Source organism: Bombina bombina, chromosome 4 (genome assembly GCF_027579735.1).
Source record: "Bombina bombina isolate aBomBom1 chromosome 4, aBomBom1.pri, whole genome shotgun sequence".
Taxonomy (NCBI): domain Eukaryota; kingdom Metazoa; phylum Chordata; class Amphibia; order Anura; family Bombinatoridae; genus Bombina; species Bombina bombina.
This window is the reverse complement of record NC_069502.1, coordinates 534,441,690-534,730,047: the sequence shown is the minus strand read 5'-3', so window position 1 is coordinate 534,730,047 and position 288,358 is coordinate 534,441,690.

Genomic DNA, 288,358 nt, shown 5'->3' with positions numbered 1-288,358 from the left:
ACACCTGTTGTTATTGCTGTAGAGACTTCTGTCAGGATCCATTACCTGTGCTTAAAGGGTTTGCCTCTGTTTTACCTCTCAGGAGAAGATCTGCCCTAAATCAGCAGAACATAACGCGATACAGGAGACCAGGCACTCTAACCTGACAATACAGGGTATGCTGCAGGATACCAGGAGCAATAACTCCAGTTTGGCTAGCATGGGGAACAAGAACAGCGCTAGTCAAACAGCACTAATCCAACAGGGCAGGTTGTACTACAGAATTCCAGGTGTGCTATCTTTGGGTCAGCTAGCGTAAATAAGAAGAATAGCAGCGCTCCATACCTGGTTCTTATCGGCTTAGCGTGGGTACGCTAAATGGTTCTGAGGATTCTCTTGGAGGTTGTACAACTATTTCAGTACAGAGTGCACTATCTCCTGTTGGCAGAATTTGCATGCTGGTGTAAAAATGCTGACATATACTTTTCCTTGGCGAGCTTTCTTCTATCGGTCCTCAGGTATACCATGGATTACATCATGAAGACTTCACCCCTAAACCTTTAAATCTACCTGGCTTCTCTCAGTCTGTGCTTGGAAAATCTAACAGATCTATGCTAGCTTCCCTAGCTCCTATTTTGGCTGACCCTAGACTTGTTTTCCTGTATTATTCTTTGCCTACTCCTTTGGTACCTGCTTTCATGGACTTATTAGTTTACATTTCCTCTCCTTCTATTTGTCAACTATTGAAGGGACTGACTACTCTGCATCCTGACCTCCCTGATTCTGAATTCCAGCCTGTATCTTTTCTCCTAAGTTAATTCATTGCAACTTCTGATAACAGTGGAGCTAGCTGACATCCAGGAGAGGTGTATTTATGTGGAACACTCCTGTGGAAAGCCCTTGCCAAGACTCACTATTAAAGTAATTAGCTGCTAAAACTGACTAAGTTCATAACCTCAAATCATAGGGATACCTCTGCTGAGACCGCCTCCTTCACTGGTGAGGACTCTGAAGCTGGATTGTAGGGCAGAGTTATGGAGGAAAACTGCCATCTTGGGCTTATCACATTGCCGGAGGACCAGATCTCATGTAACCTCTTGTCAGTATATTTATGAAAATCTTAGCAGTATTCTCTAAACAATGTGTAAGTATATGGCAGGGAATATATTTAACAATCTTCCTTTAAACTAAACCTGCAATCAAACATACATTTGCTAAGACAATAAAATTAATCTAAATATCTGAATTCTTTATTATTAGTAAATAACTATGAACATGTTGATACGTAAATATTTGTAATGATTAGAATATGAGTCAATATTATATGCGTTAAAACAAAAACTATTTAAAATATGCTATGCAAAGCTCATGCTAATTTACTTTAAAACCAATCTTTCATTCAGAGCTGCATTTAAAATATTACAATGAGACATAAAATAGCAGTTACAAACATTCAGCAATATGATTTACAGTGCTAATTTAAGCAATAGTACAATATACACTTCTATTAAAAACATCAGAAATTGTATGTATTATTTACGTAAAGACCCAATTCTGAGTTATAACTCTACAGTTGTATAGATAAAACAATTTAGCATCAAGGATATGTATTTAACAATATACAGACTGAATATAAAACTACAGCTATTATGCATATATCTGTGTTAAAATATTAATTGCAACCCTCTTTCTTTTTATATATATATACGTTACCAAAATAGATAGTTCAGTTACCAAGGATTCCTTGTTTCATCTCAGAAAATATTTAAGTAAATTTTTGCAATCACTGAGAAAAAGGTAGATCGCTTGTTTAGAATGAATGTATTTTGGACGCCCAGCAGTGTATCATTCAAGTCAGCAAAATCTGTCCCTTTCTCCTTCATGCGTTCACTTAAATGACTTTTTCATTCATTGATGAAACCATGGGAGTGGCCCTACGAGATCTGACCATCCCATTGGTTAGGTGGGATGTCTATTTGGATTGGCCCTTGGTCACCATGGAAACGCATCCTTTAAGCAGTTAAATTACAACTGCTATACCGGTATCGGCCCTTCGGTGGCAGCAGGCAGCAAAAACAAATTCCTCCTTAACATTTCTAAACATTTTTAAACAGTGAAATATTTCTTTAAACTATGTAATAACTGCCATAATTTCTTGCATGAACCCCTCAGAATATCAATCATAGATGAGGCAAATCTATATCACCTCTCTGGTCATTTTGATATCAAATATGTTATATTATTAACATTTTATTATATTAAGGCAATTTAATACTGCTAATTATTAGCTTAAAATGCATTTATATATTCTGTTATATATGTTTTCATGTGATATAATATGTTCTATGTCTCCGACAATTTCTGCATATATGAATTGATGCCTGCAATAGAAATGGAAACAACTATCAGAAATGGTTTAAGCATTCATATGTCTATGGTCCAAGTATTATTAATCATTTACTTTTAGGTCCACAAATATTTATTTATATTCTTAAAAACATAGAGGCTAAGTAAGATCTTTTATGTTTTCAAAACATATATATATATATATATATATATATATATATGCACTTCAAATAAGGGCTTATCAAAATGGTCATTCAATCTATACTAATTCTGAATTTATTTCCTATATAAATATCCCCTTCAGCAATCATCCACCTAATACAATGTGCTTAATTTCAATATATATATATCATGAATCATTCCAAACATACATGGAAAACTGGCATAGTTCCCCTTGCAAAATGCATCCAACTCTATCTGTGTCACCTTCCCCCTAGCTGTGTATTTGCAACACATCTTACTTTGAAATCACAAAACTTAGGTGACAAATTCCAGAGGGGTCCTTGAACACATTCTTTTCTCTCACCAAATGTCCTGGAGTTATAAAACTCTGCATATATAGTCAAATGAGTAGGGAAAAAAAATGTTTGTATGTTTTACACCACAGGAGGTGGTTCTTCAAAAGCTATGCTGATTCTCAATCCTGATAAACGTGTATTCACCCAGCTAACCCATATGGTAGGGGGTTGGGACCACGGTGGATTAAAAGCTGTGTTCAACAAACTCATGTTCAATTAATCCTGAGGTCTCATCTAACATATACAGTGTATAAAATATATATATATATATATATATATATATATATATATATATATATATAAATATATACACATATATATATATATATACATATACACATATATATGTATACACATGTAATATTCATCATGATATTCATATACTCTGACATAAATCCCCCTTCCAACTTCAAATAGATGTAGGACACATGTATTTGAATTGGCTTAAAGTCAGTGGTATTTGATGAGGATCAACCGTATATCTCATAGACAGTCTCTTATGTTTGTTATTTTGAGCCTTCATGTTTATCAGTTGGGCACCTTTAAACTACAGTATGTCTTTAGTTCATTTGGGGATATGACGCTTCATTCTCCCTCTATGACTTGTAGTTGGGATCTGGGATGACATGCCCGCAATTGATTGATATGGACCCATTTATCTATGAAACTTTCATTTTTGGGGATCCTTATTTTATAGGCCACTGGAGATATTTTGTCAGTAATGACGAAAGAACCTTTCCATGAGGGAAGAAATTTCTTCTCCCTAACCTGATCTCTTCCAAAGTTATAAAGATAAACTTTATCATTTATTTCATATTCCTTTTTGGACGTTTTGAGATCATAATAGGTTTTAGTGGTAGTTGCGGCTCTTTCTAAATTCCTTTGAGCAAATGCAAATGCATATTGCAGATGCTTTCTTAGGTTCTCCACATATTGATGTGTATTGGCAGCGTTTATCAAGTTTTGGTCTGATGTACGGTACAGCAGATGCTGAGGTAGAACCATTCTTCTACCAGTCATCAGTTCAAAAGGTGACATCTTGGTAGCATTACTTGGAGTTGCTCTTAATGCCATTAAGACTAGAGGTAGTTTTACATCCCAGTCTTTAGCCGTTTCACTCACAAACTTTTTGAGGATTTTAACAATGGACTGGTTGTAACGCTCTACACCACCACTTGAGGCAGCTCTATAAGCAATATGGAGCTTTCTTTTAACCCCTAGTATTTTCCACATTTTGGTCATCATTTCGCTAGTGAAGTGGGTCCCCCGATCTGACTCGATTCTTTGGGGTAAACCAAATCTGGAAAATACATGGTTGATGAGCAACGCTGCACATGTTTCAGCACTATTGTTAGGTGCACTAATGCACTCTACCCATTTAGTGAACAGGCATGTTACGGTTAACATGTATTTGTTACCTCTTGATGATCTTGTTACCGGGCCAATAAAATCAATTTGTATATCTGACCATGGCATTACCATCCCCCTTTTCTGCAATGGTGCTCTATGCGTTGGTGCAGTGGGTTGGAACTGTGGGCAGATTAAACACCCTTGACAGTAGGTTTGAACATCTTTCAACATGTGTGGCCAAAAAGCGTAATCACGCAATATTTCATACGTGAGTTTGGCACCACGATGACCAGATGTGGGAGCATCATGGGTATGTTGAAGCATTAGACCTCTGAACTTGATGGGTACTACCCACTGCTGGATGCCAGTTTTGGAAGTTCTAATTAACAAACCATCCTGTAATTTGAATTGTGATTTAGATTTTATTAAGATTCTCAGATCTTCTTTGCCAATACAATCATCTTTTGAGATGGGGTTGCTTTCAGGATCTTCTATGTGTTTATAGAAGATGCCTACAATGGGGTCTTCTTTTTGACTAGTGATCAGGTCCTCACTAGGAGAATCCTGACTCCATTGTAACAAATTAGGCTCGCTCTGTTGTTTTGCCTGGTTTCTGGTAATGGCTTCTACCTGAATTGCACCCATGAAGTGGTCAATATTAAGGAGTTCTCCAGTAATGGCTCCTTTGAAAACAGCAGTTAGTTCTGCAACCTGACTGGATCTTGGTCCAATATTGAAACCTATAGATATATTTGGGAATCCATTTGCCCCAGTTATACCAATGCCAGAGACTAATCTGCGCTCATTATCAATAGTGGCATGGTAAGAACAACCATCAACATACACCCAAGGTAGTGTTTGACAATGGTCCTCATTGTATATTTTATATGGGGAAAGCAATTGTTCCTCCAGAAAATCATCTTCTGATAATTCTTCCCCAGGATCTCTAGCAGTACAGTCGTGGAGCTCAGCAAGCCCTTGTGCGACTGGATTATTTTTATTCTGCTTGTAGCGGATTTCTAGTGGCCAGCCTTGTAAGGAAAGAGTCCACGCTGTTATGCGGCTATTAGACAAATTCCCATCTCTTATTCTCTCACTTTGCAAATATAGCAAAGGTTGGTGGGCCGTTTCTACAATTATTTTCTCGCCCTGTATATAGCTGCGGAAATTTTGTAGAGCCAATACAGTAGATAAGAGGGCTTTTTCGCAATCGCTAAATTTTATTTCTACTGGGGATAGATTTTTGCTCGCATAAGCAATGGCTTTGTTCAAATTATCATGCTTTTGGTATAAAACAGCACTCATGCTTATATCTGTGTAACCTGTCTCTAAGAATAAAGGTTTACCCCCTTCAGGGTACGTTAAGCAAGGTGCTTGAGTGAGTTTTCTCTTCAGCTCTCTGATGGCTGTCTCTTGAGACTCACTCCAGTGCCATTTCACATCTTTCTTCAGAAGAAGTAGTAGTGGTTTAGCTAATTCCGCATAATTATCAATGAATTTGCGAGAATAATTTGTCATACCCAGGAATGATCTCAATTCCTTTAAGTTAGTTGGGTTTTTAGAATTCACTATAGCTTCCACCTTTTTCTTTTGGGGATTTAATCCTTCAGAGGTAACTTCATGTCCCAAGAAGTTTACACGAGTGCGGCACCATTGAGCTTTTTGTAGGGATAATTTTATACCTGCCCTTTTAAGTTGGCTGAGGACGTGTTTAAGCTCTGCGATGTGTTTTTCAAAGTCTGTGCTTTTGATTAAAACATCATCAACATAAGATAAGGTCCCCCTTTCCAGTGCATCAGGCATAGCCTTATGCATGAATACAGCAAATTCATGTTCAGAATTTATGTATCCAAATGGAAGTCTCTGGAATGCATACTGAACCTTTTGGAAAGAGAATGCTAGCTTATATTGGTCCTCTTCATGTACCTTTATGGTCCAATATCCCTGTGCACAATCAATGGCAGTGAATATTTTGGATCCCTGCATTTGTGCTAGGCACTGGTCAATGTATGGTACAGGCTAGCCAGACATGTATACTCGTTTGTTTAGCTGTCTTAAGTCAGCACACAAACACCATTGTCCATTGGGCTTAAGGACACCTAGAATAGGATTATTATAAGAGCTGTGCACCTGTCTGATAATACCTCTTTCTTCCAAATTCCTTATGATCTCTGCAAGAGAATCATATGAGGCTAAGGGAAGTCTGTATTGTTTGACAAATACAGGTGGTGCATTAGGATCTGTTTGTATCCTTGCAATGTGCAAGTCTGTAGTACCACAGTCATAAGAATCCTTAGCAAAAATATCCTTGTACTCCATCAGGAGTTCTCGCAGCTGTTGGCGTTCATCATCCCTGGAACAGCCATTAGCTAAGGATATTTGCTCTTCGACTATTTGTTGAAATCCTGGAAAGATTTCAGGCTGTCCTATTTCATAGGCTTCTTCCAGTCTAGAGGTGAGATCCCCTTGATTATAATTTACATTGCTCCCATGACTCTGGGTATTGGGGTAATCTTGCTGTTTGATTGGCTGATCAAACACTAGAGAGGCTTCTTCAATTTTACAGATGCCTTCCTCTGAGCTGAAGGGATAAATAGATTGAACATTAAATAGACCCTCTGGCATGGATGCAAAGGATTGTTCTATTAATTGTTCTTCAGTTAAGTATCCTTCAGGTATTAGCCCAATTACATTATTCTGGAATCCAAAAGTGTAATAACTTGATTCCAGTGCATATCCTATGGTAGTTCCCTTGGATAATGTTATATCCTGTGGGGTCATGTTATGCACAACAATATGTATTGGAACAGTTCCAATATTCACCATAGGGGTGTAAGTCACTGTGATACCCAGATTTTGTATTCTATGGGAGAGGCAAATCAGTGTTTCAGAAGTTTTTAATTTCTGACCTCTCTTTACCTGTAAGGGTAAGAGAAATTTATCAGCCCCAGCAGGAATTATGATATCGCTAGATACCTGCATATTCACAGCATATGGCAATTGCTGGTTTGATTTCAGGGCTGCATTTTCATCCTGAAATACTTCAAGGTCCCCCTTTAACCTGCTCCAGAGGCAAGAGTTAATCAAATCTATTTGTATGGCATATCTATGTAAGATATCATTGCCAATGTATATTTGATTATGGGGAGTATTTAAAACAAAAAACAGGTGCTTCACTGACTTATTTCCTATAGAGATAGATAATAAGCACTTAGCTGTGATGTTATAGCTTTCAGACCTGTCATCCAGGCCGTTGACACAGTGGTCTTGGGGAGAAAGATACTTAATCACTTTAGGTTCAGCTATTTGCGCTAATAAACCTTCGCTTATATAGCTAGCTTCCTGTTTTAAGTTTATTTTAGCATACTTGGTTTTACCAAGGTCATGTACTTGTATAGGGATAAATAGATCCTCTTTAACTCTCTCAATCCCTGTGAGGTATTGAGCGTGGCCTCCCCCCTTAGGGATTTTATGATCCCCCTTGTGGAGTGATATGGTTAATACATCGCCATCTAGGGAAATATTCGCTATCTTTACAGGCGATATTTTAAAAGTATTACCATCAGAGCCACTAAAAGGAGTCTGATCATCTATTTGTAGAATAGTGATTTCAGGTACAGAGTTATTCCTGAAATGAATCTCCACAGCATCTGGTTTCTCTTCCACCACGTGACAGCTATGTCGGGTGCGAGATATATCAGATTTTTCATAATGTATAGGCCGTTTAACTTGCGACCAAATTACATTATTTATGCAATCAATTATGGTGCTTAATCGCTTCAGGAGATCACTACCAATAATTAAACGATCAGTTGGCAGATCTACTATAATGACAGGGTGTCTTATGACCCTGTTCCCCAATTTAAATTTTAACCAGGCAGTACCGTAGACTTTTAGGGAGTCACCCCCAACACCTATTAGAGAACCGTCAAATTCTTTTATTTTAGGTTTGTGGGGTGTTAGCTCATTTAGCTGTGTGTAGTACCTGTGGGATAAGATAGTTGCCTGTGACCCAGTGTCAATTAATCCCCTGATAGGGTTGGAGACTGAATCTTGCAGCTCAACTAATACATAATATCTTCCTGCAGTTTCTACCATTTCACACATAAAGTTGGCGTTATCATACATTTGTGGGCTTCGCCACGTGTTACCTGAGTTTGCCATGCTTTCTGATGCAGAAGAAGCTTCATACCTACCTGTTTCCTTTATGACAGGGTCGGCTGGATTCTTTTGTACTGTATCTGTGGAAATAAGGTTAAGAGAGTGCTGCAAAGGAAGAGATTCGTTAGTTTTTCCCGGATGAGGTTGCCTGTCATCACAGCTAAATTGTCCGTTTCCGGTCTGTGGGGAGAGAACATGATTAGTATCATTGATATTTATTATTACATTTTGCATATCTCTCCCTTCCCCTTTAGGTGATACTGCAGTATTTATGACTGTGCCTGTGGTCCACTGCTGACCACTGGCTGTACCCCTAAAAAAGTATTGTTCGGTTGCTGAGCCGTAGATTTTTGACTCATATTAGCGATTTGTTCGCTCAACCGATTTAACTGGGAAAACAGCATATCTACCTGATTGTACAAGTTACCTCTACCCCTGGGCCTATCTCTTGGTGCCCCATTGTACTGATTCCTGGACCATTGGGTTCCCTCAGAATCAGGGCCGCTATTTCTGTTCTGGCGTGGTTGCCCCTGGGGTTCAGCTTGTTCAGCATTAGTACTTTGGGGAGCATTATATACCTGGGGTGTCTGGTTATCCTGAGAATAACTTCGCCGTCTATTGTATCTACCTTTGCGGGGGTACCCATTATTCTGTGGGTATTCTCTTTGGGCGTAATTATTCGCCTGAGTATGTCCCCCGCTTTGGCTATAGTCTCTCAGCGTCTCATCCCGTGTTGGGGGAGGGGTAGAGTTAAACCTCTGTGGAGGTGGCCCGTTTTCTCTGGCCACTTCTGCATAGGTTTTCTTTTTAGATTCCAAATTTAGGGGTTCAGGTGACACCCTAGTTTTGGCCACTATTTTAGGATTGGGCTTTTTCTCCCTTTTATCCCCTTGTTCACTGGACTGCTGAATAGACTATAACTTCGTACTCTCTTTGATCAGCCATTCCAATGAACAGTTCTCCTCAAAATCTCTAGCTAAGTTGATTTTGATGGGTGTGGGTAGTGCTTCAAAAAATATATTCACAAACTCTGAACCTTCAAATATGGGATCATCTTCAGCCATGCTGTACGCATTCTTCAATACAGAAAGGAACTCGATTGGACTTTGATTCGCACTACATTTTAAACCATATACAGCTATTCTCGCTGCCGTTTTAGTGCGATGTTGTCCGAATTCTTTTCTGCATTGTCGTTTTGTTTCACTCCAGGAAGGAATATTCATATCCTTTAGTGAAGCAAAGAATTTGTGATGCTTACTTTCAAATACCCAGGGTAGAAATTCAATTTTTAATTGCTCACTTGTAACACTCATTATAGATAATGCGTTTTCAAAGGCCTCTAAGTGGTCAATTATGGAAGTGGCCCCCCCTTTAGAAAATGGGCGTACTGTATTCTTTAGGAATTTAATTATTGTGGGGGTGTCATACACTTTATTTGGTATATCACTGGACCTTACTGGGGACTTATTGTTTGAGCTAGAGTGTCTTTCATTTGAAGTGTAATAATTTTCTGGTCCCCCAGAGTTATGTAGTTGTCTAGGGGAAAAAGTTATCTCTGGGCCTGAATTAGGGCTATAGTTTGGGTATCTTTGTCTATCCTCCCGCCTGGGATCTTGACTATCATTTCTGTCCCAGTCCTTATAGATGCTAATTTGTCTCTGTAATTTATTTATTGCATGCTCGTATGCTTTTTCAGCCTCATGATATCTAGCTCTTAAAGTTTTATTTTCATCTTGGCACTTTTGATATTCTTCTTCGAAAGTTTTAAAATCAGCCATTAGTTCCTGATTATATTTATCTAAATCAGAAGCCTTTTGGCTAATATGGAAAACCTCTGTCTTTGTCTGAATAAAGGCATCTTGAAATTCTCGTAATGAATTATTTTCATCCCTTAGCCGCCCTAATTGTCTGTTCTGTCCTGCCATTTGGTTAGACATTTCACAGCTCAAATACATTAGGATCGGCCAAGTTTCGAAAATTAATTCATCACGCCCCCTAAGTTCCGTGCATCTATTAAGTTGCAGTAACATTTGGTATAATTCCCCATCTTCAAACCACATATCTTTAACTAAATCTTTGGCCTTATCTTTACACTCATTAATATACCTGGAGACATCGTCCCCAATATCAAGTCTAGTCATGATGTGATTCATGGCGTCTAATTTGAGCGTTTTTTTCTGAATCACTTCATTGACGGAGGACATTGGGGAGGACACAATTTCGTCTTGCACAGAAACGCTAGCATTACTTTTTGCTGAAGACATCGTTATTTTAGTGTTTGTACTTAATAAGATAAAACGCTAATACAATTTTGACCAATAAGAGAGAGAGAAAAATATAAAAATTATATCTTCAAAATATCAATATCAATTTTGAAATATGACAAAATTAATATTTTTATGAATTTTGAAATATGAAAAATGTATATTTTTATGAATTTTGAAATATGAAAAATTAATATTTTTATGAATTTTGAAATATGAAAAATTAATATTTTTATCAATTTTTCAAAAATGTATTTTTAATAATATTTCAAAATATTAATATCAATCTTGAACACGAAAATCAATATTTCAATTTTCAAAAAAAAAACTTCTATATTTTCAAAATATCAATTTGAAATATGGAATTTCTTCTCTCTTCTATATATTTACCACAAATATACTATATCAATATGATAATTATTTATAATATCTTACGCAAGTGCCTCCATACAATATGTCAGTATATTTATGAAAATCTTAGCAGTATTCTCTAAACAATGTGTAAGTATATGGCAGGGAATATATTTAACAATCTTCCTTTAAACTAAACCTGCAATCAAACATACATTTGCTAAGACAATAAAATTAATGTAAATATCTGAATTCTTTATTATTAGTAAATAACTATGAACATGTTGATACGTAAATATTTGTAATGATTAGAATATGAGTCAATATTATATGCGTTAAAACAAAAACTATTTAAAATATGCTATGCAAAGCTCATGCTAATTTACTTTAAAACCAATCTTTCATTCAGAGCTGCATTTAAAATATTACAATGAGACCTAAAATAGCAGTTACAAACATTCAGCAATATGATTTACAGTGCTAATTTAAGCAAAAGTACAATATACACTTCTATTAAAAACATCAGAAATTGTATGTATTATTTACGTAAAGACCCAATTCTGAGTTATAACTCTACAGTTGTATAGATAAAACAATTTAGCATCAAGGATATGTATTTAACAATATACAGACTGAATATAAAACTACAGCTATTATGCATATATCTGTGTTAAAATATTAATTGCAACCCTCTTTCTTTTTATATATATATACGTTACCAAAATAGATAGTTCAGTTACCAAGGATTCCTTGTTTCATCTCAGAAATTATTTAAGTAAATTTTTGCAATCACTGAGAAAAAGGTAGATCGCTTGTTTAGAATGAATGTATTTTGGACGCCCAGCAGTGTATCATTCAAGTCAGCAAAATCTGTCCCTTTCTCCTTCATGCGTTCCCTTAAATAACTTTTTCATTCATTGATGAAACCATGGGAGTGGCCCTACGAGATCTGACCATCCCATTGGTTAGGTGGGATGTCTATTTGGATTGGCCCTTGGTCACCATGGAAACGCATCCTTTAAGCAGTTAAATTACAACTGCTATACCGGTATCGGCCCTTCGGTGGCAGCAGGCAGCAAAAACAAATTCCTCCTTAACATTTCTAAACATTTTTAAACAGTGAAATATTTCTTTAAACTATGTAATAACTGCCATAATTTCTTGCATGAACCCCTCAGAATATCAATCATAGATGAGGTAAAATGAGGCACCTCTCTGGTCATTTTGATATCAAATATGTTATATTATTAACATTTTATTATATTAAGGCAATTTAATACTGCTAATTATTAGCTTAAAATGCATTTATATATCCTGTTATATATGTTTTCATGTGATATAATATGTTCCATGTCTCCGACAATTTCTGCATATATGAATTGATGCCTGCAATAGAAATGGAAACAACTATCAGAAATGGTTTAAGCATTCATATGTCTATGGTCCAAGTATTATTAATCATTTACTTTTAGGTCCACAAATATTTATTTATATTCTTAAAAACATAGAGGCTAAGTAAGATCTTTTATGTTTTCAAAACATATATATATATATATATATATATATATATATATATATATATATATATATATATATGCACTTCAAATAAGGGATTATCAAAATGGTCATTCAATCTATACTAATTCTGAATTTATTTCCTATATAAATATCCCCTGCAGCAATCATCCACCTAATACAATGTGCTTAATTTCAATATATATATATCATGAATCATTCCAAACATACATGGAAAACTGGCATTGTTCCCCTTGCAAAATGCATCCAACTCTATCTGTGTCACCTTCCCCCTAGCTGTGTATTTGCAACACATCTTACTTTGAAATCACAAAACTTAGGTGACAAATTCCAGAGGGGTCCTTGAACACATTCTTTTCTCTCACCAAATGTCCTGGAGTTATAAAACTCTGCATATATAGTCAAATGAGTAGGGAAAAAAAAATGTTTGTATGTTTTACACCACAGGAGGTGGTTCTTCAAAAGCTATGCTGATTCTCAATCCTGATAAACGTGTATTCACCCAGCTAACCCATATGGTAGGGGGTTGGGACCACGGTGAATTAAAAGCTGTGTTCAACAAACTCATGTTCAATTAATCCTGAGGTCTCATCTAACATATACAGTGTATAAAATATATATATATATATATATATATATATATATATATATATATATATATATATATATATATACATATACACATATATATGTATACACATGTAATATTCATCATGATATTCATATACTCTGACATTCTCCATGAAGCGGTTCCATCCAGCATGGGTCTTCTCCCTTAGAAAATACCCCTTTAATTTAGGCTTACCTTACATCAGGTGGTGGTAGTTGGTGATGGAGGCCTGACAGCCTTGAAGGTACAGCATAGAGAAGATCTGATCTTTAATGGAATAAGTGAGTACACTCTTGAACACCATAGTATATCTTAGATATAGGATAGATTTGAAAAGGTATGTTAGGTAGGGAAATTAACTTCATGTAAGACCACACTGACCAATCAAGAATATAGTGGAAACAATTTATCTTTATATGTGGGGGGTGCTCAATGCCTGATATGCTAAATATTAACAAAAAAGAGATAAAGAGATTATACACCTGATGCGCATTTCGGCAAACGGCTTCGACAAAGCCGTTTGGCGACATGCTCATCAGGCATATAATCTGAGTCCCCCAGTCTGGTTAATTTGAACAATTTTTCTTTATGTTGGGATTATTTGCATTTTGACCCTTTGGATGTCCCTCTGTGTTACTCTACTTTGTATGTTAGTTAAATTGTGGTGAGGACAAAGTCCTCATTTTCTAGGTAATTATTCCATAGCGTTTACATGGTGGCTTTTCCTTAGCTACTTGCTTGGTCACTTTATTAATGGTGTAGTATGTGCCCTAATTATATGCTATATACAGGCTGTTGGGATTTACCAGACTATTCAGTTTTTTAATCTATGTTTTAATGTTTTGTTTCCTTTATTTTTTATTTGCAATTTATATTAAAAGTTATATTTTAATTCTTCCTTGGAGACTACTCCCTCCACGTTATGTTTACATAAAAGTGCTCTGTATGTGCCTCCTTATCTCTTATTTGTTAATATTTATCTTTTAATAGATACTGTGGGGCATATGTATCAAGGTCTGGTGGACCTGATCCGACACTGTGGATGAGGTCCGCCAGACATCGCTGTATTCAGCATTGCACCAGCAGCTCACAAGAGCTGCTGGTGCAATGCCGCCCCCTGCAGACTCGCGGCCAATCGGTCACCAGCAGGGGGGTGTCAATCAACCCGATCGTACTCGATCGGGTTGTATTGTGGCGATGTCTGTCCGCCTGCTCAGAGCAGGCGGACAGGTTATGGAGCAGCGGTCTGCTTCATAACTGCTGTTTCTGGCGAGCCAACACGGGGCATCAAGTTCCATTCGGAGCTTGATACATATGCCCCACAGACTGTGGCTGAAATCAAATGTTTCTTTGGAGGCTAATGTACAGCTACTAAAGTTTGAGACAGGGGGAAGAGTAGCATTGTTCCTAAACATATAACGGTTTGTTTATACCATTGACTTTAGTTGTACAGGCCCTATAACGCCTTCTGGCTAAGGGCTGTACTGACTTGAATTGCTCCTCTTTCTTTGAATAAGAAGGTATGTTTACCAGATGCTTCAAGGCAATGTATAGTACCTAAGTGAGACAGATTTTCTGTTTCTCTTGCATTAACCCTACCCCATCTACTTGCTCCTTTAGGGTATTATCCACTATACCTTATCCTTTTACCTCCCCTAGTGCAAATGTTATTGTAGTGGGGGACTTTAATATGCCTGATGTAGACTGGGAAGTACCTGTTGCCAAATCAACTAGAAGTAAATATATCCTGGAATCTTTACAAGGGGACTCTCTTGAGCAACTAGTAAAAGAACCAACACATAAAGGAACTATATTAGATTTAGTACTTACAAACAGTGATATAGTATCTAAGGTGTCTGTGGGTGAGAACTTAGGCTCTAGTGATCATCAGTCTGTATGGTTTAATATTCAGGCAAAGGTATTGAGCAACCATAGTAAAACAAAAGTCTTGCGGCTAGATTACGAGTTTTTGTCGATAAGGCTTGCGGGGCTAACGTTCCTTTTTTTCTTACCGATCCCTTAAGCCAACGCTGGTATTAGGAGTTTTCTTTAAGCCGGCGTTAGCCTCAGAAAAGCGAGTGTTGAGCAAAATTTAGCTCCACATCTCACCTTGATACCAGCGTTGCTTATGGTAGCGGTAAGCTGGCAAAACGTGCTCGTGCACGATTTCCCCATAGGAAACAATGGGGCTGAGCTGGGTGAAAAAAAACCTAACACCTGCAAAAAAGCAGTGTTCATCTCCTAATGCAGCCCCATTGTTTCCTATGGGAAAATAAAAATATGTCTACACCTAACACCCTAACATGAACCCCGAGTCTAAACACCCCTAATCTTACACTTATTAACCCCTAATCTGTCGTCCCAACATCGTCGCCACCTGCATTATACTATTAAACCCTAATCTGCCGCTCCGGACACCGCCGCCACCTACATTATACTTATAAACCCCTAATCTGCTGCCCCCAACATCGCAGACAACTACATTATAGTTATTAACCCCTAATCTGCCCCCAATGTCGCCTCAACTATATTACATTTTTTAACCCCTAATCTGCCGCCAACGTCGTCGCCACTATAATAAATTTATTAACCCCTAAACCTAAGTCTAACCCTAACCCCCCCTAACTTAAATATAATTTAAATTAAACAAAATTAATTTAACATAATTAAATAAATGAATCCTATTTAAAACTAAATACTTACCTATAAAATAAACCCTAAGCTAGCTACAATATAACTAATAGTTACATTGTAGCTAGCTTAGGGTTTATATTTATTTTACAGGTAAGTTTGTATTTATTTTAACTAGGTAGAATAGTTATTAAATAGTTATTAACTATTTAATAACTACCTAGCTAAAATAAGAACAAAATTACATGTAAAATAAATCCTAACCTAAGTTGCAATTACACATAACACTACACTATCATTAAACTAATTACCTAAACTACCTACAATTAATTAGAATTAAATTAAATAAACTAAATTACGAAAAAAAACCCCACTAAATTACAGAAAATAAAGAAAGAATTACAAGAATTTTAAACTAATTACACCTAATCTAATCCCCCTAATAAAATAAAAAAGCCCCCCAAAATAATAAAATTTCCCTACCCTATACTAAATTACAAATAGCCCTTAAAAGGGCCTTTTGCGGGGCATTGCCCCAAAGTAATCAGCTCTTTTACCTGTAAAAAAAAATACAATACCCCCGAACATTACAACCCACCACCCACACACCCCTACTCTAAAACCCATCCAATCCCCCCTTAAAAAAACCTAACACTAACCCCCTGAAGATCACCCTATCTTGAGCCGTCTTCACCCAGCCAGGCACAAGTGGTCCTCCATACGGCAGAAGTCTTCATCCGATTGGGGCAGAAGAGGTCCTCCAGATGGCAGAAGGCTTCATCCATGCGGCATCTTCTATCTTCATCCTTTTGGAGTGGAGCGGGTCCATCTTCAATCCAGAAGAATGAAGGTTCCTTTAAATGACGTCATCCAAGATGGCGTCCCTTGAATTCCGATTGGCTGATAGAATCCTATCAGCCAATCGGAATTAAGGTAGGAAAAATCCTATTTGCTGATGCTATCAGCCAATAGGATTGACCTCACATTCTATTGGCTGATTGGAACAGCCAATAGAATACGAGGTCAATCCTATTGGCTGATTGGATCAGCCAATGGGATTGCACTTCAATCCGATTGGCTGATTACATCAGCCAATATGATTTTTCCTACCTTAATTCCGATCATCCTATCAGCCAATCGGAATTCAAGGGACGCCATCTTGGATGACGTCATTTAAAGGAACCTTCATTCCTCGTTAGGACTTCGTTTGAAGAGGATGCTTCGGACCCTCTGGAGGACCACTTGTGCCTGGCTGGTTGAAGACGGCTCAAGGTAGGGTGATCTTCAGGGGGTTAGTGTTAGGTTTTTTTAAGGGGGAATTGGGTAGGTTTTAGAGTAGGGGGTGTGGGTGGTGGGTTGTAATGTTGGGGGGGTATTGTTTTTTTTTACAGGTAAAAGAGCTGATTACTTTGGGGCAATGTCCCGCAAAAGGCCCTTTTTAGGGCTATTTGTAATTTAGTATAGGGTAGGGAAATTTTATTATTTTGGGGGGCTTTTTTATTTTATTAGGGGGATTAGATTAGGTGTAATTAGTTTAAAATTCTTGTAATTCTTTTTTTTATTTTCTGTAATTTAGTGTTTTTTTTCTCGTAATTTAGTTTATTTAATTTAATTGTATTTAATTGTAGTTAGTTTAGGTAATTAATTTAATGAAAGGGTAGTGTTAGGTGTAATTGTAACTTAGGTTAGGATTTATTTTACAGGTAATTTTGTACTTATTTTAACTAGGTAGTTATTAAATAGTTAATAACTATTTAATATCTATTGTACCTAGTTAAAATAAATACAAAATTCCATGTAAAATAAAAATAAACCCTAAGGCCTAGATTTGGAGTTTGGCGTTAGCCGTGAAAACCAGCGTTAGAGGCTCCTAACGCTGGTTTTGGCCGCCCGCTGGTATTTGGAGTCAGTGATTAAAGGGTCTAACGCTCACTTTTCAGCCGCGACTTTTCCATACCGCAGATCCCCTTACGTCAATTGCGTATCCTATCTTTTCAATGGGATCTTCCTAACGCCGGTATTTAGAGTCGTTTCTGAAGTGAGCGTTAGAGCTCTAACGACAAAACTCCAGCCGCAGGAAAATAGCAGGAGTTAAGAGCTTTCTGGGCTAACGCCGGTTCATAAAGCTCTTAACTACTGTACCCTAAAGTACACTAACACCCATAAACTACCTATGTACCCCTAAACCGAGGTCCCCCCACATCGCCGCCACTCGATTAAAAATTTTTAACCCCTAATCTGCCGACCGCCACCTACGTTATACTTATGTACCCCTAATCTGCTGCCCCTAACCCCGCCGACCCCTGTATTACATTTATTAACCCCTAACCTGCCCCCAACAACGTCGCCGCCAGCTACTTAAAATAATTAACCCCTAATCTTCCGACCGCAAAGCGCCGCCACCTACGTTATCCCTATGTACCCCTAATCTGCTGCCCCTAACACCGCCAACCCCTATATTATATTTATTAACCCCTAATCTGCCCCCCTCAACGTCGCCGACACCTGCCTACACTTATTAACCCCTAATCTGCCGAGCGGACCTGAGCGCTACTATAATAAATGTATTAACCCCTAATCCGCCTCACTAACCCTATAATAAATAGTATTAACCCCTAATTAACCCCTAACATCGTCGACACCTAACTTCAATTATTAACCCCTAATCTGACGACCGGAGCTCACCGCTACTATAATAAATGGATTAACCCCTAAAGCTAAGTCTAACCCTAACTCTAACACCCCCCTAAGTTAAATATAATTTAAATCTAACGAAATAAATTAACTCTTATTAAATAAATTATTCCTATTTAAAGATAAATACTTACCTGTAAAATACATCCTAATATAGCTACAATATAAATTATAATTATATTATAGCTATTTTAGGATTAATATTTATTTTACAGGCAACTTGGTAATTATTTTAACCAGGTACAATAGCTATTTAATAGTTACCTAGTTAAAATAATAACAAATTTACCTGTAAAATAAATCCTAACCTAAGATATAATTAAACCTAACACTACCCTATCAATAAATTAATTAAATAAACTACCTACAATTACCTACAATTAACCTAACACTACACTATCAATAAATTAATTAAACACAATTCCTACAAATAAATACAATTAAATAAACTAGATAAAGTACAAAAAATAAAAAAGAACTAAGTTACAAAAAATAAAAAAATATTTACAAACATAAGAAAAATATTACAACAATTTTAAACTAATTACACCTACTCTAAGCCCCCTAATAAAATAACAAAGCCCCCCAAAATAAAGAATTCCCTACCCTATTCTAAATTAAAAAAGGTAAAAGCTCTTTTACCTTACCAGCCCTGAACAGGGCCCTTTGCGGGGCATGCCCAAAGAATTTCAGCTCTTTTGCCTGTAAAAAAAAACATACAATACCCCCCCCCAACATTACAACCCACCACCCACATACCCCTAATCTAACCCAAACCCCCCTTAAATAAACCTAGCACTAAGCCCCTGAAGATCTTCCTACCTTGTCTTCACCATCCAGGTTCACCGATCCGTCCTGAAGAGCTCCTCTGATGTCCTGATCCAAGCCCAAGCGGGGGGCTGAAGAGGTCCATGATCCGGTCAAAGTCTTCATCCAAGCGGGGCAGAAGAGGATCTTCCATCCGATTGAAGTCATCATCCAGGCGGCATCTTCTATGGTCTTCCATCCGGAGCGAAGCGGCAGGATCCTGAAGACCTCCAGCGCGGAACATCCATCCGGCCCGACGACTGAACGACGAATGACTGTTCCTTTAAGGGATGTCATCCAAGATGGCGTCCCTCGAATTCCGATTGGCTGATAGGATTCTATCAGCCAATCGGAATTAAGGTAGGAATTTTCTGATTGGCTGATGGAATCAGCCAATCAGAATCAAGTTCAATCCGATTGGCTGATCCGATCAGCCAATCAGATTGAGCTCGCATTCTATTGGCTGTTCCGATCAGCCAATAGAATGCGAGCTCAATCTGATTGGCTGATTGGATCAGCCAATCGGATTGAACTTGATTCTGATTGGCTGATTCCATCAGCCAATCAGAAAATTCCTACCTTAATTCCGATTGGCTGATAGAATCCTATCAGCCAATCGGAATTCGAGGGACGCCATCTTGGATGACGTCCCTTAAAGGAACAGTCATTCGTCGTTCAGTCGTCGGGCCGGATGGATGTTCCGCGCTGAAGGTCTTCAGGATCCTGCCGCTTCGCTCCGGATGGAAGACCATAGAAGATGCCGCCTGGATGATGACTTCAATCGGATGGAAGATCCTCTTCTGCCCCGCTTGGATGAAGACTTTGACCGGATCATGGACCTCTTCAGCCCCCCGCTTGGGCTTGGATCAGGACATCGGAGGAGCTCTTCAGGACGGATCGGTGAACCTGGATGGTGAAGACAAGGTAGGAAGATCTTCAGGGGCTTAGTGTTAGGTTTATTTAAGGGGGGTTTGGGTTAGATTAGGGGTATGTGGGTGGTGGGTTGTAATGTTGGGGGGGGGGTATTGTATGTTTTTTTTTACAGGCAAAAGAGCTGAAATTCTTGGGGCATGCCCCGCAAAGGGCCCTGTTCAGGGCTGGTAAGGTAAAAGAGCTTTTACCTTTTTTAATTTAGAATAGGGTAGGGAATTTTTTATTTTGGGGGGCTTTGTTATTTTATTAGGGGGCTTAGAGTAAGTGTAATTAGTTTAAAATTGTTGTAATATTTTTCTTATGTTTGTAAATATTTTTTTATTTTTTGTAACTTAGTTCTTTTTTATTTTTTGTACTTTAGCTAATTTATGTAATTGTAGTTATTTGTAGCAATTGTGTTTAATTAATTTATTGATAGTGTAGTGTTAGGTTAATTGTAGGTATTTGTAGGTAGTTTATTTAATTAATTTATTGATAGGGTAGTGTTAGGTTTAATTATATCTTAGGTTAGGATTTATTTTACAGGTAAATTTGTTATTATTTTAACTAGGTAACTATTAAATAGTTCTTAACTATTTAATAGCTATTGTACCTGGTTAAAATAATTACCAAGTTGCCTGTAAAATAAATATAAATCCTAAAATAGCTATAATATAATTATAATTTATATTGTAGCTATATTAGGATGTATTTTACAGGTAAGTATTTATCTTTAAATAGGAATATTTTATTTAATAAGAGTTATTTTATTTCTTTAGATTTAAATTATATTTAACTTAGGGGGTGTTAGTGTTAGGGTTAGACTTAGCTTTAGGGGTTAATCCATTTATTATAGTAGAAATGAGCTCCGGTCGTCAGATTAGGGGTTAATAATTGAAGTTAGGTGTCGGCGATGCTAGGGAGGGCAGATTAGGGGTTAATACTATTTATGATAGGGTTAGTGAGGCGGATTAGGGGTTAATAACTTTATTATAGTAGCGCTCAGGTCCGCTCGGCAGATTAGGGGTTAATAAGTGTAGGCAGGTGGAGGCGACGTTGTGGGGGGCAGATTAGGGGTTAATAAATTTAATATAGGGGTCGGCGATGTTAGGGCAGCAGATTAGGGGTACATAGGGATAACGTAGGTTGCGGCGGTTTATGGAGCGGCAGATTAGGGGTTAAAAATAATATGCAGGGGTCAGCGATAGCGGGAGCGGCAGATTAGGGGTTAATAAGTGTAAGGTTAGGGGTGTTTAGACTCGGGGTACATGTTAGAGTGTTAGGTGCAGACTTAGGAAGTGTTTCCCCATAGGAAACAATGGGGCTGCGTTAGGAGCTGAACGCTGCTTTTTTGCAGGTGTTAGGTTTTTTTTCAGCTCAAACAGCCCCATTGTTTCCTATGGGGATATCGTGCACGAGCACGTTTTTGAGGCTGGCCGCGTCCGTAAGCAACTCTGGTATCGAGAGTTGCATTTGCGGTAAAAATGCTCTACGCTCCTTTTTTGGAGCCTAACGCAGCATTTGTTTGAACTCTCGATACCAGAGTTAAATTTATGGTGCGGCCAGAAAAAAGCCCGCGGAGCGTTAACAGCCCTTATACCGCCGAACTCCAAATCTAGGCCTAAGATAGCTACAATGTAACTATTAGTAAGTATTTAGTTTTAAATAGGATTAATTTAGTTAATTATGTTAAATTAATTTCGTTTAATTTAAATTATATTTAAGTTAGGGGGTTAGGTTTAGACTTAGGTTTAGGGGTTAATAAATTTATTATATTAGCAGCGACGTTGGGGTCGGAAGATTAGGGGTTAATAAATGTAGGTAGGTGTCAGCGACGTTGGGGGGGCAGATTAGGGGTTAATAAAATTTAACTAGTGTTTGCAAGGTGGGAGTGCGGCAGTTTAGGGGTTAATACATTTATTAAAGTGGTTGCGTTGTCCGGTCAGCAGATTAGGGGTTAATAATTGTAGGTAGGTAGCGACGACGTTGGGGGCGGCATATTAGGGGTTACTAAATATAATGTAGGTGTCGGCGATGTTAGGGGCAGCAGATTAGGGGTTCATAGGTATAATGTAGGTGGTGGCGTTGTCCGGTCGGCAGATTAGGGGTTAAAAAATTTTATTTTAGTGTTTGCGATGTGGGGGGGGGGCTCGGTTTAGGGTGTTATGTTCCATCGTTAGCCCATAAAACTCTTAACTACTGACTTTTAAATGTGGTAGGAGTCTTGACAGGAGAGGGTCTACAGCTCACTTCTTCCAAGACTCGTAATATTAGCATTAGGCAAATCCCCTTAAAAATATAGGACACGCAATTGACGTAAGGGGATTTGCGGTAGCCTCGAGTCGCAGAAGAAAAGTGAGTGGTACACCTGTACCTGCCAGACTCGTAATACCAGTGGGCATTAAAAAGCAGCGTTGGGACCTCTCAACGCTGCTTTTTAAGGCTAACGCCAAACTCATAATCTAGGCGTTAGACTTTAGATCTACTGATTTTTCTTACATGGACAGATACCTAGATGAATCCCTAAAAGGGATGGCACAGATTACAGGAGTACAAGAACAGTGGGAATATTTTAAAATGCTATTCTAGATGCAACTAAACACTGTATTAGGCTTGTTTGTAAAAGTAAAAGAAAAAGAAAACCAATATGATTTTCAAGAGAAGTAGCACATGCAGTTAAGGCAAAAAAACAGTCTATAAAAAATTCAAACTCACTGGGGCATATTTATTAAAGTCTGGCGGACTGATCCGACAGTGCAGATCAGGTCCGCCAGACTTCGCTGAATACGGTGAGCAATACGCTCGCCGTATTCAGCATTGCACCAGCAGCTCACAAGAGCTGCTGGTGCAACACCGCTCCCTGCAGACTCGGGGTCAATAGGCCGCCAGCAGGGGGATGTCAATCAACCGATCGTACTCGATCGGGTTGATTTCCGGTGATGTCTGTCCGCCTGCTCAGAGCAGGCGGACAGGTTATGGAGCAGCGGTCTTTGTGACTGCTGCTTCATAACTGCTGTTTCTGGCGAGCCTGCAGGCTCGCCAGAAACATGGGGCATCAAGCTCCATTCGGAGCTTGATACATATGCCCCACTGGCTCAGAAGAGGATAAAGAAAAATGGAGAACCCATCAAAAGATGACAAAGCAGTTAATCAGAAAGGCTAAAGCTGATGCAAAAGAGAAAATAGCACAATCTGTAAAAAATGGTGACAAAACCTTCTTTAGATATATCAGTAAAAAGATAAAAACTAACAGAGGTATAGTAGGACTCAAGAATGAGGATAGAGTAGAGTAAGAATATAAACAAATAGCAAACTGTTTAAATGATTACTTTTGTTCAGTCTTTACAACAGATGGTAAAGATAGTGAGATCCTATTAAGGGATGTTACTGTAAATAATGTTTGTAGTACTGTTCTTTTTACAGAGGAAGAGGTTTCAAGGGCTTTATCAAAAATAAAAGTTAATAAGTCTGTGGGTCCAGATAATATTCATCCATGGGTTCTAAGAACTTCGATCCGTAATACTCCATTAGCTGATTTATTTAATCAGTCAATTCTAACAGGAATTGTTCCAAAAGATTGGAAAATTGCCAATGTAGTCCCTCTTCATAAAAAAGGGTAGTAGGGAAGATTCTGCTAACTATAGGCCAGTCAGTTTGACCTAAATTGCAGGGAAATTAATGGAAACTCTTTTAAAGGAAAGACTTGTATCTTTCATTCAGACAAACAACTTAGAAGACAAAGGACAGCATGGTTTCACTGCTGGAAGATCATGCCTGGCTAATCTAATTGATTTCTTTGACCATGTAACTAAAATAATAGACCAGGGAGGAGCCGTAGATTTTGCATATCTAGACTTTAGCAAAGCATTTGACACCGTCCCACACAACAAACTTATTCACAAAATGTATTGCCTTGGAATAGATGCTAAGATTGTTAAGTGGGTAGAATGCTGGTTTAAAGATAGACGACAGAGGGTTTCAATTAATGGAGTACATTCAAATGAGCCATCAGTTACTAGTGGTGTTCCCCAAGGGTCAGTTCTTGGGCCTGTTTTGTTTAACATGTTCATAAGTAATATTGGAAGTGGGCTTAAGGGGAAGGTTTGCTTGTTTGCTGATGATACAACAATTTGTAACAGGGTAGATGTTCCAGGAGGAGTTGATAAAATGAACTGTGATATTAATAAACTAGAGGACTGGTCAAATAAATGGGATCTGAAATTTAATATTACCAAGAGCAAAATTATGCATATGGGATCCAAAAACCCCAAGGCCAATTATAGTCTCAATGGTACATTACTGACTGTAATTAAAGAAGAAAGGGATTTGGGAATTATTATTTCAGATGATTTAAAATTTGGTACACAATGCCGCAGTGCAGCCAGCAAGGCCAGTCAAATGCTTGGTTGCATTGGAAGAGGTTTTAGTAGCAGAAATAGCAAGGTTCTTATGCCACTTTACAGATCATTAGTTAGATCAAATCTTCAGAAAGATATAAATAAACTAGAAGCTGTGCAAAGGAGAGCTACTAAAATGGTACATGGTCTAAAATATAAAACGTACAAAGAAAGACTCTATGATCTAAATATGTATAGTTTAGAGGATAGAAGGGAAAGAGGTGACATGATAGAAACCTTCAAATATATGAAGGGACTTAATAAAATAGAAGCTGAAAGCATTTTTCACAAAAAAATAAATGCCAAAACAAGGGGTCACAATCTAAAGTTAGAGGGTAGCATATTCAGGAAAAATTTAAGGAAGCATTTTTTTACAGAAAGGGTGGTGGATTCATGGAATGAACTTCCATTTGAGGTGGTAAACGCAAAGACTGTAAAGGAATTTCAAAATGCCTGGGACATGCATAAGGCTAGCCTAAGGAAAAAGTAACATTTAATATTGGTAGACTTGATGGGCCTTTTTGGTTCTTATCTACCGTCAAATTCTATGTTTCTATGTTTCTATGTACCTAAATGATGCCCGGGAGGTAATGCAATGGAATAATCTGGGAGATCTAATGGCAGCCATGTCTTGTTAAAGTAACAAATCTATTGCCTGGGGAATAATACATTTGCTACTTATATACTTCTTGTATAGTTAGTTAAACACAGAGTTGCAGCTTAATTTTTCCCATCCTCCTTGTTAAGCAAGGTTTAATTCCAATACAATATCTTATTTTAACTTGTAGCAACTTTAATTGTTTTTGTATATTCATATACTTATATTTAGCTGAAGGTATACTTGCATAAATACTCCTAATGTGTGCCTCCCCGTTTTTCCCCCTCATCTCTATCATTTTATCTAAGCAAACATGACCACTGATATTGATTCTGTAAAATTAGTCTCTTTAAGTGCAAAAGGACTAAGTTTGCCAACTAAGCAGAGTGTTCTAATTGACTAAATGAGATCATTAAGAGCAAATATAGTCATTATACAAGAAACACGCTGACTTACTCATAGACCTACTCCATTTAAATCACCACACTATCTGCACTGTGTGGAAGCTTCTTTTACAAAACATTTTAGAGGCATATCCATTTTGTTCCATAAATCAGTGGTATTTGAGTTGTTTCATACTGAATGACCACGAGGGGTGGTATATGATATGTGTATGTAAAGTGAATGGCAAAGTGTTTAATTTGGTCAATATGTATTCCCCTAACCAAAATCAAATTAAATTTCTGAAATATCTACTAACCATAGTAGAAAAGGTTAAACTAAGCACTTAATACTTGGAGAACATTTTAACTTGATTTGGTACACAAATCAGTTACCTATAATGTCAATTCTGGTATGAAATTCAGAGATTGTATAGTCCACTACAATTTGTTTGATGTCTCGTGAGCCTGTCACCCTTGTGAGAAAGATTTTACCTTTTATTCTAGAACCCATAAATAATATTCTAGACTAGGCTATTTTTAATGGATTCTTGGTCTCTAAATTAAGTGAAAAACTAAAATCTAATTAACACCCTCATGGAAACTACCTCCAACTTTATGGACGTCTATTGCTGAATTTATCCATAAACTTTGGTTTATAGCCAAAGTTTGGGGGCTACCCTAAAGTCCTATGTCTGGGGTCTGTGTATTCAAAAAATTACCCATGCAAAGAAAATTCAGGTTGCCCCATTAATGAAATTGGGGACACATTTGCATACTATGAAAAGTTATATAATTTACGTTTCCAACAGGCACCCCAGAAACTCAAATGCTGGCAGTGTTGTGGATTCTATTTTAGGATGCTATTCACATTAGTTCAGGGAGACATCACACCAGAATACTTAATACTCAGCTTTTATTCTCTTATTGTTGTACAATCAGCAGGCAGATAGCAATGAGAGAATAAAGAGCATGTGTGGCAGATGACAACTTCTTGTATACTTTGACTTTGTAGAAAATAACATAGGGGCCTATTTATCAAGCCGTCAACCGCAAATACGCTGGAATTCCGCAGCGTAATTGTGGAGAGCCTGATTCCCCTTATTTATCAAACCCTACAGACCGGCAAAAGTAGAATTTTGTGATGTAACATACGATCCGCTGGTCAAAGTCCGACACAGATCGATGCTTATGTCATTACAGATGTTCCGAATGCAAATTTGGCACTATCTGACTACATTTGTAAGTTAACAAATTTCTACCAGGTACGCTCGGCACTATTCCGGCCCAGCGTACCTGGTTTTCAATCCGCTGCCCTGGAGGCGGCGGATGCTATAGGAATCAATAGGAGTCTGAAAGCAGCGAAAGCTCATCTTCACTGCTGCCCGCTATCCCATTGATTCCTATGGGAGAATAAAGTTACGTTTACACCTAACATGTACCCCGAGTCTAAACACCCCTAATCTGCCGCCCCCGACACCGCTGCCACCTACATTATACTTGTTAACCCCTAAGTTCCCACCTCCAACACCGCCGCCACCTACATTATGTTATTAACCCCTAATCTGCTGTCCCCAATGTCACCGCCACTATATTAAATTTATTAACCCCTAAACCTAAGTCTAACCCTAACACCCCCTAACTTAAATCTAATTTAAATAAATATAAATAAAATTACTATCATTAACTACATTATTCCTATTTAAAACTAAATACCTATAAAATAAACCATAAGCTGTCTACAATATAACTAATAGTTACATTGTAGCTATCTTAGGGTTTATTTTTATTTTACAGGCAAGTTTGTATTTATTGTAACTAGGTAGAATAGGTATTAACTATTTAATAACTACCTAGCTAAAATAAATACAAAAGTACCTGTAAAATAAAACCTAACCTAAGTTACAATTATACCTAACACTACACTACAATTAAATACAATTAAATAAATTACATACAATTACTTCATTTAAATCACCACACTATCTGCACTGTGTGGAAGCTTCTTTTGCAAAACATTTTAGAGGCATATCCATTTTGTTCCATAAATCAGTGGTATTTGGGTTGTTTCATACTGAATGACCACGAGGGGTGGTATATGATATGTGTATGTAAAGTGAATGGCAAAGTGTTTAATTTGGTCAATATGTATTCCCCTAACCAAAATCAAATTAAATTTCTGAAATATCTACTAACCATAGTAGAAAAGGTTAAACTAGGCACTTAATACTTGGAGAACATTTTAACTTGATTTGGTACACAAATCAGTTACCTATAATGGCAATTCTGGTATGAAATTCAGAGATTGTATAGTCCAGTGATTTTTAACCTTTTTTTTTGCCGTGGCACACTTTTTTACATTAAAAAATCCTGTGGCACACCACCATCCCAAAATTTTAAAAAAATCACACATTGTAGCCTAATACAGCATATATATATATACACATACACACAAACACACACATACTGTATGTATTGTGCTGTTATGCCATGCCTCCTACAAACTACCCCTGCACTGGGAGTAAAAAACAAGCAAAGTTTAAAAAATGTCACACTGTTGTCAGTCTGCCGTGGCACACCTGAGGATCTCTCACGGCACACTAGTGTGCCACGGCACACTGGTTGAAAAACATTGGTATAGTCCACTACAATTTGTTTGATGTCTCGTGAGCCTGTCACCCTTGTGAGAAAGATTTTACCTTTTATTCTAGAACCCATAAATAATATTCTAGACTAGGCTATTTTTAATGGATTCTTGGTCTCTAAATTAAGTGAAAAACTAAAATCTAATTAACACCCTCATGGAAACTACCTCCAACTTTATGGATGTCTATTGCTGAATTTATCCATAAACTTTGGTTTATAGCCAAAGTTTGGGGGCTACCCTAAAGTCCTATGTCTGGGGTCTGTGTATTCAAAAAATTACCCATGTAAAGAAAATTCAGGTTGCCCCATTAATGAAATTGGGGACACATTTGCATACTATGAAAAGTTATATAATTTACGTTTCCAACAGGCACCCCAGAAACTCAAATGCTGGCAGTGTTGTGGATTCTATTTAAGGATGCTATTCACATTAGTTCAGGGAGACATCACACCAGAATACTTAATACTCAGCTTTTATTCTCTTATTGTTGTACAATCAGCAGGCAGATAGCAATGAGAGAATAAAGAGCATGTGTGGCAGATGACAACTTCTTGTATACTTTGACTATGTAGAAAATAACATAGGGGCCTATTTATCAAGCCGTCAACCGCAAATATGCTGGAATTCCGCAGCGTAATTGTGGAGAGCCTGATTCCCCTTATTTATCAAACCCTACAGACTGGCAAAAGTAGAATTTTGTGACGTAACATACGATCCGCTGGTCAAAGTCCGACACAGATCGATGCTTATGTCATTACAGATGTTCCGAATGCAAATTTGGCACTATCTGACTACTTTTGTAAGTTAACAAATTTCTACCAGGTACGCTCGGCACTATTCCGGCCCAGCGTACCTGGTTTTCAATCCGCTGCCCTGGAGGCGGCGGATGCTATAGGAATCAATGGGAGTCTGAAAGCAGCGAAAGCTCATCTTCACTGCTGCCCAGTATCCCATTGATTCCTATGGGAGAATAAAGTTACGTTTACACCTAACATGTACCCCGAGTCTAAACACCCCTAATCTGCCGCCCAACACCGCTGCCACCTACATTATACTTGTTAACCCCTAAGTTGCCACCCCCAACACCGCCGCCACCTACATTATGTTATTAACCCCTAATCTGCTGTCCCCAATGTCACTGCCACTATATTAAATTTATTAACCCCTAAACCTAAGTCTAACCCTAACACCCCCTAACTTAAATCTAATTTAAATAAATAAAATTACTATCATTAACTACGTTATTCCTATTTAAAACTAAATACCTATAAAATAAACCCTAAGCTGTCTACAATATAACTAATAGTTACATTGTAGCTATCTTAGGGTTTATTTTTATTTTACAGGCAAGTTTGTATTTATTGTAACTAGGTAGAATAGCTATTAACTATTTAATAACTACCTAGCTAAAATAAATACAAAAGTACCTGTAAAATAAAACCTAACCTAAGTTACAATTATACCTAACACTACACTACAATTAAATACAATTAAATAAATTACATACAATTACTTCATTTAAATCACCACACTATCTGCACTGTGTGGAAGTTTCTTTTACAAAACAGTTTAGAGGCATATCCATTTTGTTCCATAAATCAGTGGTATTTGAGTTGTTTCATACTGAATGACCACGATGGGTGGTATATGATATGTGTATGTAAAGTGAATGGCAAAGTGTTTAATTTGGTCAATATGTATTCCCCTAACCAAAATCAAATTAAATTTCTGAAATATCTACTAACCATAGTAGAAAAGGTTAAACTAAGCACTTAATCCTTGGAGAACATTTTAACTTGATTTGGTACACAAATCAGTTACCTATAATGTCAATTCTGGTATGAAATTCAGAGATTGTATAGTCCACTACAATTTGTTTGATGTCTCGTGAGCCTGTCACCCTTGTGAGAAAGATTTTACCTTTTATTCTAGAACCCATAAATAATATTCTAGACTAGGCTATTTTTAATGGATTCTTGGTCTCTAAATTAAGTGAAAAACTAAAATCTAATTAACACCCTCATGGAAACTACCTCCAACTTTATGGAATTCTATTGCTGAATTTATCCATAAACTTTGGTTTGTAGCCAAAGTTTGGGGGCTACCCTAAAGGCCTATATTTGGGGTCTGTGTATTCAAAAATTTACCCATGTAAAGTAAATTCAGGTTGCCCCATTAATGAAGTTGGGGACACATTTGCATACTATGAAAAGTTATATAATTTACGTTTCCAACAGGCACCCCAGAAACTCAAATGCTGGAAGTTGTGGATTCTATTTTAGGATACTATTCTTCTTAGTTCAGGGAGACATCACACCAGAATACTTTATACTCAGCTTTTATTCTCTTATTGTTGTACAATCAGCAGGCAGATAGCAATGAGAGAATAAAGAGCATGTCTGGCAGATGACAACTTCTTGTATACTTTGACTATGTAGAAAATAACATAGGGACATATTTATCAAGCCGTCAACCGCAAATACTGCTGGAATTCCGCAGCGTAATTGTGGAGAGCCTGATTCCCCTTATTTATCAAACCCTACAGACCGGCAAAAGTAGAATTTTGTGACGTAACATACGATCCGCCGGTCAAAGTCCGACACAGATCGATGCTTACGTCATTACAGATGCTCCGAATGCAAATTCAGTACTATCTGACTACTTTTGTAAGTTAACAAATTTCTACCAGGTACGCTCGGCACTATTCCGGCCCAGCGTACCTGGTTTTCAATTCGCTACCCTGGAGGCGGCGGATGCTATAACCTAACCTAACATGTACCCCGAGTCTAAACACCCCTAATCTGCCGCCCCTGACACCGCCGCCACCTACATTATACTAATTAACCCCTAAGTTGCCACTCCCAACACCACCGCCACCTACATTATGTTATTAACCCCTAATCTGCCGTCCCCAACGTCACCGCCACTATATTAAATTTATTAACCCCTAAACCTAAGTCTAACCTTAACCCTAACACCCCCTAACTAAAATCTAATTTAAATAAATATAAATAAAATTACTATCATTAACTACATTATTCCTATTTAAATCTAAATACTTGCCTATTAAATAAACCCTAAGCTAGCTACAATATAACTAATAGTTACATTGTAGCTATCTTAGGTTTTATTTTTATTTTACAGGCAAGTTTGTATTTATTTTAACTAGGTAGAATAGTTATTAACTATTTAATAACTACCTAGCTAAAATAAATACAAAAGTACCTGTAAAATAAAACCTAACCTAAGTTACAATTACTCCAAACACTACACTACAATTAAATACAATTAATTAAATTACATACAATTAACTAAATTATATACAATTATCTAAAGTACAAAACTCCCCCACTAAATTGCAGAAAATAATAAACAAATTACAGAAATTTAAACTAATTACAACTAATCTAATAGCCCTATCAAAATAAAAAAAGCCCCCCAAAATAAAAAACCCTAGCCTAAACTACCAATAGCCCTTAAAAGGGCCTTTTGCAAGCATTGCCCAAAAGTAATCAGCTCTTTTACCTGTAAAAAAAAAATACAAACAACCCCCCCGACAGTAAAACCCACCACCCACACAACCAACCCCCCCAAAAAAATACTAACTAAGAAAACCTGAGCTCCCCATTGCCCTGAAAAGGGCATTTGGATGGGCATTGTTAGCTCTTTTGCAGGCCCAAAGCCCTAACCTAAAAATAAAACCCACCCAATACACTCTTAAAAAAAACTAACACTAACCCCCTGAAGATCGACTTACCGGGAGACGTCTTCATCCAAGCCGGGCAGAAGTGGTCCTCCAGACGGCAGAAGTCTTTATCCAAGCCGGGCAGAAGTGGTCATCCAGACGGCATCTTCTATCTTCATCCATCTGGCACGGAGCGGGTCCATCTTCAAGACATCCGCCGCGGAGCATCCTCTTTAAGTGACGTCATCCAAGATGGCGTCCCTTAGATTCCGATTGGCTGATAGAATTCTATCAGCCAATTGGAATTAAGGTAGAAAAAATCCTATTGGCTGATTATAACATCCAATAGAATGTGAGCTCAATCCTATTGGCTGCTCCAATCAGCCAATAGGATTGAAGTTCAATCCTATTGGCTGATTGCATCAGCCAATAGGATTTTTTCTACCTTAATTCCGATTGGCTGATAAAATTCTATCAGCCAATCGGAATCTAAGGGACGCCATCTTGGATGACGTCACTTAAAGGAACCTTCATTCGTCGGGTAGTCGTCGGCCGAAGAGGATGCTCCACGTCGGATGTCTTGAAGATGGACCCGCTCCGCGCCGGATGGATGAAGATAGAAGATGCCGTCTGGATGAAGACTTCTGCCATCTGGAGGACCACTTCTGCCTGGCTTGGATGATGACTACTCCCGGTAAGTCGATTTTCAGGGGGTTAGTGTTAGGTTTTTTAAGGGTGTATTGGGTGGGTTTTATTTTTAGGTTAGGGCTTTTGGCCTGCAAAATAGCTAACTGCCCTTTTAAGGGCAATGCCATTCCAAGTGCCCTTTTCAGGTCAATGAGGAGCTTAGGTATTTTTACTTAGTATTTTTTTGGGGGGTTGGTTGTGTGGGTGGTGGGTTTTACTGTTGGGGGTTTGTTTGTATTTTTTTTACAGGTAAAAGAGCTGATTACTTTGGGGCAATGCCCTGCAAAAGGCCCTTTTAAGGGCTATTGGTAGTTTAGTTTAGGCTAGGTTTTTTATTTTGGGGGGGGGGGCTTTTTTATTTTGATAGGGCTATTAGATTAGGCGTAATTAGTTTAAATTTCTGTAATTTGTTTATTATTTTCTATAATTTAGTGTTTTTTGTACTTTAGATAATTGTATATAATTTAGTTAATTGTATGTAATTTATTTAATTGTATTTAATTGTAGTGTAGTGTTAGGTGTAATTGTAACTTAGGTTAGGTTTTATTTTACAGGTACTTTTGTATTTATTTTAGCTAGGTATTTATTAAATAGTTAATAGTTAATAACTATTTAATAACTATTCTACCTAGTTAAAATAAATAAAAACTTGCCTGTAAAATAAAAATAAACCCTAAGATAGCTACAATGTAACTATTAGTTATATTGTAGACAGCTTAGGGTTTATTTTATAGGTATTTAGTTTTAAATAGGAATAATGTAGTTAATGATAGTAATTTTATTTACATTTATTTAAATTAGATTTAAGTTTGGGGGTGTTAGGGTTAGACTTAGGTTTAGGGGTTAATAAATTTAATATAGTGGCGGTGACATTGGGGACGGCAGATTAGGGGTTAATAAGTATAATGTAGGTGGCGGTGGGCTTTGGGAGTGGCAGTTTAGGGGTTAATAAGTTTATTAGAGTGGCGGTGGGTTCCGGGAGCGGCGGTTTAGGGGTTAATAACTTTATTTAGTTGTGGCGTGGTCCGGTATAAGGGTAAAACATTTTAGTATAGTGTGGGTGTTTAGTGACAGTATACCAATAAAGCTGGGAAAAAGCTGAAGAGCAGCGAGATCGATGACTATTAGTTGGTGCACGGCTTTTTGACAGCTTTTTTGGTAACTTTGGAGAACGTATTCAGGTCCACGGCAGCAATGTTAGGCGATCTTAGGCGAGCGTATTGGTGCCGGCGAATGCAAGTAAGTTGACGGGTTGATAAATAGGGGCCATAACCTTTTATACATTGGTTTTAGCATACAACGCTATGTAGGGCATCTGTTCAACTGTACAGTTAAACAAAACACAATTAGACTTTCAGTATCTGTACCCTTGTCAGTTGTAAATCATAATAATAGGTAGCATATAGAAGTGATGGAACATTCCAATCTCAAGCTAAAATGCAGAATTATCCAAAAGCATGATCCCTGTTGTCTGGGAATGTAAAGGAAATGCCAAACAACTTGAGTACATATAGAGCAATACAGAACTTAGTAAATACAGAATAATACAGAACATAGTCTAGTTTAGATAAAAAAACTCCTACCATTTAATTTTTCCACTATTCCATTCTCCTAAAGTACTTTAACAAGTATTTAAACATGTGCCCCAAAATTAGTATTAATTCTCCACCTCAACAACTGTTGTCTTTTCTCCAGGTCTACCATCTTGTTATACATCTGTTTAATCCAAAAGCAAGTATTAATAAGTAAAATGAAAAGCGTAGTAACAACAATAACTAGTATAAACAACAATTGATGCATTAACCAATGCCAACCTCAGACCACACATCAATAGAACCTTTCTATCCCACAATCCAACTGAATGTTTCTAAAATTACTTCTAACCTCTTGTAATTTTTCTCAACAAACTTCAACTGTAGTGTTGGTTTGCTACTAAAATACTTGTGTTCTTTAATAATGTGTTTCAACTCATCATTATTTCGAATGCCATCAACCAATTCCTTCCCAAGACCTATCATATTGATCTCTAAATCCATTCAATGAACCATTCTTCCTAACAGAAGCATATGGAGGTAGATTTAATAAGCAGCGGATGTTGCTATCTACCCCCGCAGTTTCTAGCTTGCCAGAAACAGAAGTTAAGAAGCAGTAGTCGTAAGACCCCTGTTCCTTAACTTCTCCGCCAATTTTTATATGGCAGACTGCAATCATCCCGATCCAATCTGGATGATTGACACCCCCTGCTAGCGTCCAATTGACTGCAAATGTGCAGGGGGTGGCATTGCACAAGCATTTCACAAGAAAAGCTTGTGCAATGTTAGATGCTGACAGCGTATGCTGTCGGCATTTAGCGATGACAGGCGGACATGATTTGCTACAGTGAATCATGTCCGCGCAGCATTTAATAAATTGACCACCCTGTGTTAAAGTAAAATGTGGTCCAGACCATCTAGAATATAGGATAGCTTGTATAGCAGGCCAATGTGTACAGTAAGTACCTGCAGTTAAGACTGTTGTCACTGAGCAATTCTATTCATGTATATTTGCTGTATCATTCATCTGATGCCAACAAATTCTTCCACTTGGTAACACTAAACCTGGATTTGTCGGTACTGGATTCACTTCATGAATCATGATTACAAATTCCATTTTGCTAACACCACTCTGAGGGCCAGATTACAAGTGGCACGCTATTTTTTTCCACTCGCAAGCTAACTGCGTTCAAAGTAAAAAAAGTATGCGGCCGCATTAGCACACGCATTACAAGCTGAAAGTAATGTTAGCATTCATCAAAAAAACCTGAAACAGCTGTCCAGAAGTGGTTTCTCTTGCTGCATCATACCCCATAAATGGGATTGCTGTGTTTAAAATAGTACTTGGAAGTAAAAACTGTGATAGTTCCCTGGTACATTTGTAACAATGTATACAGAGTACTTCTGGGGAAAAGCAAGTGGTGATACTTGCCTAGATTTGCTAATTTTCTATACAATAATTGTATAACTTTTACTTTTATGTAATGGAGGATTTTAATCGATTGGTTTTATCTCCACCATAACTAAATCCTTTTTATCAATATGAAAATTATATATTTTTTTATCAAAAAGTGTACATGAGTGTAATATTTTACTTTAATGTGTTTTGTAAACTTTTTTAACCCTTACACTTTACTTCAGGTTACAAGTTGCACTAAAAAGTCTAGTGCAGTTTCGGCTTTCGCTTGATCACACACTATGGGGTCTATTTATTATTGTGCGGATGGAACATGATATGATGTAGCGTATCATGTCCGCCGCACATCGATAAACGCTGACAGCATATGCTGTCGGCATTTATCATTGCACCAGAAGTTCTTGTGAACTGCTGGTGCAATGTCGCCCCCTGCAGATTCACGGCCAATCAGCCGCTATCAAGGGGTGTCAATCAACCCGATCGTATTCGATCGGGTTTATTTTTGTCCACTGCCTCAGAGCAGGTGGAAAGGTTATGGAGCAGTGGTCTTTAGACACTGGGCATCAAGCTCTGTACGGAGCTTGATAAATTGATCCCTATAACTTTAAACTTGTAATACCAGCATGGTTGAGATATACATTGAAAGTATACGTTGTGCTAGAGCGATGTCGGCTACATTAACAGATCACTGGTAAATCTGATTTACCATTGACTTGTAATATCAAGTTGCTTGCTAATGTCAGTGATATTGTTTATCGCAACCCACACAATCATTATGAGTGTTTCGTTATTGTAAATGACCCAGTTGGCATAAGATAACATTATCCTTGTAAGATAAAGATGAGTAATAATTATCTCAGTGTTAGAAGTTTCCTGGGATATAATTAGACTTCCTGTTCCTAGGTGATATGTCATCCACTTACCTTATTTTCCCTTTAATAGGTGCCAGTAAAGAGAAGTAGCAAATATTACCTCTACAATCTAAAGATTCTGTAACCCATGCACCCATATAAGACACTGAAAATGGCTAAGTAATGATTAACTCCCAATGCCAATGATATTCACTTAAAGGGACATTAAACACTTTGAGATGGTAATATAAAATGATAAATTGTATATAATAAAACAACTCTGCAATATACTTTCATTATTTATTTTGTCCCCTTTGCCTGTCTTTGTGACCGCTGCTTCATAACTGCTGTTTCTGGCGAGCCTACAGGCTCGCCAGAAACACGGGGCATCAAACTTCATTCGGAGCTTGATACATATGCCCCTAAAACTTTACACTTATTTTGTCACTTTTTAAACAACTAATGAAACTTTAAAAAAATACATGGACTAATCTTTTCTTTGAATGCATCATTCTATCTAGCATGTATTTAGTGTTTAATGTCCCTTTAAGATTGTATAAAAATGTTTGCATTGGTAAATACCTAATGTTATTAAATTAAATTAGTAATATTACTCAATTTCTTTAACCCTAATATTACATTATGTTCTAAAATAATTAAATGAGATATAAGGTTAACTTTCATTTGAAAATGATCATGCAATAAATTATTCAAAATAACAGTTTGAGTATATGGGGCACGATCTGATAAAGATCATAGTTTGCGGCGCAAGCGAGGGAACCCCCGCCGCCCACAGTTTCAGCTCGCAACTCAAGCTATCCTATATACGGCACCGTCAGAGGCTAAAGTGCCGTAAGTCGGATAAACCAGGGATGTCCAGAAATCTTACGGCACTTTAAAAACTGCCGGCGCCTACAAAACCTGACTAAAGTTATTAAATCCCCCGTACTGTCTAACACGCCTCCTAAACATAGCCCGACACGTCTAACCCTCTATCCGCTATCCCCCCTCACTATCCTAACAATAAAAATCTATAAACCCCTAAACCGCCACTCCCGGACCCCGCCGCCAGCTATATTAAATCTATAACCCTCTAATGTGATCCCCCTACACCGTCGCAAGCTACCTTACCTATCCCCTAATGCGAGTCCCTAACACCGCCGCCATCTACTTTACCTACCCCCTAAAGTGAGCACCTACCCCGCCGCCATCTACCTTACCTACCCCCTAAACTGAGCCCCTTACACCGCCGCCATTTATTTTAAAAATATTAACCCCTAATTTAATCCCCCTACACCGCCGCCAGCTATATTAACTATATTAACCCTAATTATATTAGGGTTAATATAGTTAATATAGTTATTATATTATATATATTAATTATATCAACCCTAATTATATTAGGGTTAATATAGTTAATATCGTTATTATAATATATATATATTAAGTATAATAACCCTATCTAACTCTAACATCCCTAACTAAATTCTTATTAAAATAGATCTAATTAATATTAATATTATTAATTAAAATATTCTTATTTAAATCTAAATACTTACCTATAAAATAAACCCTAAGATAGCTACAATGTATTTAATAATTACATTGTAGCTATTTTAGGGTTTATATTTATTTTACAGGTAACTTTGTATTTATTTTAACTAGGTACAATAGCTATTAAATAGTTAATAACTATTTAATAGCTACCTAGTTAAAATAATTACCAATTTACCTGTAAATAAATTCTAACCTAAGTTACAAATACCCCTACACTATCAATAAATTAAATAAACTACAAATATCTAAACTAAAATACAATAAAATAATCTAAACTAAATTACAAAAACAAACAAACACTAAATTACAAAAAATAAAAAAAATTACAAGATTTTTAAGCTAATTACACCTATTCTAAGCCCCCTAATAAAATAATAAAGCCCCCCAAATAAAAAAAATTCCCTGCCCTATTCTAAATTAAAAAAGTTCAAAGCTCTTTTACCTTACCAGCCCTTAAAAGGGCCTTTTGCGGGGCATGACCCAAAGAAAACAGCTCTTTTGCCTGTAAAGAAAAAACACAATACCACCCCCCAACATTACAACCCACCACCCACATACACCTATTCTAAACTCACCCAAACCCACCTTAAAAAACCTAACACTACCCCCCTGAAGATCTCCCTACCTTGTCTTCACCCAGCCGGGCCGAACTCTTCATCCGATCCGGGCGATGTCCAATCAAGCGGCAGTGAAGTCTTCTTCCATCCGGGTGATGTCTTCAATCAAGCAGCAGTGAAGTCTTCTTCCATCTGGTGATGTCTTCAATCAAGCAGAAGTGAAGTCTTCTTCCATCCGGCGATGTCTTCAAGCAAAGCGGCATCTTCAAGCTTCTTTCTTCACTCCTCCGCCGCGGAGCATCCATCCGGCACTGAGACTAAACGGGGAATGAGGTACCTTTAAATGACGTCATCCAAGATGGCGTCCGTCGAATTCCGATTGGCTGATAGGATTCTATCAGCCAATCGGAATTAAGGTAGAAAAATCTGATTGGCTGATTGAATCAGCCAATCAGATTCAAGTTCAATCCGATTGGCTGATTGGTTCAGGCAATCGAATTGAACTTGAATCTGATTGGCTGATTCAATCAGCCAATCAAATTTTTCTACCTTAATTCCGATTGGCTGATAGAATCCTATCAGCCAATCGGAATTTGACGGACGCCATCTTGGATGACATCATTTAAAGGTACCTCATTCCCCGTTTAGTCTTCGTGCCGGATGGATGCTCCACGGCGGAGGAGCGAAGAAAGAAGATTGAAGATGCCGCTTTGCTTGAAGATATCGCCGGATGGAAGAAGACATCGCCGGATGGAAGAAGACTTCACTGCCGCTTGATTGAAGACATCGCTGGATGGAAGAAGACTTCACTGCCGCTTGATTGAAGACATTGCCCGGATGGAAGAGGAGTTCGGCCCGGCTGGGTGAAGACAAGGTAGGGAGATCTTCAGGGGGGTAGTGTTAGTTTTTTTTAAAGGGGGTTTGGGTGGGTTTAGAATAGGGGTATGTGGGTGATGGGTTGTAATGTTGGGGGGTGGTATTGTGTTTTTTCTTTACAGGCAAAAGAGCTGTTTTCTTTGGGGCATGCCCCGCAAAAGGCCCTTTTAAGGGCTGGTAAGGTAAAAGAGCTTTGAACTTTTTAAATTTAGAATAGGGCAGGGAAATTTTTTTATTTTAGGGGGCTTTATTATTTTATTAGGGGGTTTAGAATAGGTGTAATTAGCTTAAAAATCTTGTAATATTTTTTTTATTTTTTGTAATTTAGTGTTTTTTTTTTGTAATTTTGCTTAGATTATTTTATTGTATTTTAGTTTAGATATTTGTAGTTTATTTAATTTATTGATAGTGTAGGTGTATTTGTAACTTAGGTTAGGATTTATTTTACAGGTAAATTGGTAATTATTTTAACTAGGTAGCTATTAAATAGTTATTAACTATTTAATAGCTATTGTACCTAGTTAAAATAAATACCAAGTTACCTGTAAAATAAATATAAACCCTAAAATAGCTACAATTTAATTATTAATTACATTGTAGCTATCTTAGGGTTTATTTTATAGGTAAGTATTTAGATTTAAATAGGAATATTTTAATTAATAATATTAATATTAATTAGATCTATTTTAATAAGAATTTAGTTAGGGATGTTAGAGTTAGATAGGGTTATTATACTTAATATATATATATATATATTATAATAACGATATTAACTATATTAACCCTAATATAATTAGGGTTGATATAGTTAATATATATAATATAATAACTATATTAACCCTAATATAATTAGGGTTAATATAGTTAATATAGCTGGCGGCGGTGTAGGGGGATTAAATTAGGGGTTAATATTTTTAAAATAGATGGCGGCGGTGTAAGGGGCTCAGTTTAGGGGTAGGTAAGGTAGATGGCGGCGGGGTAGGTGCTCACTTTAGGGGGTAGGTAAGATAGATGGCGGCGGGGTAGGGGCTCAGCTTAGGGGGTAGGTAAGGTAGATGGCGGCGGGATAGGGGCTCAGTTTAGGGGGTAGGTAAGGTAGATGGTGGCAGGGTAGGGGCTTACTTTAGGGGGTAGGTAAGGTAGATGGCGGCGGTGTAAGGGACTCACATTAGGGGGTATGTAATGTAGCTTGCGACGGTGTAGGGGGATCACATTAGGGGGTTATAGTTTAATGTAGGTGGCGGCGGGGTCCGTGTGCGGCGGTTGACAGGTAGATAAACATTGCGCATGGTTAGGTGTTAGGTTTATTTTACAGGTAGTTTAGGGAGTTACGGGGCTCCAATAGACAGCGTAAGGCTTACTATGGCTGCATTTTGTGGCGAGGTGAAAATGGAGTAAGATTTCTCCATTTTCACCACGTAAGTCCTTACGCTGTATATTGGATACCAAACTGCGCTGGTTTGGTATACCTGCCTATGGCCCAAAAAACTACGGGCGAAGGCAGCAATATACGGGCGTAACTTCTATGTTACGCCGTATACAGGATACCAAACCAGCGCAAAATTCGGCGTCGCCGGCTTTTGCGGGCGACGCTGCATATTGGATCGGGCCCATGATTGATAAGATCCTAGCATCTTATTCTGGAGCTTGTTTTAATATCTATTGAATTCTGAAATACTGTTGCTGTACCTATTCCCCCTAACATCATATAATGCCATGCCATTTTTACTCTGTGTTTGAGGCTTTCTGGGACTAAGTAGTTTTCTTAAAGGGACATTAAACACTAAATAAATGCTAGATAGAATGATGCATTCAGAGAAAAAATTTGTATAAGAATAGCATGTAGAAATATTTTTATAGTTTAGTTAGCTGTTTAAATATTGACCAAATAAGTGTAAAGTTTTATTGTCTACTAAAACAATGGGAGCTGCCATGTTGTATTTTAGGTTACCTTCTCTGCTGTCGCAAATTAGGGACAGTTAGAAATAGGTCAGTAGAGTGTGCAGCCAATGGCTGTGGGGAATATAACAGTGTTCTGCACTTCCATTTCTAACAACTGAAAAGCTCACAATTTCAGAATGGAATTACAGGAAAAGGGGACAAAATAAATAATGAAAGTATATTGCAAAGTTTTTTATTTATACATTTTATCATTTTTTGAAATCTTTAACAATGTTATTACATACAGGGTGTGTGTTAGTAACATCCCAATTGTAGCCATTAATATAGTAAGTATATAAACCATATTGTACATCTAGTAGTGATATTTTGGACTTATCATTAACCAATTGGATGGGTTTGGCATCTCGCATAATTATATGACAAATGCCACAATGATATATTTTAGACGGAATCCAGCTAAAATTTTCAATTTTAAAGATCACACACACATGGAATATTACAGCTAATATCCTGTATGCATTATAGGAGTCTTTATATCCTGCTTATCTAAACAATGGGGCCAAAAAAACACACAGGTAATCGAAAGTATGGATTGTACAATTTTATGGATATACTTTAATACACACTAGTATCACCCACTCCTGCTCTGTTGCAATATCTAATAGGTATGAAGAGAGTTTGATGTAGTCTTTTACTTTGCGCTGGGGAGTTAGTGGTTTTGGTGTTAATAGTGTTTAACTTTGCGTTGGGGGCTGGCGGTTTAGGAGTTAATAGTGTAGTCAGGACTTTGCGGTGCGCTATGTGGTGGTTAAGGAGTTATTAGAGTAGGGGCTTATGGTTATTGGGTTTGTGCGAGTAGGGTGTTTTATAGTGGTCTATTTTTTTCTCCTTTTTTTTCTATGGGGGAATCTGCTTTTTGCGCTCATATACTATTAATACGTTAAAGGGACATGAAACCCAGATTTTTTCTTTCAGAATTTAGATAAAATATACAGTTGTAAAGATTTTTCTAATTTACTTCTTTTATCAATTTTTGCAATTATTTTGTGGTACAACACCCCTTCCTCTCTGCGGAGTCAGGCACGAAAGGAGAAGTCTGCCTGCCATGAATCCTTTGAACGGATTTATCATAAATACCGGTCTGGATCGAGGTAATGGAAGCTGTTTGAAATAAATGTATTGAAAGTTGCCTACCGGCTCCAATTGCCCTAAACATCTGGATCTTTCAAGACAGATTTGTTTGTTTTTCTACCAATACCGACCGGATCGAGGTAATCAAAGCTGTTATAATTGGGTGAACACACTGAACAAATACAGAACATTGGGAACTTCCCGGCTCACGAGGTGGGGGGAATTATTACTTACCGTCACCACTGGCAAAAGGCAACAAACGTCCAAGGTAGTCCTGCAGTCAGGGCCGCCATCAGGGGGTGACAGGGGGGACTCCTGTCAGGGGCCCAATGGTCTAGGGGGGCCCCATGAGGCAAGAACTAAAAAAAAAATTTTTTTTAAATTTTGGCAGCCACCAGTGGGTACTACAGCAGAGTGCTAATTGAGCATGGGAAATGTTATTACAAGGAGTAAAGTATTAGCATTTGAGAGGATTTCTGAGTGTGCACTTAACCACTATGCACAGTGTGAGACAGACTTGGCACTTTGTTTGTACAGTGTGTGCCTGAGTCAGACGGCAGATCACTTTCATTTGCAGAGGACGTAGGAATTACTTAGCAAATCTTTTTTATTTCTTTGTGCAATTTAAGATTGTAACTTCAGTGTGGTAGTAGGGGTCCATAAAAACACATTTTTTAGCAGCAGTGTATTTATCATTATTTGACAATGCTGTAGAAATATTTAAAACAATGCAGAAATGTTTCCTCCTCAATACACAAATGATATATATTACATTCCAGTTTACTGCCCCTTTATGCAAGGACTTTCCAGATACAAGGAGGCATTTTATCTAAGATTTTTACATCTGCATAACATGTTATACTCTCAGACTAAGATTGCTCAGTGTTGGAAATGAGACAGGTTAACTTAAAACTGTTCAGTTTACTCTACAGCTGACTTAATTTTGAAATGCATACCAACAAGCTTAAATCCTGCATTTAACCAGATCTAATGGCATGAGTACCACAGCTTATGGTTCCACCAAGACCATATAGAGTACAGCATTTTCAAAATCCACAAGTACAGCTGACAGATGGGAACATTTGTACACTATATTTGAAGTGGTGCTCTTGGTTGGGGAAAATATCAAACAAACATATGTCAACCTTTTAAAAGTACTTTTCTTCATCTAGCCATCTACCCAGATCATTAATGTACAATTTTGAATTCACAGAATTATTTTTGTTTGCACATTTACAAATGTGATTCTTTAAAAAGTGATCTCTTAATTTCTTCATTTTTTTTATCATGCATGTCACACACTGTTGATTTAGGGGATGCAAGGTGCATAAATGTTTCCTCCTGTGAGTGTTTCTGTGGGTGTCTGTGTTTATGTCTTTGTGCTTTGGTTTGTGTCTCTATGAGTGTGTATGTATTTTTTTTCTGTTGGTATCTCTGTGAGGGTGGGTGTGTATGCCTTTGTGCATTTTCTGTGGATGTATGTGAGGGTGTGTGCATATGTCTTTGAGCTTTTTCTATGGGTGTCTCTGTGAGGGTGGGCATGTGTTTGTCTTTGTGTATTTTCTCTGGATGCCTCTGTGAGGGTGGGTGTGTATGTCTGTGTTTTCTGTGGATGTATCTGTGAGGGTGTGTATTTTCTGTGGGTGTCTCTGTGAGGGTGTGTGTATGTCTTTGTGTGTTTTCTGTGGATGTCTCAGTGAGGGTGTGTATGTATGTCTTTATGTGTTTTCTGTGGGTGTCTCTGTGTGTGTGTGTATGCAGGGCTGGACTGGGAATAAAAAGCAGCCCTGGAAAAATATGAAGACCAGCCCTATTTTCCATTGAGTCAGTAGAATACACATGCCTAGGGATTACTGGGATAGACTTCTTCCCCAATATTTTTTTCCATAATTAAATTATATTACTTTGTATTAAATAAAAGTGCCAGATTGTTGTTATATATGCACCCTACAACCCAATTGCATCCATTAATCACCCTTTAAATTGTAGCTTTCCAGCCCCAGCTGCTGTAGCCCACCGGGAAATCTCCTGGTATCCTGGTAGACCAATCCGGCCCTGTGTGTATGTCTTTGTGTGTTTTCTGAGGCTGTCTCTGTTGGTGTTTCCTTGGGTGTATGTGCAAGTTTGAGTTTGTGTGTGTGTGTGTGTATGTCCATTGTCTGTAACTTTTTAGGACATTTTGACCTTACTACTGATTATTCACATCTTTCTACAGACTTTGAGACTAATGAGACCTTTCCGGAAGTCACCAATCTACCATTTAACCTTTAAATTATTGTTTAGGCAGTTCAGGGCCCTTCCTTTCAGCCACTGCATGCTGTTCTCATCATTTAGTTGGTATCTTCCTTTACAAAAAGATAATCAGAACTCCATATTTTGTTTTCTAAATCTCCTTTTTTTACAAAACTGTAGTTGTTTACCTCATTACTTGTCAGGTCAATGTAAACAAGTGCTAAGTGTCTGTTTGGGTGTCTGTGTCTGAGTTTCTTTGCGTGTTTGCTAGAGTGTCTATATGTGAATCCTTATGTGTGAGTGTGTGTGTTTCAGTGTATGTTACTACCTTTACAACATTTCCAAGTTTAAATAGACACTTAAGAATAAAGTGTATATACGTTTTAGTCGCTTGGTCAAAAATTGCACATGTCAAAGGAGGGGGGGGGGGGGCCCTGATCAATGGTTAAGTCAGGGGCCCCAAAATTTCTAGTGGCGGCCCTGCCTGCAGTGTTCTTCTCAGCCACAGCAACTCTTCTTCAAGTTTTCCTCGGCAGCTGAGCTCACACAACCTGAACACAATCCAACGGCTAAGACTTCACTCTTCCTCCCGCCAGCAGTAGAAACACGCCTCCAGTCCACAGTGCACAAATGAATCTTTCTTCATGTGATGACATTCCGAACCGGCACTGCGCTGATTGGCTCCCGAGGTTGCCTGGAGGAGCAGCCTCTAATGAGAGTGCTATAGGCCATGAGGAGCAGGGCCTGACTTGGAATAAAGCAGCCCTGGAAAAATTGCAGACCAGCCCTATATTTTGTAATGTCCGCAGAATGCACGCACATATTATATATATATATATATTTAGTGAGTGATTTCTGGTTTGCTATAATAATCCTGTTAAAAGGATAGCTGTGTTAAAACAGTATTATTTTGAAGAAAAAAAACTGAGAATTTGTATATCTAATTTGCATAACTTACCCAGAATTCTCTTGTGCATTGGTAACATTGTATATGAGTTATTTCTGGGCAAAAGCAAGTGGGGATACTTGCCTAGATGTGCTAATTTCCTATGCAAATATTTACATTGATATAAAATATGTATATATATATATATATATATATATATATATATATATATATATACAGTATACACACACAAAGGTGTTCAGAAATAGAAAGATACTAAGAGAGTGAAAAACAAGGAGGGAGATAGAAATAAAATACAGAAAAAGACACTGTCATTTTACCATAGGACAGGGGGGAATACATACTTTCTGACCAAATAACTACATACATTTGTGAAGCATACACACACCAATATTGTCACTACTATGGAGGTGTTGGAGTGTGGTATAAAATCCATTTTACCACAAAAAAATGCCTGAATGTTTTAGTGCACAAGGTTCTAAAAATATAAAATGATTAAAAAAAATAGCGTTGATCTTACACTTCAACTTATGAGAAACTAAGCTAGAAGTGCACTGCTGATATTCATGAATTCATATATACAAGTGTAAAACATAGGGAAATGCTGGGGGGTAGCTATCTTCAATTCAGAGCATGTTTGCCAAAACTGTAAAAAAAAAGAGCTGTAGTATTTACCTAGATCAAGCAACACACTGATATTACTTTTCATAACATTTTAAATATGCCTAGATTCTATTGCAGATGTCCTGTATGTCTCTTATCATATGACACTGAAACACTATCCAAAAGCCATCACATAATGCTTCCCTCTGCTGCCTGTAGTAGTACATACTACAAAAATCACAACAAATTGCAGCGTGGATAACATAATGCTTCCCTCTGTTGCCTGTAGTAGTACATACTACAAAAATCACAACAAATTGCCGCGTGGGTTTTCTGCTCTTTACAGTTTGTACATAGTAATTTACTGCCAGTCTGTCTCTGCCTGCCCTGCACTGAAAACAACCTGACACTTGACCTCAGTCTGCCACCGTACTTTGCTAAACAAACTATTAAAATATAGCATGGGGGAAGGCAAATTCCAACACTAACATATCTAAAAGAGTACTGCAGCTCTGCTTTTACGCTGCCCCCACTTCCTCTCTATCCTTACACAGCACACAGGGCAGAGGGAGGGAGAGACAGTGCCATAGTGAGTTACAAATGTAAAAGATATAAACCACATACATATTAATTACTCAGGCTGAACGCTGCTCCAATTACCTAAATCAGTCTTCCTGAAAGCATGACGGCTCTGATTACAGTCTCTCCTCCAACCAGGTGGGCGGAGACTTATTGTTAGGCTGCACTACTGCTGCGGGGGGGGGGGATAGTAAATACTTAATTGTATTAATGTATTATTATCACACAGCTAGATTACGAATTTTGCGTTATGAGTGAAAAAACAGCGTCCTGCTTCATAGCGCTGCTTTTTCCCTAACTCTGCTATTAAGAGTCTTACAGGTATAGGTGTACCGCACACCTTTTTGGCCGTCAAGCAACGTCAGTACCGCACTTTTTAAAAAGTTATTTTTCAATGGGACTCCGTAATACGAGTGGGACTGGTCATTACGAGTTTGCCTGGGAGGCCAAAAAGTGAGCGGTACACGTACCGCCATCTATAGTCAGTAGTTATGAGTTTTACGTTTCAAAGCTGTAGAATAAAACTCATAACTAAAGTGTTACAAAGTACACTAACAATCATAAACTAACTATTAATCCCTAAACCGAAGCCCTCCCGCATTGCAAATTTGCAAACACTATAATAAATTTATTAACCCCTAATCTGCTGCTCCGGACATCGCCACCACTATTAAAGTTTATTAACCCCTATTCTGCCGCTCCCCTACATCGTCGTCCACTATAATAAACCTATTAACCCCTAAACCGCCACCCTCCCGCATCACAAACACTATTTAAATATTATTAACCCCTAATCTTCCGTCTGCCCACACCACCGCTTTAATAAACCTATTAACCACTAAACCGCAAGCCCCCCACAATGAAATATAATAAAATAAATTAACCCCTAAACATCTGACCTCCCACATCACTAACTCTACATAAATATATTAACCCCTAATCCTAACCCTAATGTTACCCTAAGTCTAACCCTAAAAATCTAAATAAACCTTACAATTATTAACTAAATAATACCTATTTAAAACTAAATACAAACTTTTTTAAGGGTTTTTTGGGTGTTTTTTTTTTTAGCTTAGGGTTTGGACATGTAAAAGAGCTATTTAGATTTAGGGGGTTTGGTTGGGTGGGTGGTGGGTTTTACTGTTGGGGGGTGTTTGTATTGTTTTTTTACAGGTAAAAGAGCTGATTTCTTTGGGGCAATGCCCCACAAAAGGCCCTTTTAAGGGCCATTGGCAGTTTAGTGTAGGCTAGGGTTTTTTTTTATTTTGGGGGGCTTTTTTATTTTGATAGGGTTATAAGATTAGGAGTAATTCATTTTTATTTTTTATAATTTTGTTTTTTATTTTTTGTAATTTAATGGGGTTTTTTGTAATTTAGAAAATTGTATTTTAATAATTTAATTTATTTTATTGTAATGTTAGTTTTTAGTGTAAGGCAAGTTAGGTTTTATTTTACAGGTAACTTTGTATTTATTTTAACTAGGTAGCTAGTAAATAGTTAATAACTATTTAATAACTGGTCTACCTAGTTAAAATAAATATTTAGTTAATAATTGTAAGGTTTATTTAGATTTATTTTAAATATATTTAAGTTAGGGGGTGTTAGGGTTAGGGTAGACTTAGGCTTAGGGTTACACTAGGGTTAGGTTTTGGGGTTAATAACTTTAGTATACTGGCAGCGACATTGGGGGCGGCAGATTAGGGGTTAATAACTGTAATGTAGGTGGCGGTGATGTTAGGGGCAGAAGATTAGGGTTTAATAACTGTAATGTAGGTGGCGGCGATGTTAGAAGCAGCAGATTAGGGGGGTTTATGTTAGGGTGTTAGGTTTAAACTTGACTTTTTCTTTCCCCATAGACATCAATGGGGCTGTGTTACAAAGCTTTTGTTTCTGCGATCGCAGGTGTTAGGCTTTTTTTTTGCCGGCTCTCCCCATTGATGACTATGGGAAAATCGTGCACGAGCACGTCAAAGCAGCAATTGATTTCGGTGCGGTATGGAGCTCAACGCCACCAAACCAACCAAAACAAGAAATCACAACTTATGTAACCAAAAGAAGACATCACAACATATATAACCAAAGCAAGACATCACAACCTATATAACCAAAACAAGACATCACAACCTATATAACCAAAACAAGAAAGCACAAACTAAAGAAACAAACAAGAAAGCACATCCTAAATAACCAAAACAAGAAATCACAACCTAAATAACCAAAACAAGAAAGCACAACCAAAATAACCAAAACAAGAAATCACAACCTAAATAACCAAAACAAGAAAGCACAACCTAAATAACCAAAACAAGAAATCACAACCTAAATAACCAAAACAAGAAAGCAAGAAGTAAAAAAACTAAAAAAAAATCAAAGGCTCTTTAATCTTAAATTGTTAATGTTTATGTTAATGTGATTTAATAGAAAAAAAAAACACAATTGAAAAACGATAAGATACAATTGATTATCATTTTTACTTTGCATGATCTTGCAATATTTGGAGAAAATGGTTAGGAAAAAACCCAGGTATCCATGAAATTTTAAATTTTAAAACGTCACAATATTCTGATTTCACAGAGGGTGACAACCCATTTTTAGCAAAAACTAAAAATAAATGACAAACTATCTGAGTAAAATCACTCTATCTACATTTGTGTAAAATGACACCTATTTTACACACACATTTTTTCTTTATACATTTCAATTGGTTTATAGAAACACAGATCTGTGAGACCTAGCAACACAAAAATAAGGCTAGCATTTGCTGCCAAGTAATCATTAAAATGTGAGAGCCCTTTTAAAATGAGGGGTTTTATGACATATTTCTAAAGTGACGTGGATACGAATGTCTTATTGTAGGTTTTTTTGGACCTTCCATAAAGGGACCAGTGCTGTGACAAATTTTGCATTCTATTTTCAGTCCCATGACAGTTGAATGAACATAGGAAAATTATTTAGAAATAGGACTATTTCAAATAAATGGTATCATGTCCCTCTATTTATTTTGATGTTGCATGGCTATTCAAATCAGCCAATATGATTCAAGCAGCTCTCATCCTATTGGCTGATTTGAATATTTCAGCCAATAGGAATGCAAGGTACGTCTTTTATATTTGGGGTATCTTCAGTGTGCGGTGGAGATCGCATAAAGAGTATCCTCCACGCTGGATGTCGTCTTCACTGCGGTCCTGCTCAGCTCCGTGCCACCACAGCTTCGCACCACCGGATGAAGATAGAAGATGCCCCCGCAATGGATGAAGATGTCGCCGCCTGGATGAAGACTTGTTGCCACCTGGATGAAGGTTGATGTCTGGACTTCAGGAACGGATAGATTTTTTTGGAATAGTGTTAGTTTTTAATTTTTTGGGGTGGGTTTTTTCTTTAGTTTAGGGATGTTTTTATTTTTTTATGGGCAGCAAAAGAGCTGACTGCTTTTTAGTTGAACGCAAACTAGCCCTCTTGTGGAGGAGGAATGCAACCTCTATTCAGAAAAAGACCTTTCCCAAATGGGGAAGAAGAGGGAAAGGAAAAACCATCAAAAAAGAAAGAGGGGATTTTAAATGTATCCTCCCATCAGTTAACAAATGATGAGATAAGAGTATTAGGACAGGGATTGTCATATTGTCCACCCAATCTCCATAATATATTTAACTTTTTTGTAGACCTCAATAACTTCACTAGAAAATTGTCCCTTCAATTATATTTTTCAGTGAAACAATTGAAGAAGAAAAAGATTGAGGGAGATCCTATTCTAGTGAATCAAATGGATCCAAAACAATTATCATCTGTAATATATAAGGAGCCCAATGACTTAGTGGATGATTTACTTGAAGGAATCATCCACATTTCACTGGCACCATTCTTCAATTGTAATCCCCCTATGGATGATTTGAAATGATCCCGCACCATGTATAGGGTAAACAGCACCTTTGACCTAATAAAAAAAGAGCCATAGTGAACTTGGCGAATTACTCTAATTTAGTAATTCGGCAGGCTGACAAGGGGGGAGGGATAGTTCTTCAGGATTATGATTATTACATTGCTGAAGCCAATCATATTCTGTTGGAAGTTGAGTATTTTAAAAAATTGAAGGGAGACCCAACAGTGGCATTCGCCAAATTCTTACTGGACCATTTGGAATATGAGACAGATAAAGGGATCTTAAACAAGAAAGAAATGTGCTACCTTTTCACTGGTCAACCGAGTATCCCTTACTATTACCATTTCCTGAAGATCCACAAGGATTGTAAATGACCCCTAGGTAGACCTATAATAGCAGGCAACAACATTATCACCGACAGGTGGTCAGAATACATTGATATATTTCTGCAAAAATTTGTGATTAATTTGCCATCACATATTTGTGATACAACCGACTTTTGAATAAATTATCTAGCTACAAACAGAAGAGCTGATTACATTTGGTTGACGTAGAGCATTATACCATAACATAACACATGACCTGGGAATTGAAACAGTCAGGACCTATCTGGAAAGGAATTTATATATGCCTTACATACAAAAAGAATATCTGGTTGACTTTATAGAATATATAGTAACACATAAATATTTTACATTTGTAGATGAGTTTTATCTACAGGTTAAAAGGATGGCCATGAACACCAGGTTTGCCCCGACTTTTGCCAACATTATATCGCACAAAGATCACAGACCATTATTGCCAATGTTACAGGAGAGAAATTTAATATCAAGGGGTGTCTCTCCTGTAACTCAATGTTTGTGGTATATGCCCTAACTTGCAAGTGCTACCTGCAATTTTTAGGGTGCATTACTTGCCTAGTATGGACTAGATGGAGTGAGCATTTTAGAAATATCAAAAGGATCCTTGAAAAACAGTGTGTCTAGACATTGTGTTCAGGAACACAATTTAGGAGAGTGTCAATATTTGATCACTCCCTTAGAGAGTATTCCCTCTTCTCATAGATAAAATTGGTTTAGCAAATTGCATCAGAGAAACTTACTGGATATGAATCTGGTCACTGGCTCATGGATCTGAATGAGGTTATAGATTCTGCTGTATTTAGCTAAGTTGGATCTAGTATATATTTCATTGTACAATTTTCTATGTAAACTAGAGTCTATGTAAGTACTCCTTCATTTTTTCGTTGGCCATGGTTGTGTACTTCACTCCGTTTTTTCGATCCAGGGGTTATGTGTAGGAATGCTTATCTCAATACACACACATATGTTTGTAAATTATACTCATGTATTCATTTCCCATTCATATAATATTGTCTCTAGGGCAATATTTAGATATAGATATCACTTCTTCTTTTTTTTATTCACAACCCCCTTATTATAGTTAGATAGTGAGTCACATTTCATATGTTTTTGTATATTTGCATATATTAGGATTTCACATTGGCACTTCCACTCTAGCTTTACATTATTAAGGTTATATTTGTACATTCTATGTTTTTCAATAATTTGATACATTTTACAAATAGTAACACAGGGTATATCACTGAGGTTAGTGCACAATTTGGCATGCTTCATTTATTTAGTTCTATTGGTATAGGTATCCACTGATCAATGAAACACTTGGGTGTTAGGTTAACATTTGAGAAGGATATGTCCACTAGCATATCAATTTAACACAATTAGGTATAGAGCATTTATACGATCTCATCATAGTTTGATGTGAACATGATGATGTTCTTACACTATCTAAGCTAGATGTGTTTGAGGTATTATACAGTTTATAGAACTATTTAGTGTGGAGGTGTTATATAATGTATTATTCAGGTATTTAGGCAGATGTTATGTTAATACATTTGGAAACTGCAGCATTTTATCAATAACTTCAAGCTGAGAGAGGGCATGCTCTGTAGTGGAAAGGGTAGCCCCATTAGAAAATTGTCAGAGGTAGACAGACCAATTATAAAACTCTTATGACCTATTTTAGAAGGGGGTGGTAGACTTATCCAGGACTTAGTTCTGATGAAACATTTATATATGACTTACAGTTGTGACCTAGTATATTCATCTCACTGGTAGGTGTTTGGTAGAATATTACATTCATGGGGAAGAGTTTATGATAGCTGTAAACATAATTCTGGATCATAGTGACTACTGTATGCATTTGCTATCAGAGGGCCAGACCGGAGGAATTACACATAGACAATGATTTATTTGTGTATGACCATTGAGGTGTATGCATAAATGTGAACGGAAGCTGTTTTTTTAATTTGAAAGCTGAATTTAAACAGTCATGCCTGCCTAAGGAAACGGCAATTATCTACCCTGAAAAACATGTTGCAGATTTTCCAGGGGAGTATTGTATAACCCCTGAGCAGGGCCGCCACTAGAAATTTTGGGGCCCCTGACTTAACCATTGATCAGCCCCCCCCCCCCCTTTGACATGTGCAATTTTTGACCAAGTGACTAAAACGTATATGCACTTTATTCTTATGTGTCTATTTAAACTTGGAAATGTTGTAAAGGTAGTAACATACACACACACACAGACAGACACACTCATACACTGAAACACACTCACACATAAGGATTCACATATAGGCACTCTAGCAGACACGCAAAGAAACACACTCAGACACAGACACTCAGCACTTGTTTACATTGACCTGATGAGGTAAACTACAGTTTTGTAAAAAAAGGAGATTTACAAAAGAAAATATGGAGTTCTGATTATCTTTTTGTAAAGGAAGATGCCAACTAAATGATGACAACAGCATGCAGTGGCGTAAAGGAAGGGCCCTGAACTGCCTAAACAATCATTTAAAGGTTAAATGGTGGATTGGTGACTTCCGGAAAGGTCTCGTTAGTCTCAAAGTCTGTAGAAAGATGTAAATAAACAGTAGCAAGGTCAAAATGTCCTAAAAAGGAACAGACAATGGACACACACACACAAACTCAAACTTGCACATACACACAAGGAAACACTGACAGAGACAGCCTCAGAAAACACACAAAGACATACACACATAGAGAGACAACCAAATAAAACACAGAAAGACATACATAAACACACCCTCAGTGAGACATCCACAGAAAACACACAAAGACATACACACACCCTCACAGAGACACCCACAGAAAACACACACCCTCACAGAGACATCCACAGAAAACACAGACATACATACATATACACACACACACCCTCACAGAGGCATCCAGAGAAAATACACAAAGACAAACATACACACACCTTCACAGAGACACCCATAGAAAAAGCTCAAAGACATATGCACACACACCCTCACAGACATTCACAGAAAATGCATAAAAACATACACACCCACCCTCACAGAGAGACCCACAGAAGAAAAATACATACACACTCAGAAACACAAACCAAAGCACAAAGACATAAACACAGACACCCACAGAAACACTCACAGGAGGAAACATTTATGCACCTTGCATCCCTTAAATCAACAGTGTGTGACATGCAGAAATTAAGAGATCACTTTTTAAAGAATCATATTTGTAAATGTGCAAACAAAAATAATTTTGTGAATTCAAAATTGTACATTAATGATCTGGGTAGATGGCTAGATGAAGAAAAGCACTTTTAAAAGGTTGACATATGTTTGTTTTTTCCCCATTTTCCCCAACCAAGAGCACCACTTCAAATATAGCATACAAATGATCCCATCTGTCAGCTGTACTTATGGATTTTGAAAATGCTGTACTCTATATGGTCTTGGTGGAACCATAAGCTGTGGTACTCATACCATTAGATCTGGTTAAATGCAGGATTTAGGCTTGTTGGTATGTAATTCAAAATTAAGTCAGCTGTAGTGTAAACTGAACAGTTTTAAGTTAACCTGTATCATTTCAAACACTGAGCAATCTTAGTCTGAGAGTATAACATATTATGCAGATGTAAAAATCTTAAATAAAATGCCTCCTTGCATCTGGCAAGTCCTTGCATAAAGGGGCAGTAAACTGTAATATATATATATATATATATATATATATATATATATATATATATATATATATATATATATATAAATTAAAACAATGCATATCTGACAAATTCTGCATGTTTTTAAATATAGAATTTCTGCAGGATTGTTAAATAATCATAAATTCACTGTTGCTAAAAAAAATGTGTTTTATGGACCTCTGGCCCCACCATACAACTACTACCACACTGAAGTTACAATCTGAAATTGCACAAAGAAATAAAAAACATTTACTAAGTAAGTCCTACCTCCTCTGCAAATGAAAGTGATCTGGCGTCTGACTCAGGCACACACTGTACAAAGTGCCAAGTCTGTCTCACACTGTGCATAGTGGTTTAGTGCACACTCAGAAATCCTCTTAAATGTTAATACTTTACTCCTTGTAATAACATTTCCAATTTCTGCAATTAGCACTCTGCTGTAGTACCCACTGGTGGCTGCCAAAATGTAAAAAAAAAATATATATATATTTTTTTTTTTTAGTTCTTCTCTCATGGCCCCCCCCTGGCCCATTGGGCCCCTGACAGGAGTCACCCCTGTCACCCCCTGATGGAGGCCCTGCCCCTGAGTGTACTTGGCTGGTTGGTTTTTATTTCTTTTTTTATATATTTTTTTAATAAATTTGTTTTAATATACACTTGCACTTGACCAACTTGTTTATGAGAAATCACTGATTGATTGCTGGCAGTTTCGGAGTCCAGAGTTCCTGTTTATTGAGTCACAGCAAGCTGGTATGCTGTGCATAACCAGCATGAGCCTATTAGCCTATTATGAAATGTGAGTACCCTGTTGACTCCAGTTTGGTTTGGTGATAATCCTTTGATTGATAGACACATGTGGCGCCACATTGCTTTTTGATGTTTTACAATAGTTAATTCTGACAAATTCTAAGGACATTCATAATTTTTACCTATATATTTTTTCTCCATTCACATGGAAAAATCACACCTACTTAGACTTCTCACTGCATTTGAGAAAATATGAAGTTCAAATACACCACTCAGACATACTAATTATGCTCTGCTCCATACACTTCTTTTTTTTTTTTTATATATTTTTATTGAAGTTCAATTAAAGGCTTACATGCATGTCATGTCATCAAAAAGAAAACATATAGATGAACTGGTAATAAACTTACAAGCAATAGGAAATTAGAGTAAACAGTAAATAATGACATATCATGGGAGTATAGATATAGTGCTTGCCTTTCGTAACTGTATACCTCCTATTTGATAAATGAGGCCACTCATGGACCTCCTAGTGATAAAGAGAATTCAAAGCTACAGGAGGAACCTGCTAACTGGAAGAGACCACTCTTGGATCCCATATGTCGAACTTCTATTTAGTTTTTATTTCTTAAAGGCCCTGTAGCGAACTTTTGTTTTATAATATGTTTCTCCCCAACTTCTTAAAGAGTCAGTCCAGGGCTCAATTAAACTTATGAGATATTGTAGGGGAGAACTTATAAAAATGGCTGAAATAGGTGTAAAATGTAAAGAAGGTGAAAAAGGTGATAGAAGCGCCAACAGCTGCCTAGTAACTGTAGGAGAACAATGTTATTGCCTTTGCGGGTTCCCTCTAAGTGGTATCCTGGTAATATATGGTATATCTACATAGTTTGACGGCCATGTCCATATACTATCATTTCTATGAATTAACATTAGGGCACTACTGGTAGTTTATAGCTTGCAGAACTAGTACCTCAGTCGTTTAAATTAAAATTAGTGGGACTCCCATGTGTTAGAAGAAGAGTCAGCAAATAAGAGTTAGGAGACTTACACTATAGGTCACTGGGTTACTAAATGTGTAGATACTATTAATTGTTTGGCGTGCTAATCTGGTAGACATTTGGGCCATATGAAACTTGTGAGCATTTGCCTATAAGAGCAGCAAGTATGTAGGATCAGTGGGAGGGAGTATACCAGACCTTCCCGGCCGCAGACAGCCCAGTCACTCCAATCACCTCTGCCTTCACTTTAGAAAAGGAGAATAAATATTAATTTTGGCCTCAAATAGCTCCTTGCCAACAAAAAAATAAATGTATTAGAGGATTGAGCAAAGATGATTAGTTAATGCTTTGGGGGTGCTCTAAATAACAAGCAGACTGGTAAGCATATAATTTAGCCAATGCGCCTAAAAGATCCTATGCGTGTGAAATAGTTAACAAGCATCATACGCCATATACATGAATACATAAACAACATGTATAAAAGATAAATAAAAAACATACAAAAAAATTAAACCCACAAGAAACTCTTATACTGGAGAGTAACATAGTGGATAACTGTTCCAGGGGTGTCTTTAGGAGAGAGCATACTAGTGAAAATACCATACTACTATTCACCCAAAGGAAGTGTTCTTTTAGTTATAGAAGCCATAGTACATGTCTTATTAATAAATACTCTATGAAGAACAGGGATTTACAAAAAACTGGCACTGTAACATGCTGCATTTCCCAGCTAACAATCCAGCTACAAAGATATGGTAATTATGACCTATGTGTCAAAGTTTATGCAAACATTAAAATTAATAGACTAACTTCTTATATTGGATTATGCAAATAGCAAAACGTAACAGACCCGAGCTCTTATGTTTAAAAGTAGTACAGTAGGGAAATCACAAACACGTTTAAAACACATAAGTGTGCACACTTAACTATAATAATGTAATACTACTTGCAGTTACAAAGAATGATCAGCCCTGGAGCTTCATTAAGCAAGTCTATGGTGGTTATACTTTTGGGGCAATAAGCAACAAAGAAAAAGTCTACAAGCGTAACCTCAGGATCCTGCAAGTACCGCTCCACCTCCATCAACTCTCTCCTCTCAACCAACACCGATTATGTGAATCAATGGAAACCTGAGAGTACTAATCTTCTTGCGGGTTAACAGGTCTCTTATGGTCCAAGCCCGCCTCTCGTGGTGCAGTTTGTGTGCATCAAAGAGTTAGAAGGGATAACTGTTGGTCCCGGCTTCCCTTTTAATGTAGAGCTTGTGCGGAACATGAAGTGTGTGTCCCATGCTGTATTCAGAGGTATAGTGGCGCGAAGTGTAGCAGCGGCATATAGGGTCATCTAGTTCCATAGGTATATTCAGGCTAGGCTCCTCATGGACACTAGTTAGATGCTGTACTTGCCATAGCTGGGTTCCATATGTCACGCTGGAAGCAAAGGTCGGAAACTCACCCTCTGGCGTGGGAGGAGCTGTATTTGTGTCTGCTCCCTTAGCTGATTCGAATGGTAGAGATGGAAAAGATCCGCTCTCCCCTTCTGAGCCATCATCTGCTACTGGATCCACATCTCGTAGAGCGGGAGAGGGGATAAGTTCACTGTTCTCTGGGTACGGTTGTTGGATTGTACTCAGGCGTTCCTCCATTTTTTGAAAGTGCTCCGCTAGCAACATTTTAATGCCGTTTAGCAAGGACATGCCCTCCATGTTATATCTTAAGAGAGCTTATGTAGGCAGCTGTCCCCTTGATCTATATTATGGTTGCACTTACTGTGTAAACTAATGACAAGAGCCAAACAGTGTCCTGCCGGGGGTAGTTCACGTGGCTGATGTTAGAGGCCACAACTGTAAAAGCAGCTCCGGGCTCTGAAGCTAACAGCGATCTTGTTGAGAGTAGTCTCATTAGGTAGCTTTTCGTTTGTAGGTTGCTCTCATATCAACTTCTGCTCTAGGTGCTTCCTATAGATAACGGTATTGTGCAGATTATAGTAGAAAGCTGGAGCAGCTAGCAGAAGTGCGACCGATCATGGCCGCTGCCCGGAAGTTCCCCCCCTCCATACACTTCTAATAACCAACATATCAACACAACTGCTCCCATACTTTCAAGCATGGCATAAAAACTTACCTGTCATTTCAATCTGGCCACTAACAGTGAAACATAATTAATCCCGGGATTATGGAATCAAAATATTGTACCACTTTAAAATTATGGCAATTCAGGTACAACTAAACAAATCCCTTGAAATATATTACTAATTTATAATGGACAGTTTAGACTTTTTTTTTCCAATTATATGTTCTATATTTGGGACTCTAGACCTAACGATAAATCTCCAGATACATGTACCCATATCCCTCACTCTCACTGTCACCCAACTCATGCTCATATTTTTCATTTTATTTTTTAAAACCCAGATTCTTTTCTAAGTAGAACACATTTAAGCTACCTTTATATACTTACCTGTGGAGCAATCTTATTAAGTTTTTTTGTCCTAATTTGATTTTCTGTATATATTTTGGTTACTGTTTGTTTTCTTTTATATGCTTTGGTTTTCTTATTATCATTTTTTCCTTAGCATTAATATGTAGGAATTGTACTTTGTTAGTTATACTTTCCAATGGAATATCAGCAGTGTATTGAACTCTGCTTATTTGATTATTCCTCTATATTATATAATTGATTATTACATTAATGACTTGTATTGACTCAACTAATGTTTTACTATTGTTATTTTGAAATAAATAAATATTAATGACAAGAGGTCCTAGCATTTGCCCCCTACACCAGGAAGCAGTTTACATATATTTTTAAATCACCATTTTGCTATTCAGAGCAGAAAAGTTAAATTAGTACACAGTTTAGAGAGATGCAAACGTTACCTTTGTATATTTTATTATAGTGTTTTTTTATCATTGAATATTTATTTGAAAAAAACAAACAAACTCTGGTGTACATACAGTCACATTTTATTCATAATTGTACTATTGATGGGTTACATCTAAAAACACAGATCCATATACTTAGAATTCACTTGTTAAATAGAGCTGCTATTTGATAAGGTATCTTGTCTTGTGATATTTTTAATGGTATGAAATTGATTTATTTTGATATATACATGTGTATGATTCTGCGTGCACCATTTCTATATTTATAAACCTGGTGTAGGTTTTACCATAAAAAGTGTGTATATTCCCTGTCTCTTTTTGAAATCATATTAGCATCAGTTTTTGATTTCCTTTTTTCCCTCTATATTTATTTATATAATATTATAAGGGTTTGCACCTCCTTCCATATGAAGGATTAAATTAATTTTGTTTAAGAATCCTTCCCTTTTGGCACTAGTGTTTTATATTTAAAACATTCTACAAGGTAACAAACTCCTGCAGAAGCTGAAAGTTAAATATAGAAGCGAGACTCTAGAAATTTTCTAGAAATGGCTGCTTATAATTGGATGGTATTCAACACAAACAAGCATTTATGAAGAGCTTCTCTATAAACAAGTTGTTGTATTTAGTTGGGTTTCTGTTGGCAGGGGGAATATAATAAGCAGAAATTCAATTAAATGGAAAAACAGAATCATCAAAATAACTACTTTTGGAAACAAATTGCAACAAAAATAGCAATGTTCCAAATATATTGACTATCATTCATGTAATCGGAAACAGATGTAATGTAATTGGACTGATCTCTGGTTCTTGTTAGTAAGAATTTTATAGCAGAATATATAATAATAATAATTGTTTATATTATTATGAGTGGTCAGTGTTTCTTTTAATAATGTTCATTGTTATGTGAGATTTTCTTTTTTTCATTTTGTCTGTGGTGTAGGGATTTATTAAATGGTAAATATATCTGTTTATTTGCTGTTTGTTCCCTTATATTACTAGTTCAAACATTATTTTGTTTGGTGTAATAGCCATTTTCTGTTATTTTATTTAATGCACTGGAGTGTTTTTATGTTGTCTCCTGTCATTATAAATAGAAATATTAATCTTAATCAGTTACCATCTATACTATAATCGAATTTGTAATGCGTCCGTCAGTGTCGCCAGTTGCGCGCGCATCCTCAAAGGAATGTTGGCTACGTGAAGCAGCCAAAAGAATCCAGCCTGCCATTTTCGGAATCCACCTGGATGTAGTGTAGGCAAATCCGAATCCTTTAAAAAAAAAATCACCCAACCGCCCGCACAAAATAACTAAATAAAAAAGGAATTGCCCGCAAGAAAAAACAAAAAAACACGTAACAGTCCACATGAACTATAACAAGAAAACCTAACCTCCCGCACAAAGTATTAACAAACACCTAAACCGCCAACCTCCACATCACAAAACAATAAAGTAATTAACCCCAATCTGTAAATAACATAATTAAAATATTAACCCCTAAACCGCCAACCCGCCACATCGCAATAAACCTAATTAATCTATAAACCCCTAAACTGCAAAACCCCCACATAGCAATAAACCTAATTAATATATTAACCCCTATACCGCCAACCCCTCCACAATGCAAATAACTAATTTAATTACTAAGCCCCCTAACCTAACACCCCCTAAATTAACCCCAATTAATACTAAATTACATTTAAAATAAAAAATCCTTAAATTACAAAAAATAAAAAAAGTCTAACATTAAGAATTAAAATAAAAAAATTATCAAAATAAAAAAAAATATACCTAATCCCTATAATAAATAAATAAATACATAAATAAATAAAAACACCCCCTAATCTAAACTACCAATAGCCCTTAAAAAGGGCCTTTTGTAGGGCATTGCCCTAAGTTAAACAGCTCTTTTACATTTACTAAATCCCCCTAACAGTAAACCCCTCCCCACCCACCAAACCCTCCAAAATAAAAAAAACTAACACTAAAAAAACCTAAACTACCCATTGTCTCTAAAGGGGCATTTGTATGGGCATTGCCCTTAAAATGGCAATCAGCTCTTTTTCAATCCCATTAAATCCCTAATCTTTAAAAAAAAAAAAAAAAAAAATAATAATCCTAAAACTAAGCCACAAATAGGTACTCACCATTTCTGAAGTCCGGCAGAGAAAGTCTTCTTAAGGGCGGCTCCATCACCTTCTATCTTCATCAGGAGCAAAGGCAGAGCAGAGCGGAGGTTCAGAGCTGGCTTCCGCGATGCACGGATCCTTAGCTACGGTCCTCAACGGCGGCGGTCCTTGGTGGCAGTCGACTCTGGTCCTCGGTGGCGTGGAGTCTCCTCTTCATGCGATCGTCCGTTGCACACTGAATATTGAATGCAAGGTACCCCATATTGATTGGGGTACCTTTGCATTTCTATTGGCTGACATTTTGAAATCAGCCAATAGGATGAGAACAACTGAAATCTTATTGGCTGATTTGAACAGCCAAGAGGATTTCAGTAGCTCTAATCCTGTTGGTTGATTTCAAAATTTCAGCCAATAGGAATGCAAGGTACCCCAAATTGAATGCGGTATCTTGCATCCAATCTTCAGTGTACTATGGACATCGAATGGAGATGAGCCTCCACGCCGTTGAGGAGCACAGCCGCCGAGAACCGTCTTAGTTGAGGACCACCGCTGAGGATCCACGCATCGGGGAAGACAGTTCCGCACCTCCGCGCCGCCTTCGTTCCGGCTGAAGATAGAAGTAACCACCTGGAAAAAGACCTTCTCCGCAGGAATTCAGAAACAGCGAGGAGCTTAGTTTTTTTTTAGATTATGGTTTCTTGAACTTGAAAAAGAGATGATTGCCCTTCTAAGGGCAGTAAAAGAGCTGAATGCCCTTTTAAGGGCAATGCCCATAAAAATGCCCCTTTAGGGGCAATGGGTAGTTTAGGTTTTTTTTAGTGTTGGGGGGTTTGGTGGGTGGGGGGTTTACTGTTAGAGGGTAATCAGTAATTTTTGTAAGTGAAAGAGCTGTTTAACTTAGGGCAATGTCCTATAAAAGGCCTTTTTATGGGCTATTGGTAGTTTAGTATTAGATTAGGGGGTGTTTTTATTTTGGGGGGATTTTTTATTTTTATATGCATATTAATTTAGGTTTATTTTTTTTATTTTGGATAGCTTTGTTTATTTTTTTTCTGGAATTTTACTTTTTTTTTTTTAACTTTAGCTTGGGGGTTTGTATTTTTTAAACATAGACTGCCCTCTGGGCAGACTTATCGTCTAGTTGTTTTAATCATTTTTTCCCTCTTTATTCTATTTTGCAGGTTTAACATATAAAAAAAGAGAGCATTTATTTGCAAACACCAAGAAAATAGAAAATAAAGTATTTGCATACACCAAAGAAAAAAAAGGAAAGAAAGTCACTCAGATATACTATTAAAATAGTTCTATATGATAAATTAGATTTTAGTTAGGGGCCTCTCTTCATTATGTATTTTTTTTTGTCGTTACGCTTATTAAAGGACCATTGCATTGAGTAGAATTGCATAATCAATACGTGTATAATACAAATACAATACAATAACACTTCAAAATGTCCTTGCACATGCTCAGTAGGAGCTGGTGTCTCAGAACCTGTGCATATAAAGACACTGTACAATATGATAATTTAAGTAATTGTGATTTTTTTAAAATTACATGCTCTATTTGAAGCATGAAAGTTTAATTTTGACTTTAGAGACCTTTTAATTACTGTTTGGGGATGGTGATGGGGCCTCACATTGGAAGTGCAGTGACTGGTTGTTCCTAGTTTGTCTACATTGCCCTTTATGTATTGAGTAATATTATTTAACACCATTGTGTAATTTTAAAGTTTTTCTTCTTCATAATCGATTTGTGCACAAGATTATACCCATCCTTTGAAACAGCTGTTGTGTTAATTTGGTGGCTTCAGTATACCACAAGTTAACACAGAAAGGGAAGATAATTTAATTCAATGTTTCATCCCCAGTATTCCCAGTATTAATCTTTTTTTTTTCTCTTAAATTCAACTGATTTACAATTATAATAAAGTTAAATTAGTTGGCATTTGTAGTTGATTCATTCAATTTCGTATGCTGTCCATAGTTCATTCATCAGTATTCAGCATAGTACTAATTAAATATTTGCATTCCAAGATATGAATAATACTTTTGTTACTTCTGTATAATATATTATTGTAACTTAATATTTGAATACAATCCAGTTCACTTTTAGATAATTAATAAAAGCATACACAGAAGAAAGTAAAAATACATTAATCCAATACTGCACTTAAACAGATATCCAAAATTTCCGTTATGTCATGAAAACTGTAATTTAAGTGGAGGAAATCTGTATTTTGCACCTGAGCATTATGCATTATGAATCTAAAACTTGCTAATTGCTAGATAACAGTGCGCTTGCCAGATTGATTATTGTAATTTCTCATTGGTTGCTGTCCCAGAATGCATAAACATAAGACTCCAGCTGGTACAGAGGGCTGCAGTGAGGTTAATCACCAGCACAAAATACTGTAATGTGATATATCCAAATTTTCAACTGTTTTGTTGGCTTAGAAGCAGTTGGTAAATTGTTGTTAATGTCCATTTTAATATACAAAATCATGCAAATCCTTATACCTTGTCTGCACGACTGAGCTTTAATTTTTCGTACTGTATAATATTTTCAATTTTTTTGTATCTATTTTTAAATGTAATAAACATGAACTAGATATTACATTATTTAATTAAAGTAGACAGAGCAAAAGTAAGTAATTATTCATTGTTGTCAAATATGTTTATGATGTTTCCTTTAAAATTGTGATTAGAAAATTTTGAAAAGCAAACCCATAAACCAAAAAAGAATCCAAATAAAATGATAAATTTTGCAAAACTCCAGTATTTTATTTTACTTTTATTTTTTTAAAATATTTTCACAGATTAATTTACATCTAATTGAACATTTATAGGCAGACTTTGCTATGCACTATACTTAAAATTTAAATTGGCTGAATATAGACTTTAATTATGATCTTGTTGATATTTTCTTGGTTTAGGAGACATGCCTTTGGGTGTTTCTTCAGAATTAAAACTTATGATATTGCAGTTATGCCAATGCCCATACAATAAAAACACCACCTGTAAACCATCATCATTGCACCAACTCTGTCTTTGTAGGCTACTAAATTTATGGGGCATAGCAAATTAGATACAAACCACACATTTGGTTATAAGTATGTGTTCATTTTAGATTTAGGTTTAAAATGTAAAATATGTTCACATTTTACTTTTAGACAAGAGGCATATACGCATGGTATCAAGTTATTTGTATTGATCATTAGCTAAAAATAATGACAGCATTAGAAAATACAAATAAGGCTATCTTGCGCTTATCATTTTATGGGGTTTCAGATTCGATCAAAAGGTTTCAGATTCGATCAAACTGAAGATGAGGGTGTCAATCAAAATTAAAGATATTTTCTTTGAAAGAAAGCCTTGAACATTTACATTAATGGTGATTAAATCAAGAACATATAGGTAAAGTACAAGAATTAGAATGCAAACAGAGAAAAGCATATTGCTCTACAAAAAGTTTCAACTATCTCCTTATGGAATGGGGAAAAATACATTTTGTTCAGATTAAATTTAAGCTGAACTCCACTTTACATAACCCTGGGGATATTCAAGATTTTTTTTTTATATATATGTATAATATATCTCTGCAAAAAAGTAAATATCTTATAAAAGTTGAAAATGTTTTAGTTTCAGAACATTTTCTTATTTACTTTACTGTGGCCAGGTGGGGCCAGTTAAAATTAGCCTGCACAAATTTAAACAATCTTTGTATACCATGTACCAGGTAAATTACAAAAATAAAATAGCAAACCGGATTATGAATATTTACTGCTGTACCATGCTTAGTGAAATATGTTTTCATGAAGTCACAAGAACTCCAACTATTGTTTTATTTTCAAAGTAATTAATTCATTTATTCATTAATTGTAACTGTGAGAAAAAAACCCATAACATCTGAATTTGATTTTGGTGTACAAATCAGGGAACTGCATTGTAATATAATAAATAGTTATAGCCACAAATAATCTCTGGCTACTTTTACATTATTATTATATTATTAAATACATGTTGGTACTTATCTTAGTGAAGGAAACAAAGAAAACTGATATTTCTAAAACTAGTAATACAATATAACCTCAATCACTACTGACTCTCCCCTCTTCTCAGACCACATACTTTGATTGGGAAGGAACAGTCAAATGTTAGGTATCATTTAATATTGTCAGCTTAATAATTGTTTCTGATTTAGTCTTTCATGTTGTCTTCTATTGCCCATATGGTTTGCCAAAAGCTTCAAATATCTCCTTATTATTTTGCTTTGTATTTGGTAAAGCATATTAGCTTTCCCATGAATCATTCATATCTTTGATGTATTTACATAAAATAAATTCAGTCAAATAATATAGGATTTTGTCAATTATGAACAATAGATTAATATCTGAAAATACGTAAAACATGTATGGCAAAAATAATTCCATATAGGGATTACAATAGGTTCCAACATATATGTAAGTGATCCACAATATAGATGCGTAGTCCCCAGCAGGAGGAGATGCATATGAGAAGTAGCTTTTGATGTTTAGCAATGTTGTCAGGTGTCATCAGCTTGCATTTTGTATAAAAAGATTATGTGGTACAAGTTAGTTTGTCCAACTCACCTATCCTAACACCCGTGTGACAAGGGAGAATGTATTAGGTAATCTTCAAGTGTTCTTTTTAGTTCCAATCATATATTTATCAAGCTGTGGCTGCAGCTGGGAGCCCATGATGGGCAGACTCACTCATTTTCCCTAGTAGAAAGACCTCTTATTGCAAAGAATTAAGGGGCATATTTATCAATGTGCGAGCGGACATGATACAAAGCAGCGTATCATGTCCACTGCACATCGATAAATGCCGACAGCATACGCTGTCGGCATTTATCATTGCACCAGCAGGTCTTGTGAACTGCTGATGCAATGCCGCCCCCTGCAGATTTGCGTCCGCTAGCAGGGGGTGTCAATCAACTCAATCGTATTTGATCGGGTTGATTTCTGTCCACAGCCTCAGAGCAGGCAGACAAGTTATGGAGCAGCGGTATCCATATGGAGCTTGATAAATATCCCCTCATCTGTCTGAGTGTCCCTGTGTCTGTCCAGTTGCCAGGTTTTGCCTTAACAGTTACAAATGCTTTATAAAACTGGTGCTATTTAGGAGCTGTAGTGACTATATAAGCCATTATTGGTACCTCTCCATATTCAATTGATATGACACCCTTCATTTAAGAGAGGTCCAAAAATACCATGTCCTTAAAGGGACACTGAAACCATTTTTTTTCTTTTGTGATTCAGATAGAGCATGCAATTTTCTAATTTACTTCTATTATCAATTTTTCTTCATTCTCTTGCTATCTTTATTTGAAAAATAAGGCATCTAAGCTAAGGAGCCAGGCAATTTTTGGTTCAGACCCTGGACAACACTTGTTTATTGGTGGGTGAATTTATCCACCAATCAGCAAGAACAACCCAGGTTGTTCACCAAAAATGGGCCGGCATCTAAACTTATATTCTTGCTTTTCAAATAAAAATACCAACAGAATGAAGAAAATTTGATAACAGAAGTAAATTAGAAAGTTGCTTAAAAGAGCATGCTCTATCTCAATCATGAAAGAAAAAAATTGGGTTCAGTGTCCCTTTAAGTGTTCATTATAATAAAGATCACCTACAAACAACTGTTTTTCTTTGTTTTCTTTTGGTGTAAGGATTCATAGATCCTTGTTTATCTTAGCTTTTTATTTATTTATCATTTTTTATTTCATTTCAGAGATATACATAAAATCAACATCCACAACAATGTAAAAAGGATAACAAAAGAGAGAGAAAAAATTAAAAAATCATTCTGTTAGATTTATCTTAACATAGATACCCATGAATAAATATTTAATAACATATTGTCCTGCCATAGATTGCAAATTATGAATTATAAATAGGGGAGAAAAAAATGGGAGATAGGGATTACTAGATGATCAGGGGGCGAATCTACTCCTCTATTCTATTGAATACTCTACTCTATTAGATTTGCTACATAATTAGATTTAAGAAAGGAAGTTATTATTTATCTCTGAGCCTCTTTGGGAAAGGAATGTATCACACTGTCCCATTTACTAAAAAGAGATTGAATCCCTTTTCCAGATGCCGTATATGGGTCAAATTGTTCTTTAGTTAGTTGAGAGATCATTCTCTTAGCAAACATAGCTACGCTAGGTTGTTTCCTCGACTTCCATAAACTCACTGTGTGTGTCACCATCTGTAACGATCATTTGCTGGTGCCGGTGGGAGGTGTGGGAGGGAATCAGGGAGGCAGGTGGGCGGTTCAGCAGTGGAAGAAAGAGGGAGGAGGGAGTGAGAGAGCCCTCCACTGCAGAAAAATAAAAATAAAGGGAGAGGGAGGGATGGGGAGCTACACTACAGAAAAAAGGTGATGTGGGGGATCCCTAACTAATGATCGTGGGAGGGGGGAGGAGGGGGAATTACTACACTTTAGAAAGTTAAAAAATAAATAAATAAATATTATATAAAAAAAGCATTTTATAGGTACTGGCAGAAAGCACCTAAGATGGCATACACTAGTTAGAGGGGGAGGGTTAGCAAGCTGTTTGGAAGCGATCAGGGAAGTTGGAGGGTAAGGGGGGATTCTACACTGCATAAAATAGAAAAAATATATATATATTTAATAAAAAAAAATCCCTTAAAGTTATTTTAAAATGACTATTGTTTCTGGTCACTTTGAAATGACTGCAAAGCTCTGCCCACTAATGACATCACCATCTGGGCTGCATCTATGCCCTCTGCTGAATAGCATTGACAGTCTGTTGAATTAAATTAGTGAGTCTTTTGTTACTAAGCCTTTAATGCAGCCCAGATCATGATGTCATTAGTGGGCAGAGCTTGGCAGCCATTTCAAAGTGATAAGAAACAATAGTCATTTGAAAATAACTTTTTTTTACTGTTCCTGCTGCATGATTTAGAAAGGGTGCAGGAGAATATTTGCAGCTTAATCTAAAGTAAGGCTTTAAGATGACTAAGGTGTAGACTGTCCCTTTAACATTTTTTTTATATGATAGTATTTGTCTGCTTAAAACAAATATAGTTTTGACAGGTAAATAAAAACAAAAACAAATCACTATTTCTGTTTAAATGGAGTGATAGCAAAAATGCTAAAAATTCTCCAGTATTTTGGGCAAGTTCTTCTCTGAAAGTCCCTGCAGTGAAGGGGTTAAATAGATATTCCTATATATCTGTATGTAGGTTAACACGCTCAAAACATTTTTATTTTCAACTCGTAATATGAGTGCAACCCGGCACACCCAAAGAGTTTACTTCTAGAGCAGTTAATGCGAGAGCTAAAACACTAAATTGTGCTCGACTCGTAACCTGGCCCTCTATCTTTTATGAAAACATGGGGTTTTCTGTCCCTTTACTAATCAACTTACGTGCATCTGGCTTTGTAAACGTGCATTCATTTGCCCATGTAGAGGTGTCTGAATATTTTTCTATATCTTTATTACGTATGCCCCACCAGTCTATGGTTAGTTTACTGTATCACCACTTCTCATTTCCATATCCTACTTTCATTGCAATCACACTGACTTTATGATTTTGATTACTGCAAACTGTTAATTTACTTAATAATGTAACACTAAAAGACTGAGCCAAATTCTAAAGAGAGATAGTAACTATTTATTAAATTTCCTTTTTTGTTGTGAAGCATCTGGTCAAGGTCTACACATACTGCTTCATTAAAGGGACACACATGGTCCTGTTAAAGGGACAGTCTACATCAGAATTGTTATTGTTTTAAAAGATAGATAATCCCTTGTTTACCCATTCCCTAGTTTTGCATAACCAACACAGTTATATTTATATATTTGTCACCTCTGTGATTATCTTGTATCTAAGCCTCTGCAGACTGCCCATTTATTTGTTCTTTTGACAGACTTGAAGTTTAGCCAATCAGTGATGGCTCCCAGGTAACTTCACGTGCAAGAGCACAGTGCTATCTATATGAAAAACATGAACTAACACCCTCTAGTGGTGAAAAACCTGTTAAAATGCATTCTTAAAAGGCGGCCTTCAAGGTCTAAGAAATTAGCATATGAACCTCCTAGGTTAAGCTTTCAACTAAGTATACCAAGAGAACAAAGAAAAATTAGTGATAAAAGTAAATTGGAAAATTGTTTAAAATTACATGCCCTATCTGAATCATGAAAGTTTTTTTTTGGACTAGACTGTCCCGTTAATAGAAACTTACAGTGACCTATGTTATCCATTGTGTTAGATTATCGATCATTGTATTTAGTATGATAAAGTGGATCTAGCATTAATTAACTTTTTTTACATTTCTCGTTTCTAGTTTTATTTTTATTGTATGACAAACAATAATAACATCAGCCAATAGAAAAAAAAATAGTCAAGCTGTGTACTTATATAACTATACACTATATAGCTTTAGAGGAAAATAATAAAGTTACTGACATAACTTCACGCCTATTGATCTTGATCTTACACTATATTTCAGTTTATTCATAATGTCAGTCTGCTCAATTGCATGGTAAACAAGTTTCAACAGCATGTCTGAGCTTTTGCATCATTATATTGATAGTGCTGACTTGGTACTACAGCGATGGTGCCTCTTTTTGCAAATTCTGTTTCTTGTCACATACAAGTGATGAGACAGCAAATCTAAAATGTCACAAAAGCGAAAAGGAGATGCTTTGTCAATCTGACATTTAGTGATCCCCTTGGGCAACTGCAGGTTATCTCTCTTTCTGCAAAGGAACAAAAGATGGAAATACTTGGCATCTTTAATTAAATCAGATCACACAAGATGGTTTTGAGCTATTGAAAAACACTTCAAAGCCATCTCAAATCGACAACCTATTAGTGACTACAAAATACAGAGTGTTATTGCCTTCCGCCTTTGACTTTAATTAAAATACAATAAACTTTCAGCCGGCAGAACTATGGCCAAAGATGTTTTACAGTACACTTTTTATGTTACTGTGATAGAAGCCTAATTTTTTATTACTTTTATGATTCTATGATGAAATGCCTAGAAAAAATGGATAATGTCAATTGAGAGGTGTATATTGAACTTTAAAGTACTGCCTTTTTTTTACCTTTTCTAATAAATGTGCCTTTATTGTCAACCTTCTTTTTGTGTGTTAATTTTGGGGTTGTATAATTTGACAGGGTAATCACAGGGCTGATAAGTGCACCTGCTATTGAGCCTTTGACTATGCACAATGTGCTTTAGTGAGCTGCCACTGATCTGTAGAACGAGAAAAACATACATTTACACACAAGATAAGCACACTGTATTCATTATGCAGCTTCCTTTAAAAGTGACACATGATTTGGAGGGGGTGCAATTACATTTAACTCAAGGAATAATGCAAGTATCATAAAACAAGATTTTATAAGATATTGTTGATATGGGCTGCTATTTTTTACAATCAATTCAAACTCTTTTAATAAACAATTTATTAGCATAAAGTTTTTTTAAATCAATTTTATAACAACACAATTAGATATCATTTTAAAACAATTACAAAGCTAAAACACTAAAACATACACAATGGCCACCATGTACGAAGCATCGTAAGCTACTCCGGAGCCCTTGTGGGACAGGTTTGCACATGTGAGCCTGCTTCCCGCAATGTAAGAAGCAGTGGTTATTAGCCTGCTGCTTCTTACACTTTTTGTCTCTGAGGTGGCAGAGAGAAATCATCCCTAACTAGGGTGACCGTATTGCTGCTTTAAAAAAGAACACATATAAAAAATACATATGTCAGGGTTCTTATACAAAACATTTTCTTTAAACAGCCCTGACATATGTATTTTTCATATGTGTCCCTTTTTAAAGCGACAATATAGTCACCCTACCCCTAACTCACTCGCTTGGGTTGATTAACAGGCCCTTCTCTTGTGTGAGAGAAGGGGCGGGCTTTACACTCACACTTGATTGTGTAATGATACATATGCGCAGCGGGTGAACAAGATCCGCTGCTCGTATGCCATGATGGCAAGCAGACAACTTCTCAAGTTGAGAAGCTTGTCCGCTCGCCTTACAATACATGGAGCGTTGTATGCTCTATAATGTCTATGTTGTCTGTTATGTTGCATTTTGTAATTAATCATGTTAACTGTAAACATTACAATATTAAACATTTACTTATCACAGGGCATCTTAGTGAAGACCATATTACAAGTGGCGCACTATTTAGCGCTTTTGCAAGCACCCCCAGAAGAAAACTTTAAACGCGCATGTGTTAAAGGTAAATTGTCTGTGTGCGGGCGAAAGTTGATGTGTGCTAACATCAGAACGTCATATATTGTGACCATACTAACTTCTCCCCATATACTTCAATGGGGAAAACTGGGGAAAAAAAACTATTATCGTTCACATGCTAACCCGAAACCCATAAGGAAGTTATGAATATTTTACATTCCAACATTCTTTACATAGAAGAAAATGTTCTATTTATTTTTAATGATATATTTTTATATATATCTGATGTTTTTTAAAAAAAAATAATACACATATATATATAGATCCGAAAGTACCAGCACTCTCTATTCACAATTCTTAAGTCCGGGGTGCACTCAGAGTATCCACATGAGAAAGTAAAAAAATAGAGGCACTCGCCGTGAGCAGCAAAAAAAGCGTGTTTAATCACATTTTTTTTAGAGTTTAGATTTTAAAAAATATGTGATTAAACACGCTTTTTTTTGCTGCTCACGGCTAGTGCCTCTATTTTTTTACTTTCTCATATAGGAATATCTATTCAAAAATACATAGAACGTTTCCCCTATGTGAAGAACATTGGAATGTAAAATGTTTACAGTACATGCACAGTAAAACACATAATTAAATATTAAAGTATATTAAAAAAAAAATTACCTTTTTTTTCAGGTATTTGAGTGGAAAGTGCTCCAAAGTATATATATATATATATACACATGTGTGTGTGTGTTTATATGTGTATATATGTATGTATGCATACATACACATATTTAGATATGTTTACTGTATGTATATATACATTATAGCCCTTTCCATTCAAAGACTTTGTTATATACCATATACAGTACCTTTTAACCCTTATAATTTTTTTTTAATATGGATATGAATAATTTGTATCAGATAGTTAATATATGAGTGTTGACACTTTATTTTAATGTATTTATATTGTTTTTGGTGCAGCTTTTTATTTAGCTCTAAACCTTTATGCAAGGACTTTAGTTGTGCTAACTGGACGAGCAAAAATTTAGTTTGCGCTTGTGTGGTTTACTTTCAGCTTGTTATTTGAGCGCAAGTTAATGCACATGCAATATTTCAATATCGTGCGCTAACATTAGAACAACACTTGTAGCTAGATATCATTTTAGTTGTCAATTTAACAGAACTAATCAATAATTAAAAAATCTCTGACAGCAGCACTGTAACTATTTGCAAAACAGAAAAAAATAAGAAAGTAAAGCAAAAAACCCAATCAAAAAGGACTGTTCCTACAAGACCACTGGAGGCTATATTTTCAAATGAGCTGCAAAAAGAAATGTCAACGTTGTTGCAATATTTCAACCACACTGTTGTTAGGTCAATGGTAACCTCATAAAACTAGGGGACCTTAATCCACAGAAAATCTTGGCACTAATTTAAAAGGCTGGGGTTACATTTCAACACTGGTAAACAGTGGGGGTGGGGGTGGTGGGTAGTATGAACAAATATGGATTGAACCCCATTATTTTTACTTTGAGGTTTTTGATTAAACTGAAACATCTTTATTTGCTTTTTTTCTCTCTGCCCCATGGCTACATTACAGCTACTAAAATGAGGTGGCACTACTCATCCCTAATATTGGGCTTTTGATGGGGGACCTAAAAGCATTGGGTAATACATGATACTGTTCAAGCAACCCCTTATATTGATTTATAGCTACTTCCTCCTTGTTGAACCCTAGAGTTTATTTTTTATCAGTGAAATATATTTTATGATGATCTCAGGATCTAAGGACAGTATCCACACAATGATTCACCTAATTAGTATGGACATAATATATATTACTGTTGCTCCTTAGTTGTTGTAGTATATGTCTGAAAAGTTGAAACATCTGCTCTTCAATTTTCTATTCCCACACCTATCTATTCAAGATTATGGGCCGGCAATTTTTACATCATGATTAATAATTAATATCAGGGGTCAATTCCTACAAAAAAGTGTGGGAACTCCCCAAGACTTCCACCCCTCACACTATATATATATATATATATATATATATATATATATATATATATATACAGTATATATATACACACACTGTATTTATATGTATATAATTATACACTTTGGTTAATGAAAGCAAATTAAATCCAATGAAGGGTTGAATGGCTGTCTTAGAATCCTCCTCTGTCCCAGAGTCTCGCCCACTTAAGGTGCAATAGTCCTATTTCTGGTGAGGGGAGCTAAATAACCACAGAGCAAGCCACACAGCATTGTAAGCACCATGTGTTACACACATTGTGGGGTAAACACACAGCAGGACCACTAACAGTCTTACATTTAGTGTATTGTAGGAAGTGTTAATGCCCATTACTAGAGGATCTCACTATTCCTCTTACCAGACTGTGCTCCAGCTCCTCCAACCACCACCAGCAGCAGTGTTTACTGAAGTGTTTCTGTTCTCTTTCCAGGGGGAACTTAGTTAATCCTGCAAAAATATTGCAGGAACTCTGTTCCCATGCGTTCCTGCTCGGCTTGACCTCTGATAAATATGATCTCTTTGGCCTAGGCAACACTTTCATAATTCCTCACACTACTTTTTATTTCCTTCTTTGCTTTGACTCACCAACTCAGTTGCAATCACCAGCTATGCAAGGTTTCACAGCCTGACACTTTGCTAAGATATATATATATATATATATATATATATATATATATATATATATATATATATATATCAAAATAACAAGAGTATTGCATTGAGCAATGATACTTTTTTTATTGGACTAACTATACATTTATAAGTTGACAAGCTTTCGGAAGAGTTCCTTCCTTTATCAAGTCTGAAGCAATACTGACCAATTCAATGGAATTTACAGATTATATCTTAAAACACAGAATAGCTAAGAAGACAGAAAGTGCAGGGAGAGGAGGAGGTGTCGTAAAAATCATGAGGGGGGCTTAGGTAACAGGCAGACAGTGTCCAGTGTAGGAGAACAGACAGGGGAAATATATAGCTACACATAGAGCATATACTGACATAAAGTTATATATCAACATTGAATCAATATCTATAAAGATGTGAAATTGTATATACAGGGGGAGTACAAAAGTTAAAAAAAAAAAAAAGGACAAAAGTGTGGACATAGGCTTACCTGTGTACCTATGTATAAAGAATGTGGAATATACAATGTAATTGACTAAATGAAAGTATATTACAAAAAATTTTGATAATGTGTTAAGAATCCAGAGTCCACATTTAGTCCAGAATTAAACAGGTTGAAGTGCATTATCATTTTCATTTCAAAGGTTTTTCTTTCCATGGTGTTTTTGAAGTTGCCTCTGAGAATTTTGATTTTGAGGTTTTGGATGGAGTGGTCAGGTTGGGTGAAGTGGTGACCAACAGGGGTGCAGTATTTTGTTTCACAGTGGTTTTTGATTGAGTGTCTGTGTAAGTTCATTCGAAGGTGCAGTTTTTGGCTTGTTTCTCCAATATAGCATCCCATTTCACATGCAGTGCAATGTATCATGTATACCACATTTGCAGATATACATGAATATGCCCCTTTAATGTTGTAAGATTTATTATTGTGATTTGCTGTGCTGCTTTCACAAACGTGTTGACACAGTTTGCAGAGTGCTTTATAGCAGCACTTGGTTCCATTCTGAGTGTTCTTTTTCTCAAGGGGTAGCTTCCTATGTACCAATTTCTGTTTTAGGTTAGGTGGTTGTCTGTATGCCAGGATTGGGGGTTTTGGAAAGATTTTTTTGAGTGTGGGATCCTCTAAGAGTAGTGGCTGTAAGTCTTTTATGATTTTTCGTATCCCTTCCACAGCAGGGTTGTATTTGACTACTAGTGGGATACGTGATATGTTTTTCTTCTCCCTGTATTGTAGTAAGTGTTCACGTGGAGTATTGAGGGCAGAGTTAATTTTTTTATTTATAATCCTTGTTTTGTAACCTTTTTCTCTGAATGATTGGGACAGTGTGATGAGGTGTTTGTCACGGTCCTTGGTATCTGAGCAAATTCTGTGGTATCTTGTAGCCTGACTGTAGATTATGGATTTTTTAATGTGATTGGGGTGGGAGCTGGAGCTGTGGAGGTAGCTGCATCTATCTGTTGGTTTCCTGTATACAGATGAGTGCAGTTTGCCATTTGTGATGGATATTGTTGTATCCAGGAAGCTGACACAGTCTCTAGAAAAGTTCATTTTAAGCTTGATTGATGCATGAAATAGATTAAATGATTTATGAAAATGTTCAAGGTTTTTTTCTCCTTCTGTCCATATGATGAAAATATCATCGATGTAGCGAAAGTATTTGAAGGGTTTGTGAGGGTGAGCGGCTAGGAATCTCTGCTCTAAGTCAGCCATGAAGAGGTTTGCATACTGTGGTGCCACAGTATGCAAACCTCTTCATGGCTGACTTAGAGCAGAGATTCCTAGCCGCTCACCCTCACAAACCCTTCAAATACTTTCGCTACATCGATGATATTTTCATCATATGGACAGAAGGAGAAAAAAACCTTGAACATTTTCATAAATCATTTAATCTATTTCATGCATCAATCAAGCTTAAAATGAACTTTTCTAGAGACTGTGTCAGCTTCCTGGATACAACAATATCCATCACAAATGGCAAACTGCACTCATCTGTATACAGGAAACCAACAGATAGATGCAGCTACCTCCACAGCTCCAGCTCCCACCCCAATCACATTAAAAAATCCATAATCTACAGTCAGGCTACAAGATACCACAGAATTTGCTCAGATACCAAGGACCGTGACAAACACCTCATCACACTGTCCCAATCATTCAGAGAAAAAGGTTACAAAACAAGGATTATAAATAAAAAAATTAACTCTGCCCTCAATACTCCACGTGAACACTTACTACAATACAGGGAGAAGAAAAACATATCACGTATCCCACTAGTAGTCAAATACAACCCTGCTGTGGAAGGGATACGAAAAATCATAAAAGACTTACAGCCACTACTCTTAGAGGATCCCACACTCAAAAAAATCTTTCCAAAACCCCCAATCCTGGCATACAGACAACCACCTAACCTAAAACAGAAATTGGTACATAGGAAGCTACCCCTTGAGAAAAAGAACACTCAGAATGGAACCAAGTGCTGCTATAAAGCACTCTGCAAACTGTGTCAACACGTTTGTGAAAGCAGCACAGCAAATCACAATAATAAATCTTACAACATTAAAGGGGCATATTCATGTATATCTGCAAATGTGGTATACATGATACATTGCACTGCATGTGAAATGGGATGCTATATTGGAGAAACAAGCCAAAAACTGCACCTTCGAATGAACTTACACAGACACTCAATCAAAAACCACTGTGAAACAAAATACTGCACCCCTGTTGGTCACCACTTCACCCAACCTGACCACTCCATCCAAAACCTCAAAATCAAAATTCTCAGAGGCAACTTCAAAAACACCATGGAAAGAAAAACCTTTGAAATGAAAATGATAATGCACTTCAACCTGTTTAATTCTGGACTAAATGTGGACTCTGGATTCTTAACACATTATCAAAATTTTTTGTAATATACTTTCATTTAGTCAATTACATTGTATATTCCACATTCTTTATACATAGGTACACAGGTAAGCCTATGTCCACACTTTTGTCCTTTTTTTTTTTTAACTTTTGTACTCCCCCTGTATATACAATTTCACATCTTTATAGATATTGATTCAATGTTGATATATAACTTTATGTCAGTATATGCTCTATGTGTAGCTATATATTTCCCCTGTCTGTTCTCCTACACTGGACACTGTCTGCCTGTTACCTAAGCCCCCCTCATGATTTTTACGACACCTCCTCCTCTCCCTGCACTTTCTGTCTTCTTAGCTATTCTGTGTTTTAAGATATAATCTGTAAATTCCATTGAATTGGTCAGTATTGCTTCAGACTTGATAAAGGAAGGAACTCTTCCGAAAGCTTGTCAACTTATAAATGTATAGTTAGTCCAATAAAAAAAGTATCATTGCTCAATGCAATACTCTTGTTATTTTGATATCTAAATCTCTGGACTAACATGGCTACTGCAATCAACGTATATATATATATATATATATATATATATATATATATTTGTATTGGGGAAGCAAAACAACAAAATAATAACAGTAAAAAAGAAAGATTGATGTATTGATGTACAGTGTAATAATGTGTGTTAGATATTCTACATTTATAGCTCTGTAGTCATTTTCAAAATTTTTTTTTAATAACATAAAAACATGTGTATAATAATAACTCTGTAAATACATAACAGTTCACAAATATCATAGGTGCAATTTAGATGTTAGGAAAAGATAACTCTGAATTCTGTACATCAACATCACCAGTGCAGATTACTTGTCCTTTTTAATATATAAAGAAAAAACAAACATACAACTTAGATTATATTACATTACATATTACATTTCCTTCTAGTCACTCTTTCACTTTATTCCTAATCTAAATAAGTGAGTTTTTTTCTTATTACACTGTTAAAATAATCTGAGTGATGAAAAGGATATGTAATTTGTAATTGTACATTTCCAGGAAGGGCTTTAATAGCCTCTACAAGTCATTTAGCAAAAATTCTGAAATGTATGGTTTTTTTCCTATTTTTCAAGATCAAATCGCTACATATAACAATAACTGTGTTAATAAAGCACTTATTAGTGGGTCTTTACTGTTCACCAAATAGCATAATAATATGTTTCTTCTGTTAGACAATCTTTTCTCCTAAATATTTATTCAATCAATGATCAACTATGTTCTAGGATTTTTATAGTTTAGGGCAGCTCCAAAAGCTGTTAATAATATTAGCATTAACAGAACTGCTTTCAGCATACAAAAGTAGTTATTTTATTCCATTTCAATAGAATATCTGGAATTATATAGGCTCTATTTATCAATTTAATATGTGATTCACACCATGCTATAGATAAAAAGGCTTTAGTTAATCTAGAAATACTGTTCTGGAGTTCCTCTGGTTCTAACTCCTTGCCACTTTCAGGTAATGCATAGAGATATTGATATACATAACAGCTTTATTTTACAAGTTTTACCACAAAATTTAATGTACTGCTGTCCAGAATGCTTGTAATAGACTCAATATGTTACATACTTTAGTCCCTTTTTTAAAAAAAACTTTCAGCTAGATTACGAGTTATGCACGTTATAGGGAAATTAACGAACGCAACAAAAGTTGCGTTATTTAACCCCCTATAGCGCAGCCATTACAAGTTTTTAAGCAGACGGCTTGTGCGTGCGATATGGTTACGTTGAGCTCCATACCACACAAAATACAAGTGCTGTTTTGACGTGCTCTTGCACGCTTCCCCCATAGACATCAATGGGGAGAGCGGGTCAGAAAAAAGCCTAACACCGGCGAACGCAGCCCCATTGATGTCTATAATAATAAAAAAAAAATCAGTTTAAACATAACACCTAAACATAAATCCCGAGTTATTAACCCCTAATCTGCCACTCTGGATATCACTGCCACCTAAATAAAGTTATTAACCCCTATCTGCTGCTCCCGATATTGCCGCCACTATATTAAAGTTATTAACCCCTATTCCGCCGCACCCCAACATCGCCGCCACTATATTAAAATTATTAACCCCTTTTCCGCCGCATCCCCAACATCACGGCCACTATATTAAAATTATAACCCCCTACTCTGCCGCTCCCCGACTTCGCCGCCACTAAATAAAGATATTAACCCCTAAACCTCTGGCCTCCCACATCACTACCACTAAAGAAATCTATTAGCCCCTAAACCGCCAGCCCCCAACGTCGCAACAACCTAAAATAAACTATATTAAACTATATTAACCCCTAAACATAACCCTAACGTAACCCTAACTGTAACCCTAACACCCCCTAACTTTAACATAATTAAAATAGAGCTAAACTAAAGTTACAATTATTAACTAAATAATACCTATTTAAAACGAAATACATACTTACCTACCTGTGAAATAAAACCTAAGCTATCTACAATATAACTAATAGTTATATTGTAGCTAGCTTAGGTTTTATTTATTTTTTCACAGGTCAGTTTGTATTTATTTTAACTAGAGACTAGTTAGTAAATAGTTATTAACTATTTACTAAATACCTAGTTAAAATAAATACAAATTTACCTGTGAAATAAAACCTAACCTCCCTTACAGTAGAACCTAACATTACAAAAAATAAAAAACACTAAAATTACAAAAAATCACAATCAAAATTATGCAAAAAAAAAAAAAAAATGATTCCTATTCTAATACCGTTTAAAAAAAAAAAAAAAACCCTCCAAAATAAAAAAAACCCTAATCTATAATAAACTACCAAGGGCCCTTAAAAGGGCCTTTTGTATGACATTGCCCTAAAGGGAACAGCTCTTTTGCTACAAAACAAAACAAACACCCCCTAACCGTATACAAACACCCAAACCCACAGAATAAAAATAAAGTAAAACCTTTTCTACCCATTGCCCTGAAAAGGGCATTTGTATGGGCATTGCCCTTAAAAGGGTATTTGTATGGCCGTTGCCCTTAAAAGGGCATTTGGCTCTTTTGCTGCCCAAGCCCTATTCTAAAAATAAAAACCCACCCCAAAATGAAAAAAATACATTACACAAAGTAACAAACAAATGATCAAAAATAACAAAAATTATTCCTATTCTAATACGCATTTAAAAAAAACCCACCCCCAAATAGAAAACCTAATCTAGAATAAACTACCAATAGCTCTTTAAAGGACCTTTCGTAGGGCATTGCCCTAAGTTAAACAGCTCTTTTACCTAAAAAAAATGTACAAAGATCCACTAACATTACAAACCCTCTCCCCCCCAAACCCACAAATAAAAAAAATCATTTTAGCAGCTCTAATTCCTATTGGCTGATTCAAAATTTTCAGCCAATTTTTCATCCAATAGGAATGCACGGGACGCCATTTTGAAACGGCTCCCTTGCATTGAAGATTCAGTGTACGGTGGTGACCATATGAAGAGGATGCTCCGCGCCGGATGTCTTCAGGATGTGCCGTCGGGATCAAGATAAAAGATGCCATCTGGATGAAAATAGAAGAGGCCGTCTGGATGAAGACTTCAGGCTACCTGGATGAGGACTTCGCCACCTGGATAATGATAGAAGAGGCCGTCTGCATGAAGAATTCTCGCTGCCTGCATGAAGATCGTTCAAGCGGGACTTCAAAAACTATAAATGGATCATCGGGGGTTAGTGTTAGGGTTTTTTGGGTGTTTTTTTTTTTAGATTAGGGTTTGGCCAGCAAAAGAGCTAAATGCCCATACAAGTGCCCTTTTCAGGGCAATATGTAGATATGTTTTTTTAAGAATTAGGATTTTATTTTGGAGGGTTGGTTGGGTGGTGGGTTTTACTGTTGGGGGGGTCTTTGTAATTTTTTCAGGGAAAAGAACTGATATTTTTGGGGCGATGCCCCACAAAAGACCCTTTTAAGGGCTATTGGTAGATTATTGTAGGCTAGGTTTTATTTTGGGTGGGCTTTTTTATTTTTATAGGGCTATTAGATTAGGTGTAATTCTTTTTAATTTTGGATAATTCCATTTGTTATTTTTCGTAATTTAATGTTTGTTATTTTTTGTAATTTAGTCTTTTTTTTGTGATTAGATCCTTTGTAATTTTTAGAGTAGTGTTAGGATTTTTTAAATGCGTATTTTAGTTTTATTTAATTGGTAGTTAGTTTAAACTTAGTTATTTTAATTTGACAGGTAAGTTTTTATTTAATTTAAGATAGGGAAATGGTAATTATAATATAAAGTTAGGGGGTGTTAGGTTTAGGGGTTACTATTTTAAATTAGTTTATTGCGATGGGGGGGCTTTCGGTTTAGGGATTAATAGGTTTATTATAGTGGCGGCGGTGTAGGGCTTAATAACTTTAGTACAGTGGGGGCGATGTGGGCGGACGGCAGATTAGGGATTAATAATATTTAAATAGTGTTTGCGATGCGGGAGGGCGGTGGTTTATGGGTTAATAACTTTATTATAGTGGTGACAATGTCGGGGGATGGCGGATTGGGGGTTGATAATTATTTTTAGTGGCGGAGATGAGGGGAGTGACAGATTAGGAGTTAATAACTATAATATAGTGTTTTTGATGCGGGAGGGCCTCGGTTTAGGGGTTAATAGGTAGTTTATGGATGTTTAGTGTACTTTGTGACAGTTTAGTTATGAGTTTTATGTTAGAGTTTTGTTGCGTAAAACTACTGTTCTCAGATTGCGAAACGGATCTTGTCGGTATAGGCTGGAACGCAAGCTTTTTAGCCTCACCACAAAACTCGTAATGGCAGCGCTATGGAAGTCCCATGAAAAAATGTAATTTTTACGTGTGCGCGACTGACGTTGCGGTACAGACTAAAACACTTGCCGTACAGGTATACTGACAAGACTTGTTTTAACACTGAAACAGTAGGCAGATAAACAAATATATCAAGAATTACCAGGAGATCCAACTATTCAAATTAATAAAGAGATTGAATCTGTTGCTACCAGGGCTGTTAAAATAGGTATCATTACAAAAAATTGTAAAAATGCATTACTAGTAAAACATCCAAATAGACCGGTAATTTATGTACTTCCCAAAATTCATAAAAATCCTAATAAGCCTCCAGGACTCCCCATAGTGGCAGCCATGGGGTCCATTTTTGCACAAATTGCTATCTTTTTAGATAAAGTATTGCAACCTTTAGTGGTAAAAACTACTTCATATATAACAGACACCAATGATTTTTAAGCAAATATTAAAGAACCGGGCTCATATTGGGAATAAATGTATATTATTCTCTCTTGATGTATGTAGCCTTTATACTTCAATAAAACATACAAGTGGTATCTCTTCAGTAGAGAACCTTTTAAAATCAGAAGGTGAATATACATCAGGAGAGATCCAATTTTTGATGGATCTCTTAACTATTATACTATACTACAATTACTTTCTTTTTATGGTCACTTTTTATTTGAAGAAACAGGGAACTGCCATGGGTTCCAACGTCGCCCCCACATACGCTAATATTTTCATAAGCAACTTTGAGGAGCACTTTGTTTACTCAAATAAGTTGTTCCTGCTCTATGGTGCCTCCTGGTGGAGGTACATAGATGATGTATTTGGTGTGTGGTTGGGCGACGTTGGAACCCTGGTAGAGTTCGTTGAGGATCTGAATAACACAGTACAAGGCCTTAAATTTACTCTGGAAATGAGTGAAACAGTAATTCATTTTTTAGACACCCATATATATATATGGTGAATGTTTTTTTGCATTCTGATTTATATGTTAAACCCACAGATAAAAACAACTTATTAGAGTTTGGCAGTTTTCATCATTAACACCTTAAAAGCTATACCTAAAAGCCAATTTCTAAGGGTTAAGCGCATAGTGACTGATAAGACTAAATGTAAATTGAGGTTAAAAGAAATGTCTGATAAATTTAAAGAAAGAGGATATCCACCAAAATTAATAGAGGAACAATTACTAAATGTAATTCAAACAGAAATTACGACACATGACAAAAAAACCCAAAAGGAATAAAGTTGATGAACAAGAAAGGCTAATTTTTATTACTCAGTATAATAGACTTAGTCCCAAAATTAATCAGATTGTGAGAAAGTATTGGCATAAAATTAGGGACTGTAATCCACAAATAGAAGCTTTTAAAAATATGCCCATGACAGCATTTAAGAGAAAAAAAAGACTCAAAGACTAATTGGTCCACTCAGATATTGGAAATAATAAGAAAACTATACAAAAAACCATAGGGAGTACCAAAACTGGTTGTCACCCATGCCTGAATTGTAGCCACTGTTGATCAATGTTTGGCCATTTTTTCAGCAGTAAAACACGAACGCACAACTCGTAATCTAGGTGTTTGATTCCACCCCCAGTAATGTGCTCCAATGCAATCCAGATGGAGCCTAACCTTACGGCTATTTTGTATTCATGTAAAATCTTGATAAGCATGGTGCACTAACCTTTTCTTGTTTACCCCTCTCTTATTTTGATGACTTATCGAGTTGCAATTTTTTCCCCTAATTTGACCATTCCTGGCCTACTTCTCTCACTCACTTTACGTCACTTTAGTTTACGGGAAAAACTAATTATCAGTTTGTAGACTTAATGAGAAGACATTACACAATCCATGTATTCACCTCAATATAAAGCGTGCTGTTTAATATCCTATGCTATGTATCTTATTTCATATTCTAAACTATCCTATATATCCAATATGTTCTATAAAGGTTTATACATCAGTGGATCAGTAGCAGTTTAGCTAGTTACAATGATCTTTTTTCCCATACTTTTTATATTATTTGTATTAAACTGTTTCATAAATTATGACCATTAAGTCATATAGTTTGGCCCTCAATAATTTATGCTTTCTAATATGTTGGTTCACCTTTTCTATGAAAGCTTGTATTATGTTTAACACTGTGGTTGATTTTGACATATTGGGGGATATTTATCAGATTCAAAGCCTCAACTATGCTGCATTCGCCGACACCAATACGCTTGCCTAACATCGCGGCCGTGGACCTTAATACGATCGTCATATTTATTAAAAAAGCCGGCAAAAAGCCGTGCACCAAGTGCGATGAGCATCGGACTGTTGTTAACTAACAGTCATCGATCTCGCTGCTATTCAGCTTTTTACCAACTTTATTTATACCCTGTCACTAAACGCCACCACTATACTAAAATGTTTAACCCCTATCCCACCGTTCCCAGACCCCGCCACAACTTTAATAAAGTTATTAACCCCTATCCCGCTGCTCCCCGACACTGCCGCGACCTGAATAAAATTTATTAACCCCTATCCCACCGGTCCCGGACCCCGCCACAACCTAAATAAAATTATTAACCCCGCCGCCACTAAATAAACGTATTAACCCCTAAAACTCTGACCTCCCACATAACTACCATTAACTAAACCTATTAAACCCTAAACCGCCATAAACTAAATTAAGCTATTAACCCCTAAACCTAACAACCCGCTAACTTTACATTAAAATTACAACATCCCTATCTTAAAATAAATTTAAACTTACCTGTAGAATTAAAAGAAACTAATTCTAAACTATTAATTAACCTACCCTAACCCCTATCTAGTAATCTAAAATTACATTAAACTACCAATTAAATTAACTATATTACATATTAAAAAACCCTAACCCTACTCAAATTATTTACATCTACTATTAAACATTACTAAATTACAACAAAAAAATAAACGCTGTTACAAACCCCCCCCCCCCACTAAATTATGAAAAAAAACCCTGTGCAGTATCAAAAATAAAAATGAATTACACCCACTCTAATAGCCCTATCAAAATAAAAAAGCCCAAAAGAAATCAGCTTTTCACATGTAAACAAAATACGAACACCCCCAACAGTAAAACCCACCACCCAACCAACCAACCAACCCCCCAAATAAAAAGCCTATTTAAAAAACATAAGCTCCCCATTGCCCTGAAAAGGGCATTTGTATGGGTATTGCCCTTAAAAGGGCATTTAGCTCTTTTACCTGCCCAGACCCTACTTTAAAAATAAAACCCGACCAAAAAAACTTAAATAAACCTAACACTAACCCCCGACGATCCACTTACAGTTTTTGAAGTTCCACTTGAAGGATCCATCCAGCCGGAAAGAAGTCTTCATCCGGACGGCTTCTTCCATCTTCATCCATCTGGCGAAGTCTTCATCCATCTGGCCTCTTACATCTTCATCCATCCGGCACAGAGTGGGTCCATCCTGAATACATCTGGGGCGGAGCTCCTCTTCCATACAGTCTCCGCCATAAACTGGAATTTGAATGCAAGTGACGTCATCCAAGATGGCATCCCTTGCATTCCTATTGGCTGAAAGGTTCCAATCAGCCAATAGGATTAGAGCGGCTAAAATCCTATTGATTTTAGATAGGCTATTTATTTGGGGGGTTGGTTGGGTGGGTGGTGGATTGTACTGTTGGGGGGTGTTTGTATTTTTGGGCAATGCCCAACAAAAGGCCCTTTTAAGGGCCATTGGTAGTTTATTGTAGACTAGGGTTTTTTTATTTTGGGGGGGCTTTATTATTTTGATAGGGCTATTAGATTAGGAGTAATTCTTTTTATTTTTGATAATGTGGTTTGTTTGTTTTCTTAATTTAGTGTTTCTATTTTTTGTAACTTACCGTTTATTTTTATTTGTAATTTAGTAATTTTTTTAGAAGGTTTAATACTAGATTTAAATAATTTGAGTAGGGTTAGTGTTTTTAATATGTAATTTAGTTAATTTAATTGGTAGTTTAATGTAATTGTAGTATAATAATTAGGGTAGGTTAATAAATAGTTAATTTTAATTCTACAGCTAAGTTTCAATTTATTTGAAGATAGGGATGTTGTAATGTTAATTTAAACTTAGCGGGTTGTTAGGTTTAGGGGTTAATAGCTTAATTTAGTTTATGGCGATGTGGGGGCCTGGCAGTTTAGGGGTTAATAGGTTTAGTTAATGGTAGTGATGTGGGAGGCCAGAGGTTTAGGGGTTAATACGTTTATTTATGTGGGGGTGGGGTCCGTAAGCGGTGGGATAGGGGTTAATAATGTTATTAAAGTTGCGGCGGGGTCCAGGAGCGACAGAGTAGGGGTTAAAAACTTTATGTAGGTTGCGGCATTGTCGGGGCGGCAGATTAGGGGTGTTTAGACTCGGGGGTTATGTTAGGATGTTAGGTGTAAACATTACTTGTTTTCAACCATAGAAATCAATGGGATATCGGGCAGCATCGAACATAAGCTTTCGCTGCTTTCAGACTCCCATTGATTTCTATGGCATCCGTGGCCTCCAGGGTGGGGGATTGAAAACCAGGTACGCTGGGCCGGAATAGCCACGAGCGTACCTGTTAGAAATTTGATAGCTTGGAAAAGTTGTCAAATAGAGCCGAATGTGTATTTGGAACATCTGTAATGACGTAAGCATCAATCTGTGTCGGATTGAGACCGGCGGATCGTATGTTACGTCATAAATTTCAACTTTTGCCAGTCTGTAGGCTTTGATAACTAGGTTGGATCAAGCTTGCCACAATTACGCTGCGGAATTCCAGCGTATTTGCGGTTGACGGCTTGATAAATATCCCCCATTGCCCGAGAGTCTTTCTTTTTTTTTATTTAGTGCGTAAATGTAAAGGGACATTTAACACAAAATTAATATTTCATGATTCAGATAGAGCATACAATTTGAAACAACTTTCCAATTTACTTCTATTATGAAGTTTGCTTTGTTCTCTTGATTTCCTTTGTTGAGTAAGCAGCAATGCATTACTTGGAACTAGCTATCAAGTAAACCAATGACAAGAGGTATATATGTGCAGCCAACAACTAGCAGCTAACTCTCAGTAGTGCTTTGCTGATCCTGAGCCTACCTAGGTATTCTTTGGAATAAAATATAGCAAGTGAATAAAGCAAATTAGATAATAGAAGCAAGATGTGTTTTATATCATTTTAAATGCCAGGTATTTATGGCATGTCTCACTGTTTGGTTGTAAATGTTGAAAATTCAATAAAAACTATTAAAAAAAAAAGTAGGTACATACAGTCATGGCCAAAAATATTGGCACCTCTGCATTTCTGTCAGATAATGCACCACTTCGCCCAGAAAATTGTTGCAATTAAACATGTTTAGGCATTCTCATGTTTATTTATTTTGTCTGTATTGGTATGAAACAATAAAGTGGAGAGAAAAAAGCCAAATCTGACACATTCCATGCCAAACTCCAAAAATGGAGTGGGCAAAATGATTGGCACCCTCAATTTAATATATGGTATCACACCCCTTGGGAAAAAAACTGAAATCAATCACTTCCTGTAACCATCAATGAGTTTCTTATACCTCTCTTCTGAAATTTTGGACCACTCTTCTTTTGCCAACTGCTCCAGGTCTCAGATTGAAAGGGTTCCTAAATTGTACCACAGAATTATTTGGTAGTCTTGAGATTGCATAATGCCATGCACACGATCAAGACATCTAGTGCCTGAAGCATCAAAGCAACCCCAAAACATCAGTTAACCTCTATCATGTTGTACTGTAGGGACTGTATTCTTTTCTTTAAAAGCCTCATTTATTTTTCTGAAAAATGCAGAATGATGAGCTTTACCAAAAAGCTGTAATTTTGTTTTGTCTGTCCACAGCACATTCTCCCAAAAGGATTTTTGCTTTCCCAGGTAAGTTTTCATAAACTCCAATCTGGCTTTTTTATGTTTCTGTGTCAGCTGTGGGGTCCTCCTGGTTCGCCTACCATAACATCCCTTTTCATTGAGCTAGCGATGTATAGTGTGAGCTGACACATTTGTACCCTGTGCCTGAAGGTCAGCTTGAATTTGTTTGGAAGTTGATCGAGGTTCTTTATCCACCATTCGAACAATTCTTCGTTGCAATCTTTGATCACTTTTTCTCTTTTGTCCATGTCCAGGGAGATTATCTGGAGTGCCATGGGCTGTAAACTTCTTGACAATGTTGCGCACAGTGGACAGAAGGACATTAAGATCTCTGGAGATGGACTTGTAACCTTGAAATTGTCATTGCTTTTCCACAATTTTTGTTCCCAAATCCTCAGACAATTCTTAGCTGCTCTTTCTCTTCTCCATGTTCAGTGTGGCACAGAGACACACAACAGAAAGGTTGAGTCAATCTTCACCATTTTAACTGGTTGCTGGTGTGAGTTCTATATTTTCAGCTCATGTTAATTGATACAGGTGAGTTACAAATTAAAGGAGCATCATAAACTTGGAATGCAATTATTTCTTACAATTTTGAGAAGGTGACAATAATTTTGTCCAGTCCATTTTTGGAGTTTTGCGGAAAATGTGTCAGATTTGGCTCTTTTTTCTCCACTTTTTTTGTATCATACCAATACAAACAAAAGAAATAAACATGAGAATGCCTAAACATTTGTATTTGCAACAATTTTGTGGGTGTAGTGGTACTGACAGAAATGCAGGGGTGCCAATATTTCTGGCCATGACTGTAGATGATATTATTATCATCTGGCATGGAAAGCGAGAAAGAAAGGGTACATCTGAATAAAAATAACAATAGATATAAATAGAACGGAATAATTAATGCAAAACAAAAAATGTGTTCCAGAGACTTGTAAAGAGAATCCATTATTCATTACCACATATTCAGAAGCAGGGAGAGTTCTGGAGAAAATATTTCAGAAGCATTGGCATATTCTTCAAAATGACCCATATCTAGGTCCAAGTTTAGACAATAAACCTCAAATAGTTTATAGGAAAAACAAAGATCTTAAACACTATTTAGCACCATCTAATTTAGGATCCAACCCACTCTTCAAAAAAATAACTGGCCAGTCCTCCAATTGTCACTTTCCCCTGTGGTAAGAAGCCTTGTAGTATGTGTCCAAATATTAGCAAATGGACCTCTTTTCAGAATTTATGATATAAAATATATATTGATTTGTCCATGTAGCAAAACTTACATTGGAAAAATGAAAAGAAAGATAGGAACGAGACTATATGAGCATGTGTTTAACATCACTTGAGGTACATTCAAACATAGGGCTAGATTATGAGTGGCACACTAACTGTAGCGTGAGCGATATGAGGTATTTTGCGGCTCTTTGGATGCATCAGAGCTGAAAGTAAACACGTTTTCTTTAGCGCAATCAAATTTAACACGCATTTGGTTATTACAAATGAAGAGCTCTGATTAACTGTTACACAAGACAAAAAAGTGGCACTAAAATATAAAAAATACAATTAAAAGTACATTTACATAATAACACTGTCTCAGGTGTTAGAAAAAAAGGTATGTAAAAGGCTTTAACATAGAGCTACATACATACACATTTCTAAATATGTAAATTTATGTATGTATGTGTGTATATATATATATATATATATATATATATATATTTACATTTATAAATATATATGTTTTATTATGTGTGTACATATGTATCTAAGTATTTATCTGTTTTAATATATATGTACTGTACATATTTAACATTCCAATGTTCTTCACTTACAGAACAATGAGCTTTTTTTTTGTTTAAATAGTTTTTATTAAGGACATTTTTAATATACAACAAAAGAAAAAGTACACAATTCACAGATCATAATTTACAGGCTCGTTTTGGTAAGCCAAATAAATCAACAATTGTGCATTTCAACAATAGCCTGTAAACAATTGAAGTATCTACAGATGGACTCTTATATACTTTATCTGATAAATAAGATAAACTGTGCCAACATCTACTATCCATCCTTCTTGTAGCAATTTTCTAAAAACTAAAAAAAAAGAGAAGAAAATAGAAGACTAGCTAAGTAATGAAGATAAGAAAGAGAAAGGCAAAGAAGAGAGGGGGAAAGGGGAGGGAGGGGGGATAAGTCTTTGTGTATGTGTAGTATTGTCGATGATGAAAGTATAAGCTATGTTTTTTGTCTCCGTTGTGCTTGTAAAGTTTACCAATAAAATTTAATATTGAGAAATATATCTTGTCTATTTTGTTTAAAATAAGAATATTCTTCAAGTAGCATCAGTTCCTGTATCCTTTCCTTCCACTCTGAAATAGTGGGTATAATGTTAGTTTTCCATTTTCTCACTATTAGAGATTTGGCCCCATTTATGCAAATCTGAATTAAGGAGAGTCTAAGGCCTAGATTTAGAGTTCGGCGGTAGCCGTGAAAACCAGCGTTAGAGGCTCCTAACGCTGGTTTTAGGCTACCGCCGGTATTTGGAGTCACTCAAAATAGGGTCTAACGCTCACTTTTCAGCCGCGACTTTTCCATACCGCAGATCCCCTTACGTCAATTGCGTATCCTATCTTTTCAATGGGATCTTTCTAACGCCGGTATTTAGAGTCGTGTCTGAAGTGAGCGTTAGAAATCTAACGACAAAACTCCAGCCGCCGGAAAATAGCAGGAGTTAAGAGCTTTCTGGGCTAACGCCGGTTCATAAAGCTCTTAACTACTGTACCCTAAAGTACACTAACACCCATAAACTACCTATGTAACCCTAAACCGAGGTCCCCCCACATCGCCGCCACTCGATTAAAATTTTTTAACCCCTAATCTGCCGACCGCCACCTACGTTATACTTATGTACCCCTAATCTGCTGCCCCTAACCCCGCCGACCCCTGTATTATATTTATTAACCCCTAACCTGCCCCCCACAACGTCGCCGACACCTGCCTACACTTATTAACCCCTAATCTGCCGAGCAGACCTGAGCGCTACTATAATAAAGTTATTAACCCCTAATCCGCCTCACTAACCCTATCATAAATAGTATTAACCCCTAATCTGCCCTCCCTAACATCGCCGACACCTAACTTCAATTATTAACCCCTAATCTGACGACCGGAGCTCACCGCTACTATAATAAATGGATTAAATCCTAAAGCTAAGTCTAACCCTAACACTAACACCCCCCTAAGTTAAATATAATTTAAATCTAACGAAATTCATTAACTCTTATTAAATAAATTATTCCTATTTAAAGCTAAATACTTACCTGTAAAATAAACCCTAATATAGCTACAATATAAATTATAATTATATTGTAGCTATTTTAGGATTAATATTTATTTTACAGGCAACTTGGTAATTATTTTAACCAGGTACAATAGCTATTAAATAGTTAAGAACTATTTAATAGTTACCTAGTTAAAATAATAACAAAATTACCTGTAAAATAAGTCCTAACCTAAGTTATAATTAAACCTAACACTACCCTATCAATAAATTAATTAAATAAAATACCTACAATTACCTACAATAAAACCTAACACTACACTATCAATAAATTAATTAAATACAATTTCTACAAATAACTACAATTACATAAACTAACTAAAGTACAAAAAATAAAAAAGAACTAAGTTACAAAAAATAAAAAAATATTTACAAACATAAGAAAAATATTACAACAATTTTAAACTAATTACACCTACTCTAAGCCCCCTAATAAAATAACAAAGACCCCCAAAATAAAAAATTCCCTACCCTATTCTAAATTAATAAATGTAAAAGCTCTTTTACCTTACCAGCCCTGAACAGGGCCCTTTGCGGGGCATGCCCCAAGAAAATCAGCTCTTTTGCCTGTAAAAAAAAACATACAATACCCCCCCCCAACATTACAACCCACCACCCACATACCCCTAATCTAACCCAAACCCCCCTTAAATAAACCTAACACTAAGCCCCTGAAGATCTTCCTACCTTGTCTTCACCATCCAGGTATCACCGATCCGTCCTGGCATCCGGTGCTGAAGAGGTCCAGAAGAGGCTCCAAAGTCTTCCTCCTATCCGGCAAGAAGAGGACATCCGGACCGGCAAACATCTTCTCCAAGCGGCATCTTCGATCTTCTTCCATCCGGTGCGGAGCGGGTCCATCTTGAATCAGCCGACGCGGATCCATCCTCTTCTTTCTGTGTCTCCCGACGAATGACGGTTCCTTTAAGGGACGTCATCCAAGATGGCGTCCCTCGAATTCCGATTGGCTGATAGGATTCTATCAGCCAATCGGAATTAAGGTAGGAATATTCTGATTGGCTGATGGAATCAGCCAATCAGAATCAAGTTCAATCCGATTGGCTGATCCAATCAGCCAATCAGATTGAGCTCGCATTCTATTGGCTGATCGGAACAGCCAATAGAATGCGAGCTCAAACTGATTGGCTGATTGGATCAGCCAATCGGATTGAACTTGATTCTGATCAGAATATTCCTACCTTAATTCCGATTGGCTGATAGAATCCTATCAGCCAATCGGAATTCGAGGGACGCCATCTTGGATGACGTCCCTTAAAGGAACCGTCATTCGTCGGGAGACACAGAAAGAAGAGGATGGATCCGCGTCGGCTGATTCAAGATGGACCCGCTCCGCACCGGATGGAAGAAGATCGAAGATGCCGCTTGGAGAAGATGTTTGCCGGTCCGGATGTCCTCTTCTTGCCGGATAGGAGGAAGACTTTGGAGCCTCTTCTGGACCTCTTCAGCACCGGATGCCAGGACGGATCGGTGATACCTGGATGGTGAAGACAAGGTAGGAAGATCTTCAGGGGCTTAGTGTTAGGTTTATTTAAGGGGGGTTTGGGTTAGATTAGGGGTATGTGGGTGGTGGGTTGTAATGTTGGGGGGGGGGTATTGTATGTTTTTTTTTTACAGGCAAAAGAGCTGATTTTCTTGGGGCATGCCCCGCAAAGGGCCCTGTTCAGGGCTGGTAAGGTAAAAGAGCTTTTACATTTATTAATTTAGAATAGGGTAGGGAATATTTTATTTTGGGGGTCTTTGTTATTTTATTAGGGGGCTTATAGTAGGTGTAATTAGTTTAAAATTGTTGTAATATTTTTCTTATGTTTGTAAATATTTTTTTATTTTTTGTAACTTAGTTCTTTTTTATTTTTTGTACTTTAGTTAGTTTATGTAATTGTAGTTATTTGTAGAAATTGTATTTAATTTATTTATTGATAGTGTAGTGTTAGGTTTTATTGTAGGTAATTGTAGGTATTTTATTTAATTAATTTATTGATAGGGTAGTGTTAGGTTTAATTATAACTTAGGTTAGGACTTATTTTACAGGTAATTTTGTTATTATTTTAACTAGGTAACTATTAAATAGTTCTTAACTATTTAATAGCTATTGTACCTGGTTAAAATAAATACAAAGTTGCCTGTAAAATAAATATTAATCCTAAAATAGCTATAATATAATTATAATTTATATTGTAGCTATATTAGGGTTTATTTTACAGGTAAGTATTTAGCTTTAAATAGGAATAATTTATTTAATAAGAGTTAATTAATTTCGTTAGATGTAAATTATATTTAACTTAGGGGGGTGTTAGTGTTAGGGTTAGACTTAGCTTTAGGGGTTAATACATTTATTATAGTAGCGATGAGCTCCGGTCGTCAGATTAGGGGTTAATAATTGAAGTTAGGTGTCGGCGATGTTAGGGAGGGCAGATTAGGGGTTAATACTATTTATTATAGGGTTAGTGAGGCGGATTAGGGGTTAATAACTTTATTATAGTAGCGCTCAGGTCCGCTCGGCAGATTAGGGGTTAATAAGTGTAGGCAGGTGTCGGCGACGTTGAGGGGGGCAGATTAGGGGTTAATAAATATAATATAGGGGTCGGCGGTGTTAGGGGCAGCAGATTAGGGGTACATAGGGATAACGTAGGTTGCGGCGGTGTACGGAGCGGAAGATTAGGGGTTAAAAATAATATGCAGGGGTCAGCGATAGCGGGGGCGGCAGATTAGGGGTTAATAAGTGTAAGGTTAGGGGTGTTTAGACTCGGGGTACATGTTAGAGTGTTAGGTGCAGACGTAGGAAGTGTTTCCCCATAGGAAACAATGGGGCTGCGTTAGGAGCTGAACGCTGCTTTTTTGCAGGTGTTAGGTTTTTTTACAGCTCAAACAGCCCCATTGTTTCCTATGGGAGAATCGTGCACGAGCACGTTTTTGAGGCTGGCCGCGTCCGTAAGCAACTCTGGTATCGAGAGTTGCATTTGCGGTAAAAATGCTCTACGCTCCTTTTTTGGAGCCTAACGCAGCATTTTTTTGAACTCTCGATACCAGAGTTAATTTTATGCTGCGGCCAGAAAAAAGCCCGCGGAGCGTTAACAGCCCATCTACCGCCAAACTCCAAATCTAGGCCTAAGTTTGCAGGGGTTTTTGGGTATGTCATTGAATAGTATTGTCATGTGGGACAATTGAAACGTGGGATCAACTATTGGCTGCAAAGTCTTTTCAAGAGAGTTCCAAAAGGGGCGCAGACAGAGGCAAGACCACCAAATATGTGACAAGGTTCCAATGCCTGCACAGCACTGGGAAGAAAGCCTGGGATAGATCAGCTTTAATCTAACAGGAGTCAGATACCACCTCGAAAGGATCTTGTAATTCATTTTAAGGATTTGAGTAGACGTAGAAGACCTATATGTAAAATCAAATAGTTTATACCATTTGTCTGGAGTAGTTTCTATATTTAATTCTTCCTGCCATGACTGGGTAAATCTCGGCAGTGTATTGTATATACAGTCATCTAGAATATGTTATGACTAGTGTTTCTCTCAATGAGATGCTGGATTTACAATGCTTTTCAAATTGGGTAAGGAGACGTAGAAGCAGGGATTATTGTGGAGACAAGTGTATTAGGTGTTTCAATTGTGAGTACTTTAACCAATTGGAGAATGTGCCCTCTAAGATGTCCGTCAAGTCTTGTCTAGATTTAAGTTTCCCTTGAGAAAGGAAATCAGTCAGTGGCAATGAAAAACCTAATTCTCTATAATGAGTGTTACCGAGGTAAGATGCATACTTAGCAAAAACTCTGTATTTTGAAAAATTGGGGACATCGGGGAATAATATTCCTGTAGTCTGTTTAACAATATTATCCCAGGAGGAAAATATATGTCTATAAAGGGGGGATGGTTTTTAAGGGTCTGAATTTATCTGTTAACCACCAAAATGTGAGTATCCAATGGGATCCATGCTTTATCCTGTAGATTTGTGTGCCATTTTAGGATTTGTTGTAATACATTTGCCTGATAGTAACGGAAGATATGAGGGACTCCCAGTCCACCTCCACACTTAGATCTATAAAGAGTCTGTCTTTCTATCCTTGGTCTACACCCCCCCTCCCCGTATAAATTTGCAAAGGTAGATTGTAATTGCTGAAAGAAGGCAGGGAGAAGGTGAATAGGAACTGTTTGTAAGTAAATAGAGTATACTGGGAAAAATAGTCATTTTAACAACTTGGTTCCTACCCCACCAGGAAAAAGGTTTGGGCTGCCAGAACTTACAGTCCCTCAAGATATTCTGAAGAAGCGGGGTATAATTAGCCCTAAAAAGCGAGGAGATTTTTGGGGTGATATTTACACCTAAGTATTTAATTTGATCTTTGTTTAATTGATAAGGGAAAATTTGAGCAAGTTCATCAAACCTTTGAGGATACATGTTGATGTTTAAGATGTTAGATTTCTGATTGTTAATCAGAAAGTGAGCTAAACCTCCAAAGTGTAGGAACTCATCTAGTACAGCATGGAGGGATTTGACGGGATCAGTGATAGTCAGTAGAACATCATCAGCATATAAACTCACTTTATAATTATTAGGACCTATAGGGATTCCTGCAATGTTATTATTTAGTCTTATGTGGGCTGCTAGTGGCTCCATCGCCATAGCGAAAAGTAGAGGGGAAAGAGGACAACTCTGTCGGGTTTCATTATGGATTGGGAGAGATTCTGATAAAATACTGATTACTTTAACTTTAGCGATCGGATTATGATACAGGCTGAAGATTTTATTTATCATTTTTAGACTCCAAACCCCTTCAGTGTAGCTTGTAAATATGACCAATTAAGCCTGTCAAAAGCTTTGTCCACGTCGGTCTATACCAGGACCATTTCTAAATTGGAAGTTGTTGCATAATCTATCAGATGTAATGTTCTGATCGTGTTATCCCTGGCCTACCGATGTGGAATAAAGCCTGCCTGCCTGGTGTACATGTATAAGATGGGGTAAGTGTTTGCTAATTCTCACCTAGATTATGAGTTTTGTACTAAACAGGGTGCAAAAAAAACACCAAAAAATTGCGTTATTGCACTCTCCATATCACTGGCATTACAAGATACTGAGAAGCCTCCATGTTCTGTGCGTTATGGTGCGTTAAACTCCATACCGCACAAAAGCCAAGGGCTGATTTGATGTGCTCATGCACGCTTTCCCCCATATACATCAATGGGAAGAGAGTGTTAGAAAAAAACTAACACCAGCGATCGCGGAATGGAGATCGCCGTAACGCAACCCAAATTGTAATGGAGATCGCCGTAACGCAAATTTTTAAATGGCTACCTTGCATTCAACTTCAGTGTACGGAGGTGACCGTATGAAGAGGACGCTCCACGCAGGATGTCTTCGCTGCCAGGATAGCTTTGCTATGCGCCGCTGAGATGTAGATAGACGACGTCCCTGAGATGGATGAAGGTGTCGCAGCCTGGATAAAGATGGATGTCCGGACTTCAGGAACCATGAGTAGAATTTATAGGGCTAGTGTTAATTTATTTAAAAAAAAATTGGGGTATTTGTTTTTTTTAGATTAGTGATGGGCACTTGTAAAAAAGCTGAATACCCCTTTAAGGGCAATGCCCATACAAATGCCCCTTTAGAGTTAGTTTTTTTTATTTTGGGGGGTTGGTTGGGGGGGTTACTTTTAGGGGGGATTTAGTAATTTTTTTAAGGTAAAAGAGCTGTTTAACTTAGGGCAATGCCCTACAAAAGGCCCTTTTAAGGGCAATTGGAAGTTTATTGTAGGTTAGGAGGTGTTTTTATTTTTTTTATTTTTGATAATTTCGTTTATTATTTTTTGTAAGCTTAGAGATTTTTTTATTTTTCATAATTTAGTGTTTATTATTTTATGTAATTTTAGATTTTTAAATTTTTTTTAGTGTTAGGTTTTCTAAATTTTTAAATTTAGATTTTTTAATTGGTAGTTTTTATTCGAATAGTTATGTTAGGTTAATTTATATTTTAAAATTTGTTTTTTTATTTCACATTTAAGTTTTTATTTATTTTAAGATAGTTATATTGTAATTTTAATTTAAAGTTAGGGGGTGTTAGGTTTAGGGGTTAATAGTTTCATTTAGTGTTTTGCAATGTGGGGGAGTGTCTGTTTAGGGGTTAATATAGTTTTGTAGTTACGATTTGGGGGGCTGGAGGTTTTAGGGATTAATACTTTATTATAGTGTTGGCGATGTGGGGGGCTGGTGGTTTAGGGGTTAATAGGTTTATTTAGGTGCAGGCGATGCCAGGGGTGTCGGTTTAGGGGTTAATAACTTTTATTAGTGTTGGCGATGTCAGGAAGTGGCGGAATAAGTCGGGGAGCGGCGAATTTGGGGTTAATAGATTTATTTAATAGTCGCGATGTGGGTGGGCAGCAGATTAGGGGTTAATAAATTTAGAGTTTTCGATGCGGGAGGGTGGTGGTTTAGGCGTTAATAGGTAGTTTATGGGTGTTAGTGTACTTTGTAACATTTTAGTTATGAGTTTTGTGAAACATTTTCGCAAAATCCATAACTATTGGTCTCAGATGGCGGTATGGATCTTGTCAGTATAGGCTGTAACACAAGAATTTTAGCCGGACCGCACAACCTGTAATACAGCGCTATGTAAAATCCCACAATTTTTTTTGAGTGCAGAATGGATGTTGCTAAAATACTTGCGGTATAGGTATACCGCCGCAACTCGTAATATGCGTTCCTGGCCATTTCAACGTAATGGCCAATTTTTCAGCGTTAATAATCATACTGCAAAACTCGTTATCTAGCTGCCTGTTCACTATTATTTTGGCATAGATCTTCATGCCAGTATTTATCAAGGAGATGTACTACCAGGTCGAGTGGGGATTTGCCTGTCTTATGTATGAGGGTGATATAGGCAGATAAAAGTTATTGAGAGAAAGTACCATTCTCGTCTATTGAGTTAAAAAGTTTATGAAGGTATGGGGTTAGTATGTGCTTAAAGGTTTTATAGTATATATTTGAGTATTTTCTTGTGTGTGGCTAAGTCTGCCACTCTAATGTATTTCTCCATATCATGAATGTTTAAAGGGGAATTCATTGGTGGGAGATTATATAAATTATGATAGTAGTCATGAAATACAGATGCAATGGTCTTGCTATCTTGTACTTCTACTTGTTCAATGGTGTTAATTTTCTGAATACATTTTTTTAATGATCTTTGATGAAGAGCTTTCACCAGGAGTCTACCCACTCTTTTACCCTCTGAGAAGTAGAGTTTTTCAGGAAAAAGGCGTGTCTTTGAGCTTCCTTTTGCAGAAAAGGTTAAAATTAGCGTTAATTCTTGATTTATGGTGGTGTCTAAGGGATTCTGGAGTAGGCACTTTCTAATATTGTTAACTTCTGATTTAGGGCATTATAGTCCCTCCTCTTAAACTTAGTAAGAAGTGCTTTTTGCTTAAGGAAAGTACCTCTTATGACTGCCTTATGTGCATCCCATACAATGCCAGGGGAAACAGAGTTAGTAGTGTTGATCGAGAAATATTCTGTTAACTCTTGGGAAATCTGTTCTAGTATAGCAGGGTTCCTTATGAGGGCTTTGTCTAGTCTGCAACATTATTGTGAGAGTGGAGTTGAGGGCCAAGAGATGTCTAGTATAGTTATTGAATTATCTAACAAGGGAGTTGTTGAGATCTCAGTAGAATTAGCCAGCTGTAAGCTAAGCTGATATAAAAGGATATAATCAATCCTGGAAAAGGTTTTGTTCGGGTGAGAGTAAAATGAATATTCTTTGGTTTGTGGATGCTGTCATCACCACACATCGACCAGTGTTTGAGCTTTAAATTTGAGGTTGATATTTTGTAAGGCCGACAAAGGAATACCGCTGCGTCCATGGGAGCAATCCATAAGGGGTGACAGCGCTATATTAAAGTCCCCTGCGCAAATAACAACTCCTTTAGTTAGGGTTAGGAGCGTGTCTAGGGATTTTCTGAAGAACCGAGCATGGCATCTATTAGGGGCATAAATATTCGCAAGTGTGACATGCTGGTTATGTAGGATTTCTGTGAGAATGAGGAGTCTGACCTCCTTATGTTGGTGTTTAGAAAGTAAGTGGAACAGCAAACCCTCCCTCTAGGTCATATCTTAAAAAAAAAAAACTAAGAAAAAACAATTATGGATAAAGAACTTATTAGAGGTTGCCTGTTTGCTAGCCTTAAGAGAAAACTGAGTTAACCCCATAACAAAATTATGAAAAATTAATTCAATCCTAACTTAGAGTAAGAAACAAACAGTAAAACATTGAGTTGGAAGAAACCAGGCCATCTTTTATTATCTGACTAACTTGCCTTAGCAGAGCAGCAAAGTCATCTTTAGTGGGAAGGGAGTTTAAGTCCGCTATTGTGAGAGGTCTAGAGGTTTCTGTTGATATGGATGAGTGTATAGACTCCTCAGAGTCATTGGCATTATCTTGGGTATCTGTGACAAGGGAGTAACAGGTGCATCTGTTTTCTTGGTCCTAATGTTACTCTTATGTTGATTTATGCATTCACGGACAGTGCGGGTGGTCTCCCCCACATACTCAAGCCCACATGGGCACTTAATATAATAGACTGTGAAATCAGTATTACAGGTAAAATGGCCTCTAATCTCATATTTATTTCCTGTACTAGAGTGACAAAAAGAAGGCCCTTTAATTATACTATTGCAATTGGAGCAGCTAAGACAAGGAAAGCTGCCAAAATTCTTTTTAACAATATAGCTGTGTATATTTTTATTAGAAGGACCAATATCTGCATGCACCAGCTTATCACTGACATTCCTGCCCCTCCTATAGGCAGGCATTGGAAAATCCCTAAATTCCTTAACACTGGGATTACATGTCTGCAATATATGCCAATGTTTGTAAATAATATTGCGGATTTGGTTACTTAATCGGGAATATTGGCTGACAAACACCAGCTTTAATAGGGCATCCAGGAGGGGCCTCAATATTTTTGTGGACCTTAGGGAGGGTAAAGAGGACTGGTGCAATGTCCTCAGAATATAATATGAATGTACCCATGGTCTTGTAGTTGATCTACATAAGAAGGATGTGGACGAGGACGCAGAAGAAACAGTGAGTACAACTTGTGTGTATGCAAGTAACATTGTTTATACCCAGAGGAGAAACTGCAACAATTGCTACATTTCCAAAGAAACACTTGTGGATTATAATACATGTATATGTATCACTGAATTCATAACCATTCATCGGAAATTTGCACTGTTCGTATTGGACATATATTTGAACATTAACAGCTATATGGGTATTTGAGTAAACATCAATTTGTACTGTAATCAAAGCATAGCCGAGTAAACGAATATCCTTAATTTCAAGGGACAGCCTAAACTAAAGGTCTATGAAAATATCACACTTTGATATATTAAAAAGAGAAAAATTCATATTAACCATTGTGACTCCAACTAATGAATTCCCTTTGTACACAAAAGAGACTTTTTTATATAGCTTATTAACCGCTCCTTAATCTAGCTTAGATATATTCAGTCATTCAAGTTATCTCTCAAGAATGAATAACAAATTGATATCTATGATTGGTGAATTATAGCCACTGTTAGAAAGTTGGTGTTTTTATTTATCAACATTTATAGATACTTATTTATTTATTTATTTATTTATGTCAAATTATGTTTTTATATGTTTAGAATAGATTAAGACACCGGTGTCATAATTTTATTTAACCAAGTTGTGTATATAAATAATCATATTCTGAATGCTTTTTTACTAATACATTTTTGTGGTATATATTTGCATTTAAATTTGCATGTTATTCCAAAAGGGGTTGAGATTTATTATCTTATTTTGATCTCTTTTTAATAATTTGATCTCAAGAATAATCATTTAGTACACAGTAGGCCCAAAGGCGCCACCCACATCCTTATTTTAACTTTTTTCCAGTTTTGATCGCACCCAGTGAGAAATACGATCAGTGGGTAGGCACATTACTGTGTTCTTTTAGTTCAGTAGACACAACTACTTTTCTCTACATAAGAAGGATACAGACTGCAACACTCTTCTACACTATTCAAGTGCTTACCCCACTTCATTAATTAGGTATCTCCCTAGGAGCTACATTGCAGACATGTAATCCTGGTGCTAAGGAATTTAGGGATTTTCCAATGCATGCTTATAGGAGGGGCAGGAATCTCAAGAGTTGGCTCCTAGGGAGAGATCTTATTAATGAAGGGGGGTGGGCACTTGAATAGTGTAGAAGAGTGTTTCAGTCTGTATCCTTCTTATGTAGATCAACTACAAGACCATGGGTGCATTCATATTAGATTCCGAGGACATTGCACCAGTCCTCTATACCCTCCCTAAGGTCCACAAAAATATTGAGGCCCCACCTGGACGTCCTATTGTGGCTTGTGTTTGTCAGCCAATATTCCCAATTAAGTAATAAAATCCGCAATATTATTTACAAACATTGGCATAAATTGCAGACATGTAATCCTGGTGTTAAGGAATTTAGGGATTTTCCAATGCCTGCCTATCGGAGGGGTATGCATCTCAGGGATAAGATGGTGCATGCAGATATTGGTCCTTCTAATAAAAAGATACACAGCTATATTGTTAAAAAGAATTTTGGCAGCTTTCCTTGTCGTAGCTGCTCCAATTGCAATAGCATCATTAAAGGGCCTTCTTTTTGTCACTCTAGTACAGGAAAGAAATATGAGATTAGAGGCCATTTTACCTGTAATACTGATTTCATGGTCTATTATATTAAGTGCCCATGTGGGCTTGGGTATGTGGGGGAGACCACATACCTTAGGTTTCAAACTTTAGAACATGTAAAAATCCCTAGGAGAGGTGGAGATATATGAATATTTTACAGTATGTATAATAATTTTGAATAATATTTATTACTTTGTAAAAATATTTTATATGTAATATTTCATTAACACACATGTTAGTCCTACGTTACGTTTATTTTACATCCTATGTTCTTCACATATAAAATAATGTACTTTTTATTATTAAATATATATTTCTATATTGATGCCATACTGTTAATGTAAAATAGATATCTATACCTATATATTTATAGGAATAGATATACAGGTATAGGTATATATAGATATATGTTTTTCCAATCAAAAGTACAATGTTCTGTAAGTGAAGAACAATGGAATGTGACATTTTCATAACTTCTGTTAGGGTAGCATATGAATATAGGTGTTTTTCAGTTTGCGTTCTCCATTGACTTCTATGAAGAGAAGAAGTTAAAGTTGTGGCGAAAATTTGTTAACGTACAACAAGTTTTGCTCATGCACAAACATTTTACTTTAAACTTATAATGCTAGCGTGACCCAACACACCTCTTTCTAGTGAAGTTTACGCTCTATCAGGAGCGCTAAATTACTCTCCATTCATAATCTAGCTCATAGTGTGGTAGATTCCTTCAGCAATAGTGGGACATAATAGATTCATTTCTTTGCACAAACAGGAAACATTTTGGATTACAGAGCTACATAGTCTTTAACCTCATGGTCTGTAGACCTTGATATAGTAGTTTTCATGTAAGAAAGGTAGAGCACTAAATATCAAGTAGATAACCAGATGTTTTTCAATTTTTTTTTTAATCAAACTTTATTGAGTTATACTAAAATAACAATGGTGCATGTTTCATGTCAGAAAGATCAAATTAGCATTACAATATAAATGCAAAAATCACATGAATTAACAGAGTATGTAAAAAATAGTGCTTGTTTGCCTAGTCCGGTTAATTTGGGGAGAAGAGAGCCCTCCCCTCCACAGCCTATCCAGCAAGTGCCGTTTAATGTAGGAAACATCTTGCACTGTCGTATTGGGGTTAAATACCATTGGCGTAAAAATTTTAAGTGAATTTCCTGGACTATCGCAGAGACAGATGACCGTTTAGTTAGCGTAAAGGCTTTGAGCCAAGTTTCTATTTCAATATCTCGGTTTAGTTCTCTGTGCCAATAGTGTGTATAAGATGGGAGGCTTGTGGGATCTGAGCTAACTGTGATTGTGTATATTTTTTTAAATAAGGTGTGTAGGGGTTATAGGTAGAATGCATAGTTTTTCAAAAATTGCCCAAGTCTTCTTTTACTTTTGTGATATGAGATGTAGTGTAGTCATTGGTTATAATGGAGCCATGAGGAGAAGATTTCCCTGTGGGCTTCTCCTAGACTAGCTTGCATTTTGACAGTGCCATTCTCTATAATATATTGAATAGACCCAGTTCTTAAACTGTATTGTTGTTGTATGCTGATCCCAACCGATGGTAGGGAAGCTCTACATTTTCAGTAAGTAGTTTGAGTGGGGCGTATTTAGATGAAATATGTGTGCTAGTGGCCAAAGTTTTATTCCATTCAGATAATATATCCGCTGTGACCAGATACTTATTTATATTTTTGGGTCTCTTCTGAGATATAGTCCAGGCCATCGTAGCAACATTGTTTAATTTGAAGATGTTCCTATCAATCTGTACCCATGCTTTACTGTTGGTGTTATGTGCCCATTCCACTATATGTTGAAGCATGATCGCATTTTTATACGCCTTTAGGTTTGGTACCCCCAATCTGCCTCTGTCTCTTGGTAGGTACAAGGTTTTTTTAAGTGTTCATGGTTTAGAGCCTCCCCTGCATAGGTCGAGAAAAGGACCAAAGGTGTATCAGTGACTTTAGCATGGTTTATTGGATTACTTTGATGGTGTTAAACCCGGGCCTCTCTTTCCAGAAAGAATCCAGCTTGGTCACAAGATATCAGACTTGGTAGGTACTTATTTAACCTATTAGCCAGTACTTTAGCTAGTACTTTCATGTCAGTGTTTATTAAGGAGATTGACCTGAAGTTCTCTGGGCATATAGCTGACTTGCCCGGTTTAGAGATTACTGTTATGTGTGCTTCCAATAAATTTCTAGATAGGAAAGGGCCATCTCTTAAGTTGTTAAAGAGAGTAAGCAAGTGGGGGGACAAGACATTTTTGAGTTTTTTATAATACCTTGAAGTATAACCATCTGGCCCTGGGCTTTTACCTGTCGGTGTAGTCTTAATAGCCTGTTGTATTTCCTCTAATGTAATTGGTGTTTCTAGATATTCTATCGCTTCTTTGCTTAGAGATGGTAAGTCTAGACCCTAGAAGTAATTATTAGTGTTTTCCCTGAAAGCATAGGTAGGATACTCAAGTTGAAGGGTTTCCTCACTACTATCAATCGGCTAGATTACGAGTTTTGCGTTATGAGCGGTGCGGTGCTAACTTGCATGTTATTGTCACCGCTCACTTCCCTGCAGTGTTGGTATTACAGGTTTACAAAAACCCGGCGTTATCAGGCAAAAAGTGAGCGTAAAGCAAAATTGAGCTCCATACCGCATTCCAATACCAGCATTGCTGAAAGCCACGGTGAGCTGGTTTTATGTGCTCATGCACGATTTCCCCATAGACATCAATGGGGAGAGCCGGCTGAAAAAAAGTCTAACACCTGCAAAAAAGCAGCGTAAAGCTCCGTAACGCAGCCTCATTGATTCCTATGGGGAAACAAAATGTATGTTAACACCTAACACCCTAACATGAACCCCGAGTCTAAACACCCCTAATCTTACACTTATTAACCCCTAATCTGCCGCCCCCAGCATCGCTGACACCTACATTATACTTTTTAACCCCTAAACCACCACACTCCCGAATCACAAACACTAGTTAAATATTATTAACCACTAATCTGCCACCCCTAACATCGCCGCCACCTACCTACATTTACTAACCCCAAATCTGCCACCCCCAACGTCGCCGCCACTATACTAAATTTATTAACCCCTAAACCTTAGTCTAACCCTAACTGTAACACCCCCTAACTTTAATATAATTAAAATAAATCTAAATAAAACCTACTATCATTACCTAAATTATTCCTATTTAAAACTAAATACTTACCTATAAAATAAACCTAATTTTTTAATTTCACCTAATCTAATAGCCCTATCAAAATAAAAAAAAGCCCCCCAAAATAAAAAAAAAGCCCTAGCCTAAACTAAACTACCAATAGCCCTTGAAATGGCCTTTTGCGGGGCATTGCCCCCCCAAAAATCAGCTCTTTTACCTGTAAAAAAAAAAATACAAACACCCCCCCCAACAGTAAAACCCACCACCCACACAACCAACCCCCCAAATAAAACCCTAACTAAAAAAACCTAAGCTCCCCATTGCCCTGAAAAGGGCATTTGGATGGGCATTGCCCTTAAGGGCATTTAGCTCTTTTTCAAATTCCCAAACCCCTAATCTAAAAATAAAACTCACCCAATAAACCCTTAAAAAAGCCTAACACTAACCCCCGAAGATCCACTTACAGTTTTTGAAGACCCGACATCCATCCTCAATGAAGCGGCAGAAGTCCTCAGGGAAGCCGGCAGAAGTCTTCATCCAAGCGGCCAAAGTCTTTATCCAAGCCTGCAGAAGTCTTCATCCAGACGGCATCTTCTATCTTCATCCATCCAGCACGGATCGGCTCCATCTTCAAGACATCCGGCGCTGAGCATCCTCTTCAATCAAAGTCTTCTTGCAGGATGAAGGTTCCTTTAAATGACGTCATCTAAGATGGCGTCCCTTGAATTCCGATTAACTGATAGAATTCTATCATCCAATCGGAATTAAAGGTGAAAAAATCCTATTGGCTGATGCAATCAGCCAATAGGATTGAACTTCAATCCTATTGGCTGTTCCAATCAGCCAATAGAATGTGAGCTCAATCCTATTGGCTGATTGGATCAGCCAATAGGATTGAAGCTAAATCCTATTGGCTGATTGCATCAGCCAATAGGATTTTTTCACCTTTAATTCCGATTGTCTGATAGAATTCTATCAGCCAATCGGAATTTGAGGGACACCATCTTGGATGACTTAATTTAAAGGAACCTTCATTCTGCAAGAAGACTTTGATTGAAGAGGATGCTCCGCGCCGGATGTCTTGAAGATGGAGCCACTCTGCGCTGGATGGATGAAGATAGAAGATGCCGTCTGGAGTTGAGGATGGATGTCGGGTCTTCAAAAACTGTAAGTGGATCTTCAAGGGTTAGTATTAGGCTTTTTTAAGGGTTTATTGGGTGGGTTTTATTTTTAGATTAGGAGTTTGGGCACTTGAAAAAGAGCTAAATGCCCTTTTAAGGGCAATGCCAATCCAAATGCCCTTTTCAGGGCAATGGGGAGCTTAGTTTTTTTTTAGTTAGGGTTTTATTTGGGGGGTTAGTTGTGTGGGTGGTGGGTTTTACTGTTGGGCGGTTGTTCGTATTTTTTTTTTTACAGGTAAAAGAGCTGATTTATTTGGGGCAATGCCCTGCAAAAGGCCATTTTAAGGGCTATTGGTAGTTTAGTTTAGGGTAGGGTGTTTTTTTATTTTGGGGGGGCTTTTTTATTTTGATAGGGCTATTAGATTAGGTGTAATTAGTTTAAATATCTGATAATTTCTTTTTTTTGTGTGTAATTTAGTGTTTTTTTTTTGTTTTCAATTTAGGTAATTGTATTTAATTTAGGTTATTGATTTAACTGTACTGTAGTGTAAGGTTAGGTGTTAGTGTAATACAGGTTAGGTTTTATTTTACAGGTAAATTTGTATTTATTTTAGCTAGGTAGTTAGTAAATAGTTAATAACTATTTAGTAACTATTCTACCTAGTTAAAATAAAAACTTGCCTGTAAAATAAAAATAAACCCTAAGCTAGCAACAATGTAACTATTAGTTATATTGTAGCAAGCTTAGGGTTTATTTTATAGGTAAGTATTTAATTTTAAATAGGAATAATTTAGGTAATGATAAAAAGGTTTTATTTCGATTTATTTTAATTATATTTAAGTTAGGGTTAGACTTAGGTTTAAGGGTTCATAAATTTAGTATAGTGGCGGCGACATTGGGGGCGGCAGATTAGGGGTTAAAAATGTAGGTAGGTGGCGGCGATGTTAGGGGCGGAAGATTAGGGGTTAATAATATTTAACTAGTGTTTGCAATGCGGGAGTGAGGCGGTTTAGGGGTTAATATTTTTATTCTAGTGGCGGCGATGTCCAGAGTGGCATATTAGGGGTTAATAATTTTATTTTAGTGTTTGCTATGCGGGAGGGCCTCGGCTTAGGGGTTAATAGGTAGTTTATGGGTGTTAGTGTACTTTTTAGCACTTTAGTTATGAGTTTTATGTTACAGCTTTGTAGCGTAAAACTCATAACTACTGACTTTCAGTTTACGGTATGGATCTTGACGGTATTGGCTGTACCGCTCACTTTTTGGCCTCCCAGGCAAACTCGTAATACCGGCGCAAAGGAAGTCCCATTGAAAAAGGGCTTTTTGAAAGCTGTGGTAATTACGTTGCTTTACGGCCAAAAAAGTGTGCGGTACAGCTAAACCTGCAAGACTCGTAATACCAGCGGTAGTGAAAAAGCAGCGTTATGAGCCTTAACGCTGCTTTTTCACCCATACCGCAAAACTTGTAATCTAGCCATATGTTATATGCTATTTGTTTGCTGCTTTTTACTAGTTGACCATCTTTTGTTTTTAATGTATGAATGTATGTTCATGAGTATGAGTTTATGAGTATGAGTTTCCCTGGCTTGTTGCCGCCCTCGCAATATTGTTTTAGATATAAAGCATTGCGTTGGTGGACTTGTGTCAGATGTTGTTTAAGGTCAGATCTCACTTTAAGCAAACTATTTTTTATACTGTCGTTAGTCAGGTCTTACTTATGAGCACTTTAAAGTGAATTAATTTGAGCAAGGAGTTTGGCGTACTTCTCTCTAGTCTGTTTATTGATACTAACATCGCCGCCACTATAATAAACATATTAACCCCTAAACCGCCACACTCCCTCATCGCAAACACTAGTTAAATATTATTAACCACTAATCTGCTACCCCCAATGTCGTCGCCACCTACATACATTTATTAACCCCTAATCTGCTGTCCCTAACATCGCCGCCACCTACATTACTGTTATTAACCCCTAATCTGTTGCCCCCAAAATCGCTGCCAGCTAACTACACTTATTAACCCCTAATCTGCTGCCCCACTGTCGCCGCCACTATACTAAAGTTATTAACCCCTAAACCTAACCCTAAGTCTAACCCTAACCCTAAAGTAACCTTACCCTAACCCTAACACCCACTAACTTTAACATAATTAAAATAATTCCAAATAAAAATTACAATTAATACATAAATGATTCCTATTTAAAAATAAATACTTACCTGTAAAATAAAACCTAAGCTAGCTACAATATAACTAATAAAGGAAGAGTGGAAGTGCCGCTGCAGTGTTCTTACGTGCGGGTAGAGATCCAAGAACACACCAAAGGTTATGGGAGGAGTGGAGCCAGCAAGGTAATAGCGGTGGACATCCGCAAACGTGCAAATAACTGAAAAAATATGCCGGCTACTGGCAACAGTTAGAAAAAAGTTTTATTATCCATTAAAATCCATTAGAACAGCTGAGTCCATCCATTTGTGTTTTGTAACCGTCTTAATCCACTTTGTTTTAATGGATAATAAAAAAAATTCTAACTGTTGCCAGTAGCCGGCATATTTTTTCTATTATTTGCACGTTTGCGGATGTCCACCGCTATTACCTTGCTGGCTCCACTCCTCCCCTAACCTTTGGCATGTTCTTGGATCTCTACCCACACGTAAGAACACTGCAGCGGCACTTCTTCTTCGATGACATGGACTTCCTGTTTGTGCCTGCTCGTCGCCTTACGGTAGCGGTGAAGACAGACTAATACACGGAGCAAGACTTTTCTTCTGATATGTGTCAGGTAACAATCGGATTGTCTAATACATTGTGAACCCTCTGAACTGTTGTTTTGTTTATCGGTCCACATCAATGAATTGACTTTGCGCTTTGGATAATGTTCGAGTGAGGGATATATAACGGGAATTTAACTTGGGAAACTACTGTTTGCAATACAAGGACTGCATCCAGTTATAAATTGCTCCTGTTTTTCCCTAAAAATTATCTAATTTCACTTTACATAAATTACGGATAAAACCTTGACACTTTCAAGTCTTTTTTGCCTTTTTTGCAAATTGTCTCTTTATATATCCGGGTTTTCTCAGTTTCTATTGATTTCAGTGTCTTCTCACAATTATTCAACACTGCCATTGTTATATTTGTATATAGGGGTTGTAAGTTGTGTGCTGCAACAGTTTTTTCTATCCATTTTTTATATATACGGTTAGATTCACTATGGAGGGTGAAGATACCTATTTTGATATACTGTACATAACATAGAACAGCTGAGTCCCTCCATTTGTGTTTTGTAACCGTCTTAATCCACTTTGTTTTAATGAATATAACTAATAGCAGAAGTCTTCATCCAGACGGCATCATCTATCTTCATCCTTCCAACGCGGAGCGGCTCCATCTTCAAGACATCCGGCGCGGAGCATGCTCTTCATATGGTCCCAGCCGTACATTGAAGGTTCCCTTTAAGGGACATCATCCAAGATGGTGTACCTTGAATTCCAATTGGCTGATAGAATTCTATCAGCCAATCGGAATTAAAGGGTAAATATATATATATATATATAGGATTGAGCTTTAATCCTATTGGCTGATCCAATCAGACAATTGGATTGAGCTTGCATTCTATTGGCTGATTGGAACAGCCAATAGAATGTGAGCTCCATCCTATTGGCTTATTGGATCAGCCAATAGGATTGAAGAGGATGTTCCGCACCGGATGTCTTGAAGATGGAGCCACTTCGCGTCGGAAGGATGAAGATAGAAGATCTCGTCTGGATGAAGACTACTGCCCATCTGGAGGACGACTTCTTGCAACTTGGATGAAGACTTCTCCTGGCTTCGTTGAGGACTTCTTGCTGCTGGATGAGGATGGATGTCCGGTCTTCGGGGGTTAGTGTTAGGTTTTTTTAAGGGTTTATTGGGTGGGTTTTATTTTTAGCTTAGGGTTTTGGACAATGTAAAAGAGCTAAATCCCCTTTTAAGGGCAATGCCCATCCAAATGCCCTTTTCAGGTTTATTTAGATAGGATTTTATGTGGCTGGGGATGGTTGTGTGGGTGGTGGGTTTTACTATTGGGGAGTTGTTTGTATTTTTTTTCCAGGTAAAAAAGCTGATTTCTTTGGGGCAATGCCCCGCAAAAGGCCCTTTTAAGAGCTATTGGCAGTTTAGTGTAGGCTAGCGTTTTTTTTTATTTTAGGGGGGCTTTTTTATTTTGATATGGCTATTAGATTAGGAGTAATTCGTTTTTATTTTTGATAATTTCTTTTTTTATTTTGTGTAATTTAGTGTTTATTATTTTTTGTAATTTAGATAAATGTATTTTTTAATTTAATTTATTTAATTTTATTGTAATGCTAGGTGTTAGTGTAACTCAGGTTAGGTTTTATTTTACAGGTAAATTTGTCTTTATTTTAACTAGGTAGCTAGTAAATAGTTAATAACTATTTACTAACTAGTCTACCTAGTTAAAATAAATACAAACTTAGCTGAGAAATAAAAATAAAACCTAAGACAGATACAATATAACTATTAGTTATATTGTAGCTAGCTTAGGGTTTATTTTACAGATAAGTATTTAGTTTTAAATAGGAATTATTTACGCCTAGATTTAGAGTTCAGAGTTAGCCATCAAAACCAGCGTTAGGGACTCCTAACGCTGGTTTTGGCCGCCCGCTGGTATTTAGAGTCAGTCAGGAAAGGGTCTAACGCTCACTTTGCAGCCGCGACTTTTAGATACTGCAGATCCCCCTACGCCATTTGCGTATCCTATCTTTTCAATGGGATCTTTCTAACGCTGGTATTTAGAGTCTTGGCTGAAGTGAGCGTTAGAACTCTAACGACAAGACTCCAGCCGCAGAGAAAAGCCAGGAGTTAAGAGCTTTCTGGGCTAACGCCGATTCATAAAGCTCTTAACTACTGTGCTCTAAAGTACACTAACACCCATAAACTACCTATGTACCCCTAAACTGAGGTCCCCCCACATCGCCGCCACTCTAATAATTTTTTTTAACCCCTAATCTGCCAACCCACACCGCCGCAACCTACATTATCCCTATGTACCCCATATCTGCTGCCCCTAACACCACCGACCCCTACATAATATTTATTAACCCCTATTCTGCCGCCCCCAACGTCGCCGCCACCTACCTACAATTATTAACCCCTAATCTGCCGACCGGACCTCACCGCTACTATAATAAAGTTATTAACCCCTAATCTGCCTCACTCCCGCCTCAATAACCCTATAATAAATAGTATTAACCCCTAATCTGCCCTCCCTAACATCACCGACACCTAACTTCAAGTATTAACCCCTAATCTGCCGACCGGACCTTACCGCTACTCTAATAAATTTATTAAACCCTAAAGCTAAGTCTAACCCTAACACCCCCCTAAATTAAATATAATTTAAATCTAACGAAATAAATTAACTCTTATTAAATAAATTAATCCTATTTAAAGCTAAATACTTACCTGTAAAATAAACCCTAATATAGCTACAATATAAATAATAATTATATTGTAGCTATTTTAGGATTTATATTTATTTTACAGGCAACTTTGTATTTATTTTAACCAGGTACAATAGCTATTAAATAGTTAATAAATATTTAATAGTTACCTAGTTAAAATAATTACAAAATTACCTGTAAAATAAATCCTAACCTAAGTTACAATTAAACCTAACACTACACTATCAATAAATTAATTAATTAAAATACCTACAATTATCTACAATTAAACCTAACACTACACTATCAATAAATAAATTAAATACAAATAAATACACTAACTAAAGTACAAAAAATAAATAAAGAACTAAGTTACAAAAAATAAAAAAATATTTACAAACATTATAAAAATATTACAATAATATTCAGCTAATTACACCTACTCTACGCCCCCTAATAAAATAAAAATAGAAAAGCTCTTTTACCTTACCAGCCCTTAAAAGGACCTTTTGCGGAGCATGCCCCAAAGAATTCTGCTCTTTTGCCTGAAAAAAAACCCATACAATACCCCCCCAACATTACAACCCACCACCCACATACCCCTAATCTAACCCAAACTGCCCTTAAATAAACCTAACACTAAGCCTTGTCTTCACCACGCCGGGTATCCGTCCAGAGGCGGCTCCGAAGTCTTCATCCAAGCCCAAGCGGGGGCTGAAGAGATCCATCATCGGGCTGAAGAGGTCCATCATCGGGCTGGAGAGGTCCATCATCGGGCTGAAGTCTTGATCCAAGCGGCGGCTGAAGAAGTCCATCATCGGGCTGAAGTCTTGATCCAAGCGGCGGCTGCAGAGGTCCATCATTGGGCTGAAGTCTTCTATCAAGCGGGATCTTCAATCTTCTTTCTTCCGGATCTATCTTCATCCCGCCGACGCGGAACATCCATCCTGGCCGACGACTTCCCGACGAATGACGGTTCCTTTAAATGACGTCATCCAAGATGGCGTCCCTCGAATTCCGATTGGCTGATAGGATTCTATCAGCCAATCGGAATTAAGGTAGGAAAATTCTGATTGGCTGATTGGATCAGCCAATCGGATTGAACTTGAATCTGATTGGCTGATTCCATCAGCCAATCAGAATTTTCCTACCTTAATTCCGATTGGCTGATAGAATCCTATCAGCCAATCAGAATTCGAGGGACGCCATCTTGGATGACGTCATTTAAAGGAACCGTCATTCGTCGGGAAGTCGTCGGCCAGGATGGATGTTCCGCGTCAGCGGGATGAAGATGGATCCGGAAGAAAGAAGATTGAAGATGCCGCTTGATAGAAGACTTCAGCCCGATGATGGACCTCTTCAGCTGCCGCTTGGATCAAGACTTCAGCCTGATGATGGACCTCTTCAGCCGCCGCTTGGATCAAGACTTCAGCCCGATGATGGACCTCTTCAGCCCGATGATGGACCTCTTCAGCCCCTGCTTGGGCTTGGATGAAGACTTCGGAGCCTCCTATGGGCGGATACCCAGCTTGGTGAAGACAAGGTAGGAAGATCTTCAGAGGCTTAGTGTTAGGTTTATTTAAGGGGGGTTTGGGTTAGATTAGGGGTATGTGGGTGGTGGGTTGTAATGTTGGGGGGGTATTGTATATTTTTTTCAGGCAAAAGAGCAGAATTCTTTGGGGCATGCCCCGCAAAAGGCCCTTTTAAGGGCTGGTAAGGTAAAAGAGCTTTTCTATTTTTATTTTAGAATAGGGTAGGGCATTTTTTTATTTTGGGGGGCTTTGTTATTTTATTAGGGGGCTTAGAGTGGTGTAATTAGCTTAAAATTTTTGTAATATTTTTATAATGTTTGTAAATATTTTTTTATTTTTTGTAACTTAGTTCTTTTTTTATTTTTTGTACTTTAGTTAGTGTATTTATTTGTATTTAATTTATTTATTGATAGTGTAGTGTTAGGTTTAATTGTAGATAATTGTAGGTATTTTAATTAATTAATTTATTGATAGTGTAGTGTTAGGTTTAATTGTAACTTAGGTTAGGATTTATTTTACAGGTAATTTTGTAATTATTTTAACTAGGTAACTATTAAATAGTTATTAACTATTTAATAGCTATTGCACCTGGTAAAAATAAATACAAAGTTGCCTGTAAAATAAATATAAATCCAAAAATAGCTACAATATAATTATTATTTATATTGTAGCTATATTAGGGTTTATTTTACAGGTAAGTATTTAACTTTAAATAAGATTAATTTATTTAATAAGAGTTAATTTATTTAGTTAGATTTAAATTATATTTAACTTAGGGGGGTGTTAGTGTTAGGGTTAGACTTAGCTTTAGGGGTTAATAAATTTATTATAGTAGCGGTGAGGTCCGGTCGGCAGATTAGGGGTTAATACTTGAAGTTAGGTGTCGGTGATGTTAGGGAGGGCAGATTAGGGGTTAATACTATTTATTATAGGGTTAGTGAGGCGGATTAGGGGTTAATAAATGTATTATAGTAGCGGCGAGGTCCGGTTGGCAGATTAGGGGTTAATAATTGTAGGTAGGTAGCGGCGAAGTTGGGGGCGGCAGATTAGGGGTTAATAAATATAATATAGGGGTCGGCGGTGTTAGGGGCAGCAGATTAGGGGTACATAGGGATAATGTAGGTTGCGGCGGTGTACGGAGCGGCAGATTAGGGGTTAATAATAATATGCAGGGGTCAGCGATAGTGGGGGCAGCATATTAGGGGTTAATAAGTGTAAGGTTAGGGGTGTTTAGACTCGGGGTTCATGTTAGGGTGTTAGGTGCAGACTTAGGAAGTGTTTCCCCATAGGAAACAATGGGGCTGCGTTAGGAACTGAACGCTGCTTTTTTTCAGCTCAAACGGCCCCATTGTTTCCTATGGGGGAATCGTGCACGAGCACGTTTTTGAAGCTGGCCGCGTCCGTAAGCACCGCTGGTATTGAGAGTTGCAGTGGCGGTAAATATGCTATACGCTCCCTTTTTGGAGCGGTATTTAAAAGGTGCGGGGGAAAAAAAGCAGGCGTAGCTAACGCACCCCTTTGGCCGCAGAACTCTAAATCTAGAGGTTAGTTATTAATAATAGGTTTTATTTAGATTTATTTTAATTATGTTAAAGTTAGGGGTGTTAGGGTTACGTTAGGGTTAGGTTTAGACTTAGGGTTAGCAAACTATTATAAATAGGGAGAAAATAAGGAGAAACCCCCAAAGAAAGAGTAATATTAGGGTAATGTTGTCATAATAATATAATGAGGATCTATGCAATTCACATAAACATTGAGCCAGAATAATACAATCACAAGAATACTTTAGAATGCATATTTTTCAATTTGGAGTGAAATATAAACACAGGAAAAAAGCTTTGCACAATCAATATGCAGCATGCCAATATACCAAGTCTTAAAACACAACACCAACATCAGAGGACAGTCCCAAAATTAAGGGTCAATACTGTCATGATATAAATATAGGATCTATGTGTTTTAAAGATGGGTATTGTATAGTAAATTTTGCATAACTTCTGACCAACAGGATATTAGTAAAGCAGCGGCATTTAGCATGAACACATCACAATTTAAAGGAAGTCCTTCCAAAACTGTTGAAAACAGGCATCCACTTGTATTGCGGGAGGAAAAAATGAAGTAAGTTTCCACTGCCTGTAAAGAACAACACAGTCATAGCATGCACTCAAAGCCTTTGTGATGTAAATCAAGAACAGAATCCTTGGTAAGAAGCTGCAAATCCGGTGAATGTTCCTGTGTTGCACAAGATGCAAAACAAAGTAATAAGTCTCTCCAGCAAGCTGCAATTATTTGAGGTGTAGTAGGATTTTCCAAAAGACAGGTGTCTCATCAAAGCAATCAGCTGTTACAACTGCCTACACGTGTTTCATCCCAATGAGTAGCAGGGACTCCTCAGGGCTAACCTCATCAACCTAAACTTGGCCTTTTATAGGCCATATTGGGACACGCCTCTGGGAGTTTCAAAAAACAAGCAAACAAAAAGTGTATATATACAAAGTGACATTTCATATATAAAATATATTTACAAAATAATAACATTAATGCAAAATAAAAAACATGGTGCTCAGTTGCGCATGCAATTCGTTAAAATATAAATAACAGCCGAATTGAGAAAAATGAGAGCTCCCCCAACGATGCATTGGACACATAGGGAGGGTCAGCAAGTTACACCTAACAACACAATTTGTTATTTTTCATTGATTCCTATAAAGGCTAAATAATAAGGAAAGGGATAAAGTATTCTAAGTCAGAAATTAAGTAAATTTAGAAACTTCTATTGTTAACAGTTTCCTATAGAGACAAGACCAGGATCAAACCTGTGACCTCAAATCTACTATAAACTAAAAGTCAAATTAAACTAGCATTAACCCACTACTCTAAACACTATAAGCTATATATAATGAAAATCTAACAATTATAGATCTACAACCTTTAAAGTTAAATATACTTATTATCCCAATGTATAACAACTGCATTTAAGTGTTCTTAAAAATATTATTAACAGCCGAAAATTTGGAGCTAAACTAGTTATACTAATATCAAAGCAAAATCATATTAGTTCAATGACTATTTTATATTGAACATAAGGGATCGAACCCAGGGTCTATATATCTTAATGACTTAGAAGAACCACAGTCCTAATCCACTAGCCTAAAGGCACAGTCTAGAACAGTAAACAAACTTTATAGAAATCATGCGAACTCGAGTTTTTTCATTTAGCCCAAATGGGGCACAAGTATGTAAGCGATAAATCCAACCAGTTTTCTTCTGGAGAAGACATTTGTCCTGATCACCTCCTCTCTTATGTGACAAACCAGTATCAATTCCTATGAACTTTAATAGTTCAAAATCTGAATTGTGGCACATCTGAAAATGACGTGCAACACTACTAGTATCTTTGTTATTTTTCACGTCATCTCGATGTTCTCTCACCCTGTCAAGAAACTGGCGCTTCGTTTTCCCTACGTAAAACATAGGACAAGGACAGTATAGCAAATAAATTACTCCAAAAGTTTGACAATTGATTGGGTAATTAATGCGATACACTTTGCCACCTGTAGTAAAGGTTTCGGTCCTTGTAATAAAACTGCAAGAAACACACTTTCCACAAGGAAAACTACCCTTGTGTGATTGGTGTATAGTGAGCCAATTCTGTTTTGGAGTTATAACAAAGTGACTTCTGACCAAGCAGTCTTTCAAGCTCATAGCTTTTCTAGCGGTAAGTAGGGGACGATCACCTACTTTTCCTGCCAGTTTTTTGTCTGCAAGTAAGAAATGCCAATTTTTACTTAAGATAGAACGAATTTTGTCCCAGTGAGAGTTAAATTGTGTGATAAATCTGACATGAGTATTTTCCAAGCTCTTTTCATTTTTTGAGAAGAAAATTGTTTCTCTTTTCAACTTTCTTACTCTACTGAGTGAACTCAGGACCAGTTTTTTGGAATACCCGCGAGCCAAAAATCTTTCTTTCATCCTTATCGCATGGTATTCAAAACTTTAATTTGTGGAACAATTTCTGCGTAAACGCAGAAACTGACCATAAGGGATTCCCTTTTTCAATTAATAGGGATGATTACTTTGAGCTAAAAGTAAGCTGTTAGTAGCTGTTGGTTTACGAAGAATTTCAGTATGAAGGTACCTCCCTTGTTTCTTGATCAGAATGTCCAAAAAAGATAATTTATGCAGATCAGCCTCATAGGTCAAAAGTATATTGTAAGAATTAGTATTGAAAGTTTTGATGAATGTTTCCAAGTTGGATAAATCACCTTTCCACAACATGAAAACATCATCCACATAACGGAGCCATAACTGGACCGAGCTCTCAACTATATCATTATGGTTGCCGAAAACTTCTGATAGCTCCCAAATGCCTAGATGAAGGCAAGCATACACCATGTTTTTTTATTTTGGATTAATGTTATTATTTTGTAAATATATTTTATATATGAAATGTCACTTTGTATATATACACTTTTTGTTTGCTTGTTTTTTGAAACTCCCAGAGGCGTGTCCCAATATGGCCTATAAAAGGCCAAGTTTAGGTTGATGAGGTTAGCCCTGAGGAGTCCCTGCTACTCATTGGGATGAAACACGTGTAGGCAGTTGTAACAGCTGATTGCTTTGATGAGACACCTGTCTTTTGGAAAATCCTACTACACCTCAAAGAATTGCAGCTTGCTGGAGTGACTTATTACTTTGTTTTGCATCTTGTGCAACACAGGAACATTCACCGGATTTGCAGCTTCTTACCAAGGATTCTGTTCTTGATTTACATTGCAAAGGCTGTGAGTGCATGCTATGACTGTGTTGTTCTTTACAGGCAGTGGAAACTTACTTCAATTTTTCCTCCCGCAATACAAGTGAATGCCTGTTTTCAACAGTTTTGAAAGGACTTCCTTTAAATTGTGATGTGTTCATGCTAAATGCCGCTGCTTTACTAATATCCTGTTGGTCAGAAGTTATGCAAAATTTACTATACAATACCCATCTTTAAAACACATAGATCCTATATTTATATCATGACAGTATTGACCCTTAACTTTGGGACTGTTCTCTGATGTTGGTGTTGTGTTTTAAGACTTGGTATATTTGCATGCTGCATATTGATTGTGCAAAGCTTTTTTCCTGTGTTTATATTTCACTCCAAATTGAAAAATATGCATTCTAAAGTATTCTTGTGATTGTATTATTCTGGCTCAATGTTTATGTGAATTGCATAGATCCTCATTATATTATTATGACAACATTACCCTCATATTACTCTTTCTTTTGGGGTTGTCCTCTAATAGAGGTGTTGCATTATCACTATTATATTTAGCCACTAATTATTTAGACACTTTATTTTCCTATGAGACGTCTCATTTAGCTTTTCAGATCATATTTTTGATTACATTTTGTTTCAAATTACCTTTATTGTCACATGACCTTTACTAAGAATTTTGTTGCTTTTTGTAAATAATAAAATTATGAGTGCCTTGCAAGCATGCTAGTTGTCAAGTCTTTATTCTGGGTTTCCACCTGACTCCACACTTAGCTCTATTTATCTTAATACTTAGGTTGATACCTTGAGATATTTATATCTCTGTCCCTCTAAATGTGTATATGAGAGTGCTGAATTCCCTATCTTTTTATAAGGACTACTTCTCCTTATTTTCTCCCTATTTATAATAGTTTGCAATAGTTATATAGGGTCTGCACCTCTAGTTTGATTTTACTACACAGAGCTAAAATATTGGTAAATGGCTCCCTTATCTCCATTTTTTATTAGACTTAGGGTTAGGTTTAGGGGTTAATATATTTATTTATTTTGTGTTAGTGATGTGGGAGGCCAGAAGTTTAGGGGTTAATAACTTTAGTATAGTGGCGGCGACGACGTTGGGGGCGGAAGATTAGGGGTTAATAAATTTATGTAGGTGGCGGTGACATTTGGGGCGACAGATTAGGGTTTAATAAGTGTAATGTAGGTGTTGGCAATGTCGGGGGCGGCAGATTAGGGGTGTTTAGACTCGGGGGTTTATGTTAGGGTGTTAGGTTTAAATGTACATTTTCTTTCCCCATAGACATCAATTGGGCTGCGTTATGGAGCTTTACGCTCCGTCATTGCAGGTGTCTATGGGGAAATCATGCACGAGCATGTCAAAACAGCTCAAAGCAGCGCTGGTATTTGTGTGCGGTATGGAGCTCAACACTGCCATATTGCCCACAAATGGCGTTTTTTTGCAAACCTGTAATAACAGCGCTATTAAAGTTGAGCGGTGGAAATAACTTGCAAATTAGTAGAGAGCCACTCATAACGCAAAACTCGTAATCTCGTAATTTAGCTTGTAATTTGGAAAAAGGATACAAAACTGGGTTGCATAGCTCCCTTACGGCTAGATTTGGAGTTTGGCGGTAGATGGGTTGCTAACGCCACGCGTGTTTTATGTCTAACGCACGGCATTGTTTGACTCCGGTATTTCGAGTACAAAAAAGACCATCTAACGATGCTCCGAACGCGTGTATGTCACACGCGGAATCCTGCCCGCGTTAGACAGTCTCCCATAGAGATCAATGGAAAAGCAAAAAAATAGCTTTTTTCACCTAACACTCGATCTCGCGAGAAATACGCACAGCTCGGTCATATGACGCATACCACATCATGCACAACAATAACACGCCGCAAATGTCACAACAGCAATCAATCAACAAAGCACACAAGCATTACACATTCACAAGCGGGGGGATTTGAAAAAAAATGTAATACGGGGAATACGCATATACTTTAAGATGCGGAAATTCGCAAAATAACAACAAGGAATAAAAAATATATACATACACTAGAAAAATAATCGCATTCAATATCACTATATATTAGGACAAACATACATATACAACACTTCACTAATAACACACCATCGCAAATTCACATTTAAAAAGAATACTATTGGACAATGTTAGAGAAAACGACCACTATGACATCATCGCATTCTACACATTCCACAAATACTAACTCCAAATGAGCATGCGCAAATTCACACAACTAATACACATTGCACTAATATTAATTGCTAATAAAGCACACCTGAACACAATTTACAACGGAAATTGGTACATCATTAAACATTTACACAGGGTATATAAGCACCACACAAGCATGGCTTCTTTGACTGTGTTGCTGGTGGGTCTTTGGAGATTGGAGGTTTAAGATTAGAGAGTTGGTGCATTATTGTGAGTGAGTTAGTGTTAGCGTGAGAGAGTCAGTTGTTAGTGTTATCGTGAGTGAGTTAGTGGGAGTTAGTGGGAGTGGGAGAGAGTCTGTTAGTGGGAGCGTGAGTGAGTTAGTGGTAGTGGGAGTTGTTAGTGAGAGTTGTTAGTGGGAGCGTGAGTTAGTGGTAGTTAGTGAGAGTTAGTAGAAGTGTGTTAGTGAGAATTAGTAGTAGTGTGAGTTAGCGAGCGAGTGATTTTTCTGTACACTTAACACATTTACACGCAAACACATTCAATACATACATGCACTTATCAATAACAATACATACACTCCATACCCCCTACCCCCTCATACTATACTCCATACCCCATTCCCTGTAGTCCCATTCCCTTTCATCCCATTTACTCTTATCCCATACCCCATACCCATCCCATACCCATCCCCTAGTTACATTTAGTTTACATATCCTCCTTTTAGTCTTCTTTTTCTTTTGGTTTATTTAAATACTCCTTACCCTCTTTGTTTTTTTACATCCCTCTCACACTTTCAGCACTTTTTTTGTCTTTTTAGTTCTTTATTTTGACCCCCTTTCATTTCATCACACTCACTTTTTGTTTGATTATTTGGGGTTTAGTTTAGGGAACAGATGGAGGCCAGGCAGGGGAGAGGTAGAGGGGGGAGGAGAGGGAGGGGGGGAGGAACAGGGCAGGAAGGGGGGCAGGAAGGGGGGCAGGAAGTGGGGGTGGAAGCAGTGGGTGGACCCAGCTACTTGGTTCAAGATGAACAAGTGGCTGGGCCCAGTGGCGGACAGAGTAGGGCTTCACAGTCCGGGAAACAGAGGGCATCGTCACAGGGGAAGGCCAAGGCGACTAGGGAGGCGAGGTTTTCGATGGAGGAGAAGGAGGCCCTCGTAGAGGCCTATATGGCCAGGTATAGGAGGCTGCAGCACCAGAAGACTACCCCGACTGACAAGAGGAGGCTCTGGAATGAGATATTCAGATTGACCAGAGATATCACAAACACGGTTTATAAAATGCGGAAATCGTATTGATCGTATTGATTGTTAGATTTCAAAGTGGATTAATGATTCTGCATTTGTAATTGTATCGTAAGCTAAGTCATTTAAAGCTTGATTTGCAAATATGCTAATATATACATTTTTTTTTTCTAATATACAGAGTCTGGGGAGGAGGCAGCACAAGAAATACAGCCTCATCCATCTCCCCGGGATGAGAGTGGTGGGGAGGAATTTCCACTTCGGAGGGAAGAGGCCCCCCGTGACGAAGATGGCACGGAAGCAGATGAAGAGGCCCCAGAAGCAGAGGAGGAGTCCGCGGAACCAGAGGCCCCTCAAGGACCCGCACCCCGCCGTGCACGGGCACCCTGCCGTGCACGGGTACCCCGCCAAGCACAACAAGAGGAAATAGCGGAGGTGCGGGTTCTACTGGACTACATAGACCAGATGCGTAACTCCCGGATACAAAATATCGAAGGCCGAACTGGAATTATTGATGGACAAAATCAAATAATTGAAGGCCAAAACCAAATAATAAACATACTTAATAGAATCGAACAAGGCCAAAACAGAATCATTAATCTACACCAAGAGATGTTCAATTTTTTCCGGGAGGCGCATGCTGGTCTGCCTCCTGGTCCTCCTCCTGCTGCTGGGCCTCCTGCTGCTGGGCCTCTTGCTGCTGGGCCTCCTCTTCAGCCATCTCCTCCTCTTCAGCCATCTCCTCCTCTTCAGCCATCTTCTCCTCTTTAGCCATCTTCTCCTCCTCAGCCATCTTCTCCTCCTCAGCCATCTTCTCCTCCTCACCTTGGTCGTCCCAGTACTCTTCCTTCCACTCTTGCCACAACATCTCCAAGGAGAACTCTTCGGAGTCGGCAGTTGCCCCTCCCAGAGCCTCAGCCCCGTGGGAAGAGGGGAAGGAAGAGGAAGTAAGTATTTATTTTCATCTTTAATGTTTTTTTTATTTAATGTGTAATGGATAGGTATGTGATGATGTGGTTTTCATACACTTGTGGACCACACTCTGTATATAATCTACTTCTATGGGACCGGGTCCATGGAGGCAGATTGTTTGCAGAGTGTGGGTTATAAGTGTGTGAAAACCACATCATCACATACCTATCCTTGTTCATGATATTGATTGGTTTCTGTGATGTGATGTCCAAACTGTTTCCCGAATCGCAAACAAAATTACCATTATCCATGATGGCATATTACTGTTTGAATGCCAATAACACAGCTTAAAGGGACAGTCAGAAAATTATTGATTACAAAGAAAACACTGTATTACGCATTATCAAGTTGGAAACAACAAAACATGGAGAAATACGTGTGACTTATGTGCTTACCCTTGTATCTATGACTATGAAAAATGACCACTTATTTGTTGTTCTGACATAACAACATTTTAGATATCAATGATCAATACATGGTAAATAATATGCTGTATGAGCACAAGGTTTTACATATACAAATGCTATCCAAATGCCCTCTAGTGGTCAAATTGCATAATGATTACAGGCACTCTTCAAGCTCGAAGAAATGAGCACACGAACCTCATAGGTTTAGTTAGCAAATTTAAATAAACACAGACAAATGATTAATTGGTGAGAAACATTTGATATTACAAAATTGACTTTTAGAATAATGCAAAACATTATTTGTTTTCTAAACTGTCCCTTTAACAAAATTACATATGCTAACATATATTTGAAGCTTGTTGGTATATCTACATGTACTTGTTCAAACAATAAATATTGAAATCAGATTTATATTGACGTGTTAAATAAAGTCTATTTTCTTAAAGATACATTATTGTGTTAATTTATTTTTAGAAAGACATTTGTTTTAACAATGAATATGGTTTAAAGTCCTTTTAGGAGTGGGGGGTGAAAATATGCTAACAATAATAAATTTGAAGATTAACCAATGTGGAACTCATACATGATACAAAAATCAACATTTGCATTAAAGGGACAGTATACTATATTTTTAACAGAACTGTATGTAATAGACACTACTAGAAACAACAAGATTAACATATACTGATATCAATATTACAAAGCTTCAAACACTTTCAAATAAAATCGGGTTAGCTCTATTGAAAATATAGATGAACCCCCATTACAACCGTAAAACAAGACAATACACCATCATACACAAAACAGGAGAAAGCTGGAGATGGTACTCACATGAAACTTAGAGGCTTGGCGAGGAGTCTGATAATTAATTACATTTTATTTGAACAGAAGCAAAATGAAACGTGTATTTGTTAAACAATGGACTATCTAACTAGAGACCAAATTAAAAGATTTAATTTATAATGTGAGTGTCTAATGAACCTTTAATAAAATATACAATGAAATTACATTTAGAAGAAGTCGGAATCATATATTTAGCATATGATAAAGCATATTGATTACTTTATTCTAACACAATAGCGCATATTTATTAATTAGATATCTTTAACATTAAACACAACAGTCATTTTTCTGTAAAAGGAACATATTGTTGACAAACATATTAAACAATATGGACTATAGAGATTTGCACTTGCCTCGAAATATCATATGCATGAAAACATTTTGCTTTCGTTCGTTTATTCAACCAGACATCCAGCAAAAGAGAATGTGGTGGTCTTTATCAGCTACGGGTCAACAATGTAACATGATGCAAATAATACATATTCGCAAGGTTTTTAAAATTGGCTGCAGTCACAAACGTGTTTAACGTGCACAAACAAATATTGCGGGACTACGTAATACAATCAGACGTTTTTTTACCTTTGCATGTGACGTCTTAACATGGCACTTCCTTGATCACGTAAGAATGCCATCCAATAAAAGGCACATTCTTGATCACGTAAGAACGCCCAAAAAAAAGGCGCATCCTTGATCGCGTCAAAACGCCATCCAATAAAAGGCACATTCTTGATCACGTAAGAACGTCAGTCAATACAAGGAATCATTGGACAGCCTGGCAGGTGACATCTTAAGCAACATGGCGCATCCAAGATTGCTGAAAAACCGCAGCCAATCCAAGGACTCAGTTGACAGCTTGGCATATCACTAAGAAACGTATTTATATTTTAGGAACTAGTATGTGTCTAGATTGCTATCTAGGAATGTCACGAAATCATGAATCATCTTTTCGGACTTGACTGTCCCTTGAACTATAGCTATGGTGTATATCTTTAACATTTAAAAGATACACATGAGAAATACATATGCCATTGATGTTTTAAGATATGTTTTGATTGTTTTGGAATAACAATAATGATACATGTATTGATTAAACGTGTCATTTATTCAAGTTTAAATATGGTCAGCCTACCTATAGCCATATATGGGAGGAGATGTATTTTGTTAACATATTTGATAAAAAATATTCATCATCTAAAATATTTGCATTACACACAGAGATTTATTTGGTTACACTTTTACAATAAGATAGAATTGAAAATGAAATACATGTGCTGTCAACATTACAATAAGATTGTTTATTAATAAGATTATATGTCCTTGTTCATGTAAAAAGGACAAAAACGCTTTAGAAATGGAAATACATTCATTAACAATTGTGCTCACCATCACTTAAAGGGACATTATTTTGTTTTTAAAAAGAGGATACACATAGACAATACTATTTCAATAAAATGAACACTTTACAGGGATTATATCATTGTATCAATCCTCAGATCATTTGTTAAAGGTGCATCAATTCATGCAGAGTTTCTAAATGCACACATGGATGTGAAAATTGAAATATACATATATACACAAATAACAATCTATATATACATATATAAAACAATTACTATGCTAATCATAATCATGCAATGATAAAGCTTTGAGAAAAATATATAAAGACAAATAATAAGATTACATTGGAGATGTTAATCTTAAAGTCATTTACAATTGTCTTACATATATGATTTTTGAAAAACCATTATTTTTGGTAGGTCCCTTTAAGGATCAACCAGATAAACTAGAGCTTTCAAAAAATAACATGAAGAATGAGGACAAAGAATCATGCAATGACATGTCTTTTATTAGTATGTAAGAAAACATCAACAACGTTTAGAAATAATCTTGTAAAAATAAGGAATATTTGAGCCATATGACAAGGTAACAGAGTGCATCACAGTCCATGAAGAGAGTTGCCAAGGGCCACCATAGCCCCATTGGAGACATATGACAAGGTAACACAGTGCATCACAGTCCATGAAGAGAGTTGCCAAGGGCCACCATAGCCCCATTGGAGACATATGACAAGGTAACACAGTGCATCACAGTCCATGAAGAGAGTTGCCAAGGGCCACCATAGCCCCATTGGAGACATATGACAAGGTAACACAGTGCATCACAGTCCATGAAGAGAGTTACCAAGGGCCAGCATAGCCCCATTGGAGACATATGACAAGGTAAAAGAGTGCAACAGGCACAACAATAAACTTTGAAAAAGGCCAAATGGCAACAATAAAAAAAAACATCAACATGTGGACGGAGGATTCTTATCTGCGACCTTGGAGCATCTCCAGATCCTCCACTTACTGGTCATCCTCTTCATCGTCCTGTGCATGTCCAGCTCCAGATTCAGGCCTTGAAGTTAATCGCATGATTTCACGCAGAGTCAAGTCCTGAACCCGGAGCTGGGCCTGCATGGTGTCGTTCATCCCTCTCAGGACAGCTGCATTCCTCAACACGGCCTGCTCTACTCGTGCTATACCTTCTAGCATGAGCCATGCTGAGTCACAGCCTAAAATAAAGAATAAATAAAATATTAAGGATAATTACACAACAGAAGAAAAAATAAGCAAAGATACATTGTCATCATAAAGACAAATCATTCTTTACATCAATTAGTTTAAATTGATTCTTTACACATGAAATATGTTATTCAGACAGACCGAAATCATTAAAGGGACAGTTTACTCAAACATGTTGTCCCCTTTAATTGGTTTTCGATGATCCACTTATACAGCTTGAGTGTATCAAATCTTGTTAAAGGATTTACATTGTACTTACATTAGCAATTTAAATATTTAAATTATACTGTGGTAGGCACACCTATCCTTAAACATTTTGGCGTTGAGGACAATCTGTGTAAACATAGCAACCTGAAGAAATTACATTCCCACTGGGTTAGACAAGAGATAATGTATCAACATTTGTACATAAATTGTTGGATCCAAGTAGTGGTGATTGGTATATGTAGTGATATCAAATTAAAGGGACACTGAACCTAAATATTTAATTGACTGATTCAGATAGAGCATGACATTACAAATATTAAAAAATTAAACATATTCTTTAAATGTTAGAATTCTCTAGCTAGATTTTGAATGCAAGAATGTAGGTTTTTAGGGCAGGCCATATTTGTTTATCAACTTTGGTTGTCCCTGATGGTTGATGGATACATTCATCCAACAATAAAGAAATGATGTCCACAATTATTTTCTATTTAAAATTAATTCTAGGCATTTCTTTGTTTCAATAAAGATAGCAAGAGAATGAAGAATAATACATAAGAGTAGTAAATTATAAATTTGATTAACATTGCATGCTCTATTTGAATCACAATAGAAAAATTTTCCTTCAGTGTACCTTTAAGTATCTTATAATGTTGATTTTGAGTGATACTTACAGCTGTGCCTGGGAAGGACAATCCGACACCCAGGACAATGAAGGTTGAGACAGGGGGGAGGGATGGGATTGTGTTAGGGAGGGATGGGATTGGCTTGGGGAGGGATGAGCTGCTGCTCCGGGGTAGGCCGTACAGCTGGGGAGTGGTGAGTTGGGGTCTGGGCAGCTGTACGGCCCATAATACGGGGAGAGCGGCGAAGGGTGGTCAAGGGGCGTTATTTGGGAGGGACAGGAAATGACAAATGGGAAGGGCCGGCAGGGATCTGGGCCTGGGCAGGGGTCTGGGCCTGGGCAGTGGTCTGGGCATGGGCAGGGGTCTGGGCATGGGCAGGGGTCTGGGCCTGGGCAGTGGTCTGGGCATGGGCAGGGGTCTGGGCCAGGGCAGTGGTCTGGGCATGGGCAGGGGTCTGGGCCTGGGCAGTGGTCTGGGCATGGGCAGGGGTCTGTGACTGGTCAGGGGACTGGGCAGGGGCGGAAACCAGATGACCAGAGGTGGAGGATCCATCTGAAAAAAATAATCCAAATATATTAACATCTCATACATCATGAAATAAAATCAACGCATTTCAAATTGATTATGTTTTCAATATACTTCGAAGTGTGTTTGAATTTCTAAACAATTATGAAATGAGGATATGGTATGCATATAGGCACTCAGATGAATATCAATGACTGTCTGTACAATTATAACAGTATTATTGTGTTTTGGCCTGGACTATGCATGTGACATAATGATGGCATGAATTATAAATTTAAAAATTAAATAAAAAGAAAAAAAAATTGTCATGCTGCCTGATATAGAAAGGGGGCAGTAGTGTATTTGAACAGACAAATAATCTTCCTTTTTAAAGTGCAAAAGCTGTAGACTTTGAATGTCTTCAATAAAATTATTTCCAATAAAGCAACATGTTGGAAACATGATAGATATATTTCACATACCATCAGACTTCAAGGCAGCCTCTTCCTCCTCCATCACACATGTTACATCAATCTCTGTAAAACATAACATGTTGTGTACACGTTAAGATCAGATATTATAACATATGTTACTGTTGATCAAAGACACACATCAATGTTGCATTAAAGATATACACACCCAAAGTTATGATTTACATCATTTTGATGGAGCATACAAATTACATTAGATTTGTTATTCTCAATGATTCATATTTTCAATGTATTGTTTGTATTAATTTAAAAATCATAAAAGCATAGTACATAGAACATTTAAGATTTCTCATGTGTGTATCACTTGATGAGTGTTGTCAAAAATGAACATGGAAACAAACATATGCTATACATCTTCTGAATAACAAATGTGTAGACTAATAAAGTTTTAATTATTAATCTTTCAATATTCAAAGAAAATTAATAGATAATCAGAGGAGTAAATTATATGTTTGTTTCAAATGTTATGCTTCATCAGAATCATGCTCATAATATTGATTACCAATACACCTTCAATGACATATAAATGAGCCAATGGACTTACCAGGAGACCGCAAAGGCGGCTCTGTGTCACTGCTGGATTCCTGTGGGCTCCCCACACCAACTCTCTCTATGAATGATATAGATATATATTAGTGAACACATTTGGGATATCACTAAATCACATCTGTAGCGAATTTTAAGAATAATCAACTTGAAAATGTGAAGAATAGAGCAGTCATTAAACCAAAAAATGCTTGATTGAATCAAGGGGATTCTGTTAAAAATGATGTATTGAACATATGTTTTATTTCTGACTATATTAGATATCAAACTCATCTCATACAATGCTATTGCATATCTAAATATACCCATTGATCAATGTTCTTAAAAGAATACACACAAACCACATTTTGAAGAACAGCTGTTGAGAAATATAAACAAAGACATGTGGCACATCGAGCCATTTGTGCAATGTACAGTAATCTTGTTTAGGACACAACACATATTTATCACAATACAAAACCAAATTGATTAGTACAAATATGTAATCATGGTGCTGTTAGAGTATGCTGATATCTATAAAGTAACTCCAACAGTGAATATGTGAATTATATATCAATATTGTTTAATCCAAAGAATGTAAAGATGAATGAATCTATTGTTTATTAAAGGGACACTGACATGATTTATTTAAATCATTGATTTCACTGTTCAAACTGTTCCAAATGATTTAACATTGACTCCTATTATAATTTGAATGTTGCTACATTTTAATCTTAAAGGCAGATAAGCAATATTGGATTCAATAAATATTGTTTGTTGAAGGTATCCACCAATCATCAATCATAACCCAGGTTGGTCAACCAAAATTGAGATGCAGATAAACGTACATTCTTGATTTTAAAATACATTTAGCAATAGAATATTTCACATATGATTATAGTATTATATTTAAATGTTTATTAATATTGCATACTCTATCTGAATGACAACATTAATAATTTTAGCTCAGTATCCCTTTAATATAAAATTATATTGATTTGACAATGTTGGTGTTAATGAATTCTCTACTCCATATGTTGATGTAATGAATGGGATTGAGCATGCAATTCCAATCTAATATGTTATTTAAGGATATCCGAAGAATTATTTAATTTTCATCTATTAAAGGGACATTACATATAAATATTGAACAATGTGGATTTAGTATGTAATGTTCTGTCCATGTTTCTAAGACAAATGTCAATTAAAATGAGACATACCATACTGACAAGCCCTGCCTTAAGGATCCAGCAGCAACATCCATATCTGTAATATATTAAATGAGGATTGGATATCATTAATACAAATCATGCCATGTTTAAAATCTTTACATTATTAGCAAATCAATTTAAAAATATTAATCCTTTGGTAGTCCCATGAGTTAATTGTTTCCTCAATTCAATTCATTATAAATATATCCTGTACTCTTATTTTCAATCAGTTGTGTTGTTTACTGTAGCTTTAATTATTTTTTGGTGTTATTTCATTCTCATCAATTGATGGGCATATGTTATAATTTATTTGGATTCTTCTTTTTTTATTATGTATAATATTGAAAATAAGAATACTGTATTGTTCACATATATAATAATTCACATTTCATTTTGACCAACATGTATAAAGCAATGCCACTTACAGCAAACCCATGTTAACGTGTATGCGAAATTCCATTTTCGCGATCATTGCGCAATGATTCCATGCGGAATTACGCATCCGTCATTTGACCAACATGTATAAAGCAATGCCACTTACAGCAAACTCATGTTAACGTGTATGCGAAATTCCATTTAGCGATCATTGCGCAATGATTCCATGCGGAATTACGCATCCGTCATTTGACCAACATGTATAAAGCAATGCCACTTACAGCAAACCCATGTTAACGTGTATGCGAAATTCCTTTTTTGCTCTGTGACGCATATTCTGTAGAGCGCAAGAAACATCATTCCTATTTCATGTGTCACTAATCTAAAATCAGATATCTAAACATCATATGTAGTGTATGTTGTGAGATCTGTATAGGTTTAGTATCTGACTATATACACATTTTTTTTACAAAAAACAAATATTAAGATATTATATGAAGTTGGATAATTACCTGGTTCAGATTCTCCATCTCCTCCCAGGCCACCGGACGGAGAAGCAGCTGCCCTGGCCCCCGCGTCAGGACTTTCAGATCCCGCAGCTGGGAGGGAAGAAGAGGAGGCGGAGGATTGCGAGGATCTAAATCTTTTGGGGACCCGGAGATTGAGGAGCTCGCATAAAGTCACCTCATAAGGGAGTAGGTACAGTTTCCGCCGGGCCTCTCTTTTGCCACCTCTTTTACGGGCTTGTACCCAGTCCCTTATGAGGTTGACTTTTTTTGTTAACCGCAACCTCATATCTCCGAATCTCCTCATGATCTGATCCTGGGTCCTCTGGACGTCACACACCAATCTAACCGCATTTGGTGATAGACTCCCAGAGGGCCTTCTTAACAGGCGCATCTGTCAGCCTCCTCTTGTTCCCAAACAGCTGGGGATAAAAGTCCTTGATGGCGTGGACCAGTGCAGCGCTCTCCTCCTTGGTGAACCTGGGAGCTGACATGCCTGCTGGGTTGTATAATAAATCCAGGGATATTATAATTAGAATATATACGGCCTGCAGGCATTAGAGAACTGACAAAGATGGCAACGTGTAATGGACTTTTATATGGTGAAGTAAACATGAGATGCATCATGGGACAAGTTATCTGTACATCTGATTGGATAAAAGTTTGAAATATTGTTAGAATGTCTGTGAGACCATCCTGACTCAAGTTGTGTTTGTGTGATGAACTCTGATTGGCTGTTCCTTAATGTTTCATATCTTATTAACTTCCTTACACATACCTCATGGTGGTGCTGTTACTTCATTTTTCATGTAGACTTATTTGTAACTCATGGGCCTGTCATGCGGATATGTGTGACGCAGATTTAATATCCGTGATCCATTAAATATTAATGATTAAATTCTCTTTAAAATCTAATACTGTCACATTATTAAATGTTGTAGACATTTCTCGGTTTAATAACGGTCTGTTTCTTTAATACAAATACACATTTAATATTGTATGTCTTTATTGTTCATAAAATCCATTTCTTGACTTATTGTGAAGTATTGATATTGCTCTATTAAATGTATTTCATAATGCACATTGATTGTGTGCTATTGCGTGACATTAGACTCTAATGTTTAAAGATGCTAATCTGGTGTTTCAAGATGCATTTCCCACGCAATATTTCTGAATGTTCAAATTCAGGTTATAATGTCAGTAACTTGGATAATCTGTTTATAAATGTTAAACTACAGGTTTGTTTGTTATTAGTAAATAAACCTCGAGCTTGTATTTGTCTGAAGTGCTCATATATGTTATTGTGCAATGGCGTCTTTATTTTTAAATAGACATTACAAACAAACAATTGTATCAAATGATCTGTAGAGATAGAAAATTGTTTAGACTTTAAAATGTAAATCAATTTATCTTAGTATTTAGATATCCTCAACAGAAGAAATTTAAATGCACATGGTTGAGCCAATCACATAAGGCATCTCTGTGCATCCACCAATCTTCATCTACTGAGCCTATCTCGATATGCTTTTCAAGCAAAGTATGTCAAGATAGGAAGAGAAGTAAATACACTATTTAAATCTCTTAAAGGGACACTGTCCAAACAAATTTAGCGTTGGTGATTCAGATTGAGCATGAAATGTTAATCAACTTTATAATTTAATCCGATTCTCAAATGTTAAGAATTATCTTGTTATCTTTCTTTGCAAATCAATAAGGATATTTTAGATTACGGACAATTGTTGCAAAAAACCTGGGTTGTCCTTGATGATTGTTGGATAAATTAATCCACCACAAAAAACCAAGTTCTGTCCAGAGTACTGAAGCAAATAAATTATCTATTTAATGCCTTATTTTTAAAGTAATGATAGCAACATCACAAGGAGCATTCATAATATGAGACAATTTTTAAAGTTGCTTAAAATAGAATACTCATTCAGAATGTATAAATCATTAATTTTTTAACTGTCTCCCTTTAAGTATATTTTGAGTTCATGTCCCTTTAAATAAACATTTCACAATAATGCTTGAAATATAAGAAACCTAGGCACCTTCCTTTTGATAAATTAGTATAACATATGAGTAAAGCAAATTTAGATTAACTTCTGGATTGTTTTACACACTGACTGAAATATATATTGTAAAGGAGGTATTTTCGGAGTCTTCAGCTTAGAGGGACATTACGCTATATGTTATGTATGCATTTTGGACAAGATTATAATATTTGAACAACTTAATATGTTTTGGTATTCAATCATTAGATTGTAATTATATATTTTTTTTTATTAAATACATATCTACATAGGCTATTTTGATGCTGATTGTTGGTTGCACATAGATGCCTTATGTAATTGACTAAGATATGTGCATTGATGTATTTTTTTCAAAGTATATTTAAAGACTGAATGTAATTCTATAGTACTTTCTAAATATGTTTAAATTGTTTTAAGAATTATTTAAAAATCAATACACAATATACTTTGTGAATGTCCCTTTAAGGACCAAAACATTTGGAATGTTGATTTAACATTGTCAAAATAAACTAAAGGGGAATGAAAATTATATATAGATATGTGATGTCTAACCCAAGAGGTAAGATTTTAAAAACTACATAATATTAATAACTATAGTTAAATGACTCCACTAGAAAATAAAATCGATTAACCTGGCATCCAATAACTAGCTTGTGAAAAATATCAAGTTAAATGACCTACCATTTATAAATGTAAAAATTAAAATAATTTAGCAAATAATGTTTTGAGATACCTAAGGAAGATACAAGATCTTTAAAATTAATTTTACATTCAACAACACTGTCACTTTAATGTAATTGAACCACTTCCCCTTCTTAAAAGTGAAAACAAATAATTTATGAGAAATTGACTACATATACGAAATTATTTTAACATCTAAGAATTTCAAAAGAAAAGCATCGATGGATCTCACTCCCCAATTAATGTTAAAAAAGATAGTTTAATGTAATATTCTCGGAATCAGTGGATTTTCTAAAATTAATGCATTATTTGATCTTATGCATGTGCTTGTCAAATAGACAACTACCAGTCATGGGAGTCAAAATGTTTTTTATTGACAGATTATATGGATATTTATTATAATCTGTTCAAAAGAGTGTATTTAATAATAAAATCTTTATTATTACCATTTTAAAAATTAAAAGTTTCTGAAACAAAAAAATATTCCTGGAAGTCATCAGATGCCAATCTGAAATTGAAAAACAAAATTTTAACAAAGTTAATACACACGTTGTCAAATATTCATAAAATACATTTACAATCATCTTGTGTCTATGCTCTAACTTTGTTCAACATTTTTTAAAGATATTTATTAATTAAATTTAAAAAAAAATAAAAAAAAATACACCATTATATTGTGTAATAAAAAATAAATTAAAATATCAGAATTTCTAATTATACATAATAATGTATATCACATTTCAATAATATATATGTTGAACATAAATGTCATATTTCATGTCCATTCAAATACCTCTATATCAACTATAATATGTATTCCTTTTTCTGATTGTGATCCCTAAATATCTAATGATGAAATAAGTATGACTAATGTATGTAAGCTACCAATAATCAACATTCTTCCTGTGATTCTTAACTAGCATGCATTGGTACACCAACCTGGATAATGCATGGTCTTTGAAAGTCAATTCAGGGCTAAACAGTTGATCTTCAATAGGTGTCTTATTCATCATTTCAAAATTAGAGGACTGTGAAATCCCATCTAAAAAAGTAAAATCATCTAAGTGTCTGATTGTGATCCCTAAATATCTAATTAAGAACTAAATATGACTAATGTATGTAAGCTACTAATATTCAACATTCTTCCTGTGATTCTTAACTAGCATGCATTGGTACACCAACCTGGATAATGCATGGTCTTTGAAAGTCAATTCAGGGCTAAACAGTTGATCTTCAATAGGTGTCTTATTCATCATTTCAAAAATAGAGGACTGTGAAATACCATCTAAAAATTAGAAAATCGTCTAAGTGTCTCCAATAGGATGCCTCCACAGCCTTATTCTATCAAATAGTTGGCACTTACCATGTGAACAAGTCTTTGTATGGTTTTCAAGGTCAGCAGATTGGAAAGATAATGCCAGACATGATCCCATTGGTATACTTCAATTTCAATCTTGGCTTTTTCCACTGTCAGTCTGGGCAATCTTCACTGTCAGGCTTCTAATTCTTCCCTTTCAGTCTTTAGATTAAGTCAGCTCCCTAATGGCAGAAAAAGTTTAATAAAAATTACTACAAGTGTGTGAATCATTTCTGTAGCCCTCTCCCACCCCCCATTTCAGAATAAATTTCTGTCACTAGCTTACTAAGCGTGTGTAGCATCTTGTGTTATGTTCTATCAAGTGTGAAGATGAGTCATATTGAGCAGAACAAACCTCTAATGTGTGACATTGAACCATAGTCATGCTAGAGGATACCTTTCTGAGTATTTACATTTTAAGTAATGTGTAAACTAAATACTAGTTTATAAAATGTATGCCATATGATGTATTTGTGTACAATTCATGCCAGCAACAGTCCATACATTTATACTTACCATCTGATGTCCTCTTTAAAAACCAGGTGGCAAAGACTTGCTACAGGACCCAATGCCCAGAGCATCACCTATATTAATAAATGAAACACATTTTTAGCATTTGATGAACAATCCTAACATCTTTGCACAATTCTCTACTTGTCATTTCCCTAGAGTTCACATCTATTGACAATACACCAGTCTAACTTCTATTCTTTACCGTCTAAAGTTGCGGTTGATGATGTCTGCTCTGACATTGAGCCCCTTGTCCCGGAATGGCCCCTCTAGAACAGGATCATCCTCCTCATCTCTGAGGAGGTTTCTGTCCGGCTGGACGGCCTGCAGCATCCCAGCCCGCTGTGCAATATTATGCAGGACGCTACAGGCTACAACGATCTTAGCCACCTTCTTTGGGTTGTACTGGAGGGCTCCTCCCGACCTGTCCAGGCACCTGAACCTCATCTTCAGGAGCCCGAACATCCGTTCAACCACCGCCCTGGTTCTCTTATGAGCCCTATTGTAGCGCTCCTCAGACACATCAGTCGGGCTACGCAAGGGGGTAATGAGCCAAGGCCGGCTCATGTACCCAGAATCACCTATAAATTATGAATAGAACATAATTCTAACATAATCCTCAAAATAGTATTTGGAGTCCAATAAAAAGTTTTGTACACGATAATCCAGTAACAAATGTTTATTTTAAAATTAAAAAATCTAGTTCAATATTATTCTCTATCTTCCCATTTCATCTAAGACATGCTACATATGCGTATTTCTCCTAAATCAAGCCTTGTGTAAAATGCCAACTACATGGTTACATTGCATTCTCTATCTGAGCATTTAAGGTAAGACATGCTACATATCTGCATTGAACTAAAAGACATTAGCGGAAAGAGACAATGACATGGTTAAATTGCATTAGCTAATATCTTCCCATTTCAGCTAAGACATGCTACATATGCATATTTCTCCTAAACCAAACCTTGTGTAAAATGCAAACTACATGGTTACATTGCATTCTCTATCTGAGCATTTAAGGTAAGACATGCTACATATCTGCATTGAACTAAAAGACATTAGTGGAAAGAGACAATGACATGGTTCAATTGCATTAGCTAATATCTTCCCATTTCAGCTAAGACATGCTACATATGCGTATTTCTCCTAAATCAAGCCTTGTGTAAAATGCAAACTACATGGTTACATTGCATTCTCTATCTGAGCATTTAAGGTAAGACATGCTACATATCTGCATTGAACTAAAAAACATTAGCGGAAAGAGACAATGACATGGTTAAATTGCATTAGCTAATATCTTCCCATTTCAGCTAAGACATGCTACATATGCGTATTTCTCCTAAATCAAGCCTTGTGTAAAACGCCAACTACATGGTTACATTGCATTCTCTATTTGAGCATTTAAGGTAAGACATGCTACATATCTGCATTGAACTAAAAGACATTAGCGGAAAGAGACAATGACATGGTTCAATTGCATTAGCTAATATCTTCCCATTTCAGCTAAGACATGCTACATATGCGTATTTCTCCTAAATCAAGCCTTGTGTAAAATGCAAACTACATGGTTACATTGCATTCTCTATCTGAGCATTTAAGGTAAGACATGCTACATATCTGCATTGAACTAAAAAACATTAGCGGAAAGAGACAATGACATGGTTAAATTGCATTAGCTAATATCTTCCCATTTCAGCTAAGACATGCTACATATGCGTATTTCTCCTAAATCAAGCCTTGTGTAAAATGCCAACTACATGGTTACATTGCATTCTCTATCTGAGCATTTAAGGTAAGACATGCTACATATCTGCATTGAACTAAAAGACATTAGCGGAAAGAGACAATGACATGGTTAAATTGCATTAGCTAATATCTTCCCATTTCAGCTAGCACATGCTACATATGCGTATTTCTCCTAAATCAAGCCTTGTGTAAAATGCAAACTACATGGTTACATTGCATTCTCTATCTGAGCATTTAAGGTAAGACATGCTACATATCTGCATTGAACTAAAAGTAGACATTAGCGGGGGGAAAATATATGGTTAAATTGCATCCTATAGCTGAACATTACGCTAACATTTTAAAACTACAGTGGCAATTGTCAAACTAATTAACCATGTTGTGCACAAATACTCACCAACGAGATAACCACGGGGCATTTGTCATTCCTCAAACGGTCTCCACAGGGACGACAGAGAGAGGATGCGGGCATCATGACTAGCCCCTCCAAAATTCGCACACACATGCATAATCCTCATCCGTGCGTCACAAACATACTGCACGTTGAGGCTATGAAAATGTTTGCGATTTCTGAAGGGCAAGTCATCAATTGGAGCATGCAGCGCAATGTGGGTACAATCTATGGCTCCCAAGACATTGGGCATTTGAGCAATATCAAAGAATTCCTGCTTCAGGCGCCTCCAATCACCATCATTCTGTGGGAATCCTATGTATTGCTTACTGATACGTACCATGGCGTCCAGAAAGTTATCAAACACCACAGAGAATGTACCTTGAGCCAGGCCATGCATGTACAGTTCTCCGGATTGAAAACTCCCGGAGGCCAGGACGTATAGACAGCTTAGCATCTTACTCATGGCGGGAACAGCAGTCCTTATTCTTATACGTGGCTCCAAATGAGGTTTAAGAAGATCGTAAAGGCCAATGAGCTGTTCGCGATCGAGCCGATACTTATCATAAACCTCAAAGTCGCTCATGTTTTCCAAGGTGGGTCTCACCCTGTAGACAGGAGGACCTCAAACCAGACGACCCCTTCGTCTCAGACTGAGCCGCCGAGGCTGCCTGATTCGACCAACAGCTAGTTCGCCAATAGCAGCACCAGCAGCGTCTATCATGTCATCGTCATCCATCTTTCAAAACAGCGTAACAAGGTATGCACTTGATCTAATGTGGATCACTAGTGATGCTTTGGCCATGTTGTTTGGGGGATTTATAGTACAATTAGTCCAATGGTAGTGAGTTTGTAATGATTGCTGATTGTATTCACTTGTTTGTATGTGAGCGGCGCGAATGCTTTCACAGTGGGCGTTTATTTGTTGTTTGCTGAAATGTTGTTTTCCAATAATGAATCTCAATGTGAAAGTGTCAAATATCACACATACAGTGCATGTTTGTAATGTTTGATCATATGCGTAATCAATATTTCTTAAACGCGATCTTATAGTAAAAAGCACACGTCCAGGCTAACATGAATGAAAGTGCATAGTTTTGTATAATGTGCATCGAATGTGATCGATCAATGTTGCTGCAACATTGTTTTTAAACGATAAAGTAACATCTGCCATCTGTAGTATTGTATATATAAGTGATTGCCGAGCTGTCAATATTGTATGCGTCCCTTTAAAATCGCAATAATAATTCCGAACTTCCCGTCTGCCATCTGTAGTATTGTATATATAAGTGATTGCCGAGATGTCAATATTGTATGCGTCCCTTTAAAATCGCAATAATAATTCTGAACTTCCCGTCTGCCATCTGTAGTATTGTATATATAAGTGATTGCCGAGCTGTCAATATTGTATGCGTCCCTTTAAAATCGCAATAATAATTCCGAACTTCCCGTCTGCCATCTGTAGTATTGTATATATAAGTGATTGCCGAGCAGTCAATATTGTATGCGTCCCATTAAAATGGCACTAATACTGAATAACTTCCGGCTGTCATCTGTAGTATTGTATATATAAGTGATTGCCGAGCTGTCAATATTGTATGTGTCCCATTCAAATGGCACTAATACTGAAGAACTTCCGGCTGTCATCTGTAGTATTGTATATATAAGTGATTGCCGAGATGTCAATATTGTATGCGTCCCATTCAAATGGCACTAATACTGAATAACTTCCGGCTGTCATCTGTAGTATTGTATATATAAGTGATTGCCGAGATGTCAATATTGTATGCGTCCCATTCAAATGGCACTAATACTGAATAACTTCCGGCTGTCATCTGTAGTATTGTATATATAAGTGATTGCCGAGCTGTCAATATTGTATGCGTCCCTTTCAAATCGCACTAATACTGAATAACTTCCGGCTGTCATCTGTAGTATTGTATATTTAAGTGATTGCCGAGCTGTCAATATTGTATGCGTCCCTTTCAAATCGCACTAATGCTGAATAACTTCCGGCTGTCATCTGTAGTATTATATATATAAGTGATTTGCGATCTGACAATATTTATTAATTGTCCCATTGAAATCGCCCTAATAATGCTGTTCCAAACTGTTCTTTACGTATATGTTGTATTGTAGTATTGAGTGTTAAAGTTTCGAAAAGGGGCGGTACAGTCGTGAATCTGTGATGTGTATGGTTGAATCTTCTAATGACGTCATGATATTATTAACCTGCCTATGTAGTTCTGAAATCCTCATTGTGTTGTTGTATTGTGCTACATTGTTATTGTGTGCTGAATAAAATCTAAATGTGTGCTTTGTGGTTGCGTGATGGGTGATGCGTGTTATGTGCATATACGTATATATTGTGATTGTGTCCTACATATGCTGACTTCTATATAGCGGTCTGGCATTGTTGTTCCTTCCCATAAAGTGACATCTGTAATCTGGTGTAATGATGTTCTTGTTGTACGTAATTCCTAATGGTTTATTGTGATGGAATCATGATGTTAAAAGTACAGTAAAATCCATATGTTCTGTTTTGTGATTCCTATAGAGAATGTAATGTGTTTTTCCCCCATCATTTGAATGCACATGTATGAGTGAATGTTAAAAGTAATGTATGTGCATCCATGAGTGATCATGTGTTAAGCCTATGTAGATATGCTGTTGCCTCAAGCATATGAGTTGAATAACTGAAATGCAATAATAAAGGTAAATGAGAATTGTTTCCCATTGTGTAGTGTTTGTGAATCCTGAAAAGTTGACATTATTTTTGTGTCCGTTTAAATGTAATATTTTTTAAAATAAAAGTTTGTTACTAGTGATGTTGATTTGTAGTTGATGTAATATAAAAGTCTGAAACAATTTAATGGTGTTGTGAATATTCAAACAGTAAAATCCATAAATCCACCATAGGGAAATAGTCATTTCTTGATCTATTTATCATAGCTGGGTCTAACGCATGAAATCATGTCTTTTCTAGCGCTGGTATTTGGAGTTTTTCTGTCTACGCTATTTGCGTGCGTTAGGGAAATGAGGGTTTCGCGTGCACGAGCACGTCTTCCCAATAGAAGTCAATGGAGGCTCTAAAAATTGGTAATTTTTTTTTCTAAGACTGGTTTTCCTCGTAAAGTGAGTGACGTCATGAGCTTGTGTGAAAAAGTAACTAAATCGTGTTCTTTTTGTGATAAATAAATATTTTTTGTATGTCATGTGGTGTATATTGTTTGTATGCATCGATGAGTGTATGTTTGTGATAATGTTATTAGTTAGATGTAGGTATATGAGGGTCTTTTCCCGTGTGTCAATGTAAGTCAATGGGAAAATGGATTTGTGTTGTTTTTTTTCTAACACCCGAGATCTCGCAACTTTAATCCTTTGTATTTTGATGAAAAATTAATAAATCTTAAAAATAAATATAGTGTCGTGTTTGTATGAGTGTAAGTGTAGTTTGTGTAATATTTGTTTTGTGATTCGTGGATGTTTATTTTGTCGGTATATATTTACTACTGGGTCTGAGGTGTCGGTAGATATTTGAGCGTTAGGTGATTTTGGAGTGTCGGTAACTGAACTCGAAATACCAGAGTCCGTAAGAAACCAACGTTAGGGGCCTCTAACGCCGGTTTTCACGGCTAACGCCAAACTCCAAATCTAGGCCTTAGTGATGTGAGTTTTCCCTTTTTTTAGGGAAAAAACCTCTAGAAGTCAATGCAAAGAGAGTCCTCTGAAAAAGGTCCTGTTTTGTAACTTTACCATCCACTTCGTGGGTTCACCACTAAACATATGGTGGCTTATAGATCATAGAGACATCACAAACTGAAAGAAATAACTCTTCAAATGTCCCGCTCAGTGTTGTTCATTGTTTTCTATCATGTTCAACGCACCATTTTGAGCGTCTGTTTGACTTCGGATGGTGTTGGTGCTATCTTCAAGGGTAGCAGGTATAGAGAGTTCTCTGTAGAATAGATTAGGGTCAGTTCCCGGCCTGTATATGGCTGTCTTTTTGTTATGTGTTGCTATCAAGGAAACTGGGAAACCCCACCTGTACTGGACCTTGTTTTTCCTTAATTAAAAAAAATTCTATATGAAGAACATTTGATTGCAAAATAGTATTGCTCTTTGCGTATGTGCTTTGGGTCTAACCCTGTTTCGGGTTAGCGCACATGAAGAATTGTTAACCTCAATGCACATTATTGAAATATTAAATATATATTAAATATAAAATATTAAAATTTAATGCTAATTATTAAAAAATATACATACTGTAAAAATGCTTACTAATACATAGAATATATATATATATATATAGATTTACTTACAGTATGTATAATCATTTTTAATAATTATTATTAATATATTTTATAATGTTAATGTAAAATTGATATCTATACATATATAGCTATAGGAATAGTATAGGTATAGGTATATACAGATATACAGTATCTCACAAAAGTGAGTGCACCCCTCACATTTTTTTAACCATTAATATATCTTTTCATGTGACAACACCGAAGAAATGACACTTTGCTACAATGTAAAGTAGTGAGTGTACAGCCTGTATAACAGTGTACATTTGCTGTCCCCTCAAAATAACTCAACACACAGCCATTAATGTCTAAACTGTTGGCAACAAAAGTGGGTACACCCCTAAGTGGAATAGTCCAAACTGGGCTCAAAGTGTCAATATGTTGTGTGGCCACCATTACTTGCCTTAACGCTCTTGGGCATGGAGTTCACCAGAGCTTCACTGGTTGGCACTGGAGTCCTCTTCCACTCCTCCATGACGACATCACAGAGCTGATGGATGTTAGAGACCTTGCGCTCCCCCACCTTCCATTTGAGAATGCCCCACAGATGCTTAATAGGGTTTAGGTCTGGAGACATGCTTGGCCAGTCCATCACCTTTATCCTCAACTTCTTTAGCAAGGCAGTGGTCTTCTTGGAGGTGTGTTTGGGGTCGTTATCATGTTGAAATGCTGCCCTGCGGCCCAGTCTCTGAAGGCAGGGGATCATACTCTGCTTCACAGTCACAGTACATGTTGGCATTCATGGTTCCCTCAATGAACTGTAGCTCCCCAATGCCGGCAGCACTCATGCAGACCCAAACCATGACACTCCCTCCACCATACTTGACTGTAGGCAAGACACACTTGTCTTTGTACTCCTCACCTGGTTGCCACAACACATGCTTGACACCATTTGAACAAAAATAAGTTTATCTAGGTCTCATTGGACCACAGGACATGGTTCCATTAATCAATTCCTTAGTCTTATTGTCTTAAGCAAACTGTTTGTGGGCTTTCTTTTGCATTATCTTTAGAAGAGGCTTCCATCTGGTATGACAGCCATGCAGACTAATTTGATGCAGTGTGCAGCATATGGTCTGAGCACTGACAGGCTGACCCCCACCCCTTCAACTTTTGCAGCAATACTTGCAGAAATCATACGTATATTTCCCAAAGACAACCTCTGGATATGACGCTGAGCACGTGGTCGACCATGGCAAGGCTTGTTCTGAGTGGAACCTGTCTTGTGAAACCACAGTATGGTCTTGCCCACCGTGATGCAGCTCATTTTCAGGGTCTTGCCAATCTTCTTATAGCCTAGGCCATCTTTATGTAGAGCTACAATTCTTTTTTTCAGATCCTCCGAGAGTTCTTTGCCATGAGGTGCCATGTTGAACTTCTAGTGACCAGTAAGAGAGTGTGAGAGCGATAACACCAAATTTAACACACCTGCTCCCCATTAACACCTGAGACCTTGTAACACTAACGAGTCACATGAAATATGTATGGTATATGTACAGTAAAACACATAAATACATATCTACACACACACACATATATATATATGAATGGGGTCTAAAGTTAAACACAGCAAAGTGTAAAATAATGCATTTAGGGAAGAAAAATCCAAATGTTAATTACAGACTCAATGACACTTTACTGACTGTTACAGACGAGGAACAGGACTTGGGAATTATTATTTCAGATGATTTAAAACTTAGTAAACAATGTAGTAATGCAGCGAGTAAGGCTAGCAGAATGCTTGGATGTATTGGTAGAGGTATTTGCAGCAGAAATAGTAAGGTTCTTATGCCACTTTATAGATCATTAGTTAGGCCTCATCTTGAGTATTGTGTGCAGTTCTGGAGACCATATCTTCAGAAGGATATTAACAAACTTGAATCTGTGCAAAGGAGGGCTACCAAAATGGTACATGGTCTAAAAAATAAAACTTACCAGGATAGGCTCAATGACCTAAATATGTATAGCTTAGAGGAGAGAAGGGAAAGAGGTGATATGATAGCAAATTTCAAGTACATTAAAGGGTTTAGTAAAACTGAGGCTGTGGGTATTTTACATAAAATGGAAAATTCAAGAACAAGGGGTCATGAGCTCAAGCTAAAGGGTAGTAGATTCAGAAGTAATTTGAGGAAGCACTTCTTTACAGAAAGAGTGATTGATTTATGGAATAAACTTCCTCAAGAGGTAGTAGCAACAAACACTGTGGGGGACTTTAAAAATGCATGGGACAAGCATAGGGCTATCCTACGAACTAGATAAGTTTATACTGTTAGGTAAGGTCGGGCAGACTTGCTGGGCCTATGGCTCTTATCTGCCGTCAATATCTATGTTTCTATATATATATATATATATATATATATATATAAATACACATATTTAGTCATGTATGTGTATGTATATATACAATATAGCCCTTTGCAGTCAAACACCTTGTCATATGCTATATACCTTTGAATCTTTATAACTTTATTTTTTAAATATATGTATTTATGTTGTGTTTTATGCAACTTTTTTAACGCACTACCTTCTATGTGAGGGTTTCATTAGCTATTAGAAGGTGAGTGTAAAATTCAATTGCGTTCTCATGATTGTATTTACTTTCAACTTGCAATAAGCGCGTGTCAGAAATCCTATATTGTTCGTCTACAACAGTCAGCATGCCACTTGTAAAGGGATACTAAATGCATTTTTTTTCTTTCATGATTCAAATAGAGGAGCTGATATATCAAAGTGTCAATCTCGGCGCATTCGCTGGAGTCAATATGCTCGCCAGACATCGTTGACGCAAATCTACATACGACGGCCTTATTTATTAAAAAGTCTGTTAAAAACATCTGCGTCAAGTTTGGCGTTGATAAATAAGAGTCATCCATGTCACGGATATTCTGTTTTTTCATTTCCATTTCATTACTGTCCATGAACAAGCACATTTCTCTAAAGCTAATCTTTAATTTTTCATCTGTTAATGTCCAAGAAATAGCTAGATTTATACCTAAACAAACAATAATATCTCATAGAAAGTTATTTTTCTATTTATTTGTTATACATACAATCTGATATGATATTTTCACATAAATGAATGTGTGTTTGTATTTCTAAAAATCATGATATGCCTATCTCATGTTTTTTTCTTTTTTTAAAAATGATTATTAATGCTAGAAATTGTACATATATCTATGCACATACTTGTATATACTGTGTGTGTGTGTGTGTGTATATATATATATATATATATATATATATATATATGTATATATATATATATATATGTTATGTCAGAAATCTTTGCAAACATATTAACTTTTTGTTCTAAACAATGTTGTCTTTCATATCTCTGCGTTTATTTATACCACTATATGTACAGTATGTAGTGTAAATATATTATTATATTGAGCAAGAATAATTGCAAATATAACACGTAATCAGGGTATCATATGTATTTATTTGCAATCAAGGAAAATGTTAAGAGCTGGGGCAGTTTTCTCTCTGCACCTGTGTAACCTTTCCTGATTGCAGTCTAGTTTTTAACACCATCCCTACACAGGTGTTAAAAAATGGGCTGGCATATAAGATGACATTTCTTAATGAAAATTAAATTCAAGAGAAGGAAAAAAACACTGAAAATAGCATGGCAGTAATGAGGTGATTTTAATTTCTGCTGTATCTGATTCATGATGGTTTAATGTTAGCTATCCCTTTGAACTATCAGTTTAAGATTTATATTGAATCAAACATCATTTGATTACTAAAATCATTGTCAAAAATATTACCCTGTGTGTCCTAATGTCATCATCAATGTTTATCTTTAATAATAATTTCACATATAAATACTTTCAAAGTATAATACACAATGTAGCAAATGACACTTACAAGTTCTGATGAGTGATCAATCACTCAAATATAGAGCAATTTGATTCGTTAGTGAGAGTAGAAAAATGTATATTTCAATCAGATTGGCTGATTTTATTAATCTCATGATTATGCATTTACCAATGAGAAGTTGTGGAAAACTTTACTAGTTTGTGGGTTGTTAAGGAATTTGAGTATTACGTCAAATTTGGTGCGAAAAGTGTTGCGTCAAATTTGGTGCGAAGTGGAGAGTTGGGGGTATATTTATCAATGTGGGAGAAGACATGATACAAAGTAGCGTATCATGTCTGCCGCACATCAATAAATGTCGACAGCATACGCGGTCGGCATTTATCATTGCACCAGCAGTTCTTGTGAACTGCTGGTGCAATGCCACCACCTACAGATTCGGGTGTCAATCAACCTGATGGTATTTGATCAGGTTGATTTCTGTCCACGGCCTCAGAGCAGGCGGACAAGTTATGGAGCAGCGGTCTTTAGACCGCTGCTTCATAACTTCTGTTTCCGGCGAGCCTTGATAAATATGCCTCTTGGACTTGTATTCCATTTGTTAAACATGGTGCAAATAGATTTATCCAAAAAAGGAAGTTAGCTATATTATGTAATGTATTTTTTTCATTTTTATCCCTATATCTACCAGTGCACCAAATTTGAAGCAATAATATTGTCCCCTTGCTTTGTAAGGAGAGAAAAAGACGTAACATAATGCATAAGTAGGGTAACATCTTCCTACTTGATTTTATTTAGTAATAAGAGCTAAATAAAATCAACTTAAAAGGACATGAAACCCATATTTTGTCTTATGGTTTAGAAAGAGTATTCAATTTTAATGAAGTTTCTAATTTACTTTTATTATCTAATCTATGATTGTCTTGCAGCATCGAACATAACCTTTCTGTGTTTTCAGACTCCCATTGATTTCTATGGCATTTGCATCGGCCTCAAGGGTGGTGGTTTGAACGATAGGTACGCTGCATTGGAATAGATGCGAGCGTACCTGTTGAATGTTTGATAAATTGGCAAGAGGGTCAAATGGAGTCGAATGTGAAGGTGGATGATCAGTATTTCGCTCAAATAACACAAGCATCGATCTGCATCAGATTGATATCGTGGGAGTGTATATTAAGTCACACATTTCAACATTTGACAATCTTGACGCTTTGTTAACTATAGCGGATCAACTTTGCGTCTAATTTGACAAAGAATTCCAGCGTATTATCAGTTGAAGCATTGATAAATCGGCCCCAGAGTATGCAATTTTTAAATTTCGAATTTACCCTATTATTAATTTTTATTTGTTCTCTTGCTATCTTTATTTGAAAAGCAGGAATTTAAAGCTTAGGAGCTGGCCCATTTTAGGTTCAGCACCCTGGATAGTGTTTGCTTATTGGTGGCTACATTTAGCCACCAATCAGCAAGCGCTACCCAGGTGCTTAACCAAAAATAGGCTGGCTTCTAAGCTTTGCATTCCTGCTTTTCAAATAAAGATAGCAAAAGAACAAAGACAAATTGCTAATAGGAGTAAATTAGAAAGTTGCTTAAAAGGACAGTATACACCAATTTTCATATAACTGCATGTAATAGACATTACTATAAAGAATAAGATGCACAGATACAGAAAAAATCCAGTACAAAACTGTTAAAAAACTTACTTAGAAGCTCTCAGTTTAGCTCTGTTGAAAAGGCAGCCGGAAAGCCCACTGCAAGTGGCAAATAAGACACTCCCCCCCCCTTCTTTTGCATATGAAAAGACCCTTTACACAAACAGGAGCAAGCTGGGGTAGGTATCTGTCGGTATTTTCCTAAAACTTTGGGGCTTGGTTAGGTGTCTGAAAATTAGAGCAATGATATTTAAAAATAAGCAAAACTATACATTTTTTTAAAAAAACAACAACTTTATGGGCTATATAAATAAATCATCTACAAAATATTTATGCAAAGAAAAGATGAGTGTATAATGTCCCTTTAAAATTGCATGCCCTATCTGAATCATTAAAGAAAAAAATTGGGTTTAGTATCACTTAATCTAGCTCTTAGTAGGTTCCAGATTCTTCTTGATGAGCCTTGTTTTTAAAGCTTGCCAGTAAGTGAATATGCTAGCAGCTCTGTGTTTAAATAAATACTTTACTCTGAATCAGAGGTACGCTTTGTATATTGTTCTTGTAGATTTTACACATATTCAGAGAGGGGAATATGTCTAACATACAGCCATACATCCCATCTATGTTTCAATTATTCCTTCTCTCAGAGGATGATTCACCTACCAGGATTCAACTTGACAGCATAAAGTTGTGACTTGTACTAAAGCTTTTCTATGTCACTATTTTATGCTATGGTGTATTATTTGCTTTAAAATTGCCACTTAGCAATCTACTCCTTATTATTAAATTAGTACCAGTAGGTGCCTTGTTCGTAGGCTATATTTGAACATATTATTTTATTTTATTTTAATCACCTAATAGTGACCCTGCCTTATCTATACTATAATGGTGTTTGTAATGTGTCAGTCTGTGTCGCTAGTTGCGCACGCATCCTCAAAGGAATGTTGGCAGTGTGAGGCAGCCAACAGAATGTTGGCTGCGGACGCAGCCAAAATAATTCACCTGGATGCAGTGAAGCTGCATCTAGGTGGATTCCAAAAATGGCAGGGTGGTGAAAGAATCCACCGTATTCTTTCACCACCTTGCCATTTTCGGAATCCACCGGGATGCAGCATAAGCTATCCACCTTCAGTGGATTCTTTCACCACCCTGACATTTTCGGAATCCACCAAAATGCAGTGAAGGCAAACGGAGCATTACAAAAAAAACAAAAAAAACCCCCGCCTGCAATAAGTATTAAACAAAACACCTAACCTTACTCAATAAGTATTAAAAAATAAATAACCACCCGCATTAAGTATAAAAAAACCCCTAAGCGCCCGCAATAAGTATTTAAAAAAAAGAAATAACCGCCCGTAGTACGTAGTATTAAGAAAAAAATAAACTAACCGCCTGCACGAAGTATTAAGAAAAAAAATAAACTAACCGCCCGCACCAAGAGGCCTAATTATGAACGTGTCTACTTACCTGCCTTCGCCGGCCCAATACGCCCACCTAAGCTCGCCTACCATCGCCGACGCGGACCTGAATAATCTCGCCAAAGTTATCAATAAAGCTGTCAAAAAGCCGCGCACCAAGTACGGGGCGATGAGCAGCGGACTGTGATAGTTATCACTCATCCGATCTCGCTGCTCTTCTGCTTTTTCCCAGCTTTATTGCTAGCCTGTCACTAAGCACCCACACTAAACTACACTGTTCTACCCCCTATACCGGCACCCCCGGAGCCCCCCGCAACTAAATAAAGTTATTAACCCCTAAACCGCCGCTCCTAGACCCTGAACTTCAATCTGATTGGCTGATTAAATCGGAATTCGAGGGACGCCATCTTGGATGACATCACTTAAAGGAACCGTCATTCGTCGTTAGTCCGTCGGTAGAAGAGGATGGCTCCGCGTCGGCTCGTCTGAAGATTGAAGACGCCGCCTGGATGATGACTTCAATCGGATGGAAGACTTCTTCAGTGCCCCTTGGATGATGACTTCAATCGGATGGAAGACTTCTTAAGCGCCCCTTGGATGATGACTTCAATCGGATGGAAGACTTCTTCAGCGCCCCTTGGATGATGACTTCAATTGGATGGAAGACTTCTTCAGCGCCCCTTGGATGATGACTTTGGCCGATGCGGATGTCCTCTTCTGTTCCATCGGTGGTCGGCTGGCTGAAGACGGCTAAAGGTAGGATGATCTTCAGGGGGTAGTGTTAGGTTTATTTATGGGGGGTTTGGGTTAGAGTAGGGGTATGTGGGTGGTGGGTTTTAATGTTGAAGGGGGTTGTATTTTTATTTTACAGGCAAAAGAGCTGATTTCTTTGGGGCATGCCCCGCAAAAGGCCCTTTTAAGGGCTGGTAAGGTAATAGAGCTGTTAACTTTTTAATGTAGAATAGGGTAGGGCATTTTTTTTTATTTTGGGGGGCTTTGTTATTTTATTAGGGGGCTTAGATTAGGTGTAAGTAGCTTAAAATTGTTGTAATATTTTTGAAATGTTTGTAACTTATTTTTTTTTATTTTTTGTAACATAGTTTTTTTAATTTTTTGTACTTTAGTTAGTTTATTTAATTGTATTTAATTGTAGTTATTTGTAGCTAATTTATTTAATTAATTTAATGATAGTGTAGTGTTAGGTTTAATTGTAATTTAGGTTAGGATTTATTTTACAGGTAATTTTGTATTTCTTTTAGCTAGGTACTGGTAGTTATTAAATAGTTAATAACTATTTAATAACTATTCTACCTAGTTAAAATAAATACAAAGTTACCTGTAAAATAAAAATAAATCCTAAAATAGCTACAATGTAATTATTAATTACATTGTAGCTATCTTAGGGTTTATTTACAGGTAAGTATTTAGTTTTAAATAGAAATCATTTATTTAAGTATAGTGTAGTGTTAGGTGTAATTGTAACTTAGGTTAGTTTTTATTTTACAGGTAAATTTCTCTTTATTTTAACTAGGTAGCTATTAAATAGTTAATAACTATTTAATAGCTATTGTACCTAGTTAAAATAAATTGAAATTTGCCTGTAAAATAAAAATAAATCCTAAGATAGCTACAATATAATTATTATTTATATTGTAGCTATATTAGGGTTTATTTTAAAGGTAAGTATTTAGTTTTAAATAGGATTAATTTAGTTAATAAGAGTTATAATATTTAGATGTATTTAATTAATATTTAAGTTAGGGGGTGTTAGGGTTAGGGTTAGACTTAGGTTTAGGGGTTAATAAATTTATTATAGTGGCGGCAGTGTAGGGGGGCAGGATAGGGGTTAATAGATATTATGTAGGTGGCAGCGGGGTCCGGAAGCGGCGGTTTAGGGGTTAACATATTTATTGTAGTGGCTGCGGGGTCCGGGAGCGGCGGTTTAGGGGTTAATCAGTTTATTATAGTTGCGGCGGGGTCCGGGACCGGCGGTTTAGGGGTTAACATATTTATTATAGTTGCGGCGGGGTCCGGGAGCGGCGGTTTAGGGGGTAATACATTTATTTAGTTGCGGCGGTGTAGGGGGGGCAGATTAGGGGTGTTTAGACTTGGGGTACATGTTAGGGTGTTAGGTGTAGACAGCTCCCATAGGAATTAATGGGATGTCGGGCAGCAGCGGACATGAACTTTCGCTATGGTCAGACTCCCATTGATTCCTATGGGATCCGCCACCTCCAGGGCGGCGGATTGAAAACCAGGTACGCTGGGCCGGAAAAATGCTGAGCGTACCTGCTAGTTTTTTGATAACTAGCAACAGATTGTGCCGAACTTGTGTTTGGAACATCTGGAGTGACGTAAGAATCGATCTGTGTCGGACTGAGTCCGGCAGATCGAAGCTTACCTCACTAAATTCTACTTTTGCCGGGCTGTAGTGCTTGAGAACTACAGCGAATCAGCCTCGCCACAAATACGCTATGGAATTCCAGCGTATTTGAGGTTGACGGCTTGATAACTAGGGGCCCAAGTATTAAGAAAAAATATGCATTAAACGCATTAAACCTAATTTACGTATTAACTCCTACACCGCCAACCCCCACGACGTAAAAAACTAATTTAATGACTAAGCCCCCTAACCTATCACCCCCTAAATTAACCCCTTAATTACAATTAAAAAATGTACCACATTACAATAGAAAAAAACAACTTGACATTAATCTAATTACAGAAAATAAAAAAACGCTAACATTACAAAAAATAATAAACAACACTATCCAAAATATAAAAATTAAACCTAATCCCTATGAAAATAAAAAAGCCCCCCAAAATAAAAATAAACCTAATAAACTAATCTAATGCTAAACTACCAAGAGCCCTTAAAAGGGCCTTTTGTAGGGCATTGCCCTAAAGAAATAATCTCTTTTACATTACAAATAAACCAAGTCCCCCATAACAATAAAATCCCTACCCACCAAACCCCCCAAAATAAAAAAAAAACCTAACACTAATAAACCTAAACTACCCATTGCCAGTAAAGGGGCATTTATATGGGCATTCAGATCTTTTTCACTGCCCTTAAAAGGGCATTCAAGGGCATTGATTTGAACAGCCAATAGGATTTTAGTAGCTCTAACCCTATTGACTGTTTTGAAAAATTCAGCCAATAGGAATGCAAGGTACCCCAAATTGATTGCGGTACCTTGTATTCAATTAGTATACCATGGACATCGGATGAAGAGGAGCCTCCATGCCGCCGAGGACCACCGCCGACGCTGAGGACTGCTGCCGCCAAGGACAGCCAATGCCGCCACAGATGACCACCGCTGAGGATTGCCACATCTGGGAAGACTGCTCCGGACCTCCGCTCCACGCTGCTGTGGATGAAGATGATAGACCCGCCTGAAAGAAGACCTTATCCGCCGGACTTCTGAAAGCATGAGTACCTATTTGGGGCTTTAGTGTTAGTTTTTTTTTTTATTTGGGGGGTTTTTGTTTTTTTAGTTTAGGATTCTTTTGGGGGGCAAATTGCAAAAGAGCTGAATGCCCTTTTAATGGCAGTGAAAAAGAGCTAAATGCCCTTTTAAAGGCAATGCCCATAAAAATTCCCATTTAGGGGCAATGGGTAGTTCAGGTTTATTAGTGTTAGTTTTTTTTTATTTTGGGGGGTTTGGTGGGTTGGGGGATTTACTGTTAGGGGGGGACTTTGTTTATTTTTAATGTAAAAGAGCTGATTTCTTTAGGGCAATGCCCTACAAAAAGTCCTTTTCAGGGCTATTGGTAGTTTAGTATTAGATTAGAGGGTGTTTTTATTTTGGAGGGGATTTTTTTATTTTTATAGGGGTATTAGTTTAGGTTTAATTTTTTTATTTTGGATAGCTTTGCTTATTTTTTTCTGTATTTTTACTTTTTTATTTTTTGTAGCTTATGGGTTTCATTTTTAACACACAGACTGCCCTCTGGGCAGGCTTATCAACTAGTACACTCTAACGTTATTGCACAGCAATTATTTTTATTTATGTGTAGCATTTTAAATATAGGGGTAGAGCCCTTGCTGTCCATACAGACAAGCCTCTGCTGCTGAGTGTGCAAAGTATTCCAAATAAATGTAACCTTGTTTCCATCACTCACTTTTCAATGATCAAACTCCCAAAACCACTTGACTTATTTGAAGGAGTCAACCCATTGGCGTATTTAGGTTGTGTGCTGCCCTAAGCACTCAACATTTTGCTGCCCCCCCCTTTTTTGGCCATAATATTTGTTTTGGCATGACGTTTTTTTCATGGTATTTCTAAAGTAAATCTTCATGTTCAAGTGTGCGTGTGTGTAAATGTGTGTGTTTATGGTGAGTATAGTGAGTGTGTGTAGTGCAGTGTGCATGTGTTTGTATAGTAAGTGTGTGTGCAGTGAGACTCAAAAATTGCTGCCCCTCAAAAATCTGCCACCCTAGGCAAGTGCCTTGTTTGCCTAGGTCAAAATACACCCCTGAGTCAACCTGAACTTGTAACTAAAATCAGGGCCGGATTGGCCAGCCGGGATACCGGGAAAAATCCCGGTGGGCCGCCGGCCGGAAGCTCAGCTGGGCTGCTTGGGCTGAGGGCTCAGCCTGCCTGAGGCTGGCTTCTGCTGTTATGCGATTATATTTAGTATTATATTTATTATTGCTCGTCTTGCAAAGTTGCGATAATAATTGAGGGCGGTATCTTATGTTTTACTGAGTGGCCTGCACAGACAGTGCACTGTCTACTTAACCCCTCCGCAAGTTTTAACAGTTACCTTACCAGTTTTACCGCAACTAAACTACTGCCAATCCAAATAATTATAAAAGATAGAAAGAAATTGGAATCACTTAGACTGTGACTGAGTCTGTGTCTGTTTGTCACTCACAGTCACAGGCTAAGTCTACAGTCTGTCTGTCACCGAGTCAGATGCATGTCACTGGGTCTGGCCGGGTGGAGGAATGATTATCATGGGCATGGCCTGCGGCTGCTTACGTCATTACTGAGGTGAGTGAGTTGACTGATAGTCTGACTGCGTCCTCTTCTTCCGGAAGTTCCGTTCAACTTCAAGTTCTCACACACCACGTGACGTCCACACGGTCCGGTGATGGTCACACTCACAGCTTGGCAGTGCACTTGACTTCTGGGAGCCAGCAACGCAGAGGCAGCTCAGGCAGGGAGGCAGGCACAGTTAGAGACAGGCAGGTCAACTATGAATCAATCAGACAAATCAATACTGTATGTACACTAGTATTATTCATTTTAATTATTATTTATTTTAATTATTATTATTGTGTGAACTGTGAAGTGAAGAATGAACATACAAGAGACGTCCCAGTAGTAGCTCGGCTCACCAGTCGGCACTTAATTACTCTGATTGTACTAGCACTGCATATGACACTTACTGTCTGTGTGAATAAAACAGTAAACTGAAAGAAAAAAATGCATTTTCCAGATTGAGATCTGTAAATGTTGTTATTTACCTCCCTGCTGCATTACCTGATGCCCCCTGCGCTCCTCCTCACTCACCTCCTGCCTGCTCTGCTGCATAATTACCTGATGCCCCCTGCGCTCCTCCTCACTCCCTGCCTGCTGCATTACCTGATGCCCCCTGTGCTATGTCATTGGTACTGTTTTAATAAAACATGGAGGGGTGCACTGCAGCATTATTTCTGAGTGGCAAGTTTCAGAATTTGTATGGGCTGGGTTGGAGGGGGCGTGGCTGGGTTGGAGGGGGCATGGCTGGGCCGGTCTATACAAATTTCCAGGGCTGGTCTGATTTCCCAGTCCAGCCCTGACTAAAATAGACAAGTTTGCCACTGTCATTTCATTAGAGCTTGATAAATCGGCCCCCAAGGGTTCAATGAACTAAAGCTTGTCATTATATTGCAATGCTGTAAAGCTATCTGCTTCACAATTTGAAAGAACATTGTAATGTTCTAATGTGTTCAAAATTGTGTGTGAATGTTCTTTTGCAAAGAGGGGTGTTGGTAGCTTTCTCTGTGTGATGAAAGGGTCCTCTTCTATTTCTGATTTATACTGCAGCCTTGTCTAATGCAGCAACGGTTAGTGTCATTCCTTTGGACTTTAAAAATCAGTAATACTCTGTATATACTGAATGCTACAATGTACAATCCCCCTCAAGCAATTTGCGACAGTAAAATCTATTTTGTAATGTAAGAACCTGGATTTTATTCTTCCATCAATAAATGTGTCTTTTGAATATATACTGTACTATGTACATTTTTGGGTGGTCATAAAAATGTAATAAGAAACTATTGTCTGTATGTGACAAATATAAGAATTCACTAAAGTAGAATTACCTTTAAATGACAATATTATAAATGTTTATATATGTAAGATAATGTGCATTGCAAACAGGAACAAGTACGAAATCTATATAAAAAAGTAAATGGTTAAAGTAGAACATGTATTATTATTATTATTATTATTATTATTATTATTATTATTATTATTAATAATAATATTTATTTTTTATAGAAACCAGCTTAATAACAACTAACAATCAGATCATCCCATACATGTGTCTGGTTACATTTTCAATAATAAACCATTATACAAAACCTTCAGTTACAATGTGTAAATGCATAATTACTACATCTACAGTTAAAGGGACAGTCTACCCAGAAAATGTTATTGTTTAAAAAGAGAAATAGTGCCTTTACTACCCATTCCCCAGCTTTGCACAACCAACATTGTTAGATTAATACTTTATAACATGTAAACCTCTAAATTTCTGCCTGTTTCAAAGGCTCTTTTGACAGCCTCTTAATCACATGCTATTTAATTTGCTTTACACAACAGGAGACTGTTAGTTCATGTGGGCCATATAGATATCAATGTGTTCACGCCCAGGAAGTTATTTAAGAGTTAGCACAACACAGTACTAAATGCAACTCAATAGATTTTAAATAGTCCCAGTCATGTGATCAGGGGGCTGTCAGAAGATGTTTAGATACAAGGTAATCACAGAGGTTAAAAGTATTGCATAACCAGTGTTGGTTTTGCAAAACTGGGGAATGGGTTATAAAGGGATTATCTATCTTTTAAAACAATGCACATTCTATTGCAGACTGTGGGGGGTAGTTATCAACGTGTCAACTTTCCTGCCTTCGCCGGCCCAATATGCCCGCCTAAGCTCGCCTCACATCGCCGCCGCGGACCTGAAAAATTTTGCCTAAGTTATCAAATAAATCTGTCAAAAAGCTGCGCACCAAGTACGGGGCGATGAGCAGCGGACTGTGATAGTTATCACTCATCCGATCTCGCTGCTCTTCGGCTTTTTCCCAGCTTTATTGCTAGCCTGTCACTAAGCACTCACACTAAACTGCACTGTTCTACCCCCTATACCGGCGCCCCCGGAGCCCCCCGCAACTAAATAAAGTTACTAACCCCTAAACCGCCACTCCTAGACCCTACCGCAACTCTGATAAATGTATTAACCCCTAAACCGCCGCTCCTAGACCCTGCCGCAACTCTGATAAATGTATTAACCCCTAAACCGCCGCTCCTAGACCCTGCCGCAACTCTGATAAATGTATTAACCCCTAAACCGCCGCTCCTAGACCCTGCCGCAACTCTGATAAATGTATTAACCCCTAAACCGCCGCTCCTAGACCCTGCCGCAACTCTGATAAATGTATTAACCCCTAAACCGCCGCTGCTAGACCCTGCCGCAACTCTGATAAATGTATTAACCCCTAAACCACCGCTCCCGGACACCGCTGCCACCTACATTATACCTAGTAACCCCTATCCTGCCCCCCCATACCGTCCCCCTCTATAATAAATTTATTAACCCCTATCCTGCTGATCCCGCACCTCGCCGTAACTAAATAAATAGTTTAACCCCTAAACCGCTGCTCCAGACCCTGCCGCAACCTATATTAAATCTATTAACCCTTAATCTGCCCCCCTACACCGTTGCCACCTATAATAAATTTATTAACCCCTATCCTGCCCCCCACTACACCTTTGCCACTGTAATAAATTTATTAACCCCTAAACCTAAGTCTAACACTAACCCTAACACCCCCCTAACTTAAATATTAATGAAATAAATCTAAATAATATTTCTATTATGAACTAAATTAATCCTATTTAAAACGAAATACTTACCTTTAAAATAAACCCTAATATAGCTACAATATAAATAATAATTATTTTGTAGCTATCTTAGGATTTATTTTTATTTTACAGGTAACTTTCAATTTATTTTAACTAGGTACAATAGCTATTAAATAGTTATTAACTATTTAATAGCTACCTAGCTAAAATAAAGAGAAATTTACCTGTAAAATAAAAACTAACCTAAGTTACAATTACACCTAGCACTACACTATACTTAAATAAATGATTCCTATTTAAAACTAAATACTTACCTGTAAAATAAACCCTAAGATAGCTACAATGTAATTAATAATTACATTGTAGCTATCTTAGGATTTATATTTATTTTACAGGTAACTTTGTATTTATTTTAGCTAGTTAGAATAATTATTAAATAGTTATTAACTATTTAATAACTACCTAGCTAAAAGAAATACAAAATTACCTGTAAAATAAATCCTAACCTAAGTTACAATTAAACCTAACACTACACTATCTTTAAATGAATTAAATAAATTAACTACAAATAACTACAATTAAATACAATTACATAAACTAACTAAAGTACAAAAAAAAGCTAAGTTACAAAAAATAAAAAAAATAAGTTACAAACATTTTAAAAATATTACAACAATTTTAAGCTACTTACACCTAATCTAAGCCCCCTAATAAAATAACAAAGCCCCCCAAAATAAAAAAAATGCTATACCCTATTCTAAATTAAAAAAAGTTCAAAGTTCTTTTACCTTACCAGCCCTTAAAAGGGCCTTTTGTGGGGGCATGCCCCAAAGACTTCAGCTCTTTTGCCTGTAAAAGAAAAATACAACCCCCCCAACATTAAAACCCACCACCCACATACCCCTAATCTAACCCAAACCCCCCTTAAAATAACCTAACACTAATCCCCTGAAGATCATCCTACCTTTAGTCGTCTTCACTCAGCTGAGCAGCGATGGAACCGAAGAGGAGACCCGGAGCGGCAGAAGTTATCCTCCAAGGGGCGCTGAAGAAATCTTCCATCCGATGAAGTGATCCTCCAGTCGGCGCTGAAGAAGTCTTCCATCCGGGCGATGTCAACTTCCAAGAGGCGCTGAAGAAGTCTTCTATCCGGGCGATGTCATCTTCCAAGCCGGGTCTTCAATCTTCATCCCGCCGACGCGGAACATCCTTCTTTACCGACGGACTACCGACGAATGAAGGTTCCTTTAAGGGACGTCATCCAAGATGGCGTCCCTTCAATTCCGATTGGCTGATAGGATTCTATCAGCCAATCGGAATTAAGGTAGGAAAAATCTGATTGGCTGATTGAATCAGCCAATCAGATTCAAGTTCAATCCGATTGGCTGATCCAATCAGCCAATCAGATTGAGCTTGCATTCTATTGGCTGTTCCGATCAAGGCGGGATGAAGATTGAAGACCCGGCTTGGAAGATGACATCGCCTGGATAGAAGACTTCTTCAGCGCCTCTTGGAAGATGACATCGCCCAGATGGAAGACTTCTTCAGCGCCGACTGGAGGATCACTTCATCGGATGGAAGATTTCTTCAGCGCCCCTTGGAGCATAACTTCTGCCACTCCGGGTCACCTCTTCGGTTCCATCGCTGCTCGGCTGAGTGAAGACGACTAAAGGTAGGATGATCTTCAGGGGATTAGTGTTAGGTTATTTTAAGGGGGTTTGGGTTAGATTAGGGGTATGTGGGTGGTGGGTTTTAATGTTTGGGGGGGGTTGTATTTTTCTTTTAGAGGCAAAAGAGCTGAATTCTTTGGGGCATGCCCCCACAAAAGGCCCTTTTAAGGGCTGGTAAGGTAAAAAAGCTTTGAACTTTTTTAATTTAGAATAGGGTAGGGCATTTTTTTATTTTGGGGGGCTTTGTTATTTTATTATGGGGCTTAGATTAGGTGTAAGTAGCTTAAAATTGTTGTAATATTTTTAAAATGTTTGTAACTTATTTTTTTTTTTTGTAACTTAGCTTTTTTTTTGTACTATAGTTAGTTTATGTAATTGTATTTAATAGTAGTTATTTGTATTTAATTTATTTAATTCATTTAAAGATAGTGTAGTGTTAGGTTTAATTAGGTTAGGTTTTATTTTACAGGTAATTTTGTATTTCTTTTAGCTAGGTAGTTATTAAATAGTTAATAACTATTTAATAACTATTCTAACTAGCTGAAATAAATACAAAGTTACCTGTAAAATAAATATAAATCCTAAGATAGCTACAATGTAATTATTAATTACATTGTAGCTTTGGCCAAGAATAGAGGCCGACATAGCTGGGTGTGAAAACCAGGCAGATATTCTGTGGGACCCCATTTTGAAAGTAAAAACGCTGACGTATAGATCCCCTGTAACATGTGAGACAATACATTTGTGGGACAAGTTTACTAAAACAATGAGACTGTATTCTCCTCAATCCTTACTAATGCCAATGAAATTCTTAATGCCCCGGGAACTGAAGAAATCTGTGGGGAAATGGGAAAATAAGGGATTATATAGGGTGGCGGACTTTCTAGATGGAAATACAATTCTAAGATTTAACCAGATCAAAGATAAGGTTCAACCATATATAGTACACTGGTTCCTCTACTTACAGATCTCGTCGGTTATTACTAAATATCTGTCTAACAGCACTGGCCGGTCCCCGACAATGTTGGAAAAGATTTGCAAAAACCCCTCTAGAGGAAAGCATCTGATATCACAATTATATATATTGCTTCAGGAGATGGGAACTGTCTCTAAGTCTTCCCTGATGGAAAGATGGGAGAAAGATATTGGTGAGACTAGGGAGAAGGGAAAATGGGATGACATCCTATCGGAGGTGGGTAGGGGACTGTTGAGTGCAGATATGAGAGAAAACTGCTTGAAAGTAGCTTTCAGATGGTATCTTACTCCTGAGCGGACAGCGCACATGTCTCCGGATAGGACAGGGACCTGTTACAGAAGTTGTAAGGAGAGAGGGACATATAAGCATATGGGGTGGGACTGTCCAAAAGTGCAACCACTGTGGGTGAGGCTCTCGGAGTTACTCAGCAACACTCTAGACGAAAACATTACACTGACGATAACTCAGGCACTACTAAACGAAAGAAATAGAGCTTTTAACTCAGCGATCAATACTTTCATTAAGACTCTCTGTACATGCTTACGGATATGTATAGCCAGGCATTGGAAGGTGGGAGCGCCTAGTTTGGGGGAGGTAGTGGATAAAATTAAAGACACCTACACAATGTCAGAATTAGCAGCATGGTCTCAGGGATCTAATGAGCAGTTTCAAAAAATATGGTTTTAATTACATTGTAGCTATCTTAGGGTTTATTTTACAGGTAAGTATTTAGTTTTAAATAGGAATAATTTATTAAAGTATAGTGTAGTGTTAGGTGTAATTGTAACTTAGGTTAGTTTTTATTTTACAGGTTTATTTCTCTTTATTTTAGCTAGATAAGCTATTAAATAGTTAATAACTATTTAATAGCTATTGTACCTAGTTAAAATAAATTGAAAGTTACCTGTAAAATAAAAATAAATCCTAAGATAGCTACAATATAATTATTATTTATATTGTAGCTATATTAGGATTTATTTTAAAGGTAAGTATTTAGTTTTAAATAGGATTCATTTAGTTAATAATATAAATATTATTTAGATTTATTTAATTAATATTTAAGTTAGGGGGGTATTAGGGTTAGTGTTAGACTTAGGTTTAGGGGTTAATAAATTTATTACAGTGGCGGCGGTGTAGGGGGGGGCAGGATAGGGGTTAATAAATGTATTATAGGTGGCGGCGGTGTAGGGGGGGGCAGGATAGGGGTTAATAAATTTAATATAGGTTGCGGGGGTCCGGGAACGGCGGTTTAGGGGTTAAACTATTTATTTAGTTGCGGCGAGGTGCGGGATCGGCAGGATAGGGGTTAATAACTTTATTATAGAGGGCGGCGGTATAGGGGGGCAGCATAGGGGTTACTAGGTATAATGTAGGTGGCGGTGGGCTCCGGGAGCGGCGGTTTAGGGGTTAATATGTATAGAGTAGCTTGCAGTGGGCTCCGGGAGCGGCGGTTTAGGGGTTAATATGTATAGAGTAGCTTGCGGTGGGCTCCGGGAGTGGCGGTTTAGGGGTTAACATATTTATTATAGTGTTGGTGGGCTCCGGGAGCGGCGGTTTAGGGGGTAATAACTTTATTTAGTTGCGGCGGTGTAGGGGGACAGATTAGTGGTGTTTAGACTCGGGGTACATGTTAGGGTGTTAGGTGCAGACAGCTCCCATAGGAATCAATGGGATGTCTGGCAGCAGCGAACTTGTACTTTCGCTATGGTCAGACTTCCATTGATTCCTATGGGATCCACCGCCTCCAGGGTAGCGGATTGAAAACCGGGTACACTGGGCCGGAGAAGTGCTGAGCGTACCTGCTAGTTTTTTGATAACTAGCAAAAGTAGTCAGATTGTGCCGCACTTGTGTGCGGAACATCTGGAGTGACGTAAGAATCGATCTGTGTCTGACTGAGTCCGGCGGATCGAAGTTTACGTCACAAAATTCTACTTTTGCCGGTCTCTAGCCTTTGATAACTAAGGCGAATCAGCCTCGCCACAAATACGCTGCGGAATTCCAGCGTATTTGAGGTTGACGGCTTGATAACAAGGCCCCTGTGCCTTTATGTTCACATGACCATTTTCCCCAAAAGTCGTTGCACCACGATAGGCCCAAACCTGATTAAAAGCAATAAACTCATAACAGTCTCTGCACAAGTATACCTATGGTCACATTCAATTCTCATACTAATAGACTTAAACATATACGTTTCATAGAACATACATAATTAATGGAAAAGTCAGGTATCAAAGGGATCCAGGGGCAGAGGAATTCCCAACAATTTAGCAGCTTCATTTCCAATTTTGCCCATATGGTAATTCATTTTGGGTATTTCCATCAAATATGTGCCAAATGTCCTACCTATCCGCCACATCTCCGCACTGTTCATGGTTGAGTTTATAAATGTTCTTACATCTAGCAGGTATTAGGTACCATATATGTAAGATTTTTCAAATTTAATTCTAATAATCTACTGGAGATGAATGATTTCATGACATTAGTAAATATATAGCTTGAGTCTGTATAAGATATGTCTATATTCAGTTTAGTATTCCATTTATCAATATAATATGGGATGTGACTGGGATTAACATGTAGTAAAAAAACATTAGTAAGAGACAGGGCATGCCTTGCAAGAGATGTTTTTGTACACATAACTTCAAAGGATGTTAGAGATCTCAGCATATTCCTCTATTGAGGATGAGTTACTATATATGAATAGCATTGATGGAACACTAACCAATGTTTAAATGGGGGAAACCCAGAGCTAGTAAATTCTCTGCTGAGGATATCTTTTGCTCATTACCAATTTGATATATTGTTAGTGTTCTATGAGGAAGACTCAACACATTGCTAAATATGTAGACACCGTAAAAATTATTTGTTGTGTATCACTGGTGTTAAAGGGGAAATACAAAAGGAGATATGTGGATATTATACTAAAATTCAATCCCAAACAAAGTAAATTTTCACCTATTAATTGTGTAGCTTCTGTCATAAAAGTACCTCTTTCTTTAGGGGTCCAACATAATGTGTCTAAATAGGAAATCCCTGTCACATCTAAACAAACCCACATTTTTCTATCAAAGTTAGTAACCTAGTGGAAGAACACAGTGGCGTCACTAGGGTTGGTGTCACCCGGTGCGGTAAGTCATGGTGTCACCCCCCCAAGAAAGCAGACACACACAAAAACACAGGCAAAAACACATACAAACACTCAGACACACTTAAAAACATACTCAGATGCACACACAAACACTCTGAAACACACTCAGACACACACACAAAAACACACACACAAAAACACTGAGACACACAAAAACTCAGACACACACATACAAAATATGTAAACTGCACTGCATTAATTATGAAGCTCATGCCTAGAGCTGCTCCCTGGCTCAGCAGAATATCAAATGAAAGATAAACAGAGCACTCTAAAATAAATCACTGAAGAAAAGGTTTAGGCGTGCAAACTATGAAAATTTTGCACTCTGACTCTGTTCCAAGTCTGTCAGTGCACAGCCCTAAGCCGCATGTCACTGAGCAGTGAGCACAGATAGGCAGGCAGGCTCGGGCTAGCAGCACAACTTTGCAAGCCCCACGGCACACCCACAACATTCATAGTGAAATTGGGCAGGGGAGGAGCAAAGTGCAAACAAGCAAAAGCAGCCGGGAAAACTATTTGTTGAAATTGCAGCACTGGCTCAAGGGGCAAAAAAATTATGTGTCTACAACTTCCCCAGTCCCACTAATGTTCACAAATGCCAGCCTCTAATAAAATAATCTATGCATCTCAACATTGTATTTCTTTGAATTTCACCCAGGTGCGGCCCGCACCCCCCGCACCCCCCTAGTAACGCCACTGGAAGAACATGTATTATTAAATCAAAATTACATACAAAAATATAAATAATTCTTAATTTTATTCAAGTGAATCTGGTATTATATCTATTAAAAGACTGAACCATTATGCTCTGCTGGTGTCACATAATGCAATGAAAATGTTTTGTTGCAAAGCATTGTTATGCAGGATACAGCACACAATTACTATATTGGCCACTTTAGTGGGAGTATACGTTAGTGCCCCTTTCTTGTGCAGTAATCTGAAAGGCCTCTTCAAGATGCTAAATGTCTTTGTTATATGCCTCATTGAATGTTTACTTGGGTTGCTTTTTGGGGGATTATAAATCATGTAAGTAGCCAATTGTAGCTTGGATAACCTGCATCTCCTGGAAACAACAACAAAAACCAGAATAAACATACATCTAGGAAACACTACTAACAATGTACACATACTGTATATCTTAACAATAAAACTTTTACCCAGCAGGTGTCAAGTATGATTTCTCCAGAAACAAAATACCTATAAATCCTGAATACCTCAAGATGAAGAAATTATGAGCACTTCTTTGGAATTCTAAAACAGATATTATTTGGCAGTTAACATACTACCTAGATATTCAATGGATTTCAGCCCTGTCTATTTATATAAATTTTAGGATCACCAAAGCAGATACAAATTTCCAAATGGGTACAATTAATGCACCCAATGACATTTAAGATTTTAAAATTATTCATAAAGGTGGCTTTTTTTTATTGTAGGGAAGGTGCTTCAATCAAAATCTTGCTTCAATTTGCTTCAATTTGGTGGAATTACTGTTTTTTTGCATATGCTGATTTAAAACAGGAGTTCAAAACGTTTTGTTTAAGAATACTCTTTTTCATTAATAAATCTATTGTATTGTGATTTTGTGACAGTAAAATAAGTACTGGGAGGTTGGGAATAGACTCAAGATCCTTGAAAAAGCAACACACAATTGTGAAATGTACGTCAAAGCTTAAAAAGGAGAAGTGCCACAAGGAAGGGACTATCTGGTTTACAGTGATGACACTCAAAGACTCTGCAATTATACACGGGACTGTAAAACACAGTTTCTTAAGTGTATATTCCTTTAGTGTGTAATTTATTTTTTTGGTTCTACTGGTAGAGTCCCAAATATGTGGTTGTAAACATAATTGATTTTAAAATTGTTTTAATATAAATGTTTTCTAAAAAGTAATCCGGAAATCCACTATAATTGATTGACATGCTTTTTACTTACAGCTGAGGAAGCTCTGAAGAATGTGAGTATATTATTATTATTATTATTATCAGGTATTTGGAAAGCGCCAACAGATTCTGCAGTGCTATAAACATAGGCGGAATACAAGGTAAAATATATAGGGGGTCAAATGGCTAGAGGTCCCTGCTGAGAGTTGCACTGTTGTAATCGGCTCTTATGCGGGTAATCAACAAACAGCTGGGCTTATAGGCTTACATGCTAAGGGGTTCAAGGGGATGCATCCCTGAATAGTACAGTCTTTAGAGAGTGCTTGAAGCTTTCAAAACTAGGGAAGAGTCTTGTGGACCGAGGCAGAGAGTTCCACAAGATGGGAGCCAGTCAGAAGAAGTCTTGTAAACGGGAATGTGAGGAGGTAACAAGAGAGGAGGAGATCATGGGCTGGACAAAGGGGTTGGGAGGAAAAGTATCTGAAGACAAGGTCTGAGATTTAGGGGGGAGCAGTGCAGTTGAGGGCTTTGTATGTCAGAGTGAAAATTTTGTGTTTAAGCCTGGAGGCAAGAGAAAGCCAGTGACGGGATTAGCAGAGAGGTGCAGCAGATGAAGAGCGACATGTAAGGAAGATGAGCCTGGCAGAAGCATTAATTATGGATTGTAAAGGAGCAAGTCGGCAGCTAGGGAGACCAGAGAGGATGGAGTTGCTGTAATCGAGGCGGGAAAGGATGAGAGATTGGTTTATTGTGAAAGGAAATGTTAAAGATGTTTTTAAGTGGAAGCAGCAGGCTTTAGCCAAGGACTGAATGTGAGGAGTGAAAAAAAGATCTGAGTCAAGTGTGACCCCAAGACATCGGCATGTGGGGTAGGGGTGATGATGGAGCTATCGACAGTTATAGAGAAGTTGGGGTGGAGATTTTTGAGGAAGGGGGAAAAAAGAAGCTGAGTTTTGGAGAGATTTAGCTTAAGATAGTGAGAGGACATCAAAGATGAGATATGAGAAAGACAGTTAGTGACACGGGTTTGCAAGGAAGAAGATAGGTCTGGTGCAGAGAGGTAGATTTGGATGTCATCGGCATACAAATGGTAATGAAACCCATGGGACTTTATTAAGGAACCTAAAGATGATGTGTAGATTGAGAAAAGAAGGGGACCAAGGACGGAGCCTTGCGATACCCCAACAGAAAGTGGTAATGGGGCAGAGGATGCCCCAGAGAAGGCTACAATAAAGGTATGGTTAGACAGATAGAAAGAGAACCACAAGAGAGTTGTGTCACAAATGCCAAGGGTTGGAGGGTTTGGAGCAAAAGAGGATGGTTGACAGTATCAAAGACTGCAGACAGATCAAGAAATATAAACAGAGAGAAGTGGCCTTTGGATTTTGCTGTAAGTAGGTTCTTGGTAACCTAAACAATTGCTGTCATTGTGGAGTGGTGGGGGGCGAAATCCAGATTACAGTGGGTCAAGGAGGGAGTTTAGTGTAAGGAAATGGGATAGACGTACTTATATTAGCTTTTTGAGAAGCTTTGAGGCAAGATGGAGGGCGGTAGTTGGATGGAGAGGTTGGGTCATTTTTTTAGGATAGGTGTGACCAGTGTGTGTTTAAGATATGAGGGAAATATACCAGTGCTGAGGGAGAGGTTGAAGATGTGTGTGAGTATAGGGATAAGAGTAGAAGAGAGGGAGGGTAGTAGCTGTGAGGGGATAGGGTCGAGGGGAGACGTAGTGAGGTGAGAGGATGGTATAAGGGCAGAAACTTCATCCTCTGTAACAGGATCAAAAGAGATAAATCTATGGCTATGTGGGTTTTGTATGATAAGGAGGTTTTGAGGGGGTATGAGACTGGTAGTATGTTGAGAGCTAATTTAATTTCTGATGGAGTCTATTTTGTTATTGAAGTAGCTGGCAAAATCAAAAATTCGAAACCGAACATTCAAAAATCGAATGTTAGAATGTTATGTAAACATTTGAAATTCGATTCAAACGAACAAACGAATGTGTTAAAATTCGTTTCGTTTTTCGAATTGTAAAACATTTGCCCATCCCTAGAAATTAGCATATGAGCCTAACTAGGTTTAGCTCTCAACTAAGAATACCAAGAGAACAAAGACAATTTGCTGATAAAAGTAAATTGGGAAGTTGTTTAAAATTACATGCCTTATCTGAATCATGAAAGTTTGACTGTCCCTTTAAGTGGATGAAAACATGTAAAAACTCTATTTTTGCCATATTCATTTTTATACTGTGTATTTACTGTAAATATTTCACATTCCAATGTTCTGCACATAGCAGAATATGTTCAAGGTATTTCTAAATATATATATATATATATATATAGCTGTATATATCTATACTTATAAATAATCATCTACATATACATATACATATACATCATCTACATATACATATATCTACATATAAGAGATTATGAGTGGAGCGCTATTTATCACTCCCGCTCTAATTCCATTAAAAGTAAACCTAACACCCTACTCACACGCAACCCAGTAGCGTTTTTCTCAAGTGCTCTAACCCGATATGAAAATATTAATAATTCACATTTTGTTGGTCTTCACATAGCAGAATATGTACTATTTATTAATAAATACATATGTCTACATATATCTTATGATATTTTGGTACAATATATATCTATACCTATATATATATATATACACTGTGTGCAGAATTATTAGGCAAATGAGTATTTTGACCACATCATCCTCTTTATGCATGTTGTCTTACTCCAAGCTGTATAGGCTCGAAAGCCTACTACCAATTAAACATATTAGGTGATGTGCATCTCTGTAATGAGAAGGGGTGTGGTCTAATGACATCAACACCCTATATAAGGTGTGCATAATTATTAGGCAACTTCCTTTCCTTTGGCAAAATGGGTCAAAAGAAGGACTTGACAGGCTCAGAAAAGTCAAAAATAGTGAGATATCTTGCAGAGGGATGCAGCACTCTTAAAATTGCAAAGCTTCTGAAGCGTGATCATCGAACAATCAAGCGTTTCATTCAAAATAGTCAACAGGGTCGCAAGAAGCGTGTGGAAAAACCAAGGCGCAAAATAACTGCCCATAAACTGAGAAAAGTCAAGCGTGCAGCTGCCAAGATGCCACTTGCCACCAGTTTGGCCATATTTCAGAGCTGCAACATCACTGGAGTGCCCAAAAGCACAAGGTGTGCAATACTCAGAGACATGGCCAAGGTAAGAAAGGCTGAAAGACGACCACCACTGAACAAGACACACAAGCTGAAACGTCAAGACTGGGCCAAGAAATATCTCAAGACTGATTTTTCTAAGGTTTTATGGACTGATGAAATGAGAGTGAGTCTTGATGGGCCAGATGGATGGGCCCGTGGCTGGATTGGTAAAGGGCAGAGAACTCCAGTCCGACTCAGACGCCAGCAAGGTGGAGGTGGAGTACTGGTTTGGGCTGGTATCATCAAAGATGAGCTTGTGAGGACTTTTCGGGTTAAGGATGGAGTCAAGCTCAACTCCCAGTCCTACTGCCAGTTTCTGGAAGACACCTTCTTCAAGCAGTGGTACAGGAAGAAGTCTGCATCCTTCAAGAAAAACATAATTTTCATGCAGGACAATGCTCCATCACACGCGCCCAAGTACTCCACAGCGTGGCTGGCAAGAAAGGGTATAAAAGAAGAAAATCTAATGACATGGCCTCCTTGTTCACCTGATCTGAACCCCATTGAGAACCTGTGGTCCATCATCAAATGTGAGATTTACAAGGAGGGAAAACAGTACACCTCTCTGAACAGTGTCTGGGAGGCTGTGGTTGCTGCTGCACGCAATGTTGATGGTGAACAGATCAAAACACTGACAGAATCCATGGATGGCAGGTTTTTGAGTGTCCTTGCAAAGAAAGGTGGCTATATTGGTCACTGATTTGTTTTTGTTTTGTTTTTGAATGTCAGAAATGTATATTTGTGAATGTTGAGATGTTATATTGGTTTCACTGGTAAAAATAAATAATTGAAATGGGTATATATTTGTTTTTTGTTAAGTTGCCTAATAATTATGCACAGTAATAGTCACCTGCACACACAGATATCCCCCTAAAATAGATATAACTAAAAACAAACTAAAAACTACTTCCAAAACTATTCAGCTTTGATATTAATGAGTTTTTTGGGTTCATTGAGAACATGGTTGTTGTTGAATAATAAAATGAATCCTCAAAAATACAACTTGCCTAATAATTCTGCACTCCCTGTATAGGTATAGATATATATTGTACCAAAAAACATCATATATATCAGAGACGTAACTAGAAACCACAGGGCCCAGGTGCAAGAATCTAAGAAGGGGCCCCCCCACAACCCCTCACCCCTCCAACAAAATGTGAATCAGATTACATGTCTGCAAAGGAGGTACCCTGTGCCCACAGTCTGTGAGATGGTCTGACCCCCTATTACTGTATATATATAGTGACACTATTTAACCCCCCAGTACTGTATATAGTAAGTTAGTGTGACACAGTCTGTAATCTGCCGGTGAGGTGGCTGGCCTGACCCTACCTGCCCAGTACTTTATAAAGTGACCATAGTAGTCAGTGACATGGTCCACCCCCCCATACTATATATAGTGGTACTGTATAGTGACACTGTTTACCCCCTGCCCCCCCCATGCTGTAGTAACAAGGTCTGTAATTTGCTGGTTCCACAAACATACACAAACACACATACATGCATAAATACACACACAGTCACACACACACACCATACACACACCATACACACACACATAAACACCAATGGGTATAACAGAAACACTAACCCCTGTAGTCATGTCACATTCAAATGATATCAGTGCAGGCAGTGGTATGTTAACGTTTTTTATTAAAAAAAAAAAAAATTTTAAGCTGGGCCCCCACCCTCAGGGGCCCAGTCGCACCTGCGACCTCTGCACCCCCTGTAGTTTCGCCCCTGATATATATATATATATATATATATATATATATATAAATATGTATATAGGAATAAATAGAACATATTCTGCTATGTGAAGAACATTGGAATGGGAAATATTAATATTTTCATGTCGGGTTAGCACACTTAAAGGGACACTGTACCCAAAAAATGTATTTTGTGATTCAGATTGAGCATGAAATTTTAAGCAACTTTCTAATTTACTCCTATTATCAAATTTTCTTCTTTCTCTTGGTATCTTTATTTGAAATGCAAGAATGTAAGTTTAGATGCCGGCCCATTTTTGGTGATTAACCTGGGTTGTCCTTGTTAAGGACAACCCAGTGCTGTCCAGAGTACTGAAACCAAAAAAAAGCTTAGATGCCTTCTTTTTCAAATAATGATAGCAAGAGAACAAAGACAAATTGATAATAGGAGTAAATTAGAAAGTTGCTTAAAATTGCATGCTCTTTCTGAATTACAAAAGAACATTTTTGGGTACAGTGTCCCTTTAAGAATTTGCTCCATTCATTTCTTTTGGAGGAAGTATGTTATCACGAGTGTGATATTATAAGTTCCGCTTTTTCCGCTTGTCGAGTTAGCGGGTCGGGTTAGCGCACAGTTGAAAAAAGTTTACTTTAAACTTGTAATATGAGTGCTACCCAATGCGCATAAAAAGCTTAGTTCTAGCGCAGTTAGTCCTTGAGCGGTAGCCTTAAATGATGCTCAACTTGTAATTGGGCCATAAATGTCTAATTGATAGGGAATTAGTACATTAATATTATTTCAAGCACATCCCACCGTCTTTTTCTTAATTCAAATTATTATTATTGGAGATAAAGAACATGAATAATTGTGTTTATTACAAGGTAAGTCCATCTGAGCATTCTCAATCACATTTTCCATCAATAATGTGTAAGAAATAAAACATGTGCAAAACTCACAAAAAAAGATTTATCAAAACAAATCTTCCCAGAGCCACTACCATCATCAAATAACCTATTGCAATTTCACAACTACAGGCTGCATTTCCCCAATGAGAAATATAATTGATTGAGGAGAAATGATTCAGTATTGAACAGAAGGAAAAAGCCATAACATTTGTTTTTGTGACTTAGAAAAAAATACCAGACCATGCATTTTAGTAAAAGTCTGTAAATAGCAACTCCAATCACACCCTAAAGCATTTTAACTGAAATGATATTGTTTTTTTACAGATCAAGTAGAATAGGTTGATAATTCCTAAATGCTGTCTTGAATTAAATATCATCAAAAACATCTTCATTCTCATGGTATTCTTTGTTGAAGAGAAATCTAGATATGTAGTGTGCACATTTCTAGAGCAGTCCATGACAGGAAACACTTCTGCCAACTACTGTTCTTGCAAATATATATAATAGTTATAGAACTGCTGTCATATATTGCTCCAGTCACGTGAATGCTCCTTCACCTTCCTACTGCTTTTCAATAAAGGATACCAAGAGAAAAAAGTAAATTTGATAACAAAAGTAAATTGGATTTTTTTATATTTTACACTATCTGAATCATGTTGTTTTTTTTTTTTTTGATGGTCCCTTTTATACCAGTTATATTGTAGGCTTCATGGCTAATACTGAATGAAGTGTAGTGGCAATGTTCATTCTGATGTCACTATTTAGTCGTCTTGTTTTAAACCCTTAAAAACCCCTTAAAAACGTTAAGATTCTTGGGCAACTCACACTTGTAAAGATAGAAAACAACAACGGATTTCTTTTCAGGGATATTATTTCCATAAAATGGAGGTATTAAGGGGTATTAAAGCAATTTTTATATATGCATCAAAAAATAATCCCTGCAGTGCAAAAGAGCTGAATACAAAATACATATTTTAAATGCATTTCAAAGGTGTAATTTTGTGTGTAGTTTGTAACTGTTTTATGATTACCTAGGCGATATGCCTGCCAGAGGGAAGTGTATGTTTAAAAACTACAACCCCCAAGCTAAAGCTACAAAAAAATAGAATTAAAGAAAAAAATAAACAAAGGTATCCAAAATAAAAAATGTAAACCTAAACTAATACCCCTATAAAAATAAAAAAATCCCCCACAAAATAAAGACACCCTCTAATTTAATACTTAACTACCAATAACCCTTACAGGTCTTTTTACCTCTAAAAAATACTAAATCTCTCCTTACAGCAAACCCCCCCACCCACGAAAACCCCCAGAATAAAAAAAAATAACACTAAAAAAAAACTAAACTACCCATTGCCCCTAAAGGGGCATTTGTATGGGCATTGCCCTTAAGAGGGCATTCAGCTATTTTACTGCCCTTAAAAGGAAAATCAGCTATTTTTCAAGCCCAAAAAACCCTAATCTAAAAAAAACAAAAACCACCCCAAATATTTTAGTAAAAAAGCCTAAACCTAATCTCCAAATAGGTACAGTGAGTTCCTGAAGTCCGGCGTAGAAGGTCTTTTTCCAGACTGATCCATCATCTTCTATCTTCATCCGGAGTGAAGGTGGCACGGAGCTGTGTTTCTGGAGGTCCTCGGCGGCAGTCCTCAGCGGTGGTCATCGGTGGTGGTCACCTATTATTAGTTTTTTTTTTTAAAGGGTTTATTGGGTAGGTTTTATTTTTTAGTTTAGGGTCTGGGCAGTAAAAGAGCTAAATGCCCTTTTAAGGGAAATGCCCTTTTTTAGGGCAATGGGTAGCTTAGGTTTTTTAGATAGTTTTTTTTATTTTGTGGGTTTATGGGAGTGGGGTTTTGTAATGTTTGTGGGTCTTTGTAATTTTTTTTCAATAAAAGAGCTGATATCTTTAGGCCAATGCCCTACAAAAGGCCATTTTAAGGGCCATTGGTATTTTATTCTAGATTAGTTTTTTATTTTGGGGTGTTTTTATGGGTATTAGAATAGGAATATTTTTTTATTTTTGATAATTTGTTTGTTATTTTGTCTAATGTATATTTTTAGGGGGTGTTTTTTTTGTTTTAGCAAAAGAGCTGTTTATCTCAGGGCAATGCCCTACTAAAGACCCTTTTAAGGACCCCCCCCCCCCCCCCAAAAGCAGTGTTAATTTTCATGGCAAATTTCGATTTAGTCTTTTGACTAAAATGCCATTTTAGTTTTAGTCATAATTTAGTCATCTGAATTGTTTTAGTTTTAGTCTAGCTTTAGTCAACTGAATCTCCAGTAGATTTTAGTTGACTAAATATCCAGTAGAGGTTTAGTTAAAGTGTATTGCATTATTTAAGCATTTCTCTATAATTTGCAAACTTATTATATACTCCAGGAGTAAACATAACATCTGTTATTATTTATGGTATTAAGGTTTAAACATGCAATACAGACACAGATTTAGCCGTTGTGATATATAACATCTTTATTAAACTTAAAATTAAATAAAACCAAGTTTCATAAACAAACAGAAATGCAACTTTAACCCCTTAATGACAACAGTACTTTTCCATTTTCTGTCCGTTTGGGACAAAGGCTATTTTTACATTTTTGCTGTGTTTGTGTTTAGCTATAATTTTCCTTTTACTCATTTACTTTACCCACACATATTATATACTGTTTTTCTCGCCATTAAATGGACTTTTTAAAGATACCATTATTTTCATCATATCTTATAAGTTACTATAAAAAATGATAAAATATGAGGAAAAAATGGAAAAAACACTTTTTCTAACTTTTAGCCCCAAAATCTGTTACACATCTGCAACCACCAAAAACACTCATGCTAAATAGTTTCTAAATCTTGTCCTGAGTTTAGAAATACCCAATGTTTACATATTCTTTGTTTTTTTTTTGCAAAGTTATAGGGCCATAAATACAAGTAGCACTTTGCTATTTCCAAACCACTTTTTTTTTCAAAATTAGCGCTAGTTACATTGGGACACTGATATCTTTAAGAAATCCATGAATATCCCTTGACATGTATATATATATATATGTATATATATATATATATATATATATATATATTTTTTTTTTTTTAGAAGACATCCCAAAGTATTGATCTAGGGCCCATTTTGGTATATTTTAGGCCACCATTTCACCGCCAAATGCGATCAAATACAAAAAATTGTTAACTTTTTCACAAATTTTTTCACAATCTTTCGGTTTCTCACTGAAATTATTTACAAACAGCTTGTGCAATTATGGCATAAATGATTGTAAATGCTTCTATGGGATCCCCTTTGTTCAGAAATAGCAGACATATATGGCTTTGCCGTTGTTTTTTGATAATTAGAAGGCCGCTAAATGCCCCTGTGCATCACACGTGTATTATGGCTAGCAGTAAAGGGGTTAATTAGGTAGCTTGTAGGGAGCTTGCAGGGTTAATTTTAGCTTTAGTGTAGAGATCAGCCTCCCACCTGAAACATCGGACCCCCTGATCCCTCCCAAACAGCTCTCTTCCCTCCCCCACCCCACAATTGTTCCCGCCATCTTAAGTACTGGCAGAAAGTCTGCCAGTACTAAAATAAAAGGTATATTTGGGTGGGGGGGGTTAAGCATATTTACATATGCTGTTGTGTAGAATCCCCCCTTAGCCCCCAACCTCACGGATCCCCCCATCAAACGGTTCTCTAAAAAAAAAAATATGCTTTCATTATTTGTTTGCCATTTTCTGTAGTGTAGCTTCCCCCCCCCCCCACTCCCAGAACCCTTTGATTGTTTTATAAAGAAAAATCCCCCCCCTTTCCTCCCAATTTTTTATTCAATTTTTCTGTAGTGTAGCGGTTCCCACTCACTCCCATCCCATGCATGCACCCGCCCACCACCCCCGTGTGTCCGTGCGCGCCCCCTGACACTCCCGCCTCCGATCCCGCCCCCTCCACATCACAAGCCCATTGCAGGCCGTCCACTCGCCTCCCTGCTTTGCTCCCACCCACCAATGATGCTCCGGTGAAGAGAGGGCAACAGAGTGGCTCTCTCTGCATTGGAGGCTTGTAAAGGTGTATTGCAGGATACCTCCATATTGAGGCATCACTGCAATACCCTCAGAGCTGCTGGAAGCAATCACAATCGCTTCCAGCACTCTGTTAGACAACTGACGTACCAGATACGTCTATTGTCATTAACTGCTTGTTAATGCATGACATACCTGGTACGTCAGTTGTCATAGGGGTTAAAATATAAAAAACAAAATTGTATTGGCTGTATTGCACATATTAACCAATATAAAAACTTTAATAGTTCTCTGTTAAAGGGACACTGAACCCAATTTTTTTCTTTCGTGATTTAGATAGAGCATGACATTTTAAGCAACTTTCTATTTTACTCCTATTATGAAATTTTCTTTATTCTCTTGGCATCTTTATTTGAAATGCAAGAATGTAAGTTTAGATGCCGGCCCATTTTTGGTGAACAACCTGGGTTGTCCTTGCTGATTGGTGGATATATAAATCCACCAATAAAAAAGTGCTGTCCAGAGTTCTGAACCAAGAAAAAAAGCTTAGATGTCTTCTTTTTCAAATAAAGATAGCAAGAGAATGAAGAAAATTTGATAATAGGAGTAAATTAGAAAGTTGCTTAAAATTGAATTAAGGGGGGCGGAGCCAACAGCCGAGGCAAGCAGAAGCATAGCATTCAAGCTCCTAGGCCCTGACTTAAAAAAATACTTATTTCCAGCAAAAGATCAAGCTAATATTATAGGTGGACCATTACTAACTGATCTATAACTAAAGGATCTTTGTCCTGAGAGGAAGTATGCAATTAACTCATTGTTTAGCGAGTCCTTCAGGAGGGAGCCATTACACTGGGAGTAGCAAAATCTGTAGGCCTCCCTCTACTACTAAACCTGAGGCTGTTCCTAAGCTCGAGGAGGATCATGAGCTATTGCATGCCATGCTACAAGATTTTGAACGACAGATGGCAAGCTGTTTTTCTGATTTATCAGATACCTTAAATTCAACCTTAAGGGGAAGGACCAGCAACACGCTAGTTAGCAAGGGCCCCGGAGATACACAGACAGAATTATCCATTGAAGGCCTGCTGACGACGCTACAACATCAACCTCCGCTACTCAACATAAATGGTAACAACTTTGATGTCCCATCACAAGACCACTATAACCAGCTTTTTATTGACCACACAATATCTACAAGGAGCATCGCAGCTTTACTGGAACAGACCCCACGGAGCGCAGAGTTCCGTCAGCTACATAAGCCCAAACCTTCCCTCATGGTAGTGAAGGCGCATCGTTTGGTTCCTGATAGTGGTGGGCTGATTGATTGGTGTGAGGGAGATCCAGAACATACACTTCTGCCATTTCCACAGAGTTTGAAATGGATGCCTGACATTCTCCTATTACTACACCCTGCTTGCACAATTGTGATGCAGGCACCTGGATGCATTATTCCACCGCGCATTCTGGACTATATATCTGCCCGCATGCCGCTTCAACTTGGATTTGGATTAGACTATGCGATGAACCTCCCGACTGTCACACAGCTCACAAGATGGATCCGTTTAGGCGTGGGCTAGAACAGAGGTCTTCATCCACGCAGGGTATAAGTCTGGGCTAATGTGGAGCTGATTCAGTCTTATCCTAATCCCTCTTTCATACTACTTCTTCACGGACAAGTTTAAGGCATCTACACCATTAATGTATGTTCACCCATCACTGTTATAAGCGCTTGACCCACATGTATAACGCTCTCTGAAACTGAGCAATGTTATTGCTTATTATTCTTGCTGTTTGATAACTCCTATGCATTGATACCTATTGCATGTTTACTGGGGGGTACAACCATGCTACAGGATCATTAACACCCTCCACTATTGTATGTTCCTTCTCTTAATCAAGTTGCCTATGTTAGCTATGGGTTCCAGGGCACTTGGTTGCATCCCTGTCTGTAACTATACCCATTTAAGCTGGAATCATAGTTGCGCTATTAGCCAGTTAATCATATATAGCTAACTAGTAATGCTTTTTTATATAATTAATCCACCCAGGCCATACTATACTCTTTTATAGCCCAATGTAGTTTAATACAAAGGTCTCTCTGTTCCGATGCTGGTACAATAATGGGTTTTTGCGACCTTTTTTTAAAATGAGGGACATGTTGTCATAGCTATGTTAGGGGCGTCCTAGATTAATATGCCAGTTTCGTAATTATTTATTTAAGCTACAAGTTTTGAGTCACGTACTAGCTAGGCGAGAAATATTTTTTCTCTTTCTGTTAAATACCGGGGTTAACACCTATAAATACCTGAGATAATTTGTTAAATGTTTACCAGTTTAACCTGTTTAAAGGTAGACTCATGCATATCCCGACTTCTTTCAGTGTTACCACTAATGCAATATCGACCTAGACACTTGAATGTTCTTTTGAACACTTTTTCTGTGTCATGTATGATTCATACATGACACAGAAAAAGTGTTCAAAAGAACATACAGTATGAATAAGCAAGCATCAACCAGTCATACTATAAGCTAAGGAGATATAGTATTTTACCCGTACTCCCCTACAGTTAGTTCCTCTAAACATTTCCCCCCTTTCACATCTTATGCATCTCGGGTCAGTTGGTATGCAAGGTGAGGGGTCCATTAAATTAAAGTGTAACAGATCTCTGACTGTCTCCACACATAAAGCCACATCTCTCAGATCAATGAATTGGTTCCTCAGCTAGACAGCCACCATATGACACTACTAAGTATGTTTACATACTACTCAGGGCAAACAATATTATATATACTGAACTGATGTTATCATAGTAAGTTTTAACACGGCTCTTCTGATATTGCATGTCAGTTAGTTTATAGTTGCATCATAGCCTCTTAATGCTGGACCTTGGTAAATCTGAAGTGAATTATATATAGATTACATGGCTTTATGTAACCTGTTTAAGCTCCGTTACCTCCAACTGAGGAATTTTCATATAGCTAACTAGCTTAGGTTTAATAACCTTTATAGCTTTGTCTTATTATTGAAGCCTACATATGCTATACAGAGCGGTGGCAGTGTGCTTAACATTATTATACTGCCTTAGGCCTAGATTTAGAGTTCGGCGGTAGCCGTCAAAACCAGCGTTAGAGGCTCCTAACGCTGGTTTTGGCCGCCCGCTGGTATTTGGAGTCAGTGATTAAAGGGTCTAACGCTCACTTTACAGCCGCGACCTTTCCATACCGCAGATCCCCCTACGCCATTTGCGTAGCCTATCTTTTCAATGGGATCTTTCTAACGCCGGTATTTAGAGTCGTTTCTGCAGTGAGCGTTAGAGCTCTAACGACAAGATTCCAGCCGCCTGAAAATAGCAGGAGTTAAGAGCTTTCTGGCTAACGCCGGTTTATAAAGCTCTTAACTACTGTACCCTAAAGTACACTAACACCCATAAACTACCTATGTACCCCTAAACCGAGGTCCCCCCACACCGCCGCCACTCGATTAAAATTTTTAACCCCTAATCTGCCGACCGCCACCTACGTTATATTTATGTACCCCTAATCTGCTGCCCCTAAGCCCGCCGACCCCTATATTACATTTATTAACCCCTAATCTGCCCCCCACAACGTCGCCTCCACCTGCCTACACTTATTAACCCCTAATCTGCCGAGCGGACGGCACCGCTACTATAATAAAGTTATTAACCCCTAACCCGCCTCACTAACCCTATCATAAATAGTATTAACCCCTAATCTGCCCTCCCTAACATCGCCGACACCTAACTTCAATTATTAACCCCTAATCTTCCGATCGGAGCTCACCGCTATTCTAATAAATGTATTAACCCCTAAAGCTAAGTCTAACCCTAACACTAACACCCCCCTAACTTAAATATAATTTTAATCTAACGAAATAAATTAACTCTTATTAAATAAATTAATCCTATTTAAAGCTAAATACTTACCTGTAAAATAAACCCTAATATAGCTACAATATAAATTATAATTATATTATAGCTATTTTAGGATTAATATTTATTTTACAGGCAACTTGGTATTTATTTTAACTAGGTACAATAGCTATTAAATAGTTAAGAACTATTTAATAGTTACCTAGTTAAAATAATAACAAATTTACCTGTAAAATAAAAACTAACCTAAGATATAATTAAACCTAACACTACCCTATCAATAAAATAATTAAATAAACTACCTACAATTACCTACAATTAACCTAACACTACACTATCAATAAATTAAATAAACACAATTGCTACAAATAAATACAATTAAATAAACTAGCTAAAGTACAAAAAATAAAAAAGAACTAAGTTACAGAAAATAAAAAAATATTTACAAACATAAGAAAAATATTACAACAATTTTAAACTAATTACACCTACTCTAAGCCCCCTAATAAAATAACAAAGCCCCCCAAAATAAAAAATTCCCTACCCTATTCTAAATTAAAAAAGTTACAAGCTCTTTTACCTTACCAGCCCTGAACAGGGCCCTTTGCGGGGCATGCCCCAAGAAGTTCAGCTCTTTTGCCTGTAAAAAAAACATACAATACCCCCCCCCAACATTACAACCCACCACCCACATACCCCTAATCTAACCCAAACCCCCCTTAAATAAACCTAACACTAATCCCCTGAAGATCTTCCTACCTTGTCTTCACCATACCAGGTTCACCGATCCGTCCTGGCTCCAAGATCTTCATCCAACCCAAGCGGGGGTTGGCGATCCATAATCCGGTGCTGAAGAGGTCCAGAAGAGGCTCCAAAGTCTTCATCCTATCCGGCAAGAAGAGGACATCCGGACCGGCAAACATCTTCTCCAAGCCGCATCTTCTATCTTCTTCCATCCGGTGCGGAGCGGGTCCATCTTGAAGCAGGCGACGCGGATCCATCCTCTTCTTCCGATGTCTCCCGACGAATGACGGTTCCTTTAAGGGACGTCATCCAAGATGGCGTCCCTCGAATTCCGATTGGCTGATAGGATTCTATCAGCCAATCGGAATTAAGGTAGGAATTTTCTGATTGGCTGATGGAATCAGCCAATCAGAATCTAGTTCAATCCGATTGGCCGATCCAATCAGCCAATCAGATTGAGCTCGCATTCTATTGGCTGATCGGAACAGCCAATAGAATGCGAGCTCAATCTGATTGGCTGATTGGATCAGCCAATCGGATTGAACTTGATTCTGATTGGCTGATTCCATCAGCCAATCAGAAAATTCCTACCTTAATTCCGATTGGCTGATAGAATCCTATCAGCCAATCGGAATTCGAGGGACGCCATCTTGGATGACGTCCCTTAAAGGAACCGTCATTCGTCGGGAGACATCGGAAGAAGAGGATGGATCCGCGTCGCCTGCTTCAAGATGGACCCGCTCCGCACCGGATGGAAGAAGATAGAAGATGCGGCTTGGAGAAGATGTTTGCCGGTCCGGATGTCCTCTTCTTGCCGGATAGGATGAAGACTTTGGAGCCTCTTCTGGACCTCTTCAGCACCGGATTATGGATCGCCAACCCCCGCTTGGGTTGGATGAAGATCTTGGAGCCAGGACGGATCGGTGAACCTGGTATGGTGAAGACAAGGTAGGAAGATCTTCAGGGGATTAGTGTTAGGTTTATTTAAGGGGGGTTTGGGTTAGATTAGGGGTATGTGGGTGGTGGGTTGTAATGTTGGGGGGGGGGTATTGTATGTTTTTTTTACAGGCAAAAGAGCTGAACTTCTTGGGGCATGCCCCGCAAAGGGCCCTGTTCAGGGCTGGTAAGGTAAAAGAGCTTGTAACTTTTTTAATTTAGAATAGGGTAGGGAATTTTTTATTTTGGGGGGCTTTGTTATTTTATTAGGGGGCTTGGAGTAGGTGTAATTAGTTTAAAATTGTTGTAATATTTTTCTTATGTTTGTAAATATTTTTTTATTTTCTGTAACTTAGTTCTTTTTTATTTTTTGTACTTTAGCTAGTTTATTTAATTGTATTTATTTGTAGCAATTGTGTTTATTTAATTTATTGATAGTGTAGTGTTAGGTTAATTGTAGGTAATTGTAGGTAGTTTATTTAATTAATTTATTGATAGGGTAGTGTTAGGTTTAATTATATCTTAGGTTAGGATTTATTTTACAGGTAATTTTGTAATTATTTTAACTAGGTAACTATTAAATAGTTCTTAACTATTTAATAGCTATTGTACCTAGTTAAAATAAATACCAAGTTGCCTGTAAAATAAATATTAATCCTAAAATAGCTAAAATATAATTATAATTTATATTGTAGCTATATTAGGGTTTATTTTACAGGTAAGTATTTAGCTTTAAATAGGAATCATTTATTTAATAAGATTTAATTTATTTCGTTATATGTAAATTATATTTAAGTTAGGGGGGTGTTAGTGTTAGGGTTAGACTTAGCTTTAGGGGTTAATACATTTATTAGAATAGCGGTGAGCTCCGATCGGAAGATTAGGGGTTAATAATTGAAGGTAGGTGTCGGCGATGTTAGGGAGGGCAGATTAGGGGTTAATACTATTTATGATAGGGTTAGTGAGACGGATTAGGGGTTAATAACTTTATTATAGTAGCGCTCAGGTCCGCTCGGCAGATTAGGGGTTAATAAGTGTAGGCAGGTGTCGGCGACGTTGTGGGGGGCAGATTAGGGGTTAATAAATATAACATAGGGGTCGGCGATGTTAGGGCAGCAGATTAGGGGTACATAGGGATAACGTAGGTTGCGGCGGTTTACGGAGCGGAAGATTAGGGGTTAAAACTGTAATGCAGGGGTCAGCGATAGCGGGGGCGGCAGATTAGGGGTTAATAAGTGTAAGGCTAGGGGTGTTTAGACTCGGGGTACATGTTAGAGTGTTAGGTGCAGACGTAGGAAGTGTTTCCCCATAGGAAACAATGGGGCTGCGTTAGGAGCTGAACGCTGCTTTTTTGCAGGTGTTAGGTTTTTTTTCAGCTCAAACAGCCCCATTGTTTCCTATGGGAGAATCGTGCACGAGCACGTTTTTGAGGCCGGCCGCGTCCGTAAGCAACTCTGGTATCGAGAGTTGCTTTTGCGGTAAAAATGCTCTACGCTCCTTTTTTGGAGCCTAACGCAGCATTTGTTTTAACTCTCGATACCAGAGTTAAATTTATGGTGCGGCCAGAAAAAAGCCCGCGGAGCGTTAACAGCCCTTTTACCGCCGAACTCTAAATCTAGGCCATAGTCTTTTCATGTGAGGTATGTTTTGCTCTTAGCTTTAGGTCCAACATAATACTCAACACAGACGAGTGGGCTTAGTAATTGAGTACTAAAGCCTCATGTATATACACTCTAGACTTACCCCGGTGTTGTAGCTAATTCTTTTACAATTCACATGCCTAACATATATAATGATATACTAGAGGGTCAGTGGCCGCGTCCTCAGAGTTTTATCATCTAACTCATGTTTGATAGACTTAACAGTGAAATAATTCAGCCGCTACACACCATATGGAGCATTACACTTCATATCTAAATAGATCCTAGAACACCGTTCTGTACAGGGCTCTCTAGAAATAGCATATGTAATAGATATTCCTCATTCCGTTCATTATTAGACACGGAGCAAGCTATGCCACTCCCTATTAATTAAATATACAACAGACTGTTCCTTTGAAGTATACTCCTCTGATTATATAATAAGATCTCTGCTTACTCCTTGCATCTTACTATTTTGGTATCCTTTAGGGCTCCGCCCCCCATCCCCACCCCCACTCCACTTAGAGCAGCTCTCGCCCGCTGCACTTCCTTTTCCCCTCCCCACTAACTTGGTCCAAAAGTGGCCAAACAAAAACTAACCCTCACATGTCCAAAATTGTATTTCTTTTAGATTAAATAACTACATGAATGGCAATGTGGAGACCATACTTATTATTTATATAATATAAAAACGAGGTTTCATTATCCTTTAATGTTATTTTGGTTACGCATATCTTACAATATTACTTTTTTTTACTAAATATTTTCTGTAAATTTCTTTACCTACAATACTTGTAATATGAAAACCAGACACAGCTCTGTGTTACATAGTTATTGTTTTGATGCTCTTCCTGGGGCGCACAGAATCCACGCCCAGAATGGTTATATCTCTACTCCTTTGTTATGTTTTTGGGTATACAATATATGTTCCAATGTTATATTCTCATTGTCACTGGATGAATATTTTATGTAACGCTTTAACAACCTCAATAAAAATATATTTAAAAAAAAAAATAATAAAAAAAAAATAAAAAAATAAATTGAATTAAAATCTATGTGAATCACGAAAGAAAAAAATTTGGGTTCAGTGTCCATTTAATAATTAAAACGAGTATCAAGTAACTCAACAAAAAGTTTCTGCAGCTAGCACAGGCACAGCATAACTTAAACCCATACTCGTGGGTTATGCTTAATTCTATAGGAAGAATCAATTGATTGTTCACAGATTCAAAAAAGTTTCGGCAACGATATTTGCACTGCTCTAGAACTTCCAAACTCATTATATACTCCTGGAGTAAAGGTTGATTAACCTGTTTTTATTTATGGTATAAAGGTTTGAACATGCAATACAGATTTATGTGGTATATAACATGTCTTTATTTATCTTAAAATTTTATCAAATTAAATTTCGTAAATTTGACAAAAGAGCAGTAATTAGATATGGATTGAATATAACACCTTGCATAAAATGTTTTTATCAGCAAATTTTGATTTAGTTTTAGTCATAGTCTTTTGACTAAAATGTCATTGTGATTTAGTTTTAGTCATACGCCTAGATTAAGAGTTTTGTCGGTAAAGACCTGCGGTGCTAACGCTGCTTTTTTTCTAGTGCACCCTTAAGACAACGCTGGTATTTAGAGTTGTCTGAGTGGCTGCGTTAGGCTCAGAAAAGGGAGCGTTGAGCATAATTTAGCTCCACTTCAACTCTCAATAGTGGTAAGCTGGAAAAATGTGCTCGTGCACGATATCCCCATAGGAAACAATGGGGCTGAGATGGCTGAAAAAAAACCTAACACCTGCAAAAAAGCAGCGTTCAGCTCCTAACGCAGCCCTATTGTTTCCTATGGGGAAACACTCTCTAAGTCTACACATAACATGCTAACATGAACCCTGAGTCTAAACACCCCTAACTTTACACTTATTAACCCCTAATCTGCCGCCCCCGCTATCGCTGACACCTACATAATACTATTAACCCCTAATCTGCCACTCCGGACACCGCCGCCACCTACATTATAGCTATGAACCCCTAACATCGCTGACACCTATATTATATTTATTACCCCCTTATCTTCCCCCTCCCAATGTCGCCGCCCCCTTCCTACACTTATTAACCCCTAATCTGCCGACCGGACATTGCCGCCACTATAATACATGTATTAACCCCTAAACCACCGCACTCCCGCCTCGCAAACACTATAATAAATTGTATTAACCCCTAATCTGCCCTCCCTAACATCGCCGCAACCTACCTACAATTATTAACCCCTAATCTCCCGCCCGCAACGTCGCCGCTACTATAATAAATGTATTAACCAATAAACCTAAGTCTAACCCTAACACCCCCCTAACATAAATATAATTTAAATAAAACAAAATAATATTCCTATAATTAAATAAATTAATCCTATTTAAAACTAAATACTTACCTAGAAAATAAACCCTAATATAGCTACAATATAAATAATAATTACATTGTATCTATTTTAGGATTTATATTTATTTTACAGGCAACTTTGTATTTATTTTAACTAGGTACAATAGCTATTAAATAGTTAATAACTATTTAATAGCTACCTAGTTAAAATAATTACAAAATTACCTGTGAAATAAATCCTAACCTAAGTTACAATTAAACCTAACACTACATTATCATTAAATTAATTAAATAAATTAACTACAATTACCTACAATTAAATTTAATTAAATAAACTAATCTATAATACAAAAAAACAAACACTAAATTACAGAAAATAAAAAAATATTACAAGAAGTTTAAACTAATTACACCTAATCTAAGCCCCCTAATAAAATAATAAAGCCACCCAAAATAAAAAAATGCCCTACCCTATTCTAAACTACAAAAGTAATCAGCTCTTTTACCAGCCCTTAAAAGGGCTTTTTGAGGGGCATTGCCCCAAAGTAATCAGCTCTTTTACCTGTAAAAGAAAATACAACCCCCCAACATTAAAACCCACCATCCACATACCCCTACTCTAGCCCACCCAAACCCCCTTAAAAAAACCTAACACTAACCCCCTGAAGATCTCCCTACCTTGAGTCGTCTTCACCCATCTTCATCTAAGGTGCGCAGAGGAGGTCCTTCATCCGGTAGAAGTCTTCATCCAGGCGGCGTCTTCAATCCTCATCCATCCGAGCCGACGTGTTGTGTTAGAAGTCTCTGGATGAAGAGGATGGCTCCGCGTTGGCTCCTTGGAAGATGGCTCCACTCCGCTCCGGATGGATGAAGATTGAAGACGCCGCCTGTATGAAGACTTCTACTGGATGAAGGACCTCCTCTGCGCACCTTGGATGAAGATTTCGGCCCGGTTGGGTGAAGACGACTCAAGGTAGGGAGATCTTCAGGGGGTTAGTGTTAGGTTTTTTTAAGGGGGGTGTGGGTGGGTTAGAGTAGGGGTATGTGGGTGGTGGGTTTTAATGTTGGGGGGTTGTATTTTTTTTTACAGGTAAAAGAGCTGAATACTTTGGGGCAATGCCCCACAAAAAGCCCTTTTAAGGGCTGGTAAAAGAGCTGATTACTTTTGTAATTTAGAATAGGGTAGGGCATTTTTTTTATTTTGGGGGGCTTTATTATTTTATTAGGGGGCTTAGATTAGGTGTAATTAGTTTAAACTTCTTGTAATATTTTTTTATTTTCTGTAATTTTTTTTTTTTTTTTGTATTATAGATTAGTTAATTTAATTAAATTTAATTGTAGGTAATTGTAGGTAATTTATTTAATTAATTTAATGATAGTGCAGTGTTAGGTTTAATTGTAACTTAGGTTAGGATTTATTTCACAGGTAATTTTGTAATTATTTTAACTAGGTAGCTATTAAATAGTTATTAACTATTTAATAGCTATTGTACCTAGTTAAAATAAATACAAAGTTGCCTGTAAAATAAATATAAATCCTAAAAATAGTTACAATGTAATTATTATTTATATTGTAGCTATATTAGGGTTTATTTTCTAGGTAAGTATTTAGTTTTAAATAGGATTCATTTATTTAATTATAGGAATATTATTTAGTTTTATTTAAATTATATTTATGTTAGGGGTGTTAGGGTTAGACTTAGGTTTAGGGGTTAATACATTTATTATAGTAGCGGTGACGTTGCGGGTGGGAGATTAGGGGTTAATAATTGTAGGTAGGTGGTGGCGATGTTAGGGAGGGCAGATTAGGGGTTAATACAATTTATTATAGTGTTTGCGAGGCGGGAGTGCGGCGGTTTAGGGGTTAATACATTTATTATAGTGGCGGCGAGGTCTAGTCGGCAGATTAGGGGTTAATAATTGTAGTTAGGTAGCGGCGACGTTGGGGGGGCAGATTAGGGGTTAATAAATATAATGTAGGTGTCGGCGATGTTAGGGGCAGCAGATTAGGGGTTCAAAGCTGTAATGTAGGTGGGGGCGGTGTCCGGTCGGAAGATTAGGGGTTAAAAATTATATTAGAGGGTTTGCGATGTGGGGGGGGCCTCGTTTTAGGGGTACATAGGTAGTTTATGGGTGTTAGTGTACTTTAGAGCACAGTAGTTAAGAGCTTTATGTTCCAGCGTTAGCCCATAAAGCTCTTAACTACTGACTTTTTTTGGTGGTAGGAGTCTTGTCGATAGAGGGTCTACCGCTCACTTGTTCCAAGACTCCAAATACCAGCGTTAGGCAAATCCCATTGAAAAGATAGGATACGCAATTGACGTAAGGGGATCTGCGGTAGCCTGGAGTCACGGAAAGGAATTGAGCGGTAGACCCTTTCCTGCCTGACTCTAAATACCAGCGGGCGGTAAAAAGCAGCATTAGGACCCCTTAACGCTGCTTTTGACGGCTAACGCCAAACTCTAAATCTAGGCCATAGACTTTTGATTAAAATGCCATTTTAGTTTTAGTCGTATTTTAGTCATCAGAATTTCTTTAGTTTTATACTCATTTTAGTCTAGTTTTAGTCGACGAAATTAACACTGCCCAAAAGGCCCTTTTAAGGGCCCTTGGTAGTTTATTTTAGATTAGGCTTTTTTATTTTGGGATGTTTTTTTTTTTTTACAAGGGTATTAGAATTAAAATATAACTTTTAGTTATATTGTAGCTAGCTTAGGTTTTATTTTACAGGTAAGTATTTAGTTTTAAAAAGGTATTATTTAGTTAATAATAGTAACTTTAATTTAGATCTAATTTCATTATGTTAAAGTTAGGGGTGTTAGGGATAGGTTTAGGGTTAGGATAATGTTTAGGGTTAGGGTTACGTTAGGTTTAGGGGTTAATAGTTTAATTTAGGCTGTTGCGATGTGGGGGGCTGGAGGTTTAGGGGTTAATAGGTATTATTTAGTTAATAATAGTAACTTTAATGTAGATCTTATTTCATTATGTTAAAGTTAGGGGGGGTTAGGGTTACGTTAGGGTTAGGTTTAGGGGTTAATAGTTTGATTTAGGTTGATGCGATGTGGGGGTTGGCGGTTTAGGGGTTAAAAGGTATTATTACTTAATAATTGTAAGCTTAATTTAGATCTTTTTTAATTATGTTAAAGTTAGGGGGTGTTAGGGTTACGTTAGGGTTAGGGGTTAATAGTTTAATTTAGGTTGTTGCGATGTGGGGGGATGGTGGTTTAGGGGTTAATAGTTTTATTTAGTAGTAGTGATATGGGAGCCAAAGCTTTTGGGGTTAATAGCTATATTTAAGTGTCGGTGATATCGGTAGTGGCAGATTAGGGGTTAATAACTGTAGGTAGGCGTCTGCGATGTTGGGGGCAGCAGATTAGGGGTGTTTAGAAACAGTGTTTATGTTAGGGTGTTTAAACTGTATTTTATCTTCTCTATAGACATCAATGGGGCTGCATTACAGAGCTTTTGTTTCGGCGATCGCAGGTGTTAGACTTTTTTTTGCCGGCTCTCCCCATTGATGTCTATGGGGAAAGCGGGCACGAGCACGTCAAACACAGCGCTTGTTTTGGGAGCGGTATGGAGCTTAAAATCTCAATATCACCCGCTCAAGCAGTGTTTTTTTAAACTTGTAATAGCAGTGCTATAGGGAATTAAATAACGCCACTTTTGTGGCCTTTTTTACTTTCCCTATAGTGCTCCAAACTTGTAATCTAGGTGTCTGTTAGTTGTTTTTTTTTTCTTAAAATATTTATTGCGGGCAGTTAGGTTTTTTTTAATGCTTATTGCTGGGGGTTAGCTTTTTTTTTAATGCTTATTGCGGGCGGTTAGGTTTTTTTTAAAATACTTTTTGCGGGTGCTTAGTTTTTTTATTTTTAACACTTATTGCGGGCACTTATTACATGCGGTGGATTCTTTCACCACCCTGCCATTTTCGGAATCCACCTGGATGCAGCTTCGCGCGCAGCCAGCATTCTTTTGGCTGCCTTGCGCTGCCAACATTCCTTTGAGGATGCGTGCGCAACTGGCGATGGTGACAGATACCTTACAAACGCGACTATACTGTAGAATAGTGATAAATATAAATAAGGTCTGGCAAGTACCAAGCAAGCATTTAGTTTGGTCAATGAAAAGTACTCCAGCCTCAGTGGGGGCAGTAAATAAATTTATTTTTCAGATTTAAATTATAGGTAAACTAGAAACAAATACAATTAGTTGCATTCTAATGTTTTTTCACTATACCTAAAACATTTTAGGGAAAATTACATTTTGAGTTCACTGTCTCCATAACCATTTAACTGATGAGCCATTGCCACCCCTGTGCTGAGCTGTTTTGCAGTTTTTAGATGCTGCTTATATTTATACCCTACTGTAGGCCATTGCAGTCTTCAATCAACACGTATTATATATCTTTTTTCAGGGATCCAGCAGATTCAAACTATACCATTCATTTATGTTTCATGAGGTGTAAGAAACCTACAACAAAGAGTGTGAAAGAAATTTTAATTAACAAGATTATAAATAAAAATGATGTGTTTTTCTCTAAGCTTTAAAGGGAATGGGTTATCCTCATATAAATTAGGGCCTTTCAGTACAGTTATGTAACTTTGATTTGCTCATAGGGGCTTATATGAGCCTCTATGCAAATAAATGGACATTTATTCATGGTAGATCATCACCTGGCTATTAAAACATATAGGGCAAGATTGCAAGTCACGCGTTATGACTTTTTCACGTGTGATATGGTCTTTTTCTCAATCAATTTCCATTGCACAGTTATTACAGGTTTTGAAAAATCGAGATTGCGCACACACATTTGCCTTTTAAAGGGACACTCAAGTCAAAATTAAACTTCATGATTCAAATACAGCAGCAATTTGTAACAACTTTCCGATTTACTTCCATTAACAAAATGTGCACAGTCTGTTTATATTTATACTTTTTGAGCCACCAGCTCCTACTGAGCATGTGCAAGAGTTCACAGCATACACGTATATGCATTTGTGATTGGCTGATGGCTGTCACATGATACAGGGGGAGTGGAAATAGACATAACTTTGCAATTTATTTAAAAAAAATCTACTACTCATTGGAAGTTCTGACTAAGTGCTATTGCATTGTCTACTTATCATGCATTTGTTGATTATGCAAATCTACTGTATTGACTGGTCCTTTAAGCAACAATCCTTTCCGCGCTGGAAGAGCTGTAGTTAACAGGTTTGCGCAACATAAAAGTTTCACGAAACACTTCCAAAATACATTACAAAGTAGAGTTACACTCATATTAACACTGTCTAATAAAAAATGTTTTAAAAAAAATATAGCACACAAAAGTTATAAGGGCTCGGGAGATCTCGGGTGTTAGACAAGGAAGCAGATGCAGGGATTTTACATTGACAAACACACACATACATAGAGAAACATGCATTTATATGTATAGAGATATGTTTAACTATGGAGAGAATGAAAAGATTTTACATTACAATCTTATGCACATTAAACAATATCTCAGGGGGGTTTTCAAAGGTATATTCACATTTAGATCTTGAGATATATAGGCATACTGTATATATATTCATATACATGAGCCTATGATTACGGCAAATCCATGCTGAAACGCGTAAGACTGTGATCTTACCTACACTTTGTACATTTTTGATGCTGCTCTGCTTGTTTTAATCGTTTGTACTATGTGTACATAATAAATTGGACTTTTTTATTACATTGAGGGTCGTGGCCTTTTTGGAAACCTTTTTTCTATATTCATATACATATCTCGCTATAAATAGATATATCTGTCCAAAAATCATCAGCTATATAGAGAAATATTTATTTATAAATAAATAGAACATATTCCGTTACGAAAACATTTTCTCAATATGAAATAATCACATTTTCACACTTTTCAAAGAAAATACGTCAAGGGCTTTACGCAACATATTAGGGTTTTTGTGTGTTTTTTTTAATGTGTCTTCTCCATTGACTTCTATGGGGAATATGTGCACACACAGAGCGCGCACACACAGATAGTCCCCCCCCCCCACACACAGATAGTCCACACACAAACAGATAGTCCCCCCCACACACACACAGATAGCCCCCCACACACACACAGATAGCCCCCCCCCCCACACACAGATAGCGCCCCCACACACACACACAGATAGTCCCGCCACACACACACAGATAGCCCACAGATAGCCCACACATACATACATACATACATACACACACATATATAATTACACATACATACATACATACATACATACATACATACATACACATACATACATACATAAACACACATACATACATACACACACATACATACATACATACATACATACATACATACACACACATACATACATACATACATACACACACATACATACATACATACACATACATACATACATACATAAACACACATACATACATACACACACATACATACATACATACATACATACACACACATACATACATACATACATACACACACATACATACATACATACATACATACACACACATACATACATACATACACACACATACATACATACATACATACACACACATACATACATACATACATACATACACACACATACATACATACATACACACACATACATACATACATACATACATACATACACACACAGTTACTAATATATTTTGTTTTTCACTTTTAAGTTTATGCATTTCTAGGGTATAGGAGGAATTTGTCTTGAATAGTGAATGCCTGTGATGCAAAGGCTAATCCAAGAAAAATGTGCGTTTACCTAAAAAGTTTAACTAATCCCTATCATTCACTCCAGAGGCTAATGTCACCCACTGCGCATCTCGACCACTGTTTTTCTGCACAATGGGCTTCTTGGGATCTGCATATTTTACCCTGCATTTCTTATAAAAAAAAACTGGAAAAAACTTTGCAACCAGTCTGGAACTAAAACTGCCCATTTTTTTATGTTTATTAAACCTTGCACCTCCATGTGTGCCTAATAATTTTCTATCTTTATATTGTATTTATTTTATTTTTACCCTCCACTTCCTTTTTACTGTCATAATTTGTGAGATATTTTTTTTTCTCAATTGTTCCCCAGTCATTTATTCCTTATATTCTCTAACAAATAATAACTATCATCACAAAACATATATTTGTATATGTAAAAAAAAATGTAGTTCTCACAAAGGAAAAGAAGCAGAAAATCTCAGAGCTTTAAACTGGTGAACCAAGGTAAGAACAATTAAAAGACTTACAGGATAGTAACAAATAAAGACAGGTCAATTATATACTGTATATTTATAATGTGTCAGCTGCAAGACTTGTTACTAGTGTGTTTGTAATGTGCTGTCTCTTTTTCCAGAACTGCTGAATATGTTTATACTTAATAAATAAAGCTTACAATAAATAATAATTAATGGTCCTGTCGAAACAGGACAGGATTTTGGTGACATTGAATTTTGCAGGACAACACTATAACAGGTTAATAATGGACCGTCTGGTAGTCAAGGGGTTAATAAGGTAGCTAAAATGAAAGCAACAGGGTACCTAAAAGAGACAGATGGCATAATTTGGGATTAGGCCATAATGGGACAAGTGAGGGAACAAAATGACAGGTGCACAATAGGCTTTGTGCCAGACGTGTGTATGTGCATGTGTTTGTCTGTGAGCCGCTCTTCTTGACAGCAACAGTCATAATTCTCATTGATTGTGTCGTCTCACCCACCTCTTAATCCCATTACATATGTCAATTTTCTGTCACTGCTTATAGCACCAACTTCTGACTCCAGCTGTTTCGCCCACTGTTTGTGTTACCCAAACTGCCTAGTTCACCAACTTCTTTTTCCCACTACTTGTATCATCTCATCTTTTGCTTTTATTATAATTCCAGCTCCTATTGTAATTGTGCACATTTATTTATTCATTCATTTCTAAAGATTATTTCCCACTGTCAACCAAAATGTATATTAATAACTAATCTCTCTACCCTCTACATCACCTACTGAATACTCACTCTGTACTCCCACGGCTCCCTGCACCCACAGAATAACCAACAAACAGTACCCACTCTGTACTCCCATGGCTCCCATGGCCTGCACCCACAGAATAACCAATAAACAGTACCCACTCTGTACTCTCACGGCTCCCTGCACCCACAGAATAACCAACAGGTGACACTCTGCAAAAAAATTGGCAGCACACTGCCCCGGCTGTTCATAACTTCAGGCTGCCTCCCGTGACCGTCCTGCAGTACACTGGACATTTGAGTGCACAAAACCCACCCCTGCCCGCCGCACCCCCACCATTACAAAACAAACTGTCAAACGGTCCAAACGTGTGCCCAAAAAATGTAAATAAAAATGGCGCAAAAAACTATATTAAATTATATAAAAAAATTTAGTTTGAACCCGCATGGCGGGGCTTCCCTAACCGCGGAGACCTAGGCGGCTGCCTCACTTGTCTTGCCCTAAGGCCGGCCCTGTGATCAGATAATGTGCACTGCATAGTAACCTTATAAAAGCATGTACAGGAAATGAAAACATGGTTGCTTTAAAAATAAAAATAAAAAAATGAAACAAATGAAAATAGGTTGTGTAAAATAATTAGTTGATATTTAACAAACATATAAATAATACATAAGTACCCAGATACAGAAAGTATAAATAAAATACATTTTAAGTATTTACAGAACCTGTTGTCACTTAAAGGGACATAAGACCCACATTTTTTCTTTCATAATTTACAAAATGTAATTTTAAACAACTTTCTAATTTACTTCTTTTATCTAATTTGCTTCAATCGTTTGGTAGCCTTTGATGAAAAGCATATCTAGATAGGCACAGTAGCAGCTGATTGGTTTCTGCACATAGATGCCACATGTGATTGGCTCACCATGTGCATTGCTATTTCTTCAACAAAGGATATTGAAAGAATAAAGCGTATATGATAATAGAAGTACATTGGAATGTTGTTTAAAATGCTATTCTCTATCTGAATCATGAAAGAAAAAATTACAACAAATTTGTACAAAGTCCCCACAGAAGAGAGCATCACATCCTTTAAACAGAGCATGGAAGAAACTGATTTGGTCCTGTCAGAGAAGCAGCAGGACATAAGGTACAGACAGGAAAAGATTTAACCAGCAGATAATGCTGATTGATAAGAATGCTGTCAAAATGTCATACAGAAGGAGGAATGCAATGAGCTAAAGAAGACATGGGGGAAGAATGTAATAGTTTGAAATATATGAGGTTATAATGTGTTTAAGTGCTACTGAAGTGTGTATGTTAGAACAAGATTTTAAAGGTGCAGTGCAATATATTGTCTTCTTTTATTTAAATGTTACAGTTCTGCCAGACAGGCAACTGCCACATAAGTAAAAAGGATAATAAATAAATATTTACAGAAATGCCACTACTGCTAATGAAACTTACATGATTAGTATGCAACAAGAATGTTTCTTTATACTTTTAAAAATATTTAGGACGTGGTTAGGATGAATGTATTATTGATGAAACTATGATAGAGATTGAACAAACAGATATGAATTCTCTATTAATATACAAATCCAAAGAGGTTAAAAATGAAGAAATAGTAAATATTCAGTTAATCACTGAATACAGTAAGAAAAGACACATAATAGAAAGAATTATTATGAAACATTGGCATCTCCTAAAAGAGGATAATATTATTGTGAGGTGTTCCCTAATTTATTTATAGGGAAACATATAGGGCTAGATGATAAGTAGAATGTTAAATGATTGTGCGCCTGCAAACAGGCAAATTTGCCTGTTAGCAGACGCGCGATTATTAACCAGCCATTAAAAGTAGCTCGTTATTGCTACTGAGAGCTTGCAGTAGCAATTAGCGCTTATAAAATTAACCAGAGATCAGATCTCTGGTTAATTTTATAAATGTGCCCCAAAATACAGTCTAGTGTATTTTATTAAAAAATAAAGGCCTCCAATACATATAGAGCATCACCCGCAAAATCCGGCGATGCCAGATTTTACGCAATTTTGGTATTACATATATGGCGTAGCATACAAGTTACGCGCGTATATTTCACCCTTCGCTCATATTTTTTTTACTCATAGACTAACATAGAACAGACGCGCAATTTTGTATCCAATATACAGTGTAAGGACTTATGCGCGCAGAATTCAGAAAATCTACTCCATTCTCATCTTGCAACAAAATGCAGGCGCAGCAACCCAACGTTACTCTCTGAAGGCCTAACAAACGTATGCTCAATCACATACATATCAGCCGCTTGATCTCAAACAGTTAAACCTCTTCTAAGCATTTATTAGTCCTGCCCCTGCAAGTGTGTCAAACCAATCGCAAACAGCACAACCTCTCACCCGGAAGCCTTAAAACACTTGCCAGTGCACACCCTCATTAGCCACCTGCTTTACATAGATAGACAGCCTTGTGGGGCACAAGGGGTGCTGGAAGCCCTACAAGCCCCTGTTGTTCAGGATATACCCGCTGATGCTCTAGTTGCTGCTGAGGTCCCTGGTCATGGTGCTGTAGCCGTCCCTGCTCCTGCTGCTGCTGTCCCTGGTGCTGCCCCTGCTGCTGTTGTTGCTGCAGCTGGTCATAGAATTACATACTGTGTATTTCCACTGCATGTAAGTGAAACTACTACATCCCACCCCCCTTCCCTTAACCACCCTAATTACTGAAAATATCTCATTTGTTTAATTCATGTTTATGTCACTATGATTTATTGACTATCATTAAGAAGAATGAAAATGGATGTTTATAGCTTATGTTCACACCTTCTGTAAATACATTATTATTTATATATATACCCAATTTATGTTGAATGTGAGAAACCTTGATTTACATCTTAGAAGTGAATATTACTACATGTACCCTTCATACACAACTATGTGATGTGGTTTATAAAACATGAATATGTCATAAACATGATAATATTACCTTTTTGGGGCCATTTCCACACAGGCCTTATTATATGTTTTAACAATATTAGTGTACTAAAACACACCTCACATGGATGTGGATGACAATTATATGGTAAATAACAGAGGACAAGATTTATGGTGAACTATAAGAATATTTATTTCTTTTTAGGCTTCTTGGATAAGGGGGCTGAGGTGACTGTAGTGGATTTCCTTGTTCTCCTGGTTTGAGAAGATTCAGATGTTTCTGCTGGTGTGCTGGCCACAGATGATAGGCTGGAGGCAGTGTCCTGCTGGTGTGTAAAGTGCTCAACCAACACAACCAAGAGTTGATTTTGTTCCCGCCATCTATTGTCCATCTGCATATCAGACAGAATTCGCATCATCTGTGACTGGTTTTGAACACTTCCACTTAATGATTCTGCCATGTTCCTCTGCACTTCTTTGCTACGTTTGTGTAACCTCTCTTGGCTCCTGAAGAACCTCAATTGGCTCCTGTGAAACCTCTCTTTGCCTCTTTGTCTGTTCATGTGGGAGCATACTGTTCATGTGGTTGCCTGAATACTGGTGGTGGTGGCTGCATGCCTGTTACTGGTGGTGGTGGTGGAGGTGGCGGCATGCCTGTGACTGGTGGTGGTGGTGGAGGTGGGGCATGCCTGTTTGCATCCTTGTGACAGGAGGTTCTGTGGAGGAGTCAAGTGATGAGAGGGATTAGTACAGTCCTATATATGTCCATGTGGGCATACAATGTACATTGATACATGCTAGGGCCTATACTGATTCTCATGTCAAACTCTATAACATGCATGTGCACATTGTGATTTGTGATATAAGGGATTTTAATATGAGCAGTATACAGGTATGTGTTTCATACAATACTTATGTGTACATGTCAATGATGGAAAAAAATGTGTTGTTTAAGTGAAACTATGGTCACACAATTTACTTTAGCCTGATGTAGGCACAGAACCTGCTTTCTTGAGCTAAAAGTATTGCGATGGCTATAGTGTCCATTTACTGAAAACTCTACATGTGGCTTGTGGCCTGTGTTACTCTGAGACATGTTAGTATTGCACTATTCCACCTCATATCATGAATTGCATTGTGTTAAGTAGCATTAATGTCAAATATAATTGTAGATGTTTTTGTTAGTACGCCAAATACCATGCTCCTCATTGTGTACATGAATGTATGACATTAAAGGATGTTATATCTCAAATACATATAATACTGGTGTGTGGGATGTTACTGACCAGCATGATGTGCTGTGATTGCAGCCCCTGAGTCACGAGCCCCTGGAAGTCCACGGACTGCTGTGATACTCAGGGACCTGCGTATCATCTCCGGCCAGGTATTATATTCTATGTCCAGGGATGGACCACCGCCTGTTCCCCTCTGGTGCATAGCTTCCTGCCCCATCTTTTCTTTCACCCGCCTCTTGCAGTCATTCCACCACTTTTTAAGGCCCTCAACAGTCCTCCTCTACAGGGCCACACTGTTGAAGGCATCCTCTACTGCCAACCATGCTGTTTTATGCCTTTTGGCACTGCCTTTGCCCTTCTCCAGCCCAAAGAGGGCACTGTTATTTTCCATGATGGCCTGGACTAGGGCAACATTTTCATTGAATGAGAAGTTTGGACATCTCATCCTCTCATTCTCTGTGGACACCTGGTTTGCTCCCTGTGATGTCCCTGGTGTGGGTTCCTCCCTATCCTCTCCCTCAACCCCCTTCTGTCCCTATGTGCACCCTCTGTCCCTCTTATAGATGTGCCTGGTCTATGGGGCTCTCGGGCATCTAACCCTCCCATCATCCCTTCTAGCTCTCCCCACTCCACTTACTACCTGATGGGGACGCCACTGCTCCTCCTGTCCTCTAGAATACTCCTCTCCCTGCCACTCCTCTCCCCTCCTCCCCTCCGCCCTACCTCTCCCTGCCATCCTCACACTACACACACTCACTCCCAGTTCAATCACACAAAATCACAACCAAACACTCAGCCTATCACACTGTAAAGTTGAAATAAAATGTGTGAGGTGTTAAAAAAAAAAGTGTGGTGTCTTTGTATATGTATGTATGCAATATGTGTGCAATATGTAAAAATATGTGTAAGTGTACAAGCTTAATCAACCAACAATGCGACCTAACTAACTCCTCTGTTTGCGCCTCTCTCTCTACCCTGACTAATCCTCCACTCCACTGCAGTGTGCTGTAGCTCAACGAACCATCCAAACACACTGAAGTAAATGGCGGCTGCGCATGGGTTTATATATGAATTTTGAATAGCGTAATTACGTGTCGCATTTTTAGATGAAGTCGCGGTTCATTTTTACGAGTGTTAGCCTAATTTGCATTAAACTACTCTTTATTGAGACTTCACGTGGACATATAGGCGTAAGTTACTTGCGATGACTAAAATGTGTATTTGCGCACTTTTTGGAAGATCGCAAGTTTGTCCTACTTATGCCAGTTTAGCATCTAACGGCGCAGTATATGTAATACCCTGATGTGCTAGGTGAAATTACGGGCTGCGCGGGTTCCCACGCTTGCGCCAAAACCTACGCCATATATTTCATCGCGCCCAAAGATAGCAGAATCTTTATTTTTTTATAAAATTACTGCACTCGGCAGTATGTTGGGGCTAAAGTTGGTGGGAGTGGGGTGTTAGAAAAAAACGGCACTGAAAACTGTTTGTTTCTTGTAAATATATATGTATATGCTTATATACATATATATCTATGTGTTAATATGCGTAAATACAAAAATGAACACACATATATATATATAATTGCTGCCATCTTTGCGCTACTTGAAGTGACACACCCAGACACACCCAAAAATATATATATGGTATAACAGGAAGCCTTGTTAAAACACTGCCACTGTCCAAGAATCTGATCCGTTGTGATATAGTGGCTTTGGAATGCAACTATGCTGAGGAGCGCATGCGCAGTATGTATTTTTTTTCAGACAGCTAATGGAACGTCACCTCCATTCGCTAGTCTGATAAGATTGCTCTTCTGATAGAACACCGGAAGTAAATTATCATTGTAGGATATTTTATATTTATCTGATCTAACTAAGAGCTGATAACAGTTTTGATAAATGCCTTTTTAGAGCTAAAATGTGCTGATTAACTACAGATATTCAGCTTGAATTTTCTTACATAACGTTATCCATATTGAAAGCCTTACTTTTTTTATCAGAGACAATTTTCTAGAAGTGGTTTTGCACTACATCTGTTTTTATTTTGTAGGTGTCACCTTTTTCACTTAATTAAAGACACATACGGCTAGATTTAGAGTTTTGTCGGTAAGGACCCGCGTAGCTAACACCAGCTTTTTTCTGGCCGCACCATAAAAATAACTCTGGTATTGAGAGTCCACATAAAGGCTGCGTTAGGCTCCAAAAAAGGAGCGTATTTAACGCAGCTTCAACTCTCGATACCAGAGTTGCTTACGGAAGCGGCCAGCCTCAAAAACGTGCTCGTGCACGATTCCCCCATAGAAAACAATGGGGCTGTTTGAGCTGAAAAAAAAACTAACACCTGCAAAAAAGCCGCGTTCAGCTCCTAACGCAGCCCCATTGTTTCCTATGCGGAAACACTTCCTACGTCTGCACCTAACACTCTAACATGTACCCCGAGTCTAAACACCCCTAGCCTTACACTTATTAACCCCTAATCTGCCGCCCCCGCTATCGCTGACCCCTGCATATTATTTTTAACCCCTAATCTGCCGCTCCGCAAACCGCCGCCACTTACATTATCCTTATGTACCCCTAATCTGCTGCCCCTAACACCGCCGACCCCTATATTATATTTATTAACCCCTAATCTGCCCCCCACAATGTCGCCTCCACCTGCCTACACTTATTAACCCCTAATCTGCCGAGCGGACCGCACCGCTACTATAATAAAGTTATTAACCCCTAATCCGCCTCACTAACCCTATAATAAATAGTATTAACCCCTAATCTGCCCTCCCGAACATCGCCGACACCTAACTTCAAACATTAACCCCTAATCTGCCGACTGGAGCTCACCGCTATTCTAATAAATATATTAACCCCTAAAGCTAAGTCTAACCCTAACACTAACACCCCCCTAAGTTAAATATAATTTAAATGTAACGAAATTAATTAACTCTTATTAAATAATTCATTCCTATTTAAAGCTAAATACTTACCTGTAAAATAAATCCTAATATAGCTACAATATAAATTATAATTATATTATAGCTATTTTAGGATTAATATTTATTTTACAGGTAACTTTGTATTTATTTTAACCAGGTACAATAGCTATTAAATAGTTAAGAACTATTTAATAGCTAAAATAGTTAAAATAATTACAAAATTACCTGTAACATAAATCCTAACCTAAGTTACAATTAAACCTAACACTACACGATCAATAAATAAATTAAATAAAATACCTATAATTATCTACAAATAAACCTAACACTACACTATCAATAAATAAATTAAATACAATATCTACAAATAACTACAATGAAATAAACTATCTAAAGTACAAAAAATAAAAAAGAACTAAGTTACAAAAAATAAAAAAATATTTACAAACATAAGAAAAATATTACAACAATTTTAAACTAATTACACCTACTCTAAGCCCCCTAATAAAATAACAAAGCCCCCCAAAATAAAAAAAATGCCCTACCCTATTCTAAATTACTAAACTTCAAAGCTCTTTTACCTTACCAGCCCTGAACAGGGCCCTTTGCGGGGCATGCCCCAAGAAGTTCAGCTCTTTTGCCTGTAAAAAAAAACATACAATACCCCCCCCCCAACATTACAACCCACCATCCACATACCCCTAATCTAACCCAAACCCCCCTTAAATAAACCTAACACTAAGCCCCTGAAGATCTTCCTACCTTATCTTCACCATACCAGGTTCATCGATCGATCCAGAAGAGCTCCTCCGATGTCCTGATCCATGCCCAAGCGGGGGGCTGAAGAGGTCCATGATCCGGCTGAAGTCTTCATCCAAGCGGGGCAGAAGAGGTCTTCCATCCGATTGAAGTCTTCATCCAAGCGGGATCTTCTATCGTCATCCATCCGGAGCGGAGCGGCAGGATCCTGAAGACCTCCGACGCGGAACATTCATCCTGGCCGACGACTGAACGACGAATGACGGTTCCTTTAAATGACATCATCCAAGATGGCGTCCCTCGAATTCCGATTGGCTGATAGGATTCTATCAGCCAATCAGAATTAAGGTAGGAATATTCTGATTGGCTGATGGAATCAGCCAATCAGAATCAAGTTCAATTTGATTGGCTGATCCAATCAGCCAATCAGATTGAGCTCGCATTGTATTGGCTGTTCCGAACAGCCAATAGAATGCGAGCTCAATCTGATTGGCTGATTGGATCAGCCAAATCGGATTGATCTTGATTCTGATTGGCTGATTCCATCAGCCAATCAGAATATTCCTACCTTAATTCCGATTGGCTGATAGAATGCTATCAGCCAATCGGAATTCGAGGGACGCCATCTTTGATGACGTCCCTTAAAGGAACCGTCATTCTTCAGTTGTACGTCGCCGGATGAAGATGGGTCCGCGGTGGAGGTCTTCAGGATGGAGCCGGTCCTCATTGGATGAAGATAAGAGATGCCGCTTGGAAGATGATGGTTGCCGGTCCGGATCTACTCTTCTTCCCGGATAGGATGAAGACTTTGGAGCCTCTTCTGGACTTCTTCAGTGGATGTCTAGCCCCCGCTTGGGTTGGATGAAGATATCGGAGCCAGGACGGATCGGTGATACCTGGTATGGTGAAGATAAGGTAGGATGATCTTCAGGGGCTTAGTGTTAGGTTTATTTAAGGGGGGTTTGGGTTAGATTAGGGGTATGTGGGTGGTGGGTTGTAATGTTGGGGGGGGTATTGTATGTTTTTTTTTACAGGCAAAAGAGCTGAACTTCTTGGGGCTTAGAGTAGGTGTAATTAGTTTAAAATTGTTGTAATATTTTTCTTATGTTTGTAAATATTTTTTTATTTTTTGTAACTTAGTTCTTTTTATTTTTTGTACTTTAGTTAGTTTATTTCATTGTAGTTATTTGTAGGTATTGTATTTAATTTATTTATTGATAGTGTAGTGTTAGGTTTAATTGTAGGTAATTGTAGGTATTTTATTTAATTAATTTATTGATAGTGTAGTGTTAGGTTTAATTGTAACTTAGGTTAGGATTTATTTTACAGGTAAATTTGTAATTATTTTAACTATTTTAGCTATTAAATAGTTCTTAACTATTTAATAGCTATTGTACCTGGTTAAAATAAATACAAAGTTACCTGTAAAATAAATATTAATCCTAAAATAGCTATAATATAATTATAATTTATGTTGTAGCTATATTAGGATTTATTTTACAGGTAAGTATTTAGCTTTAAATAGGAATAATTTATTTAATAAGAGTTAATTAATTTTGTTAGATTAAAATTATATTTAACTTAGGGGGGTGTTAGTGTTAGGGTTAGACTTAGCTTTAGGGGTTAATACATTTATTAGAATAGCGGCGAGATTCGGTTGGCAGATTAGGGGTTAATAATTGAAGTTAGGTGTCGGCGATGTTAGGGAGGGCAGGTTAGGGGTTAATAAATATAGGGGTCGGCGGTGTTAGGGGCAGCAGATTAGGGGTACATAGCTATAATGTAGGTGGCGGCTCTTTGCGGTCGGCAGATTAGGGGTTAATTATTGTAGGTAGGTGGCGACGTTGTAGGGGGCAGGTTAGGGGTTAATAAATATAATATAGGGGTCGGCGATGTTAGGGCAGCAGATTAGGGGTACATAGCTATAATGTAGCTGGCGGCGGCTTGCGGACGGCAGATTAGGGATTAATAAGTGTAGGTAGCTGGCTGCGACGTTGTGGGGGGCAGCTTAGGGGTTAATAAATATAATATAGGGGTCGGCGGTGTTAGGGGCAGCAGATTAGGGGTACATAAGGATAACGTAGGTGGCGGTCGGCAGATTAGGGTTAAAAAAATGTAATCGAGTGGCGGCGATGTGGGGGGACCTCGGTTTAGGGGTACATAGGTAGTTTATGGGTGTTAGTGTACTTTAGAGCACAGTAGTTAAGAGCTTTAGGAACCGGCGTTAGCCCAGAAAGCTCTTAACTACTGACTTTTTTCCTGCGGCTGGAGTTTTGTCGTTAGATGTCTAACGCTCACTTCAGCCACGACTCTAAATACCAGAGTTAGAAAAATCCCATTGAAAAGATAGGATACGCAATTTACGTAAGGGGATCTGCGGTATGGAAAAGTCGCGGCTGAAAAGTGAGCGTTAGACCCTTTTTTGAGTGACTCCAAATACCGGAGGTAGCCTAAAACCAGCGTTAGGAGCCTCTAACGCTGGTTTTCACGGCTACCGCCAAACTCTAAATCTAGGCCATACAAAATTCACTCTGGAATTATTGGATATACATCTGGGAACTTCATTGGATCTTATTTTTTCATTATTCTTTATCATTTTTCATTTTGTATATTTTGATACATATATTTGGATTTATGTCAAACACACCATGATATTTTGATTATATATACCTCTTTCATTTGACTATTTCTTGATTTTTTCTATTGGCCCCCCTTTTTTCTGATATATACGCATATATAATTGTATACATATTTGTATTTATGTTTAATCAATGTTTGATGTTTTTTATTGATTTTTTACTTATACTTAACAATTGTATGTATATTATATTTTTTTATTAATTAATACATCTATATATTGGTAACACTTTAGCCTATAAGGCACTCCTAGACACATATGCTTGTATACCATGTGACGTAGTACCTACCTACAATTAGTGCAAAGGGTTAAAGACATAAAGAAAGCATATTCAAAAGCTAAAAACCACTACAAGCACTTAAATGGAAATGTGCATGAGTGCAATCGTGAGACAATTTTGCAATATGCTTTCATTAACAAAAATGTTTACGGTAAAAAATATTACTGTTTTTCAGAGGAATACACACATATGCTGTGCGTGTTCTATGCACCAGCATTTAAACACCACACCTTCTAAGATTGTCAGCAGTGGCTTGTATGGAACAAACCATTGGCTTCTCCCTAAGCAGACATGGTGTTGGAATCTTGATGCTATAGTCACAAATTTTATATGTGCATATGCTGCTGAAACAGTAAGAACTTTCACTAGAAACATTTTTGTTAGTGGAAGTATACTGCAAAAATGCTTCTAATTAAAACTGAAATGCATTCATGCACAATTTAACTTTGACATTTCTAGCCTTTTAAGTATTTAAAGGGACAGTCGTACTCAATTTTTTTTTATTGTTTAAAAAGATACTGTAGAGAATACCCTTACAATCCATTCTCCAGCATTGCATAACCAACATTGTTATATTAACATTGTTATATTTCCAATACCCAGAATCCCCTTATCTCAGTGCTTTTTGAATCTTGCACCACAGCTAGACAGTGCTAGTTCATGTTCCTTATACCTGTAGATAGCATTGTGCTCACTCCCATGGAGACTGATAATGGTTATGCAAGAACTAGCACTTATTGGCTAAAATGCAATAATTTAAAATGCACTGAGATAGGGAGATGTCTGCAGTGGCTTTGATACAGGTAATCATAAAAGTAAAAAATATATTAATATAACCGTGTTAGTTATGCAAAACTGGGGAATGGGTAATAAAGGGATTATCTATCTTTGTAAACAATAACAATTTTAAAGTAGACTGTCCCTTTAAATCTTCTTACCTTTCAGATCGAATTCATTAGCAGCAGAAAATACTTAAGGCAGTTTACATGCAAAAACCAGAATAATAATAGTGTAAAAAAGTAGATACAAAAAGCAATACTATCTATCTATCTATTGGGTACTTATAGAGTGCAAACTAATCACCCGTGAGGGTCTTAAGGCTTTAAGGGGAGCGGATAGGAGGGGGGGAGGGGATGGGTGTTCAGTCGAAGAGCCAGGTTTTAAAGTCCTTTCTGAACTTTGTAAATGAGGTGGATTGTCTGAGGTGCAGCGGGAGGGTGTTCCATGTCTTTGCTGCCATGTGGGAGAAGAATCTTCCACCTGCTGTGGATTTGCTGATGTGAGGGATGACTGCGAGTGCTTGGTTGGCCAATCGGAGTTGTCTGGCAGGGGTGTAGAAATTTACGTAGTGGTTGATGTATTCAGGTCCGATGTTGTGTAGGGCCTTGAATGCATGGGTAAGGAGCTTGAAGGTGATTCTCTAGTTGATGGGGAGCCAGTAAAGGTTCCTTATGTTTTCGGTTATGTGTCATTGGCGAGGGATGTCGAGGATGAGCCTGGCGGAGATGTTCTGGATATGTTGGAGTCTCTTTTGTAGTTTGATGGTGGAGTCGGTGTAGAGTGCGTTGCCGTAGTTCAACCGGCTGCTAACAAGGGTGTGGGTGACTGTTTTCTTGGTTTCGGTAGGGACCCACTTGAAGATTTTCCGTAGCAGGTGGAGAATGTGGAAGCATGTTGAGGTGATTGCATTGATTTGTCAGTCCATGGAGAGTGAAGATTCCAGGATGAAGCCTAGATTTTGTGACAGAGGGCTGTGGGCCATCAGGAGTTGTACCATGCGGATTTATTGGGTCCGAGGAGGAGGACTGTGTTCAGTTTGAGCTGGTTGTCAATCATCCAGGTGGCGATTGCTGTCAGGCCTTCATGGACGTTCTTTTTGGCAGTGGTGGGATCTCGGGTGAGTGAAATGATTAACTGGGTGTCGTTGGCATAGGAGACGATGTTGAGGTCGTGGCGTTGGACGATGGTGGCGAGAGAAGCCATGTAGATGTTGAAGAGGGAGGGGATCAGCGAAGAGCCTTGCGGTACACCGCAGTTAACTGGTGCGGGTTTAGACAGAAGGGCGGGAGTCTGACTTTCTGGGTCCTGCCCGTGAGGAAGGAGGTGATCCATTTCAGGGCTTTGATGCGGATGCCAGCGTTGCGTAGGAGTGTGCGGGGGGTGTTGTGGTTGACAGTGTTAAATGCTGCTGAGAGGTCTAGGAGGATGAGGGCGGTGGTTTCTCCTCTGTCGAGCATGGTGTGGATGTCGTCTGTGGCGGCGAGGAGGGTGGTCTCAGTGCTGTGGTTTCTTCTGAAACCAGATTGGGGCAATGGTGTTGCTTGCTTTGTTGAATATGTGATGGGGGCATGGGTACGAGGGTGCCCCAGAGTGGATGGATTTCTTGATTCTGAGGGTGTCCTCTGTGGTTAGGGGGCTCCAGATAGTCTGTGTGGGGGGTGAATTTGGGTGGGGTGTCGGTGGGTGTAGGAGGGGTGGGTGGTTTAGTTTGAGTTATGAGGCTTGAAACTGTCATAGATGTCAAGGATCTTGAGGTTGAAGTGTGCAGCGAGGGTATCACAGAGGTCCTGGGAGGGTGGGATGTTGGTGGTGTCGCTGTTGGGTTTAGAAAATTATTTAATGACTGAGAACAACTCCTTGCTGTTGTGTGCGTTAGAGTTGATTCTGTCTTGGATGGCTGTTTTTTTGGCGGTTTTTATTAGGTGGTGGTGGGTGGTGATTGCTTCCTTAAAGGCAGCTTTTTCCAGAAGGGTCTTGCTGGATCTCCAGGTTCTTTCCAATTGTCTGCAGTGAAATTTGGAATCCTGAAGGGCCGGGGTGAACCAGCTGGCCTTGTTGATGGTTTGGCAACTGGAGGGTTTCTTGAGGGGGGTGAGGGTGTTGGAGCAGTCTGTGATCCAGTGGTGGAGCTTGCAGTCAGAGGAGTTGGCATCTGTGGAGGTTGGTGGGGAGTATTTGTTTAGGGTGCAGTGCGGTTGGTCTTGGGTGATGTTGTTCCAGTTTCTGCGGGGTGGGTGGTACTGGTGGAGGTGGGTGGTGGGTTTGTTGAATGAGAAGTGTATGCAGTGGTGGTCAGTCCAGAGGAGTTCAGTGATGTGATTGACTAAGATGTGGTTGCCTGCAGAGAAGATCGGTTCGAGGGTGTGGCGGGTTGCCTGGGTTGGGTAGTTTACGAGTTGCTACAGTCCGATGGTTCTGAGGGTTTCCAGGAGGGTGGAGGTGTTGTGATCATTAGGGTTGTCAAGATGGAAGTTGAGGGCACCGAGGAGGATGTAGTCCATTGAGGCGAGGGCATGGGGTGCAATGCGGTCGTTGATGAAGTCGCAGAAGCGGGACGAGGTCCGGGAGGTCTGGAGATGAGGATGCCATGGAGGGTGGTGTTGGCGTTGACATGGATCTTGAAGTGTAGGTGTTCCAGGCCTGGTGAGTGGTCGTGATTTGGATGGTGTGTTTGTGGATGATGGCCACCTCCAAGTCTGTTGCTGCTGTCTTTGTAGCAGATGTTGTAGCCATCGGGTATTGCAGTGATGATGTTCAGAAGGGGTCTCTGTGAGGAAGGCGATGTCTGGGGAGATGGAGTCTAGCAGGTTCCAGATTTTGAGGGCCTGCTTGTGGATGGAGCAGGTGTTGAGGAGGATGCAGTTGAGGTAGTTGCAGCTGTTTTTGGGTGGGTTAGTTGGTTGGGTTGTGGTCCGGAGGGAGGGGAAGGAGCAGTTGTGGCAGGTAAAGGGTCTGAAGGTGTTGGTCGGGGATGCGTGGTGGCAGACGGACGATCTACCGGTTTTGAGTGCATGGAGGGTGCTGACGTCGTAATGGCAGTTGTTTCGGAAGCCAAGATTTGTGGCGTTGGGTGCGGTTGGGGCGTGGACGTTTGATTACAGGCTTGCCTTTGGTGAGCACCATTAAATGCAGCAGGCTGGTTATCTGGCAAGCTGGAGTGGGGGTAGGTGCTAAAATAAACCAGGGAGCAACAAAAATACAGCAAAAATACAGAGGGAGAAGGGAGAGAAGACTTATTTCAGTGGTGCTGGCAGCACCATTAAATACAGCAGGAAGGTGAGCGGGCTGGTTCGCTGGTAAGCTGGAGTGGGGGTAGGTGCTAAAAAAATACAGTAAAAATACAGAGGAAGAAGGGAGAGAAGACATAATAATACTACATATAATAATAATAATAATAATAATAATAATAATAATAATAATAATAATAATAATACAGTGTTTAACGGTAGTTGAAAGAGTTTATATGACTAAAATAAATGTTTCAGATAACATACATTTAACTAACTTATTTTTAACGTCCCTGTATCACACTATGGGCCAGATTACGAGTGGCGCACAAACGATATCGGGTTCATCACGGCTGTTTACGCACATTGGAAGTAGAGTGTATATTACAAGTTGAAAGTGAACACAATCACTTGAGCGCAATTGAATTTAATGCGTGTCTGGTTACCGTTACCTCAGCGCTCTGGTTAACTGTTAGGCTCGAATAATAAATGTCAAAAAACACATCAAAAGTACATTAAAAAGTACGGTTACACTCATAATAACACTATGTAATAAAAATTATTTTAAAAAAATTGCATGAAATAGTAATAAGGTCTCAGGTGTTAGAAAAAATAAGCATGCAAAGGGTTTTAACATAGAGATACATGCATATTCATTTCTAAATATATGTATGTATATTTATATGTACATATATATATGTGTGTTTCTATGTGTATATACTGTATGCATTTACAGACATATATACACATATAAACACATATGTATACATATTATAGACATATATACTGTATAAGTGCATTGGAGCCATTTACAGTCAAGTAGATAAAAACATGAAAAAACATATTTTTGCAAAATCGATATTTAATAAAGTGTTTAACTATGAATTTACAGTAAAAATTTCACATTCCAACGTTCTTCATATAGGGGAATATGTTCTAAGTATTTTTAAATATATATTCAATTATATATATATATATATATATATATATATATATATATATATATATATATATCTGTACCTATATATAATAATATATTTATACATATATATATATATATATATATATATATATATATAGGTATAGATATATATTGTACCAAAATATCATAAGATATATGTAGACATATGTATTTATTAATAAATAGTACATATTCTGCTATGTGAAGACCAACAAAATGTGAATTATTAATATTTTCATATCGGGTTAGAGCACTTGAGAAAAACGCTACTGGGTTGCGTGTGAGTAGGGTGTTAGGTTTACTTTTAATGGAATTAGAGCGGGAGTGATAAATAGCGCTCCACTCATAATCTCTTATAGTGCAAAATCTTTTTTCTCCCACACTAAAAGGTGATGAGGTTGTGCCAAAAACGCAAAATACTTAATACCCTAATAGAAGAACACATGTAAATAAAAATAAAGGCAATAACATAGTCCATTTTAAGGGTAACATTAATCCAATATCCTACTTTAGTCCAAAATTGCCCAATTTTTTGACAAATCCAAAAACAGTGTATAAGATCTGCGGAAGAAGAGCTACATATCTAAAACATCTCTAAAATTAGAGACTTCCTTACACAAGACACAACTAAGATTTTAATCCACTCTCTCATTCTTTCCCGCCTTGATTACTGCAACTCTGTCCTCTCTTGTCTCCCCACCTGCCGCCTAGCTCCTTTACAATCCATAATGAATGCCTCTGCCAGACTCATCTTCCTTACACGTTGCTCTTCATCTGCTGCGCCTCTCTGCCAATCCCTTCACTGGCTTCCTCTTGCCTCTAGGATCAAACACAAAACTCTCACTCTGACATACAAAGCCCTCAACTGCACTGCTCCCCCCTACATCTCCACCTTGTCTCCAGATACTCTCCCTCCCGTCCCCTTCGCTCTGCTCATGACCTCCTACTCTCCTCCTCTCTTGTCACCTCATCACACTCCCGCTTACAGGACTTCTCCAGACTGGCTCCCATCTGGTGGAACTCTCTGCCTCGCTCCACAAGACTCTCTTCTAGTTTTAAAAGCTTCAAGTGCTCCCTAAAGACTCTACTGTTCAGGGACGCATACAACCTACGCTAACCTTTCCTAATACCAGTTCCTCTCCTCCACTGCAATCCCCTGAACCCTCTTAGCATGTAAGCCTAAAAGTCCAGCTGTTTGTAGATCACCTTCTTAAGAGCTGACTACAACAATGCAACTCTTGGCAGGGCCCTCTACCCTATAATTGTTTTGTTGTACTCCCCCTTTGTTTATAGCGCTGCGGAATCTGTTGACGCTCTATAAATAACCAATAATAATAATAATAATAATACATCTAGAGCAGATATTATTTGTCTTATACCACTTGGAAAGCCTCGCAGGTGTCAGATAGGTCATTAAAGCTATTTTAATTTGCGATTCTCTCCAAGCGGTCAAAACCCAACTCTTTTCTATTAGCTTTAAAGTATCCATTATTATTTTATTATCTATATATGGAAAAAAAAGGGATCCATTTCAATACAATATAATCTACTTGCCCTATAGAGGGCCTTTGATTAAGAAGGGAGTAGAGAGGAGAGATAGAATACAAACCATTTTGATAAATATTAATTCTACTTTGTAATTCATGAAAAGACCAATCCACACCATAGTTAAGTTTTAATTCATATATATAGTGTCTTAACTGTAAAAATGCATAAAAATCATGGTTTGGAAGTCCAAATTGCTTACGTAAGTCACTAACAGGAATTAGCTCTGAATCTACCACTTGTATGATATATTCTAACCCTTTAGCCACCCAATGTCTGAATACCCCGTTCGATAATCCTGGTATAAAATTTGGATTACCTATGATAGAGAGAAATTTGGAAACAAGTGGAGAACATCCTGTCCTTCCACATATCTCCTGCCATGCTATAATAATATTCCTAAACGTTATAAGCTGAAAAGGCCCTGAGGGGAGAGAAGTGATTGGACAATGTAAAATTGCATCTAATCGAAAAGGGGCCACCAAAGAAGATTCCCATCCTATGGAAGCGATTTGTTCTTGTTCTGTCAACCAATCTAATGCAATCTTACCACGTGACGCTAAGCTATATAACTGCATATTCGGAAGTGCCAATCCTCCTACTGTTTTACTATTCATAAGGCGAGTCACTGCTATATGTGGTTTAGTACCTTTCCAGAGAAATTTAGAGCATACCTTATTATATTCTTTTATATCCGTTTTATGAATAGGCATCGGGATGTTCAATCTGTATAAAATAAAATATTTTGGGAAATAATATTGTCTTTATTAACATGACCCGAGCTGATGATGAAAGAGGAAGATTTATCCAGTCTTCCATTTTTTTTTTACAGGCCCTAAAACAGTTACGAAAATTCATGTTCTACCATTCATCCGGATTCGGACTTAACCTAATACCCAAATACAATATTGACGGAGTTTCGCTAAATGGGTGTTCAATATTATAATCCTTTTTTTTATTCAGCCACATCAGTTCAGACTTTGTTAAATTAATTTTATAACCTGATATTTTCCCGAAAATTCTAATTATATCCAAAAGACGAGGAAGATTTTTCTTTATGTTACTTAAAAATAAGAGTAAGTCATCTGCGCACATTAATAACACTAGCTTTTGTCCTGCAATATGAATCCCCTCCAACTGTTGGCGCAAAAAAATCGCCAGAGGTTCTACCGATATATTAAATAGTAGGGGTGAAAGGGGACACCCTTGGCGGCTACCTCTTTGCAATACTACTCGTTGGGAAATTTCCCCATTAATAATTAAAACAGACATGGGAGCCGAATATATTAAGCAAATTAATTTGTTCAGATGCCCAGTCACTCCAAACTGCTCTAGCGAGAAAAAAAGATGATTCCATGAAATTATTTTTTTCAATTTTTTTTTAAATCATTAAAACCTTAACCATGGGCTCACATAATTTTTTACAGCACTCATGATTTCATTGTTCAATAACCTATTACAGACAAACCTCTTTTTATTGCACATTGCTTTATTGTGCTTTGCAGATTGAAGGTTTGTGGCAACCATGCAGTGAGCAAATCTATCAGTGCTGTTTATCAACAGCATTTGCTCACTTTGTGTCTCTTGCAATATTTCAAATATTTTTATTATAATATTTGTTATAGTGATCTGTGATTAGTGATCTTTGGTGATGGTTAGCATTTTATAGCAATAAAGCATTTTTAAATTAAGGTATATACATTTGTTTCACCTAGATTACGAGTTTTGCGTTAGAGGCTGTGCGGTGCTAACAAGCAGTTTATGCTCACTGCTCACTTACAGACAGTGCTGGTATTACGGGTTTTTACAACCCAGACAAGAAGTGAGCGTTGAGCAAAATTATGCTCCTTACCGCACTCCAATACCAGTGCTGCTTACGTTAGTGGTGAGCTGGTGTAACATGCTCATGCACGATTTCCCCATAAGAATCAACGGGGAGAGCCGGTTGAAAAAAAGTCTAACACCTGGCAAAAAGCAGCGTAAAGCTCCTTAACGCAGCCCCATTGATTCCTATGGGGAAATACATTTTATGTCTACATCTAACACCCTAACATGAACCCTGGGTCTAAACACCCCTAATCTTACACTTATTAACCCCTAATCTGCTGCCCCCGACATCGCCGACACCTACATTATAGTATTAACCCCTAATCTTCCGCTCCGGTCACCGCCGCCACCTACATTACACTTATGAACCCCTAATCTGCTGCCCCCAACATTTCCGACACCTACATTATATTTATTAACCCCTAATCTACCGACCCCAATGTCCCGCCACCTACCTACATTTATTAACCCTTAATCTGCTGCCCCCAATGTCGCCGCCACTATAATAAACATTAACCCCTAAACTGCCGCACTCCTGCCTCGCAAACATTAGTTAAATATATTAACCCCTAATCTGCCGTCCCTAACATCGCCGACACCTACCTACATTTATTAACCCCTAATCTACCGCCCTCAATGTTGCCGCCACTATACTAAAGTTATTAACCCCTAAATCTAAGTCTAACCCTAACCCCCCTAGCTTAAATTTAATTTAAATAAATCTAATAAAATTCCTATCATTAACTAAATAATTCCTATTTAAAAACTAAATACTTGCCTATAAAATAAACCTAAGCTAGCTACACATATAACTAATAGTTTACATTGTAGCCTATCTTAGGCCTAGATTTGGAGTTCGGCGTTAGCCGTGAAAACCAGCGTTAGAGGCTCTAACGCTGGTTTCTTACGCACTGCCGGTATTTAGAGTTTATTTTACCCCGCCACTCAAGAATACACCTAACGCTCACCATTTCTACCGCCACCTCAGACCCAGTAGTAAACATATACCGACAAAACAAAACATCCACGAATCACAAAAACAAATATTACACACAGTACACTTACACTCATACAAACACTACACTATCTTTATTTTTCATATTTATTTTTGTTTTCGGTAAAATACAAAGGATAAAAGTTGCGAGACTCTCGGGTGTTTGAAAAAAATCCACAAAAATCCATTTTTCCCATTGACTTACATGGACATACGGGAAAGACCCCTCATATACCCTACATCTAACTAATAACATTATCACAAACATACACTCATCGATGCATACAAACAATATACACCACATGACATACACAAAATATTTATTTTTACAAAAAGAACACGATTTAGTACTTTTTCACACAAGCTCATGACGTTCACTCACTTTACGAGGAAAAACCAGTCTTAGAAAAAAAAATTATAAATCTTTAGAGCCTCCATTGACTTCTATTGGGAAGACGTGCTCGTGCACGCGGAAACCCTCATTTCCCCTAACGCACGCAAATAGGCTAGACTGAAAAACTCCAAATACCAGCGCTAGAAAATACCATGATTTTCATGCGTTAGACACAGCTATGATAAATAGATCAAGAAATGACTATTTCCCTATGTGGACTTATGGTTTTTTAATTATTAAATATTCACAACACCATAAATTTTTTTCACACTTTTAGATTACATCAACTACAAATCCACATCACTAGTAACCACATTATTATTTCAATAAAATTACATTTAAAATTAAAATAAAATTCAATACACATTTCTGGATTCACAAACACTACACAATGGAAACACCTCTCATTTACCTTATTATTGCATTTCAGTTATTCAATCTCATATGCTTGCAGCAACTGCATATTTACATAGGCGTTAACAACATAATCACTCATGGATGCACATATATTACTTTTAACATTCACTCATACATGTGCATTCAAATGATGGTGGACAAACACATTACATTCTCTACAGGAATCACAAAACACAACATATGGATTTGCGGTACTTGTAAACATATTATTCCATCACAATAAACCATTAGGAATTACCTACAAAAAATACATCATTACACCAGATTACAGATGTCACTTTATGGGAAGGAACAACAATCCAGACCGCTATATAGAAGTCAGCATATGTGGGACACAATCACAATATATACGGTATATGTAACATAACACGCATCACCCATCCACGCAACCACAAAGCACACATTTAGATTTTATTCAGCACACATAACAATGTAGCACAATACAACAACACAATGAGGATTTCACAACTACATAGGCAGGTTAATTAATATCATGACGTCATTAGAAGATTCAAACCATACACATCACAGATTCACCACTGTACCGCCCCTTTAGGAACTTTAACACTCAATACTACAATACAACGTACGTACACCACACTTTGAACAGCATTATTATGGAGATTTCAATGGGACAATTAAGAAATATTGTCAGATCGCAAATCCACTATATATATATAATACTACAGATGACAGCCGGAAGTTATTCCAGTATTAGTGCCATTTGAAAGGGACGCATACAATATGACAAGCTCGGCAATCACTTATATATACAATACTCACAGATGGCAGACCGGGAAGTTCCGGAATTATTATTGCGATTGAATGGGACCGATACAATATTGACAGCTCGGCAATCACTAATATATACAATACTACAGATGAAAGCCGGGAAGTTATTCAGTATTATTGCGATTTTAAAGGACGCCGATTTTAAAGGGACGCATACAATATTGAACGCTCGGCAAACACTTATATATACAATACTACAGATGGCAGATGTTACTTTATCGTTTACAAACAATGTTGCAGCAACATTGATCGATCACATTCGATGCACATTATACACAACTATGCACTTTCATTCATGTTAGCCTGGACGTGTGCTTGTTACTATAAGATCGCGTTTAATAAATATTGATTACGCATATGAACAAACATTACAACATCGACTGTATGTGTGATATCTTGACACTTTCACATGAGATTTATTGGCGGAAAACAACATTTCAGCCAAAAAAAATACAACGCCCCACTTTGAAAGCATTCGCGCCGCTCACATACAAACAAGTGATACAATCAGCACTCATTACAACTCAATACCATTGGACTAATCGTACTATAAATCCCCCCAAACAACATGGCCAAGTGCATCACTTGTGATCCACATCAGATCAAGTGCTTACCTTGTTACGCTGTTTTGAAAGATGGATGACGATGACATGGTAGACCGCTGCTGGTGCTCGCTATTGGCGAACTAGCTGTTGGTCGAATCAGGCAGCCCTCGGCGCTCAGACCGAGGACGAAGGGGTCGTCTGGTTCGAGGTCCTCGTGTCCCTACAGGGTGAGACCCACCTTGGAAAACATGAGCGACTTTGAGGTTTTTGATAAGTATCGCTCGATCGCGAACAGCTCATTGCCTCTTACGATCTTCTTAACCTCATTGAGCCACGTATACAAATAAGGACTGCTGTTCCCCCCAGAGTAAGATGCTAAGCTGTCTATACGTCCTGCCTCCCGGAGTTTTCAATCCGGAGAAACTGTACATGCATGGCCTGGCTCAGGTACATTCTCTGTGGTGTTTGATAACTTTCTGGACGCCATGGTACGTATCAGTAAGCAATACATAGGATTCCCACAGAATGATGGTGATTGGAGGCGCCTGAAGCGGGAATTCTTTGATATTGCTCAATGCCCAATGTCTGGGAGCCATAGATTGTACCCACATTGCGCTGCGTGCTCCAATTGATGACTTGCCCTTCAGAAATCGCAAACATTTTTCATAGCCTCAACGTGCAGTATGTTTGTGACGCCAGGATGAGGATTATGCATGTGTATGCGAATTTTGGAGGGGCTTGTCATGATGCCCCCGCATCCTCTCTCTCTGTCCGTCCCTGTGGAGCCAGTTTGAGGAAAGACAAATGCCCCCTGGTTATCCCTCGTGGTGAGTATTTGTGCTCAACATGGTTAATTATTTTGACAATTGGCCCTGTATTTTTTAACTGTTAGCGTCATGGTTCAGCTATAGGATTAAATTTAACCATTTGTTATTTACCCGACGCTAATGTCTAGTTTTATTTAAATGCAGATATGTAGCATGTCTTACCCTTAAGTGTCAGATAGAGAATGCAATGTACCATGTAGTTAGCCATTTACACAAGGTTTGCTTTTCAGAACAATACGCATATGTAGCATGTCTCTAGCTGAAATGGAAAGCTATTATCTCATGCAACTTTAACCCTGGTCATTGTCTCTTTCTGCCTAATGTCTAGTTTTATTTAAATGCAGATATGTAGCATGTCTTACCCTTAAGTGTTCAGATTAGAGAATGCAATGTAACCATGGTAGTTAGCATTTTACACAAGGTTTGTTTTCAGAACAATACGCATATGTAGCATGTCTTAGCTGAAATGGGAAGCTATTATCTCATGCAATTTAACCCTGTCATTGTCTCTTTCTGCTAATGTCTAGTTTTATTTAAATGCAGATATGTAGCATGTCTTACCTTAAGTGTTCAGAGAGGGGTACAGAACTGATTCAAACACTTGTATGAATTTTTTTGTTAAAATTTCTTACATTAGGGAGATGACTTAATCTAAAGACTGAAAGGGAACAATTTGAAGCCTGACAGTGAAGATTGCCCAGACTGACAGTGGGGAAAAAGCCAAGATTGAAATTGAAGTATACCAATGGGATCATGTCTGGCATTATCTTTCAATTCTGCTGACCTTGAAAACCATACAAAGACATGTTCACATGGTAAGTGCAAACTATTTGATAGAATAAGGCTGTGGAGACATCCTATTGGAGACACTTAGATGATTTTCTATTTTGTAGATGGTATTTCCCCAGTCCTCTATTTAATGAACTGATGAATAAGACACCTTTTGAAGATCAACTGTTTTACCCCTGAATTGACTTTCAAAGACCCATGCATTATCCAGGTTGGTGCATGCTAGTAAGAATCACATGAAGAATGTTGATTATTGTTAGCTTACATACATTAGTCATACTTATTTCATCATTAGATATTTAGGGATCACAATCAGAAAAAGGAATACATATTATAGTTGATATAGAGGTATTTGAATGGACATGAAATATTAGATTTATGTTCAGCATACATATATTGTTGAAATGTGATATACATTATTATGTATACATTTGAATTTTGGGATATTTAAATAGAATTTTTAATCAACAATATAATGGTGTATGTATTTCATTAATTTTAAGATCAATTTAATGATTATCTTTAAAAAATGTTGATCAAAGTTAGAGCATAGACACCATATGATTTTAAATGTATTTTATGAATATTTTGACAACGTGTGTATTAAATTTGTTCCATTATTATTATTTTTCATTTCAGATTGGCATCTGATGACTTCCAGGAATATTTAATTATTTTCTATTAAATATATTTTGACATGTTAATACTAAACATTTTATTATTAAATACATTATTTTGAACAGATTCTACTAATATCAATATAATCTGTAAATAAATAAAACTTGGACTCCCATGACTGGTAGTTGGCTATTTGACAAGCACAGCATAAGATAAAATAATGCATTAATATTTAGAAAATAAAACTGCTTCCGATGAATATTAAAATATATTTTATAACATTAATTGGGGAGTCAGATTCCTTCAATGCTTTTATATTGAAAATGTATATATTAAAATTATTTAGGATATGTAGTAAAATTTTAATTGTTTTACATTTAATAAGGTGAAGTGGTTCAATTCCATGAAAGTGACAGTGTTGTTGAATGTAAAAAATAATTGTATAAGATCATGTATCTTCCTTAGGTATCTCAAAACATTATTTGAAAAATAATTTAAATTATTACATTTATAAATAGTAGGTCATTTAACTTGATATTTTTCAAAAATTAGTTATTGGGATGCCAGGTTAATCTATGTAATTTTCTAGTGAGTCATTTAAACTATACTTAGTAATATTATGTATTTATTACAATCATACCTCTTGGGTTAGACATCAAATATCTATATAGAATGTAAATTTCCCCTTTTGTTTATTTTGTCAATGTTAAATCAAAATACAAAATGTTTGGGTCCTTAAAGGGACATTCACAAAGTATATTTTGTATAGATTTTTAAAAATATCATACAAGAATTTAAACATATTTAGAAGTACTATAGAATTACATTCAGTCTTTAAAGATACTTGTTAAATAAAAAAAAACAATGCACATATCTTAGTCAATGATATAAGGCATCTATATGCAAAACAACAATCAGCATCAAAATAGCCTATGTAGAGATGTATTTAATCCAATAATATATATAAATTACAATATAATGATTGAATAACAAAACATATTAAGTTGTTAAAATATAAGAATATTATACAAAATGCATACATAACATATAGCTTAATGTCCCTCTACGCTGAAGGCTAAAAAAGACCTCATTTAATAAATATATTTCAGTCAGTGTGTAAAACAATCTAGAAGTTAATCTAAATTTGCTTTTACTCATATGTTAGACTCATTTAGCAAAAGGAAGGTGCCTAGGTTTATGATATTTTAAGCATTATTGTGAAATGGTTTATTTAAAGGGAACATGAACTCAAAATATACTTAAAGGGTAGACAGTTAAAAAATTAATGATTTATACATTCTGAATGAGTATTCTATTTGAATCAACTTAAAACTTGTCTCATATTATGAATGCTCATTGTGATGTTGCTATCATTACTTTAAAAATAAGGCAGTAAATAGCTAATTTATTTGCTTCAGGTACTCTGGACAGAACTTGATTGTTTTGGAATAATTGATGCAACAATCGTCAAGGACAACCCCAGGTTTTTTATTAAACAATTGTCCGTAATATTAAAATATCATTATTGATTGCAAAGAAACATACAAGATAACTGTTAACATTGATGAATCGGATTAGAAGAATAAAGTTGATTAACATTTCATGCTCAATCACCAATGCTAAATTTGTTTGGACAGTGTCCCTTTAAGAGATTTAAAGAGTGTATTTACTTATCTTCGCTATCTTGACATACTTTGCTTGAAAAGCATATCGAGATCGGCTCAGTAGATGAAGATTGGTGGATGCACAGAGATGCCTTATGTGATTGTTCTCAACCATGTGCATTTAAATTTCTTCTGTTGAGGATATTAAATACTAATGGAAAATGATTCACATTTTAAAGTCTAAACAATCTTCTATCTCTACAGATCATTTGATACAATTGTTTGTAATGTCTCTTTAAAACTAAAGACGCCATTGCACAATAACATATATGAGCACTTCAGACAAATACAAGCACGAGGTTTATTTGCGGAATAACAAAGCTGTAGTTTAATATTTATAAACAGATTATCCAAGTTACTGACATTCTAACCTGAATTTTAACATTAATAAATATTGCGTGGGAAACGCATCTTGAAACACCAGATTAGCATCTTTAAACATTAGAGTCTAATGTCACGCAATAGCACACAATCAATGTGCATTATAAAGACATTTAATAGAGCAATGTCAATACTTCACAATAAATGTATTTAAAGAACAATAAAGACATACAATATGAAATGTGTATTTGTATTAAAGAAACAGACCGTTATTAAACCGAGAAATGTCTACAACATTAATAATGTGACAGTATTAGATTTTAAAGAGTATTTAATCATTAATATTTAACGGATCACGGATATTAAATCTGCGTCACACATATCCGCATGACAGGCCCATGAGTTACAAATAAGTCTACATGAAAAATGAAGAGTAACAGCACCACCAAGCGGTAGTGTGTAAGGAAGTTACTAAGATATGAAACATTAAGGAACGGCCAATCAGAGTTCATCACACAAACACAACTTGAGTCAGGATGGTCTCACAGACATTATAACAATATTTCTAACTTTTATCCAATCAGATGTACAGATAAATGTCCCATGGTGCATCTCATGTTTACTTCACCATATAAAAGTCCATTACACGTTGCCATCTTTATCAGTTCTCTAATGCCTGCAGGCGTACAATATATATATATATAATTATATTATTATCCGACAACCCAGCAGCATGTCAGTTCCCAGGTTCACCAAGGAGGAGAGCGCTGCACTGGTCCAACGCCGTCAAGGACTTTTATCCCCAGCTGTTTGGGAACAAGAGGAGGTTGACAGATGCGCCTGTTAAGAAGGCCCTCTGGGGAGTCTATCGCCAATGCGTTAGATTGGTGTGTGACGTCCAGAGGACCCAGGATCAGATCATGAGGAGATTCGGGAGATATGAGGTTGCGTTTATCGAAAAAAGTAAACCTCATAAGGGACTGGGTACAAGCCCGTAAAAGAGGGGGCCAAAGAAAGGCCCCCGCGGAAACTGTACCTACTCCCTTATGAGGTGACTTTATGCGAGCTCCTCAATCTCCGGGTCCCCCAAAAGATTTAGATCCTCGCCATCCTCGGCCTCCTCTTCTTCCCTCCCAGCTGCGGGATCTGAAAGTCCTGACGCGGGGGCCAGGGCAGCTGCTTCTCCGTCCGGTGGCCTGGGAGGAGATGATAGAGAATCTGAACCAGGTAATTATCCAACTTCATATAATATTTTTTTTTTTTTTTTTTATAATCAAAATATGTGTATATAGTCAGATACTAAACCTATACAGATCTCACAACATACACTACATATGATGTTTAGATATCTGATTTAGATTATTGACACATGAAATAGGAATGATGTTTCTTGCGCTCTACAGAATATGCGTCACAGAGCGGAAATGTAATTTCTCATCCACGTTAACATGGGTTTGCGGAAAGTGGCATTGCTTTATACATGTTTGTTCAAATGACGGATGCGTAATTCCGCTTGGAATCATTGCGCAATGATCGCGAAAATGGCATTTCTCATCCACGTTAACATGGGTTTGCGGAAAGTGGCACTTTGTACAGTTGTTCAAAACGGATGCGTAATTCCGCTTGTAATCATTGCGCAATGATCGCGAAAATGGCATTTCTCATCCACGTTAACATGGGTTTGCGGAAAGTGCATTGCTTTATACATGTTGTTAAAAATTAAATGGGAATTCTTAGATAGTGAAGAATACAGTATTCTTATTTTAAATATTATAGCTAATAAAAAACGAATAATACAAAAAATTAGTAACATATGGCCATCAATTGATGATTATGTAATAAACAAGCAGATATTCTTAAAGATACAGTAAACAACATCAACTGATTGAAAATAAGAGTCCAGGATATATTTATAATTAATTTAATTGAGGAAAACAATTAACTCATGGGACTACCAAAGGATTAATATTTTTCAATTGATTTGTTATTAATGTAAATTTTTTAAACATGGCATGATTAGTATTAATGATATGCAATCCTCATTTAATATATTACAGATATGGATGTGGCGCTGGATCCTCAAGCCAGGGCTTGTCACAGTATGGTATGTCTCTTTTTAATTGACATTTGTCCTTAGAAACATGGACTGAACATTACATACTAAATACACATTGTTCAATATTTATATGTAATGTCTATTAATAGATGAAAATTAAATAATTATTCGGATATCCTTAAATAACATATTAACATTTTAATTGCATGCTCAATACCATTCATGACATCAACATATGGAGTAGATAATTCATTAACAACAACATTGTGGAATCAATTTAATTTTAGATTAAAGGGGATACTGAGCTACAATTATTAATATTGTCATTCAGATACAGTATGCAATATTAATAAACATAAAAATATAATACTATCATCATATGTGACATATTCTATTGCTAAATGTATTGTAAAATAAAGAAAGTACGTTTATGTGCATCTAAATTTTGGTTGACCAACCTGGGTTTTTATTGATGATTGGTGGATACCTTCAACAAACCAATATTTATTGAATCAATATTCCTTATCTGCCTTTAAGATTAATATCGAGCAACATTCTAATTATAATAGGAGTCAATGTTAAATCATTTTTACAGTTTGAACATAGAAATCAATTATTTTAAATTAATCATGTCAAGTGTCCCCTTTAAGACAAAATAGATTCTTCATCTTTACATTCTTTTTTATTAAAAACTATTGATATATAAATCACATTCTCTGTTGGAGTTACTTTATAGATATCTGCATACTCTAACAAGCACCATGATTACATATTATGTAATAATCAATTTTGTTTTGTATTGTGATAAATATGTGTTGTGTCCCTAAACAAGATTACCTGTACATTGCAAAAATGGCTCGATGTGACACATGTGTTTGTTTAGATTTGTCAACAGATGCTCCTCAATATGTGGTTTTGTGTGATTCTTGTAACTTCTTAAGGACATATACGGAATTATTCCGTCATAAAACAATTGAGCAAAGTGAAAGCTGTGTCCTTAAAGGGTTAAGAACATTGATCATTGGGTATATTTAGATATGCAATAGCAGCATCTGAGATGAATTTGTGATGTCTCAATTAGTCTGACATTAAACATATGTTCAATACAGATATTTTTACAGAATCCCCTTGATTCAATCAAGCATTTTCTGGTGTAATGACTGCTCTATTCTTCACATTTTAAAGTTGATTAATGTTAAAATTCTAGACAGATGTGATTTAGTGATATCCCAAATGTGTTTAATAATATAGTATCTATATCATTCATAGAGAGAGTTGGTGTGGTGAGCCCACAGGAATCCAGCAGTGACATAGAGACGCCTTTGCGGTCTCCTGGTAAGTCCATTGACTCTTTTTATATGTAATTGAAGGTGTATTGCTAATCAATATTATGATCATGATTCTGATGAAGCATACATTATAAAAATTCAAAATATTTATCTTCTGATTATATATTAATTTATTTTTCTTATTGAACGATTAAAATTTCAACTTTATAGTCTACACATTTGTTATTCATAAGATGTATAACATATGTTTGTTTCCATTAGATTTTTTGACAACAGTCATCAAGTGATACACACATGAGAAATCTTAAATGTTCTATGTACTATGCTTTTATGAATTTAACATTAATACAAACAATACATTAAAATTAAGATTCATTGACAATAACAAATCTATTGTCATTTGTATGCTCCATCAAAATGATGTAAATCATAACTTTGTGTGTGTATATCTTTAATGCAACATTGATGTGCGTATTTGAGCAACAGTAACATATGTTATAATATCTGATCTTTAACGTGTACACAACATGTTATGTTTTACAGAGATTGATGTCACATGTGGGATGGAGGAGGAAGAGGCTGCCTTGGAGTCTGATGGTATGTGAAATATATCTATCATGTTTCCAACATGTTTCTTTTTTGGAAATCATTTTATTGAAGACATTAAAAGTCTACAGCTTTTGCCCTTTAAAAAGGAATATTATTTGTCTGTTCAAATACACTACTGCCCCCTTTCTATATCAGGCAGCATGAAATTCTGCTTGTATATTTATTTTTAAAAATTTATAATTCATGCCATCATTATGTCACATGCATATTCCATGCCAAAACACAATAATAAGGTTCAAATTGTACAGACAGTCATTGATATTCATCTGAGTGCCTATATACATACCATATCCTCATTTCATAATTGTTTAAAAATTCAAACACACTTCGAAGTATATTGAAAACATAATCAATTTGAAATGCGTTGATTTGATGTCAGGATGTATGAGATGTTAATATATTTTCTTTACATTTTCAGATGGATCCACCACTTCTGGTCATCTGGTTTCCGCCCCTGCCCAGTCACAGACCCCTCCCCATGCACACACCCATGACCATGGCCACACCCCTGCACAGACCCAGAGCCCTTCCCATGACCAAACTCATGACCATGCCCAGACCACTGCCAGCCCTTCCCATATTTCAAATCCTGTCCCTCCCACAAAACGCCCATACACCCCCCTTCGCCGCTCTCCCCGTATTCTGGCCCGTACAGCTGCCCAGACCCAAACTCCCCACTCCCCAGCTGTACGGCCTACCCCGGAGCGGCAGCTCACCCCTCCCCAAGCCATTCACATCCCTCCCCAAGCCAATCCCATCCCTCCCCCCTGTCTCAACCTTCATTGTCCTGGGTGTCAGATTGTCCTTCCCAGGCACAGCTGTAAGTATCATTCTAAATACACTTTATAAGATACTTAAAGGTACAGTGAAGTTAAATTGGTTAAATTGTGATTCAAATCCAGCATGCAATGTTAATCAAATTTATAATTTAATACTCTTAGAATTATTCGTCATTCTCTTGATATATTTTTTGAAAAAAAGTAATTCCTATAAATTAGTTTAAACAATAAAATAAATCTGGCCATCATTTCTTTATTGTTGGATGAATGTATCCATCAACCAGCATGCACAAACAAAGTTGATAAACAAATATTGGCTTCCATAAAAAGCAACATTCTTGCATTCAAAATATAGCTTGAGAATTAAAACATATAATGAATATGTGTAATTTATAAAGATTTGTCATGTCATGCTCTATCTGAATGAGTCCATTAAATATTTAGGTTCAGTGTCCCTTTAATTGGATATCGCTACATATAACAAACAACACTACTTGGATCCAAAATTTTATGTACAAATGTGGATACATTATCTCTTGTCTAACCCAGTGGGAATGTAATTTCTTCTGGTTGCTATGTTTACACAGCTTGTCCTCAATGCAAAAATGTTTAAGGATAGGTGTGCCTACCACAGTCTAAATTTAATTTTAAATTGCTGATGTAAGTACAATGTAAATCCTTTAACAAGATTTGATACACTCAAGCTGTATAAGTGGATCATCTAAAACCAATTAAAGGGGACAACATGTTTGAGTAACATGTCCCTTTAATGATTTCTGTCTGTCTGAATACCTAATTCATGTGTAAAGAATAAATGTAAACTAATTTATGTAAAGAATTATTTGTCTTTATGATGACAATGTATGTATTAAAATTTTTTAGTCTGTTGTGTAATTATCCTTAATATTTAATTTTATTTTATTTTAGGCTGTGACTCAGCATGGCTCATGCTAGAAGGGATAGCAAGAGTAGAGCAGGGCCGTGTGTTGAGGAACGCAGCTGTCCTGAGAGGGATGAACGACACCATGCAGGCCCAGCTCCGGGTTCAGGACTTGACTCTGCGTGAAATTATGCGATTACGTTCAAGGCCTGAATCTGGAGCTGGACATGCACAGGACAATGAAGAGGATGACCAGTAAGTGGAGGATCTGGATATGCTCCATGGTGGCAGATAAGAATCCTCCGTCCACATGTTGAATTTGTATTTTTAGTGTTGCCATTTGGCCTTTTTTTCTGTTTATTGTTGTGCCTGTTGCACTCTTTTACCTTGTCATATGTCTCCAATGGGGCTATGCTGGCCCTTGGCAACTCTCTTCATGGACTGTGATGCACTGTGTTACCTTGCCATGTGTCTCCAATGGCGGCTATGCTGGCCTTGGCAACTCTCTTCATGGACTGTGATTGCACTGTGTTACCTTGTCATATGTCTCCAATGGGGCTATGCTGGCCCTTGGCAACTCTCTTCATGGACTGTGATGCACTGTGTTACCTTGCCATGTGTCTCCAAATGGGGCTATGCTGGCCCTTGGCAACTCTCTTAATGGACTGTGATGCACTGTGGTTACCTTTGCCATGTGTCTCAATGGGGCTATGCTGGCCCTTGGCAACTCTCTTCATGGACTGTGATGCACTGTGTTACCTTGCCATGTGTCTCCAATGGGGCTATGCTGGCCCTTGGCAACTCTCTTAATGGACTGTGATGCACTGTGTTACCTTGCCATGTGTCTCCAATGGGGCTATGCTGGCTCTTGGCAACTCTCTTCATGGACTGTGATGCACTGTGTTACCTTGTCATATGTCTCCAATGGGGCTATGCTGGCCCTTGGCAACTCTCTTCATGGACTGTGATGCACTGTGTTACCTTGCCATGTGTCTCCAATTGGGCTATGCTGGCTCTTGGCAACTCTCTTCATGGACGTATGATGCACTGTGTTTACCTTGTCATATGTCTCAATGGGGCTATGCTGGCCCTTGGCAACTCTCTTCATGGACTGTGATGCACTGTGTTACCTTGTCATATGTCTCCCAATGGGGCTATGCTGGCCCTTGGCAACTCTCTTCATGGACTGTGATGCACTGTGTTACCTTGTCATATGGCTCATATATTCCTTATTTTTACAAGATTATTTATAAACGTTGTGTATGTTTTCTTACATACTAATAAAATACATTTTATTTCACAAATCTTTGTCCTCATTCTTCCTGTTATTTTTTGAAAGCTCTAGTTTATGTTGTTGATCCTTAAAGGGACCTACCAAATATATTTGTTATACTGAAATCATATATGTAAGACAATAGTAAATGACTTTAGATTAAACATCTCCAATGTAATCTTATTATTTGTCTTTATATTATTTTCTCTTAGCTCTATCATTGCCTGATTATGATTAGCAGAGTAATTTCTTTATATATGTATATATAGATTGGTATTTGTGTATATATGTATATTTAAATGTTCAGATCCATGTGTGTATTTAGAAAGTCTGCATGAATTGATGCACCTTTACCAAATGATCTGAGTATTGATAAAATGATATAATCCCCTGTAATAGTCTTCATTTTATTGAAATAGTATTGACTATGTGTATGCTCTTTTTAAAAACAAAATAATGTCCCTTTAAGTGATGTTGATCACCAATTGTTAATGAATGTATTTCCATTTGTAAAGCGTTTTTGTCTTTTTACAAGAACAAGGACATATAATTTATTAATAAACAATCTTATTGTAATGTTGACAGCACCTGTATTTCATTTTCAAATCTATACAGGGAGTGCAGAATTATTAGGCAAATGAGTATTTTGACCACATCATCCTCTTTATGCATGTTGTCTTACTCCAAGCTGTATAGGCTCGAAAGCCTACTACCAATTAAGCAATTAGGTGATGTGCATCTCTGTAATGAGAAGGGGTGTGGTCTAATGACATCAACACCCTATATTCAGGTGTGCATAATTATTAGGCAACTTCCTTTCCTTTGGCAAAATGGGTCAAAAGAAGGACTTGACAGGCTCAGAAAAGTAAAAAATAGTGAGATATCTTGCAGAGGGATGCAGCACTCTTAAAATTGCAAACCTTCTGAAGCGTGATCATCGAACAATCAAGCGTTTCATTCAAAATAGTCAACAGGGTCGCAAGAAGCGTGTGGAAAAAACCAAGGCGCAAAAATAACTGCCCATGAACTGAGAAAAGTCAAGCGTGCAACTGCCAAGATGCCACTTGCCACCAGTTTGTGGCCATATTTCAGAGCTGCAACATCACTGGAGTGCCCAAAAGCACAAGTTGTGCAATACTCAGAGACATGGCCAAGGTAAGAAAGGCTGAAAGACGACCACCACTGAACAAGACACACAAGCTGAAACGTCAAGACTGGGCCCAAGAAATATCTCAAGACTGATTTATGGACTGATGAAATGAGAGTGAGTCTTTTTGGGCCAGATGGATGGGCCCGTGGCTGGATTGGTAAAGGGCAGAGAGCTCCAGTCCGACTCAGACGCCAGCAAGGTGGAGGTGGAGTACTGGTTTGGGCTGGTATCATCAAAGATGAGCTTGTGGGGGCCTTTTCGGGTTGAGGATGGAGTCAAGCTCAACTCCCAGTCCTACTGCCAGTATCTGGAAGACACCTTCTTCGAGCAGTGGTACAGAAGAAGTCTGCATCCTTCAAGAAAAACATGATTTTCATGCAGGACAATGCTCCATCACACGCGTCCAAGTACTCCACAGCGTGGCTGGCAAGAATGGGTATAAAAGAAGAAAATCTAATGACATGGCCTCCTTGTTCACCTGATCTGAACCCCATTGAGAACCTGTGGGTCATCATCAAATGTGAGATTTACAAGGAGGGAAAACAGTACACTCCTGCTCTGAACAGTGTCTGGGAGGCTGTGGTTGCTGCTGCACGCAATGTTGATGGAGAACAGATCAAAATACTGACAGAATCCATGGATGGCAGGCTTTTGAGTGTCCTTGCAAAGAAAGGTGGCTATATTGGTCACTAATTTTGTTTTTGTTTTGTTTTTGAATGTCAGAAATGTATATTTGTGAATGTTGAGATGTTATATTGGTTTCACTGATAAAAATAAATAATTGAAATGGGTATATATTTGTTTTTTGTTAAGTTGCCTAATAATTATGCACAGTAATAGTCACCTGCACACACAGATATCCCCCTAAAATAGCTATAACTAAAAACAAACTAAAAACTACTTCCAAAACTATTCAGCTTTGATATTAATGAGTTTTTTGGGTTCATTGAGAACATGGTTTTTGTTCAATAATAACATTAATCCTCAAAAATACAACTTGCCTAATAATTCTGCACTCCCTGTATTAGTGTAAAAGTGTAACCAAATAAATCTCTGTGTGTAATGCAAATAATTTAGATGATGAATATTAGTTAACTAATATGTTAACAAAATACATCTCCTCCCATATATGGCTATAGGTAGGCTGACAATAATTAAACCTGAATAAATGACACGTTTAATCAATACATGTATAACTATTGTTATTCAACAACAATCCAAACATATCTTAAAACATCAATGGCATATGTATTTCTCATGTGTATCTTTTAAATGTTAAAGATATACACCATAGCTATAGTTCAAGGGACAGTCAAGTCCGAAAAGATGATTCAGGATTTGTTGTCATTCCTAGATAGCAATCTACACACATACTAGTTCCTAAAATATAAATACGTTTCTTAGTGATATGCCAAGATGTCACTGAGTCCTTGTATTGTCTGCGGTTTTTCAGCGATCTCGGATGCGCCATGTTGCTTAAGACGTCACCTGCCAGGCTGTCCAATGATTCCTTTGTATTGACTGACGTTCTTACGTGATCAGGAATATGCCTTTTATTGGATTGCGTTTTGACGCGATCAAGGATGCGCCTTTTTTTTTTGGGCGTTCTTACGTGATCAATAATGTGCCTTTCATTGGATGGCGTTCTTACGTGATCAAGGAAGCGCCATGTTAAGACGGCACATGTAAAGGTAAAAAAACGTCTGATTGGATTACGTAGTCCCGCAATATTTGTGCACGTTAAAAACGTTTGTGACTGCAATCCAATTTTAAAAAGCTTGCGAATATGTATTATTTGCATCATGTTACATTGTTGACCCGTAGCTGATAAAGACCACCACATTCTCTTTTGCTGTATGTCTGGTTGAATCAACGAACGAAAGAAAAATGTTTTTCATGCATAGGATATTTCTAGGCAAGTGCAAATCTCTACAGTCCATGTTTAATATGTTTGTCAACAATATGTTCTTTTTTCTGAAAAAATTAATGTTGTGTTTAATGTTGAATATATCTAATAAATATGCGCTATTGTGTTTGAATAAAGTAATCAATATGCATTTATCTTTATCATATGCTAAATATATGATGCAGACTTCTTCTAAATGTAATTTCGTTGTATATTTTATTAAAGGTTCATTAGACACTCACATTATAAATCAAAAGCTTGGATTTTGTCTCTAGTTAGATAGTCCATTGTTTAACCAATACGTTTATTTTTTCTTCTGTTCTAAGAAAATGTAAGTAATTTTCTTACTCCTCGCAAAGCCTCTGAGTTTCATGTGAGTACATTCTCCAGCTTTCTCCAGTTTGTGTAAAGGGTCTTTTCATATGTTAATGATGGGGTATTGTGTTTGTTTTACGGTTGTAATAGGGTTTCGTCTATATTTTCAATATAGCTAACCCTATTTTATTTTCAAGTGTTTGAAGCTTTTTAATATTGATATCAGTATATGTTAATCTTGTTGTTTGTAGTAGTGTCTATTACATACAGTTATGTTAAAAATATAGGATACTGTCCCTTGAATGCAAATGTTGTTTTTTGTATCATGTATGAGATCCACATAGTTTAATCTTCAAATATATTATTGTTAGCATATTTTCACCCCCCCCACTCCTAAAAGGACTTTAAACCATATTCATTGTTAAAAAAAAATGTCTTTACAATAAAATATTAACACAATAATGTCTCTTAAAGAAAATAGACTTTATTTAACACGTCAATATAAATGTGATTTCAAAATATTTTTTTTTGACAAAGTACATGTAGATATACCAACAAGCTTAAAATATGTGTTAGCATATGTAATGTTGTTAAAGGGACAGTTTAGAAAAAATATAATGTTTTTCATTATTCTAAAAGTCAATTTATGTAATATCAAGGATATCAAATGTTTCTCAACAATTGAACATTTGTCTGGGTTTATTTAAATTTGCTATCTAAACCTATGAGGTTGGTGTGCTCATTTCTTCGATCTTGAAGAGTGCTTGTAATCAATATACAATTTGAGCACTAGAGGGCATTTTTGATAGCATTTGTATATGTAAAACCTTGTGCTCATACAGCATATTATTGACCATGTATTGATCATTGATATCTAAAATGTTGTTATGTATGAACAACAAATAAGTGGTCATTTTTCATAGTCATAGATACAAGGGTAAGCACATAAGTCACACATGTATTTCTCCATGTTTTGTTGTTTCAAACTTTATAATGCGTAATACAGTGTTTTCTTTGTAATCAATAATTTTCTGACTGTCCCTTTAAGCTGTGTTATTGGCATTCCAAACAGTAATATGCCATCATGGATAATTGTTATGGTAATTTAGTTAGCAATTCGGGAAACAGTTTGGACATCACATCACAGAAACCAATCAATATCATGAACAAGGATAGGTATGTGATGATGTGGTTTTCACACACTTATAACCCACACTCTGCAAACAATCTGCCTCCATGGACCCGGTCCCATAGAAGTCGATTATATACAGAGTGTGGTCCACAAGTGTATGAAAACCACATCATCACATACCTATCCATTACACATTAAATTAAAAAAAGCAGTGAAGATGAAAAAAATACTTACTTCCTCTTCCTTCCCCTCTTCCCACGGGGCTGAGGCTCTGGGAGAGGCAACTGCCGACTCCGAAGAGTCCTCCTTGGAGCTGTTGTGGGAGGAGTGGAAGGAAGAGTACTGGGACGACCAAGGTGAGGAGTAGATGGCTGGGGAGGAGAAGATGGATGAGGAGGAGAAGATGGCTGAGGAGGATGAGTAGATGGCTGAGGAGGAGGAGGAGTAGATGGCTGAGGAGGAGGAGGAGTAGATGGCTGAGGAGGATGAGATGGGCCGGCAGGAGGAGATGGCCCAGCAGCAAGAGGCCCAGCAACAAGAGGCACAGCAACAGGAGGTAGACCAGCATGCGCCTCCCGGAAAAAAGTGAACATTTCTTGATGAAGCTGAAATATTCTTGTTTGGCCTTCTTCTATTCGATTCAGTATGTTGATGATTTCATTTTGTCCTTGAATAATTTGATTTTGGCCATCAAGTATTCTGTGTCGTCCTTCTATATTTTCTATCCGGGAGGTACGCATCTGGTCTATGTACTCCAGTAGAACCCGCACCTCCGCTATTTCCTCTTGTTGTGCTTGTTGAACCCGTGCACGGCGGGGTGCCCGTGCACGGCGGAGTGCGGGTCTTTGAGGGACCTCGGGTTCCGCGGGTTCCTCCTGTGCTTCCGGGGCCTCTTCATCATCTCCCGTGCGCTGTTCGTCACGGGGGGGCCTCTTCCCTCCGAAGTGGAAATTCCTCACCACCACTCTCATCCCGGGGAGATGCAGGAGGCTGTGCTGCCTCGTCCCCAGACTCTGTATATAAAAAAAAAAAAAAAAATAAAGAAATGTATATATTAGCATATTTGCAAATAAAGGTTTAAATGACTTAGCTTACGATACAATTACAAATGCAGAATCATTAATCCACTTTGAAATCTAACAAACAATCAATACTATTTCCGCTTTTTCTAAACCGTGTTTGTGATATCTGTGGTCAATGTGAATGTTTTTGCGTTTGTTTTCAGTCTGTTTAAATGCACACCTAACCTATAGCCTAGATACTGATGTAACCCGCAAAGTAATAGAATGCGTGTAAACAACGTTATAGCATTAATCTGATCCTTAACACATGAAACCCAATGTTTTATCTTTCATGATTTAGAAGCATACATTTTGTATCAACTTTCGAATGTACTTTTCTTATCTAATTCGCTTAATTCTCTGGATATTCTTTTGCTGAAAAGCATATCTAAATATGCTTATAAGATGCTGATTGTTAGCTGAATATAGCTGCCTCCTGTGATTGTTTCACCGTGTGCATGGCTATTTCTTCAATAAAATATATCTCAAGAATGAATCAAATTAGGTAATATAAGTACATTTGAATGTTTTGTCAAATTGTATTCGCTACCTCAATCATGAAAGTAAATGTTTGCGTATAGTGTCCCTTGAAATACATTTGTATGTGAAATTATTGTTCAATGAGCTTACCGTCAGATGAGAGTGGCAGGTTCCCGGTATCGATTCCTCCGATACCGACTACTTCCACCTCGGAGATGCTGGGCCGCAACATTTCCTCCCATCGGCAGTACTCCATTTCAATGGCAGGGCCGCCACCGGTCCCTGCGGCATGTCGGGCCTCCAGGCTTAACTTTTTTTTCAGTTCAAGTTTACAGTCCCGGTACCGATGTTTGATAGAATCCATATCTCGGTTCCGGCCACCCACTGCATTGACTGCATTCCTGATCTCGTTCCAGAGCCTCCTCCTGTCAGTCGGGGTGGTCTTTTGGTGCTGCAGCATCCTATGCCTGGCCATATAGGTCTCTACGAGGGCCTCCTTCTCCTCCATCGAAAACCTCGCCTCCCTAGTCGCCTTGGCCTTCCCCTGTGATGATGCCCTCTGTTTCCCGGACTGTGAAGCCCTACTCTGACCGCCACTGGGCCCAGCCACTTGGTCATCTTGAACCAAGTGGCTGGGTCCACCCACCGCTTCCACCCCCGCTTCCTGCCCCCCTTCCTGCCCCCCTTCCTGCCCTGTTCCTCTCCCCCTCCCTCTACTCCCCCCTCTACTCCCCCCTGCCTGGCCTCCATCTCTTCCCTAAACTAAACCCCAAATAATCAAACAAAAAGTGAGTGTGATGAAATTAAAGGGGGTCAAAATAAAGAACTAAAAAGACAAAAAAGGTGCTTAAAGTGTGAGAGGGATGTAAAAAACAAAGAGGGTAAGGAGTATTTAAATAAACGAAAAGAAGAAGACTAAAAGGAGGATATGTAAACTAAATGTAACTAGGGGATGGGTATGGGATGGGTATGGGGTATGGGATAAGAGTAAATGGGATGAAAGGGAATGGGACTACAAGGAATGGGGTATGGAGTGTAGTATGAGGGGGTAGGGGGTATGGAGTGTATGTAGTGTTATTGATAAGTGTATGTATGTATTGAATGTGTTTGCGTGTAAATGTGTTAAGTGTACAGAAAAATCACTCGCTCGCTAACTCACACTACTTCTAATTCTCACTAACAAACACTCCCACTAACGCTCACTAACTACCACTAACTGACGCTCCCACTAACAACTCTCACTAATAACTCCCACTAACTCACTCACGCTCCCACTAACAGACTCTCTCCCACTCCCACTAACTACCACTAACTCACTCACTCTCTCACGCTAACACTACCAACTGACTCTCTCACGCTAACACTAACTCTCAAAAATTCTCAAACTCTCTATTCTTAAACCTCCAATCTCCAAAGACCCAACAGCAACACAGTCAAAGAAGCCATGCTTGTGTGGTGCTTATATACCCTGTGTAAATGTTTAATGATGTACCTATTTGCGTTGTAAATTGTGTTCAGGTGTGCTTTATTAGCAATTAATATTAGTGCAATGTGTATTAGGTGTGTGAATTTGCGCATGCTCATTTTGAGTTGGTATTTGTGGAATGTGTAGAATGCGATGATGTCATAGTGGTCGTTTTCTCTAACATTGTCCAATAGTATTCTTTTTAAATGTGAATTTGCGATGGTGTGTTCTTCGTGAAGTGTTGTATATGTATGTTTGTCATAATATATAGTGATATTGAATGCGATTTTGTTTCGAGTGTATGTATATCATTTTTAATCCTTGTTGTTATTTAGCGATTTTCCGCATCTTAAAGTATATGCGTATTCCCAGTATAAAATTTTATTAAAACATCCCCCGCTTGTGAATGTGTAATGCTTGTGTGCTTTGTTGATTGATTGTTGTTGTGACATTTGCGGCGTGTTATTGTTGTGCATGATGTGGTATGCGTCATATGACCGAGCTGTGCGTATTCTCGCGAGATCGAGTGTTAGGTGAAAAAAGCAATTTTTTGCCTTTCCCATTGATCTCTATGGGAGACTGTCTAACGCGGGCAGTATTACGCGTGTGACATACACGCGTTAGGAGCATCGTTAGATGGTCTTATTTTAACTCTAAATACCGGAGTCAAACAATGACGTGCGTTAGACATAAACACGCGTGGCGTTAACAGCCCTTTTACCGCCGAACTCCAAATCTAGGTCTTAGGGTTTTTTTTTATTTTACAGGCAAGTTTGTATTTATTTTAACTAGGTACAATAGTTACTAAATAGTTATTAACTCTTTAATAACTAACTAGCTAAAATAAATACAAAGTTAAATGTAAAATAAAACCTAACCTAAGTTACAATTGCATCTAACACTACACTATAATTAAATGAATTCCCTAAATTAAATACAATTAAATACAATTATATAAAATTATCTAAAGTACAAACCCCCCCCACTAAATTACAGAAAATAATAAACAAATTACAAGATTTTTAAACTAATTACACCTAATCTAATCCCCCTGACAAAAAAAAAAAGCCCTACCCTACACTAAATTACAAATAGCCCTTTAAAGGGCCTTTTGCAGGTCATTTCCCCAAAGTAATCAGCTCTCTTACCTGTAAAAAAATTACAAATCCCCCCAACATTAAAACCCACCACCCACACAAACAACCCTACTCTAAAACCCACCTAATACCCCTTAAAAAAAACCTAACACTAACCCCTTGAAGATCACCTTACTAGGAGAAGTCTTCACCCAACCGGGCCGAAGTCATTAACGAAGTCAGGAGAAGTCTTCATCCAAGCCGGGCGAAGTGGTCCTCCAGACGGGCAGAAGTCTTCATCCAGACGGCATCTTCTTTCTTCATCCGGCGCAGAGCATCCTCTTCCTTCCGATGACTAACACAGAATGAAGGTACCTTTAAGTGACATCATCCAAGATGGCGTCCCTTCAATTCCGATTGGCTGATAGAATTCTATCAGCCAATTGGAATTAAGGTAGAAAAAATCCTACTGGCTGATGCAATCAGCCAATAGGATTGAAGTTCAATCCTATTGGCTGATACAATCAGCCAATAGGATTGAGCTTGCATTCTATTGGCTGATTGGATCAGCCAATAGGATTTTTTCTACCTTAATTCCGATTGGCTGATAGAATTCTATCAGCCAATCAGAATTGAAGGGACGTCATCTTGGATGACGTCACTTAAAGGTACCTTCATTCTGTGTTAGCAGTCAATTGAAGAGGATGCTCCACGTCGGATGTCTTGAAGATGGACCCACTCCGCGCCAGATGGATGAAAATAGAAGATGCCATCTGGATGAAGACTTCTGCCCATCTGGAGGACCACTTTGCCCGGCTTGGATGAAGACTTCTCCTGGCTTCATTGAGGACTTCGGCCCGGTTGGTTGAAGACTTCTCCCGGTAAGGTGATCTTCAAGGGGTTAGTGTTAGGTTTATTTAAGGGGGTATTGGGTGGGTTTTAGAGTAGGGTTGGTTGTGTGGGTGGTGGGTTTTAATGTTGGGAGGGGATTTGTAATTTTTTTTACAGGTAAGAGAGCTGATTACTTTGGTGCAATGCCCTGCAAAAGGCCCTTTTAAGGGCTATTTGTAATTTAGTGTAGGGTAGGGCTTTTTTTAAAAAAAAATTGGGGGGGTTATTTTGATAGGGGGGTTAGATTAGGTGTAACTAGTTTAAAAATCTTGTAATTTGTTTATTATTTTCTGTAATTTAGTGGGTTTTTTGTACTTTAGATAATTTTATATAATTGTATTTAATTGTATTTAATTTAGGGAATTCATTTAATTATAGTGTAGTGTTAGGTGTAATTGTAACTTTTTTTACAGGTACTTTTACTTTTATTTTACAGGTAACTTTGTATTTATTTTAGCTAGGTAGTTATTAAATAGTTAATAACTATTTAATAACTATTCTACCTAGTTAAAATAAATACAAACTTGCCTGTAAAATAAAAATAAACCCTAAGATAGCTACAATGTAACTATTAGTTATATTGTAGCTAGCTTAGGGTTTATTTTATAGGTAAGTATTTAGTTTTAATTAGGAATAATTTAGTTAATGATTGGAATTTTATTTAGATTTATTTAAATTATATTTAAGTTAGGTGGGTTAGAGTTAGAATTAGGGGTTAATAACTTTAGTATAGTGGTGGCGACGTTGGGGGCGGCAGATTAGGGGTTAATAAATGTAGGTAGGTGTCAGCGATGGTAGGGACGGCAGATTAGGGGTTAATAATATTTAACTAATGTTTGTGAGGTCGGGAGTGCGGCGGTTTAGGGGTTAATATATTTATTATAGTGGTGGCGATGTCCGGTTCGGCAGATTAGGGGTTAAAATTGTATTTTTAGTGTTTGCGATGTTGGGGGGTTGGGTGTTCAGTTTAGGGGTTATTAGGTAGTTTATGGGTGTTAGTGTACTTTTTAGCACTTTAGTTAAGAGTTTTATGCTACCGCATTGTAGTGTAAAACTCTTAACTACTGACTTTAAAATGCGGTACCAGGCTTGACAGGAGAGTGTCTACCGCTCACTTTTTGGCAGACTCGTAATACTGGCGCTATGCAAGTCCCATTGAAAAAAGAGGATACGCAATTTACGTAAGTGGATTTGCGGTATTTCCAAGTCTGGACAAAAAAGTGAGCGGTACACCTGTACCTGCAAGACATGTAATACCAGCGGGCGTTAAAATGCAGCATTGGGACCAGCCAACGCTTCTTTTTAAGCCTAATGCAAGACTCGTAATCTAGCCGTTTGATTTTTAGACATGATGCTATTGCACACTTAATAGACTACAGTAGAGTGTAAAAATAACTTTTATATGCACTGGGAAACAAACATTTTTGTGTGACTCGCTTTATTGCGATGTTTGCTTTATTATGATTGTCTGGAACTGATCCCACAGTATCTCCGAGGTATGCCTATATTTAAATTAACAGATAACATATTCATTTATAAACACAATATTAACTAAAACAACTATAATGTATATACCTAGAAACCTCAAAAAACATGAATTGAAAAAACATTTCTTGTCTGGTACTGAACCTTTACATGTATTTCTTCAGTATTTAAACAATGAATATAATTTAAGAAATACTTCTTCATATTAATCTCAGGCTAATATTTGCTTTGTATATATCATTATTTTTTACTCTTTAACGTTCCTTTTATTAACATAGTTGTCACAGATCGAATACTTATGAAACTTTATAATTTAATTATTACATACAAATCAGCAAACTTCCAAATCGGATTGTGCTATGCTTGATTTCTCTATACTTGTGTGGAGAATGCTGCAGCAATTAAAGTTGCTGGACAGATAGCTCAGCATGCTAAGGCACTGTGGCTGAACTTTGTAGCAACCCAAGGGTTGCAAGTTTGATCCCCGGTTAAGGTCCACTCAACCTTTCATCCTTCTGAGGTCGATCAAATGTTGCCGCAAATAAAGTTGCTGGACAGATAGCTCAGCATGCTAAGGCACTGTGGCTGAACTTTGTAGCAACCCAAGGGTTGCAGCTTTGATCCCCGGTTAAGGTCCACTCAGCCTTTCATCCTTCTGAGGTTGATCAAATGAGCAGTGCCTTGAGACCCTTATGGGTGATTAGCCGCGCTTTACAAGTACCCAATACATACATACATACAGGGCCTGCAGCAGTGAAAGTGATAGAACCTCACATTGAACTTTAAATAAAGACACTCCAATAAGAGGAAGTTTTTAAAGTAAATTATTCATATAAACATGCCTTAATGTGCATTTAATTTCCATAAATATTGTAATCTCTATCTTACTGAAACAAGTCATTTTGGTAATATATCCTGGCAGAATTTCTGGGTTTCCAATTATATGTATATAACTTGATATTTTTTTTATTTTTTTTTTAATAGTTTTTATTGAGGTTCATATATAGGCGTACAAACAATTATCATCTTAAACAAGGTATAAATCGTAATACCACAACATTTTACATTATGTATCCAAAATAAACATATAAGAGCTGTCTCCATTTCCATAGTACCTTGAGTTTAGTACAGGAGCCTATCAAATATCCTAACATATGTTTACAATCCAGTTTATTGTTGTAGCCTAGTATTTAACAATTAAAAGAAAAAGAAAGAACCTCGTATTTTCACTTTTTTCTGAGAAGTAGTTCCCTTAATGAGCCTTTGAGACCTCTTGGGCCAGTGCTTTACATAAGTGTTGCATAGGGAAATGCAGTAATATAATAAACAACAGAGAGAACTAAGCATAAACAACCTGCTAATATGAAAATGAAAAAAACATCTCAAGGATGTTACCATGTCTGAATTACTTATCAGGTTGCTGCCTCAATGAATATAAGTAATATTATACTATAACTGTATAAAAGAACATTTTCCCGCATTGAAAGGAAGAATAACATATAAGTTGTTTATAGCGGGGGAAATAAATATATGAGAAAAAATATGATTACATTTGCGGTATTTATCTAGGGAAACCGCATTAAAACACATCAGGCATATTTACGGATGCCAGAGTGTATTGGTGGGAGGGGGGAGCTATATATACATATAATAAAAAAAAGGAATAGAAATAGTTTATGGGAGCAACAGAAATATTAAGTTAGAAAACTAGGTCACATAGTTGACATATAATGATATGGTGAGATTGTCAACTAGACATTTTATCCAGCAGTATCAACCATGAGTAAACAGCTATATGTTGAACTCCATATAGCCGAACCCTTATTTTGCTTTATTAATTGGGAAGAGGGCTAACGGTTACCTCCATGGGGAAGTTAGCATAGAAGTACTGTAGGGGATAGAGATCCAATGTGGGGTACATTGTCTTAGAGTTGATCAGTAAACTATAATGGAAAGATGTAGTCAATACCATATAGTGGCTTCACTGTGACACACTAGCAATAAAGATCAGACCTAGGGGCACGGGCCCTATGCCCCAGGACAGAATGTATACAAATAAGCGTTATTGGTTAATAACCATACTAGTAAGCATGTCAGAGAGAACTAGCTAAGTGTCATAGAATCTATAAAATATAAATTAAATTAAATTAAATGTGGGGACAAACGACACACGTCTGTACAAATTAGGTGATACCAACGGAGGGATATTATTATTATAAGGGATGGGGCAAAACAATTATACCTTATAAAGCAGCTACAGTACTGTGTATAAGAAATGTTAAGGTGCAGCCTTGGCCGCTGGCTGCACCCATGCTATAGGAAAATAGGAGGAAAAGATACAGATAGGGACACACACACACATATGGGGAATTGAATCAGTAGGTATCGGGTATAATTGCATCCACTTAGTCCCTGTGTAACAGCTGGGAACCTTATGCAAAGTATTCGCTAGATAGAAAGTTATTTTGAGAAACACTTAGGTGCTATAGTTACGGATATCATGGTCCCAAAGGCAAGGCATGGGGGTACAAAGAATATTGAGCACAAAACATTATGGTAAACAATTTATAATTAAACCATGACTCCCCTCTAGCGGTGGGGGATGGTTATTGCATCTTATACCCAGGAATATTAGTTAAAAGCCGAATTCTGCATTATAACTTGTTTTTTAAAAATATATGGCTCAAACGATATAGTTCTATAAGATCTAATACAATCAGCACAGTGAAACATACACACATAACATAGTGAACACGAATGTAAGCCACTAATTTAAACTAGAATAAGGCTGTGCAAATAAACAGCTTATGTTCACGCTTAACCCACACATAGATAGTAGCCCCATTTTTCCTGTAATGAGTGTTCACACTGGTAATGAGATATCAATAATGAAGGGTTAGTCCACATTCACAAGTCCATAGGTGACTAAGAGGGTTTTTGAGAAAGATAGTCCACTTTATAACACTTCAACATAAAAGTTTAACGATAAGATAATATGCAAACAACTAAAGCTAAGTTCGTTCAAGAGATATTCAGAACCATGTTTCACTAATTGACCATACTAGCCTGCTTCAAAATAGGTCAAAGGCCAAAAAACTGATGTTTCCGGATCAAGTCAACCAATTCCCCTTTTTTGTAGTAAGTTAGGATCCTTATGCCCGGGCTTCAATGATCTAAGACAGATAAGGCATACCTTACCCAGTGAAGATACAGTATCGGTAAACAGTGGCCCAAGGGAGAGTAGAAGTGACAGTTGTGCTCTTTTCATCTCGGCTCTGTGCGACTGTGGCAAGTATACCAGAGCAAAAGCTTTCAACTCCAGAGCTCTTGAAATAGCACACCCGTGGCCTAAAGAGCAGGGAGAAATCAAACTTGAGTGCTCCGGAGGGCTATCTCTCATATCGTACCCGGCAATGGCAACGCTATGTGTAGACTCCACCACTTCTGCGCCGTCGTCTCGCAGCGAAGGGAAAGCCCTCCCATCATGGCCGCGGGCTGAAGATACCATCTGCCTCGCAGCTACAGGTAAATTCGGGAGCGTGGTAATGATACAGAGTTCTGGTGTCTCGTCAGATAACCCTGATGCAGGGTGTATGCCAGGAAAGCCGCCTTTCTCCGTCTTAGCTAGTGCGTATGCCTCACCTTCAGCTGGGTTGTTATAGTGGTAATTGGACAATGCGCCATGCTGCAGTGAGTCAGACAGGGGACCCGGGGTTTCGGGAGTTATCGATTTAGTGCCGTAGCTCTGATCCATAGAAGAATCCACATTAGTCAGGTTAAGGGCAACATGCGTAGGCTCTTTAATTGCAGCACAACTCTCCAGTAGTGTGACCTCTAGTCTGACAAAATGTTCATGCAAGAGCTGCGCCATGTCCTCCATCCATCTGTTTAGGGCCTCCGTCTTTGTCATATTTTTAGAGGGTTCCGACAACCAAGAATAGCCGCTTGAACGCTTGTCAGGTCTTTAAGAGTAATTAGGATCCGTTATATGGCTTTTGAACCAACTTTTGAAATATTTATATGTGGGAAATTAACTGATTTTCATATTGGGATCTAGGAGCTCTGCTCTGATGCGACCTCTCGCTGCGGTAGTTGGCTCCGCCCCCCATATAACTTGATATTAATGTTTTAAAAACGCATGCAGTTTTTGCAATTGGACAATTAGTACTAGCATGATATACATACCATATATGATATTGGAAAATTAATGCAGTTAATATTAAGTCACCATTTCATTATTATTCTACCCACTGATGTCCAATTATGTAGCTCAAAATTAGGCTGAGGTAAACCTCCAATTTAAGTTAAAATAGTATCAAATTTATATTTTTTAGAGTGAGACCCAGAGGAGGATCACATAAGGTTGTATTGCTATGTTGCTATGTTGAACGGCAGTGCAGAAACTGGACAACCTTGCCTTATGCCTGATGTTTAAAATGTATGATTATTGATGTTTAGGTGTATATATATATATATATATATATATATATATATATATATATATATATATCTGTATATATATATATATATATATATATATATATATATATATATATATATATATATATATAGTAGATCTTGCAAACCTGAGTAAATTGCCATCAAAACAATATAAAAATGATTTAGTATGAGTAGCATATTATAACAATATGCAATTGCATTTATTAAAATTTCCTTACATCCCACAATAAATAAATAATAGACAAATATGTGTGATATCAACAAAAATACACAATAGAATTCTAATAAGAAAAAGACCAGTTTTACACGTTATCAATACCCTTTGAGCCAAATTTGATATCTCCATTTTGTTTACAAAATATAGTGCAAAATCTTTGGTGGTGGTCGTATTGTGATCATTAAAAGCCATTGCTGTCCATGCCACATATGGGTGATTTTATCGATATGGCCTTGGATTCAATCCACACTTTTCCTAATATCGAAATGATAGTATCACTTGGATTGTGATTATTCAGATCTTAAAAACAGAGATCGGAAGCTCGAAATACACTGAAAAACATAATCATGAAGATTGAAATCTACACCTTTATTTGAATTACCAGCTCATTTTTGTCCTTTATTTTTTTTTAGTATTGTCCATTTCTAGAGACTTTTTTTTTTTGAGAACGTTTTATTTTAGATTTATTTTGATATATTTCCAGTTCTATGGAATCATCAGAAAGGCTTCTTTTCATGTTTTAAGCTATTTTAATATTATGTTTACATATACAAAAAACTAATTGTTCTCAATTTTTCCATTTAATCCTATTATATTACTACTTTTTCATTTTAAATTTACCACCACATCTCTAGATGATTTGAACCTTTACATCGGGGCATCATTCTATATTTTTTACTTGATTTAAACATTGATAAAATCAAAAGTCATTCAAATCCTTAGGCTTCTATGTATCACATTATTTACTTACGGCTAGATTACAAGTTTTGCATTATGAGGAGTGCGGTGCTAACTTGCAAGTTATTGTCACCGCTCACTTACCTAAATCGTTGGTATTACAGGTTTTCAGAAACCCAGCGTTATTAGGCAAGAAGTGAGGGTAGAGCAAAATTAAGCTCCATACCGCACTCCAATACCAGCGCTGCTTAAGTCATCGGTGAGCTGGTTTTACGTGCTTGTGCACAATTTCCCCATCAATGGGGAGAGACGGCTGAAAAAAGCCTAACACCTGCAATAAAGCAGCGTAAAGCTCCGTAACGCAGCCCCATTGATTCCTATGGGGAAACTAAATTTATGTTTACACCTAACACCCACAAGAACCCCGAGTCTAAACACCGCTAACCTTACACTTATTAACCCCTAATCTGCCGCCCCCCACATCTACGACACCTGCATCATACTTATTAACCCCTAATCTGTTGCTCCGGACATCACCGCCACTATAATAAACATATTAACCCCTAAACCGCTGCACTCCCGCATCACAAACACTAGTTAAATATTATTAACCCCTAATCTGCCACCCCTAGCCTTCACCACCACCTACATTACTGTTATTAACCCCTAATCTGCCGCCCCAACGTCCCCGCCACTATACTAAAGTTATAAACCCCTAAACCTAAGTCTAACCCTAACACCCCCTAACTTAAATATAATTAAAAGAAATCTAAATAAAAATTCCTATCATTACCTATATAATTCCTATTTAAACCTAAATACTTATCTATAAAATAAACCCTAAGATAGCTACAATATAACTAATAGTTACATTGTATCTAGCTTAGGTTTTATTTTTTATTTTACAGGCAAGTTTGTATTTATTTTAACTAGGTAGAATAGTTCCTAAATAGTTATTAATTATTTACAAGCTACCTAGTCAAAATAAATCAAATTTACCGGTAAAATAAAACCTAACCTGTCTTACACTAACACCTAACCTTACACTACAATTATATAAATTACCTAAATTAAATACAGTTACCTAAATTACAAAAAAAACCCCACTAAATTAAACAAAATAAAAAAAGAAATTATCACATATTTAAACTAATTACACCTAATCTAATAGCCCTATCAAAATAAAAAAAGCCCCCCAAAAATAAAAAAAAAACCCTAGCCTACAATAAACTACCAATAGCCCTTAAAAGGGCCTTTTACGGGGCATTGCCCCAAATAAATCAGCTCTTTTACCTGTAAAAAAAATACAAACACCCCCCCAACAGTAAAACCCACCACCCACACAACCAAACGGCCCCCAAATATAAACATAACTAAAAAAAACTAAGCTCTCCATTGCCCTGAAAAGGGAATTTGGATGGGCATTGCCCTTAAAATTGCATTTAGCTCTTTTTCAATTGCCCAAAGCCTAATCTAAAACTAAAACCCACCCAATAAACCCTTTAAAAAAAAAAAAAACTAACACTAACCCCTGAAGATCCACTTACAGTTTTGAAGAGCCGAAATCCATCCTCAACGAAGCCAGGAGAAGTCCTCAGCAAAATGGCAAGAAGTCCTCAATGAAGCCGGGAGAAGTCTTCATCCAAGCTGGCAGAAGTGGTCCTCCAGATGGGCAGAAGTCTTTATCCAGACGGCATCTTCTATCTTCATCCATCTGGCGCGGAGCGGGTCCATCTTCAAGACATCCGGCGCAGAGCATCCTCTTCTTCCGACGACTAAAGACGAATGAAGGTTCCTTTAAATGACGTCATCCAAGATGGCGTCCCTTGAATTCCGATTGGCTGATAGAATTCTATCAGCCAATCTGAATTAAAGGTGAAAAAATCCTATTGACTGATGCAATCAGCCAATAGGATTGAGATAGTGTTTAACTAGTGTTTGTGATGCGGGAGTGCAGCAGTTTAGGGGTTAATATGTTTATTATAGTGGCGGCGATGTCCGGAGCGGCAGATTAGGGGTTAATAATTATATATATATATATATATATATATATATTATAGTGTTTGCAATGCGGGAGGCCCTCGGTTTAGGGGTTAATAGGTAGTTTATGGGTGTCAGTGTACTTTGTAATATGAGTTTTATGCTACGGCTTTGTAGCGTAAAACTCATAACTACTGACTTTAGATTGAGTTATGAATCTTGCGGGATAGGCTGTACCACTCATGTTTTGGCCTCCCAGAAAAAGCTTGTAATATCGGCGCTATGGAAGTCCCATTGAAAAAAGACTTTATGCAAATTGCGTAAGTTAATTTGCGTTAAGGCCAAAAAAGTTTGCGGTACAGCTGTACCTACAAGACTCGTAATAGCAGCGGTAGTGAAAAAGCAGTATTATAACCCATAACGCTGCTTTTTTACTCATAACGCAAAACTCGTAATCTAGCCATTTGTATTTATTTAATATTTTTATATCTATTTTTTATGCATTTACTTTTCTTTTTGAATTTTAATTAAACAAATTAACTACCAAATCACTTAACATAGAAATTCCTTTCCTTTGAAACCACAGTTTTCTTTTTAAAATATCATAAAAACAATGATTCAATACTAAATACAAAGGATGCCATTGAAACCTTGATATGGTTTTCTCAAACCAAGAAACAAAGAGCAGTAAATGGAGGAACAAGATTCAAACAATAAAAAATAATGACTCTTCTCCTCTCTTGCCTTTACCATCAAATATCTATGACTCTGATAAAAGAAATAGGAAACGCTCATGCATAAGAATAAAACAATAAAAGACAAAAATATTCTTCAACAATTTACACTTAAAAAATATGTTGTTGTTATTTTTTTAAGAAAAATATGTATTCAAATATACACTTATATTAGGAAATACCACTATAAATAATTATAACATTTTCTAATTTTAATGAAAAATCAATGGATATTACCTCAAACTATATTTATAGATAATATATAAAACACTAAAGAAAGGGTGCCTCGTAGTGTAATATATCCAATTGGCCTGATGAAACGGTAATATAGAGCAGAGAAACGCGTTGAATGCATTTGTTACATTGTTTTTAATGGTTTTTAACAAGTTTTATTAAAAGCAATATTGTAATACATAACATCAGCTTGGAGTTTTTTTAAATACAGAGAAGATTGATAAAGTCAGAGCACAGTGAGCTGGAACACTGTTATATTCCAGCCTGCCTTAAACAGCACTAATGAGTGCATGTTTTTTTGTTGAGTATTACTCTATAATATTTTAGTGTTGGCTATAACAGTGATACCTGCACTAGGAGGAGCCCTCTTCTATTTTTATCTACCCTCTACAGACAGGAGTGAAACAAGAATGCCAACAGTGCTCTTAAACAATGAGGCCTAGATTTAGAGTTTGGCGGTAGCCGTGAAAACCAGCGTTAGAGGCTCCTAACGCTGGTTTTAGGCTACCGCCGGTATTTGGAGTCAGTCAAAAAAGGGTCTAACGCTCACTTTTCAGCCGCGACTTTTCCATACCGCAGATCCCCTTACGTAAATTGCGTATCCTATCTTTTCAATGGGATCTTTCTAACTCCGGTATTTAGAGTCGTGTCTGAAGTGAGCGTTAGAATTCTAACGACAAAACTCCAGCCGCAGAAAAAAGTCAGTAGTTAAGAGCTTTCTGGGCTAACGCCGGTTCATAAAGCTCTTAACTACTGTGCTCTAAAGTACACTAACACCCATAAACTACCTATGTACCCCTAAACCGAGGCCCCCCCACATCGCCGACACTCGATTAAAATTTTTTAACCCCTAATCTGCCAACCGCCACCTACGTTATACTTATGTACCCCTAATCTGCTGCCCCTAACACCGCCGACCCCTATATTATATTTATTAACCCCTAATCTGCCCTCCCTAACATCGCCGACACCTAACTTCAATTATTAACCCCTAATCTGCCGACCGAATCTCGCCACTATTCTAATAAATGTATTAACCCCTAAAGCTAAGTCTAACCCTAACACTAACACCCCCCTAACTTAAATATAATTTTAATCTAACGAAATTAATTAACTCTTATTAAATAAATTATTCCTATTTAAAGCTAAATACTTACCTGTAAAATAAATCCTAATATAGCTACAATATAAATTATAATTATATTATAGCTATTTTAGGATTAATATTTATTTTACAGGTAACTTTGTATTTATTTTAACCAGGTACAATAGCTATTAAATAGTTAAGAACTATTTAATAGCTAAAATAGTTAAAATAATTACAAAATTACCTGTAAAATAAATCCTAACCTAAGTTACAATTAAACCTAACACTACACTATCAATAAATTAATTAAATAAAATGCCTACAATTACCTACAATTAAACCTAACACTACACTATCAATAAATTAATTAAATACAATACCTACAAATAACTACAATGAAATAAACTAACTAAAGTACAAAAAATAAAAAAGAACTAAGTTACAAAAAATAAAAAAATATTTACAAACATAAGAAAAATATTACAACAATTTTAAACTAATTACACCTACTCTAAGCCCCCTAATAAAATAACAAAGCCCCCCAAAATAAAAAAATGCCCTACCCTATTCTAAATTACTAAAGTTCAAAGCTCTTTTACCTTACCAGCCCTGAACAGGGCCCTTTGCGGGGCATGCCCCAAGAAATTCAGCTCTTTTTCCTGTAAAAAAACACATACAATACCCCCCCCCAACATTACAACCCACCACCCACATACCCCTAATCTAACCCAAACCCCCCTTAAATAAACCTAACACTAAGCCCCTGAAGATCTTCCTACCTTATCTTCACCATACCAGGTATCACCGATCCGTCCTGGCTCCGATATCTTCATCTAAGCCCAAGCGGGGGCTAGACATCCATCATCCAACGGCTGAAGAAGTCCAGAAGAGGCTCCAAAGTCTTCATCCTATCCGGGAAGAAGAGTAGATCCGGACCAGCAACCATCTTCTTCCAAGCGGCATCTTCTATCTTCATCCGATGAGGACCGGCTCCATCTTGAAGACCTCCACCGCGGACCCATCTTCTTCCGACGACGACTTCCCGACGAATGGCGGTTCCTTTAAGGGACGTCATCCAAGATGGCGTCCCTCGAATTCCAATTGGCTGATAGGATTCTATCAGCCAATCGGAATTAAGGTAGGAAAATTCTGATTGGCTGATGGAATCAGCCAATCAGAATCAAGTTCAATCCGATTGGCTGATTCAATCAGCCAATCAGATTGAGCTCGCATTCTATTGGCTGTTCCGATCAGCCAATAGAATGCGAGCTCAATCTGATTGGCTGATCGGATCAGCCAATCGGATTGAACTTGATTCTGATTGGCTGATTCCATCAGCCAATCAGAATTTTCCTACCTTAATTCCGATTGGCTGATAGAATCCTATCAGCCAATCGGAATTCGAGGGATGCCATCTTGGATGACGTCCCTTAAAGGAACCGTCATTCATCGGGAAGTCGTCGTCGGAAGAAGATGAGTCCGCGGTGGAGGTCTTCAAGATGGAGCCGGTCCTCATCGGATGAAGATAGAAGATGCCGCTTGGAAGAAGATGGTTGCTGGTCTGGATCTACTCTTCTTCCCGGATAGGATCTTCTGGACTTCTTCAGCTGTCGGATGATGGATGTCTAGCCCCCGCTTGGGCTTAGATGAAGATATTGGAGCCAGGACGGATCGGTGATACCTGGTATGGTGAAGATAAGGTAGGAAGATCTTCAGGGGCTTAGTGTTAGGTTTATTTAAGGGGGGTTTGGGTTAGATTAGGGGTATGTGGGTGGTGGGTTGTAATGTTGGGGGGGTATTGTATGTTTTTTTTTACAGGAAAAAGAGCTGAACTTCTTGGGGCATGCCCCGCAAAGGGCCCTGTTCAGGGCTGGTAAGGTAAAAGAGCTTTGAATTTTAGTAATTTAGAATAGGGTAGGGCATTTTTTTATTTTGGGGGGCTTTGTTATTTTATTAGGGGGCTTAGAGTAGGTGTAATTAGTTTAAAATTGTTGTAATATATTTCTAATGTTTGTAAATATTTTTTTATTTTTTGTAACTTAGTTATTTTTTATTTTTTAAACTTTAGTTAGTTTATTTCATTGTATTTATTTGTAGGAATTGTATTTAATTTATTTATTGATAGTGTAGTGTTAGGTTTAATTGTAGATAATTATAGGTATTTTATTTAATTAATTTATTTATAGTGTAGTGTTAGGTTTAATTGTAACTTAGGTTAGGATTTATTTTACAGGTAAATTTGTAATTATTTTAACTATTTTAGCTATTAAATAGTTCTTAACTATTTAATAGCTATTGCACCTGGTTAAAATAAATACAAAGTTACCTGTAAAATAAATATTAATCCTAAAATAGCTATGATATAAATATAATTTATATTGTAGCTATATTAGGATTTATTTTACAGGTAAGTATTTAGCTTTAAATAGGAATAATTTATTTAAGAAGAGTTAAATAATTTTGTTAGATTAAAATTATATTTAACTTAGGGGGGGTGTTAGCTTTAGGGGTTAATAAATTTATTAGAATAGCGGTGAGCTCCAGTCGGCAGATTAGGGGTTAATAATTGAAGTTAGGTGTCGGCGATGTTAGGGAGGGCAGATTAGGGGTTAATACTATTTATTATAGGGTTAGTGAGGCGGATTAGGGGTTAATAACTTTATTATAGTAGCGGTGCGGTCCGCTCGGCAGATTAGGGGTAAATAAGTGTAGGCGACGTTGAGGGGGGCAGATTAGGGGTTAATAAATATAATATAGGGGTCGGCGGTGTTAGGGGCAGCAGATTAGGGGTACATAAGTATAACGTAGGTGGCGGTCGGCAGATTAGTGGTTAAAAAAATTTAATTGAGTGTCGGCGATGTGGGGGGGCCTCGGTTTAGGGGTACATAGATGGTTAATCTGTGTTAGTGTATTTAGAGCACAGTAGTTAAGAGCTTTATAAACCGGCGTTAGCCCAGAAAGCTCTTAACTACTGACTTTTTTCTGCGGCTGGAGTTTTGTCGTTAGATTTCTAACGCTCACTTCAGACACGACTCTAAATACCGGAGTTAGAAAGATCCCATTGAAAAGATAGGATACGCAATTGATGTAAGGGGATCTGCGGTATGGAAAAGTCGCAGCTGAAAAGTGAGCTTTAGACCCTTTTTTGAATTACTCCAAATACCGGCGGTAGCCTAAAACCAGCGTTAGGAGCCTCTAACGCTGGTTTTCACGGCTACCGCCAAACTCCAAATCTAGGCCTTATTTTTTGTTTTTTGCACTTTAGTTAGTTTATTTCATTGTAGTTATTTGTAGGTATTGTATTTAATTAATTTATTGATAGTGTAGTGTTAGGTTTAATTGTAGGTAATTGTAGGTATTTTATTTAATTTATTTATTGATAGTGTAGTGTTAGGTTTAATTGTAACTTAGGTTAGGATTTATTTTACAGGTAATTTAGTAATTATTTTAACTATTTTAGCTATTAAATAGTTCTTAACTATTTAATAGCTATTGTACCTGGTTAAAATAAATACAAAGTTACCTGTAAAATAAATATTAATCCTAAAATAGCTATAATATAATTATAATTTATATTGTAGCTATATTAGGATTTATTTTACAGGTAAGTATTTAGCTTTAAATAGGAATAATTTATTTAATAAGAGTTAATTAATTTCGTTAGATTAAAATTATATTTAAGTTAGGGGGGTGTTAGTGTTAGGGTTAGACTTAGCTTTAGGGGTTAATAAATTTATTAGAATAGCGGTGAGCTCCAGTCGGCAGATTAGGGGTTAATGTTTGAAGTTAGGTGTCGGCGATGTTAGGGAAGGCAGATTAGGGGTTAATACTATTTATTATAGGGTTAGTGAGGCGGATTAGGGTTTAATAACTTTATTATAATAGCGGTGCGGTCCGCTCGGCAGATTAGGGGTTAATAAGTGTAGGCAGGTGGAGGCGACGTTGTGGGGGGCAGATTAGGGGTTAATAAATATAATATAGGGGTCGGCGGTGTTAGGGGCACATAGGGATAATGTAAGTAGCGGCGGTTTACGGAGCGGCAGATTAGGGGTTAAAAATAATATGCAGGGGTCAGCGATAGTGGGGGCGGCAGAATAGGGGTTAATAAGTGTAAGGTTAGGGGTGGTTAGACTCGGGGTACATGTTAGGGTGTTAGGTGCAGACATAGGAAGTGTTTCCCCATAGACAACAATGGGGCTGCGTTAGGAGCTGAACGCGGCTTTTTTGCAGGTGTAAGGTTTTTTTTCAGCTCAAACAGCCCCATTATTTCCTATGGGGGAATCGTGCACGAGCACGTTTTTGAGGCTGGCCGCGTTCGTAAGCAACTCTGGTATCGAGAGTTGAAGTTGCGTTAAATATGCTCTACGCTCCTTTTTTGGAGCCTAACGCAGCCATTCTGTGGACTCTCAATACCAGAGTTATTTTAAAGGTGCGGCCAGAAAAAAGCCAGCGTTAGCTACGCGGGTCGTTACCGACAAAACTCTAAATCTAGCCGTGAGAGATTTCAGCGGGTGAAACTAGCACTTTATTGTGCATACACCTTTATAAGTATATTTCCCTGAAGGGGTGTCAACTGGTGGTTGAAAACAATAGGATATATTACACTAGGAGGCACCCTTTCTTTTGTGATTTATACTTTTCAAAGAGATTCTGATGGGAAGGTCATGAAAGAAGCAGTCCACCTTATTTTCATTGTCAAGAATTATGACTTTGACCTAGACACCAAGGATTGACAAAAGTGACTTTAAAGGGACAGTCTACACCTTAGTCATCTTAAAGTCTTAACTTAGATTAAGCTGCAAATGGTCTCCTGCATCCTTTCTTTATCATGCAGCAAGAATGGCAAAAAAGTTATTTTAAAATGAATATGGTTTCTGGGCAGTTTGAAATGACTTCCATGCTCCACCAACCAATGACATCACAATCTGGGATGCATCTACTAACTCTGCTGAATAGCATTGACAGTCTGTTGAAGCCAACTAGTGAGCCTTTTGTTATTGGAAGCAATATGCAGCCCAGATCGTGATGTCATCAGTGGGTGGAGCTTGGCAGCCATTTCAAACTGGCCAGAAACTCTATTTATTTCAAAATAACTGTTTTACTGTTCCTGCTGCATGATATAGAAAGGGTGCAGGAGGCTATTTGCAGCCTAATCTCTAAGGTACGACTTTAAGATGACTAAGATGTAGACTGTCCCTTTAACGCTCTATACTATTATGTATAGATATTATCACCTTGTGTGTGACAATTGTAATTATTGGTTTATTTATATACATTAAATGGCACCCTCTAGAGTTTAATAATTAGTCATTTATTACTTTTTATTGTTTATATTTATAGACATATAGATATCAATATACTGTATAGCAGTAAGCCATGTGCATTAAGTGTATGATTAAAGATAGCAGTTCTATAAAGCAGTGTACTTCAAATTAAAGGAACATAAAACCCACATTTTATTTTATAATTCAAATAGAACATACAATTTTAAAGAACTTTCCAATATACTTCTATTATCAAATTTGCTTCATTCTTGTGATATCCTTTGAACTACAACACACTACTAGGAGCTAGCTGACCACATCAGATGAGTAATTCATAAGAGGCATATATGTGAAGCCACCAATCAGCAGCTAGCTCCAAATAGTACATTGCTGCTCATATTTAGGAATACTTTTCAACAAAGGATATCGAGAGAACAAAGCCGATTAGATAATAGAAGTTAATAGGAACGTTTTAAAGTCTCTTTACCGTATCAGTTATTGTAATAATAATGATCATATCAAAAATGCTTATAGAAGTTTTTACTTTCATCTATTAAAAAAGCAGATAATTAGCATAAAAAGAAGAGTTGATAATTAGCTGTGAATATTCTTTGCTTTCTTATGGAAAACAATATGAATATTTTTGGAAAATAAAATATATAGCCTTTATATTTGATAAATATATACATTTGGAACTGCTTTTTTTCCTGTCAAATTACAATGTCAAAATGAATAAGTAGTAAAAACTTGAGCTTTTTTTTAAACATTTATATCAAGCTATTTCCCTGGGGATATTCCTAAGAAAGAGTTACAACTGTCCTTGATTTCTTTAGTATCCACCTTTGCCAATTTGCCTTCTATCTGAGAATATTTGGCAGACTTTTCTCCCTCTTGACCCATCAGCTTTCATACTTTTTATTACATTTAGGAAGACAGAAGCATTTAACTAGAAAAGCATAAGGGATTATACTACTGTAGGAATGCTATGCTCAGCATAGTGATAGTAACAAGGCAAACGTTTTTGGAGATATTCCCCAAGAGTGTGTAGACATAAAAGTGTTTCATTGCATGTTGTGAAACACAACATGTGTTCTCTTGGGTAAAGTCATTTGTTTAGTAAAAACAAAGTTTTTTTCTTTTTTTTTTAGAAAGAATATTTTTTGTTTAGGATATTAATATTTCATAGAAGACAGTAGCCAGCTTTCTATTTTTACCAAAGTGTGTGTTGTTCTTTTAACCCCATCACTGCAGGGACTTTCAGTGAAAAACTTGCCCAAAATACGGGAGAATTTTTAGCATTTTTGCTTTCACTCCATTTAAACAGTAATAGAGCCTTGTTTTTTATTTATTTACCTGTCAAAACTGTATATATTTTTAAGTAGACAACCCAAGGTATTGATCTAGCCCCATTTTGTTATATTTCATCCCACCATTTCACCGCCAAATGCAATCAAATAACAAACAAATTGTTAATTTTTTCACAAACTTTGGGTTTCTCACTGAAATTATTTACATACTACTTGTGCAATCATGGCACAAATGGTTGTAAATGTTTTTCTGGGATCCCCTTTGTTCGCTTTAAAAAAAACAAACATTTACATTTTTTAAAATAATGTTTTGATTATTTTCTGTAATGTAGTGTCTCCCCCAGGTCCCCCTCTCCCGCTATAATTAGTTAGGTCCCCCCACACTCTCACATGCCTTTTTTTGTAGTGTTGCTGCCCCATCCCTCCCTGTCCCTTTATTTTTTTGTTTTCTGTAGTGTAGGGTCCTCCCACTCCCTTCCCCCCTCCGCTGCTGGGCCACCCAACTCTCGCCTGCACCAGCAATGATCATTACAGAAGGTGACACACACAGTGTCACCATCTGTAACAATGAGGAATCTGCCCTCATGTGGAACCAGAGCACTGATCGTGCTTCATTTCCATATGCGACAGATGCCTGGAGCTTCAGGGACTCCAGCTCTCGGCTGTAACTTAACAGCCGAGATTGCTGGAGCTTCCTGAAGCTAGGACATAGATATACGTCTTGTGGTATGATCGTCAAAGTACCGCAAGACATATATATACTTTTCATTGGGTGAAGGGGTTAAGGGACATGAAACCTACAATTTTTCTTTCATGATTCAGATACAGAATACAATTTAAAAAAAAGTTTCCAATTTACTTTTATAATCAAAGATGCATCATTCTTTGTTGAAGAGATCTGGATAGGTAGGATGCACATGCCTGAAGCACTACATGACAGGAAATAGTGCTGCCATCTAGTGCACTTGCTAATGTATACTGCTGCCATCTAGTGCTGCTGACACGTGCACGCTCCTGAACTTACCTTCCTTCTTTTCAACAAAGGATAATAAGTACATTTGATAATAGAAGTAAATTAGAGAGTTGTTTAAATTGTTTGCTCTATCTGAATCATGAAAGAAAAAAATTGGGTTTTATGTTCCTTTAACTTTGCACTGTGTAAAACGTGTTTTTTGGGTATTGACAGTTTTTTTTTAACAATCTATTTTATAGCTGATATAAGTTCTCACTTTTCTGAACATGTTATGCTTATAATATTGCGACCTCACTATAAAAATCATGTTCTATTTTATTAACAAATTTGTCACATTATGGTCATATTGTCTTTGTATTGTGTATGTCTATTTGTCAAGTTTCTTGATTCAGATAAAGAGTGCACATTTCCAATATACTTCTATTACAAAATAGGCACACTTTCTTAAGGCTCCAGCTCCTACTGAGCGTGTGCAAATGTGCACAATATTCATGTGTATGCATGTTGTAATTGTCAGATGGTTGTCACATGATACAGGGGGGGATTAAACTTATAAATGTGCCAGAAAATATTCTACTCCTCATTTCAAATTCAAAGTAAGTGCTATTGCATTGTCTTTTTATAGTGTATTTGTTAGCTAACCAATACAGCTGTGTTTAGGGGTCTTTTCAGCTAAACATGCACTTAGATATCATGCACTGCGCATGCACTGCTCATCAGTGTTGAGTGTTTGCCACCTGATGATGACGTTCCTTTAGTGCAGAGCTTTCCAAATTTTTCATGTTTGTGACACACTTTTTAGACCTACATAATTTCACGACACAGTAATTCAGTTGTACCAGCAAACAGGAGGTTAAAATAACTTGTTTTAAGAGATACGGACACATACATAAATTATATAATAACGAACTGTATTTACAAGTAACAGTATGTAAGTATGTGCAAGAATTAAAAAATAAAAGTTTAATAACACCAATAGCTACATACTATTTTAATGGGATGTATGAGAAGACACTCACATTTCATCATCAAGCATTTTTTAGCACCTAAACCAGTGTTTTTCAACCAGTGTGCCGTGGCACACTAGTGTGCCGTGAGAGATCCTCAGGTGTGCCACGGCAGACTGACAACAGTGTGACATATTTTTTAAACTTTGCTTGTTTTTTACTCCCAGTGCAGGGGTAGTTTGTAGGAGGCATGGCATAACAGCACAATACATACAGTATGTGTGTGTTTGTGTGTATGTGTATATATATATGCTGTATTAGGCTACAATGTGTGATTTTTTTTAAATTTTGGGATGGTGGTGTGCCACATGATTTTTTTATGTAAAAAAGTGTGCCACGGCAAAAAAAAGGTAAAAAATCACTGACCTAAACAGTCAACCCCCACATCGCAAAACAATAAAGTTAATAAATCCTAATCCGCAAATAACGTAACTCAAATTATAACCCCTTAACCGCCAACCACCCACATCGCAATAAACCGTATTAACCTATTAACCCCTAACCCGCAAAACCCCCACATCGCAAAATACCTATTTAACCTATTAACTCTTAAACCACCAAACCCCCACATCGCAATAACCCTAATTAACCTATTAACCCCTAAACCGTCAAACCCTCACATAGCAATAACGATAATTAACCTATTAACCCCTTAACCACCAAACCTACATCACAAAACCCCTAATTAACCTATTAACCCCTAAACCACCAAACCCTCAGATCGCAATAACCCTAATTAATATATTAACCCCTATACCGCCAATCCCCCACAACTCAAATAACTAATTTAATTACTAAGCCCCCTAACCGAACACCCCCTAAATTAACCCCAATTACTACTAAATTACAATTAAATTGAAAAAACTAAAATTAAATTACAAAATATTAAAAAGTCTAACATTACAGAAAAAATAAACAAAATTATTGAAAAAAAACAAACAAATATACCTAAGCCCTATGAAAATAAAAAACCCTCCCAAAATAAAAACACCCCCTAATCTAAACTACCAATAGCCCTTAAAAGGGCTTTTGTAGGGCATTACCCTAAGTTAAACAGCTCTTTTACCTCTAAAAAATACTAAGTGTCCCCTAACAGTAAAAACATTTTTTTTAGTGTTAGTTTTTTTTTATTTTGGGGCGTTAGGTGGTTGGGGGGACCCACCTAACCCTCAAAATAAAAAAACCTAACACTAAAAACAACTAAACTACTCATTGCCCCTAAAGGGGCATTTGTATGGGCATTGCCCTTAAAAGGGTATTCAACTCTTTTACTGCCCTTAAAAGGGCAATCAGCTCTTTTTCCAGCCCAAATAAAACCAAATCTAAAAGAAAAAACACCCCAAAAATTAAAATAAAAAAGCCTAAACCGGTCTTCCGGTGGGCGGGGCTTTGGATAAGCAGCAAAAAACGGAACTCCGTAACAAAATTCTTAAAAAAGCTCAAAAAGCTGCTTTTTTCCATTTACCCCCGTGCCTTAATCTTGCTGAGTGAAGGATCGGATTCCTGCCGCCACACTTTGGCCGAAAATAGAGTTAAGCTCTTGCACGCAGGACTTTGCCATCAGTCCTGGCCCACGGAGGGAACAGAGAAGAGGCGCGAATGGCGTCATATTAGGAGGAAGCACCACAGACCTCTCCGCAGCCTGAACCCACACGAATCTGGCCTCTTCAGTTTTGCATAGTAGGGACAAAGGCTCCGCTGGCACCCACAATTGCATCGGCAGGCCCTGCATATCCCACACTGGTTCAGGTGAGCTGCTACACAAACGGGACATAATCTATGCAAGATACACAGGGTGATCTGACTTAGGAGCCTGAAATAGGGTCATTTCAGCTAGACATTTGCTATCGTCCACTCCACCAGTGACTATAAGCTTTATTTATGTACTGCCCCATATTGTTCAGGCATTTCATGGATTGGTATTTACAGTATACTTTTGAATAAATTGTGGACTGCTTTTTGCACACTATTCATGTGCGTAGTGCCTGCCATTTTTCTACTCCTCTAAGTCATTTCAGATACGTGGACACACACTGAGGCCTGAATTTTGGAGAGTATATTGACGCTTTATGTTACAGCCTCCTATGGGATAATTCAAGCTCCCATCAACTATATCTACATTTTGGGAGGCGGAGAGGTGAGACCCTCTAACATTTTATAATACACCCCTCAGTCTCGTTTGCTAGCTTACAAAATATTCCTGAGGGTGCTGGCCTGGTTAGGTTATAGTAAAGGCCTTTCTACTTTAAGACTTCGCTGACCTTGTGAACTGGGGAGGGCTGTGAATTGCAGCTTACTGTGAGAAGTGTGTTTTTTTACCCTGTGCTATATTGGCTTGGAGTGCTTATAGCTTCCTGTGAACTGCACTGCTGATACTACTTGGGCTTGAACCTGTGCCTGTGTGGAGTCCACCTCCCCCATTGTCTTATCATATTTCCACCTAAAGATCTGAATAAATCAGCTTGTTCTTGTTGGGGGTCTATGAAAGTTAACGATTACTTCCCAAGGCTGTCTCCGCCTAAAAAAGACGCTATGAGTCATAGATCAAGAACACAGGATAAGAAACTTAAATTAGCTGCTGACACTCAAGCTATGCACCCACCCCAGTTTGATTCTGGCAACAGCCCCCCAAATGACCATTGATCTCTGTTACAAGAGCTTAAAGCCTTTTTTCTACCAAAGATGGACTCTTTACAAGCTGGGGTAGATACAATTACCAGCGAGATGCGGTCATTCTCCACATGCCTTACTGCTGCTGAGCATAGAATTTCAGAGGTTGAGGACAGACAGCAAGAATCAGATAGTTCCCTCAAAAACCTCTTGAAACAAAATCAATACTTACAAGATAAAGTAGAGGATCTTGAGAACCGCAGCAAACGAAACAACTTGCGAATAGTAGGAGTGCCAGAAACGATCAAAGAAAAAGATTTACTACAGTTTACAGCATCTACTCTGCCCAAATTGCTGGAGATGTCTTCAGAATATCTACCTCTGGACATTGAACGATTGCATCGTATAGGCCAAGACAGGTTTCTGGAAAACTCAAAAGAGAGACCCCGTCAAGTTATCTTCAAGTGTCTAAATTATCAAGACAAATTGGCTATACTGAGAGCTTACAGAAATATAGGAACTTAAATATGAAGATCGTCGCCTTCTGCTGTTTCAAGATTTTTCTATGGAGGTAACGAAAAGACGCAAAGAATTTTCCCCTCTCTGCTCGCTACTTCATGAGCAGGGGCGTCGGGTTGCCCTCTTGTACCCAGCCAAGTTGAAACTCCTTACAGCTTCAGGTGCCAAGATGTTTCATTCACCAGCAGCAGTCCAAGCTTACTTGGCCTCTGAAAAGAGGCAGGACAATGGTTGATAAGTATATGAAGCAGTTTCTCTTTGTCTTTATAACAGTTCACAATGTATGTTAACCTTTGTTTACAGGTGACCACATTGTTTTTCCTACTATCTAATGTTTTAGCGAAATGTTTACTATATGCCAAGATCGCGGGTTGTCTCGGGAGACTTGCTGGTTTCACTCATAGTCTTTGCAATCAAGGCTTACCGAGGAACAAGTGTACCTGATTGGGTTTCGTTCACTACCTTCCATAGAGCGGATACAGCAAGTACTTCTGAGTCCCTAGAGGATTGTAATTGTTCATTTTATTTGTCCCCTGATGATTTGTTATTGGGGAGAGTTATAAGTTTCATGGTTCTGTTGATTTTATTGTTGTATCATGCAATATGTTTTGTGTTCTTAGCCCATCAGCTCTCACCTATAATTCAGATACCCCTCCCTTTCAGAGATTTTCTATGTCCCTCACTATACAACTACTCGGTTCTATACCCTACCCATCCCTTATTACATGATTGTCCCTGGCATCAGTTAGGCCTGGACATTGTGTCTGTTATACATATATCATTTGAGCCCGGGGGGGGGGGTTATTTTCCTGTGGGGCTTTTTGTTAACCTTGGGTCCCTTTGTTGCCCGATTTCACTTTTGTACACTCAATATAATACTCAGATAGAGTCGGTCCCCTACCCCCAGGTTGCAGATTCCCTATTGCCTTCTTGGACCCCTTTGGTGCTCCCTCTTTGCTCCTTTGGAGTTTACTTATCTTCTGTCACTCTTATGCCCCCTATAGGTATATTGAACAATGTCAGGAATTTTAAAGTTCTGTCATACTATACCTGTGGTATACTATACCTGTGATATTGTTTTGCCATGCTATACAAGATTGTACTTGTTTCAATTTGTTGTTGTCTTTCTCTTTTTGTGTCAGGGGGGATTTCGGGGTGCCTGATGTTTCGACCTCCACGGGCCCGGACCCTCAGAAACTCCATCCCGTATCATACACCCGGTTCATAATAGTGAGTCATACAACTGTTTTACATCCTCCAATACCCTTGAGTTATGAGCATACCTTTGTACATGGTTACATCAGACACCCTTTTGCATTAATATTATCTCTACATGGCTAAAACTCTTAGGGTGACCTACTGGAATGTAGGGGGCATCACATACCCGTCAAAGAGAAGCATGATCCTACAACAGTTAAACAATTTGCATACAGACATAGCTTTCCTACAGGAAACTAAGCTAACAGTAGAAGAACACGAGAAATTGAATAGTCGGTGGGTGGGGCAGGTATTGTACTCCCCTACGGAGGGTAGAAAGAGGGGGGTGGCCATTTTGGCGCGTAAGGGTCTTTCAGTATCCTTTTTACGGGTGGTTGTAGATAAGAGGGGTAGATATTTCATAGCCCTTTTACACATGAACTCTTTTACATATACAATATGCGATGTCTACGGCCCTAATGAATACTGCTCTACTTTTTGGACTGCCTTGCTGGCAAAGTTGGCAACATTGATTTTAATTTGGCTCAGGCCTTACCGTTAGATAGGTTCCAAAACCCGGTCTCGTCTAAAAAGTCCAAAATGCACTTGGTTACACACAAGAGAGAGGTCACGTTAATAAAATCCTTTAAAGATACTCTAGATTTGGTAGATTTATGGAGAGCGCGGAACCCCGACGCTAGGGACTTTACTTGTTTGTCAAAATCACACAACTCGATGTCAAGGATTGACTATTTCCTAACCTCTCAGACCCTTACTCCTCAGATCCCCCACACATCTATAAGCCAAGTAACAATCTCAGATCATGCCCCGATTGCCTTGATACTACAGCCAGCTCCTGTTGTGGCCTTTGACAGAACGTGAAGATTTCCCTCTTACCTCTATGGTAATGTAGACTTTCACCAACATCTTGGACACACTATACAACAGATAATGCACAACACCTCAATGACCCTGATTTGTTTTGGCATGCCTCGAAGGCAGTGATGAGGGGGTGTATAACTTCCTTCATTGCTCATTATAATAGAAATCTCAAACGGATAGATAATGAATTTCTTTTGAATCTCACAGACGCTTACAACAGTTATCTATCTGACCCTATGCCCTTGACTAGACGTCATTATTATGACCTCAAACTGGCCAGAGACACTTTCTTGACACAACGGGACTATAGATTCAATATATGTAGACAAGGTCGATATTTTTGACATGGTAATAAATCAGGTAAGCTTTTGGCAAATATAGTTAAGGCTTATAAACCGAAATCCTACATCTCAGCCATTACTTCCCAGACCCAATTAATTTCAGACACTAAGGAAATTATGGCAGAATTTGTGAATTATTACACTTCTCTCTATTCTAGTCAGGATGTAGACTTGGACAAAAAACAGCAGTTCTGGAGTTCTACGCAGCTCAGTTTATCAGAAGAACAAAAATAATTTCTTAATGACAAAATAAGTGTGCAGGAGGTCATTGGAGCAATACGCAATGTCAAGCTGGGGAAAGTAGCAGGGCCAGATGGCTTACCCTCAGAGTATTATAAACTTTTAGGTGAAGACATAGCGCCCATTCTTTCCTCTCTGTATACTGCCTATTTACAAGGAACCACATCAATAAATTATAGATTCTCTGAAGCGAATATCTCTTTACTGCTCAAGTCTGACAGAGACCCTACCAACACCTCTTCCTACCGCCCAATCTCTTTATTAAATGGGGACTATAAGTTATTAACTAAAATCCTGGCAGATAGACCATCTCAGGTTATGCCTTCCATTGTACATTCAGATCAAACAGGCTTTGTTAAATGCCGTTCATCAGTAACTAATATACATAAGACTTTAGTAATCACATCAGTGACGTGTGGTGACGTCAACGGCTGTCAAGGCACTGGCTGTGATACGCCAGATATAGCGCTGCGGAATCTGTTGGCGCTCTTCAAATAACCGATAATAATAAAATAATAAGATAAACACATATATGAACCGGACAGATACAGCTAAAATTTATGATTAAATAAGCAGGTTGCAGGTCCAATTTATTGCTATTATTATATTTGCTTCATTCTCTTGGTATCCTTTGCAGAATGATATGCAGCAATGAACTACTGGGTGCTAACTGAACACATTAAATGAGCCAATGATAAGAGGCATATATGTGCAGCCACCAATCACCAGATGCTCCCAGTAGTGCATTGCTGCTCCTTAGCCTATCTAGGTATGCTTTTCAAATGATACCAAAAGAAAAAAAGAAAACAGAAGTAAAATTTAAAGTTGTTCAATATTTTTATTTTTTTTATCTGAAACATGTAAGAAAAAAAATGTATTTAATGCTCCTTTAACATTGTAAAACAAATTAACATTCATCTACTAAAATACATCTTAAAGGGACAGGAAACCCCCAAATGTTCTTTCCTGGTTTGGATAGAACATACAAACACATCTAGTTAGCCAATAACAAGGGACAAATGTGTGCAGGCACCAATCAGCAGCTAGCTCCCACTAGTGTATGATGTGTGTATTAGTTTTCAACAAGGGATACTAAGAAAAAAAAGCACATTTGAAAATAAAATTGAATTTAAAAGTGTCTTAAAATGACATGCTCTATCTCAAACATTCAAGTTTAATTTTGACTTTCCTATCCCTTTAAGTAACACAATCCAATTTGTATTCTCTATTAGTTTTTATCCTTCCTTACAAAGCAACTGCAATTGTATTTCTTAAAGGGACATGAAACCCTACATTTTTATTTCATGATTTAGGTAAAACAGACAATTATTTGAAACTACTTTCCAGTTTACTTCTTTTATCTAATCTCCTTCATTCTCTTTGTATCATTTGAAATAGCAGCAATGCACTACAGGTTTCTAACTGAAGACATGGGTGAGCCAATGACAATCGGTTTATAGATGCAGCCACCAATCAACAGCTAGAACCTAGGTTCTTTGCTGCTCCTGCGCTTTCCTAGATAAACCTTTCAGCAAAGGATAACAAGAGAAGGAAGCAAATTAAATAATATAAGTAAATTGTAATTTTTTTAATTAATTGTATACCTGATCTGAATCATAAAAGAAAAATACACACATACACTGACACCTCTAGGACTGAGGATACACACATACACTAACACCTCTAGGGCTGAGGATATACACATACACTGACACCTCTAGGACTAAGAATAAACACATACACTGACACCTCCAGGACTGAGGATACACACATACACTGGCACCTCCAGGACTGAGGATACACACATACACTGACACCTCTAGGACTGAGGATACACACATACACTGACACCTCTAGGACTGAGGATACACACATACACTGACACCTCTAGGACTGAGGATACACACATACACTGACACCTGTAGGACTGAGGATACACACATACACTGACACCTTTAGGACTGAGGATACACACATACACTGACACCTCTAGGACTGAGGATACACACATACACTGACACCTCTAGGACTGAGGATACACACATACACTGACACCTCTAGGACTGAGGATACACACATACACTGACACCACTAGGACTGAGGATACACACACACACTGACACCTCTAGGGCTGAGGATATGCACATACACTGACACCATACACTGACACCTCTAGGGCTGAGGATACACACATACACTGACACCTCTAGGACTGAGGATACACACATACACTGACACCTCTAGGACTGAGGATACACACATACACTGACATCTCTAGGGCTGAGGATATGCACATACACTGACACTTCTAGGACTGAGGATACACACATACACTGACACCCCTAGGACTGAGGATACACACATACAATGGCACCTCTAGGACTGAGGATACACACATACACTGACTCCTCTAGGGCTGAGGATATGCACATACACTGACACCTCTAGGGCTGAAGATATACACATACACTGACACCTCTAGGGCTGAGGATATACACATACACTGACACCTCTAGGGCTGAGGATATACACATACACTGACACCTCTAGGACTGAGGATACTACATAAACACTGACATCTCTAGGACTGAGTATATAACACATACACTGACACCTCTAGGACTGAGAATACGCACATACACTGACACCTCTAGGACTGAGGATACACACATACACTGATACCTCTAGGACTGAGGATACACACATACACTGGCACCTCTAGGGCTGAGGATACACACATACACTGACACCCATAGGACTGAGTATATAACACATACACTGACACCTCTAGGACTGAGAATACACACATACACTGACACCTCTAGGACTGAGGATACACACATACACTGATACCTCTAGGACTGAGGATACACACATACACTGGCACCTCTAGGACTGAGGATACACACATACACTGACACCTCTAGGACTGAAGATACACACATACACTGACACCTCTAGGACTGAGTATATAACACATACACTGACACCTCTAGGACTGAGGATACACACATACACTGATACCTCTAGGACTGAGGATACACACATACACTGGCACCTCTAGGACTGAGGATACACACATACACTGACACCTCTAGGACTGAGTATATAACACATACACTGACACCTCTAGGACTGAGAATACGCACATACACTGACACCTATAGGACTGAGGATACACACATACACTGACACCTCTAGGACTGAGGATACACACATACACTGGCACCTGTAGGACTGAGGATACACACATACACTGACACCTCTAGGGCTGAGGATATACACATATACTGACACCTCTAGGACTGAGGATACTACATATACACTGACATCTCTAGGACTGAGGATACAACACATACACTGATACCTTTAGGGCTGAGGATACACACATACACTGACACCTCTAGGACTGAGTATATAACACATACACTGACACTTCTAGGACTGAGAATACGCACATACACTGACACCTCTAGGACTGAGGATACACACATACACTGATACCTCTAGGACTGAGGATACACACATACGCTGATACCTATAGGACTGAGGATACACACATACACTGACACCTCTAGGACTGAGGATACACACATACACTGACACCTCTAGGACTGAGGATACAACACATACACTGACACCTCTAGGACTGAGGAAAAACACACATACACTGACACCTCTAGGATTGAGGATACACACATACACTGATACCTCTAGGACTGAGGATACACACACATACACTGACATCTCTAGGACTGAGGATACACACATACACTGACATCAGTAGGACTGAGGATACACACATACACTGACACCTCTAGGACAGAGGATACACACATACACTGATACCTCTAGGATTGAGGATACACACATACACTGATACCTCTAGGACTGAGGATACACACATACACTGACACCTCTAGGACTGAGGATACACACATACACTGACACCTCTAGGACTGAGGATACACACATACACTGACACCTCTAGGACTGAGGATACACACACACACTGACACCTCTAGGGCTGAGGATATGCACATACACTGACACCATACACTGACACCTCTAGGGCTGAGGATACACACATACACTGACACCTCTAGGACTGAGGATACACACATACACTGACACCTCTAGGACTGAGGATACACACATACACTGACATCTCTAGGGCTGAGGATATGCACATACACTGACACTTCTAGGACTGAGGATACACACATACACTGACACCCCTAGGACTGAGGATACACACATACACTGACTCCTCTAGGGCTGAGGATATGCACATACACTGACACCTCTAGGCAGTGGCGGAGCGTGGGTTATCAGCGCCCAGGGCAAGGTAAGAATTGCGCCCCCCTAACCCATTAGCACTGACTGAGTCTCTTCCAGCATTATGAACGTAAGGTATTTATGCAGTGTAACTTTTTACCAATTGTCTCTGTCTGTCTATCTGCACTCCACTGAGTGATAGCAGCGCCAACTAATGTGTCATAAAGCCCTAACATTTTCTTTCATGATTCAGATAGAGAATACAATTTTAAACAACTTTACAATTGACTTATATTATTAAATTTGCCTCATTATCTTAGTATCCTTTGTTGAATATGAAGCAATGCACTACTGTGAGCTAGCTGAGCATTTTAGTAAGCCAATGACAAGAGGCATACATGTGCAGTGCAGCCAGCAATCAGCAGCTAGCTCACAGTAGTGAACTTCTACTAAGCTTACCTAGGTATACTCTTCAAAGGATAATAAGAGAATGAAGCAAACTAGATAACAGAAGAAATAGGAAAGTTGTTAAAATCACGTTCTACCAAAGTCATGAAGTTTAAAGGGACAGTATACACTCATTTACATATAACTGCATGTAATAGACACTACTATAAAGAATAAGATGCACAGATACTGATAGAAAAATCCAGTATAAAACTGTTTAAAAACTTACTTATAAGCTCTCAGTTTAGCTCTGTTGAAAAGGCAGCTGGAAAGCCCACTGCAAGTGGCAAATAAGACACTCCCCCCCTCCCCCTTTACACAAACAGGAGCAAGCTGGAGAAGGTAGCTGACAGTATTCACATAAAACTTTGGGGCTTGGTTAGGAGTCTGAAAATCAGAGCAATGTTATTTAAAAATAAGCAAAGCTATATATTAATTTAAAAAAAAAAAACTTTATGGGCTATATAAATAGATCATCTATAAAACATTTATGCAAAGAAAAAATGAGTGTATAATGTCCCTTTAATTTTAACTTTACTGTTCCTTTAAACATTTTCTTTCATAATTCAGATAGAGCATGCAATCTTAAGCAACTTTCTAATTTACTTTTATTTTCAAATTGTCTTCATTCTCTTGGTATCTTTAGTTGAATTGAAAGGATATAAGCTCAGGAGCCTGCACATGTCTGGAGCACTATATGGCAGCCTGTTTGCAATAATGTTATCCATTTGCAAGGGCACTATACGGCAGCACTATTTTCGGTCATGTAGCGTTCCAGACACTTACCTAGCTATCTCTTCAACCAAAAATACCATAGGAACTAAGCCAATGTGACTATAGAAGTAACTATTATAATAAAAGAAACTTTAAAAATAAGAAAATGAAGCTGATCCACAAGTAATGAGCCAACAGCATGGGGTTTGACTTGCAAACAGCAGTTTGGTTTCTATGTTATCAGAATAGGAATATTGTGGGGACAAAATGAGTCCATATTATATATTAATAGTTGTTATGTCTCATTGTCTCTTACTGAGTCATGATCTATAACACAATACAAACACTGTAAAATCATACATGTATAAGAAAACATTTTTTTAGAATTGGTTTTAAATAAATATTTTATTTAATTACAAACAAATATTTAGAAGATGAAAGCTTTCACCTTCTAAATATTAGTTTATTAAATAAAATATTTATTTAAAACCAATTCTAAAAAAATGTTTTCTTATACATGTATGATTTTTTTTTCCACCTGTATTGGCATAAAATTACATAATTGCTGGAATGATGATATTAATATCATATATTGATTTGTAGCTAAAGGGTCATTTGGTTAGAAGATTTTTTTATTATGTTATTTTTTGTGTAAAATTCTAAATCCATGCTGGTGCACAGATAGATAAATATAGTATCCCCTTGTCCTTCCTTGATTGAGCAGCAATGCGTTTATATGATGGCTGCTTCCTCTGTGACTATTACTAACTAAGGGGACGATATATAAATGGCAAGTCCCATTTCCAGGCTTGTGTAAGCAGCTGTTTGTGCCCCACAAGTCACAGTGCTGAGGGGTCTTCGTACCCAGGCTATGGTCTGCTCTGCAGCCAGGTGATCCCCCACCCCATCACCAATCAAACCCCAGTCTAAGTCACTGCCACCGACATCCCTTTCCTCTCCTCCCCAAATTACTTACCTTACCAGCAGGCTTCACGGGCAGCAGGGCAGGCACCAGGCACAACGCGCTAGAGACAGTCCTCAGGCAGGCTCTTCCTCCACTTCTTGCTCTCTCTGTCCCTCTTGACTTGCGCGTTGGGAGTGGGAGGAGTCAGGACCCGCAGTGCTAGTATCCATAAACTGTAGACAGTGCAGGCAGCACAGCAGGAGCCTGGAGCCAGGTAACGTTTGGACTTGACAGACAGAGTCGGATAGGACTAATAAGATTACATAGTAGTACAGTGCTACACTTACAGGAGGCGCCAGCGGCACAGACTCACAGACCATGACAAGTCAGACTGCTCAGACAGACTAAAAGCCCCCCATAATTATGCGCCCGGGGCCATTGCCCCTGTGGCCCCCCCACGCTACGCCACTGCCTCTAGGGCTGAAGATATACACATACACTGACACCTCTAGGGCTGAGGATATACACATACACTGACACCTCTAGGGCTGAGGATATACACATACACTGACACCTCTAGGACTGAGGATACTACATAAACACTGACATCTCTAGGACTGAGTATATAACACATACACTGACACCTCTAGGACTGAGAATACGCACATACACTGACACCTCTAGGACTGAGGATACACACATACACTGATACCTCTAGGACTGAGGATACACACATACACTGGCACCTCTAGGGCTGAGGATACACACATACACTGACACCCATAGGACTGAGTATATAACACATACACTGACACCTCTAGGACTGAGAATACACACATACACTGACACCTCTAGGACTGAGGATACACACATACACTGATACCTCTAGGACTGAGGATACACACATACACTGGCACCTCTAGGACTGAGGATACACACATACACTGACACCTCTAGGACTGAAGATACTCACATACACTGACACCTCTAGGACTGAGTATATAACACATACACTGACACCTCTAGGACTGAGGATACACACATACACTGATACCTCTAGGACTGAGGATACACACATACACTGGCACCTCTAGGACTGAGGATACACACATACACTGACACCTCTAGGACTGAGTATATAACACATACACTGACACCTCTAGGACTGAGAATACGCACATACACTGACACCTCTAGGATTGAGGATACACACATACACTGACACCTCTAGGACTGAGGATACACACATACACTGGCACCTGTAGGACTGAGGATACACACATACACTGACACCTCTAGGGCTGAGGATATACACATATACTGACACCTCTAGGACTGAGGATACTACATATACACTGACATCTCTAGGACTGAGGATACAACACATACACTGATACCTTTAGGGCTGAGGATACACACATACACTGACACCTCTAGGACTGAGTATATAACACATACACTGACACTTCTAGGACTGAGAATACGCACATACACTGACACCTCTAGGACTGAGGATACACACATACACTGATACCTCTAGGACTGAGGATACACACATACGCTGATACCTATAGGACTGAGGATACACACATACACTGACACCTCTAGGACTGAGGATACACACATACACTGACACCTCTAGGACTGAGGATACAACACATACACTGACACCTCTAGGACTGAGGAAAAACACACATACACTGACACCTCTAGGATTGAGGATACACACATGCACTGATACCTCTAGGACTGAGGATACACACATACACTGATACCTCTAGGACTGAGGATACACACATACACTGACATCTCTAGGACTGAGGATACACACATACACTGACATCAGTAGGACTGAGGATACACACATACACTGACACCTCTAGGACAGAGGATACACACATACACTGATACCTCTAGGATTGAGGATACACACATACACTGATACCTCTAGGACTGAGGATACACACATACACTGACACCTCTAGGACTGAGGATACACACATACACTGACACCTCTAGGACTGAGGAAAAACACACAAACACTGACACCTCTAGGACAGAGGATACACACATACACTGATACCTCTAGGACTGAGGATACATACATACACTGACACCTCTAGGATAGAGGATACACACATAAACTGATACCTCTAGGACTGAGGATACACACATACACTGACACCTCTGGGACTGAGGATACACACATACACTGACACTTCTGGGACTGAGGATACACACATACAATGACACCTCTAGGACTGAGGAAAAACACACATACACTGACACCTCTAGGACTGAGGATACACACATACACTGATGACATCAGTAGGACTGAGGATACACACATACACTGACACCTCTAGGACTGAGGATATAAACATAAACTAACACCTCTAGGACTGAGGATATACACATAAACTAACACCTCTAGGACTGAGAATATAAACATAAACTAACACCTCTAGGACTGAGGATACACACATACACTGATACCTCTAGGACTGAGGATACACACATACACTGACATCAATAGGACTGAGGATACACACATACACTGACACCTCTAGGACTGAGGATATAAACATAAACTAACACCTCTAGCACTGAGGATATAAACATAAACTAACACCTCTAGGACTGAGGATATACACATAAACTAACACCTCTAGGACTGAGAATATAAACATAAACTAACACCTCTAGGACTGAGGATACACACATACACTGATACCTCTAGGACTGAGGATACACACATACACTGACATCAATAGGACTGAGGATACACACATACACTGACACCTCTAGGACAGAGGATACACACATACACTGACACCTCTAGGACAGAGGATACACACATACACTGACACCTCTAGGACAGATGATACACACATACACTGACAGCTCTAGGACTGAGGATACACACATACACTGATACCTCTAGGACTGAGGATACACACATACACTGATACCTCTAGGACTGAGGATAAACACATACACTGATACCTCTAGGACTGAGGATACACACATACACTGAGTCATATATATATATATATATATATATATATATATATATATATATATATATATATATATATATATATATATTAAAAAAAAACACACACATACATATACAGTTACACACACACTCCAAATAGATGTATCACCTATAACAATTTTACATCCATTAAAGACTAAATATATAAGTGTGTGTGTATATTTATATACACACACACAAACACAGTCACTACACACACATTAAAATAGATGTACCTCCAATAACAAGTTTACATCCATTAAAGACTAAATATATAAGTGTGTATCTAAATATATACAGTATATATATATATATATATATATATACACACACATACAGTCACTACACACATATTACAAATAGATGTACCACCAATAACAAGTTTACACATCCTTTAAAGACTAAATATATAAGTAAGTATAAATATATACACATACACACAGTCACTACACACACACATATTACAAACAGATGTATCACCACACTAAACTGACTATTTTAGTAGCTCTTCAGAATATACTATTTTGTACAAAAACGTTCATACTAGTCCATTGTAAATTAGACTGTTTTATATATTTAACTAATTGCAATATTCACACTTGTTAAAAAAAAAAATCAAAGCAGAGTATACTCACTTGTTTAAGCAAGAGACAGGATGATGATGCAGTGAAGCTTGAAGCAACAAGCCCCTCCCATGTAAGCCCGGTAGCTAGAAGTTAGAGTGTAAATAACCCCATAGTTGCCAGAAAGGCTGCAATACAGTTGCAGTCCTCTCTGGTAGCTAAGGGTTAAAAGTAGCAAGATTTTTTAATTACTTTTTTAATGCAGTCAGTGTAGTGGTGTACTGAGCCCACAGTAAAGAGAAGCAGCAGGATGTGGGGAGGAAAGTTGTGCTCTGCAGCTCTCTCCCTGCCAGTAACCCTTCATTTTTAACGGAAGCAGCACACTGAGTAAGTCTTTAAACAATTCTCACACTCAGCATTCAGGAGACCTCGCAACCTGGTCTCTTACTGTGGGCAGGGGAATCCGACTTCCTGAACCTCCCTTACTATTCTGCAATCCGCTGACATATGGAGGCAAACAGTAGCAGTGCAGCATACCACTGCCTGTCTGACCACTCAGGAGCCAGGCGTTTTATGGTCACATTAGTCAGTATAAAAAGTTGGGGCTGCATGACTCCTGCTGCTGCATGTGTATGTAATCATAAATAAGCCTTTGATTCTGCCGCTACAATTAGTGTCCCCCTGCTTTTAGGATTAACACTGACTGCACTGTAGTTACTCTCAGGCGGTGGCCACTAAAAAAATAATAAAAATAATTTCTTACCTGTCCTTAACTGACTGACATCTTCACCACCGTCCAGGGCAGGTCCACTCTTTTTTTCTCACTTCCCACCAGTCCTACTCCTAGACAGGAACACACTTCCAGAGTCAACTCCAGACAAGAAGAGACACTGACTGACAGTCACAGTCACGTGATACTCTGCTCCGGTACCTGACCACTGATTGGCTTATAAACTTAAAAAAAAAAAATATAAACTTTAAAAAAAATGTTTTTTAATAAAACAAAATTAAAAAAGTGTAATACCCACTTATTCAGGGGAGGCGCTGCCTCACCTGCCTCCTATGACAGCACGTCACTGAATCACATCTCATTATTGGTATAACACTCATTCCTCTAAGCCATTTAACCTTCCTGATGCCTGCCTCTTAGCGCTTGATGCGGTGAAGGCTTTTGATAGGATTGAGTGGGATCATCTACATACCACTTTGGAGCGGTTTGGTTTTACTGGTCATTTTTCAGAGTTTCTTCAAAGACTGTATAGAGCTCCCAGGGCAACTCTGATAGTTAATGGAAGGCTCTCTCCTTCCTTTTTGTTACAGAGAGGTATGAGGCAGGGTTGCCCACTTTCTCCCCTGTTGTTCGATCTGGCTATAGAACCTCTGGCCTGTTACATCAGACAGAATTGCGAGGGTCTTAAATTGCTGGATCATACAGAACATCTGTTGTTGTATGCTGATGACTTATTGCTTTTCATAGGTAACCCACACATTAATTTAAATAAACTCTTGATACTTATTGATGAATTTGGCACCTTCTCAGGCTATAAGGTGAACATTGATAAATCAGAGATTACCTGGCTACAAAACACACAAAATACTGTACTGCCACATAAAGACCTTAAATTTACAGATGGTTCTTTCAAGTATTTACGGGTATCCGTGTACATGTCAACCCCAATAAAATATATAATCTGAATTATGGGGAAGCTATTAAACATATCAACCAGATGCTTGTAGGATGGGCGAAGATGCCGATCTCCCTTTCAGGCAGGGTTCATCTTTTTAAAATGGTGGTGCTGCCTAAACTTCTTTATCAGTTGCAGATGCTCCCCCCTCTCCTTTCACACGAGACGTTAATTCTCTGCAAACTGCTTTGGGGTGCTTTATATGGAAGGGGAAAAAGCCTAGAATAGGGAAATCCTTTCTTTTTATGCCAATGAACAGGGGAGGGCTTAAGCTCCCAAATATTCTATGGTATAATTGGGCGACTCTAGCTAAATTGACATTGGACTGGTTGGTGGGGAATAATCGTTTCATGATTCCTGCTATCGAGGCATGTTTAGTCAATCCAATAAATATTGCATTTCTCCCTCACACAGATCTAACCTCTTTACCAGTACATATACAAACTCATATACTTTATCGGGACCCCTTAATGGCATGGGATAAGATCTGTAAATTTTGGGGAATACAGAGGTCTGTGAGCAAATATTTACCAATCCAAGGCAATCTACAGTTCCTCATGGGTTATACTACGGAATCCTTTAGAACATGGCAGCAGAAGGGGTTTACCACACTTAGACAGCTAGTTAACCCACTAACATTGGATGTTGTACCCTTTCAGGAGCTACAGAATATGTTTAACCTTCCTAGCAATCATAGCTTTGCTTACTTCCAATGTAGGCACTAAATACATAAGTTGCAATCTGATGGTACACTCTTGACTGACACAAACAATGTCAATAAGTTGTGTGCCTTGGCTAGGTCGGGGTCATATGCCATTGCTAATATATATAATCTACTACTCCAACACTGTGAGGGTCACACTGGGCAACGGATAGTATCTAAATGGTCTGGTTTTGCTGGCTTAACGGTAGATGAAGACCTTATTGAGGCTAGCCTGAGCAAAATCTAGTCCATAACTACTTCAGCAAACCTATGGGAATCACATCTAAAAATGATACAGCAGGCATATATAACTCCCGGTCTCCGCTCCAAATGGATACCTGTAGCTAGAGATGTCTGTACAAAATGTAGCTTTCCCTCTCCAGACTGGATCCATCTATATTGGGATTGCCCCAAATTGTCCAGTTTTGGAACAAAATCTCTTTCTGGTTATCCAAACTGATTAAAACTCAGATACGCCTCTGCTCCCAGCAGATTATTTTTCTGATACCAGTGGGACAAAAACATGATTTTGACACTTTCAACTCCATAGTTATTGTCCTGGCGAGGCAGTTAATCCTGTCTGGTTGGGCGGAGGACAAATCTCCCCCCTTCCAGCACTTCACAAAAAAGGTTCATTCTCAAATGTTGATAGAACAAGCGGATGTTAAAGGTGACCCCGAGAGAAGAATAAAAAGATTTATGCATAAATGGGAGCCATATTTGTTAAGCCTGTTGGGCGCCGTCAAAAATAGAGTTGTTTATACTTTCAGAAATAGCCTTTATATCCTTAAAGAAAATCTTAGGGGCAATTGGTGCCTCTCTAACTGTCCTGTTAAGTCTCTCCCCCTTTATATAAATCCTATGCTTTTTGTTTCGGGTCCTGGTCTGTGGAGGGAGATCTGGGGGTGCTTTGTGTAAGTTATTATTTATTGTTTGTTTGTTTTACTGTTTGCATTATGTGTATTATGTGTATTGAAAATTTGAAAAAGTGGATTCAGATCACTCTTTGATGTCTCAAGTGTTTTAGACTTTGTATGCCATGCTTTTTACAAAAGAAATACTCTTTGATTGTGCAACATATGGCATGGACCTGGTTTTATCTGGTCAATGTATATCTAACTGTATTCATGTTATTTAGATTTTGTATACCATGCTTTTTACAAAAGAAAGACTCTTTGATTGTGCAACATATGGCATGGACCTGGTTTTATCTGGTCAAGGTATATCTAACTGTATTCATGTTATTTTCTTTGTATGACCTGTTATGAGTGTAATGGATCCTATTACTATAAATAAATTTTTTTTTTAAAAAAAAGCCTAAACCTAAGCCTCAAATAGGTACTCACTGTTCCTGAAGTCCGGTGGAGAAGGTCTTCTTCCAGACGGATCCATTATCTTCTATCCATGCGGAACTGTGTTCCCAATGCCTGGATCCTCAATGGTGGTGGTCTTTGGCTGTGGTCCTCGGTGGCGTGGAGGCTCCTCTTAATGCGATCGTCCGTCGCACACTGAAGATTGAGTGCAAGGTACCCCATTTGAATTGGGGTACCTTGCATTCCTATTGGCTGAAATGTTGAAATCAGCTAATTGGATGAGAGCTACTGAAATCTTATTGGCTGATTTGTACAGCCAATAGGATTTCAGTAGCTCTAATCCTATTGGCTGATTTCAAAATTTCAGACAATAGGAATGCAAGGTACCCCAAATTGATTGCGGTACCTTGCATTCAATCTTCAGTCTACGACTAACATTGGATGAAGAGGAGCCTCCATGCCGCTGAGGACCGCCGCCACGGACCGCCACCATTGAGGACCTCCGCTGAGGATCCAGGCATCGGGAACACAGCTCCGCACCTCCGATTCGTGCCTATTTTCTATGAAAATAGAAGATGATGGATCCATCTGGAAGAAGACCTTCCGCCGACGGTAGTATTAGATTAGGGGGTGTTTTTATTTTGGGGGGTATTTTTTTTATATGGTTATTAGTTTAGGTTTAATTTTTTTATTTTGGATAGCTTTGTTTATTTTTTTCTGTAAGTTAACTATTTTTTTTTTAATAACTTTAACTTGGAGGTTTGTATTTTTTAAATATAAACATAATGATTGAGGAACAACACTATTTCTTCTCATTTTTAGCACACCTACGGCTTAGCACACCTTCAGGATAGCTCTCAAGTGAAAGCCAAGGCATGAGTTTCGTAGTGTGACTCATAGAAGTCTGTTGTGGATATAGTTTGGATGCCCTATCCAACCTCCAGATGTTAGTGAGCCTGAGACTTTAGCTCAAGCATCATCATTTTACTTTCAACTTGTAAAATAAGTAAAGGAATAAAAAGTTTTATTGGTTTTTACTTGAGCAGTGTTAGAGCTCAATAGTGCTAATAGTTTGCACTTCACTTGTAATCTAGGCCTTATTTGTGCTGTACTATTGATTAAATAATCAGTCTTTAAAAGCAGGTGACAAGATATAGTTTTTGAACTAAGAACAAATTTACCTAAGAAATTACATCAAATGGGTTTTAAGTATCTGAGTACAAAATCCCAATCCAGCAACAACAAGAAATACAGGCTCTGATGCAAGGAGGTAAATGCAAATTTTATTTATTAAGGTCAGGAGCAATCCATAAAAAAGAAGTGAAAGGACTAGGTCTTACACGTTTTGGCTATGCCTTACTCAGGTTGGATGAAGACTTCTGCCAGCTTCGATGAGTACTTCTGCCCACTTGGATGAAGACTTCTGTTACCTGGATGAGGATGGATGTCCGGTCTTCGAAAACTGTAAGTGGATCGTCGGGGGTTAGCGTTAGGTTTTTTTAAGGGTTTATTGGGTGGGTTTTATTTTTAGAGTAGGGTTTTGTGCAATGTAAAAGAGCTAAATGCTTTTTTAAGGGCAATGCCCATCCAAATGCTCTTTTCAGGAAAATAATTAGCTTAGGTTTATTTAGATAGGTTTTTTTGGTTGGTTTGGTTGTGTGGGTGGTGGGTTTTACTGTTGGGGTGTTTGTATATTTTTACAGGTAAAAGAGCTGATTTCTTTGGAGCAATGCCCTGCAAAATGCCCTTTTAAGGGCTATTGGCAGTTTAGTGTAGGCTAGGGTTTTTTTTGTTTGGGGGGGGGCTTTTTTATTTTGATATTTTTGATTCGAAAAAGAAATTCGTTTTTATTTTTGATAATTTTGTTTTTTATTTTGTGTAATTTAGTTTTTTTTTTTTTTGTAATTTAGGTAATTGTATTTGATTAATTTAATTTTTTTATTTTATTGTAATGCTAGTTTTTAGTGTAAGGCAGGTTAGGTTTTATTTTACAGGTAACTTTGTATTTATTTTAACTAGGTAGTTAGTAAATAGTTAATAACTATTTACTAACTAGTCTACCTACTTAAAATAAATACAAACTTACCTGTAAAATAAAAATAAAACCCTAGCTAGCTACAATGTAACTATTAGATATTTTGTAGCTAGCTTAGGTTTTATTTTACAAGTAAGTATGTATTTAGTTTTAAATAGGTTTTTTAGGTAATAATTGTAAGTTTTATTTAGATTTATTTTAATTATATATAATTAGAGGAGGTGTTAGGTTTAGGTTCAGGGTTACGTTGGGGTTAGACTTATGCTTAGGGTTAGGGTTACGTTAGGGTTAGGTCTAGGGGTTAATAGATTTATGTAGTGTTAGTAATGTGGGAGGTTTAGGGGTTAATAACTTTAGTATAGTGGCGTCAACATTGGGGGTGGCAGATTAGGGGCTAATAAGTGTAGGTAGGTGGCTGTGATGTTTAGGCCAGCAGATTAGGGGTTAATAACTGTAATGTAGGTGGCGGCGACATTAAGGGCGGCAGATTAGGGGTTAATAAGTATATTTAGGTGTCAGCGATGTTATGGGCAACATATTAGGGGTTAATAACTGTAATGTAGGTTGCGGCGATGTCGGGGGTGGCAGATTAGGGGTTAATAACATTATGTAGGTGGCGGCGATGTTAAGGGCAGCAGATTAGGGGTTAATAACATTATGTAGGTTGCGGCGATGTCGGGGGTTTTATGTTAGAGTGTTAGGTTTAAACATAACTTTTTTCTTTCCCTATAGACATCAATGGGGCTGCGTTATGGAGCTTTTGTTTCCGCGATCGCAGGTGTTAGTTTTTTTTTTTTGCCGACTCTCCCCTTTGATGTTTATGGGCAAATTGTGCATGAGCACGTCAAAACACCACTTGTATTTGGGTGAGTTATGGAGCTCAATGCCACCATATCGCCCGCACAAGCCGGGTTTTTCAAAACCTGTAATAGCAGCACTATAGGGAGGTGAAATACCACCGCTTTTGTGACTGTCGTTAATTTCCCTATAGCGCTCAAAACTCGTAATCTAGCTGACTATTATTTAGGCTGCTAGTTATAGCACCTTCAGTGTGGGCCTCCTCTAAGTTAGATGTTGGGTTGATAAAATGTACCCCATATAAGGCTAGGTTAAAACCTGATGCTACTCCAGTTTACATAAAACAATACCCATTATCAAGGGAAAAGATAGAGGGTATTAAACCCATGATAGAAGAGTTCCTTGATAAAGGAATTCTTCGTCCAGTGGTTTCCCCCTATAATACTCCGATAAATCCAGTCCCAAAGAAAGATAATGAACATAGATTTGTCCAAGATTTAAGGGCCATTAACGACATAATGGTACCTATTGCACCTATTGTCCCTGATGTTACAACCTTACTCACAGCCATTCCACATGATGCCCGTATATTTACAGTGATTGATTTAGCTAACGTATTTTTCTCGGTCCCATTGGACCCTGAGACACAACTACTTATGGCATTCTCTTAGGTGGCCGGCAGCTGGCATGGTGCCGCCTTCCTCAAGGCTACGTCTCATCACCGGCAGTTTATTCGCTGGTGCTCCAACGTACTTTGTAGGCATGGACATCCAGCCAAGGTACCATCCTCCTTCAGTACGTCGATGACCTACTGTTGTGTAGTCCTAATCAGGAGGCAAATATAGCAGACACTATCAGTCTGCTTAAACACCTCACTGCTGAAGGTCACAAAATAGCTAAACACAAGTTACAAGTAGGAGTGCAAGAGGTAGAATACTTGGGTTTTGTACTTTCCCAGGGTCACAGGTCCATTAGTTCTAAATGCATACAAGCAATCCAAAGGTCCCCAAACCTAACACTAGAAAAGACATGCTTACTTTTCTAGGCATGATAAACTATTGCAGACAATTGATTCCTGAGTGCTCCCATCATGATTCCATACTAAGACAAGCAACAAAAAATGATAGCCCAGAACGCATACAATGGACCACAGACATGACTAGATCCTACATTGCACTTAAGACCAGTATTATTAGTGCCCCTGCTTTAGGACTACCTGATTATTGTAAACCATTTTATTTGTATGTGAGGGACAATTGTAAAACCATGGTTGCTGTCTGTGCCCAAGAACATGGCAGAGGCAATATGCGTCCCGTAGCTTTCTTTTCCAAAGTAGTCCCAGTACCGGTACAGGGGATGCCGGCGTGTCTCCGAGCATTGGAGGCATGCACCATGGCTGTGGAGATGGTTAAAACAATCACACTGGGTCACCCGGTAGTACTACACACATGTCACCAAGTTTTACAGCTTGTAAAATTTTTTACCACACAACATATGACAGCCCAAAGACTCTCTGGCTATGAGTGTATATTGTTAAATAACACTAATCTGACTATCAAATATAGCAATAGCAACTCATGTCCGGCCCAGATTCTTAATGCACTACTTTTAGGATCACCAGACCTGACAACCGACCATGACTGTTTAGAGGTAATACATCATATCACCACACCACGACCTGACTTAATGGACAAACCTTTTGACCATGCAGATAACGTATTTGTTGACAGCTCCTGTTCCTGACCTAGCGACGGGATTTACAAGACAGGGTATGCCGTCATGCAGTTACCAGACATTGTACTAGATGCAGGGCCTATTGCTTATCCTTCAGCACAAGCTGCAGAACTAATAGCACTCACAGAAGCATGTAAAATATTTAAGGATAAATCTGTTAATGTTTATACTGACACTCGCTATGCTTTTGGGGTTGTGCATGATTTTGGTATGATATGGAAACAACGTGGACACACACATAGGACTGATCCTATTTCTGTGGGTAATGCGCTGGCAGATAGAATCGCTAAAGAAGTCACTTATGCTTCACATACAGCTGAACCATCTGTTCTGATGTATGCTGTTTTAGCCCCACCTTCATGTCCCACAGACCACATGCTTCATGAACTCCAGGGACATGCCACCATGGGTGACATGTCTTTCTGGAAGACTAATGGGTTAACTTTAGAGAAAATGGTTTATTTTCCAAAGAGGGGAAGGTGGGTATACCAGAGAGTAGCGCACCACTCTTTATAGCACAAGCCCATGGTGTAGGACATTTAGGGATAAAACCAACTATTCACTTGTTAAAACAATCCTTTTATATGAACAACATAAGTGAACACTGCAAAGCATATATTAACAGATGTGTATACTGCTTACAGGCAAATACAGTTATTCCTAATAAAGCTAAGCATGACCACTTACCCGCACCTATGGCACCATTTACACACCTGCAAATTGATTTTACACATATGCCAAAGACTGGCAATAAACAATTTTATTTGCTTGTCATAGTCGATCAATTTTCTAAATGGCAAGAAGCATTTGTTACTCAGAGGGAAGATGCAAAAACAGTTGCTATAATTTTAGCTACTGAAATAATACCCAGATTTGGTTGTCCAGTCCAGATTAATTCTGATAACGGCCCCGCTTTTATTAGTAAGGTTACCTGAGAATTATTACAATGGTTACGAGTTAATTGGAACTTTGACATCCCATATCATCCTCAAAGCTCAGGAATAGTACAAAGAATGAATCGTACTATTAAGGAAAAACTTTTAAAGGCAACAGCTGGTACATGGGTTAGATGGAAACAGTATTTACCTGCAATTCTAGCAGAAATTCGTATGACCCCAAATTGGACAACCAGGTTGTCCCCATTTGAGGTCCTAATGGGAAGACCATTCCCAACTCCATGGGTAAAAGGTCCGCTTATCATTAAAAATGGTGATTTAGAGTGTATTAAGGAACAATATGTAAAGCAATTGATTGATAAGTTGAATGGCATCTATGGTGATGTGTCCTCTCGTTTACCTCTCCCTGCACAGGAACCAGCGCATCCTTTCAAGCCTGGAGATCTGGTCTGCATTTGACAGCTGAATAGATCTAAGAAAGGAGCTTTCCCATTCAGCAAGCCCGTGACCGTGATAGCTGTAACAAGAACTGCGGTACTGACTGACGACAGGGACATCTGGATACACGCTTCGCGTGTCAAACTCTAAGAGGGGAGAAGCGGGTGACAAGGTATCGGTCACCCCTCATAAAGACACAGAAGAAGAGTATGCCCAGGACTGGGCACGCCTCATAAAGATACAGACAGCGGATGCTGTGGACAGTATTCCAGATCCCTGCATTCAGTATCCTGTCGCACCCACCCCATTACCAGATCTTTCAGCGGTGGTATGCACATTAAGGGTAATAGAGGACATTGATAATACCCTGGACACCAACTTAGCTACCATCAACAGTGTGGACAGTATTTCAGCACCCTTTACTCAGCACTCCTCTAAGCATTTATAGAACCTGTGATTTTTGTGATATTATATTGGTATCAATGTTAGGTGATTAGAGGTTGTTAATAAGTAAGAAACGGGGGGAAGACACAAATTACACCACACACACGTTTCTATAAGGATTATAAGTTATAATGAGTCTTATTCATTGGAAGAAAGCATTACAACAATGCATATTTCTTTCAATGAACCCTGATTCCTCCTCGACTCCCTTACCTAACGAACCTAGTTCAACAGATTCTACTAACGTCCCTCCCGTATTTGCAGTTCCTAATGTCCCTCCCCTAGAGGCTTCAACACAACCTATATTATCCACTACTGCAGCTACACTTACAAAGTGCCTAAAAAGTAGGGAAAAAGGAACAAAGAGGTTATCAAGCGCTACCACAGAGGAGGTTAGACGTAAGTTGAGTGTAAAGGGAGATAATGCTGGTGGTCACGAGGGTTGTGCTAGAATAAGGGAACTTTTTAACCAGGTCCAATATAATAGTTGCATTTTAAAGGAACAAAGGGACTGGCTGCTACAGGAGTTGGGGCAGGTGCAGACCTTTAATAGAGTACTTATACAAAATTTGCACGAGCACTCTTTGATTTGTCCCCTAGTTCAGTGTCCAGAACTTACTGCTCTTGACCTATCTACATCCCGGCAGGTTGCCCCCCCTCCCCCCCCCTCCACCACCTACTACTTCCAGTGCTCCCACATCTCCCGGCCATATTGACAGCAATACCGTCCAACCAGCTACCAGACCACCCTCTCTAACCCAATGACCTCTGAACCCTCTACTACTTTCTTTCACGACAAATCACCAGAGACTGTAGAACCTAATACTGCAACTGCTCTAACTTCCTTGTTATTAAAAAGAAAAGGTAAAAGAGAATGGATTGTCACAGATCCTGCTGAGGAGGAGTTTAGACGTAAGATACGCAGACAACGCAAAACACAATATCAAAGACAATATCATAGTAGACTACAGGAAAAGACTGAACAACTCCACCACACTTGTTTAGTTTTAAAAACCCAAAGGGACTCACTAGTAAAGGAGTTGGAGGAACTCACAGAATTTACTAAAACTATTCAGAATACACTCAAGGAACATTTTTGGATTTGTCCTTTAGCCCAGCGTTCAGCTTGTTATCCACACCTAGTAGTTTAGGTTACCCCTAAAGTATCTGAAAATCCTCCTACCCCCAAGTCCCGGGGTTATATTGATCTCTAGATCCTCCTAAATTACATAAAGAACAGACAAGGAGAAAAGGGTTAACGCAGCTACGCTAACATATACACTTCTCTGTAGGAATATCAGGGCATTCTTACATCTAATGCGTCACATCCTTCTAAGTGCGCCTACATACACTCCTCCTCCTCTAATAGGAAAGGAACCCCCCCCTTCAAATACAAGACGATCCCCAGCCAGGCCCATCTTTTCTACATACATCTACACCCACTGAGGCTGACATTGTTACCCTTTTCTTTCCTTTTCTTTCCTCCGTACTTTCTCCTTCAGGAGTACCACAGTGGGCAGAAACAGGGTCAGCAGAGACTGGTTTTGGGTTGAGGGGATATCAGGAACCGCCTTCCACTCCTCACAGACATTGTAGACGTTGTGCTGAGATCCTTGCTACTATTACCAAAGAGGAGGAAGTTAGGCAACGTCAGATTAAGGAGCGTAATAAGACTAAGGAGTGTAATAGACTAGCATCTAGAAGACACAGAGCAAGAAGGATAGCAGCATTTACATGGGCCTGGGGAAAACAGCAGCACTTAGAGCGACAGATTAAGGAGTTGTGTAATCAATTAGCATCCCTGAAACACTTACATGAACTCGTAGAAGAAGATATAGCACATCACTTAACACACTGCCCCTTAGCCTTGACAATATCATTATCTGAGGTTGCAATCTGTTCCGACAGTAATACTGTCTTTGAATTTACCAATATCTGCTAATCCTTAAAAATGGCCCCCATTGTAATGATGGACCACCCATGTAAAACGTTAGTGATATTGTTGGGCACTCTTCTGTTTGCCTACATACCAGTCATAATATTCTCTTGTTATGCATACCCTGAGGCTACAGGATCTTTTGATCCACAATGTGCTTTCTTGCTTGATAAAAGAAACATTAGTTACACTACCCCACATACAAGGTTTTAAAACGGTTCTAATACTTCATCCACCTTATATGCTTCATTAAAAACTGTATCTGCTAAAACCTATACTCCCCTAGGGAGACACAAAAGATCTGCACCATTGCATAGGACTCCAGGTACACTCGTAGATTGTTATGATTTGTTTGCTTGGAATGGTTATACTTCACATAATTATAGCATAGACTTAGAAGGTATAGACTCTAAAAGGTGTAATAAAAAGCAAAGATGTGATGTGTTTATTTTGAAATCTCCATCAAAAAATCTATGTCACAATGTCATTTCAAATATATTAACATTGACCCCGTACCAAGGCACACAACACTGTAGCATGCAGGTTACTTATTTTACTAATTATACAAGTTATCTTTTATCACATCTTCCTCCCTGGTTCATGGGTATGACAAATGACTTTGTAGTTAAAATAAAGATTCCAAATTCAGATGATATAACAGAACATAAGATAATACAATCTTTTTGGTTTTTCCTTAAACATAATAAACTGTCATCTAATATAACAACTATACAAGAGGGAGAAAATCAAACTACAGTGATAGCGTGGCCTCAGAATACATATCTTGTATTCGTAAGTACAATGGATATAAGTGGGTACACGACTGATCTTAATGTTTTTGTACATTTCTGTAATGTACATACAAAACCATTATATGCTCATAGGACACCCTCTATTCCTGTTGACTGCTGCAGTTCACATGATTGGCATACAGGTACCCATTTCAATTATACATATTTTATGTCAGCTGAAAGGGAGGCTGATAAAAACGCTAATTGTACTAATTGGAAATCATGTAGGACTCTAAGTCTTACTTCCACTATTAAGCCCATCTGCTGTGACAGACCTTTAGGTAAATTCCTGTTTTTACCTAATAAAGACTCAAAGACTCAAAGAAATGTAATACTCGAGTTACTGCTTATCCCCCAGGCCCCAGACCCACTCATCATTTGTCACTCACCCCCTCTAGACTCCCTGTGGCATTAAGAAGTTTAGAGGATTTGAGGGACAGTCAGAACACGCAAGATAACATTAAAAATATACTCCGCTCTAATAATTACTTCCTACCATACACAATTCAGATAAACCAGGCCCCAACTATACAGATATAGAATGGAATACAGGTACTTATATCATATTTACATACATAAGGTCTGGTAATAGGCCAAGAGAGGATTACTCATATGCATATTTTTGGACTATGGCTTATTGTCTCCCTTTTGTTCCCATCAGTACCCATAACTTTACCATTATTCCTTTAACTCACACTTGTGTAAATACTACCACATTTTCAAAAATGGTACACATATCCCTTAATATTTCTACACCAGATGTCTCTTTATGCCGCCGCTCATGCAGGCGCCGTGAGTGGTATGATACTTTGTTGGGGGGCACTGGTGTAACATTGGGTGTCCTTAATGGTATAGATAATGAAGTAATCAATAACAAGTTGTCAAGTGTAGGAGAAGATATTGGATCCTCACTTCACTTGGTGGGACAATGGGCACCTACAATATATGAGGCACAAAGGAAAGGCCTAGAGCTTGAATCAAGTATGTATAGATATTTGAATAACCTTACTATGGCTGTCGAGAACCTAGTATCAGATAGTGGTAGTTGGAGTCTCTGTGGTTTACGGTATGTATATATGAATCAACAACGTTTGGATTTAGAAAACATTTTGACGATTCCTAAAACTGATAAATTACGCAACTTATTAACAATAGGACACCACAATGAAAATGTATGGATATATATTGATACTACTAGTGTTAAGTGCGTAGAATGGGAATATAATGGTAATATTTCCAAACACGCTTGCCTAGTATCAATCACTGCCTATACAGCTGATGTTGTTAAAATAGCTTGCAAATTTTTCACATTACCACACCCAGCTTTTAATTTGTGGCATTGATTAATTCATGCACATGGCAGGTATATCCTGGAAATGTCTCACTCATGATAGAAATAGCACCTCAAACTGTATGCATGTCTACTAGTTTGCCAGTTAACATTCCTATGGTTGACAGTCAGCTACCATTCTCTGGCTGTGTGTTTAATATTAGTTTTTCTACTTTGAAAGGTAATAGCTATTTATTACACCCTGTACTAAATGTTTACAAACATACATTCTTTATACCACATGACCTACCTATTTCTTCATACCAATTACCCTCCACTACCATTCTACAATTAATGCTGGGACATAAAGAATTATTCAATACATTACAACAACATGCAAAAGCTATTTCTCATGGGGAGATACAAACACATTTTGTTAAGGACAAGTTGTTATCTGTTTCTTCAAAAATACAAAATGATCTTACACATCATTGGTATGATTCGCTGACTGGTTGGTCTACAACAGGTAAACAAATATTACAAATTTCATTTTACCCACTCATCGTCATTGCATTAATATTAATACTGTTAACACTATGGAATCTTTACCTCACGTGTACTCTTCGCAGAAGAATTAAGGCCACTATTAAGAGGCATACTGAACATGAATATGAAAATATGTTATGAGGCATACCTTCTCCATATGTATCATGTTGTGATCACGTTGTGATCAAAGAGGGGAATGTAGGGCTGTATATTCTTTAGGCCCTATACTGTGCCTTATGTCTATGCTATATTACTGTATGCTGTTATATGGTTCATATTTCTGCAAACTCCATATTGTCTTATTTTCACTATAACTGTAACTTTCCAGTATCATACCTTTTGTGCTGCTTCTCATGTTTATTGCTTAAATAAGCTGTTCTGCTGACAAAATTACTGGCAATATGTCAGGTGCTGATGAAAATGGATTACTGATGAGAAGAATATTATTTACTGCTGACAAGGATATTATATGTTTACTGACAAACTCACATGATATATCCGGATGTGATACAACCATATATGGCAGAGTCATAAGTAACTTCTGCTATTTTATAGAAACTATAAAACCATTGCATTTTTATAAATCTCCAGAGCTCTGTGAAAGAAGGTGTCAGCCACTCTCAGTCAGGGATTCTCTCCGGCCGGAGACCCCTGAAAGACCCCTACACTAGTAATTATGTTACAATGTGCTTATAGTCTTCCGGTGGGCGGCTCACCAAGATGGCCACAGCTTCACACTGCTCCATAAATGAAACTTGCTCATAAAAGCACTGTGGCCAAATCTCAAGCCATCCAGACTTCCCTTGGCAATAAGTGTGCCCGGGAAACTTCCAGGATCAGGATATTACAACTCCTGGCTACCGAGAAGGCATAAACAAAGAACAAGCCATTTTGGCACTGTGGCGGGAGTATTGCTGCCATGCTGTAAATAGTTCTGCTACAACCTAGCATGCACTACCGATCACTACTTCTCACAATAGAAAAACTTATCGTTCAAGAACACTATACTGACTCCTGCATCTTGACGGAACTGAAAGCTGCATTCCTGCCTAAAATGGATCGTCTTCTGTGTTCGTGTGCTGATCTGTGCGTAATGATGCAGGCAGAAGAACCTCCATACCAGCAAAAAAAAAACCTGTCTTCAAACCTACCCCACGGAGTATAATATCCACCCCCGCACTACTTTCATGAGTGGATGACAGCCACATGGCTTCAGAGCCTTCACGTATGAGAGAAACAGCAGCAGTGGTGATGGTAGGAATGACTACATCCAGCATGAACTTGTCGAGACCCTTCACAGAGCTGACTAGAGAATCAGAGGCTATAGTCTCAGGTTCTAGATTGAGCCTTGAAAAAGAAGTCCCCCACAACACTGCCTAGCCTGCAATAACAGCAAATGAACCCTCTAACACTCTGTATATGTCCCTTATTACATATGATAATCACTACACAAATGGAACTGAGAGGCCTGTTATTGAGGTTATGGCATATGCAAACAAGCAGCAAGATATGCAACATTCATATTGTTATTGACCCCTTGAGAGATGCTATGATCAATTACAGATTTCTCTGACATGCGGACTGCCTTTCTCCAGCTATCTTGTACATCAGACAAGTTAACCACTTGACTTGTGCTATGGATCTATGATTGAAGTCCAAACATGCTACGGACCACTTGTTTTATCCAGGGAAGGTGTGGGATAGATGAGGACGATTTTACCCTAATCAGCTTCCCTGGCTTTTGAATTGGCCCATCCCTGTGGTCCGGACCGGCTGGCTTACACTCTGAAACATTTTTGCCCTTTTTATGTCTTTACTTCCCTTGCCCGGCTCTGTGTAGTGCACATTGCCCTGCAAAATCTTAACTGAAGTCAGATATTCTTAAGATGACGTACTTTAAAATTTCTGTACAACTATTAAGAGACCTCTTATCCCACAATGTGCACAGTTTTTGTTGTTTAGATATAGTTGCTGTAGTTATTTTGGTTGGTATTTATGTTTGTCACGGCTCATCTAAATAGGATAAAAATGAGTATGTAACTAGTCTTTAATCGCATATGTAATCATTATTATCAGAGCGTAAGATTTTTTTTTTAGATAACATGCAAATATTTGTGATATAAACATAAACTGCTAAATATTCAGGGCTCTAGGCACATGTATAGCCTTAAACAAGGTGCATAATACAAAATAGGCTTATATGAGTTCCTAAAGGTTATGTAATCAATCTCCCATGAAAGGTGCTTTTAGTATCTTGAAATGCACATTTATGTCACCTTGCAAACTCTCATTCCATACTCATCATTTATTCTCCTGGATAATGGAATTTTGTTCATATTCTTCTCTAGAATTATCACATAGGGCTAAGCGTATTACCTGCATAAACTATATCCTATAATGTTCCACACTTTACACTCTGAACATCTACAGATCATAATTGTTTACTGAATTTATAGCTTAGATTGAATTCACTATATGAATGTGCACCATAAAATTTAGGGGGATAAAGCCTGACGCACCTCAATGAGTTATACAGTATTAGTAATACATTGGCACTTCAAACCAAAGTAAATATACTGGCATACAGTTAGAGGCATCTTCTCACTTTACTCTAACTTTACATTGTTGCTATTCCACCTTTCAACATCTTCACCCAGTAGTGGAAGATTCTAACTTAAGTATGGCATGCCCAAAGTCTAGCAGATAAACTGTTATACACACCACAAATTAGCTTATCACACTGGGTTCAGGGATTGCTTTAGACACAGATGATATACCCTTTCTCAGACTCTATACGTATCTCCTCCCAATCTGCCCCTTATGACATAGCCTACATCATTGACCAAACAATGGCCAATACCATTAGGAACACTATTATACTACCTCATTCTTTTGGCTAACGGTATAACCCATAATCTGCCTTGAGCCACCCTATTGCTTAGATTTAAATAATCAGATATAAAAGAGACTAATAAGCGCAGAGTGTAATTACTAAACTCCTGAGTCACCTAAGGTCCCTTTCAAAGGTGTAGAAAATCAGCATAAATAGTTAAATTGACCAGGAGCTCTAGAAAAGCTAAAAGCGATAGCCTAATAATAATAAAGTGCCAAGTGTAAGTGCAAAAGATTATGTGCAAAAAATATTATATAAAGTGCAAAAATTCAAAAATGTAAAAAATGTGTTCAGCCAGGTATATATATCTTAATATATGCCTAAGTGATATATAAATAATCCTAATACGTCTGAAAGAGACTTTCATAAAGTGCACAAGTGTAGAAGATGACCCAAACAGGTATATATATCTTAATATATGCCTATATAGAATACTGATGCATCTAAAAATACTTTAAAGAAGTGTAGAAATGGTCCTCTGACCAAAATGTGTATAGAAACCAGAACGGTAATTTACAAAAATAATTCTCTAGAATAATGCAAGTGTAGAATTTACATGAAAATTTATTAATACATGGCCAAATATGCAAACATTATATGCAATAAAAACGGAATGTAAAATCAGGTTGCCACCACACAAATTATCTAAATGCGTATAGTCATTCAAAAAAGCTCTCAGTTTTAGTGCAAAAGTCACTTCTCTTAATAGATAGTTTTCTTTTTTTGAAGGGAAATCCTTTTAGCTTACCCCCAGCAGTTCAGTCAGATCAGTCCGTCGGTTTGGAGTTACCGCCGTGGCGGAATGACGTCACTCTTATAGGCATTGTCCTCAATCTGTGATCCGATTGGTCCTTAGATCCCGGCTCAAGTTTCTAAGCTGCCGTGTTCCGTAAACTATAGTATCCGCTCTTTAGTGCTGAATAGCACGCAGGATACTATTTGTAATATAAAGACAGTTAGAGTAAGTGCTGGAACTCCTGATTTCACCTTAGAGTTCAGTGGGCGCTATATCAGTGCATAAGCGCAAGTTCCAATAGGTTTGTGAATGTTCATCTGTCAGGGTATTAGTATGACAGGAATAGGTCCACAGCTTCAAAAGCGAATTCAGCAACAACAGTACATAACATCAACGCGTTTCTCCCTATACAGGGCTTTTTCAAGATGAAAATGTTGCCACAGTTGCACCTTTTTAAAGGTGTTCCCAATTTCTCATTGGTTCAATGGAATTAGTTAA